The sequence below is a fragment of the Coturnix japonica genome, chromosome 26, assembly GCF_054131305.1.
Source record: "Coturnix japonica strain WE chromosome 26, WE-NBRP24, whole genome shotgun sequence".
Classification (NCBI taxonomy): Eukaryota; Metazoa; Chordata; class Aves; order Galliformes; family Phasianidae; genus Coturnix; species Coturnix japonica.
The window spans coordinates 3893156-4174165 of NC_140688.1; the positions used below are offsets into that span (position 1 = coordinate 3893156).

At 48.9% G+C, this 281010-nt stretch overlaps 13 protein-coding genes, 5 long non-coding RNA genes and 1 pseudogene across 35 annotated transcripts in view; 7 read left to right on the forward strand and 12 right to left on the reverse strand.

The window, feature by feature from the left end:
• The window catches only part of LOC146756677 (uncharacterized), a 7983-nt gene extending 6699 nt beyond the window's left edge, over window positions 1-1284 (forward strand). The window contains exons 7-8 of the mRNA XM_085524086.1: window positions 223-364; window positions 550-1284. Coding sequence (XP_085380212.1) covers window positions 223-364; window positions 550-646 — 239 coding nt within the window. The 3' untranslated portion in view covers window positions 647-1284. The remainder of the gene's footprint in view (window positions 1-222; window positions 365-549) is intronic.
• A 29401-nt stretch (window positions 1285-30685) lies between these two features.
• LOC146756678 (zinc finger CCCH domain-containing protein 11A-like) lies at window positions 30686-31848 on the forward strand. Its single transcript, XM_085524104.1, has 2 exons — window positions 30686-30831; window positions 31352-31848. The coding sequence occupies exons 1-2, from the start codon at window positions 30810-30812 to the stop codon at window positions 31846-31848; spliced, it is 519 nt and encodes a 172-aa protein (XP_085380230.1). The 5' UTR covers window positions 30686-30809.
• Window positions 31849-34850: 3002 nt separating this feature from the next.
• Window positions 34851-38329, reverse strand: LOC146756679 (uncharacterized). Its single transcript, XR_014937308.1, has 3 exons — window positions 35303-38329; window positions 35164-35228; window positions 34851-34945 (listed from the first exon to the last, which is right to left on the reverse strand). It is a non-coding gene; the product is annotated as an uncharacterized LOC146756679 (long non-coding RNA).
• A 621-nt stretch (window positions 38330-38950) lies between these two features.
• On the forward strand, window positions 38951-44292 carry LOC146756680 (uncharacterized). Its single transcript, XM_085524083.1, has 4 exons — window positions 38951-39190; window positions 41354-41438; window positions 42379-42585; window positions 43547-44292. The coding sequence occupies exons 2-4, from the start codon at window positions 41361-41363 to the stop codon at window positions 43901-43903; spliced, it is 642 nt and encodes a 213-aa protein (XP_085380209.1). The 5' UTR covers window positions 38951-39190; window positions 41354-41360; the 3' UTR covers window positions 43904-44292.
• Window positions 44293-50969: 6677 nt separating this feature from the next.
• Window positions 50970-52845, forward strand: LOC146756681 (methyl-CpG-binding domain protein 2-like). Of its 3 annotated transcripts, none has more exons than XM_085524134.1 (2): window positions 50970-51290; window positions 52433-52845. In XM_085524134.1, the coding sequence occupies exons 1-2, from the start codon at window positions 51178-51180 to the stop codon at window positions 52689-52691; spliced, it is 372 nt and encodes a 123-aa protein (XP_085380260.1). In that variant the 5' UTR covers window positions 50970-51177; the 3' UTR covers window positions 52692-52845. The 3 variants fall into 3 exon arrangements, with proteins under 3 accessions (XP_085380260.1, XP_085380261.1, XP_085380262.1); XM_085524135.1 differs by having other exon boundaries at window positions 52491-52845; XM_085524136.1 differs by having other exon boundaries at window positions 52556-52845.
• Window positions 52846-53322: 477 nt separating this feature from the next.
• Window positions 53323-54758, reverse strand: LOC146756682 (uncharacterized). Its single transcript, XM_085524246.1, has 3 exons — window positions 54604-54758; window positions 53985-54069; window positions 53323-53444 (listed from the first exon to the last, which is right to left on the reverse strand). The coding sequence occupies exons 1-3, from the start codon at window positions 54718-54720 to the stop codon at window positions 53323-53325; spliced, it is 324 nt and encodes a 107-aa protein (XP_085380372.1). The 5' UTR covers window positions 54721-54758.
• An 8239-nt stretch (window positions 54759-62997) lies between these two features.
• Window positions 62998-69309, reverse strand: LOC146756683 (SUN domain-containing protein 3-like). Of its 8 annotated transcripts, none has more exons than XM_085524062.1 (8): window positions 68943-69233; window positions 68047-68154; window positions 66066-66150; window positions 65425-65525; window positions 64594-64761; window positions 63776-63862; window positions 63300-63373; window positions 62998-63204 (listed from the first exon to the last, which is right to left on the reverse strand). In XM_085524062.1, the coding sequence occupies exons 1-6, from the start codon at window positions 69231-69233 to the stop codon at window positions 63860-63862; spliced, it is 756 nt and encodes a 251-aa protein (XP_085380188.1). In that variant the 3' UTR covers window positions 62998-63204; window positions 63300-63373; window positions 63776-63859. The 8 variants fall into 8 exon arrangements, with proteins under 8 accessions (XP_085380188.1, XP_085380187.1, XP_085380191.1 ...); XM_085524061.1 differs by having other exon boundaries at window positions 63300-63462; XM_085524065.1 differs by having other exon boundaries at window positions 63300-63462; window positions 68047-68188; window positions 68943-69082.
• A 4-nt stretch (window positions 69310-69313) lies between these two features.
• On the reverse strand, window positions 69314-74896 carry LOC146756684 (uncharacterized). Its single transcript, XM_085524053.1, has 5 exons — window positions 74586-74896; window positions 69980-71173; window positions 69809-69865; window positions 69586-69642; window positions 69314-69448 (listed from the first exon to the last, which is right to left on the reverse strand). The coding sequence occupies exons 2-5, from the start codon at window positions 70601-70603 to the stop codon at window positions 69314-69316; spliced, it is 873 nt and encodes a 290-aa protein (XP_085380179.1). The 5' UTR covers window positions 70604-71173; window positions 74586-74896.
• Window positions 74897-82037: 7141 nt separating this feature from the next.
• Window positions 82038-89554, forward strand: LOC146756685 (uncharacterized). The gene is made up of 4 exons (XR_014937284.1): window positions 82038-85193; window positions 85412-85487; window positions 85669-86824; window positions 89315-89554. It is a non-coding gene; the product is annotated as an uncharacterized LOC146756685 (long non-coding RNA).
• Window positions 89555-98445: 8891 nt separating this feature from the next.
• On the reverse strand, window positions 98446-140199 carry LOC146756686 (uncharacterized). Its single transcript, XM_085524247.1, has 33 exons — window positions 139587-140199; window positions 138524-138638; window positions 138092-138265; window positions 137874-137980; window positions 137358-137495; window positions 136465-136613; window positions 133606-133656; window positions 131205-131238; window positions 131055-131124; window positions 129958-130018; window positions 129408-129592; window positions 128482-128629; window positions 127536-127597; window positions 126698-126796; window positions 119771-119774; window positions 119014-119099; window positions 118655-118730; window positions 116764-117643; window positions 116348-116351; window positions 115784-116001; window positions 114016-114199; window positions 112288-112434; window positions 110747-111703; window positions 110355-110507; window positions 108910-109085; window positions 108648-108714; window positions 106068-106180; window positions 105519-105660; window positions 104472-104765; window positions 103552-103784; window positions 102918-103164; window positions 100951-100996; window positions 98446-99437 (listed from the first exon to the last, which is right to left on the reverse strand). Exons 1-33 carry the CDS (start codon window positions 139787-139789, stop codon window positions 99295-99297), a joined length of 5766 nt encoding a protein of 1921 aa, XP_085380373.1. The 5' UTR covers window positions 139790-140199; the 3' UTR covers window positions 98446-99294.
• Window positions 140200-141458: 1259 nt separating this feature from the next.
• Window positions 141459-235129, reverse strand: LOC146756687 (methyl-CpG-binding domain protein 2-like). 5 transcript variants are annotated; one of them, XR_014937255.1, is made up of 4 exons: window positions 234813-235129; window positions 144976-145168; window positions 143616-144593; window positions 141459-142558 (listed from the first exon to the last, which is right to left on the reverse strand). XR_014937255.1 is itself a non-coding variant. In XM_085524130.1 (4 exons), exons 1-4 carry the CDS (start codon window positions 234923-234925, stop codon window positions 142541-142543), a joined length of 384 nt encoding a protein of 127 aa, XP_085380256.1. In that variant the 5' UTR covers window positions 234926-235129; the 3' UTR covers window positions 141459-142540. The 5 variants fall into 5 exon arrangements, 3 of the variants coding, with proteins under 3 accessions (XP_085380256.1, XP_085380258.1, XP_085380257.1); XM_085524130.1 differs by having other exon boundaries at window positions 143616-143675; XR_014937256.1 differs by lacking the exons at window positions 143616-144593; window positions 144976-145168; window positions 234813-235129 and adding an exon at window positions 143447-143608.
• On the reverse strand, window positions 149999-153247 carry LOC146756688 (uncharacterized). Its single transcript, XR_014937317.1, has 2 exons — window positions 152994-153247; window positions 149999-150085 (listed from the first exon to the last, which is right to left on the reverse strand). It is a non-coding gene; the product is annotated as an uncharacterized LOC146756688 (long non-coding RNA).
• On the forward strand, window positions 162996-165646 carry LOC146756689 (uncharacterized). The gene is made up of 3 exons (XM_085524216.1): window positions 162996-163061; window positions 163118-163258; window positions 164067-165646. Exons 1-3 carry the CDS (start codon window positions 162996-162998, stop codon window positions 165324-165326), a joined length of 1467 nt encoding a protein of 488 aa, XP_085380342.1. The 3' UTR covers window positions 165327-165646.
• Window positions 179004-185091, reverse strand: LOC146756690 (uncharacterized). Of its 4 annotated transcripts, XM_085524102.1 has the most exons (8): window positions 184962-185091; window positions 184122-184795; window positions 182666-182707; window positions 181444-181611; window positions 180637-180723; window positions 180444-180548; window positions 180029-180070; window positions 179004-179208 (listed from the first exon to the last, which is right to left on the reverse strand). In XM_085524102.1, the coding sequence occupies exons 4-8, from the start codon at window positions 181506-181508 to the stop codon at window positions 179157-179159; spliced, it is 351 nt and encodes a 116-aa protein (XP_085380228.1). In that variant the 5' UTR covers window positions 181509-181611; window positions 182666-182707; window positions 184122-184795; window positions 184962-185091; the 3' UTR covers window positions 179004-179156. The 4 variants fall into 4 exon arrangements, with proteins under 4 accessions (XP_085380228.1, XP_085380225.1, XP_085380229.1 ...); XM_085524099.1 differs by lacking the exons at window positions 184122-184795; window positions 184962-185091 and adding an exon at window positions 183083-183181; XM_085524103.1 differs by lacking the exons at window positions 184122-184795; window positions 184962-185091 and adding an exon at window positions 183046-183165.
• On the forward strand, window positions 186848-189194 carry LOC146756691 (uncharacterized). Its single transcript, XR_014937319.1, has 2 exons — window positions 186848-188794; window positions 188948-189194. It is a non-coding gene; the product is annotated as an uncharacterized LOC146756691 (long non-coding RNA).
• Window positions 202440-219009, reverse strand: LOC146756692 (uncharacterized). Its single transcript, XM_085524217.1, has 15 exons — window positions 218386-219009; window positions 218215-218271; window positions 217992-218048; window positions 217795-217854; window positions 217648-217712; window positions 217341-217416; window positions 217094-217140; window positions 216826-216940; window positions 215824-216505; window positions 214358-214399; window positions 213137-213304; window positions 212330-212416; window positions 212138-212242; window positions 211725-211766; window positions 202440-202644 (listed from the first exon to the last, which is right to left on the reverse strand). Exons 1-11 carry the CDS (start codon window positions 219007-219009, stop codon window positions 213300-213302), a joined length of 1830 nt encoding a protein of 609 aa, XP_085380343.1. The 3' UTR covers window positions 202440-202644; window positions 211725-211766; window positions 212138-212242; window positions 212330-212416; window positions 213137-213299.
• A 1904-nt stretch (window positions 235130-237033) lies between the features above and the next one.
• On the reverse strand, window positions 237034-238389 carry LOC146756693 (uncharacterized). Its single transcript, XR_014937293.1, has 3 exons — window positions 238286-238389; window positions 237265-237378; window positions 237034-237181 (listed from the first exon to the last, which is right to left on the reverse strand). It is a non-coding gene; the product is annotated as an uncharacterized LOC146756693 (long non-coding RNA).
• A 10171-nt stretch (window positions 238390-248560) lies between these two features.
• Window positions 248561-258281, reverse strand: LOC146756694 (uncharacterized). Its single transcript, XM_085524248.1, has 5 exons — window positions 258248-258281; window positions 255921-255994; window positions 255741-255875; window positions 250649-250868; window positions 248561-250543 (listed from the first exon to the last, which is right to left on the reverse strand). The coding sequence occupies exons 1-5, from the start codon at window positions 258279-258281 to the stop codon at window positions 248859-248861; spliced, it is 2148 nt and encodes a 715-aa protein (XP_085380374.1). The 3' UTR covers window positions 248561-248858.
• Window positions 258282-263963: 5682 nt separating this feature from the next.
• LOC146756695 (uncharacterized) lies at window positions 263964-269441 on the reverse strand (annotated as a pseudogene). Its single transcript, XR_014937236.1, has 4 exons — window positions 267150-269441; window positions 266834-266960; window positions 266126-266236; window positions 263964-266020 (listed from the first exon to the last, which is right to left on the reverse strand). The product of XR_014937236.1 is annotated as an uncharacterized LOC146756695 (transcript).
• Between the last annotated feature and the right edge of the window lie 11569 nt (window positions 269442-281010).

A 281010-nucleotide genomic window follows, 5' to 3' on the forward strand; every position in this document is an offset into this window, starting at 1 on the left:
GTACAGCCCCAGCTCTCGGCCCAGAGGAGGACACGGGTAGTGCCTGTGCAGCCTCTTCGTACCCAACGAGAGGTGGAAGCAATCCTTCTTGTCCTCCGGTGCTTCGGCACCAGAGACGGAGGCACCCACTGACAAAATGACCTCTTGGGTCCATGAAGCACACTGAGAGATTATCTGTAGCGCAGCTGAAGGTAACGTGGGACATTGTCTCATTTCTTCCAGGGATGAACACAGGCAAAAGCACAGAGGCTGCTGCTCACACATCTGTGCGGAAGCGCCGCATTCCGGTGACGGTCTCAGCGATGCTGCTGCCTGCGCTGGTGCTGGCCGTTGGTACTGTGATATGGGTGCTCAAAAACTACCTGTGAGTTGGCCTTTCCCCAGAACACCTTATTGCTGCATTTGGCAATGAAGCATTTGTGGTGCCAGGATCCTGGACGGCCAAATCAGCCGCTGGCAGTACACTGCCAGGACTCAGGTTGCAAAGTCTTTCAAGTTTCCCCTTATTTCCTGTCAGTGAGTAGTGCTTTCTGAAACTCATTCTCACAGAGCGCGCAAGAGGGAAAAGAGAGCAGCAGAAGCAGCAGATGGAGCTGGGGAAGGCAACGAGACAGACTCTGACCCAGTCAAACAAGAGTCTCCGTAATAGCTCCAGTCCGTTCCATTCTGCCATTGAAGAGGCCAGAAGTCTTCAAGGTCATCTGGAAGACCTGGAGCTTGAACTCAAAGCCATGAAAGAGATCCTTGGGAACAGTCCTGAGTGCTGCCTTCTGTCAGAGGATGGCCCTGAATGTGAGAGCAGAGCTTTTGTCCTTCATCCTGCATTCTCCAGGACAGGTATCACCAGCAGTTTGAAGATTCTTAGCTCGACACAGCTACATTCCTGTTGAGGGTCCTAATGAGGACCCAGAAAACGAGCTTCCTCTGACTGCCGGACAAAACGTAATGTCTTTGGAGATGTGGGTGAGAATGGCTGGTTTCAGGGAGAGCTGACAGATGGCACAAGAGGACTGGTCCCTTCCAATTTGGTTGCGGAGCTTTCAGATGATGAACTGGATACACCTGGAGATCCTGTCAGAATTCCTGCACTGCTCCATCTGCAAGACTACCATTGTTCCACTCAATGGAACAACTCGATGTTGAGCAGAATGTGGTTGAGCTCCTTCGGGAACTCTCTGAGGCGACTGACAGCGGAACTGCATAGCTTTATTGTATATGAAAAACAACCAAACAACTGTCCCCTCCCTCTCCCTTCCCCTCAATAAAACAAAAAACCAAAACCAATTAAAATCTCAACGCTGTTCTTTTTCTGGGATACACTGAGGTGACGCTTCTTCTAGCTTAGACTTTGCAATGAGTTTGTGTCACGGAGTTCTCTCTAGAGCTCACTCGGTGACAGCGGGAACAAACCCAGGGAGAGAAGGAACAAAGAACCTCCCCTCTCTAACAGCGCGGTGCGGGGGCAATAAAGAACTGGGGGGGGGGTTGGCACTCACCTCTCATCGGGGTACCATCCCGTTCTCTGCAAGCCACGATGTTGTGGGAAGCTGTGGAGGAACTGCTCAAATGTATTCTCTCTAAGAGAGGGGAGCAGGTATCTCCTAAATGCATATCCGAGCTGGTAAAATGGGCTCATATGAATGGACACCTTCAGGAGGTGGCACTGATGTTCACTGTAGCCGAATGGCGAGAAATAGTCGACCATATGTGGGACTTTGTTATCTCCAAAAATAAGGAATACAAAATAAATACATTGAAGAATATGCAAGCCGAGTGGGAGATTGCTGCTGCTGTGGTACAAGCTCTATCCGGACCTAGTGCTCAGTCAAGGTCAGAGCTTGACTCCCTGTTACCAGGAGGTTCGTACTCCGTTTGCTCATCAGCCTCACAAGTCAGGGCTGCCGCAGAAGCCCCGAATAATCCCCCGTCCTCGACCTCTTCAACGTCTCTGGCAGATCCGGTTTTGGCTGGTGAGGAAGGTGCGGTGGGGGGGGGCTGAGGGGTGTGCAGAGCAGCAAGAAGCTCCTGAGAGTGAAAGCGACTCGGATAATGGTGGGAATGAGAAAGCGTTGGAGGAACATAATAAAACATTAACTGAGGAGCTGCAGGACTTAGAACTGCGTACGAAGGAGGCATCAGTCTCTTTGAGCGTTTCACCGATGTCTTTACAGCCCCTGTCTATGCGATTCCCCCCCACATGTAGCGATCCTCCACCTTTGTGTTGGTCTGGAGTCATTAGAGACATGATATTGGAGGGACCGTGTCAAGCTGTGTTTCAGCTCGCTTGCCCGCTGATAGACGATCAGTAGGGAGCTGCTCGGTGGGAAGTGCATCATTGGAAATTGTTACAGCAGGCTGGTAAGACTGTGACTGACTATGGGAAACGATCTGAAGCTTCTAAGCAAATCATTCAATGGATTTTCACTGAGGATACTCATATGACCCTAGACACTTCTAATCTTGTGCGGTTGTTACTAACACCACCAGAATACGTTGTTGGTCTCATCTCAAGGCAGAAAATAGCATCCAGCCTTTATAGTAACTGTGTTTGTGTGTTTCTTTCCTAGTGGAATTGCTTTGTAACTTGCGGTGTTATAAATAATATTAGTAATGGTTTGACATAGTGTGTGATTTTCAGTGTTACCAATGCAGTCTCAAGAATTAGAATTTTAGGCATTATCCATAGATCAAATGTGTGTTAAAGAAAGGATTTGATGTAATCAGTGCTGTAATCTATGGGAATAGCTCTTTTAGTATGTTAGTACTGCTCACTCATGATGTTATTAGCCTATTAATTAGCTTTTCTTAATTTGCAAAGACAAAACCTGGAAAGGAATCCCAGGCAAAGGGATGACCCTGTATTGTAGAATGGATACGTCTCTTACACCCAACTAATTGGGATTTTAAAAATATGACCATGCATCACTTGAGACAAAAGTGCATACTAATAGAACTAAATTTGATAGTTTATTCTGTTTTCCAGGCAGCTGTTCCACTTGGGCTCTGTATCACGCACTGGCCATGCAGATATGGTGTACAACTGGAAGAAATCCTTCAGACCCTGAATGCAGGAGAGAATCTGTGATGGGTGAGAGAGGAAAGGTGCACTTTGAAGCAGGGAAGGCCCTGCTGGCACAGCCTGTCGCAACCACCACCAACACGGTTTGCTGTTTCTCAAGGGTCAATAAGTAATAATGCCCCTAGTGATACTCCAGCACATTTGTCCTCTAAAACTGGTTCTATCTGACATGCAACTTCATAAAGTTCAATTATCAATTATTAGCTCAAAGGCATGGTTATGAGCATCCTAAAAGCATTTGTTGCACAATAGTTAGTGGCCATTAAAAATCAATATATCAGAGTATATGAAAGTTGAAGACTTTTCCTAACTAGTGACATGTGAACACAATTGGACCCTCATGGATTTATTTCCAGGTTGCAGAAACTTAGGTTGCAGAGCAAACGAGTTTGTTCTTTTTAGTAGGTTTAACAGTAATGTTGTTATGCTGTGTTTGACTTGTCTCTTTTTTCACTTCTAGAGGATTGTCAATCGAGGTCTTGATTGAGTTATAATGGTTATGTTATTAATATAAGTAGTGTTGTTATTCTATAGGCAGTAGCTTGCTAATTAATAAAAAAGGGGGGGTCGCCGCGCTCCGACCCCGCAGAGCTCCACTCCATGCGGTACTTTGAAATAGGGATGACGGAATCCGGCCCCGAGCAGCCCTGGTTCTTTGAAGTGGGGTACGTGGATGGCGAAATCTTCGTGCACTACAACAGCTCCGGTCGGAGGTACGTGCCCCGCACGGGGACAAGTACCAGTGCTGCGTGGAGCACGCCAGCCTGCCCCAGCCCAGCCTCTACTCATGAGGTGAGTGAGGGGATGTGGGGCTGGGGGGCTCTGGGCTGCCCCTTCCCCTGCTGACAGCCCTGCCTTCCCCCAGAGCAGTCACAGTCCAGCCTGGTGCCCAACGTGGTGGGGGTGGTTGTCGCCGTTGTGGCCATTGCCATCATGGCTAGCGTTGGATTCATCATCTACAGACGCCATGCAGGTAAAAGTGGAGGGGTGTAGGAGGACAGTGGGGGCTGTGGGGGGATTTGAGGCTCCCTCAGGAGCCCTCAGCCTGGCTGTGATGTGAACCTGTGCTGATGCATCTCTCTGTCTGCAGGGAAGAAGGAGAAAGGCTACAACACGGCGCCCAGTGAGTGATGAGGGCAGCGCTGTCCCCCACCTCTGCCCAGTGCCAGGGCAGCATTGAGGTCCCCGATTTCTCCCAGGGTTCCCCTTCCTGGTGCTCAAAGCTGCTCCATGCCCCACAGCAAGAACAGGGCTGGGGGTCATGGCTGTGAGAGTCCTTCCTTGTTTTCTGGCTCCAAGCTTGCTTCCTGAGGTGTTTCTTGTGAGAAGACTCTCAATGATTTATTGAAGTGGCAAGTAATGGGTGCTACCGTGTGACAATCAATATCACTTTTTGGGTATTTGAATATTTGAAAGCACCTTCCTTCAGAGCTGTTTGCCTCCAGAAGAGTGCTCAGGACTGTTTATGAGCGGAAGATCTGGCCCGGGACTAAATAGCTCCAGCTTGGTGTGGGAAATCTGGGTAATGAAGCCATCGTGCCCTGTGAAAAACAGGATGCGGATGGGTATCCCTGCTCCCTCTTATCTGCTGGCAAGGCTCAGAAGATGGGAACAAAGGAATTTCTGCTAAGATCCCAGAGCCAGAAGCTTCCATTCCAAGGAGTGCTGACTCAACTACTTTGGATTTGAGCTGTCACTCCAAAGAGAGCTGACTTGACCACTTTGGACATATAAATAAGTTGGTGCTACCATTGGAAATTGTCATCGTGGTCACCATTAACAGAACAACGCCTGACGACCCACCACGACTGAAGACCAATGACTGAACTACAAACCTCGATGGATCCATGGTGGTGAATATCTCCCTCTTGCTTCCTACAGAGACTCCTTGCTTCTATTTCATATTTTTACTGCATTCCCTTTCCCATCACCCTACACCATAATAGCGTCCGTCCTCCCCTTCCCCATCTCCCTGATAAAGTCTTGTAATAAACTGGTCGGACCAATGTTTGAACCGTTGTTTCTTACTCCCGCACCAGGTATATGTATATCAAAGAACCTTGCCTCCCTCCTACAAACTGGGCTGAGACAATGGCTCTTCTTACCTTACAGGCCAGGAAGGTGGAACCAGCAACTCGAGCACAGCTGTGGTGTGGGGCTGGGGGTTGGAAGGGGTCCCTGTGCTCCTTGTGCTCCTTGTGGTGCTGCACCAGGGCTGGGCTGGGACTCTGCAGGGAGCTGAGGGTTGGGATGTGAACGTGGCCCTATGGGACACCATCTCTTCTTCTTCACACAGGAAGTAACCAAACCGTCTGAGTGCTGTGCTTCAGCCTGCAAGGGGCCAACTGGCCACACGAGCATTTGGGGTCGGTGATGAACACAGCCCCATCCCCTCTACCTCTCACATCTCCCTCTGCTTCCTATGCTGTTATGCTTTTCCTGTGCTGCTTCTTGTGAAATAAAGTGTTGGGCTGTTCTGTGCTCAGCCTGCCTGCATTCTGCTCTGTGCCGTGCTCAGGGTTGGGGTGGATGAGGGGACCTCTCCTCATCCCTCCTCCCCCCACCCCAAACTCTTTGCCCATTGCTCCATTTCACACTGCTGCTCTCCTCCTCCCCTTTGCACTCCCTGTGCTATCTGCAACACTTTGGCATGAAGACGTGACTGGAAAGTTCATCCAGTATTGGGCTGAGCTGTGCTTCCCCCCCATAACCCACAGTGCTGCCACAGCCACATTCTGAGGGCAGACACCCAGCTTCCATAACCAACCATGCACTGAGGCTGAGCTGCCCACACCCCACATCCCAACCTGCTCCTCTACAAAACATCTCCGCTTTATTCCATACAAATCCCGGAGCATCACACTCTCCCCATCCTGCAGCGGGGAGCGGAGACAGCCACAGCTCCCCATGTCCCATCGCATCCCACTCCAGCTGCACTGTGGTCCTCAGTGCTGCAGCAGCCGGCTGTAGGATCCACAGCGGGTCCTCAGTTCGGTGGGTGTCCCCATCTCAGCCATGGTGTAATGCTCTGGCACCACAACATGGTCTGCCTTCTCCAGCATCCGGGGTTGATGGCTGATGAGCAGCATTGACTGGTCCCCCCTGTTGGGCATTGGGTAGGTTTGTGGCGTGGCATTAAGCTGGTACATTCGGTGTTACACGCTGTGTGTGAGTCCCGTCTGTTCCCATGTGCGGAGGCACGGTACTTTCACACAGCAGCCTTGATTTGTCGCCGGATCGGGAGGCGACAGCCTTCATGTCAGAAATGTGGACAAATGCTTCTGTTGTCTGAACCGTCTCTTGGCCCTCAGCACAATGATGCGCTGCCTTTCCAACCCTTCACAGCACTGCTAGGTGCCAAGTGCTGTGCTTTAAGTCTGTTGTACGATGAGTGGCAGCAGAGACTTTCCAAGTGAAATGCTTCATGCTGTAGATAAACAACAACAACAAATACAGCTGGGTTAATGTGGTCGTCTTCCTGTGGCATATTAGTTGAACCAAAAAAGAAAATCCCCATCCCTTCTTGCTGGTGCTCTTGGCCACCCCCAGGAAGGGCTGAAAACCACTTCCAGGTCCTTTCCTTAGAGCCTTTGCTGCAGAGGGTCCCCACAGATTCCATTCCAAGATCTCCCTAAGCCTCCCTGTTTCCTACAGCTGTAGGCACTGATCCTAAAACAGCTGGGCTCTGTTTCCAGCCTGTGGGACTCCAGGAGTTCCTCACACCATCTTCTGCAAAGCCAGAGCTGCCCACAGTCCCCCACAGCCACTCTTCCCACTACATACATCAGGGTGCGGATGCAGCGCGCTGAGTCCCGGATGTCCCACACTTTGATGTACGATGTGGACACGGTGAACACCAACCCCGTGTGGCTGCAGTACTTGATGGAAATGACATTATTTGGGTGACCCTTGAGGGAAAGGCAAAGCACTGTAAGGTCCTACAGGCATGGGAAAGCACGAGCTGCCTCACCCCCAAGCATCTTCCACTTCCTGGTAGGGCAATGGGCCCCTCCATCTGAACTCAGGCATATCTGAGCAATCATCTTCATGGAAAACCTTGGCATCTCCCCACTAGCAGCCCCTGCCTAACGGCTCTGCCCAGGTGACACAGACTGTGAGACGTGATGCTCACGGCCTCTGCTCTGAGCCAGGAAACTCAGCTCATTGGACCTCAGCTCAGTTGAGGACAAACTGCACTTTCTCCATTCTGAAGCTCTGCCAGGAACGCTTCATTAGACCAATTTCATGGCAGTTCCTTCAAGCTGCCAGCCAGCCCGTGGTTGGCAAAGTTTGGAAACGGAGCTGTACTCCTTTTAAAACCAAAAGGATGACAGGGGGCAGCACTGGCATTTGCACCCAGCACCCTGTCCCCGATGCTGGCTCAGAGGATCCATCCTCACCAAACCTTCTTCCAAGGGACGCCCTGCAGGCACCTCATCCCTCCGGCCACAGCATCTGCCAATCACTTCCACATCAGAGTGTTCAGAACACTGAGGTCCAGCAGCCCCACTGCTGCAGTCCTGAGCTATGTGGACACCAGCAGCTCTTTCCTGCTGGCATTCCAAGCGCTGCCTGGGGCTCTGAGCTGTGCTAAATCTTTTCCTATGAGTAGGCAAAACAAGGCAGGAGGCTGGAGAAGGGCAGGCCCAGGGCTGCATGAGGTCTGCATTAGTCAGGAGGGTGAAGGTAAGCTCATTAATTCGGGTTTCGAAGTCACACGCGTGCGATCTCCTTCTCAATTAGCAGCTTTGCTCACACATTCAGCAGCTCTCCTCTGACCCCTAGTGTTGCTACTGGTCTCGAAGTGACACCGAGACCAAAGGGAAATCCCGGCTCCCCAGGGTGAGATGCGATCAGAGCAAACAGCTCAAGGCGACAAAGCACACACGCGCCTGGAGCCGTGTATCCAGTGGTTGCTGAGAGCAGAGCACCCATCAGCACCAGAGGTGCTCCTAAAGGGCAATGAGAAGGTTGTCCTTGCACTGGGACAAACTCAGGAGCACATTCACCCCGAGGCTGAGCTCTGCACAGCAGTGACTTGGCTTCTGGGGCAGAGAGCTCTGCTCACACAGGACCCAGCACTGCAGAGATACAGCCAAGAGTGGGGAACGCCTGCACGTATTTCCCTGGAAGATGCTTGCAAGAAAAACACACTGACAGTGCCCAGTGTTGCTCACCCCAGCATTACAGTCCTGCTGGAGAGCCAGGGATGGGACAGGACATGCTGACAAGAAATGACACAGAGTGTGTGATGAGGACCTCAATCTGCTTATTATGTGGATAATGCGGAGAGGTCTGGCTGACAGAGCTTCTCACTGTGTGAGTCGGTCAGCATTAGAGAAAGCCAGCATGGAGTTCTGTGAGCTTTTGCAGGGGACGAAGAGGCGCAGAAGCTGCTACCCACCCTTGGTGCTCTTAGAAAGTTAACTGAATCGGCCAAGGAGGAGCGGGAGTTATGGCTAACCTGTTTCCTGCAGGGGTGAACCCCAGAGGTTTGAGACCAAATGAGGTTTGGCAGATGAATGTCACAGACTTCCCAGAGTTTGGGTGTTTCCGTCACTTGCATGTCACAACTGACACATGCAGTGGTTTTCTCTGGGCTGTGGCACAATCTGGACAGACCGCCATGCATTACATAAAAGCGTTGTGCATGGCCAACGCTGTCATGGGTGCACCTCATGAGTTAAAGACTGACAATGACCCAGCATATAGAAATGCATGTTTTGGACGCTGGTGCACAGCTTGGGGCATTAAGCATATCTTCAGCATTCCCGGCAGCAGCACCTGCCAGGCTATTATGGAGTGTGCACATCAGACCTTGAAGGGGCGTCTTTGTGCGCTTAAAGAGGGGCGAGGGCTGGAGGGGCCTGAGCTGTGCCCACACGCTCTCCTCCTGCGTAAGAGAATCGGATGGGAGACCATCAGCTGACCGAATGGACACCAATAGGTCAGGTCCTGATCAGACCCGACGGAGGGCCATGGCTCCCAGACCCTATGCCACTCCTTGTCATGGGCAGGAAACACGTCTGTGTCGGGACCCCAAGTGGGCCCTACTGGCTGCCGGCACGTTGGGTTAAGCCGGCACCAAATGACGAGCCATCCTGTGCACCGTGAGGATCTGAACATCTCAGCACCGGTTTTCGTCAACGTCTCCTTGGTTAATGTCTCCAGTGCAGCCAGTGATTTGACGTCAGCACTGGGCAGCGGCTGCTGGTAACGGCACATGAGACAGCGTTGCTCCCAATGTGCCTGAAGGTCCGAACTGGGAATCCAGCCTTCATGCCGGACTGATAGTTCGTGAGCGGGGGAGACCTTGTTCCTGGATAGTCCCCCAGTGGTGGACATTCAGAACGATTCTGCACAGCCAATATGTTTTTGTCTTCTTATTTGGTTATGGAGTGTGACATTATAATGCACACTGGACAGAACTGGATTGCCATGAAGATTCTGTACAATAGTGTTACATTGAACTTGGAGAAGTTGTAACTCCATTGTGTACTGTGCTGTTATCTTGAACTTGAATGCACCGTTCTCTACAAGTTGACTAAGTGTTGCCATACAGCATTTCACAATTTTTAGGCAGATTGCTGTTGTGTGCTTTCAGGTTTGTAGTCACTGCAGCTGCATCTCTTTGGTATGTTATTATGACAGTTTCATTGTTTTTCGCATATGTTTAATGATTGATTCATTTGCGGAATAGCCTTAAATGTGCAAATCACCTTTGGGGTAACAGGGAGTGTGCAGGGGAACCTTTACAGGGGCTGGAGATGATAAAGAGGGGGGAGATGTTGGGTATTGGGCAGGTGGTGCCTGCGTGCACCAGGGCTGGAGTCATGGAGGTCACGGGTATCTGATAGGGGCGGTCACCTGCACCATTAAATAGGGTTTGTGGCGCGGCATTAAACTGGTACTTTCGGCGTTACACACTGTGTGTTCTGGTTAGCATTTGGGCTGCTGTGCTAACAGATGTGTCTGGGGTTATCTTGTTTTAAAATGGATGGGCTCGTAAGGAGCAGAGGGATGTGAGGTATTTCTAGTCCGCTTCATGCTCCCAATTCCAGAACCCTTCCAATTGTGAGGAAACAGAAGTGCTGAGCTGTGTGCGTGTTCCACGGTGCAGAGTCCAGTGACAGTTGGTGCCCGGCGTCTGTGCAGGGCAGCACCGAGGTTGTTAGAAGCATAGGAATCTGCCAGAGAGGAATCTGATGTGAAGGTACTAAAGGTAAAAGGCAGCATTTCTATCAGTACTGGAGGAGGGAAGGGAACTTTGTCCTTAAGTGCTGTTTTTGTTCCCTTTGTCATGCAGTCAATCCAGCAACTAACTTGAGAACCCGACTTCTCCTCTCTTTAGTTTAGATTTGGGGAAATTCCCTGGGAAAAAAAAAATAAAAAATAAAAAATAAAAAAAAAATTCCTCGAAAATTCACTAGTGTCTGTGTGAGTAAAAGGTTCCAACCTTTATTGACTATCGGAAATGCTTAGCTCAGAAATGTGCAGCACTTTAATGAAAGAGTTCTGAATCACTTGGATTTGATCTTCTGTCTGGCCTGGTTGCAGGTTTTACTGCATTTGGTACCTTAAAAAATACAACAACAAAACAAATCTAAAATATCAAAATATTTGATTTTTACATCAGAAAAGAAAAAAAAAAATGAACCAACCCAAACCCTTGTTGTGGCTGAGCAGATCGTGCTGCAGCTCCATGCAGTGCTGAGTTACAGTATACAGGCACATGTGTGTGGATTTGTGTATTGATACGCACTGTCATGCTTTTGCTGTACAGGTAATAAAGACGGAGGATGGTTTTTGTGGATTCTTCAAAGGTGAAAAATCCTTGAAGACCAGAAATTCCAACTTACAGAATTTGACATAGGCAAAGTGAGGAGGAAAATTCTTCCTAACCTGTTATAATTAATTAATTCACGGATTCAGTGTTGGTTCGGCCTACAGGAGAAGTGAACTGCAAAGCTTTGAAGATCACTGTATTTGCTGAGGTTGTCCAGGTGGTTGAGCTTGAAGACCTGCAGCGGTCAGACAAATGTGTTGGGGTTACTCACTGCTGTCACTCGTGGTGTTGAAGGAGGGGCTCCATTGGAGGGCTTGCAGCCGTGCAGCCCAGGGACTCCGCGCTGAGTCAGGGTGATGTTACTAGAGTTTGACCAGTGTTGAGGAGGGCAATGTTTTGAAACAACTGCTCCTGAGAGACTGATTGAATGAAGAGAACAAAGCTGGGAAGACGGGTGGGCATTCCTCATTCTTTTCTGCTTTTTGGTGTTTTGCTTAGGGTTCCTTTTCAAAAGAAGATTTCACTGATCAAGACTGTAGAAGACTTTCAGTCCAAGGAAGCACGAGCCAGCTCTTTGAGAAGCACAGGAAGAGCTGCACAGAGATCCCCGAGACCAGAACTGCTTCTGTGCGCTCGTCCAGCATGTCGATTAAAGGAAATGATTGCTATTTCTACTTCTATTCCACTTGTAAAAAGGTCTGCTTGGGTTTTTTCCTTCATTTTTTCTTTCTTTCAGTTCTGAAGTTAAGAGGAATGGGTAGAATAAGTAGAAGTATTACTGGTCTTCAGCAAACTTCATAACTAATTGCATTGTACAATAGAGCAACTCGCTAAAAATGAGCTCAAAGCATGGCCAGTTCTCAGGCTGTACTATTTCATTTTCCTCTCTTGGTTTCCATTGGGTTACAGGGAGACAACTGTCCCTTCAGGCACTGTGAAGCCGCTTTGGGCAATGAAACCATCTGCACGCTGTGGAAGGAGGGCCGCTGCTTCAGGAATGTCTGCAGGTTCAGGCACATGGAGATCAGTGTGAGTGTTGGCTCCTCAGAGTTTATCACCAAACCCACTTCTCATTTCTTTAGGTGGGCTGAATGTGCTTTTGCAGATTAGGTTCATTTGCTTTGAAATGATGATGGTTCCTACGGTTAAGAATAGGGGAGGAAGCAGAGGGAAGAGAGCTCAATGGCATTGGTATATCATAGCAGAATATTCTTGTAGTTGATACCAACAGTGTTCTATCAACAGATGCTAAAGAACCACATCAATCAGACAAGCATTCTGCAAGGTGTGTTAGTTTAACCCCTTCTAAACTGGTGTCCTCACCCACAGAATGCTAGGAAAGCTCAGTGAGCCTGGTGCTCCCAGCCTGCGCACGCTTCAGAGTGGTGTTTGAGTGCTGCTTTGTGGCAGTCTGCTCTTTGTGGCACCATCTGGAGCTCAGTCTCCCTTTGCAGATCTTAGGTCCACGTTATCATCAGCTCTTCTTCCTTTCTGTCTTCAGAAAAAACGCAGCATGATTTCCTGCTACTGGGAGAACCAGCCAGGAGGCTGCCAGAAATCCAACTGTGCCTTCCATCACACCAAGGGACGTTACCTCAATGGGGTTTTCTTTCCACCAAGCCAAAGTGAGTTTGTCTTTTTTAGGTACGAAAGATTAACTCTATTACTCACAGGTGGGTATAGTGTCATAAAGAATGCCAGGTAACGTTCACTTGTGAGCTGATAGATAGGTTCAGAGCTGAACTTTGTGCGCTTCTGATACCTCAGTTTATCTTGCATGCTCAGCTTCTCTCTGCTCCTGTGGCCTTTGCCTTGCAGGTTGTTCTCCTGCATTTAAGCTTTTTCTGGGTGTCAGGGAGATGAATGTTGTGTAGGGGGGGATTTCTTTGTTCACAGAGAAGCCATTTGGATGGGCAAGTGGAGACTCAGCATTTATCTGTGTGGGTTTTCAGCCTTGCCTGCCATCTTTGTGCAGTGGATAATCTGATTGAATTCCTACCGCATAACTGAAGAGACTGATTTTTTCTTTGCTTGTACAGACCAGCTTTCTAAGGAGGGAGAAGAAACAAAAACACCTGTCCAGCAACCAGCTGAAGAAAACCATCATGGATTGCAGATAATTTCCACTACAAAATCTGATGCTGATACAAAACAAGGTATTCCAGGATTAATCAGAAGCACTTGCCAATTAACTCCAAAGCAATTCATTGTACAAACACAACAGAACATAGGGTTGCTGAATGGAATCAGCTATTTCCATGATCTTGTTCCTACCTTGTAACTTCATGTGCCTTTCAGATTAGGAAGGTAAACTCCTTTGTTTACATCATTAGAGCAAGACGAGGCCACAGCATGGAGTTTAAGTGCCTGTATGTGCATCTTTTCAACCAGTGGTGAAAGCCACATTTGCTGATAGAGGAATCTAATGTCATATGGATGGGATAAAGTAAGGGATAAAGCCTACTTTTAATATCCAGAAGGATGAAAGGAGGGCAGCAGACAGACATCAGGTCCATGGTGCTCTTAGCTGTGGGGAGAGCTGACAGGGTTTGTTCTGCATGCTTCTGAGCAGGAGGCAGTTTGCAGAGCTGTGGTCCTCAGCGTGTGCCTCTGTCCCTCGGTGTCATTTACTGCTCTGTGTTCCCAGATGACAGTTTGAATGCTGGAATAAAAACACTTGGATCAGAAGGACCTTCAGGAGCTCCTGCTCATCGGCTCAAATCTCAGATTGTTCGTGTGCCTAAGAAGGAGAATGTGCGGACACTGGTCAGCACTGTGATGCTGCCTGCAAAGCAGGGTAATGATGAGTACCTTTGCTTCCATTTGGTGGCTCCTAAATGGAATGGATAAATTACAATTGGGACTTACCCTGAGTGCATTACAGTTGCAATATTATTTTCTGTCAGGGCTGTCAAAGTGGTGTCTTTTGGTTGTATTTGTTTTGGGTGGGAAATGGGCTCACAAGACAGTAATTCTGTTGGTTTCTGTCAAATAAGCACTTTGTTTTTCTTTGTTTTAGGGGAGGTGCCTGTGATTCAACCGAATACTGCTGATAAACCTGGAAAACAGAAATCCTCTGTAGGTAAGGGCTGCTTGTGAGCTGCTGTTTGGCTGCCTCCACGTAAATGGGAGGGCACTGCTGAAGCAGGAGGGAGGAAAGTGTGTCGTGGGTCTGTGATGACTCCAAGTGGCACACAAGTGTAGCAGCTGAAAGGTGAATTTGAGAACATACACTTGGAGAAACCAAAGTTTGTGGTTGACTTGTAAAAATCTTTCTCCAAAGGAATTATCTTAGGAATGTTGTTGTTTTCTCTCTGTAGCTGATGTCAGTGGCCTTCCGCTGAAGCGCAGCCTCGTAGAAAGGCTGGGGAAGAAGATCGAGGTTGACAGAGCACCAAGGAGAGGTAAATGGTCATCGGTGTTTGCTGCACAGATTCTCTAGGCTTTCTGCTTATTCTTTCTCAGGAGCGTTGTTGTTGGGAACACGTATATTCTGTAATATTATGACAAATCTGGAAACTTGAGCTCTCGTTGTAATTTCTTGTAATCCTTATGCTTCTCCTTTCTTGATGATGACAGAGAAGGGTGCCAAGCCAGCAGGGGAGATCTGGAAGAAGAGACGACTGGAAGAAGAGAAGCAAAAAGTAGAAGAGGTTCTTACTGAGAAGAGATCTAAGGATAAGCGCAAGAAGAAGAGAATTTTCCCTCCACCTGAGCCTGGTAACGTGAAACTGGAAGAGCCACCGCGTAAAATCAAGCGATTGGAAGAAATGCATATTAAAAGCTTAGAAGAAATCAAGCAGGAGAAAGCCCTGCGGATGCAGCAGATCGCAAAGCCAGCAGGTAACGAGGTGTTTCACTGTCTGCTCTGCTGAAGTGCTTCCCCTGTCAAGCAAATGGAGTTTGCTTAGAATTGCCTGGGCTGTTTCTTACAACATGCAAAGGCAGGAAGTGCCAGGATGTCCATCCATGTGTTTTTCCATTGAATCCGTGGTGTCTGCCTGCTTCATTCTGGAGAATTCATTCGCTGTGAGGTTTTGTAATTCAGTTTCTCCTGTACTTTCTTTCTGCCATGTTTTTGGTGTGGCATGTTCTGTGTGTTGACGCCAAGGTTATCTTCATCTTTGGCGTGTTGCTTGTTTTAATATGTAAATGTGTTTGTAAAGCATGGATTGAGTTTTTAACATGGGGGCCAACCTCTGTCAGAAAGGTCAGGGGGGTGAGTTATTCATTGGGGAGGTGAGAGAGGCTTTGTGATGAGACAGCATGTGAAGGAGGGAAGAGCTTGGATACTGTATGGACTGCGTGATGTCGCCTGTCTGTGCTTTGTTATTGAATGTGAGGAAATAAGCACATGGAGGAAACGCTGGCACTCAGGTTTCTTTCTATGCTTGCTGTTGACCAAGTGATTTTCTTTTTCCTTGTTTTAAAGCACCTGGAAGAGAAGAGGAAAAGACTGTGGAATGGAGCAGGGCTGCTCCCAAAGCTGTCTCTGCACCCGCAGAGGTGAGTCCCTTCTGTAGATGGACACAGTGACACAATTTCTTCACATGTTCTTGTGTCTCACTGCTCACCATGTGCCACCATCATGAGTGCATTCCTACCTTCCTGCCTTTGGTGAAGAGCTGCAGCCATGTTTCACAATCCTGATACTTTCAATGGCTTTCCCAGACAGCTTTGCACTCCTCAAACTCAGAATTGATCTGATTGTATCTGGCAGTGAGGCAGTAACCCTGCTGGCACCAGGTACAACTTGTGAGGTTAACGTGGGAGCACTGGATACAAAAAGGTCACGATGGCTTCGTGTTCAATGAAATCAGACTGTGGGTGGATGTTGTGTAGGGGAACAGGAATGACTTTCTGTTGCTCAAATAGAATGTGGTGTGTAACAGCTCTAGCACTGTACTGATTTAAACGAGCACTGAAGAAGAGGAGCCTCCAGCTAAAAAAGCAGCTTTGGTAAGGAGGGGAAGAAGTGTCAGTGCTGTCCTGGTCAGGCTGATACTGAGATACAACTCCTGTAGAAAGTGTGGAGAACTGAAATGTTCTGCAGGTTTCCTTTCAAAGCAGTCGCTTTGTGCAGGATGCTGGATGAATGGCAGTGTGCGCACAATGCTCTGCAGCCCTGTGATTCCTTTGAGGTGTGAAGGAATTTGTCCATTAATGCTGCATTGTTAAAAAGACCTGAGGTGCTCTGCAGCCTTCCCGTGGTTGTTAACATCCTTCAGGAGCCCCTTAGCCCCCGTGTTGGGTTCAGGATCAGCAGTGCTGAAGGAGAAGCACTGCAGAGGAAGGATCTCCTGAGCAATCATTGACTTTGTCTTCCTTCTTCCCAGACTGCTGCTCCAGCCCTGCCGGAGGTCAGCCTGCTCACCAAGGCTGTAGAAGATGACACTGAAAAGTTCATCTCGGAAATCTCAGGAGGGGAAATGGAAGCAGAAATTGACTTGGACCTGGAGAAGGATGATGAGGATGATCTCCTTCGTGAACTTTCTGAGATGACTGACTGTTGAACTGCGTAGTAGTTATTATAGTATGTTAAAGAAAAGAAAAAAAAAAAAAAACACAAACAAACAAAAAACCAAAAAAACCCAACAAAACAACAACAACAAAAAAAAACCTTTAATTTAATAAAAACCTTTTCTTTTTGGTTGGATACCCCAGGGTGATACTTTACTAAAGGAGGCTTCACAATAATGAGTCTTAAAGCACAGCTGAACTGGTAAAAGATTGGCAGACTGCATTCCATTGTCCTGAGTTTTCCTGCTGGTCAGAGTTGAGGCCCTGTGCATCCATTCCCTGATCTAGGTTGGCTCCTTTCAGCAGCAAGAGGACAAAGCAGTTCTGTGACAGCCCAGAAGGACGTCCATCTGTGTGCTGCAGTGCCTGGCAATTGATCTTCTGATTCAGTGACGCTTTGAAGGCTTCAATCTCAAGCTCCTTCCTTCCCCCTCCCTTGGCCATGCTCAGCGTTGGGTGCAGCTGGAAGCTTCTTCGGTGCTCCCATTTCTCGGGCAGTCCCCATGTCTAGCCTGGAGTTCTGCCAGCTCTTGAGTTTTTTTGGTGTATGCCTTTGTTTATGACTCGAATCCTTTAAGGCAACTTAATGACAGTGTGGGGGTGGGAGGGAGCAGAATTATTCTGGTGTTTTGGACCAAATGTGCCACCAAGGCGGGGGGTGCTCCCTGCCTTCCAGTTATCAGCAGTGATGCAGCAGCAGTGTGAGAAGCGGGAGCTGCACGCCACTGCTGCGTTATTCCCTCCTTTCCCTTTTTCTGGATTTCCAGTGCTGTTTGCTGGCAGAGCGCGATGCTGTGCTGATGATTTCTGGAAGCCAACACGTGTGCGCTTCGCTTGTCTCAGTTCAGAGTGCAGCCATCCCAGCCCTGCTGTGGGCACAGTGCAGCCCTGGCCCTGCTGGAGGACGCCGTGGTGACTCTGTGCTTCAGCAGGGTATTGAGTGGTTTTCTGCTGACTCTGGGTGGGACTGTGCCCATGTCGTGTCTGCCATTGTTACTGTAAATATTTTATCCTTTCCTTTTGTATTTGCCTTCTATTTAAGATATTGTATGAATGCAGACAGGCTCCTCTGTTTGTGCCAGCGGCTCTCAGCTGTGTTTTTAAATAAACCTTGCACAGGACAGCAGTGCTGTACGTCTGCCTGCAGCTCTTGGAGGGAGCAGGAGGGGAGCCAGGAGTGCTGCTCCAGCAACATCCTGGTGCTGCTGCCACCAGGGTTACTGCTGTGCTGCTGTTATGAGCTCCATGGAAGAGATGAGCTCCAGCACGGCCTCCTCACACTTATTTGGCTCTGAAGCCTTCAGTTGCTATTGGCCGTGGCACATTCCATGCAGTGTGAATCTCTCTAACAGACATAACTGTATCAGTGGAATTGTGGGGGCTGGGAGGGAGGACACAGTGCTGCTGAGAGCAGGGCCAGGCAGCCCAGCATGCTCAGCACCACAGCCAGGTGAGGCTGGCAGTTCAGTTACAGGTGTGTGTGCAGCTGGTCACCACTCAGCCTCCCCCATTGCAGCTCCCCGTGTCCCACAGTTCCCCCATCCCCGTTCTCCCGCTGTCCCATTGTCACCCTGCCACACCACTGCTGTGTGCACTAAACCTTTATTGCCCCCCGAAGAGGTCCTCATTGTACACCACCTGCGCCCGCTTGTCGCGGTGTGAGCCCTTGGCACTGTTCTTTACGGCTGTTGGGGCACAGGATGGGGGCAGGGACTCAGCACTGCTGGCACCCCCACACCGTCCCTGTGCCCCCCCAGTGCCCCCCAGCTCACCCAGGGATCCCCAGAGCCTGGTCAGCTGATTCCATCTTCTTGTAGGTGACAAAGGCACAGCTGTGGGGGGGGTGAGGTCAGCACAGCTTCCACAGCATTCAGCACCACCCCACAACAGATGCACCCATACATCACTGACTCACCCACAGCTTTGCCCACGCCCCCTGCCCCTCTGCCCATCCTGCTCTCGCCTCCCCCGCTCCTCAGGCTCCGGCTCCTGCTCCCAGTCCAAGCGGCTGTCGCGCTCTCCCCTCTCAGGGGGGTCCCCACGTCCCCCACCAGCTTCAGGGTCCCGCAGGTGCTTGCTGGTGCAGACGAAGCTGGTTTGAAAAAATGCGGGGGCGGAGGGGGGGTGAGCAAAATAAACACAGAGTGAGGGCACAAATATGGGGGAGAGAACAAAATAAAGGGATATAATCACAAATAATGAGGTGGGGGCAATAAAGAACTGGGGGTTGGGGGTGATGGCACTCACTTCTCATCGGGGTACCATCCCGTTCTCTGCCATCCACGATGTTGTGGGAAGCTGTGGAGGAAATGTATTCTCTCTAAGAGAGGGGAGCAGGTATCTCCTAAATGCATATCCGAGCTGGTAAAATGGGCTCATATGAATGGACATTTTCAGGAGGTGGCACTGATGTTCACTGTAGCCGAATGGCGAGAAATAGTCGACCATCTGTGGGAATTTGTTATCTCCAAAAATAAGGAATACAAAATAAATACATTGAAGAATATGCAAGCCGAGCGGCAGTTCGCTGCTGCTGTGGTACAAGCTCTATCCGGACCTAGTGCTCAGTCAAGGTCAGAACTTGACTCCCTGTTACCAGGAGTTTCGTACTCCGTTTGCTCAACAGCCTCACAAGTCAGGGCTGCCGCAGAAGCCCCGAATAATCCCCCATCCTCGACCTCTTCAATGTCTCTGGCAGATCCGGTTTTGGCTGGTGAGGAAGGTGCGGTGGGGGGGGGGCTGAGGGGTGTGCAGAGCAGCAAGAAGCTCCTGAGAGTGAAAGCGACTCGGATAATGGTGGGAATGAGAAAGCGTTGGAGGAACATAATAAAACATTAACTGAGGAGCTGCAGGACTTAGAACTGTGTAAGAAGGAGGCATCAGTCTCTTCGAGCGTTTCACCGATGTCTTTACAGCCCCTGTCTATGCGATTCCCCCCCACATGTAGCGATCCTCCACCTTTGCGTTGGTCTGGAGTCATTAGAGACATGATATTGGAGGGACCGTGTCAAGCTGTGTTTCAGCTCGCTTGCCCGCTGATAGACGATCAGTAGGGAGCTGCTCGGTGGGAAGTGCATCATTGGAAATTGTTACAGCAGGCTGGTAAGACTGTGTCTGACTATGGGATACGATCTGAAGCTTCTAAGCAAATCATTCAATGGATTTTCACTGAGGATACTCATATGACACTAGACACTTCTAATCTTGTGCGGTTGTTACTAACACCACCAGAATACGTTGTTGGTCTCATCTCAAGGCAGAAAATAGCATCCAGCCTTTATAATAACTGTGTTTGTGTGTTTCTTTCCTAGTGGAATTGCTTTGTAACTTGCGGTGTTATAAATAATATTAGTAATGGTTTGACATAGTGTGTGATTTTCTGTTACCAATGCAGTCTCAAGAATTAGAATTTTAGGCATAATCCATAGATCAAATGTGTGTTAAAGAAAGGATTTGATGTAATCAGTGCTGTAATCTATGGGAATAGCTCTTTTAGTATGTTAGTACTGCTCACTCATGATGTTATTAGCCTATTAATTAGCTTTTCTTAATTTGCAAAGACAAAACCTGGAAAGGAATCCCAGGCAAAGGGATGACCCTGTATTGTAGAATGGATACGTCTCTTACACCCAACTAATTGGGATTTTAAAAATATGACCATGCATCACTTGAGACAAAAGTGCATACTAATAGAACTAAATTTGATAGTTTATTCTGTTTTCCAGGCAGCTGTTCCACTTGGGCTCTGTATCACGCACTGGCCATGCGGATATGGTGTACAACTGGAAGAAATCCTTCAGACCCTGAATGCAGGAGAGAATCTGTGATGGGTGAGAGAGGAAAGGTGCACTTTGAAGCAGGGAAGGCCCTGCTGGCACCGCCTGTCGCAGCCACCACCAACACGGTTTGCTGTTTCTCAAGGGTCAATAAGTAATAATGCCCCTAGTGATACTCCAGCACATTTGTCCTCTAAAACTGGTTCTATCTGACATGCAACTTCATAAAGTTCAATTATCAATTATTAGCTCAAAGGCATGGTTATGAGCATCCTAAAAGCATTTGTTGCACAATAGTTAGTGGCCATTAAAAATCAATATATCAGAGTATATGAAAGTTGAAGACTTTTCCTAACTAGTGACATGTGAACACAATGGGACCCTCATGGATTTATTTCCAGGTTGCAGAAACTTAGGTTGCAGAGCAAACGAGTTTGTTCTTTTTAGTAGGTTTAACAGTAATGTTGTTATGCTGTGTTTGACTTGTCTCTTTTTTCACTTCTAGAGGATTGTCAATCGAGGTCTTGATTGAGTTATAATGGTTATGTTATTAATATAAGTAGTGTTGTTATTCTATAGGCAGTAGCTTGCTAATTAATAAAAAAGGGGGGGTCGCCGCGCTCCGACCCCACAGAGCTCCACTCCATGCGGTACTTTGAAATAGGGATGACGGATTCCGGCCCCGAGCAGCTCTGGTTCTTTGAAGTGGGGTACGTGGATGGCGAAATCTTCGTGCACTACAACAGCTCCGGTCGGAGGTACGTGCCCCGCACGGGGACAAGTACCAGTGCTGCGTGGAGCACGCCAGCCTGCCCCAGCCCAGCCTCTACTCATGAGGTGAGTGAGGGGATGTGGGGCTGGGGGGCTCTGGGCTGCCCCTTCCCCTTCTGACAGCCCTGCCTTCCCCCAGTGCAGTCACAGTCCAGCCTGGTGCCCAACGTGGTGGGGGTGGTTGTCGCCGTTGTGGCCATTGCCATCATGGCTGGCGTTGGATTCATCATCTACAGACGCCATGCAGGTAAAGGTGGAGGGGTGTAGGAGGACAGTGGGGGCTGTGGGGGGATTTGAGGCTCCCTCAGGAGCCCTCAGCCTGGCTGTGATGTGAACCTGTGCTGATGCATCTCTCTGTCTGCAGGGAAGAAGGAGAAAGGCTACAACACGGCGCCCAGTGAGTGATGAGGGCAGCGCTGTCCCCCACCTCTGCCCAGTGCCAGGGCAGCATTGGGGTCCCCGCTTTCTCCCAGGGTTCCCCTTCCTGGTGCTCAAAGCTGCTCCATGCCCCACAGCAAGAACAGGGCTGGGGGTCATGGCTGTGAGAGTCCTTCCTTGTTTTCTGGCTCCAAGCTTGCTTCCTGAGGTGTTTCTTGTGAGAAGACTCTCAATGATTTATTGAAGTGGCAAGTAATGGGTGCTACCGTGTGACAATCAATATCACTTTTTGGGTATTTGAATATTTGAAAGCACCTTCCTTCAGAGCTGTTTGCCTCCAGAAGAGTGCTCAGGACTGTTTATGAGCGGAAGATCTGGCCCGGGACTAAATAGCTCCAGCTTGGTGTGGGAAATCTGGGTAATGAAGCCATCGTGCCCTGTGAAAAACAGGATGCGGATGGGTATCCCTGCTCCCTCTTATCTGCTGGCAAGGCTCAGAAGATGGGAACAAAGGAATTTCTGCTAAGATCCCAGAGCCAGAAGCTTCCATTCCAAGGAGTGCTGACTCAACTACTTTGGATTCGAGCTGTCACTCCAAAGAGAGCTGACTTGACCACTTTGGACATATAAATAAGTTGGTGCTACCATTGGAAATTGTCATCGTGGTCACCATTAACAGAACAACGCCTGACGACCCACCACGACTGAAGACCAATGACTGAACTACAAACCTCGATGGATCCATGGTGGTGAATATCTCCCTCTTGCTTCCTACAGAGACTCCTTGCTTCTATTTCATATTTTTACTGCATTCCCTTCCCCATCACCCTACACCATAATAGCGTCCGTCCTCCCCTTCCCCATCTCCCTGATAAAGTCTTGTAATAAACTGGTCGGACCAATGTTTGAACCGTTGTTTCTTAATCCCACACCAGGTATACGTATATCAAAGAACCTTGCCTCCCTCCTACAAACTGGGCTGAGACAATGGCTCTTCTTACCTTACAGGCCAGGAAGGTGGAACCAGCAACTCGAGCACAGCTGCGGTGTGGGGCTGGGGGTTGGAAGGGGTCCCTGTGCTCCTTGTGCTCCTTGTGGTGCTGCACCAGGGCTGGGCTGGGACTCTGCAGGGAGCTGAGGGTTGGGATGTGAACGTGGCCCTATGGGACACCATCTCTTCTTCTTCACACAGGAAGTAACCAAACCGTCTGAGTGCTGTGCTTCAGCCTGCAAGGGGCCAACTGGCCACACGAGCATTTGGGGTCGGTGATGAACACAGCCCCATCCCCTCTACCTCTCACATCTCCCTCTGCTTCCTATGCTGTTATGCTTTTCCTGTGCTGCTTCTTGTGAAATAAAGTGTTGGGCTGTTCTGTGCTCAGCCTGCCTGCATTCTGCTCTGTGCCGTGCTCAGGGTTGGGGTGTATGAGGGGACCTCTCCTCATCCCTCCTCCCCCCACCCCACACTCTTTGCCCATTGCTCCATTTCACACTGCTGCTCTCCTCCTCCCCTTTGCACTCCCTGTGCCATCTGCAACGCTTTGGCATGAAGACGTGACTGGTAAGTTCATCCAGTATTGGGCTGAGCTGTGCTTCCCCCCCATAACCCACAGTGCTGCCACAGCCACATTCTGAGGGCAGACACCCAGCTTCCATAACCAACCATGCACTGAGGCTGAGCTGCCCACAGCCCACATCCCAACCTGCTCCTCTACAAAACATCTCCGCTTTATTCCATACAAATCCCAGAGCATCCCACTCTTCCCATCCTGCAGCGGGGAGCGGAGACAGCCACAGCTCCCCATGTCCCATCGCATCCCACTCCAGCTGCCCTGTGGTCCTCAGTGCTGCAGCAGCCGGCTGTAGGATCCACTGCGGGTCCTCAGTTCGGTGGGTGCCCCCATCTCAGCCATGGTGTAATGCTCCGGCACCACAACATGGTCTGCCTTCTCCAGCATCTGGGGTTGATGGCTGATGAGCAGCATTGACTGGTCCCCCCTGTTGGGCATTGGGTAGGTTTGTGGCGTGGCATTAAACTGGTACATTCGGTGTTACACACTGTGTGTGAGTCCCGTCTGATCCCATGTGCGGAGGCACGGTACTTTCACACAGCAGCCTTGATTTGTCGCCAGATCGGGAGGCGACAGCCTTCATGTCAGAAATGTGGACAAATGCTTCTGTTGTCTGAACCGTCTCTTGGCCCTCAGCACAATGATGCGCTGCCTTTCCAACCCTTCACAGCACTGCTAGGTACCAAGTGTTGTGCTTTAAGTCTGTTGTACGATGAGTGGCAGCAGAGACTTTCCAAGTGAAATGCTTCATGCTGTAGATAAACAACAACAACAAATACAGCTGGGTTAATGTGGTCGTCTTCCTCTGGCATATTAGTTGAACCAAAAAAGAAAATCCCCATCCCTTCTTGCTGGTGCTCTTGGCCACCCCCAGGAAGGGCTAAAAATTTATTCCAGGTCCTTTCCCTTGAGCCTTTGCTGCAGAGGGTCCCCACAGATTCCATTCCAAGATCTCCCTAAGCCTCCCTGTTTCCTACAGCTGTAGGCACTGATCCTAAAACAGCTGGGCTCTGTTTCCAGCCTGTGGGACCCCAGGAGTTCCTCACACCATCTTCTGCAAAGCCAGAGCTGCCCACAGTCCCCCACAGCCACTCTTCCCACTACATACGTCAGGGTGCGGATGCAGCGCGCTGGGTCCCAGATGTTTCACACTTTGATGTACGACGTGGACACGGTGAACACCAACCCCGTGTGGCTGCAGTACTTGATGGAAACAACATTATTTGGGTGACCCTTGAGGGAAGCAATTTCCTGACCCGTCACCAAGTTCCACATCTTACAGCTCCGGTCTGTAGGAAGAAGAACGTGACTGAGAGAGTTGGGCTGGGGAGTTCCTCCGTGGCGTGGAGGCACCGACTCCTTCCCAAGCGCTGCCTCCCACCAATCACAGCTCCTTTCCAGGGCAATGGAGCCAGCCTGCTCCAGCACCTGGACATCAAAACGCAGGGACAGGGGAGCAGCCCAGAAGGAGCCATCCCTGCCATGCACCCCAATTCCCCACACCAGCCTGGGGAGATCTATGAGAATAGCACATAAAAAGCCAACAGCCCCCACACCTGTTCTGTCCAACATATACCTTTTTAGGCAGTGAAAAGCAGTTCATCAGTGGCATCCAGGCAGAGCACAGGCTTGGTGTGTCCTTCTGCCACAGAGACACAATGCAGTGGGGCTGTCCGGGCATTCTTGGTACCACCCACTGGATTAATGATGACCCCTGCATGGGAAAGAAAGAAGGTGGGGTAGGTATGTGGAAAGGCACAGCACTGTAAGGTCCTACAGGAATGGGAAAGCACGAGCTGCCTCTCCCCCAAGCATCTTCCACTTCCTGGTAGGGCAATGGGCCCCTCCATCTGAACTCAGGCATATCTGAGCAATCATCTTCATGGAAAACCTTGGCATCTCCCCACTAGCAGCCCCTGCCTAACGGCTCTGCCCAGGTGACACAGACTGTGAGACGTGATGCTCACGGCCTCTGCTCTGAGCCAGGAAACTCAGCTCATTGGACCTCAGCTCAGTTGAGGACAAACTGCACTTTCTCCATCCTGAAGCTCTGCCATGAATGCTTCATTAGACCAATTTCATGGCAGTTCCTTCAAGCTGCCAGCCAGCCCGTGGTTGGCAAAGTTTGGAAACGGAGCTGTACTCCTTTTAAAACCAAAAGGATGACAGGGGGCAGCACTGGCATTTGCACCCAGCACCCTGTCCCCGATGCTGGCTCAGAGGATCCATCCTCACCAAACCTTCTTCCAAGGGACGCCCTGCAGGCACCTCATCCCTCCGGCCACAGCATCTGCCAATCACTTCCACATCAGAGTGTTCAGAACACTGAGGTCCAGCAGCCCCACTGCTGCAGTCCTGAGCTATGTGGACACCAGCAGCTCTTTCCTGCTGGCATTCCAAGCGCCGCCTGGGGCTCTGAGCTATGCTAAATCTTTTCCTATGAGTAGGCAAAACAAGGCAGGAGGCTGGAGAAGGGCAGGCCCAGGGCTGCATGAGGTCTGCATTAGTCAGGAGGGTGATGGTAAGCTCATTAATTCGGGTTTCCAAGTCACACGCGTGCGATCTCCTTCTCAATTAGCAGCTTTGCTCACACATTCAGCAGCTCTCCTCTGACCCCTAGTGTTGCTACTGGTCTCGAAGTGACACCGAGACCAAAGGGAAATCCCGGTTCCCCAGGGTGAGATGCGATCAGAGCAAACAGCTCAAGGCGACAAAGCACACACGCGCCTGGAGCCGTGTATCCAGTGGTTGCTGAGAGCAGAGCACCCATCAGCACCAGAGGTGCTCCTAAAGGGCAATGAGAAGGTTGTCCTTGCACTGGGACAAACTCAGGAGCACATTCAGCCCGAGGCTGAGCTCTGCACAGCAGTGACTTGGCTTCTGGGGCAGAGAACTCTGCTCACACAGGACCCAGCACTGCAGAGATATAGCCAAGAGTGGGGAACGCCTGCACGTATTTCCCTGGAAGATGCTTGCAAGAAAAACACACTGACAGTGCCCAGTGTTGCTCACCCCAGCATTACAGTCCTGCTGGAGAGCCAGGGATGGGACAGGACATGCTGACAAGAAATGACACAGAGTGTGTGATGAGGACCTCAATCTGCTTATTATGTGGATAATGCAGAGAGGTCTGGCTGACGGAGCTTCTCACTGTGTGAGTCAGTCAGCATTAGAGAAAGCCAGCATGGAGTTCTGTGAGCTTTTGCAGGGGACGAAGAGGCGCAGAAGCTGCTACCCACCCTTGGTGCTCTTAGAAAGTTAACTGAGAGAATTGGAAGGGAGACCATCAGCTGACCAAATGGACACCAATAGGTCAGGTCCTGATCAGACCCGACGGAGGGCCATGGCTCCCAGACCCTATGCCACTCCTTGTCAAGGGCAGGAAACACGTCTGTGTCAGGACCCCAAGTGGGCCCTGCTGGCTGCCAGCACGTTGGGTTAAGCCGGCACCAAACGACGAGCCATCCTGTGCACCGTGAGGATCTGAACATCTCAGCACCAGTTTTGGTCAACAACTCCTTGGTTAATGTCTCCAGTGCAGCCAGTGATTTGATGTCAGCACTGGGCAGCGGCTGCTGGTAACGGCACATGAGACTGCGTTGCTCCCAATGTGCCTGAAGGTCCGAACTGGGAATCCAGCCTTCATGCCGGACTGATAGTTCGTGAGCGGGGGAGACCTTGTTCCTGGATAGTCCCCCAGTGGTGGACATTCAGAACGATTCTGCACAGCCAATATGTTTTTGTCTTCTTATTTGGTTATGGAGTGTGACATTATAATGCACACTGGACAGAACTGGATTGCCATGAAGATTCTGTACAATAGTGTTACATTGAACTTGGAGAAGTTGTAACTCCATTGTGTACTGTGCTGTTATCTTGAACTTGAATGCACCGTTCTCTACAAGTTGACTAAGTGTTGCCATACAGCATTTCACAATTTTTAGGCAGATTGCTGTTGTGTGCTTTCAGGTTTGTAGTCACTGCAGCTGCATCTCTTTGGTATGTTATTATGACAGTTTCATTGTTTTTTGCATATGTTTAATGATTGATTCATTTGCGGAATAGCCTTAAATGTGCAAATCACCTTTGGGGTAACGGGGAGTATGCAGGGGAACCTTTACAGGGGCTGCAGATAATAAAGAGGGGGGAGATGTTGGGTATTGGGCAGGTGGTGCCTGCATGCACCAGCAGTGGAGTCATGGAGGTCATGGGTATCTGATAGGGGCGGTCACCTGTACCACTATATAGGGTTTGTGGCGCGGCATTAAACTGGTACTTTCAGCGTTACACACTGTGTGTTCTGGTTAGCATTTGGGCTGCTGTGCTAACAGATGTGTCTGGGCTTATCTTGTTTTAAAATGGATGGGCTCGTAAGGAGCAGAGGGATGTGAGGTATTTCTAGTCCGCTTCATGCTCCCAATTCCAGAACCCTTCCAATTGTGAGGAAACAGAAGTGCTGAGCTGTGTGCGTGTTCCACGGTGCAGAGTCCAGTGACAGTTGGTGCCCGGCGTCTGTGCAGGGCAGCACCGAGGTTGTTAGAAGCATAGGAATCTGCCAGAGAGGAATCTGATGTGAAGGTACTAAAGGTAAAAGGCAGCATTTCTATCAGTACTGGAGGAGGGTAGGAAACTTTGTCCTTAAGTGCTGTTTTTGTTCCCTTTGTCATGCAGTCAATCCAGCAACTAACTTGAGAACTCGACTTCTCCTCTCTTTAGTTTAGATTTGGGGAAATTCCCTGGGAAAAAAAAAATAAAAAATTCCTCGAAAATTCACTAGTGTCTGTGTGAGTAAAAGGTTCCAACTTTTATTGACTATCGGAAATGCTTAGCACAGAAAAGTGCAGCACTTTAATGAAAGAGTTCCGAATCACTTGAATTTGATCTTCTGTCTGTCCTGGTTGTAGGTTTTACTGCATTTGATACCTTAAAAAAAAAAACAAAACAACAACAAAACAAACCTAAAATACCAAAATATTTGATTTTTACATCAGAAAAGAAAAAAAAACAACAACCCAAGCCCTTGTTGTGGCTGAGCAGAACGTGCTGCAGCTCCATGCAGTGCTGAGTTACCGTATTCAGGCACATGTGTGTGGATTTGAGTATTGATACGCACTGGCATGCTTTTGCTGTACAGGTAACAATGACAGGGGAAGGTTTTAGTGTTTTCTTCATAGGTGAAGAAACCTTGAAGACCAGAAATTCCAACTTACAGAATTTGACATTGGCAAAGTGAGGAGGAAAATTCTTCCTAACCTGTTATAATTAATTAATTCACGGATTCAGTGTTGGTTCGGCCTACAGGAGAAGTGAACTGCAAGGCTTGGAAGATCGCTGTCTTTGCTGAGGTTGTCCAGGTGGGTGAGCTTGAAGACCTGCAGCGGTCAGACAAATGTGTTGGGGTTACTCACTGCTGTAACTCGTGGTGTTGAAGGAGGGGCTCCATTGGAGGGCTTGCAGCCGTGCAGCCCAGGGACTCCGTGCTGAGTCAGGGTGATGTTACTAGAGTTTGACCAGTGTTGAGGAGGGCAATGTTTTGAAACAACTGCTCCTGAGAGACTGATTGAATGAAGAGAAGAAAGCTGGGAAGATGATAGATAGGAGCACAGCTTAACTTTGTGTGCTTCTGATATTTCAGTTTTTTCTTGCATGCTCAGCTTCTTTTTGCTCCTGTGGCCTTTGCCTTGCAGGTTGTTTTCCTGAATTTAAGCTTTTACTGGGTGAATGTTGTGTAGGGGGGGATTTCCTTGTTCACCCAGTAGCCAGTTGGATGGGCAACTGGTGACTCAACATTTATCTGTGTGGGTTTTCAGCCTTGCCTGCCATCTTTGTGCAGTGGTTGTAAGGTTAGGATCAAAGTTTTAAATTGATCCTTTTCTTCCTGTAGCTACGCTGCCAAGTCCACCAGAGTCTGCAGGTGACGATCTGAGGGCAGCTCAGATAACAGTGCAGCAGAGCAAGCTTTCCGTGCAGTCCGATCCCTCTCCACAGTCGATGGAAGTGATGGAAGTGGAAAACTCAGAGAATGTCCCAAGCCCGACACATCCTCCCGTTGTCATCAATTCTGCAGATGATGACAAAGGTGATGGTGAGTGTGGTTGATTTACCGGTTCTCTAGTACTCTATTCACTTAGGCTGCTTCTATGGGTTTACCAGGTAAGTGTAGCTGTTTAAATAAAGAACCCATCTGTAGTCACTTACATTTGTACTTAAGAATATTAACTGTGGGCTGAAGTGTCATTGTATGAGCTACATAAATGTGGGAAATCTGATTGAATTCCTACCGCGTAACTGAAGAGGCTGATTTTTTCTTTCCTTGTACAGACCAGCTTTCTAAGGAGGGAGAAGAAATAAAAACACCTGTCCAGCAACCAGCTGAAGAAAACCATCATGGATTGCAGATAATTTCCACTACAAAATCTGATGCTGATACAAAACAAGGTATTCCAGGATTAATCAGAAGCACTTGCCAATTAACTCCAAAGCAATTCATTGTACAAACACAACAGAACATAGGGTTGCTGAATGGAATCAGCTATTTCCATGATCTTGTTCCTACCTTGTAACTTCATGTGCCTTTCAGATTAGGAAGGTAAACTCCTTTGTTTACATCATTAGAGCAAGACGAGGCCACAGCATGGAGTTTAAGTGCCTGTATGTGCATCTTTTCAACCAGTGGTGAAAGCCACATTTGCTGAGAGAGGAATCTAATGTCATGTGGATGGGATAAAGTAAGGGATAAAGCCTACTTTTAATATCCAGAAGGATGAAAGGAGGGCAGCAGACAGACATCAGGTCCATGGTGCTCTTAGCTATGGGGAGAGCTGACAGGGTTTGTTCTGCATGCTTCTGAGCAGGAGGCAGTTTGCAGAGCTGTGGTCCTCAGCGTGTGCCTCTGTCCTTCAGTCTCATTCACTGCTCTGTGTTCCCAGATGACAGTCTGAATTTTGGAATAAAAACACTTGAAGAAATTAAACTGAAGAAACAAAAGGATAAAACCAAACAACAAAGTGGTGAGTTCATATGCCCTACTTTGTTATCCTTCTGATAATACTCAGATAGCTGGCACTGTGTTGGGGAATAGAGCTGTGCAGTGGTTGTTGCACATTGGACAGTAGTGAGTAAGAAATGCGCTTTGGTCTTTGTGACGGTTCTGTCAGGTTTGCTTTTGTTGTTGGCAGTGGCTTTTCTTTTTCTTGTTGTAAACACTGTCTGTTTGTTCACTTGGATCAGAAGGGCCTTCAGGAGCTCCTGCTCATCAGCTCCAATCTCAAACTGTTCCTGTGCCGAAGAAGGAGAATGTGCGGACACTGGTCAGCACTGTGACGCTGCCTGCAAAGCAGGGTAATGATGAGTACCTTTGCTTCCATTTGGTGGCTCCTAAGTGGAATGGATAAATTATAATTGGGACTTACCCTGAGTGCATTACAGTTGCAATATTATTTTCTGTCAGGGCTGTCAAAGTGGTGTCTTTTGGGTGTATTTGTTTTGGGTGGGAAATGGGCTCACAAGACAGCAATTCTTTTGGTTTCTGACAAATAAGCACTTTGTTTTTCTTTGTTTTAGGGGAGAAGCCCGTGATTTGACTGAATATTGCTGATGAACCTGGAAAACAGGAATCCTCTGTAGGTAAGGGCTGCTTGTGAGCTGCTGTTTGGCTGCCTCCACGCAAATGGGAGGGCACTGCTGAAGCAGGAGGGAGGAAAGTGTGTCGTGGGTCTGTGATGACTCCATGTGGCACACAAGTGTAGCAGCTGAAAGGTGAATTTGAGAACATACACTTGGAGAAACCAAAGTTTGTGGTTGACTGTTGTAAAAATCTTTCTCCAAAGGAATTATCTTAGGAATGTTGTTGTTTTCTCTCTGTAGCTGATGTCAGTGGCCTTCCGCTGAAACGCAGCCTTGCAGAAAGGCTGGGGAAGAAGATCAAGATGGACAGAGCACCAAGGAGAGGTAAATGGTCATTGGTGTTTGCTGCACAGATTCTCTAGGCTTTCTGCTTGTTCTTTCCTGGGAGCGTTCTCTTTGTGTGCTTGCTGAAGTCTTCATCACTGGGATTTGAAGTTCCTTTCCCTGCCCCGTTTTGAAACGTGAGCACAGAGCTGGCATTTATGCAGCATCCCTGGTTTGTTCCGTTCTGTAGTTCAAGGCATGAAGTCTCTGAAGGAGAGACAGGGATATACTTGTGCTCAGATAGATAATAACTAGGTATTACACCTGCTTTCCCCTTTTTCCTTCTCATGAATTTAGACCACTTCCACAGAGCCCTAAATGTTAATTTGAAAGTGAAAAATCGGACTGGTTTTTAAAATATAGGACAGGTGGCTTTGGAGAGAAAACTGCAGAGTGAAGCTGTCCTGTGATGCGCTGCTGGGAACACTCATATTCTGTAATATTATGACAAATCTGCAAACTTAAGCTCTCCTTGGACTCTCATTTAATCATTATGCTTCTCCTTTCTTGATGATGGCAGAGAAGGGTGCCAAGCCAGCAGGGGAGATCCATGTCAAAACTCTGGAAGACATCCGTCTTGAGAGAGCGAATCAGCGAGGAGAAACCCCAGCTGCCCCCCAGGCAGAAGGGTGCTGTAAGGTGGAGGATCCCAGCTCCAGGGTGAGGCCTTCCCCTGCAGTTCACATCAAAACCTACTCGGAAGCCCTGGCTGAAAGGAAACACAAAGGACTGGAGGAAGAGAAGCAAAAAGTAGAAGAGCTTCTTACTGACAAGAGAGCTGAGGGTAAATGCAAGAACAAGAGAATTTTCCCTCCACCTGGGCCGGGTAAAGTGAAACTAGAAGAGCCACGGCGTAAAATCAAGCGATTGGAAGAAGTTCATATTAAAACCTTGGAAGAAATCAAGCAGGAGAAAGCCCTGCGGATGCAGCAGATCGCAAAGCCAGCAGGTAAGGAGGTGCTTCACTGTCTGCTCTGCCAAAGTGCTTCCCCTGTCAAGCAAATGGAGTTTGCTTAGAATTGCCTGGGCTGTTTCTTACAACATGCAAAGGCAGGAAGTGCCAGGATGTCCATCCATGTGTTTTTCCATTGAATCCGTGGTGTCTGCCTGCTTCATTCTGGAGAATTCATTCGCTGTGAGGTTTTGTAATTCAGTTTCTCCTGTATTTCCTTTCTGCCATGTTTTTGGTGTGGCATGTTCTGTGTGTTGATGCCAAGGTTGCCTTCATCTTTGGCGTGTGTTGCTTAGTTCGATATGTAAATGTGTTTGTAAAGCAAGGATTGACTCCTCAACATGGGGGCCAACCTCTGTAAAAAAGGTCAGGGGGGGTGAGTTATTCATTGGGGAGGTGAAAGGCTTTGTGATGAGACAGCATGTGAAGGAGGGAAGAGCTTGGATACTGTATGGACTGCGTGATGTCGCCTGTCTGTGCTTTGTTATTGAATGTGAGGAAATAAGCACATGGAGGAAACACTGGCACTCAGGTTTCTTTCTATGCTTGCTGTTGACCAAATGATTTTCATTTTCCTTGTTTTAAAGCACCTGGAAGAGAAGAGGAAAAGACTGCAGAATGGAGCAGGGCTGCTCCCAAAGCTGTCTCTGCACCTGCAGAGGTGAGTCCCTTCTGTAGATGGACACAGTGACACAATTTCTTCACATGTTCTCATGTCTCACTGCTCACCATGTGCCACCATCATGAGTGCATTCCTACCTTCCTGCCTTTGGTGAAGAGCTGCAGCCATGTTTCACAATCCTGATACTTTCAATGGCTTTCCCAGACAGCTTTGCACTCCTCAAACTCAGAATTGATCTGATTGTATCTGGCAGTGAGGCAGTAACCCTGCTGGCACCAGGTACAACTTGTGAGGTTAACGTGGGGGGCACTGGATACAAAAAGGCCACGACGGCTTCGTGTTCAGGGAAATCAGACTGTGGGTGGATGTTGTGTAGGGGAACAGGAATGACTTTCTGTTGCTCAAATAGAATGTGGTAGGTAACAACTCCAGTACTGCGCTGATTTAAACGAGCTTGCTTTGTTAATTGCACACGTTTGAAACAGTGTTTTCACAGCAAAGCATGGATCTTGTTATATGCAGGCATTTATGAAAGGGTCAGTGACCCAAGTGACAGGAATGTACTGTTCCAGGTGCAGCCGTTTTTGCAATATCTCCAATCTGATTTCCTTCATACACTCCCCCTGGTGTTTGTTCTGATTTTGCACTTACTTTATTTCTTTTTAGCCCTGGGATCAGAGTACACCAAATTCTAGAGCTCAAGCAAAGAGCCTTGAGGGGACAATAAAGGAGAAGCTGCAGCTGAGACAACCAGAGAAGCTGAAGAAGGAAGTGGCTGCTGTGCCGGCTGCAGCTAAAGAAACAGTCAAAGGTAAAAGTGCAGAGCTTAGCAGTCCTGAATCCACCCTTCATGTTCAGCTTATCAGCTTGCAAAGGCCTAAGTGAAATCTCAGTACGGTGGGCACCAGCATTGCCAGGGAAACCATCAGCCCAACCTCAGGAGCAGAGAACTATGAATGAGTGTTGAGTGTGAGGTGGTCCTCGGAAGTAAAGGGACCTGAGTGCTCATGGTGGGTGCGTGCCTTTGCTTAGTGCTAGAAAAGGAAATGCTTATTTTCTTAGTTCACTTGTGTTCCTTCCAGCCAGACTTCAGCTTGAGAACAAGGGACAGACAGTGGCGCTGAGCTGCAGACTTACCTGTGTGATAAACCCCTGGATGTATTTTGTGGGTCTGTTGTGGCTTGCACAGAGTCTGGTTGCACACTCTTGTCTGTAGCTCCTGCTTTTTCCTTTCTCTAGAGGGACCATGTATTGCTTTCTCCTGCTGTATGGCTGTTTCCCTTGTCTGGGTTATAATATGGTGTAGCTGTGCAGTTTCTTTGTTCCTTTAGTTGGACTGTTGGTATGAAGCACTTACTGTGGAAGATATTGCTGAGATTTGCTGGCCGGATGTATTTAACTGTGGAGAAGAGCTGTGGGAATGACAGGACAACCTGGACTCATCTCAAGGCACAATTGTACCAGCTCTCTCTTCTTCCTGTAGCCAAGGCCAATGTGTGTGAGAAGCCTTGGGATGGCAAAGCCAGCAGCCCCACGAAGCGAGCAAGGAAGCGGAAGGCTGCTGAGATCTCTCCCTCTGCTGTGGCAGCTGTGAATCCTCGGAGAAGCACTGAAGAAGAGGAGCCTCCAGCTAAAAAAGCTAAAATAGCAGCTTTGGTAAGGAGGGGAGGAAGTGTCAGTGCTGTCCTGGTCAGGCTTACTGTTAACGTCCTTCAGGAGCCCCTTGGCCCCCATGTTGGGTTAAGGCTCAGCAGTGCTGAAGGAGAAGTGCTGCAGAGGAAGGATCTCCTGAGCAGTCATTGACTTTTTCTTCCTTCTTTCCAGACTGCTGCTCCAGCCCTGCCGGAGGTCAGCCTGCTCACCAAGGCTGTAGAAGTTGACCTTGAAAAGTTCATCTCGGAATTCTTAGAGGAAATGGAAGGACAATATGACTTGGAGCTGGAGAAGGATGTGGATGAACTCCATCTTGAACTTTCCGAGATGATTGACAGTATAACTGAGTAGTCTTATAGTGTATATATATATATATATATACATATATATATAAATATTTTAAAAGGCTTCACAATGAGTCTTAAAGCACAGCTGAACTGGTAAAAGATTGGCAGACTACATTCCATTGTCCTGAGTTTTCCTGCGGGTCAGAGTTGAGGTCCTGTGCATCCATTCCCTGCTCCTGGTTGGCTCCTTTCAGCAGCAAGAGGACAAAGCAGTTCTGTGACAGCCCAGAAGGACGTCCATCCAGAAGGAGAACCCACGTCTCCTCGCCCGCTCCTTCTTCTCCTGTAGGTGAAGATGGGGCAGAGATGGAGGTCAGGGTCTGCTGCATAGCAGGGGGATCATGCAGGACTCGGGAGCCCAGCAGCACAACAGTGCTGGAAGGAGCCCTGTCCTCAAGGAGACCCCATTGCATGGGGAGACCACTGTTGGATGGGGTGAGGGTGCTGTGTGTTCTGCCCCTTACCAGCTGTGCCTCCACCAGCTCCGGCAGCACAGCCCCAGGCTCACACTCCACCTCCAGCTCCATCTGATGCTGTTGCCTGTGTTGAACAAGGCTTGGTTGGAGTCTATCACCACGGGGGGCTCCCCAGCACTGTGTGCCCACCCCCCAGGGCTGGGATGGGGCTGCTCTGTCACACCGTGCAGTAAACAGAGCCCCATCTCCAGCAGCACTGCAGTCCCATTGCTGCCCCAGGTGTGTCAGAGACCCCCGTGTGCAGGCGTGGGGTGCAGGGTCCCATGGGTGGGTCCCACTCACCAGGCACCCTCCAGCTCCAGCTCCTCCCGCTCCTCTCACAGGCGCTGTTTCTCCCTGCGCAGCACCTGGAAGACAAAAACATGAGCTCCAGGTCCACAACATGGGGGTGGGCAGCCCCCCACCCCTTCCCTCAACCCACCACACACACTATCTCCATTTCCTCTGTCTCAGCCTTCAGCTGCTCTTCCAGCTGGGCAATGAGCTGCTTCTCCTGCAAGACAAAGCGTGTACCACCAGGGGTGGCTGCGTTGGGTCCCATTCGGCCATGGGGGACGGGGGGGCTCATCTGGGGCAGATGTGACCTCCCCCCTTAATATGGGGGCTTGGGGGGTGGTTAAAGGTGAGTTAATGGGGTTTAATGGGGTTTACTAGGGATTAATAGGGATTTATTAGGGATCAATAGCAGTTAATAGGGATTAAAAGGGATTAATAGGGGTTAATAGGGGTTTAATAGGGATTATTAGGGGTGTAATGGGGATTTATTAGAGATTAATAGGGATTAATAGGGGTTTAATAGTAATTTATTAGGAATTAATGGGGGTTTAATGGGGTTTAATGGAGGTTAATGGGGGTTTAATGGGAATTAATAGGGGTTATTAGGGGTTATTAGTGGGTTAATAGGGGATTAATGGGCTTAATAGGGGTTTAATAGGGATTTATTAGGGATTAATAGGGATTAATAGGCGTCAATAGGGGTTATAAGTGAGTTAACATGGGATTAATAGGGGTTAATGGGGGTTTAATGGAGATTAATAAGGATTTATTAGAGATTAATAGGGATTAATAGGGGTTTAATGGGGATTAATAGAAAATTAATGGGGAATAATAGGGATTAATAGGGAATTAATAGAGGTTAATGGGGATTAATAGAGATTTATTAGGGATTAATAGGGATTAATAGGGGATTAATAGGTTGTAATGGGGATTAATAGGGATTTATTTGGGATTAATAGGGGATTTATTAGAGATTAATGGGGTTTAATGCGAGTATAAGGGGGTTTATTAGGGATTTAATAGGAATTAAAAGGGATTAATAGGGGTGTAATGTGGATTAATAGGGATTTATTAGTAATTTAATATATGGATTAATATGGATTAATAGAATTAATAAGGATTAATAGGGATTATTAGGGCTAATAATTATTAGGGCTATTAATTATTAGGGCTATTAATGCCATTACTAGGGCTATTAATTATTCAGTCTATTAATTAATTATTCCGGCTATTGATTAGGATTATTAATTAATTATTTATTGATTATTAATTATTAGGCTAATTAACTGCATCTTTTCTCTTTCCAGGTCCATATCGACGACGGAGCGACTTCCGCCCCCCATTAATTAGTTAATTAATGATTAATTAATTAATGACCTGCCATTATATAATTAATCCATTAATCGAGGCCTCATTAGCACTTAATAACAGGGACCGGGAAAGGGGGCGGGGCTATGTAAATCAGGCCAATGGCTCATGAATATATAATCATATGCTAATGAGGTCTCACTGTTAGCTGATTTGGCGTGGTGGGGTTTGACAAAGCCACGCCCCCTTCATTTGCATAATTAATGCGCACGCGTTAACAAAGCTGGTGCCCGATTGGTCGGCGTCTTGTTCTTCCTTCGTTCCGATGGGGTTAATATTTGGGGGGGGGGGGGGGTGTTTAATTAAGGCATTAATTAAGAGGTTAATTAAGGGGTTAATTATGGGGTTAACGAGGGTCGATGTGTGGCCGGAGGTGGGGGGGAGGGGGAGATGATGGATGCTGTTGGATGAGAATAAAGATGGCGGAAGAGCGACAGGGTCTGGTGTTATTGGGGGGGGTATGGGGTATATGGGGGGGATGGAGCCTATAAGACCCTATAGACCCCATAGGACCCCATAAAAATCAATAGGACCCCATAAGAATCCCATAGGACTCCATAGGACCCATAAGTCCCTATAAGACCCCATAGGACCCCATAGACTCCATAGGACCCCACAGACCCCATAAGACCCTATAAGACCCCATAGGAACCCATAGGACCCTATAAGACCCCATAGAACCCCATAGGAACCAATACGACCCCATAGAATCCCATAGGAACCAATAGGACCCTATAAGACCCCATGATACCCCATAGAACCCATAAGTCCCTATAAGACCCCATAAGACACCATAGAACCCCATAGAGACCCCATAGGACCCCATAGAACCTCATAAGTCCCCATAGAACCCCATAGGACCCCAAAAGACCCCATAGGAATGAATAGGACCCCATAAACCCCATAGAAACCATAAGTCCCTACAAGACCCCATAGGACCCCATAGGAAACAATAGGACCCCATAAGACTCCATAGGAATCAATAGGACCCCATAAGACCCCATAGGAATCAATAGGACCCCATAGAACCCAATAAGATCCCGTAGAACCCCATAAGACCCCATAAGTCCCTATAATACCCCATAGGACCCCATAGGATCCATAGGAACCCACAGACCCCATAAGACCCTATAAGACCCCATAGGAACAAATAGGACCCCATAAGACCCCATAGGAATCAATAGGACCCCATTAGAAGCCATAAGACCCCATAAGAACCAGTAAGACCTCATAAGACCCCATAGAAACCAATAGGACTCCATAGGAATCAAAAAGACCCTATAAGACTCCATTGACCCCATAAGACCCCATAAGATCCCATAGGACCCCAAAGGAATCAATAGGACCCCATAAGACACCAGAGACCCCATAGGAACCAATAGGACCCCATAGAACCCAATAGAACTCCATAAGACCCCATAGGACTCCATAAACCCCATAGAAATCAATAGGATCATTAGAAACCATAAGACCCCATAAGAACCAATAGGACCTCATAAGACCCCATAAGACCCCATAGGAACCCATAGGATCCCATAAGACCCCATAGGAATCAATAGGACCCCATAGAACCCCATAAGACTCCATAGGAACCAATAGGACCCCATAGAACCCCATAAGAGACCCCATAAGACCCCATAGAACCCCATAAGAGACCCCATAAGACCCCATAGAACCCATAGGAATCCGTAGAACCCCATAGAACACTATAAGACCCAATAGGAACCAATAAGACCCCATAAGACCCCATAGGACCCCATAGGATTCAAGAGGACCCCATAGGACCCCATAGAACCCCATAGGAATCAATAGGACCCCATAAGACCCCATAGGAACCAATAGGATTCCATAAGACCCCAACAGAACCCTATGGGATCCCATTAAACCCAATAGGATGCCATAAGACCCCATAGGACTCCATAGACCCCATAGGACCCCATAGGAATCAATAGGACCCCAAAAGACCCCATAAACCCCATAGGACCCCATAGAACCCATAAGTCCCTATAAGACCCCATAGGACCCCATAAGATCCCATAGGACCCCATAAGACACCATAGAACCCCATAGAACCCCATAAGACCCCATAGGAATCAATAGAACCCTATTAGACACCATAAGACCCCATAGAACCCCATAAGATCCCATAGAACCTCATAAGTCCCCATACAACCCCATAGGACCCTATAAGACCCCATAGGAATGAATAGGACCCTATAAGACCCCATAGAACCCCATAGGACCCCATAGAACCCCATAGGACCCCATAATACCCCATAGGACCCCATATAAACCCCATAGGACCCCATAGGACCCCATAAGACCCCATAGGGCCCCATTAGACCCCATAAACCCCATATGACCCCATAGGACCCTATAAGACCCCATAGGACCCCATAAGATCCCATAGGACCCCATAAGACCCCATAGGAACCAATAGGATCCTATAAGACCCCATAAGACCCCATAGACCCCATAAACCCCATAAGACCCCATAGAACCCCATAAGGGGAAGGAAGGAGCCCCAAATTCCCCTTATTAACCAATCAAACGAAGCTTTTCCTGGTCTTTCAACCAATCAGAGCTCTCCTCCAGCCCTCATTTGCATACGGCTGAGGCAATAGTTACACAGCACTAACGGCTTCATCCTATAGGAGGATATAGGGTGAGACTATGGGGTCTATGGGGTCTTATAGGGTTTTATGGGGTGTATGGGGTCTTATGGGGTCCTATGGGGTCTTATGGGGTCTCTATGGTGTCTCTATGGGGTCTTATGGGTTCATATGGGGTCCTATAGGGTCTTATGGGGTTCTATGGGGTCTTATTAATTCCTATGGGGTCCTACGTGGTCTTATGGTTCCTATGGGGTCCTATGGGGTCTTATAGGGTCCTATGGGGTCCTATGGGGTCCTATGGGGTCTTATGGGGTCTATGGGGTCTCTATGGGGTCTATGGGGTCTTATGGGGTCTCTATGGGGTCTTATGGGGTTTAATGGTGTCCTATGGGGTCCTATGGAGTCTTATGGTGTCTATGGGGTCTCATTGGTTCCTATGAGATCCTATAGATTCCTATTGGTTCCTATGTGGTCTTATGGGGTCTTATGGTGTCCTATGGGGTCTTATGGGGTCTCTATGGGGACTTATGGGGTTCTATGGGGTCTTATGGGGTCCTAGGGGATCCTATGGTGTTTCATGGGGTCTATGGGGTCTTATGGGGTCCTATGGGGTCTCTATGAAGTCCTATGGGGTCTTATGGGGTCTCTATGGGGTCCTATGGGGTCTCTATGGGTTCTTATGGGGTCTATGGGGTTCTATGGGGTCTCATTGGTTCCTATGAGATCCTATAGATTCCAATTGGTTCCTATGGGGTCTTATAGGGTCTCTATGGGGTCCTATGGGGTCTTATGGGGTCTCTATGGGGTCCTATGGGGTCTCTATGGGGTCTTATGGGGTCTTATGGGGTCCTATGGGTTCCTATGGGGTTTTATGGGGTCTATGGGGTCTATGGAGTCTATGGGGTCTGTGGGGTCTTATGGGGTCCTACGGGGTCTATGGGGTGTTATGGGGTCTTATGGGGTCTTATGGGGTTTTATGGGGTCTATGGGGTCTTATGGGGTCCTATGGGGTCTTATGGGGTCTCTTTGGGGTCTTATGGGGTCCTATGGGGTCCTATAGCGTCTTATGGGGTCCGAATGGTTCCTATTGATTTCTATGGGGTCCTATTGATTCCTATGTGGTCTCTATGGGGTCTTATGGGGTCTATAGGGTCTTATGGGGTCTTATGAGGTTCTATAGAATCTATGGGGTCTTATGGAGTCCTATTGATTCCTATGGGGTCTTATACGATCCTATGGGGTCCTATGGGGTCTTATGGGGTCTGTATGGGGTCTTATGGGGTCAATGGGGTCTTATGGGGTCCTATGGGTTCTATGGGGTCATATGGGGTTCTATGGGGTGCTATGGGGTCTTATGGGGTCCTATGGGGTCCTATGGGGTCTATGGGGTTTATGGGGTCTCTATGGGGACTTATGGGGTCCTATGAGGTTCTATGGGGTCTATGGGGTCTTATGGGGTCTAATGGGGTCCTATGGGGTCTTATGGGGTCTTACAGGGTCTTATAGGGTCTATGGGGTCTTATGGGGTCCTATTGCTTCCTATTGATTCCTATGGGGTCATATTGCTTCCTATGGGGTCTTATGGGGTCTTATGGGGTCTTATGGGGTCCTATGGGGTCTTATGGGGTCTTATGGGGTCTATGGGTCTTATGGGGCCTTATGGGGTCTTATGGGGTCCTATGGGGTCGTATTGGTTCCTATGGGGTCCTATGGGGTCTTATGGGGTTTATGGGGTCTTATGGGGTCCTATGGGGTCCCATGGGGTCTTAAGGGGTCTTATTGCTTCCTATAGGGTCTAATGGGGTCCTATGGGGTCTTATGGGCTCTCAATGGGGTCTTATGGAGTCGTATTGGTTCCTATGGGGTCCTATGTGGTCTCTATGGGGTCTTATGGGGTCTTATGGTGTCCTATAGGGTTCTATGGGGTCCTATTAATTCCTATGGGGTCCTATTTTTTCCTATGGGGTCTTACGTGGTCCTCCAAGGCCATAGAGTTGGAGGGCCGGGGGGGATAGGAGGCTCCTCCAGGATCATAGAGTTGTAGGCTGAGGGGATATTAAGTCCTCCAAGGCCATAGAGTTGAATGGGAAGGGGGGATAGGAGCCTCCTCCGAGCCCCGTAGCTTAACTAGGCCTCTAACACCCCCATTCAGCCCTTAATTAACCCAATTAAACCCTTAATTAACCCAATTAAGCTTTAATTAACCTCATTAGAGCTAAGATGGACAATGAGGCCTTCGAGATGGGACCCGAGGAACCCGTCGGGTCCCGGAAGGGAAAAGATGGACACCATAAAGAGGTAAGGATTGGGGTGAGGCCTAGTGAGGCCTAGCGAGGCCTAGTGACAACTCTATAGAGTTCCTATGGGGTCTTATGGGGTCTCTATGGGGACTTATGGGGTCCTATGGGGTCTATGGGGTCTCTATGGGGTCTTATGGTCTCTATGGGATCCTATGGGGTCTTATGGGGTCCTATGGGGTCTTATAGGGACTTATGGGTTGTATGAGGTCATATGGGTTTCTATGGGGTCTTACTAGTGAGACCTAGTAAGGCCTAGTGAGTCCTAGCGAGGCCTACCTAGGCCTACCTAGGCCTATCATGGCCAACCTTGGCTTGGATTGGATTGGATTGGATTGGATTGGATTGGATTGGATTGGCCTAGCACGGCCATCTTGGGCCTAACTTGGCCTACCTTGGCCTGAATTGGATTGGATTGGATTGGCCTAGCACGGCCATCTTGGGCCTACCTTGGCCTACCTAGGCCTGAATTGGATTGGATTGGATTGGCACGGCCATCTTGGGCCTAACTTGGCCTACCTTGGCCTGGATTGGATTGGATTGGCCTAGCACGGCCATCTTGGGCCTACCTTGGCCTACCTAGGCCTGGATTGGATTGGATTGGATTGGCCTAGCACGGCCATCTTGGGCCTATCATGGCCTACCTAGGCCTGGATTGGATTGGATTGGCCTAGCATGACCATCTTGGGCCTAGCATGGCCTACCTTGGCCTAGCTTGGCCTAACTAGGCCTAACTGGGCCTAGCATGGCCTACCTTGGCCTACCTTGGCCTAACTAGGCCTAACTAGGCCTAGCATGGCCTATCTTGGCCTACCTTGGCCTAGCAGGGCCTAACTAGGCCTAACTAGGTCCAATTAGGCCTAACTAGGCCTAACTTGGCCCACTTCGGCCCGGTTCGGCCTATGTAACCCCCCCTTTCTCCCCTCCCCCCCATATCCAAGATGGCGCCCGAGTGGGGCAGGAGATCCCTATGGAAGCTGTTCGGCCTCTGCCTGTTGGCCAGCTCCATTATGACCGCCGTGGGGCTGGGAAGCTTGAGCGTCATCAATAGGAAGGCGATTAACGAGTTGCGTGTTAACAAGGTGGTTAATGAGGTGGAGGGGGACAAAGGACGGCTCCGGTTCGTGTATAGGATGGGGATGTCGGAGGTAAGTGGATGGGGGGGATATGGGGTGGGGGGAGGAAGTGGGGGGGGAAAAAGTAGGGGAGAGGAAATAGGGGGGGATATAGGGGGGAAATAAGGGGGGAAGAGGAAGTATGGGGGATATAGGGGGGAAATAAGGGGGGAAGAGGAAGTAGGGGGGGATATAGGGGGGAAATAAGGGGGGAAGAGGAAGTAGAGGGGGATATAGGGGGGAAATAAGGGGGGAAGAGGAAGTGGGGGGATATAGGGGGAGAAGAAGTGGGGGAGGAAGTGAGGAGGAAGTGGAAGTGGGGAGGAGGAAGAGGAAGGGAGGGAGGAAGAGGAAGTGGGAGGGGAAGGGGAAGAGGAAGTGGGGAGGAAGAGGAAGGGAATGGGAAAAGGGAGGGGAATAAGAGGGGGAAGGGAAGAAGGAAGAGGAAGAGGAAGAGGAAGAGGAAGAGGAAGAGGAAGAGGAAGAGGAAGAGGAAGAGGAAGAGGAAGAGGAAGAGGAAGGAAAAGACAAAGTGGGAGGGAACAGGATGTGTGGGGGGGAAGTGGGGAGGAAGTGGGGAGGAAGTGGGAGGGGAGAGGAGAGGAGAGGAAGTAAGAGGGGAAAGGAGGAAGGGGAGGGGAAGAGGAAGTGGGGGGGGGTATAGAGGGGAGAGGAAATGGAAGGGGAAAAGAAAGCGGGAGGGGAGAGGAAATGGACTTATGGGCTTATGGGGTCCTATAGGGCCCTATGGGGTCTTATGGGGTCCTATTGCTTCCTATTGATTCCTATGGGGTTTATGGGGTCTTATGAGGTCCTATGGGGTCTGATGGGGTCCTATTGATTCCTATGGGGTTTATGGGGTCCTATGGGGTCTTATGGGGTCCTATGGGGCTTATGGGGTCCTATAGGGTCCTATGGGGTATCTTCTTCCTTTCCTATGGGAAGGGGAAGGGGAGGGGGAAGAGGAAAGGGAATAAGCCCATTTCCTTTCCAGCCACAACGCTACCCCGGAGGTGAAATCCAATGGGCGACGTACCGGCTGGATCCCAAGTGTTATCCGGATCGAGAAGCTCGCATCTTCGCTCAAAGCCTCCATGAGCATCAAGCCAAAATGAGCCTGGCTTTAATCAGGATCAAACCTGGAGCACTTCGGGTCCCCCACTGGCATTTTAATGCCAACGTCCATGGCTACGTGGTGCAGGTAGGCCGCAGCCTTTGGTTTAGCTTCCACATCCTCTTTCTCTCTTCCACCTTTAAGAATATACTTCCTTTTCCTCTATGGCTTCATTTAACCCTTATTCCCCTACCTTGTAATCCATTTACCTCGTGGGTCTACCCTAAAACCCTATAGGATTTGGCCATATTATATAGGGGTGGCCCATGTTAATTGGGGGTGGCCTTTGGTTTTACTTCCACTTCCTCTTTCTCTCTTCCACCTTTAATCCTATACTTCCTCTTCCTCCGTGGCTTCATCTAGCCCTTCCTCCCCCACCTTATAACCCTTTACCTCGTGGGTCAACCCTAAAACCCTATAGGATTTACCCTATATTCTATAGGGCACAACATGGATCTCGCTTTTCCTCCCACTTCCTCTTTCTCTCTTCCGCTTTTGACCCTACACTTTCGATTCCTCTCTCGCCTTATCCATCCCTTCTTTCCCCACCTTATAACCCCTTTACCTCGCGGGTCTACTCTAAATCTAATAGGATTTCCTCTATAATCTATAGGGCACGGCCTGGATTGGCATCGTCACCCCAACCAACGTCACTACCTACCGAGCCGAAGTCGGCCAGGTCCTTTTCTTCCCCCGGAACGTTCTTCATTGGATCCAAAACACGGAGAACGGGGGGGAAGGAAATAAAAGCCGGACCCCAAAAGAACTCGTCCTCGTTCTCTTTTATGGGACCCACGAGGAGCTGAAGACATTGGAGGTGGATGAGGCCGTTAATGGGACCCCAAATGAGGTCTTAATTGAGGCTTTACAGGTATGGGGGGGGGGGGGGAAAATGGGGGGTTTGGGGTTTTTTTGGAAGGTCCTAGAAGGGATTGAAGGGATTGAGGTGAAAGAGGGGACCCGGCCGGTTAAAATGGTGGTAGTTGTGTCTGTCACGTTCCGTTGAGGAGATATAGGGTTTTATATGGGATGGTTGGGTGTTTCTATGAGGTTCCCTTGAGGAGATATAGGGTTTTATATGGGATTTGGGTCCTGGAAGGTTAATAATGGGGATTGGGGTCATCTCATTGGGTTCTATGGGGGATTTGGGTCCTGGAAGGGGGATAAGAAGGAACTTGGGTCCTGGAAGGTTAAAATGGAGGCGGTTGGGTGTTTCTATGGGGTTCCGTTGAGGAGATATAGGGTTTTATATGGGATTTGGGTCCTGGAAGGGGAAAAGGGAGGTAATAGGGTCTTCCCATTGGGTTCTATGGGGATTTGGGTCCTGGCAGGGTAAAAGGGAGGTAATAGGGTCTTCCCATTGGGTTCTATGGGGTTTTGGGTCCTGGAAGGGTAAAAGTTGGTAATAGGGTCTTCCCATTGGGTTCTATGGGGTTTTGGGTCCTGGAAGGGTAAAAGTTGGTAATAGGGTCTTCCCATTGGGTTCTATGGGGCATTTGGGTCCTGGAAGGGTAAAAGGGAAGTAATAGGGTCATCCCATTGGGTTCTATGTGGGATTTGGGTCCTGGAAGGGTAAAAGGGAAGTAATAGGGTCTTCCCATTGGGTTCAATGGGGTTTTGGGTCCTGGAAGGGGAAAAGGGAGGAAATAGGGTCGTCCCATTGGGTTCTATGGGGGATTTGGGTCCTGGCAGGTTAATAACGGGGTTCTTTTGGGTCCTGGCAGCTTCGTAGTGTTCGGGATTGGATTGGAAGCTTCCAGAAGGTCCCGATCCTACAAAGCTTGAACCACCCCATTAATTTAAGTCAATTAGTGCGGGATGTTAATTACACCCAGGCGGATAACGAGCAAGTATGGTGGTATTTATATGACCTTAAAGGTAAGGACCCTATAAGACCCCATAGACCCCATATAACCCCATAAGACCCCATAAGACTCCATAGACCCCATTATACCCCATAAGACCCCATAAGACCCAATAGACCCCATAAGACCCCATAAGACCCCATAGACCCCATAAGACCCCATAAGAACCCATAGAACCCATTAGACCCCATAAGACCCCATAGACCCCATAAGACCCCATAGAACCCATTAGACCCCATAAGACCCCATAGAACCCATTAGACCCCATAAGACCCCATAGACCCCATAAGATCCCATAAGACCCCATAGACCCCATTAGACCCCATAAGACACCATAGACCCCATTAGACCCCATAAGACACCATAAGACCCTATAGACCCCATAAGATCCCATAAGACCCCATAGACCCCATTAGACCCCATAAGACACCATAGACACCAAAAGACCCCATAAGACCCCATAAGACCCATAAGACCCCATAAGACCCCATAGAACCCATTAGACCCCATAAGACTCCATAGACCCCATTATACCCCATAAGACCCCATAAGACCCCATAAGACCCAATAGACCCCATAAGACCCCATAAGACCCCATAGACCCCATAAGACCCCATAAGAACCCATAGAACCCATTAGACCCCATAGACCCCATAAGACCCCATAGAACCCATTAGACCCCATAAGACCCCATAGACCCCATTAGACCCCATAGACCCCATAAGACCCCATAAGACCCCATAGACCCCATTAGACCCCATAAGACACCATAGACACCAAAAGACCCCATAAGACCCTATAAGACCCCATAAGACCCCATAGACCCCATTAGACCCCATAGACCCCATAAGACCCCATAGAACCCATTAGACCCCATAAGACCCATAGACCTCATAAGACCCCATAAGACCCAATAGACCCCATAAGACCCCATAAGACCCCATAGACCCCATAGACCCCATAAGACCCCATAGAACCCATTAGACCCCATAAGACCCCATAAGACCCCATTATTACCCTTCTAGGACCTTAAAGACCCCATAAGACCCCATTATTCCCCTTAGAGGACCTTAATAGACCCCATAAGACCCCATAGACCCCATTAGACCCCATTATTCCCCTTCCAGGACCTTATAGACCCCATAAGACCCCATAGACCCCATTAGACCCCATTATTACCCTTCCAGGACCTTATAGACCCCATAAGACCCCATAGACTCCATAAGACCCCATTGACCCCCATTATTCCCCTTCTAGGACCTTATAGACCCCATAAGACCCATAGACCCATAGACCCCATTATTCCCCTTCCAGGACCTTAATAGACCCCATAAGACCCCATAGACCCCATTAGATCCCATTAGACCCCATTATTCCCCTTCCAGGACCTTCTCAACCCCATAAGACCCCATAGACCCCATAAGACTCCATTATTCCCCTTCCAGGACCTTAATAACCCCCATTAACCCCCATTTTACCCTTCCAGGACCTTAATAGACCCAATAAGACCCCATTGACCCCATTATTACCCTTCCAGGACCTTAATAGACCCCATAAGACTCCATAAGACCCCATAGGACCCCATTATTACCCTTCCAGGACCTTAAAGACCCCATAAGACCCCATAGACCCCATAAGACCCCATTAAACCCCATTGACCCCCTTTATCTCCCTTCCAGGACCTTCTCAACACCATAAGACCTCATAGACCCCATTATTCCCCTTCCAAGACCTTAATAACCCCATAAGACCTCATAGACACCATGACCCCATTAAACCCCACTATTACCCTTCCAGGACCTTAAAGACCACATAGACCCCCATTATTACCCTTCCAGGACCTTAATAGACCCCATAAGACCCCATAGACCACATAAGACCCCATAAGACCCCATTAGACCCCATTCTTCCCCTTCCAGGACCTTAATACCCCCATATAATCCCATATTCCCCTTCCAGGACCCTTCCTTTAACCTTCCAGGACCTTTCTATCCCCCTTAGGTTCCCCTCCGGCACCATTTAATGGTGGAGTTTTCCATTGGGCTCCGTATCGACCTGCCAGGACCTGGATGGAACCAATGAATCTCATTTACATCCAGTCGCTCCTTCAGGTAACGCCTTTAAGCTGCCAGGACCTTGGAGGGGTCGGTTGCCAAATAGTGAGCTATTGGATTACATAGGAAACCGGTGTTGCCAAATAGTGATCCATTGGAATGCATAGGTGCTAAATAAGGAGCTATTGGAATACATAGGGGCCCATCGTTGCCAAATAGTGAGCCATTAAAAGACATAGGAAACCATACTTGCCAAATAGTGATCCATTCGATTACATAGGAAACCAGAGTTGCCAAATAGTGAGCCGTTAAGTTACATTGGAAACCGTAGTTGCCAAATAGTGATCCCTTGGATTACATAGAGTCCCATAGCTGCCAAATAGTAATCCATGGACCCCCATAGAACCCCATAGAGCCCCATAACCCCCCATAGGACCCCATAGAGTCCCATAGCCACCGCATAGGACCCTATAGACCCCCATAGAGCCCCATAGGGATCCATTAGACCCCATAGACCCCCCATAGGACCCCCATAGAGCCCCATAGCTGCCAAATAGTGACCCATAGAGCCCCATAGGACCCCACAGACCCCCATAGCCACCCCATAGGACCCTATAGAGCCCCATAAGACCCCATAACCCTCCACTGGACCCCATAGAGCCCCATAGCTGCCAAATACAGACCCATTAGACCCCATAGAGTCCCATAGCACGCCATAACCCCCCATAGAACCCCATAGACCCCCATAGAACCGCCATAGGACCCCATAGGGCCCCATAGCTGCCAAATACAAACCCATTAGACCCCATAGAGCCCCATAGGACCCCATAGAGCCCCATAGACCCCATAACCCCCCATAGAACCCCATAGAGCCCCATAGCTGTCAAATAGTGATCCATTAGCCCCCATAGCTGCCAAATAGTGATCCATTGGACCCCATAGGACCCCTACGACCCCCATAGACCCCCCATAGGACCCCCATAGAGCCCCATAGAGCCCCATAGAACCCCATAGAACCCCATAGAGCTCCATAGCTGCCAAATAGTGATCCATTGACTCCCATAGAGCCCCATAGGACCCCATAGCCACCCCATAGATTCCCATAGAGCCCCATAGACCCCCATAGGACCCCATAGACTCCCATATAAACCTATATAACCCTATATGATCCTATATATAACCCATTGCAGCACCCCGATCCTCTCACCATAGCCACCCTAAGGATCTTCCCTAATGAACTTGGCCAACCCCATTATCATCTTAACGCTAACGAGCTGGCTTACATCCTCCAAGGCTGTGGCAAGGTAAGGCCCTATATTGTATATAGGGGATATAGGGGGGTGGGATGCAAATGAGGCTTAATGAGCTCATGAATATGCAAATGCAGGCCGGCCTGGTGTTGGAGAATGGGGAGAGCCTGAGCTTCGAGGTGGAAGTGGGGGACGTCCTATTCTTCCCTATGGGGAGCCAGCATTACTTGAAGAGCGGGTGCCCTGACGGGATCCTATTGGTGCTGGGTTATAGCACCGGGAATATGGTGGGTCTATGGGGTCTATATGGGGTTCTGTGGGGGTCTATGGGGTCTATAGGGGTCTATGGGGCTCTATGGGTGGCTATGGGGTCTATATGGGGTCCTATTGGATCCAGTTGGGTCCTATGGGGTTCTGTGGGGTCCTATTGGGTTCTATGGGGCTCTATGGAGCCTTATGGGGTCTATAGGGGTCTATGGGGGTCTATGGGGCTCTATGGGATCCTATGGGGGTCTATGGGGCTCTATGGGGGGTCTATAGGGTCACTATTTGGCAGCTATGGGGTCTATGGGGGTATATGGGGGTCTATGGGGCTCTATGGGTCTCTATGGGGCTCTATGGGGTCTATATGAGGCTCTATGGGGCTCTATGGGGTCCTATGGGGGTCTGTGGGGGTTTATGGGGTGTCTATGGGGCTCTATGGCGTTCTATGGGGGTCTGTGGGGCTCTATGGGGTTCTATGGGGTTCTATGGAGCTCTATGGGGGTCTGTTGGGATCTGTGGGGCTCTATGGGGGGTCTATAGGGGTCTATGGGTCTCTATGGGGGTCTATGGGGGGCTATAGGGCTCTATGGGGTGCTATGGGGTCTCTATGGGGTTTATGGGGTCTCTATGGGGCTATATGGGGTAACTATTTGGCATCCCTGGCCCTCCATTCATTCGAATGGATCCCTATTTGGCACCTATGGGCCTCCATTCATTCCTATGGGGCTCCATTCATTCCTAAAGAACACTATTTGGCAGCTCAGAGCCTCCATTCATTTTAATGGCTCACTATTTGGCACCTATAGGAACTCCAAACCCAGCGCCTCAATCGCTACTTCCGGTCTCTCCCGGCCGCCATCTTGGCTCGCCTCTTCAGTACGGATCTAGAAAAGACCCGGATGTTGCTCCGGGATCAATTAAAGCTCATTAATTAACGCTTGTAACTCATTAAACAGATGGCAACGCATTGATTGTATTGAGACGGTCCTCCAGGGCCATAGAGTTGGACGGGCTAGAAGAGACTTCCGGGTTTAGAGAGGCATAAAGGGACTTCCGGGTTCCGAACGCTTCCGAACGCATCCGAAGGTTTCCGAAGCCCGAAGAAACCCGGAAGTCGAGCGGAGCGGCTCCGAACTTGACCCGAGCGGCTCCGAGCGCTTCCGAGTGCACCCGAGTGGTTCTGAAGTCGATCCGAGCGCTTCCGAAAGGTTCCGAACGGTTCCGAAGCGTGAAGGAACAAGGAAGTCGCTCGTAGCGATCCCGAATGGCTCCGAACTGGACCCGAGTGTTTCCGAGCGTCTCCAAAGTCGACCGGAGCGCTTCCGAACGGTTCCGAATGGTTCCGAAAGGGTCCGAAGCCCGAAGAGACACGGAAATTGCTCGTAGCGATCCCGAATAGCTCCGAAGTGGACCCGAAGGGCTCCGAGCGTTTCCGAGCTCCTCCGAAGTGAACCCGAGAGCTTCCGAAAGGATCCGAATGGTTCCAAAGCTTGAAGAAACCCAGAAGTCGCTCGTAGCGAACCCGAACGGCTTCGAACGGCTCCGAACTGGACCCGAAAGTTTCTGAATGTTTCCGAAGTTGACCCGAGCGCTTCCGAACGGAACCGAAGCCCGAAAAACCCGGAAATCGCTCGTAGCGATCCCGAAATAGACCCGAGCGTTTCCGAAAGGTTCCGAACAGCTCCGAACCCGACCGGAAGCCGCCTGTAGAAACCCGGAAGTCAACCGGAAGTCGCTGGGAGCGGTTCCAAACCCGACCCCAGCGGTTCCGAAGAATTCCGAAGGTGAAATCGAAGGAACCCGAAAGTAAACCGGAACTCGCTCCGAAAAGACCCGAGCGCTTCCGAACGGAGACGAAGTGGATCTCGGAGCAACCCGGAAGTTAACCGGAAGTCGCTTCAGAACGACCCGAGCGCTTCCGAATACTTCCGAAGAGAGCCGAACCGGAACGGAAGTGGCCAGACCAACCCGGAAATAAACCGGAAGGCCCTTCAGAAGGCTCCTCCGGCAGCCGAACCGGCTCCGAACACCGGACGAACTTCGTCTTTTTTCGGCTGTTTTCGGTTCCGGTACCGGGGATGGAGAAACAAGGGCGGGTGGATTGTCCGGCGTTACCGCCCGGGTGGAAGAAGGAAGAAGTGATACGGAAATCGGGGCTGAGCGCCGGGAAAAGCGACGTCTATTACTTCAGGTAACGGGGACCGGCCCACCGTTCCCTGGTAGCAAAGTCTCATCTTTTGTTGGCTCTGTGCTCCTCCCCTGGCTTTCTGCAAGGCTGCCATTTGCTGGAAGGCTGCTTCCATCAGCTTCTGACAGAAAGGAGACAAGAAATGCATGAAGAGCATCTCTTTGGAGGAGGATCTGAGCACAGCCAACCACAAGCTTCTGGTCAAGAGCAGTTTCTTCAGTTTACCGTTCCACTGCTACAGTGTTGTGCCACTTCTGCAGTGTCCTTTCCTCTCTCCTGCATCACACACCCTGCCCTTCCCTTCACGCGGCCCTATTTAGAGGCAGGTACCCACACCACAGCTCACAAGAGCTTCCTACCCACAGAGGCTTTCTCTTGCTTGGCCTCCACGCCTCACCTTGGCCTCAAGACTACTAAGTTGCAAGGCCTCTTGGCCAGGCTCTGGGCCTCCCTCCAGGCTGTTTTACCTTAAGGCCTCTAAGCCTCCTGGGCAACCTCTAAGCCTTTAGGCCTCCCCCTATGCCTCTAGGACAGCTTATTTCAAAGACAAGAGATGATGGCGGTCACACTTAGGCAGGCCGTGCCATAAAGAACACACTGAGGCCAAAGGTGGGAGCCCTTCCAACCCTCCCTGTGCTCTGGTAGGATTGGAGCACAACGGAGGGCGAACCTGAGTCAGGGCACGTGGAGCAATTGCTCCCAGCTGCTCAGCCACAAAGAGCAGCAGAGGCCTTTGGAGACATGGAACCAGCCGAGGGATTCGGTGCCCTCAGGCAGGATGCCGTGCTCTGCAGCAGCCCACCACTGAAATTTGGGAGCTCCCAACTGTATGGGGTCGTATGGGGCTCTGTTGGGTGTCTACCGTGTGGCTCTATGGTGCTCTATGAGCTCTTGTGTGGCTCTATGGGGTCTTACAGGGCTCTATGTGGCAGTTATGGGGCTCTGTTGGGTGTCTGTAGGGCCCTTATGGGGCCCTGTTGGGTGTCTGTGGGGCACCATGAGGCTCTTTGGTTCTCTATGAGCTTCTTGTGCAGCTCTATGGGGTCTTATGGAGCATTATGGGGCTCTATGGGGTGTCTGTGGGGGTCTATGGGGTCTTATGTTGCGGTTATTGTGTTCTGTTGGTTATCTCTGGGGCTCTATAGGATTTCAATGGGCTCTTATGGGGCTCTATGGCAAAGCTTTTTCCTCGGGGGCCTCCAGAAGCAGCAGCTGGCGGAGACTTACCAAGATGGCAAAGTCTCTGGGGGCACTGTTGACATCCCCAGAGGGAGACACCGCCTTGGAGACATGCCAGACAGTGAAAGCCGTGGGCCAGATGTTCTCCGGCAGCTGGATGACGGCGTGGCCCTGCGAACCTTGGAAAGCCCAGCAGTTTCCAACAGACATATCAGGCTGAAATGAGAGAGATGCGTCCATCAGCGGTGAGGCAAAGAGTCGCCAGAGCTGGATGCTGGGCAAGGAGCACAGAATTTGTTTTCTGTGTGGGCTGCCGTGCTCCCCGTAATGGAACGCTACTCAAGGGACAGGAGGGGAATATGCAAAGGTTTGGACAACAGCTCTGGAGTCAACCGCCTTTCTCTGCTTGCCCAGAGCCGGCGGGGCAGCCCTCCCCAGCATCTGTCAGCCCAGCACCCTCCCAACGCTGGTGTCAGTGATGTGGGGAAGAGTGTGGGCTGAGCAGAGCAGCTGGGCCAAAGGAAATGGATGTGCAGCCAGAATGGGGTGAGGATGGGGGGAGGGAGAATGGGGGGAAGGGTTGGGGGTAGGAAAGACTGGGAGAAGGATGGGGGATAGGATGGAGGGAGGAAATGGGAGGATGGGGGGGAAGGATGGTGGAAGAAAGGGAGGGGAAGGATGGGGGGGAGAAGGATGGAAGGAAGGTTGAGGAGGGGGAAAGGATGGGGAGGGGGAAAGGATGTAGGGGGACGGATCCTGGGAAGGAATGGCTGGGGGATGGAGGGGGAGCCCTTATGGGGCTCTGTGGGGTGTCTGCAGGGGGAGGGGGGCGAAAGCAAGGGGGGGAAGCCCACAGTCAGCACTTCTCCTGCCATACCTGCAAGAGGGTCTCAGGGGACTTTGCGGAGGAAAAGAGGGGAGAAAGCCGGCCTTTCCCACCGTAACTCTTGGTTGTCCTCTCCGCATCAACAGTGGCACCTGAAATAAAGATGGACAGACGTGCACTGGGACAGCCCAGAGACAAGCTGAAGGAGTGAATGCTCATTCCCCAAAGCTCTTGGCGGGGCTCTGGGGTGCAGAATCCCTCCTGCTGTGTATGGGAACTGCTGAGTCCCGGCATGATGCGCTGATTGAGCACCTGGGGAAATGAGCCGGTCAGCCCTGGGAGCAGAGTTGAAGGGTTTTTAAATTCTCAGAGATGGGGGCTTTAGACGGGATGTGAGGAGGAAATTCTTGACCCCCAGTGGGCGGTGAGGCCCTGCAATGTGCTGCCCAGAGGAGCCATGGATGCCCCATTCCCGGAGGCGTTGGAGACCAGGTTGGATGGGGCCCTGAGCGCCTTGATGCAAAGGGTGGCAGTCCTGTCAGTGGCAGGGAGTTGGACTGGGATGGTCTTAAGGTCCCTTCAGACCTCAGCCATCCTAAAGCTCTATGAGATAAGTGTGACAGGTAGCAGAGCTGGGCAGGTTTTGGGGAGTGCCAGGCGCAAAGCTGAGGGTAGTGAAGCTGTCTACATACCCAGGGATTTCAGAGCCCAGTTGGGCATCAAGTAGCTGTTTTCCACGATGCTGTCAATTTCAATCCGTGTCAACAGAAAAATTTCCTGGCAACAAACAGGGAATGGAGAGACAGCAGTGAGCACAAAGACAGGAGATGGGTGTGAGCAGGGAGTCCTACCCAAGAACTGCACTCCAGAGACACAGCAAAGATGGACTTTGGGCTCTGCCTGATCCCAGTGTTGCCAGCCCCGTGTCTGCTGTAGAACAGCCTGGACAGGCAGTCAGATCGTGCCCTGAGCCAGCCAGGCTCTGCAGAGCTCCAGTTGCAGCTGGCCTGGAGAATGGCCCTTCCAGCTAAGAAGTCTGAAGCACAAGTCTCTTGGCAGGGGCCTCATCCAGCCTCCAAGCCAAGCCCAGCAGGCCTCTGGCTGGGGCCCAGCCAGGGGGAACTCATGGCTCTGCACAGAGCACCCTGATCCCAGGTTTACCGTGCAGCCAGCACCAGCAGCAGCTCTCAGTGTGGGGAGCAAAGTAGCTCCAAGACACAGGGGAGGCTGAGCCTGAGAGCCAGGTGTGGGGCAGGCGGCCAGAGCACAGAGCTGTCCCTGTAAAGGGCTGGAAGGGAGCAGTACCATTACCTGTCTCGTCAGTTCGTCGATCCCATTCTCCTCCAGGACATCATACACTGATTGTGCAATGAGATGCTTCCTGATTGACAGCTCATAACTTATCAGGTGTAATTCTGGCCCAACCATTGAGTTCCTGAAGGCAAAGCAAAGCAAGTCTTGTTCAGCAACGCAGGTCAGAGTTTCAGTGCCACAAGGTGAATGATTCCGGGGGGTTGTGCCCTTCCTTATCCCCCAGCCCCTTTGGTTCCTTTGCTTTGCCAAGGGCTGCCTTCACCATATAGATGGGAAAGGCTGGAGCCCTGGGCACAAAGTGAAGGCGTGCATGGAGCACACAGCCAGCCGAGGCCAAGCTACAGAGCCAGGTGCATGGCAAGGAAGTGTTCTTACCACTGAGACGGGAGCTCATGCACAGGTCCTGCTGACACCACCTGGAAGAGAAAAGCATTTGATGGGAGGAAGCACCAGGAGCACGGCCAGAGCTTCCAAAGGAGCTTCCCAGGGAGCCGCTGGCAGAATTTCCTGCTACTTCCCAGCACTTTGCAGAGGACCGCTGCCCAAAGTTGGGCCTTCAGCCCTCCACGTGCTGCAGAGCATCTGCTGCTTCTCCGTTTGCTCTCCCATCCCCTCCAGACTCCACAGTGTCACGGACAGGCCAAAGGCCCCTTCTTCCCATGTGCTGTTGCCTTCAGCCTGAGCTCCGTGCTGGGCACTGGGAAGATGCTGCCACACCAAAGCCCGTCCTGCTGCCAAGGCAGCCCCCAGCCTGGCTCAAGGGTCCACAGAGTCTCAGCAGCGATGGGCCCGTGGCCAAACTCCCCCTGTCCCCACGGAGGCTGAAGGGCAGAGCTTTGTCTTCTGCCGCACGCTGTGGCACTGACCTGCAGGACATTTCCCCAGGCTCCCAATATCCAGAGGAAGGCTCCAGCTGTGGGAGACATCAGTCAGGAGAGACCATTAGTTTGCCAGAGTGCTCGGAGCCCTGCAGCCCATTTCCCTCCTCCCAACCCAGCCGTGTGGGACAGTCCCGCTCCTTGGCTCCCGTGGGTTTGCCTCCAGCCCAAGGCTGGAATTCCCAGAAGCAGCTCCGAGCTCCTTTGGATGCCCTGGTAAAGATGGCTGTGCCATTGCACAACTGCTCCCGTCCTGGGCACGGACAGGCCGTGTGCTGCTGGCAGGGGCTGTGAAAGTCACAGACTCATAGAATGGCCTGGGTTGAAAAGGAACGTAATGCTCATCCACTTCCAACCCCCTGCTATGTGCAGAGTCGCCAACCAGCAGCCCAGGCTGCCCAGAGCCACGTCCAGCCTGGCCTTGAATGCCTGCAGGGATGGGGCATCCACAGCCTCCTTGGGCAACCTGTTCCAGTGCGTCACCACCTTCAGAGTGAAAGACTTCCTCCTAGTATTTAATTTAAGCCTTCCCATCTCAGTTTAAAACCATTCCCTCTTGTTCTAACACTAGATCTAGATCAATCCATGTCTGTGACAGGGGTGCCGTAGGCCTGTGCCCCCCATGGTCTCCAAAATGTGGGAAGGGAAAAAGGAAAATGGTAGGTGGATGGGAGCTGGGCTCAAGGAAACAAACAGAGCAGCAGCAGCAACGATCTAAGGAGGAAGACTTACTTTACTAACTACAATGTTGGAATGCAAGATAACACAATATAATACAATGTAATTGAAATTGAGGTCCTCTGGGCTGTGTAGTTCTTCTCTGCGCTCCACAGGATGTCGTGAGGTGGGAAACCAATAGCAAACATTACACAACCATGACAGTTATGCAGCTGCAGACATCTGGCCAGAAGGTGTGGTACAGGCGGCCGGGTCATGCCCCAGTACAAGCTGAAGCGTTGACCCAGGATAGAAATACGACCTGTATCTTGCCCTGGAGGGCAGACAGTCCCCTCCTGCTACCCCTGAAACATCCGTATTACTCCCGGTGAGTCTTTGGGCCTCTAGGATCAGCGGAAGGAATGAAATGCCATCAAAGCATTCCAGTGCTGCTGTCAGATCATGTGCAGCATCTGGTGATGGTCTGCATGGGACTGATGGAGCGTAGGATGGACCTGCACCTCACAACCACATGCCTCCAGTAGCACCATCTGGCACTGGCCCATAAAAGAACATGAACTTTAATTGAGCATCACTCATTTTAAATTGTGTCAGCATGTATTGTGACAGGAAATTATACAAGCATTGCGAGAGGATTTGGCAGAGGATTTGGTGTGTTCTGTGCTGAGCCTGAACACTGCCAAACAGGCTTCTCCTCAGCCGTGGCATCCTGTTCCCTTGTGCCTATTAGCACAGGCCACCAGCAGTTGTCCTGAGTATGGAACACTGCCATGAGCAGCCAGCAGCCCTGCTGTATGCCTGGAGGGCACTGGTTGTGTTCCCCCAACCCCCCCCAGGCCCCATGCTAAAGTTGTGTCTGTTTAAGTCCACTGGTTATAGTATACAGAGCTGCGGAGCACGTTGGAATGGCTCCTCTGGGATCAGGTGGCCTTCTGCAGAAGCATCTCCAGCTCCCATCCTCGGGTCCATCTATGCTGACATGCTGGATGTAGGGATGTTCCCAGTGGCTGGCTTTGGTCACAGTGGGCGCTTCCTGACGGTGACCCCTCAGATCCAGGGGTAGATCACACAGCAGAGCTTAGCTGGGTCCTGCTGGCTGTTCAGATTGCTTGTTTTTCACTTGTTTTGTTTTCAATTGACGGAGTAGCTGGTGTGAATGGGGAGTGCTGCGCAGTCAGGACCAGTCGGTTATGGAAATGACACATGCCCAGAAATGTTATGAAAACAATTGTCCAGGCAGTGAGAGGTTCTGGTGGGACAGAAGGTGAAGCAGAGATGAGAATTTCATTTAACAAGGAAAGGAGGAAAAGACAGAAGAATACAGCAAGAATGGGGGATAGATTTACCTCCTAGAAAATTCAGTAATCTGTGCATAACCTGACATGTGTGATGTCTGCATATTCCCCTAGAACGTGCAACACTTTGTTTCTTCATGTTATTTGAAGCTCTGCTGTGGTTTGATCAAGTTGCTCCTGATGCCAGCCACGGGTGCAACTTAAAACATTCTCAGCAGAACGGTAATAGAGGTTGCTCAAAAGGAACTAAAGGAATTAAAGAGTTAAACTGAAGCCAGCACTTAGCGTCCTCTCACCAGCCATCACCTCTGGTCAGCCATCAAAAAGGAGTGTACCATCAGTGGCCTTGAGGCCTAATTCCTACTGGCCTGTGTGGTGGCCCTGAGGGCCTACACCTAGTAACCAAGGGGTTAATGGAGACCTATGGAACAAGAAGCTTTTCAAGAGGCTGAGAGACCACGGATGCCAATGAGAGAGAGCACTAGACCTGGCCTGCAGGCCAGGAGAGAGGCCTCTAGTCCTCTAGCCATCTCAGCCTTCCTCTGGACCTCCATGTCTCTAAGCCCTCCCGTAGGTGTCTAAGTCTGTACACCTCTGCACCTTCTTTGGTGCCTGAGTGCCCCTGGGCCACCCTGTGGCTCTCTTGGCCTCTCTGTCTCAAGACCTCTAGTCCAGCTTCAAGGCCTTCAGACTTCTTGGGCTGTGGGTGTCCAGACCTCAAGGTACAAGTACAACCCCCAGCTCCTCTTGGCCTTTGCTCTTCTAGGCTTTCTCTTGCTTGGCCTCCATGCCTCCCTTTGGCCTCAAGACTACTAAGCTGCAAGGCCTCTTGGCCAGGCTCTCGGCCTCCCTCCAGGCTGTTTTACCTTAAAACCTCTAATCCTCCTGGGCAACCTCTAAGCCTTTAGGCCTCCCCCTATGCCTCTAGGACAGCTTGCAGGCATCTGTGCCTCCAGGTGTGTTCTCCATTACAGCTCTAAACCTTCCTTTGTGCCATAAATGCTCATGGACTCGTGGTCTCTTTTTTGGCATCCCTCTGTGCATCAGGCCCTCAAAACCTCAGTGCTTCCAGTCCAGCCCTTTAGTACCTCGGCTCCAGGCCTACCCTGAAGCTTCAAGGACTTTAGGCTCTACAGGGCTGTTAAGGCCTCTAAGCCCCCTTTTTTTGGCTGTGTCCGATAGAACCACCACTGCCCTTGATGCTCTGTCCCATAACCCCCACAGCTTAGCCCCGTAAGCTATGCACCATAAGCTTCTGTTTGCCTACAAGCTATGGCCTCTAAGGTTCCCCATGGGGCTCTACGCAACACGGCCAGGGACAGAAATGGGGCTGTTTCTGCCCTTCTTGTCACCCGGCCCCTCCCACCGTCTGTCAGGGGCAGGAACCCACAGGACCCATAGAGAACCAAAAGAACATCATAGAGAGTCATAGAGCCACATAAGAACGACAGGGAGCAATAAAGACCCACGGGGAGCCAAGGGGAACAAATACAGACCCATATGGGAGCTATACTAACACACTCACACATGTACCTGCAGGGACCCATAGAAGTGCATAGGGGAACATACTGCCCTGTAGCAACCAACTGTGCCCCACAGCCAGTTACGATGATGTTCAGTCACCATGGATCAAGGTTCACGGCACTGTGGGATGGCCTGAGTGGCCAACTCACACTCTTGGCCACCCTCCATCTCCCGTGGCTCCCACACCAACCCCACAGCACCACCCACACTAAGCCCTGTCCCACAAATGCAGCTGCTGCCGCTCAACAATTCTTATTGGCTGAAAGCAGGAGAGTTGAGAGATCCAAAGGGGTTGTGAGATCAGAGGTTGGGGCTGGAAGGCAGAGCATCTGCAGCTTTCGTTCCTCACTGAGTCCTTTCTATTGGGAAAGGAGATGGAGGGAGGTGAGAAGATGGAGGGCAGGGATGTGGGGTAGGAACCCACCTTGATGCTGATGTCACGGCTCCGTGCCTGCAGCTTGTTACCTGGGACTCAGCCGTGTCAGCACGTTCCTCTGCCTCATCCAGCATGTGCTGTGCCCTGGGGAACTAGGCCAAGTTGGCCTGCTTGTCCTGTGGCTTAGCCCCGGTCCCCACCCCAGTCCCCCCCCCAAACACCCACCCAACTCATCCCCGCAGCTCCTCCCTCCCCCCAACCAGCCTCGAGTCGGGCAGAAAGTTATCGACATCTCTTCATTGAATGATCAATCCCTAAATAAAACCCTCTGGTAGACATCAGAGTTTAGGGGTTTTTAGGGTTTATTAGGGTTTTTTTATGGTTTTTAGATTTTTTAGGGATTTTTAGGGGTTTTTAGGTGTTTTTAGAGGTTTTTAGGGGTTGCCGTGGATTTCCACTCGGTACACGCAGGTGTATTCCGCGTACCCCCAGTTGCTCCACACATCCAGTTTGATCCTTTGGTAGGATTGAAGGGGCTTCTCCTGCCAATGCAAAGAGGAGAGGCTTTGTTATGGGCTCCGTTATGGGCCGGAGGGCTTATTAAGGGTTCATCAGGAGATGGATCCACCTCCATGGTCTCATCAGGGGTTGGATCCACCTCCATGGGCTCCACGGAGGGGCTCACACGTCTGGTCCAGCCGTGACGGGAACGGGCTCTCTTGCCTGTCTGCCGCCTGATGGTCATGGCGGGCCCCCTCCTCCTCCTCTTCGACCCTGCGGTCCCCAGCTACATCTTCCCACCTAAATCCTGGGAATCCTCCAGCCTCGCTCTCTTAGCTCCCCACATGGCTGTTAATGGCCAGAGCTCTCAGAGGTGAGTGCGTTGCGTGGGGCAGCGGTGACCAAGGTGACTGCTGTGACATGGCCAGGGTTCTAACATGGCGACCGCACTGCTGGCACTGGCGTTCCACATGGCATGAGGAGGGGGCTGTAGGACAGGGCACGGCACGGGAGCCAGAAGGCACTGGTCCTTGGGTTAAAAGGGGAGGGGGACTGCGCACATTCCCTTTGTGTCCGCCCCCCCTCCCCACCGACTCCATCCCATAACCCGTGTAAACCACCCCAACACCATCCCATAACCCATCCCAACCCCAAACTCATCCCATAACCTCTAGAACCCCTGCCGGCACATGGGGTCCCATCCAGGCCAAAAGCCAGCTGGCAAGGAGGGCCCGAAGGAGAAAGCCGTCTCGTTGGATGGTTGCGGGGCGCCTGCCAGGCCAAAGGCCGGCTTGGGGATCCCTGCCAGGCCAGAAGCCTGCAGGCCTGGGAAGCCCTGCCAGGCCAAGAGCCTGCCGCCGGCCAGCAAACACTGGAAGGCCAAAAGCTGACTGGCCAGCCTGGGGAGTCCTACCAGGCCAACATCCAGCCTGCCCGGGGCTCACTGCCAGGCAACAAAATGGCTGACTGACCTGCTGGGCCTGTGAGGCCAAAAGCCGGCCACGTAGTCCGGGGGGGACCTTGCCAGGCCTGAAGTTGGTAATGCGGTTAGATGGGCACTGCCAGGCTAAAAGCCAGCTGTCTGCTCTGGGGGGCACTGCCAGCTCAAATGCCTGCAGGCCAGGGAAGCCCTTCCAGGACAAAAGCCTGCAGACTGGGGTCCCTGCCAGGCTAGAAGCCGGCTGTCCGGCCTGTGGGGCCTGGCTTACCTTGCATTCCCTTGTCATAGTGAGTGAAATAAGTTTGCCTCCTTAGATGGTTGCTGCTGCTCTCTTGGTTTCCTTGTGCCCAGCTCCCATCTCCCTGCCCCTTTCCCTTTTCCCTGGTGGCAAATTCTCATCTTTTGTTGGCTCTGTGCTCCTCCCCTGGCTTTCTGCAAGGCTGCCATTTGCTGGAAGGCTGCTTCCATCAGCTTCTGACAGAAAGGAGACAAGAAATGCATGAAGAGCATCTCTTTGGAGGAGGATCTGAGCACAGCAAACCACAAGCTTCTGGTCAAGAGCAGTTTCTTCAGTTTACCGTTCCACTGCTACAGTGTTGTGCCACTTCTGCAGTGTCCTTTCCTCTCTCCTGCATCACACACCCTGCCCTTCCCTTCACGCGGCCCTATTTAGAGGCAGGTACCCACACCACAGCTCACAAGAGCTTCCTACCCACAGAGGCTTTCTCTTGCTTGGCCTCCACGCCTCACCTTGGCCTCAAGACTACTAAGCTGCAAGGCCTCTTAGCCAGGCTCTCGGCCTCCCTCCAGGCTGTTTTACCTTAAGGCCTCTAAGCCTCCTGGGCAACCTCTAAGCCTTTAGGCCTCCCCCTATGCCTCTAGGACAGCTTGCAGGCATCTGTGCCTCCAGGTGTGTTCTCCATTACAGCTCTAAACCTTCCTTTGTGCCATGAATGCTCATGGACTCGTGGTCTCTTTTTTGGCGTCCCTCTGTGCATCAGGCCCTCAAAACCTCAGTGCTTCCAGTCCAGCCCTTTAGTACCTCGGCTCCAGGCCTACCCTGAAGCTTCAAGGACTTTAGGCTCTACAGGGCTGTTAAGGCCTCTAAGCCCCCTTTTTTTGGCTGTGTCCGATAGAACCACCACTGCCCTTGATGCTCTGTCCCATAACCCCCACAGCTTAGCCCCGTAAGCTATGCACCATAAGCTTCTGTTTGCCTACAAGCTATGGCCTCTAAGGTTCCCCATGGGGCTCTACGCAACACGGCCAGGGACAGAAATGGGGCTGTTTCTGCCCTTCTTGTCACCCGGCCCCTCCCACCGTCTGTCAGGGACAGGAACCCACAGGACCCATAGAGAACCAAAAGAACATCATAGAGAGTCATAGAGCCACATAAGAACAACAGGGAGCAATATAGACCCACGGGGAGCCAAAGGGAACAAATACAGACTCATATGGGAGCTATACTGACACACTCACACATGTACCTGCAGGGACCCAGAGAAGTGCATAGGGGAACATACTGTCCTGTAGCAACCAACTGTGCCCCACAGCCAGTTACGATGATGTTCAGTCACCATGGATCAAGGTTCACGGCACTGTGGGATGGCCTGAGTGGCCAACTCACACTCTTGGCCACCCTCCATCTCCCGTGGCTCCCACACCAACCCCACAGCACCACCCACACTAAGCCCTGTCCCACAAATGCAGCTGCTGCCGCTCAACAATTCTTATTGGCTGAAAGCAGGAGAGTTGAGAGATCCAAAGGGGTTGTGAGATCAGAGGTTGGGGCTGGAAGGCAGAGCATCTGCAGCTTTCGTTCCTCACTGAGTCCTTTCTATTGGGAAAGGAGATGGAGGGAGGTGAGAAGATGGAGGGCAGGGATGTGGGGTAGGAACCCACCTTGATGCTGATGTCACGGCTCCGTGCCTGCAGCTTGTCACCCTGGGACTCAGCCATGTCAGCACGTTCCTCTGCCTCATCCAGCATGTGCTGTGCCCTGGGGAACTAGGCCAAGTTGGCCTGCTTGTCCTGTGGCTTAGCCCCGGTCCCCACCCCAGTCTCCCCCCCAAACACCCACCCAACTCATCCCCGCAGCTCCTCCCTCCCCCCAACCAGCCTCGAGTCGGGCAGAAAGTTATCGACATCTCTTCATTGAATGATCAATCCCTAAATAAAACCCTCTGGTAGACATCAGAGTTTAGGGGTTTATAGGGTTTATTAGGGTTTTTAATGGTTTTTAGGTTTTTTAGGGGGTTTTAGGGTTTATTAGGGTTTTTTAGGGGTTTTTAGGTGTTTTTAGGGGTTGCTGTGGATTTCCAATTGGTATACGCAGGTGTATTCCGCGTTCCCCCAGTTGCTGCGTACATCCATTTTAATCCTTTTGTAGGACTGAAGGGGCTTCTCCTGCCAATGCAAAGAGGAAAGGCTTCGTTATGGGCCGGAGGGGGACCAGTGCCCCATAGTGCCCCATAGTTCCCACTGTTCTCCCCCATACATACCAAAGCATCCCATAGATCTCATAGTGCCCCTCAGCTCCCACTGTTCGCCCCACAGTCAATGATTTCCTGGAATTCTGATCCATATTCAATAGTTGTTTAGCATGCAGACCCCTCTCTTGTTATCACCCATCTTATCAGTGTGGGAATCAAATGTTGTTTGTGCCTTTAGAACAAGAGAAGAATCTTTTCTTTCAAGGTTTCAGTATATAAGTGAAGTAGTTTTTTGTTATTTCAAGGTCTCAGTATACAAGTGAAGCAGTTTGTAGTTATTTCAAGGCCTTAGTATACAAGTGAAGCAGTAGCAGAGGAGAGGCTTTGTTATAGGCATGGGAAGCGCCATGGCACAAGTGCTTCCAAAGGCTTGCAAAAGGGACCCCACGGGAGTCGGCCATGTTGGAGAGCAGAGGGTGGGCAGGAAAGCTCTTTCTTCCCATGCCGTGCAGGCAGCCCAGCCTCCCCCCTTGCACTTGCCATACCTGAACATGGAAGGCCTGGGCGATCTCTCCGTCCACATCGTAAACAAATGATCCCAGGAGAGTTTCCATTTCGTCCTCATCCACTCACTCAAAGACAAGAGATGATGGCGGTCACACTTAGGCAGGCCGTGCCATAAAGAACACACTGAGGCCAAAGGTGGGAGCCCTTCCAACCCTCCCTGTGCTCTGGTAGGATTGGAGCACAACGGAGGGCGAACCTGAGTCAGGGCACGTGGAGCAATTGCTCCCAGCTGCTCGGCCACAAAGAGCAGCAGAGGCCTTTGGAGACATGGAACCAGCCGAGGGATTCGGTGCCCTCAGGCAGGATGCCGTGCTCTGCAGCAGCCCACCACTGAAATTTGGGAGCTCCCAACTGTATGGGGTCGTATGGGGCTCTGTTGGGTGTCTACCGTGTGGCTCTATGGTGCTCTATGAGCTCTTGTGTGGCTCTATGGGGTCTTACAGGGCTCTATGTGGCAGTTATGGGGCTCTGTTGGGTGTCTGTAGGGCCCTTATGGGGCCCTGTTGGGTGTCTGTCGGGCACCATGAGGCTCTTTGGTTCTCTATGAGCTTCTTGTGCAGCTCTATGGGGTTTTACGGAGCATTATGGGGCTCTATGGGGTGTCTGTGGGGCTCTATAGGGCTCTTCGGGGTGTCTGTGGGGGTGTGTGTGGGGGTCTATGGGGTCTTATGTTGCGGTTATTGTGTTCTGTTGGTTATCTCTGGGGCTCTATAGGGGTTCAATGGGCTCTTATGGGGCTCTATGGCAAAGCTTTTTCCTCGGGAGCCTCCAGAAGCAGCAGCAGGCAGAGACTTACCAAGATGGCAAAGTCTCTGGGGGCACTGCTGACATCCCCAGAGGGAGACACCACCTTGGAGACATGCCACATGGTGAAAGCCGTGGGCCAGATGTTCTCCGGCAGCTGGATGACGGCGTGGCCCTGCGAACCTTGGAAAGCCCAGCAGTTGCCAACAGACATATCAGGCTGAAATGAGAGAGATGCATCCATCAGCGGTGAGGCAAAGAGTCGCCAGAACTGGATGCTGGGCAAGGAGCACAGAATTTGTCTTCTGTGTGGGCTGCCGTGCTCCCCGTAATGGAACGCTACTCAAGGGACAGGAGGGGAATATGCAAAGGTTTGGACAACAGCTCTGGAGTCAACCGCCTTTCTCTGCTTGCCCAGAGCCGGCGGGGCAGCCCTCCCCAGCATCTGTCAGCCCAGCACCCTCCCAACGCTGGTGTCAGTGATGTGGGGAAGAGTGTGGGCTGAGCAGAGCAGCTGGGCCAAAGGAAATGGATGTGCAGCCAGAATGGGGTGAGGATGTGGGGGAGGGAGAATGGGAGGGAAGGGTTGGGGGTAGGAAAGACTGGGAGAAGGATGGGGGGTAGGATGGAGGGAGGAATGGGGAGGATGGGGGGGAAGGATGGTGGAAGAAAGGGGGGAGTAGGATGGGGGGGAGAAGGATGGAAGGAAGGTTGGGGAGGGGGAAAGGATGGGGAGGAGGAAAGGATGGAGGGGGACAGATCGGGGGAAGGAAGGGCTGCGGGATGGAGGGGGAGCCCTTATGGGGCCCTGTGGGGTGTCTGCGGGGGGAGGGGGGCGAAAGCAAGGGGGGAAAGCCCACAGTCAGCACTTCTCCTGCCATACCTGCAAGAGGGTCTCAGGGGACTTTGCGGAGGAAAAGAGGGGAGAAAGCCGGCCTTTCCCACCGTAACTCTTGGTTGTCCTCTCCGCATCAACAGTGGCACCTGAAATAAAGATGGACAGACGTGCACTGGGACAGCCCAGAGACAAGCTGAAGGAGTGAATGCTCATTCCCCAAAGCTCTTGGCGGGGCTCTGGGGTGCAGAATCCCTCCTGCTGTGTATGGGAACCGCTGAGTCCCGGCCTGATGCGCTGATTGAGCACCTGGGGAAATGAGCCGGTCAGCCCTGGGAGCAGAGTTGAAGGGTTTTTAAATTCTCAGAGATGGGGGCTTTAGACGGGATGTGAGGAGGAAATTCTTGACCCCCAGTGGGCGGTGAGGCCCTGCAATGTGCTGCCCAGAGGAGCCATGGATGCCCCATTCCCGGAGGTGTTGGAGACCAGGTTGGATGGGGCCCTGAGCGCCTTGATGCAAAGGGTGGCAGTCCTGTCAGTGGCAGGGAGTTGGACTGGGATGGTCTTAAGGTCCCTTCAGACCTCAGCCATCCTAAAGCTCTATGAGATAAGTGTGACAGGAAGCAGAGCTGGGCAGGTTTTGGGGAGTGCCAGGCGCAAAGCTGATGGTAGTGAAGCTGTCTACATACCCAGGGATTTCAGAGCCCAGTTGGGCATCCAGTAGCTGTTTTCCACGACTCTCTCAATTGCATGCAGTGTCAGCTGCAGAATTTCCTGGCAACAAACAGGGAATGGAGAGACAGCAGTGAGCACAAAGACAGGAGATGGGTGTGGCCCAGCCAGGGCTGGGTAGACGGGGGGAGAGCGGTAGATGTAGTCTACCTTGATTTCGCCCCATCAGGTCCCATGGATTTATGGAGGGCTGGTGGGTGGGGTGTGGGAAATCCAGGGGATCTTTGTATGGATGGAGGATCTCACCCCCATCTCTTTTCTTTCTCATCAGATCCTGTTGAATCCTGCCGTGCTGCTGACCAGATCCTGGTGCATCTCCTATGTCTGCAGGTGGCTCCTTCCACAACCTGCTGCCAGATCCCGGCCCAGCCTCACACTATGACCCACTGGGTCCCAACAGCCTTGGGCAGCCTCGTGTCACCGTGGGGCTGAGCTCCTCTGGATCCCAGTGCACCCCTTCCCCTTCTAATGCACCTCCCTTCCATGCAGCCCTTAGAGACCCCGGGGGTCCCAGTGTTGTCGCATCACTGGATGCTGGGGATCCGCTCCACATCGCACTGCTGGATCCCAAGGGTCCCCCTGGCAAAACACTGTGGGATCCAGATCACAAGGATCCCCCCCATGGCACCACCTCCAGGGCTCCCAATGATGGAGCACCTCAGGATCCCAGGGGGGACCCCCATAGCAGCCCCTCGCTGGATCCCATCCCTCCCCTTCCACACCACCTCCTTGCCCACTCCTTCCTCCTGACCCCTGCAGCCCAGGCCCAGCTGCTGTGGGTGCTAGGGGGCTCTGAGAAGCCCAACTGCTGTCCACTGCCCAGTCGGTGTTGCTCCACGCCGCCCTCTGGGGGTCCCAGGGGGGTCTTTGTCCCATCCCTGCCTCCTTCTGACACTGCTTGGCTTCCTTAGCCCAGCACCCAGCTCTGACCCCTCCCTGCGCCTCTTCTTCCTCCTCTGCCTCGGGACTCCCCCCATCGCCCCACTTAACCCCCCATTTGGCCGCCAGCCTCTTCCCCACGTTCTCCAACCCCCCCAAGCTTCTCCTGCCCCACTTAGAGCTGGTGGCCGGGGGAGGGGATGAAGGGCAGCGGGGCAGCTGTTGGCTCCGGGCTTTTGTGGTGGGGTTGGCAGCTTGGGGGGGTCCTCCCGGTGTTTTCTGCCGGGCTCTGGTGGCCTTATATAAACACTTGGGGGGCAGCGGGACCACCCCTGTCGAGTTGGTCGCAGCTGCCACCTCTTTGCTGCTGCGCTGCCCCCATTTCGTCCCCCAGATCTTAGAGGCCACAGGGGGGGCAGGGGGCTATGGGCGCCTCTTTGAGGCAGGGGATGCTGGGGGCGCCCCCCCCCCCCCCCGAAACGAGGCTGCCAGATGAGTCACTTGACCCCTCTCCATGGGTTCATGGAGTATGGGTCCCTTGACCACACTCCGTATCCACCCTCCAACCCTTTGTCCCCCCATCCCCAAACCCCCAACCCATTGCCCCCCCCACCCCCAACCCCCCATCCCACTCCCAACCCCCCACCACCTGACCCCCAATTCCCCCCTCCAAATCACCCCTTTCCAGAGATGCTGCTAATAGTCCTGTAGGAAAATTGTCTGGGGGGTGGGGGAGGGGTGGGTACAGTTTAGAGGTGGGGGAGTCACAGAGAGCCCCCCACAGCGCCATGGCCCACTCCCACCCCCACCTCCCCACCATGAACCCAACCCCCCACCTCAGACCCCACAACATTTCTCCATCCCCAACAGTAATACCCCCCCATAGCAATCACCCACCCCATAACCCCCCCACCTGGCAATGGGGGCAGTAGCTCCCCTGCTTACAACACCCCACTATCCCCTCCAGACCCCCCCTCAGCCCCCCCATCTCTACCACAACCCCCACAATGCCCCCCCCCCCCGGGCCCCTTCCCGACCCACCATGTCCCCCCCCCTCACCTGGCACTGGAGGCAGCATTTCCCCAACATCCGGTACCTCCCCAGCAGGTATTGCCCCATGGCCAGGCTGATCCGTTCCTGCCGTTCCCTTCTCTCTTCCAATTCTGACTGAAATTTCAGGACTAGCGTTTCACCCACTCTGCTATGGAAGGGGAAAAGGGAGGGGGAAATGAAAGGGGAAGCGAGGGAGAGCCTTCTAGCCCCACGTGCCCCTATAACCCCTGGAGCCCCCCACAGCCCAGCATCAGCCCTCTAGCCCCTCCACAGTCATCTATATTCTCCCCACAGCCCCCGCTGTCCCATATAGCCCTAGACCACATCAAAAGTCCCAGACAACTCTCTAGAACCCCATACCCCTCCTATGGCCACTAGGAAGCTCCCCATAGCCCCACATACACCTACATCTACCCCTGCACTCCCCCTAGCACCTTACAGCCCCATATCCTCCTACAAACCCCGCACAGCCCTATAGCCCTCTACAGCCCAAACAGTGCTCCCTAGAGACCCACAGCTCTCCCGATAAGCCCCTCACACCTTTCTACATTCCCACTTCACCTACCTACATCCCCATATCCCCCTACAGCCACCGGCAGACCCCACATTCCCCTCACAGCCACCCATTTCCTCCTATCCCTCGGGATCCCCACACAGCCCACTACAACCCCATCTCCCCCACTGTTCACCCCTACATCCATCCCACTGCCCCCCACAGCCCCACATTACCCTAGGCCCTCCCTACAGCCCCATAGGACCTACAGCCCCCCCACGGCCACACATTACCCCACAGCCCCCTCAACTCTCCCATCCCCCCCACTCCTCCCCCACTGCCCCCTACACCCACAGCCCACCTCAGCTTCCTCTCCCCAGCCCCGGCCCGGCCCCGTTCTCCCGCACACCTCCGGCGCCGCCGTCCTCAGCACCGCTCCCGTCGTGCCGCGGTTCCGTCTCGGTGCTGCCCGGACAGCTCCGGCACTCAGCGGCTGCAGCGGCGCTGCCGTGCAGGGCGGCCCGGGCTGCGGCAGCGGCTTCAGCCGAACGAAGGGAGAGCCGGGAGGCACCAAGACACAAGATGGCGGCCGCTCCCGCGAGCGGAGCCTCAGCCAATCGGAGCCGGCGGCGCTGCCGCTGGCCAATGAGACGGCGACACGCGTCGGCGGCGCACCCGCTGACCAATGACAGGCCGGCATGGGCGGGCCGGAGCTGCCGCTGGCCAATGAGTGGCCGGCCCGGCCGGGATGATTCGTTAGCCCCTGCTGCTGCCATCTCCTCAGTGGGAGACCCCGTTCCTTCGTTGCTGGGTGGCAGCGATGTGGATGTGAGGACAGGCGGCTCCTCGGGCAGGCTCGAACTCCTCTGTCTCAGCCTTCAGCTGCTCTTCCAGCTGGGCAATGAGCTGCTTCTCCTGCAAGACAAAGCGTGTACCACCAGGGGTGGCTGCGTTGGGTCCCATGGACCCGAGGGATTGGGACCGAGGTCCTCCTGCACAGCCAGAGGCGTGAGGATGCCGAGCTGTGAGGACTAGCCCTCACTGCCCCCTACCTGCTCCAGCTCCTCTTTACGGGCAGCCATTCTTTCAGCCCGTATTTGCTGGGCATTCTGTGGGAAAGGAGAAGAGCATCAACCGTCAGGGCACCGGTGCTCCCATGGGGCTCAGTCCCCTCCTGCCTCCTCCATCGGGGCAAGCAGGGCCTGCAGGGCTGGAGCTGCAGACCCACACGAGGGCACTTCTCCCACCCCACACCACACAGCAGCATCTCCTCACCTTCAACAAAGACTCCCTGGCCGTGGCCGTGCGGTTCTCCATGAGCTGCTCATGAGCCTGTAGGAGGGGAAAGGAGCAGCGTTGTCCCCCGGCCCTCTGCTGCCATGCCATGGGCAGGGTGCCCTTCAGCCGGCAGCTCGGCCCTTGTGTGCCCGTCCATTAGGTGCTCACCTGCTCCAGCTCCTGCAGCAGCTCCACTTGCTGCATGCTGTTAATGTTCCGCTGGCAAACTGGGCCCGCATTGCTGTACCACTCACACAGCTGCTTGCAGGACCCGCACCGCTTGCGGAATGGGGCCGGCTGGTGCCCATTGGCAACGGTGCCGTGTGCTGGCTGTGGATCCCCACACCTTTGCTGGTGCCATCTGGACTCCTGGGAGCCACAGCCTGTTGCGGGGCCGTCCTCCCACCAGCTCATCTTGGTGCGCATCACACACGCGGGTTGCTCCTTGTTGGCAACAGCCACGTGGGAACTCATCCCTTCCAAATGCTTCCAGTCGTTCGCCAGAAGCTCCTCCAGGATGTGGCACCCACCGCCCTGCAGCCGCTCTGATGCGGCTCCTGGGTTCCATGTCACACAGCAGCCTATTCGACGCAATGGAATGCAGGCGGTGATGGCTGCTGCCCATTCTGAGCCCGCCTGCTGCCTGCCCTGCCTGCAGGAGCCCAGCTCTGCTCTTTTCAGGCTGATGCTCACCCCTTGTGTGCCATGGCCCCCACCAGTGGGGATGGAGGTGGCCTCCTCAGGCAGGCTGGCCTCAGGATGAGATGCTGAGCCCGCTGCCCTTCTCAGCATCTTCCTGCATGGGCCTGAACCTCTTGACCGCTGCCATCTCTAATGATGAGCATCTCGATTGCTACAGCTCTCACTGGTGCTCATTGGGCACCCAGGGCAGGTCGGCCTCAGAGCTCAATGAGGATCAAGGGGCAGGCTTGGCTTTCTTTGACACGGGACTTGTTTTCAGCCAAAATAAGCTTAGAAAACTGCAGGCTCCCACCCCTGAGACCCCACAGTGCAGAGGAGAAACAACCCGCAGTGCTCTGGGCAAGTGCTGTGAGCTGTCAAAGCTCTTTAGTGGGGGCATAGGGCCCATTGGAACCAACCCATTCGTTGTGAGCATTGAACACATTGCGTATTGAAGTTCAGCTTGGATGTGCTCAGGCTCCCATTCCTGTCCTTCCAGTGAAGTGAAACCCTCCAGGCAGCATCTGGTTGGTCCATCCAGTGGCAGAGAGAAAATCCTCCTGTGGCACCTGTTAGGAACTGTTTGTGCTTTGAGTTTTCCTTTCTAGGTGAGGCCGGACACGTCGAACCACCAGGAGAAGCCACGAAGGGTCATAAACAGCACAGCTGGTTATTGGGATCCTGGAAAGAAAGAATGCACCTCTCTGCATTCTGGGATAAATAGTGATATTCGGGTGAAAACTGTCTAAATCTTGACATAAATAGATATTGAATGCTGAAATCATTGCATTTTTTGAGACAAAAATCTTATACTGGGGAGAAAGAATCATATTGTGCTAAGAAGAGTGATTTTTTGTAGAAAATTTCTTCTTTTGGAGATGAAAAGCAGTGTTTTTGGAAGAAAATGTCTTTTTGTTGGGATCAAGTATGACACTATAGTGAGATCATCGGCCTTTGTCCTGGAAGGGCTTCCCTGGCCTGCAGGCATTTGAGCTGGCAGTGCCCCCCAGAGCAGACAGCTGGCTTTTAGCCTGGCAGTGCCCATCTAACCGCATTACCAGCTTCAGGCCTGCAAGGTCCCCCCGGACTACGTGGCTGGCTTTTGGCCTCACAGGCCCAGCAGGTCAGTCAGCCATTTTGTTGCCTGGCAGTGAGCCCCGGGCAGGCTGGATGTTGGCCTGGTAGGACTCCCCAGGCTGGCCAGCCAGGTTTTGGCCTTGCAGTGTTTGCCGGCCGGCGGCAGGCTCTTGGCCTGGCAGGGCTTCCCAGGCCTGCAGGCTTCTGGCCTGGCAGGGATCCCCAAGCCGGCCTTTGGCCTGGCAGGCGCCCCGCAACCATCCAACGAGACGGCTTTCTCCTTCGGGCCCTCCTTGCCAGCTGGCTTTTGGCCTGGATGGGACCCCATGTGCCGGCAGGGGTTCTAGAGGTTATGGGATGAGTTTGGGGTTGGGATGGGTTATGGGATGGTGTTGGGGTGGTTTACACGGGTTATGGGATGGAGTCGGTGGGGAGGGGGGGCGGACACAAAGGGAATGTGCGCAGTCCCCCTCCCCTTTTAACCCAAGGACCATTGTCTTCTGGCTCCCGTGCCGTGCCCTGTCCTACAGCCCCCTCCTCATGCCATGTGGAACGCCAGTGCCAGCAGTGCGGTCGCCATGTTAGAACCCTGGCCATGTCACAGCAGTCACCTTGGTCACCGCTGCCCCACGCAACGCACTCACCTCTGAGAGCTCTGGCCATTAACAGCCATGTGGGGAGCTAAGAGAGCGAGGCTGGAGGATTCCCAGGATTTAGGTGGGAAGATGTAGCTGGGGACCGCAGGGTCGAAGAGGAGGAGGAGGGGGCCCGCCATGACCATCAGGCGGCAGACAGGCAAGAGAGCCCGTTCCCGTCACGGCTGGACCAGACGTGTGAGCCCCTCCGTGGAGCCCATGGAGGTGGATCCAACCCCTGATGAGACCATGGAGGTGGATCCACCTCCTGATGAACCCTTAATAAGCCCTCCGGCCCATAACGGAGCCCATAACAAAGCCTCTCCTCTTTGCATTGGCAGGAGAAGCCCCTTCAATCCTACCAAAGGATCAAACTGGATGTGTGGAGCAACTGGGGGTACGCGGAATACACCTGCGTGTACCGAGTGGAAATCCACGGCAACCCCTAAAAACCTCTAAAAACACCTAAAAACCCCTAAAAATCCCTAAAAAATCTAAAAACCATAAAAAACCCTAATAAACCCTAAAAACCCCTAAACTCTGATGTCTACCAGAGGGTTTTATTTAGGGATTGATCATTCAATGAAGAGATGTCGATAACTTTCTGCCCGACTCGAGGCTGGTTGGGGGGAGGGAGGAGCTGCGGGGATGAGTTGGGTGGGTGTTTGGGGGGGGGACTGGGGTGGGGACCGGGGCTAAGCCACAGGACAAGCAGGCCAACTTGGCCTAGTTCCCCAGGGCACAGCACATGCTGGATGAGGCAGAGGAACGTGCTGACACGGCTGAGTCCCAGGGTGACAAGCTGCAGGCACGGAGCCGTGACATCAGCATCAAGGTGGGTTCCTACCCCACATCCCTGCCCTCCATCTTCTCACCTCCCTCCATCTCCTTTCCCAATAGAAAGGACTCAGTGAGGAACGAAAGCTGCAGATGCTCTGCCTTCCAGCCCCAACCTCTGATCTCACAACCCCTTTGGATCTCTCAACTCTCCTGCTTTCAGCCAATAAGAATTGTTGAGCGGCAGCAGCTGCATTTGTGGGACAGGGCTTAGTGTGGGTGGTGCTGTGGGTTTGGTGTGGGAGCCACGGGAGATGGAGGGTGGCCAAGAGTGTGAGTTGGCCACTCAGGCCATCCCACAGTGCCGTGAACCTTGATCCATGGTGACTGAACATCATCGTAACTGGCTGTGGGGCACAGTTGGTTGCTACAGGGCAGTATGTTCCCCTATGCACTAATATGGGTCCCTGCAGGTACATGTGTGAGTGTGTTAGTATAGCTCCCATATGGGTCTGTATTTGTTCCCTTTGGCTCCCCATGGGTCTCTATTGCTCCCTGTCGTTCTTATGTGGCTCTATGACTCTCTATGATGTTCTTTTGGTTCTCTATGGGTCCTGTGGGTTCCTGCCCCTGACAGACGGTGGGAGGGGCCGGGTGACAAGAAGGGCAGAAACAGCCCCATTTCTGTCCCTGGCCATGTTGCGTAGAGCCCCATGGGGAACCTTAGAGGCCATAGCTTGTAGGCAAACAGAAGCTTATGGTGCATAGCTTACGGGGCTAAGCTGTGGGGGTTATGGGACAGAGCATCAAGGGCAGTGGTGGTTCTATTGGACACAGCCAAAAAAAGGAGGCTGAGAGGCCTTAACAGCCCTGTAGAGCCTAAAGTCCTTGAAGCTTCAGGGTAGGCCTGGAGCCGAGGTACTAAAGGGCTGGACTGGAAGCACTGAGGTTTTGAGGGCCTGATGCACAGAGGGACGCCAAAAAAGAGGCCACGTGTCCATGAGCATTTATGGCACAAAGGAAGGCTTAGAGCTGTAATGGAGAACACACCTGGAGGCACAGATGCCTGCAAGCTGTCCTAGAGGCATAGGGGGAGGCCTAAAGGCTTAGAGGTTGCCCAGGAGGCTTAGAGGCCTTAAGGTAAAACAGCCTGGAGGGAGGCCCAGAGCCTGGCCAAGAGGCCTTGCAGCTTAGTAGTCTTGAGGCCAAGGTGAGGCGTGGAGGCCAAGCAAGAGAAAGCCTCTGTGGGTAGGAAGCTCTTGTGAGCTGTGGTGTGGGTACCTGCCTCTAAATAGGGCCGCGTGAAGGGAAGTGCAGGGTGTGTGATGCAGGAGAGAGGAAAGGACACTGCAGAAGTGGCACAACACTGTAGCAGTGGAACGGTAAACTGAAGAAACTGCTCTTGACCAGAAGCTTGTGGTTGGCTGTGCTCAGATCCTCCTCCAAAGAGATGCTCTTCATGCATTTCTTGTCTCCTTTCTGTCAGAAGCTGATGGAAGCAGCCTTCCAGCAAATGGCAGCCTTGCAGAAAGCCAGGGGAGGAGCACAGAGCCAACAAAAGATGAGAATTTGCCACCAGGGAACGGTGGGCCGGTCCCCGTTACCTGAAGTAATAGACGTCGCTTTTCCCGGCGCTCAGCCCCGATTTCCGTATCACTTCTTCCTTCTTCCACCCGGGCGGTAACGCCGGACAATCCACCCGCCCTTGTTTCTCCATCCCCGGTACCGGAACCGAAAAGAGCCGAAAAAAGACGAAGTTCGTCCGGTGTTCGGAGCCGGTTCGGCTGCCGGAGGAGCCTGCTGAAGGGCCTTCCGGTTTACTTCCGGGTTGGTCTGGCCACTTCCGTTCCGGTTCGGCTCTCTTCGGAAGTATTCGGAAGCGCTCGGGTCGTTCTGAAGCGACTTCCGGTTAACTTCCGGGTTGCTCCGAGATCCACTTCGTCTCCATTCGGAAGCGCTCGGGTCTTTTCGGAGCGAGTTCCGGTTTACTTTCGGGTTCCTTCGATTTCGCCTTCGGAATTCTTCGGAACCGCTCGGGTCGGGTTTGGAACCGCTCCCAGCGACTTCTGGTTGACTTCCGGGTTTCTACAGGCGGCTTCCGGTCGGGTTCGGAGCTGTTCGGAACCTTTCGGAAACGCTCGGGTCCATTTCGGGATCGCTACGAGCGATTTCCGGGTTTTTCGGGCTTCGGTTCCGTTCGGAAGCGCTCGGGTCAACTTCGGAAACATTCAGAAACTTTCGGGTCCAGTTCGGAGCCGTTCGAAGCCGTTCGGGTTCGCTACGAGCGACTTCTGGGTTTCTTCAGGCTTTGGAACCATTCGGATCCTTTCGGAAGCTCTCGGGTTCACTTCGGAGGAGCTTGGAAACGCTCGGAGCCCTTCGGGTCCACTTCGGAGCTATTCGGGATCGCTACGAGCAATTTCCGTGTCTCTTCGGGCTTCGGACCCTTTCGGAACCATTCGGAACCGTTCGGAAGCGCTCCGGTCGACTTTGGAGATGCTCGGAAACACTCGGGTCCAGTTCGGAGCCATTCGGGATCGCTACGAGCGACTTCCTTGTTCCTTCACGCTTCGGAACCGTTCGGAACCTTTCGGAAGCGCTCGGATCGACTTCAGAACCACTCGGGTGCACTCGGAAGCGCTCGGAGCCGCTCGGGTCAAGTTCGGAGCCGCTCCGCTCGACTTCCGGGTTTCTTCGGGCTTCGGAATCCTTCGGATGCGTTCGGAAGCGTTCGGAACCCGGAAGTCCCTTTATGCCTCTCTAAACCCGGAAGTCTCTTCTAGCCCGTCCAACTCTATGGCCCTGGAGGACCGTCTCAATACAATGAATGCGTTGCCATCTGTTTAATGAGTTACAAGCGTTAATTAATGAGCTTTAATTGATCTCGGAGCAACATCCGGGTCTTTTCTAGATCCGTACTGAAGAGGCGAGCCAAGATGGCGGCCGGGAGAGACCGGAAGTAGCGATTGAGGCGCTGGGTTTGGAGTTCCTATAGGTGCCAAATAGTGATTCATTAAAATGAATGGAGGCTCTGAGCTGCCAAATAGTGTTCTGTAGGAATGAATGGAGCCCCATAGGAATGAATGGAGGCCCATAGGTGCCAAATAGGGATCCATTCGAATGAATGGAGGGCCAGGGATGCCAAATAGTTACCCCATATAGCCCCATAGAGACCCCATAAACCCCATAGAGACCCCATAGCACCCCATAGAGCACTATAGCCCCCCATAGACCCCCATAGAGACCCATAGACCCCTATAGACCCCCCATAGAGCCCCACAGATCCCAACAGACCCCCATAGAGCTCCATAGAACCCCATAGAGCCCCACAGACCCCCATAGAACGCCATAGAGCCCCATAGACACCCCATAAACCCCCACAGACCCCCATAGGACCCCATAGAGCCCCATAGAGCCTCATATAGACCCCATAGAGCCCCATAGAGACCCATAGAGCCCCATAGACCCCCATATACCCCCATAGACCCCATAGCTGCCAAATAGTGACCCTATAGACCCCCCATAGAGCCCCATAGACCCCCATAGGATCCCATAGAGCCCCATAGACCCCCATAGACCCCTATAGATCCCATAAGGCTCCATAGAGCCCCATAGAACCCAATAGGACCCCACAGAACCCCATAGGACCCAACTGGATCCAATAGGACCCCATATAGACCCCATAGCCACCCATAGAGCCCCATAGAGCCCCATAGACCCCTATAGACCCCATAGACCCCCATAGAACCCCATATAGACCCCATAGACCCACCATATTCCCGGTGCTATAACCCAGCACCAATAGGATCCCGTCAGGGCACCCGCTCTTCAAGTAATGCTGGCTCCCCATAGGGAAGAATAGGACGTCCCCCACTTCCACCTCGAAGCTCAGGCTCTCCCCATTCTCCAACACCAGGCCAGCCTGCATTTGCATATTCATGAGCTCATTAAGCCTCATTTGCATCCCACCCCCCTATATCCCCTATATACAATATAGGGCCTTACCTTGCCACAGCCTTGGAGGATGTAAGCCAGCTCGTTAGCGTTAAGATGATAATAAATCTTCCCATAAACCCCATAGGAATCAATAGGAAGCAATAGGACCCCATAAGACCCCATAGGGCCCTATAGGACCCCATAAGCCCATAAGTCCATTTCCTCTCCCCTCCCGCTTTCTTTTCCCCTTCCATTTCCTCTCCCCTCTATACCCCCCCCACTTCCTCTTCCCCTCCCCTTCCTCCCTTCCCCTCTTACTTCCTCTCCTCTCCTCTCCCCTCCCACTTCCTCCCCACTTCCTCCCCACTTCCCCCCCACACATCCTCTTCCCTCCCACTTTGTCTTTTCCTTCCTCTTCCTCTTCCTCTTCCTTCTTCCCTTCCCCCTCTTATTCCCCTCCCTTTTCCCATTCCCTTCCTCTTCTTCCCCACTTCCTCTTCCCCTTCCCCTCCCACTTCCTCTTCCTCCCTCCCTTCTTCTTCCTCCTCCCCACTTCCACTTCCTCCTCACTTCCTCCCCCACTTCTTCTCCCCCTATATCCCCCCACTTCCTTTTCCCCCCTTATTTCCCCCCTATATCCCCCCCTACTTCCTCTTCCCCCCTTATTTCCCCCCTATATCCCCCCTACTTCCTCTTCCCCCCTTATTTCCCCCCTATATCCCCCCCTATTTCCTCTCCCCTACTTTTTTCCCCCCCACTTCCTCCCCCCACCCCATATCCCCCCCATCCACTTACCTCCGACATCCCCATCCTATACACGAACCGGAGCCGTCCTTTGTCCCCCTCCACCTCATTAACCACCTTGTTAACACGCAACTCGTTAATCGCCTTCCTATTGATGACGCTCAAGCTTCCCAGCCCCACGGCGGTCATAATGGAGCTGGCCAACAGGCAGAGGCCGAACAGCTTCCATAGGGATCTCCTGCCCCACTCGGGCGCCATCTTGGATATGGGGGGGAGGGGAGAAAGGGGGGGTTACATAGGCCGAACCGGGCCGAAGTGGGCCAAGTTAGGCCTAGTTAGGCCTAATTGGGCCTAGTTAGGCCTAGTTAGGCCCTGCTAGGCCAAGGTAGGCCATGCTAGGCCTAGTTAGGCCTAGTTAGGCCAAGCTAGGCCAAGGTAGGCCATGCTAGGCCCAAGATGGCCATGCTAGGCCAATCCAATCCAATCCAGGCCTAGGTAGGCCATGATAGGCCCAAGATGGCCATGCTAGGCCAATCCAATCCAATCCAATCCAGGCCTAGGTAGGCCAAGGTAGGCCCAAGATGGCCGTGCTAGGCCAATCCAATCCAATCCAGGCCAAGGTAGGCCAAGTTAGGCCCAAGATGGCCGTGCCAATCCAATCCAATCCAATCCAATCCAATCCAATCCAATCCAATCCAATTCAGGCCAAGGTAGGCCAAGTTAGGCCCAAGATGGCCGTGCTAGGCCAATCCAATCCAATCCAATTCAGGCCAAGGTAGGCCAAGTTAGGCCCAAGATGGCTGTGCTAGGCCAATCCAATCCAATCCAATCCAATCCAATCCAATCCAATCCAGGCCTAGGTAGGCCAAGGTAGGCCCAAGATGGCCGTGCTAGGCCAATCCAATCCAATCCAAGCCAAGGTTGGCCATGATAGGCCTAGGTAGGCCTAGGTAGGCCTCGCTAGGACTCACTAGGCCTTACTAGGTCTCACTAGTAAGACCCCATAGAAACCCATATGACCTCATACAACCCATAAGTCCCTATAAGACCCCATAGGACCCCATAAGACCCCATAGGATCCCATAGGACCCCATAAGACCCCATAGAGACCCCATAGACCCCATAGGACCCCATAAGTCCCCATAGAGACCCCATAAGACCCCATAGGAACTCTATAGAGTTGTCACTAGGCCTCGCTAGGCCTCACTAGGCCTCACCCCAATCCTTACCTCTTTATGGTGTCCATCTTTTCCCTTCCGGGACCCGATGGGTTCCTCGGGTCCCATCTCGAAGGCCTCATTGTCCATCTTAGCTCTAATGAGGTTAATTAAAGCTTAATTGGGTTAATTAAGGGTTTAATTGGGTTAATTAAGGGCTGAATGGGGGTGTTAGAGGCCTAGTTAAGCTACGGGGCTCGGAGGAGGCTCCTATCCCCCCTTCCCATTCAACTCTATGGCCTTGGAGGACTTAATATCCCCTCAGCCTACAACTCTATGATCCTGGAGGAGCCTCCTATCCCCCCCGGCCCTCCAACTCTATGGCCTTGGAGGACCACGTAAGACCCCAATGGAAAAAATAGGACCCCATAGGAATTAATAGGACCCCATAGGACCCTATAGGACACCATAAGACCCCATAAGACCCCATAGAGACCACATAGGACCCCATAGGAACCAATACGACTCCATAAGACCCCATTGAGAGCCCATAAGACCCCATAGGACCCCATTAGACCCTATAGGAAGCAATAAGACCCCTTAAGACCCCATGGGACCCCATAGGACCTCATAAGACCCCATAAACCCCATAAGACCCCATAGGACCCCATAGGAACCAATACGACCCCATAGGACCCCATAAGACCCCATAAGGCCCCATAAGACCCATAGACCCCATAAGACCCCATAAGACACCATAGGACCCCATAAGACCCCATAAGACCCCATAGGAAGCAATATGACCCCATAGGAATCAATAGGAAGCAATAGGACCCCATAAGACCCCATAGACCCTATAAGACCCTGTAAGACCCCATAAGACCCCATAGGACCCCATTAGACCCCATAAGACCCCATAGACCCCATAGAACCTCATAGGACCCCATAAGTCCCCATAGAGACCCCATAAACCCCATAGACCCCATAGGACCCCATAGGACCCCATAAGACCCCATAGCACCCCATAGAACCCCATATGACCCCATAGAACCCATAGGACCCCATAAGACCCCATTGACCCCATAAGACCCCATACAGACCCCATAAGACCCCATAGGACCCCATAGGATCGTATAAGACCCCATAGGAATCAATAGGACTCCATAAGACCCCATAGATTCTATAGAACCTCATAAGACTTCATAAGACCCTATAGACCCCATAAGACCCCATAGGATCGTATAAGACCCCATAGGAATCAATAGGACTCCATAAGACCCCATAGATTCTATAGAACCTCATAAGACTTCATAAGACCCTATAGACCCCATAAGACCCCATAGAGACCACATAGGAATCAATAGGACCCCATAGAAATCAATAGGAACCATTCGGACCCCATAAGACGCTATAGGACCCCATAGGACCCCATAAGACCCCATAGAGACCCCATAAGACCCCATAGGACCCCATAAGACCCCACAGACCCCATAGACTCCATAGACCCCATAGACCCCATAAAACCCCATAGGAACCCATAGGACCCCATAAGACCCCATAAGACCCCATAGAGACCCCATAAACCCCATAGACCCCATAGGACCCCATAAGACCCCATAGAGACCCCATAGGACCCCATAGGAACCAATTGGAATCTATAGGATCTCATAGGAACCAATGAGACCCCATAGACCCCATAAGAACCCATAGAGACCCCATAGGACCCCATAGAGACCCCATAAGACCCCATAGGACTTCATAGAGACCCCATAGGACCCCATAAGACCCCATAGACCCCATGAAACACCATAGGATCCCCTAGGACCCCATAAGACCCCATAAGACCCCATAGAACCCCATAAGTCCCCATAGAGACCCCATAAGACCCCATAGGACACCATAAGACCCCATAAGACCCCATAGGACCCCATAGAGACCCCATAAGACCACATAGGAACCAATAGGAATCTATAGGATCTCATAGGAACCAATGAGACCCCATAGACACCATAAGACTCCATAGGACCCCATAGGACACCATAAAACCCCATAAGACCCCATAGAGACCCCATAAGACCCCATAGACCCCATAGAGACCCCATAGACCCCATAAGACCCCATAGGACCCCATAGGACCCTATAAGACCCCATAGGACCCCATAGGAACCATAAGACCACGTAGGACCCCATAGGAATTAATAAGACCCCATAGAACCCCATAAGACCCTATAGGACCCCATATGAACCCATAAGACCCCATAGAGACACCATAGAGACCCCATAAGACCCCATAGGACCCCATAAGACCCCATACACCCCATAAAACCCTATAAGACCCCATAGACCCCATAGTCTCACCCTATATCCTCCTATAGGATGAAGCCGTTAGTGCTGTGTAACTATTGCCTCAGCCGTATGCAAATGAGGGCTGGAGGAGAGCTCTGATTGGTTGAAAGACCAGGAAAAGCTTCGTTTGATTGGTTAATAAGGGGAATTTGGGGCTCCTTCCTTCCCCTTATGGGGTTCTATGGGGTCTTATGGGGTTTATGGGGTCTATGGGGTCTTATGGGGTCTTATAGGATCCTATTGGTTCCTATGGGGTCTTATGGGGTCCTATGGGATCTTATGGGGTCCTATGGGGTCTTATAGGGTCCTATGGGGTCATATGGGGTTTATGGGGTCTAATGGGGCCCTATGGGGTCTTATGGGGTCCTATGGGGTCCTATGGGGTTTATATGGGGTCCTATGGGGTATTATGGGGTCCTATGGGGTTCTATGGGGTCCTATGGGGTTCTATGGGGTCTTATAGGGTCCTATTCATTCCTATGGGGTCTTATAGGGTCCTATGGGGTTGTATGGGGACTTATGAGGTTCTATGGGATCTTATGGGGTTCTATGGGGTCTTATGGTGTCTAATAGGGTTCTATTGATTCCTATGGGGTCTTATGGGGTTCTATGGGGTTCTATGGTGTCTTATGGGGTCCTATGGGATCTTATGGGGTCCTATGGGGTCTTATAGGGACTTATGGGTTCTATGGGGTCCTATGGGGTTTATGGGGTCTTTTGGGGTCCTATTGATTCCTATGGGGTCCTATGGGGTCTATGGAGTCCTATGGGGTCTTATGGCATCCTATTGGGTTTAATGGGATCCCATAGGGTTCTGTTGGGGTCTTATGGAATCCTATTGGTTCCTATGGGGTCTTATGGGGTCCTATTGATTCCTATGGGGTTCTATGGGGTCCTATGGGGTCCTCTTGAATCCTATGGGGTCCTATGGGGTCTTATGGGGTCTTATTGGTTCCTATTGGGTCTTATAGTGTTCTATGGGGTTCTACGGATTCCTATGGGTTCTATGGGGTCTTATGGGGTCTCTTATGGGGTTCTATGGGGTCTTATGGGGTCTCTTATGGGGTTCTATGGGGTCCTATTGGTTCCTATGGAGTCTTATGGGGTTCTATGGGGTCCTATTGATTCCTATGGGGTCTTATGGGATCCTATGGGTTCCTATGGGGTCTTATGGGGTCTTATGAGGTCCTATTGGTTCTTATGGGGTCTTATGGTTTCTAATGATCCTATTGATTTCTATGGGGTTTATGGAGTCCTATGGGGTCTTATGGAGTTCTATTGGGTTCTATGGGGTCCTATTGGTTCCTATGGGGTCTCTGGTGTCTTATGGGGTCCTATTGATTCCTTTGGGGTCCTATGGGATCTTATGGGGTCTTATGGGGTCAATGGAGTCTTATAGGGTCTTTTTGATTCCTATGGAGTCCTATTGGTTTCTATGGGGTCTTATGAGGTCTTACTGGTTCTTATGGGGTCTTATGGCTTCTAATGGGGTCCTATTGATTCCTATGGGGTCTTATGGGGTCCTATTTGTTCCTATGGGGTCTTATAGGGTCTTATGGGGTCTGTGGGTTCCTATGGATCCTATGGGGTCCTATGGGGTATTATAGGGACTTATGGGGTCTTATGGGGTTCTACGGGATCTTATTGGGTTCTATGGGGTCCTATTGATTCCTATGGGGTCTTATGGGGTCCTATTGATTCCTATGGAGTCTTATGGGGTCCTATTGTTTCCTATGGGGTCCTATGGGGTCTTGTAGGGACTTATGGTTTCTATGGGGTTTATGGGGTCCTATTCATTCCTATGGGGTCTTTTGGGGTCCTATGGGGTTCTATGGGGACTTATGAGGTTCTATGGGGTCCTATGGGGTCTCTATGGGGTTCTATGGTGTCTTATGGGGTCTTATAGGGACTTATGGGTTCTATGGGGTATCATGGGGTCTTATAGGGTCCTATTGGTTCCTATGGGATTCTATGGGGTCGTATTGGTTCCTATGGGGTTCTATGGGGTCTTATAGGGTCCTATGGGTTCCTATGGGGTCTTATAGGGTCTTATGGGGTCTGTGGGGTCCTATGGAGTCTATGGGGTCCTATGGGGTCTTATAGGGACTTATGGGTCCTATGGAGTCCTATGGGATTCTTATGGGGTCCTATTGATTTTTATGGGGTCCTATGGGGTCTATAGGGTCTTATAGGCTCCATCCCCCCCATATACCCCATACCCCCCCCAATAACACCAGACCCTGTCGCTCTTCCGCCATCTTTATTCTCATCCAACAGCATCCATCATCTCCCCCTCCCCCCCACCTCCGGCCACACATCGACCCTCGTTAACCCCATAATTAACCCCTTAATTAACCTCTTAATTAATGCCTTAATTAAACACCCCCCCCCCCCCCCAAATATTAACCCCATCGGAACGAAGGAAGAACAAGACGCCGACCAATCGGGCACCAGCTTTGTTAACGCGTGCGCATTAATTATGCAAATGAAGGGGGCGTGGCTTTGTCAAACCCCACCACGCCAAATCAGCTAACAGTGAGACCTCATTAGCATATGATTATATATTCATGAGCCATTGGCCTGATTTACATAGCCCCGCCCCCTTTCCCGGTCCCTGTTATTAAGTGCTAATGAGGCCTCGATTAATGGATTAATTATATAATGGCAGGTCATTAATTAATTAATCATTAATTAACTAATTAATGGGGGGCGGAAGTCGCTCCGTCGTCGATATGGACCTGGAAAGAGAAAAGATGCAGTTAATTAGCCTAATAATTAATAATCAATAAATAATTAATTAATAATCCTAATCAATAGCCGGAATAATTAATTAATAGACTGAATAATTAATAGCCCTAGTAATGGCATTAATAGCCCTAATAATTAATAGCCCTAATAATTATTAGCCCTAATAATCCCTATTAATCCTTATTAATTCTATTAATCCATATTAATCCATATATTAAATTACTAATAAATCCCTATTAATCCACATTACACCCCTATTAATCCCTTTTAATTCCTATTAAATCCCTAATAAACCCCCTTATACCCGCATTAAACCCCATTAATCTCTAATAAATCCCCTATTAATCCCAAATAAATCCCTATTAATCCCCATTACAACCTATTAATCCCCTATTAATCCCTAATAAATCTCTATTAATCCCCATTAACCTCTATTAATTCCCTATTAATCCCTATTATTCCCTATTAATTTTCTATTAATCCCCATTAAACCCCTATTAATCCCTATTAATCTCTAATAAATCCTTATTAATCTCCATTAAACCCCCATTAACCCCTATTAATCCCATGTTAACTCACTTATAACCCCTATTGACGCCTATTAATCCCTATTAATCCCTAATAAATCCCTATTAAACCCCTATTAAGCCCATTAATCCCCTATTAACCCACTAATAACCCCTAATAACCCCTATTAATTCCCATTAAACCCCCATTAACCTCCATTAAACCCCATTAAACCCCCATTAATTCCTAATAAATTACTATTAAACCCCTATTAATCCCTATTAATCTCTAATAAATCCCCATTACACCCCTAATAATCCCTATTAAACCCCTATTAACCCCTATTAATCCCTATTAATCCCTATTAACTGCTATTGATCCCTAATAAATCCCTATTAATCCCTAGTAAACCCCATTAAACCCCATTAACTCACCTTTAACCACCCCCCAAGCCCCCATATTAAGGGGGGAGGTCACATCTGCCCCAGATGAGCCCCCCCGTCCCCCATGGCCGAATGGGACCCAACGCAGCCACCCCTGGTGGTACACGCTTTGTCTTGCAGGAGAAGCAGCTCATTGCCCAGCTGGAAGAGCAGCTGAAGGCTGAGACAGAGGAAATGGAGATAGTGTGTGTGGTGGGTTGAGGGAAGGGGTGGGGGGCTGCCCACCCCCATGTTGTGGACCTGGAGCTCATGTTTTTGTCTTCCAGGTGCTGCACAGGGAGAAACAGCGCCTGCGAGAGGAGCGGGAGGAGCTGGAGCTGGAGGGTGCCTGGTGAGTGGGACCCACCCATGGGACCCTGCACCCCACGCCTGCACACGGGGGTCTCTGACACACCTGGGGCAGCAATGGGACTGCAGTGCTGCTGGAGATGGGGCTCTGTTTACTGCACGGTGTGACAGAGCAGCCCCATCCCAGCCCTGGGGGGTGGGCACACAGTGCTGGGGAGCCCCCCGTGGTGATAGACTCCAACCAAGCCTTGTTCAACACAGGCAACAGCATCAGATGGAGCTGGAGGTGGAGTGTGAGCCTGGGGCTGTGCTGCCGGAGCTGGTGGAGGCACAGCTGGTAAGGGGCAGAACACACAGCACCCTCACCCCATCCAACAGTGGTCTCCCCATGCAATGGGGTCTCCTTGAGGACAGGGCTCCTTCCAGCACTGTTGTGCTGCTGGGCTCCCGAGTCCTGCATGATCCCCCTGCTATGCAGCAGACCCTGACCTCCATCTCTGCCCCATCTTCACCTACAGGAGAAGAAGGAGCGGGCGAGGAGACGTGGGTTCTCCTTCTGGATGGACGTCCTTCTGGGCTGTCACAGAACTGCTTTGTCCTCTTGCTGCTGAAAGGAGCCAACCAGGAGCAGGGAATGGATGCACAGGACCTCAACTCTGACCCGCAGGAAAACTCAGGACAATGGAATGTAGTCTGCCAATCTTTTACCAGTTCAGCTGTGCTTTAAGACTCATTGTGAAGCCTTTTAAAATATTTATATATATATATATATATATACTATAAGACTACTCAGTTATACTGTCAATCATCTCGGAAAGTTCAAGATGGAGTTCATCCACATCCTTCTCCAGCTCCAAGTCATATTGTCCTTCCATTTCCTCTAAGAATTCCGAGATGAACTTTTCAGTGTCATCTTCTACAGCCTTGGTGAGCAGGCTGACCTCCGGCAGGGCTGGAGCAGCAGTCTGGAAAGAAGGAAGACAAAGTCAATGATTGCTCAGGAGATCCTTCCTCTGCAGCACTTCTCCTTCAGCACTGCTGAGCCTTAACCCAACATGGAGGCCAAGGGGCTCCTGAAGGATGTTAACAGTAAGCCTGACCAGGACAGCACTGACACTTCCTCCCCTCCTTACCAAAGCTGCTATTTTAGCTTTTTTAGCTGGAGGCTCCTCTTCTTCAGTGCTTCTCCGAGGATTCACAGCTGCCACAGCAGAAGGAGAGATCTCAGCAGCCTTCTGCTTCCTTGCTCGCTTCGTGGGGCTGCTGGCTTTGCCATCCCAAGGCTTCTCACACACATTGGCCTTGGCTACAGGAAGAAGAGAGAGCTGGTACAATTGTGCCTTGAGAGGAGTCCAGATTGTCCTGTCATTCCCACAGCTCTTCTCCACAGTTAAATACATCCAGCCAGCAAAATTACATTGCTCTTTCCACAAATCTCAGCAATATCTTCCACAGTAAGTGCTGCATACCAACAGTCCGACCAAAGGAACAAAGAAACTGCACAGCTACACCATATTATAACCCAGACAAGGGAAACAGCCATACAGCAGGAGAAAGCAATACATGGTCCCTCTAGAGAAAGGAAAAAGCAGGAGCTACAGACAAGAGTGTGCAACCAGACGCTGTGCAAGCCACAACAGACCCACAAAATACATCCAGGGGTTTATCACACAGGTAAGTCTGCAGCTCAGCGCCACTGTCTGTCCCTTGTTCTCAAGCTGAAGTCTGGCTGGAAGGAACACAAGTGAACTAAGAAAATAAGCATTTCCCTAGGCACGCACCCACCATGAGCACTCAGGTCCCTTTACTTCCGAGGACCACCTCACACTCAACACTCATTCATAGTTCTCTGCTCCTGAGGTTGGGCTGATGGTTTCCCTGGCAATGCTGGTGCCCACCGTGCTGAGATTTCACTTAGGCCTTTGCAAGCTGATAAGCTGACCATGAAGGGTGGATTCAGGACTGCTAAGCTCTGCACTTTTACCTTTGACTGTTTCTTCAGCAGCAGCCGGCACAGCAGCCACTTCCTTCTTCAGCTTCTCCGGTTGTCTCAGCTGCAGCTTCTCCTTTATTGTCCCCTCAAGGCTCTTTGCTTGAGCTCTAGAATTTGGTGTACTCTGATCCGAGGGCTAAAAAGAAATAAAGTAAGTGCAAAATCAGAACAAACACCAGGGGGAGTGTATGAAGGAAATCAGATTGGAGATATTGCAAAAACGGCTGCACCTGGAACAGTACATTCCTGTCACTTGGGTCACTGACCCTTTCATAAATGCCTGCATATAACAAGATCCATGCTTTGCTGTGAAAACACTGTTTCAAACGTGTGCAATTAACAAAGCAAGCTCGTTTAAATCAGCGCAGTACTGGAGTTGTTACCTACCACATTCTATCTGAGCAACAGAAAGTCATTCCTGTTCCCCTACACAACATCCACCCACAGTCTGATTTCCCTGAACACGAAGCCGTCGTGGCCTTTTTGTATCCAGCGCTCCCACGTTAACCTCACAAGTTGTACCTGGTGCCAGCAGGGTTACTGCCTCACTGCCAGATGCAATCAGATCAATTCTGAGTTTGAGGAGTGCAAAGCTGTCTGGGAAAGCCATTGAAAGTATCAGGATTGTGAAACATGGCTGCAGCTCTTCACCAAAGGCAGGAAGGTAGGAATGCACTCATGATGGTGGCACATGGTGAGCAGTGAGACATGAGAACATGTGAAGAAATTGTGTCAATGTGTCCATCTTCAGAAGGGACTCACCTCTGCGGGTGCAGAGACAGCTTTGGGAGCAGCCCTGCTCCATTCTGCAGTCTTTTCCTCTTCTCTTCCAGGTGCTTTAAAACAAGGAAAATGAAAATCATTTGGTCAACAGCAAGCATAGAAAGAAACCTGAGTGCCAGTGTTTCCTCCATGTGCTTATTTCCTCACATTCAATAACAAAGAACACGAGAGAGGCGACATCTCGCAGTCCATACAGTATCCAAGCTCTTCCCTCCTTCACATGTTGTCTCATCACAAAGCCTTTCACCTCCCCAATGAATAACTCACCCCCCCTGACCTTTTTTACAGAGGTTGGCCCCCATGTTGAGGAGTCAATCCTTGCTTTACAAACACATTTACATATCGAACTAAGCAACACACGCCAAAGATGAAGGCAACCTTGGCATCAACACACAGAACATGCCACACCAAAAACATGGCAGAAAGAAAATACAGGAGAAACTGAATTACAAAACCTCACAGCGAATGAATTTTCCAGAATGAAGCAGGCAGACACCACGGATTCAATGGAAAAACACATGGATGGACATCCTGGCACTTCCTTCCTTTGCATTTGGTAAGAAACAGCCCAGGCAATTCTAAGCAAACTCCATTTGCTTGACAGAGGAAGCACTTCGGCAGAGCAGACAGTGAAGCACCTCCTTACCTGCTGGCTTTGCGATCTGCTGCATCCGCAGGGCTTTCTCCTGCTTGATTTCTTCCAAGGTTTTAATATGAACTTCTTCCAATCGCTTGATTTTACGCCGTGGCTCTTCCAGTTTCACTTTACCCGGCGCAGGTGGAGGGAAAATTCTCTTGTTCTTGCATTTACCCTCAGCTCTCTTGTCAGTAAGAAGCTCTTCTACTTTTTGCTTCTCTTCCTCCAGTCCTTTGTGTTTCCTTTCAGCCAGGGCTTCCGAGTAGCTTTTGATATGAACTGCAGGGGAAGGCCTCACCCCGGAGCTGGGATCCTCCACCTTACAGCACCCTTCTGCCTGGGGGGCAGCTGGGGTTTCTCCTCGCTGATTCGCTCTCTCAAGACAGATCTCTTCCAGAGTTTTGACATGGATCTCCCCTGCTGGCTTGGCACCCTTCTCTGCCATCATCAAGAAAGGAGAAGCATAATGATTAAATGAGAGTCCAACGAGAGCTTAAGTTTGCAGATTTGTCATAATATTACAGAATATGAGTGTTCCCAGCAGCGCATCACAGGACAGCTTCACTCTGCAGTTTTCTCTCCAAAGCCACCTGTCCTATATTTTAAAAACCAGTCCGATTTTTCCCTTTCAAATTAACATTTAGGGCTCTGTGGAAGTGGTCTAAATTCATGAGAAGGAAAAAGGGGAAAGCAGGTGTAATACCTAGTTATTATCTATCTGAGCACAAGTATGTCCCTGTCTCTCCTTCAGAGACTTCATGCCTTGAACTACAGAACGGAACAAACCAGGGATGCTGCATAAATGCCAGCTCTGTGCTCACGTTTCAAAACGGGGCAGGGAAAGGAACTTCAAATCCCAGTGATGAAGACTTCAGCAAGCACGCAAAGAGAACGCTCCCAGGAAAGAACAAGCAGAAAGCCTAGAGAATCTGTGCAGCAAACACCAATGACCATTTACCTCTCCTTGGTGCTCTGTCAATCTTGATCTTCTTCCCCAGCCTTTCTGCAAGGCTGCGTTTCAGCGGAAGGCCACTGACATCAGCTACAGAGAGAAAACAACAACATTCCTAAGATAATTCCTTTGGAGAAAGATTTTTACAACAGTCAACCACAAACTTTGGTTTCTCCAAGTGTATGTTCTCAAATTCACCTTTCAGCTGCTACACTTGTGTGCCACTTGGAGTCATCACAGACCCACGACACACTTTCCTCCCTCCTGCTTCAGCAGTGCCCTCCCATTTACGTGGAGGCAGCCAAACAGCAGCTCACAAGCAGCCCTTACCTACAGAGGATTCCTGTTTTCCAGGTTCATCAGCAATATTCAGTCGAATCACGGGCTTCTCCCCTAAAACAAAGAAAAACAAAGTGCTTATTTGTCAGAAACCAAAAGAATTGCTGTCTTGTGAGCCCATTTCCCACCCAAAACAAATACACCCAAAAGACACCACTTTGACAGCCCTGACAGAAAATAATATTGCAACTGTAATGCACTCAGGGTAAGTCCCAATTGTAATTTATCCATTCCACTTAGGAGCCACCAAATGGAAACAAAGGTACTCATCATTACCCTGCTTTGCAGACAGCGTCACATTTCTGACCAGTGTCCGCACATTCTCCTTCTTAGGCACAGGAACAGTCTGAGATTGGAGCAGATGAGCAGGAGCTCCTGAAGGCCCTTCTGATCCAAGTGAACAAACAGACAGTGTTTACAACAAGAAAAAGAAAAGCCACTGCCAACAACAAAAGCAAACCTGACAGAACCGTCACAAAGACCAAAGCGCATTTCTTACTCACTACTGTCCAATGTGCAACAACCACTGCACAGCTCTATTCCCCAACACAGTGCCAGCTATCTGAGTATTATCAGAAGGATAACAAAGTAGGGCATATGAACTCACCACTTTGTTGTTTGGTTTTATCCTTTTGTTTCTTCAGTCTGATTTCTTCAAGTGTTTTTATTCCAAAATTCAGACTGTCATCTGGGAACACAGAGCAGTGAATGAGACTGAAGGACAGAGGCACACGCTGAGGACCACAGCTCTGCAAACTGCCTCCTGCTCAGAAGCATGCAGAACAAACCCTGTCAGCTCTCCCCACAGCTAAGAGCACCATGGACCTGATGTCTGTCTGCTGCCCTCCTTTCATCCTTCTGGATATTAAAAGTAGGCTTTATCCCTTACTTTATCCCATCCACATGACATTAGATTCCTCTATCAGCAAATGTGGCTTTCACCACTGGTTGGAAAGATGCACATACAGGCACTTAAACTCCATGCTGTGGCCTCGTCGTGCTCTAATGCTCTAAACAAAGGAGTTTACCTTCCTAATCTGAAAGGCACATGAAGTTACGAGGTAGGAACAAGATCATGGAAATAGCCGAGTCCATTCAGCAACCCTATGTTCTGTTGTGTTTGTACAATACATTGCTTTGGAGTTAATTGGCAAGTGCTTCTGATTAATCCTGGAATACCTTGTTTTGTATCAGCATTAGATTTCCTAATGGAAATGATCCGCAATCCATGATGGTTTTCTTTAGCTGGTTGCTGGACAGGTGTTTTTATTTCTTCTCCTTCCTTAGAAAGCTGGTCTGTACAAGGAAAGAAAAAATCAGCCTCTTCAGTTACGCAGTAGGAATTCAATCAGATTTCCCACATTTATGTAGCTCATACACTTCAGCCCACAGTTAATATTCTTAAGTACAAATGTAAGTGACTACAGATGGGTTCTTTATTTAAACTGCTACACTTACCTGGTAAACACATAGAAGCAGCCTAAGTGAATAGAGTAACTACTAGAGAACCGGGAAATCAACCACACTCACCATCACCTTTGTCATCATCTGCAGAATTGATGACAATGGGAGGATGTGTCGGGCTTGGGACATTCTCTGAGTTTTCCACTTCCATCACTTCCATCGACTGTGGAGAGGGATCGGACTGCACGGAAAGCTTGCTCTGCTGCACTGTTATCTGAGCTGCCCTCAGATCGTCACCTGCAGACTCTGGTGGACTTGGCAGCGTAGCTACAGGAAGAAAAGGATCAATTTAAAACTTTGATCCTAACCTTACAACCACTGCACAAAGATGGCAGGCAAGGCTGAAAACCCACACAGATAAATGTTGAGTCACCAGTTGCCCATCCAACTGGCTACTGAGTGAACAAGGAAATCCCCCCCTACACAACATTCACCCAGTAAAAGCTTAAATTCAGGAAAACAACCTGCAAGGCAAAGGCCACAGGAGCAAAAAGAAGCTGAGCATGCAAGAAAAAACTGAAATATCAGAAGCACACAAAGTTAAGCTGTGCTCCTATCTATCATCTTCCCAGCTTTCTTCTCTTCATTCAATCAGTCTCTCAGGAGCAGTTGTTTCAAAACATTGCCCTCCTCAACACTGGTCAAACTCTAGTAACATCACCCTGACTCAGCACGGAGCCCCTGGGCTGCACGGCTGCAAGCCCTCCAATGGAGCCCCTCCTTCAACACCACGAGTGACAGCAGTGAGTAACCCCAACACATTTGTCTGACCACTGCAGGTCTTCAAGCTCACCCACCTGGACAACCTCAGCAAAGACAGCGATCTTCCAAGCCTTGCAGTTCACTTCTCCTGTAGGCCGAACCAACACTGAATCCGTGAATTAATTAATTATAACAGGTTAGGAAGAATTTTCCTCCTCACTTTGCCAATGTCAAATTCTGTAAGTTGGAATTTCTGGTCTTCAAGGTTTCTTCACCTATGAAGAAAACACTAAAACCTTCCCCTGTCTTTGTTACCTGTACAGCAAAAGCATGCCAGTGCGTATCAATACACAAATCCACACACATGTGCCTGAATACGGTAACTCAGCACTGCATGGAGCTGCAGCACGTTCTGCTCAGCCACAACAAGGGCTTGGGTTGTTGTTTTTTTTTCTTTTCTGATGTAAAAATCAAATATTTTGGTATTTTAGGTTTGTTTTGTTGTTGTTTTGTTTTTTTTTTTAAGGTATCAAATGCAGTAAAACCTACAACCAGGCCAGACAGAAGATCAAATTCAAGTGATTCGGAACTCTTTCATTAAAGTGCTGCACTTTTCTGTGCTAAGCATTTCCGACAGTCAATAAAGGTTGGAACCTTTTACTCACACAGACACTAGTGAATTTTCGAGGAATTTTTTTTTTTTTTTTTTTTTTTTTTTTTCCCAGGGAATTTCCCCAAATCTAAACTAAAGAGAGGAGAAGTCGAGTTCTCAAGTTAGTTGCTGGATTGACTGCATGACAAAGGGAACAAAAACAGCACTTAAGGACAAAGTTTCCTACCCTCCTCCAGTACTGATAGAAATGCTGCCTTTTACCTTTAGTACCTTCACATCAGATTCCTCTCTGGCAGATTCCTATGCTTCTAACAACCTCGGTGCTGCCCTGCACAGACGCCGGGCACCAACTGTCACTGGACTCTGCACCGTGGAACACGCACACAGCTCAGCACTTCTGTTTCCTCACAATTGGAAGGGTTCTGGAATCGGGAGCATGAAGCGGACTAGAAATACCTCACATCCCTCTGCTCCTTACGAGCCCTTCCATTTTAAAACAAGATAACCCCAGACACATCTGTTAGCACAGCAGCCCAAATGCTAACCAGAACACACAGTGTGTAACGCTGAAAGTACCAGTTTAATGCCGCGCCACAAACCCTATATAGTGGTACAGGTGACCACCCCTATCAGATACCCATGACCTCCATGACTCCACTGCTGGTGCATGCAGGCACCACCTGCCCAATACCCAACATCTCCCCCCTCTTTATTATCTGCAGCCCCTGTAAAGGTTCCCCTGCATACTCCCTGTTACCCCAAAGGTGATTTGCACATTTAAGGCTATTCCGCAAATGAATCAATCATTAAACATATGCGAAAAACAATGAAACTGTCATAGTAACATACCAAAGAGATGCAGCTGCAGTGACTACAAACCTGAAAGCACACAACAGCAATCTGCCTAAAAATTGTGAAATGCTGTATGGCAACACTTAGTCAACTTGTAGAGAACGGTGCATTCAAGTTCAAGATAACAGCACAGTACACAATGGAGTTACAACTTCTCCAAGTTCAATGTAACACTATTGTACAGAATCTTCATGACAATCCAGTTCTGTCCAGTGTGCATTATAATGTCACACTCCATAACCAAATAAGAAGACAAAAACATATTGGCTGTGCAGAATCGTTCTGAATGTCCACCACTGGGGGACTATCCAGGAACAAGGTCTCCCCTGCTCATGAACTATCAGTCCGGCATGAAGGCTGGATTCCCAGTTCGGACCTTCAGGCACATTGGGAGCAACGCTGTCTCATGTGCCGTTACCAGCAGCCGCTGCCCAGTGCTGACGTCGAATCACTGGCTGCACTGGAGACAATAACCAAGGAGTTGTTGACCAAAACCGGTGCTGAGATGTTCAGATCCTCACGGTGCACAGGATGGCTCGTCATTTGGTGCCGGCTTAACCCAACGTGCCGGCAGCCAGCAGGGCCCACTTGGGGTCCTGACACAGACGTGTTTCCTGCCCTTGACAAGGAGTGGCATAGGGTCTGGGAGCCATGGCCCTCCGTCGGGTCTGATCAGGACCTGACCTATTGGTGTCCATTTGGTCAGCTGATGGTCTCCCTTCCAATTCTCTCAGTTAACTTTCTAAGAGCACCAAAGGTGGGTAGCAGCTTCTGCGCCTCTTCGTCCCCTGCAAAAGCTCACAGAACTCCATGCTGGCTTTCTCTAATGCTGACCGACTCACACAGTGAGAAGCTCCGTCAGCCAGACCTCTCCGCATTATCCACATAATAAGCAGATTGAGGTCCTCATCACACACTCTGTGTCATTTCTTGTCAGCATGTCCTGTCCCATCCCTGGCTCTCCAGCAGGACTGTTATGCTGGGGTGAGCAACACTGGGCACTGTCAGTGTGTTTTTCTTGCAAGCATCTTCCAGGGAAATACGTGCAGGCGTTCCCCACTCTTGGCCGTATCTCTGCAGTGCTGGGTCCTGTGTGAGCAGAGTTCTCTGCCCCAGAAGCCAAGTCACTGCTGTGCAGAGCTCAGCCTCGGGGTGAATGTGCTCCTGAGTTTGTCCCAGTGCAAGGACAACCTTCTCATTGCCCTTTAGGAGCACCTCTGGTGCTGATGGGTGCTCTGCTCTCAGCAACCACTGGATACACGGCTCCAGGCGCGTGTGTGCTTTGTCGCCTTGAGCTGTTTGCTCTGATCGCATCTCACCCTGGGGAGCCGGGATTTCCCTTTGGTCTCGGTGTCACTTCGAGACCAGTAGCAACACTAGGGGTCAGAGGAGAGATGCTGAATGTGTGAGCAAAGCTGCTAATTGAGAAGGAGATCGCACGCGTGTGACTTGGAAACCCGAATTAATGAGCTTACCTTCACCCTCCTGACTAATGCAGACCTCATGCAGCCCTGGGCCTGCCCTTCTCCAGCCTCCTGCCTTGTTTTGCCTACTCATAGGAAAAGATTTAGCATAGCTCAGAGCCCCAGGCGGCGCTTGGAATGCCAGCAGGAAAGAGCTGCTGGTGTCCACATAGCTCAGGACTGCAGCAGTGGGGCTGCTGGACCTCAGTGTTCTGAACACTCTGATGTGGAAGTGATTGGCAGATGCTGTGGCCGGAGGGATGAGGTGCCTGCAGGGCGTCCTTTGGAAGAAGGTTTGGTGAGGATGGATCCTCTGAGCCAGCATCGGGGACAGGGTGCTGGGTGCAAATGCCAGTGCTGCCCCCTGTCATCCTTTTGGTTTTAAAAGGAGTACAGCTCCGTTTCCAAACTTTGCCAACCACGGGCTGGCTGGCAGCTTGAAGGAACTGCCATGAAATTGGTCTAATGAAGCATTCCTGGCAGAGCTTCAGGATGGAGAAAGTGCAGTTTGTCCTCAACTGAGCTGAGGTCCAATGAGCTGAGTTTCGTGGCTCAGAGCAGAGGCCGTGAGCATCACGTCTCAGTCTGTGTCACCTGGGCAGAGCCGTTAGGCAGGGGCTGCTAGTGGGGAGATGCCAAGGTTTTCCATGAAGATGATTGCTCAGATATGCCTGTGTTCAGATGGAGGGGCCCATTGCCCTACCAGGAAGTGGAAGATGCTTGGGGGAGAGGCAGCTCGTGCTTTCCCATGCCTGTAGGACCTTACAGTGCTGTGCCTTTCCACATACCTACCCCACCTTCTTTCTTTCGCATGCAGGGGGCATCATTAATCCAGTGGGTGGCACCAAGAATGCCCGGACAGCCCCACTGCAGTGCGTCTCTGTGGCAGAAGGACACACCAAGCCTGTGCTCTGCCTGGATGCCACTGATGAACTGCTTTTCACTGCCTAAAAAGGTATATGTTGGACAGAACAGGTGTGGGGGCTGCTGGCTTTTTATGCGCTATTCTCATAGATCTCCCCAGGCTGGTGTGGGGAATTGGGGTGCATGGCAGGGATGGCTCCTTCTGGGCTGCTCCCCTGTCCCTGCCTTCTGATGTCCAGGTGCTGGAGCAGGCTGGCTCCATTGCCCTGGAGAGGAGCTGTGGGTGGTGGGAGGCAGCGCTTGGGAAGGAGTCGGTGCCTCCACGCCACGGATGAACTCCTTAGCCCAACTCTCTCAGGCACGTTCTTCTTCCTACAGACCGGAGCTGTAAGATGTGGAACTTGGTGACGGGTCAGGAAACTGCTTCCCTCAAGGGTCACCCAAATAATGTCGTTTCCATCAAGTACTGCAGCCACACGGGGTTGGTGTTCACCGTGTGTCATGGTTTTGTAATTTTGTAATTTTGCTATCAGTATTCCACATCATAACATCATGTAAAGTATGGATACTTCTATTGAATGTGCAGTCCACAGAAGAAGACTACGTTACCCCTGTTGTTCTCTGGGATATGATAAGTCACGGGACCAGGACGCTGTATAATCTCGTTCCCAGGCTGGAGTGCCCTCCTCCTTCTCTCGGACTTCTCGGAGAGTGGGAAGCGTTCCAGCCGTGTCGCATAGAGTTCACAGTAGGCCTCTCTGTTTTCAGGGACTCTCTCTCTCTCTGTTTGTTCGATTTGTTAGCCTCAATTATATTATATTGTGTTATCTTGTATTTCGATATCATATCCGCAGGCACCAAACCCCAAGGGGCCACACACGCTCCGCCTCACTGCTCCGGCAGCCCAACTCTAACTCGGTCCGGTCCCGGGCTCGGCGCAGCTGCTAGTCCGATGGCAATGGAAATTATAATAATTGATCACAGACCGTTACAGATTTCTTTGTTCTTTCTCCACACCCACTGCTGCATTTGACTAGTCTTTAAAAAATCTGTCATGGGTTACTTAGATTTACCTATGCCCGTGACAGGGGAAGCCACCCCGTGGGCCCCCCCAGGGGCCCAGAAAGGAGGGGGAAAAAGGGGAATGGGATAAAAACAGCAGCAATCTAAGGAGGAAAAACTTATTTTACTAAATATGATATCGAAATACAAGACTCCTCACAAACTGAGGATTTCCCCTGCAGTTTCCTTAAATGACAGCATTCCCTGTCCCTTCTCTATCACAAGGAACTATCCACTCCCTGCACTGAATCTAGTTTAAAGTGCTGGTAATCAATCCAACCAGCTTGCTCCCCAGCATGCTTTTGCCCCACCTGCTCTGTCACATTCTGTCTGATGTCCACATACCTGGTCTCTCAAAGGCCTGCCCAAGATCACAGTAACCAAAACCTTGATCTGACACCATTACCTGAGCCAGTAATTTACCTGGCCCATTCTCCCTCTTCATTTCTCAGCCCCCAGTCAGCAGTACAGAGAAGACTACTTGTGTTCCTGCTCCCTTTAACATCTTCCCAAGGGATTCAAAGTCCCTTTTAATGTTCTGTAATTTCCTTTTTTGCAGCCTCCTGGGACCCTACTTGAATGAGACCTTGAGTGGGTAGTAGCCTTCTATTTTATCAGAGGCAGTAGAGTCTTCTTAACATCTGTGACATGTGCCCCCAGATAACAGCAAACTGCTCTGGAGAGGTTATTTTTGGTGGCAAATTCGGGGCCTCAGTGCCTCCCAGCAAGGAGTCCCAATTACCAAGGCTCGTCAGCTGTTTTTGGTGGCACTAGTTTTAATAGGACTCCTTGGTTGGCCCTGCCCCGCATGCTTGTTGTATGCAGTGGAAGCAGGGACAGGTAGCTGGGAAGGGGCCAGGTATGCTGTCTGGACATGCATGGGATCAGGAAGGCTGAGGCACAGATGGAACTGAACTTGGCGAGGGATGTAAAAATAACCAGAAGGGAGCCTACAGGTGCACTGGGCAGAAGTGACAGACCTGGGAGAGTGCACTCCCTCTGATAAATGAGGAGGGAGAACTGGCTTTAACCAACATGGAGAAGCGCAAGGTACTCTATGAGTGCTTTGCTGTCTGGATTCTGCTGGAGATATTCTTCCACCTGGCTCCTGGCTTGTACCAGCTGGAGAGAGCACAAAGGGCCACCAGAAGTTATCTCATAAAGGAATGGCCAACCTGCAGAAAAGGCTCCAAAGATCCCCCTCCCAAGCACGGCCAGGTTTACAACAGAGACTTTACCCTCGGCTTCCTGTTAATGAATCACCACCGAAGACCTGAAAGTGGTTCAGCACACCCATTAAAATCACAACCCTCCACACTTGTTTCAAGCATATACCCCTTAATTTCTATGATGACAAACCTTATGACATATAGTAGCTGTTTGCCCCACTGCTTCAAGTACCCAGGAGGAAAAGAACACAAATGCATGCTGGCCACTTGTCTGATCTCAGGGCAGACTGAAGGCACCAGAAGGAGAGATGGAAGTGAGCAGAGGAGGACTGTAGCAAGTCATAGAGGCAAGGAATGAGGTGGAAAGCAAGTCAAGAAGGCCAACAGAATAAAACAAAGATGTACCAGATATGAAAGTTTATTAAATACCAAGTTGGAACATAAATATCTGGAATTAAATATAGCATATTAGTGTCATAAAATACATTCATATAAAAAGGTGCAGTACCAATTAGACAGAAGGTTGAAACATTAATTTTCCTTCTTCCCACTATGAACCGCTTCAGGTTCATCATGTGTTCATCTACCAACTGTGAATGTCTTAAGATGGGTCAAATTCTAATGCAAAATCCAACAAGGATATCAAGTCAGAAATATCAAAAAGGTCACATTAAAGCTTTCTTGGCACTGCTACACACGCACAGTATTTTTAAACCCTAGGTGCGTGAAAGTGACAGCAATGTAAAGTGCATTCTTCTCCAGCTTAATCACTGCTAAAACTTCCACTTAACCAGCAGAAATATTCACAGCATCAGGACGGAAACAGCTGGCAGGAATCCAATCAAAATCTCCTATGCGTTAAAATAACACTGGAGACTCTACCACAAACAGTGGAAGGGTTAAATAGAACCAAAGGAATGCTTCTGGTAAAACCTTTAACAAAAAACATGGAGCAAAATAATGTGTCAAAAACATTTTGACAGTTCCGTCAAGTTCAAGAGCCAACCTTACTCAGTCTGACAGTAATTAAAAATAGATATGGTTCTTATCCTGAGTGCAAAATAAACTGACTACCCCTCGGTGACCAACAGGTAAGTGCAGAGTGTCAACCTATTTAATATATTTAAAATTTATATTCAAACCGCAGTAAAGATGTTTCCACACTAAGCTGCAGGATGGGAAGTCACAGACCTCCTATGTAAACAAATGATCTCCAGTACTTTTCCCTTTACATTTTAAATAAAAATATATTTAGATCAGGTAATTTTGGTTTAAAACATCCCGGTACTCCTGTACCGCTCTGCAAAGGGGATCCTGGTCAACATTGAGATTTTTTGAAGATCCATAAGTAGATTTCATTAGAGAAGCTCTAGCAGTTTCAAGCTCAGCGGTGGCTGGAAAGAAAAGAAACAAGATTGACGATGTTACTTTTACAGTAGATTGAGTCAAATCAGTCACTGTAAAAACATTACTGATAACTGATCAGGCTATGCTCTAGAGGGATATTTAAAAACTTCCAAGGAAAACACAAATCAAAAAGGAAGGCATAAAGGAAGAAACATTTTTTCACATTCAATGATCAGCCAATACAATTTTTAAAGCTAGTTAAAGAAATTCCAGGTTTTAGAAACACAGAATGGTTTGGGCTGGAAGGGACCTTTTAAGATCACCCAGTTCCAATCTCCCTTCTATAGGCAGGGACAGCTCCCTCTAGACCAGGTTCCTCAGAGCCCCATCCGGACTGGCTCTGAATGCCTGCAAGATGGGGGCTATGCACAACATCTCTAAGCAACCTGTTCCAGAGTCTCACCACCCTTACATTAGGAAGTAAAGAGTTTCTTCCTAATATCTAGTCTAAATCTACCTACTTTCAAGTTTACAGCCATTTCTCCGCATCCTGTTATTACATGCCCATATATATATATGAAAGTTTTAGCCTTAACTTTAACTGCCAGGGATGTCTTAACTTTCCCTGGCTCAACCCTCTTTCGTTCATGGAAACACATCTTCGATGGAAGCAGAAAAGGATTTTCAGTACTTCCATCCATCAGCCTTTTCCAGACAAGATCCCCAGACCAAGCAAATACTACGGCTCCTACTACACATGTAATTATGTTTGAATATGCAAATGAGCACATGGCAATGGGTTTCTGTCTATTCAGGGAAATTGGAAGAGCTGTGAAGCAACAGCTGGATTCTCAAGGGCTCCCTGCTTCAAAATAACTCTAGGAACAGCAGCAGTGACTCTGGCAGAATGCTAATTGTGAAACAGTATGAATTCTTCTCTGAAGACCTGGCCTTTTATTATAGAACAGGCTTTACACTGCATATTAAAAGCAATCAGTTCATGCTGTGTTTGCCTATATATTGCTGAATGATTTTTACCTAAAGAAAGGCTATCTTTTCCACTGATTCTTCTTTATCCAAAGACAAGTATGACAACATGTCAGGTACAAAAAAAAGCAATGAAAAAGAGCGAGCAAAAATTAAGAACACCAGAAAATGTATATGGTATATTTGAAGTGCTGAATGCAATGAATGTATGCAGAAAGCGAAGTAGTGACAGAAGTCCATAAAAATCTTATTTCTGGGCTTTTTTTTTTTTTTTTTTTACATTTGATGTTTGTGCCTGAGGATGAAAGGTGACTTGAACTTAAGCCAAGTGTATCTGTGCGGGGGAGATGGTTTGCTCTCCATGCTTCTTCTCAAAAGTAGCTGCAGAACATTCTGAAGAGTATATTGGTTAGCAGGAAGTTTTCCATTAAAACTCTCTAAGTTAGAGTTAAAAACAGCCCCACACTGTGCTTCAAACAGCACAAATCTTGACAACTTTTGAAAATAATTACATAGAAGTTACGAACAGTCATCACCTTCCTTAAAAACACTGATATCAGAGTAGCATATTACCTTGCTGAAGTTCCTTATTGATTTCTTCCTCCAATTCCTTCTGTACCTAGAATTATAAATAACACATGCATTATAAATAACACTGCACATTTTATTAAGTAACAGAAACCAGCTTGGATCGCTAGAAAGGAGCATTTGCCCCTCGCTCTCCCAGGAGATGTTTATTTACTGTCATTTATTCTGAATGCAAAGTTTTCATAAGGAGAAATTAGACCTTTTAAAGGGCCACAGTCCAAACACCGTATGCGATCATTTACATTTGAAGATATTTGCGACTCCTGTGTTATTTTCCATCAGGTCTTTAACGCATAGAAGTAATTGTCAAAACAGACAGCATATAGCTTCCAGACTCATGTCATTAGCAAATACAGTTAAGTGCTTGGAGCATGTGGCTTACGTGGAGAGGCTGAGAGCATCAGGACTGTTAAGCCTGGAGAACAGAAGGCTTGTGGTCTCACCTACAGGTGTAATTATCTGACTGTGGGATGCAGCATAAAGAAGACAGAGCAAGAAATTTCTCGGTGGTGCCAAGTAAAAGAACAAGAGGAACAGGCAGAAGTCAAAAGAGTGGAAATTTATAAGACTGCTAAAAATCAGGAGTGCAGACAGGAAATAAAATCAGAAAGGAAACAGAAACTGAGAGACGGAATGGGAAGTAGGTGTTCCCTTTCTTATGCTACCAGTAGGAAAACTGGTTTCATGAATCCATGCACTCACGCTGGTTGCAGCTAGCAGAAGTCACTATTATTTCCTGCACCCACTTTTCAGAGCTGCATTTCTTTCTCTTGTTTGTAATCAGTGCAATTTGTTTTTTCAAACAGTTGCATGGACAAAGTAATTGATACCAGCATTTTGAATAACAGCGGCGTAAAGTATTTTCAGCTTCTTATCCTTGAAGCTTTATCAAAGCTTTTGCAAAATCAAAGCCAAAATCTACACGAGCTTCCTCATCCCAGGAGATGCTCACACTCTACTTCAGATAACCTCCCTTACTTTGAAAAACACCAAATGTGCACTGAGAGCTTTACATAAAAACAAAAGTGCAAGATGACTACACGAGGCAAACTCCAATTTAAGTTCCTTAGTTTCCAGTTATTATGAACTTTACTGTCAGGAGAACTTGTAATCTCCTCCATCCAAGAAGGCAGCACTTAGTTTGAATTTAATGGCAATACAGAGGTGGGTTTTTTTGTTGTTTTTTTTTTTCCCAATAGAAGGAAACAGATTACTGGAAAAATCTGAGGTATAACTGCAGCAAAGACAAGGCTCAGAGTCAGGTAAACTCTTGTCTTTTTAAGTAGCCTGGTGAACAGGCCAAGTACTAAGCAGCACAACTGGCAAAGTACTTCAAAGCTATTGCAGAAGTTGCAATCATGTATAAATTGCTGCAAAATATTATAAAGCTGTGAAGACTTGAAGAGTAGGTTGTTGTTTTCTCAGGTAATAATACATAGCAGGAAGCACAAAAAGAAATGTTTACTAGGCACAGCATGCATCCCACAGCAGACTGTATAGGAAGAAGCAAAGCAATCATACTCACATCATCCTAGTTTTAAAGGATGTCTTTGTTAGTATTAATGTACTAAAAGAAACTAAAAATGAAGATCAGTAAGGAAAAAAACAACGTGGCTTGACCAGAGATGTCTGATGAGCTGAGCAAAGATGTCAAAGTTATCCATTTCAAGTATGTCATACACTTATGCACATTCTATACAGTAAAGTTTAATAAATAGCTTAGCTGGGAACTTCCAATGCCACAGCAGCTGCTTATTAAATTTTCTCTAGTTGAAAAAAAAGAAAAAAAAAACAATACAAAAACCTTACATAAGTACATAGTTATGTGTATATACAGTTAGATAGTTCATCATTTAGATGTCAGTATTTTTGCTGTCTGAGCACTCTAGGAATTCTGTACAATCTTAATGACCTAAAGTCTTCATCACTGAAGAGTATTTCACAATGCTTACCTTATCCATGTACACTTCAACTTTTTTTCTTGCCAATAATGCAGTCCCAGCAGCATCTAGGAAGCATTCCCCTTGGCTGGAGCTTCTGTTTAGTGTGGAATTGTTTCTGAGATTTCCCAGTTCAGCTGAATATTTTCCTGGACTTGCAGTAGGACCTCCACTGACAGTGCTGCTCGCAATTAAAGATTTGTTTCTTTGGCGTTCCTCAAAGAGCTTACAATTGGCTTCTGCAAGTCTCTTGGTTGTTCTGAAATATTTAAAAACACACAAAGAATTATCTTTGATAATATTTTTGCAGAGTCACTTCTTCCAGGTCTTTGACTACTATTCAGCTTTTGAAAAGAGAAGGCATTAGAAGTCCAAAATGAGAGGGGCCCAAAGGCCATGTGTTAAAATGCTATCAACTTCAAACATGGGCCAGTGATGCCATAACTAGTGGTGTGACTGCTAGAACACTGAAGTGAAATGATGGTGGTTCCAAAAATAAAGGGGAAAGGTTTTAGAGGGTTACGCTTACATCCATAGTGCTGACAAGACACAGAAAAAGGATTTTAGGAGGAAACAGTACAAGGTTTTTCATGCAAGCTACTGCTACTTCACGTCTTGTTACCACTCCAAAAAAGCACGCACTTACCTTTCCAGCTTATTTGCTAGCCTTATTCTCATTTTCATTTCTTCACGATGCAGCTCTTTGTATTTTTCCACTTCCGCAAGCATAGATTCGTTTTGAAAAATACTGTCTTTGGTATTTTTTATTTTGTCCAACTCACATTCAACCTCTTTTATTCTGCACTTCAGCTGGTCTCTCAGCGAGGCATGATGATTTTCTCTGATTTGTTCTATCTTGTCTTGTGAGGCTGCCTGGACCTGAAGCAGATAATACAATTTCAACCATTGCAAAGAAAAAGTGAACTGCATCTCCCTATACGGTTGCCCATAACCAATTTAAAGGGCCCAGTTTTACTCAACTGAGTCAACTGGACCTTTTCACTACTATCAGCAATCAAGGCAAAACCCTGGAACCAACACGTTAAATAACTGTTTTCATCCAGACAGATCTGCTCTTAGCAATATTACTTATGGGAGCAGCTACTAAAAGAATGCTATGGCTGAAGGACAGGGCACACAAAAAGGATTCTACAAAGAAATTATGAGAATCCCATCCCCACTCTTTCTGCCCCACGGTAACTTCAGTGACTTCTTCCCTGAGCATTTTATCCTGTACAATGATAAAACATAACCTGTACGTATGGCCAAGCCATCTCTAAGTTATAGCATTCATGTGATGAACAGCAATAACAAGATGACCAGATGGCCATAGCTTCTTCTAAGAACTGCAAAACAGAAGTCTGTCAAGGGACGGCTATTAGCTTGGGGACCTGCAGGCAAATTACACACACAAAAGCACTTTCGCCAAACAATTTTCCATTCTTCCACTTCCCTTCAGGAAATATAGAAGTATGGCACTAACACAAAAAACCAAAGTACGAACAAGAAATGGCAAAAAGAAGTTACATAATAAAAACTACAGACATACACAACAAATTCACTTACCTGCAAAAACAAATTGACTTCTTGAAGTTTTTGATTTATTTCTTGTGCAGCTCGCTCTTCCACTTCTTTCTTGTATCGTTCGATTTGGTTGTAAGTCATCATGTGCACATTGTGGACAGCCTCCAGATGTTGTCTCAGGTTTGCCACCTCTTCTTTCAGCTGGCATCTGGTCTTCTCTAGTTTTTCATGTTTTTTCATGTTTAGAGCCAGCAGTTCTTGCAAATAATGGTTTTGTCCTTGTAGTTGGACGCATTTTTTACACTCTAAATCCAGCTGATGAGAAAGTTCAGTAACCTACAGACAGTAATAAAATGAACTTAGAGGGGTGTAAAATTATTCTCTGAAAATTTATGAAGGGGAAGACCATCAAGTCTGTAACTGTCATCTGCTGACTCAGTACCCGAGTCAAAGGAAAGACAAGATCATCTTTTAAGGGAAGAACAACTTTTAAGTTCTTGCCAATAGGGTTCCTTGACTTACAACCTTCCTCAGTTCTGCAGCAAGTAAAAGATCAACAAGTAGCAAACTAGCAGAATTTCACTTACGGGAGTGTGCTGAAAGGCACTAGGGCCATTCTTTTGTGCACTGCTCTACTGCTCGATGGAAATCAAACCACTCTACCCAGACAGCAGAAAGAATGCCTATCATGCTTCAGGGGGAATGTTCCAGTACAGTTAACTGGGCACAGGAAACAAGTACTCCTCCTGCCATTGCTCTTGAAAGCTTTGTAAACAGTGCTTCAAAAAGCAGCTTCCACAGCAGTGGTAAAGGAAGGTATTTTCTCTCTAGGTCAAATCCAGTGTCTGGTTGCAAGAATATGTACAAAATATGAGATGTTTCAGTAGTTTCCAAGGTCAACTGTGAAGCCAATTTTCTCTCCCAGAAATATAACTTTTCCATACCTACTGAAAAGAATATTACAAGTCTCTAGAAATTAACATGACCCAAACAAAACAACAACAACAACAAACAAACAAACAAACAACAACAAAAACAACAACAACAAAAAAACACCAAAAAAACCAAAAAGAAACAACAAGAACTTGCCTTTGTTCTTGATTTTTCAACTTCATTCACCATTTCAGAATACCTGTTCTTCATTTCTCCCTGGAAATTGAACTGCGAGTCTCTTTCTTTGGCTTCATGCATCTTTAGTTTTTTCACAGCTTTCTTCAAAAGGCTCTTGAACCTGCACAACAAATCAGTCAAGAAAATAAGCAAAGGAACTAGGTATCTATTTGTCACGCTTGTACAAGAAAAGCATAGCTATGGCTTGCTTCATTTTTAACATGCTCAACAGGCCAAAAGTTAATAAGAAAAACCAGCATTTCAATGCAATAGATCACCTGGAGGGTCCAAATTTCACCTCAACAGAGGAAAAAAAGACTTCCCTCCCAGAAGTGCAAGGCAGCCTACATTTGCTCTTCTTATGGCAGCTACAGAAAATCATAGGCTCATGTACCAGAACTGTCTTGCAAGAACTGATGTGAGATCTGAATTTGCTCAGAGTTAAACACACCTGCTTTTACATGCAAGTTCCTTAAAGCCTGACTTCTAACCTACATGAGCTCTCTTTCAAGTACTAGTGAACCATACCTGTCACATTCCTTCTGCAGTTCAGTATTTCTTTCCCTTTCCTGGTCAAGACATGCTTCAAGTGGTCGTTTCAATTCTATCGGCTTCTTCACATTCTTTCTTTCATTCTCACACTTTCAAAAAACAAACAAACAAAAATACATGATACACTCAGCACAGGACAGTACACATAGCAACTGCAGATAGCACATATCCATCCTTTTGCCACATTCAGCAGAACACTGAGGCACAGGATTCTTGTAAACATTTAAATCACTTCAGGCTTCACACAAGCGGGCCAAGACCTAGGGATACCAATTAACGCCCCTGCTGAAGCAAATGCTCCTCTGCCCCCTTATTGGGCTTCGTCCCAAAAAGCTGGAAAAAAGATGCTAGAGAACAGCTTCCGCAGTTCCTCTGCTAATAGGTCAGCTTGCACAGGTAGCCACAGCCCTGGAGAACACTGCACACTCTACAGCATTCATTCCAATGACCAGCAGGCTCTTGTGGAAGAGTCTGCTTTTCTGGAATTCACCAGTGTCTTCTCAGTCATTACTTCCATATCTTATTTGTGGGTGTTTACTAATTTAGTTGCTGTTCCTCATGGTGTTTTTTCAGACAAACTACAGGAGAACTGGCAACTAGTTCTGTAGTTTGCATTTGCACCTTATTTATTCTGCAAGGGTTTTAAGCTCCTGTTATTCTGAAAACATGCAGCAGTTCCTCCGTACACTGCACTGAAAATAAGGGGTGTTTTAATCCTGCTTGGAAATCAAGGGGTCAGACAATAACCAGACGGAAATCAAATAAAGAACACAGGAACTGCTGCCTTGCTCCATGTGCTCAACTGGTATCAAACCACACCGTCTTTCTGACAGCACAACTCCGAGATATTCTCTTGGCTTTTATTCAATTCCTTCATGACACCCAAATCACAATAGTACTCAGGGCCTGAGTAGCAGGGATATAAAATCAGAGTATGTAAGAACTCAAGAAAATGTCAGCATTGCTCTGGGTATTGGCTAGGTGTTAGGGACTGTTTTCTGGGCTCACTTCTTCTAAAAGCTCAGCATTTTCCCTACTCAGTTTAGCAATATGGTCTTCAAGGTGGGCTCTCGACTTTCGATCTTCCTCGCACATCATGCATGAGCCTCTGGATGTCATAGCCAACATATTCTGATTTTGTATCTATGGAAACAACAATGACAAAGGGAATGCCAAGATAACCAGAGAGACAACACTGCACATAAACTGCATTATAAACTATTAACTCAAATGGAGGCAGGGCTAAGCTCTCACAACTAAGGATCTATAGTGAATGTTACACTGAGTTTATAAAAGATGGCTTGAGAAGCACCATCAAGAATAGCACTTAATGCTAGTGGAAAAAGTGAATGCTCTCTATACGATAAAATGAGGTTACATCATTTGGAGATAAGAAGACACACATACAACATTAACTCACAGTTTTCTTAAAATTCCCTACACTTACTGACTGTGAAATAACTGCAGATCTCCTCAGAGCAAGAAAATGTTTTCAGAACAGCAATGTTACTTATCCTTTTACACAAAGGAGCAAAGATTTGCATCACAGATGCATTTGTGTGTAAACAAGTTTGCTTATTCAGTTCCCTTTGTAAAGAATGAAAGTTGTCTACATGCTTTGAATAGCACATTTTAAGAAAAAGAGAGACATCCCTGACGTACAGAAGGACATAAAAACCTGAGCTTAAAGGCTTATATGACAAACTCATAAAACTTCCTCATGTGTCTTTACAGGATATGTTAAATGTCGGTTCTCCCTATGTGACAATGTATGGGTAAAATACAGAAGTGTTAAAAATGCTAAAAACCTTCTAATTGGTATATCACCAAAAGAAGATGACAGGAAAGGAACCTGGAAAAGAACTCAGACTTTTCTGGTGCAGATAATCAACAGCTTTTCCCTTCCACTAGATCCTTCTTATTCTCCCTATAGCAGCTTAATTTTCCAACAGCAAACTAATTAAAGAATATTCCAAGGTTACACAAGATGCTAAGCCATGCATGCGCACCAGCTACTTCCCAGCTGCCTGCCACTGACTGCACAGCATTACTTCACCTAGTTGTTCTTTCCTTACCTCAGCCCCCTGCGGGGCAGTAAAGTACCAACACATATTCACAAATGGAAAAAGAACCTAATGAGCTCAGGTGGAAACTATGACAAAGCTCTGAAGATAAAATAGATTTCTCACATCCAGGTTTCCCCTCCCAGATCTCAACCACACATCTCCCTCCTGCTGACACTGTCCGTCCTATCCATCAAAAGAATCATGCTGATTAACACAAACATTTTCATACTACTGCAAAGACAGAAATGGCAGCAGTGAAAGGTGGAGATTTACAACCTTTACCTTATGGGAAAACTCTCAAAACTGGAGAATAGACCATCAGGATTTTCAGAGTACCCTACAGTCACACCACAGCTCAGATGACTCAGCTCCCCTATGATCCCCAGGAAAACCCCATAACTTCCCCACGAAAAATATCTAAATAGGCTCAGAAGCTCACATAAAAAAATAAAAAATAAATAAATAAAAGGGAAGTTTATGACTGGCTTACTGAGGCTTCAGTTCTCTTGTCCTGGTGTTGCGCAGCAGCTTCCACCCTGGCATTTTCCATTTCAAGCCTTAAAGAGAAGCACAGATCTTATTAGACAAATCCATAATAGCGCACACTGCAAAAGAATGGTGTGAAAGAATGCTATTTAAAGCAAGAGCTTCTTTTAAAATCATGTTTTACCCTGATGATGCAACAAGGCAATTCTGACGTTTTCAGAGAATCCCAGAAAGCAAAACCTTGCTTCACTCTGTTATTTTCTTACCGTTGGACATGTTCTTCCAGCTGCTTTATTGTAGAACTGCTTCTGGAAGCTGCTAACAGAAGGTCTTTCATTTTTTGGTTAGAAGCTGATATTTGTCTTTCCTTATTATCTAGGTCAGTCTTCAAATCTTGAATGCAACGCTCATATTGAATACGCTGTTGTTCAGAGTCATGTAACTGTAAAGTAGCAATGAGAATCCTCAGCAGCCCGGTTAGGTTCAGTATAGAGAGCTCAGTGAGCACTGAAGAATTTGGATATTGCATGTATCTACATACACCCCCTACCCAAAGTACTGGAATCGTTTCCAATTCATTCAAGCCTTCATTTCTCTTAGCAAATGAACAATAACAGATGATATTTCATCATCTGTGACACTGGCCTCTCCCATCTGCACAAAGGATTTTCTATAACACCATTATGAGCATTGACACTGCCAATCCTACCTTCTCAGTGGCTTGTGACATCCTGAAATTACTTGTTTGCTATTCTATCGAAAATATTAACCAAAAAAACCTCATCCTTTTCCTAAAGTGATTTCACAGCTCATTAGTATGTTATTATGGTAGATGTTTCAGAAAAAACCCACAACTCTCACAGAGAGCAAAAAAGAAAAACTCAAATTCAGCTGTCCAGTATTTCTACTTTTTCTCAGAAATCAGACACCAAACTTGGCCAAACCAAAAGCGATAACCTGCTGAGACACCAGGTCATTTTGCAAAGCAGCTTATCAAATACAGATCTTCTCCAGTTAAAGACATAATGACTTTGTGTCGAAGACCACCCAGTCATGGACACCAAGTGCACAGAACAATGCAGTTCATATACTTGTCTTTAAATCTATACCCCTGAATTTATTTCTAGGATAGGAGGACATTTGCTTATACTTTGAACTCTCTGCTCTGATTTGGCACAGGCATGACTGTGATCACAGATGACAAGGGGCAAGTTGAGAAGACTAAGGGGATAAAGACCACCTTATAGTGTTTACAACCAACCTTATAAGACACAGAAAAACAATTTGTAAATTCAGAGCACCTGTGTAATGTTGCTTCAGATAGTTGGTAGTTTGTACACATCCCATCCACAAATAAATTCTTAATTGTGTTTGACACCAGGAGAGGGAAGTAAGTTGGGAAAAGAAAGAACACTGCTACAACACCCTGGAGCCACAAGAAGAACTTTAGCTGTGGGGCTGAAGAACGGCTCCTACTTGCAAAAGAAACTAGTTGGCTTTTTGATGATTCTAGTAACACTTATCTTTCACTACAGAGGAGGAGGCCAGCTGGCAAAGATTTCACCAGCTTCATGAATTATGACAGGGTATCACTGCTAACCTCCTTAGCTCTCTCTGGTACTTGCTCTCAGAACATTATTTTTCTCTTCTTCACCAGAAACAGGGAAAAATCACCCTCAGATTTTATGTGTAAGTTACAGCCTCTCTGTACCTTAGCTTTAATCCTGTCCAGTTCCTTCTGCAAGTGCAATTTGTCTTCCTCAAGGTCACTGCGGTAGCATGTAGTAACTACAAGGGAAGCTTCTGACACAGACTGCTTTTTAAGAGCATCAGCAAGCTCCTGCTGCAGCTGTCTGACCAAACCCTAAGGAAACAGATAAACATGAGGAAAAACATGAAACTTGACTTTACTCCTTTAAACTGACTATATTATACAGTTCAGTCATTTACCGGTCCTCCTTAATTCTAAGAGAAAAAACAATGAACCACAACAAAACAACACAATTTGGTCCTATGTGTAAAACTTACACCTGATGCATTTTAGAAATACAAAATCATTTTATGAATTGAAACATTTTAATTTATTCTAATTGTATAGCTTACCTCTCTTTCTACTTTGTCAGTCTCATATTTAAAGACTTGTTCCTTTAAATCAGTACACTTGGTATTTAATTCCTTGTTTCTCTCTTCCATGAGGTAAACCTGCTTTTCACTGTCAGCTCTGAGTTTGTTGAACATATCATGAAATCTGTCCTGGACATCATTCACAACCTTTTCTTTGATGATCTCCTTGTTCCGCAAATCTTCCAGCTGCTGACGGAGTAAAAGGTTTTCACTTTGGAGCTGGGCCAATTGTTCCTGCATAGATTCATGCTTTATCATAAATTTACTGACTTGATCTTTCTCAAGTTGCCACGCATGCTCATTTTCTTTTGCTTGACACTGGGCTTGATTTAAGTCTTTTTGTGTCATTTCTAAAAGCAGTGTTTTTTCTCGAAGTGTTTGTTCCAACTGGTGAAGCTCGTTTTCTAGACTATTAACTTTGCTTTCCGTTTTACTCAGCTGCTGAGACAAGCTCTTGTTGCTCTCTCGCACCTCAGAGAGCTCACGATGGAGCTTGTCTTGTAAACGAAGCCATTCATCACGTTCTCTCTGAAATGTTCGTTCGGCATCACTTTTCAATGACTGATGACGTTCGAGATCTTGAACCACTGCATTCAAGCGGGAACAGAATGATTCAATCTCTGTTTCCAGTCTGTCTTTGCTTTCTTTTTTCTGTTCAAGCTTGGAAGTTAGCATTGCAGATTCCGTCTTGAGTAAATTCAGCTGTCCATTGTACTGAAATACTGTCTGTGTTAAGGTTTCCTCACTCAGTTTAAGTTCCTTCTGATGAGAATCATTCTTTTCTTTCAAAGACTCATTTTCCTCTAAGTATTTTCCTTCATCCTCCTGGTGCTTAAGTTTTACTTGATCGAGTTCTAGTCTTAGCATAGCAATCTCTTCTTGCAGTAACTGATTTCTGTGTAGCAGATCCTTTTCTCTATCATTAGTGTCAGATTTCTGTGTGATAAAGGACAATAATGAATAGTTAGTTGGGAAATAAATTCAGGTTTAACCCATCAGGCAGCTAGGCACCACACTCTCATCACTAAGTGGGATGAGGGAGAGAACAGGAAACAAAACAGAACTCATGGGCTGTGATAAAAATAATTTATTAAGCAAAAAGATGAAGGACATGGAAACAAGAAAGTGATGACAGTATAATAACGAATTCAAAAGCCAAGTAATAGGATCACAAACAGCCTCAGCCAGCTTCTTTCCTAGTGAATCTCCAGATATCTGGACATTTCACGGGTAGAAACCTTAGAAATGATTGTAACAACTATACAGTGAAGAACAGCAGGCAGTTTAAGAGACTGGGAACACAATGTCTTATTTTCCAGTGGCTTCCTACTTCCACATGCAATTCAGGTCTATGTGGGATTGATGATGCTATTCAGAGTTTTTAGACAACAGTAACAAAATTTGGTTATATTGATAAACTGTAGATAATCCACGAAAAGGCACAAAAGGTTATTTTTCTTAAGGTTTTAGAATGAGCACAGTGAAGTATAACCAAATTAATTAGGAATGGAACTGCTTACCTCTGAATTTTTCCTAATAGTTTTTCTTGTCTCTTCTTCCAGCTCCTTCTGTCTCCACAGGTGGTTGCTCAAAATTCCTTCTTGCAGAGCTCTAGCACTCCTTTCATTAGAGAGCTGTCTCTGTGTTTCATCACGCTCTTCTTCAACCTACAGTAATATAGTTGAACTTGTGAATCTTGAACAAAATCAGAATTAGCAATACCTTCCTATTTCATTCTTTTTATTCTTACATTCTATTAATTCTATTAAGAGTCATTTATCATAAAATCATAGAATGACCTGCATATCAATTTTCCATGTTTGCAAACAAACATCTTTAGATTTATCTGAATTGAAAGTTATAAGGATAGTGTGAGTCCTTTGCACAAATCAGCATCATAGAAGTTTTATACTTAATGAATCTCCCTCTATAACACAAGAAAAAAACAAACAAACTAGAACTACTATTCTTGGAAACATACAGAGTTTAAGTAGAAACCCAAGTTATCTTTCTAACAAACTATATATACATACTAAAACCAGAGATGGACACTCATATGCTTACAGTCAAAGATTTAAAAACATCTATTCATCAATATGAGCACTAACACTAAGAACTGCACAAAACAAATGACTAAGATTTCCAAAAGCACAATAACTACACTTACTTTACCCCACTGCAAGGTCTTAAGTCTACATCTCTTCTACTAATATTTAGAAATGCTTCAGAAAATGTGCCAATCCATTTTCAGTTTACCAAAATCTAGCAATACTGCTGGATAAATTGAGTTGTATGAGATTTCCAAAGGCTATTAATGAAGTGAGACACAGAAGAGGACTGACCAGCTGAACAGCAGACCAGGAGGTGAACTAATGCCAATGATGTCCCTGTTAAATCCAGGCAGACTGAAAGAGGTGATGCTAACTACTTACTGCTTCTGCCAGAGCAACGTGGCCACTGAGGATCCTTAATGACCACTTTCACATGTTCTTAATATGTTTGCAAATACAAGTTCTGAAAATTTGAGGCTTACTATTTATGGGGAAAAATACAACACAACAGACCGAATTTCCGAGGTATATTTCAAACTGCGTAGAACCATGACAGGAATGCTGAAAAGTAGGTAAAGGCCAGTGAAAAGACCCTCAAAACTGTATGTAAGAACTGAAGAATTCATGCAGGTTGTGTACAGTGAGAACATCATCATCTCAATTGCATTAAATAAGCCACTAAACTTGTAATAAAAATAAAGGTGAGAGTTTTTCTGGATTCAGTCTTGATTGTAAGCAACTGAGGCAATTTACAGATTATCAGGTAAACAGTAACATTTAGGCCTAAATTTAAATTCATGTAAGTATACTTGAAAGAATACTACAAACAGTAACTGTAATTTCCTTCTGAAGAAAAAAAACAATAATAATAAAAACATTATATATATATATACACATATAATATATATATAGATATATAGATATAGACATACATATACACACACGCGCACAGAGTTCTGTAGTAATTAGGAAAAATAACTCAAAGAGAAGCTTTGCCTGAAGCACAAACCAAACTATAATTCTGAAAAATGTGAAAAGGTATCATGAACTTGTTTGTTCACGCTGGTTTCATGACAATGGTCCTCAAAATGCACCAAGATAATTGCCTAATGTCTCTTTCACCAACAAGCTGAACATACTAGCATAAAATATCAGTTTGAAAGAAACAGAAAAACAGAAGATATATATTTAATATACCTGTTTCTTGAGCTGTTTCAGCGTTATTAACTCTGTTTCTAAATTCCTTACACGAAACTCAAGTTGTTGTTTTTCCTCTGTCTCTCTAGAATATTGATCCTTTTCCCTCTTTAGTTGCTTTCTTGTTTTTTCATATCGCATTTCAGCTCTATGTCTCTTTTCCTCTTCTTGTTTCACAAAAAATCTGGGATTTAAAAGAGAGTATTTGAGGAATTAAAGCACTGACAAAAAAGTAAATATGCCACATCATGAACCAGGAGAAACAACTTAAAACTGTAGAAATGTCACACCTTTTCAAATATAGAAGTTTTTCTGCAATTTTAAACTTTTAACATCACTCTAATTTCATTCCATTAGTGGTGGAAGACACGTTATACATGAGCTGCACAAGACTGACAAATAAGCCCTTAAGTGATGTACAAAATTCATCATGTATTTCCATGTCGACATAGGTAAACATGAACAGTAAACCACGAACTTTTACTAACAAAAATACACTGTTTTTAATAAGTTGATCATCACCTATATAGTACAGATTCATAATGACTGCAAGTAATACCGATAAAACATCACATCACTTATCTAAGACAAATCAAAAACTTTTAAGAAGCCTTCCCTAAGACTATAACAACTGCTTACCATGTGCGGATGAACCTTTTCATTTCTTTTAATAAATTAAAGGATAAGGATAGTGTTCAAAAAAAGATTTGAATATCAGCAACCACTAACAAGTAGTTCAAAACATTGGCTGTAACATCAGTATTGAAGCAGCTTATTCTAAAGGAGAAAGATTTACATGTAGTCTTTAGCTTCCCAAAAAGTACAGCTTTTATCATGTATAGCTAATACTGTTTTGAGATTTTACATAGAAGAAAAAATTAATTCCTTCTATTTACAGATGTTTGGGAATTCTGAAAAATGTTTAGAATCAAATCCAGGACAAATCAGGAACGGCTTTGTCTTACTTACAATCCCCTTCCACGTACTGGGAGACTGCAGGCACATCCTGAAGTTTATTTCCCTCAGCTTATTCTCACAGAGTTTCATGCTCTGTGATCAGCCTGGAAAGCCTCTACTGAACTCACACATGTTGACTACGATCTCTTGAAGGCCATAAAAAGAAATGCACACAAGTACTTGGAGGCCAAAAGTTGGACCCAGTGCTCCAGACACAGACCAACTAGATGCTAAGTAGGGATGGACTCCTCCCTTCAGCTTCTTGACTCTGCAACCCAGGATGCTGCTGGCCTTCTCAGCTGCAAGATCATTCTGACTCATGTTGCACTTAATCTCTGCCAAAGCCCCCAGAGGCTTCTCAGCGAATCAGCTCACCAGCCAGAGCATTTCACTGTGTACACAAGGGGTTCCTCCATCCCACGTGCAAGGGCTTTGAATTCGTTCTTGATTAATTTATTAGGCATAGGAGGTAAGATTCTAAAGACACGATTAGAGTCAGTGTTAAGGAAGAAATTCTCTGGGAAGCCTGGTCTGGTGGTTGGTGACCCTGCACATAGCAGGGGGGTTGAAACTAGATGATCATTGTGGTCCTTTTGAACCTGGGCCATTCTATGATTCTGTGATTAAGACCTCTATCACCTCCAGCAAAATTAATCTGAACCTCCACTGTGCATTTAGTTCTTTGAAAAATATACTTTTAAAACAGTTTGGGGAGCAGGGGACTACTCAGCATAGCTTTCAATACCGAGGAAAGTGCTTCAATTACAAGATTTAAAACAATCTAATTCTACGGATTATTTTATTAGCTTACCCTTTTACTGGCATTTCAAGTAATTTTGGTCTCTCCTCAGATGAAGAATTCTTTGTGTGTTTTTCTTCTATCATTTTTTCATTCTTCCTTAGAGCAAGCTTTTCTTTTACTGGTTGATGGGTAATATTGCCCACTGGTGTATTTGATTTATCAAGACTTTCCTGTTTCTCCACTGCTTGCATTTTGAAATGTTTCTGCTTCCTTTTTTCCTTCTCAACCTATGAAGAGAAAATTAAGCTTCATATATTTTTCTGATTCTAAAGGAGATCCAAGACCAAATAATCTAAGCTTGACTTTTAAAATAATGTAAAATAAAAAAGATTTTCCCCCAAAATTACTCTACAAAATGTACCAAGTCTACAAATATACTCTGAATTCACTCTTGATTTGAAGTATAACAATCAAACAAAAACAAAAAAGCAAAGCAGCCCTAAGGAAACAAACAATAGAAGCATTACTGATGGATAAGAAATCAGATGGACTACACAACAGTAGTTGTAGAAACACAAAGTATGAGTGGATGTATGATGTCATACTTCCTTAATGATGAGGAAAAAAGCAAACTGAACTCAAAAGCAGAAACAGCTTCACAGCAATCAGGAATTTTAGTGAGAGGCAATGAAGGCACACCATGCACAAACCACAGCAAATGAAGAGATAAATCAAGACCCTGTTCAGAAGCTATTTTCATTCCTTGATCGACAATCAAAACTGGTGTACTTGTATGAATTTCTTTTTATGGTAATGAGGTGATAACTACTTACACTGGAAATGACTGCCACCTATTGTCAAACTGAAACAATACACTTTGCTTTCTCAAAACCTTCTGATTACATTATGGGGAAAAGCACAGTTCTCCACTGCTTTCCTTATTTATGAGTAACGTTCTTCTCTTAAGACAAAAAAACCAATTTGCACAAAGCACCTTCTTTTAATGATCAATAGCTAACATGAACAGGACCACCGATACTGAGAAAGACTAAAGAATAAGGAAAAGCAGGTGAACTTCTACCTCTTTTTGTAGCTCTACCTTCTCTTTTTCCAAAGCCAGGAATACCATTTGCAGCATTCCTACCTTACTCTTAAATCTTTCCACATCTTGTTTTAGTTCTTCATCCAGATTCCTTTTCAGCATGCCACAAGGTTGCTGAGCATGCGGGAAAAGATTTTCGATTTCTGTTTCTCCTATTTCCTTGTTTTTGATAAGGCAGTCTCTGGGAACACTGTCACTAAGACAGATGTCCTTGCCAATTTTCTTCTCACTTATAAAGCCAAGTGTACTTTCACCATTTGTGGAAACAGGTCTTATATTAGGAAGATTATTAGAAATGTCATCCCAAATATTTGTTTTTAAACAATGTCTCAGGGAATACTCAGGACTTCCCTCTACATCTCTACTAATCCCATTCTCATTCTCTTCCATTTCCTCTGCTTTTGATAGATGTACTTTTGTATTATCTGTGTAATTAGTGCAGCCTTCTTCATCTGGTATTCTCCAGGTATTTTCCATGCTCGCATTTAAGTTATTGTGATCAGGAAGGACACAGAGACTCAGAATAACTATTTCAGGTTTGGGTTCTTTTAGGTCTACATTAAGTTTCACATCTCCAAATTCACCTTTACTTTCTAACTTATCACTTGATTCTGTCACACAAGACGAAACACAAAGACTCTTCAATTCTTCAATGAGGTCATCTTCTGACACTTCTGCCACAAGGGATGGAGCTTTCTCAGATTCATTAATTTCACCAAACAGCTGCTTCAGCTCTGCTGTAATGTTTGTAAAATTTCTTTTCAACTCCCTTTTCTCTTTTTCAATCCACATTTTTTGTATCTTTCTTCCCACGGCTTTAGACTTAACTGCTTGTCAGAACTGTGGGATTCCTCATTTTCTGCCAGGGCTTCCTGATGAGAAATTTCTGCTTTGTCAGTCTGCTTTTCATGTGCTGTATTTTCTATCAAGTTTCTAAAACATATTTATCCTTAAGTAAGCAGGTAAAGACAGAAAAATTACCAAGAAAAATGAAATTACCGTTAAGCCATATAATTTACATTGCAAACTCATCCCATCATACAACAACAACAAAACAAAGATACCTTATTTATTTTTTCCTCAAAACAGAAGGATCTAGTTTAGAAACATAAACCAATCAAACAGATCAAAACCAATCAGTAACAACAGAAAACACAACTGCCCAAATTTTCCCATACTCAACTTTCTACTGACTGTCCCTTTAAACCCCCTGCTGGTTAGCGTTCATAACAAGCGTGAGTGATCATAACAAGCTTTTTTACTAACCACAACAAGGGACTGGCTACATTACAATCACTTATGCTCCTCAGAGTCAGAATTATTAAATTCTATTCCAAGCTCCCAAGACAAATATTTACAAGGAATACCTGTTCATTCCTGCCCTCAGCCCAAAATCAAGAACTGAGACATCTATCCAAACGGTACCATGCCTCAAGCTCACTGACCAGCTCCTCTCTCCAGCCTTCTCACTATCTCTGACTTCACAGTCCCTGCAAAGTTGCCCTTGGTTTGTGTTCCCTTCTGAACAAGGTCTGCAGCCTTGGCATCCCAAGGAACCACAACTATTGTCCTTCTTACTCTGGTTATAGAGGCCCTTTTCTCCTTCCACATCGTAACTCCACAAAAATCTTTCACAATGGAGAGCATCTCAGTCACCACCTGCCTCAGCCACTTCATTTCCAAGCTCCATTCACTTTGCACATCTGCTACCACCTTCCAATACTTAAGTTCCGCTCTCTACCTGCTGAAATGAATCACATCCCTCTTCCACAGTGCCTTGGATGTATGATGATATTACTTCCTCCACTTCCCTTGAGGTATTACAGAAGACTCCAGACACTCAATGAAGATCCCTACCCAGTCCTGTATGCTCAATACAAACAGGACGCCTAGCCTATATTCCTCCATAATGACCTTCAAAAAATATTTTCGAACACTTACTAACTTGATCAGATAAGGAGATATTTTGCAGAGGCAGAGAAAGCACTGACAGATCATATTTCAGGTTTTTACTTAATCTTTCTAATACACAGAGGAAAATCTGGCGTGTTTTGTCAAAGAAATAATCACATGATATAAAATTTTGCTCCCAAATGAGTATGTATTTTGCATAGGAAAAAACAAAAAACCCACCACATGACTGCACTGTTTCTCAGAATTGCACGCAAGGAAAAACACAATATTTGGTTTCACATACCTGCCTCCCAAAGTTTTCAGTGGCATCCTTGACCATCTCTTTTTTAGCTGATGACGACACATGAACGGTAGATTCTGAGCGCTCACCTACAGTGAAAAAATTACACCTTTATAACGAACATGACTTATTACAAATTAATTATACCTAGAGTACATCCTGAATCATTGCATTTGTGAGAAAATAGCACAAACTAACACAGCCTCTCAAGCGTATGATTATTTACGATTTGAACATAATATTACAAAACAGTTTGAAGATGCCTCTGTGCAAACTAATCCCTCTCAGGGCATTTTCCCTTTCATTCCTAAGGGAAATTTGATGAAAATCAGTCAGAAATACACCTTTAAGAATCTCAAATGGTTTACATGTAGAACTATATTTATACATACATGACACACTGTATGCTAGACAGCAATCGGCTAGATTCCTCTAGCTACTTTCATTTCTCCTTGTTTTGTGCCACAAAGGGTCTCGTTTAACCCTTTTAGAGTTAGAAATACTTGTACCATAGGAATTATAACACTCTGCAGAAGAAATACAGCTTGCTGAAACCCAAACATAGGAGTTTGAGACAAACTTTCACATATATTTCTTAATACCTGATCTTTGAGCAAATACATGGATTATAGAAAAAAAACAGACACGAGGAAGGATGAACAGAAAATACATGAAATGATGACATAAAATGAGCTATGAAAAGACTGTTTTTCCTATCTAACTTTGCCACGTCCCACACCATCACTGCACTACATTTCACATGACTACATAAAACAGACAAAACAAGAACTCACAGAATCACAGAAACACAAAGGATGGAAAAGACCTCCAAGATCATGGGTAAATTAGGTTGCTAAGTCACTATCCACCATATTTAAAGAGTTGTGGCAGTCAGGTAAAACCCTTAGTGACAGGAGAAAGGGAAACATCACACTTGTTTTTAAAGAGTTTAAGAAAGGAGGTACTTTCCAAGGCCCAGACAACCTTCTATTATGGAGTGACTAGAGTGGAGGATAAAGAAATAGCAACTGATGTTAGCTACCTAGAGAGCTCATCTCTCTAAATTGGAGAAATATCATGGATGGATTCTTTAGTAGACAGGGAAGTGCTGCCAACTGGTGTATCTGATATGTTAGTGAAAAGAGATCGCATTCAGACAGATAATAAATCTAAATAAATACTAAAAACAAATCATCAAGACTTGATTTTCGAACACTAGGTGGTCAAGTAACATGGAAATACATTAGAAAGACTACCACAGTCACCTCTTCACCCCTCCCACACTGATTTCAAGCTTAGCAGAATCATATGAAGCAGACATTAAAGACAATTGGTAAGTTGATTTATGGATTCCAGAAGCTTTTAGGCTATGTCATTGAATCCATATTATAAGCCACATTGCCAAAGCACTCTCAAAAAGATAAAAGCTTTATTCCAATAGCAAAACTTTCCAGCACACTTATGATCAATCAGGATGGTCATAAAGCAAATGCCATGAGCTGCAGGTGGAAACCCGCAGAAACATAACAAGAATTTGCCCACATATTTTAGTTTTTAAAGAAAAACAGGAAACTAAAAAAAATTAAATAAACAAACAAAAAGATCAACCAAATGATATTTTTCTTCTGCTGATTATCCAGAAATATCCAAATCCTCAGACAGATAAATCTTAAACCAGATACCACTCTCACCACTTTAAGCAACCACTTAAAGCAAAGAAAAACACCCGAACAAATACATATCCAAAAAGTATACATAATGAACGCAAGAACCGCCTGGACTAATCAAGCAGGCCAGCAAGTTCAGTGTTCACTGCTGTTAATTAACATCAGCCAAGCACTTCATTGCTACAGCACATACTCACTGAACAACAGGACTAACAAGGAAAACAAAAGAAAAAGTTCACTTGTCTATAAACACAGACAAATCCAATCTATCAGATAGTTACCCTTGTTGTGCTCCCCTGAAACACTCTGCAAGCGTACTCCATGTTCAACTGCAGGTGGGAGAAACACAGGAGGAGATGCTTTCCTCGGACCTTCAGAACACGGCTGTACAATACAGTACATACGCGTAAGAATTTGTACAAAACAATTTTTTTAAAATAAAATCTAAGAAAGGCTTTTGCATTTTAAATAAAAGGGCAAAAAAATCCTCACAATTCATCTAAACTATTCCATAATGTTGATTAAGGCTGGCAAATCACAGAGCCACACAAGAAATTAACACAGGAAATACCAAGATGTTGATTGTGAACAAGAAGCTGCAGCTCTGTGTTGATTGAACATTGGCATCAAATTTGCACCTGGCATTCAAATATCAGCCTACATTGCTGGGGCACATGTCCCACAATGTTGAGTGAGTGCATCACTACGTTGCAAAAGCAAGATTTGATTTGCTTAAAGGCCAAAAAGGCAAAGCTGATAGCGATTAAGCTATCTAGAAAGTCTTGTATTTTTAAGAAAGGAGTGGGGAATTAGTTTTTTTCCCAACAACAAAGGCTAGAGGGGAAGTAGCTACAGACCCTGCTCACTCTCATCTTGAGAATTATCAGACAGAAAGGATAAACAAAGCCAGCACACTTGGTGTCTGCTGAACATGATTTTCAAAATCGGATTAAGTCTATCTAGAGAAGACAGAGGTTCTATACAGAAAAATCTAAATGTCTGGGTTGCTCAGTGTATTGGCATCCATTAAACTCTGACTGGATCAGCAGAATAGATCTGAATAGTAGGAAAAAAAAAATCCTCACAAAAATATGCCTGAGAAGTTCATAAGTTTAAAAGCAGCAATAAACTGCTGTATTAAAACTGTGCTAGAAAATCAACTCCAAAGCCTGCAGCCAGGAGGCCAACGTAAGTAGTCTGACATAACTTTGTCCCAGTACTATCTCAACAGAGAACCTACGCTACAGGTAGGTACGCTACAATGACCCTCAGATACAGGACATCGAGCAGCAGCAACATGGGGTAAATAAGCCTCACCAGGGGCGGGGCTCAACTCAAAGGCAAGCTCTCATGTAGTTCTCATCTGGCTCTCCCACAGACCGGGGAGATGCACATATCACAGAAAGTACCTCAGAATCCCAGGGAGAATCAGACTCTTCCTTTTTCTCTGTTCCTACTGCTGGCAGAGCACCTACAAAAAAATGGACAAAGAGAGACACTGAGAATTTACTGCACTCCACTTTTATACCCCATCAGTCAAACAAAGGATCTGAAAGATGAGTAACAGTACTACAGCAAAGGACAAACCAAGAAATGAGTTACACTCAACGGTAGCTTTACACCCAGTCACATCACAGTATTCTGTTTTCTCCTCTTCATTTCTTTTCCAGCAAAAGATGCATAAGAATGGTGGCTGACATGACAATGTCCCTCGTGTTGGGACAACGTTAAGGAAGAAACTCCAGCATGCTTCAGTCTCAGCATATGGACACCCTGAGTCATCTTCCCTCTTGCCTACACCTCCATCATCTGGCACTTACTATCACATTCCACTCTACAGGACATATCACAAAAGCACGATACAAAACAACCTCACACTAAGAGGAAGCTGCCAACACACACGGCTCCTTGCTTAGTGCTATCAAGGGATACCTCACCTGACCATGATTCGTAATCCTGCAACTTCTGACCAGGTACATACATAAGGACTGACATTTAGGAATGAAACAGAAGCTCACAGCTCCAATACAGTCCAGAACACTGCAAGCATTTTAAATCTTATCACTTCAAAGTCTAGTATCTTCTGACCACCAAACTCCCATCTAGAGCAGACCACAGTCAGTTCTCTCTTCTAAGCTACTCCATTATGTAAAACAAACTCAGCATTGACTCACACAGAAACGCAAGGAAAATTTACAGGAATGAGCCAGACAGGAGCAATGGCGTCCACTCTGGAAAACCGTAACTGCTGATTACAGCCTGAGTGCTGACTATTCATGCTTTTCCAAAATAAACTCTTTGCACATAAAATGCACTAAGAGAAAAGTGAATGCACCGTGAGTGCTGCTTCCACACCTTCTGAGCAGCAACTGACCAATAGCTACACGAGCTCTGAAAACATCTACAGCAACAAGATATCCTCTGGAGACGGACATACTATCTTCTGCTCTGAGACCCTGGGGTGAGTACCTAAGCACCCACCTCTCTCTGAGGTCATGCTCTCAAGCATACAAACGAGTAGCACAGGAGAGATCTCCTACATTTTACAACTGAACAAGGTGAGGCACTGGAAGAGTCTTCTCTGACTTTGAATCAGGTCAGCTCTTGGCTGAAGCCCTGAAAAACCACAGCTTTTCAATCTGATAGTACCCATTAGAAAGGGAATCAATAGTGTCACACACAAGGCACACTAGACTACCTACTTGTTTTGTGCAGATCAAGGAGAACACAGCAACAAAATTAATAAAGAAACTTGCATCATACATAATCATTAGGAACCCAGCACCACCATTTGTGACCTTTAGGAAAGAACGAAAAGCAACAAAAGCTGCAGACCTTCTCTACCACAGCAGGCTAGGGTTCACAGCTAAATCTTAAACCAGATACCACTCCCACCACTTTAAGCAACCACTTAAAGCAAAGAAAAACACCCAAACAAACACATATCCAAAAAGTATACATAATGAACGCAAGAACCGCCTGGACTAATCAAGCAGGCCAGCAAGTTCAGTGTTCACTGCTGTTAATTAACATCAGCCAAGCACTTCATTGCTACAGCACATACTCACTGAACAACAGGACTAACAAGGAAAACAAAAGAAAAAGTTCACTTGTCTATAAACACAGACAAATCCAATCTATCAGATAGTTACCCTTGTTGTGCTCCCCTGAAACACTCTGCAAGCGTACTCCATGTTCAACTGCAGGTGGGAGAAACACAGGAGGAGATGCTTTCCTTGAACCTTCAGAACACGGCTGTACAATACAGTACATACGCGTAAGAATTTGTACAAAACAATTTTTTTTAAATAAAATCTAAGAAAGGCTTTTGCATTTTAAATAAAAGGGCAAAAAAATCCTCACAATTCATCTAAACTATTCCATAATGTTGATTAAGGCTGGCAAATCACAGAGCCACACAAGAAATTAACACAGGAAATCAAGATGTTGATTGTGAACAAGAAGCTGCAGCTCTGTGTTGATTGAACACTGGCATCAAATTTGCACCTGGCATTCAAATATCAGCCTACATTGCTGGGGCACATGTCCCACAATGTTGAGTGAGTGCATCACTACGTTGCAAAAGCAAGATTTGATTTGCTTAAAGGCCAAAAAGGCAAAGCTGATAGCGATTAAGCTATCTAGAAAGTCTTGTATTTTTAAGAAAGGAGTGGGGAATTAGTTTTTTTCCCAACAACAAAGGCTAGAGGGGAAGTAGCTACAGACCCTGCTCACTCTCATCTTGAGAATTATCAGACAGAAAGGATAAACACAGCCAGCACACTTGGTGTCTGCTGAACATGATTTTCAAAATCGGATTAAGTCTATCTAGAGAAGACAGAGGTTCTATACAGAAAAATCTAAATGTCTGGGTTGCTCAGTGTATTGGCATCCGTTAAACTCTGACTGGATCAGCAGAATAGATCTGAATAGTAGGAAAAAAAAAAATCCTCACAAAAATATGCCTGAGAAGTTCATAAGTTTAAAAGCAGCAATAAACTGCTGTATTAAAACTGTGCTAGAAAATCAACTCCAAAGCCTGCAGCCAGGAGGCCAACGTAAGTAGTCTGACATAACTTTGTCCCAGTACTATCTCAACAGAGAACCTACGCTACAGGTATTTCAATGACCCTCAGATACAGGACATCGAGCAGCAGCAACATGGGGTAAATAAGCCTCACCAGGGGCGGGGCTCAACGCAAAGGCAAGCTCTCACGTAGTTCTCATCTGGCTCTCCCACAGACCGGGGAGATGCACATATCACAGAAAGTACCTCAGAATCCCAGGGAGAATCAGACTCTTCCTTTTTCTCTGTTCCTACTGCTGGCAGAGCACCTACAAAAAAATGGACAAAGAGAGACACTGAGAATTTACTGCACTCCACTTTTATACCCCATCAGTCAAACAAAGGATCTGAAAGATGAGTAACAGTACTACAGCAAAGGACAAACCAAGAAATGAGTTACACTCAACGGTAGCTTTACACCCAGTCACATCACAGTATTCTGTTTTCTCCTCTTCATTTCTTTTCCAGCAAAAGATGCATAAGAATGGTGGCTGACATGACAATGTCCCTCGTGTTGGGACAACGTTAAGGAAGAAACTCCAGCATGCTTCAGTCTCAGCATATGGACACCCTGAGTCATCTTCCCTCTTGCCTACACCTCCATCATCTGGCACTTACTATCACATTCCACTCTACAGGACATACCACAAAAGCACGATACAAAACAACCTCACACTAAGAGGAAGCTGCCAACACACACGGCTCCTTGCTTAGTGCTATCAAGGGATACCTCACCTGACCATGATTCATAATCCTGCAACTTCTGACCAGGTACATACATAAGGACTGACATTTAGGAATGAAACAGAAGCTCACAGCTCCAATACAGTCCAGAACACTGCAAGCATTTTAAATCTTATCACTTCAAAGTCTAGTATCTTCTGACCACCAAACTCCCATCTAGAGCAGACCACAGTCAGTTCTCTCTTCTAAGCTACTCCATTATGTAAAACAAACTCAGCATTGACTCACACAGAAACGCAAGGAAAATTTACAGGAATGAGCCAGACAGGAGCAATGGCGTCCACTCTGGAAAACCGTAACTGCTGATTCCAGCCTGAGTGCTGACTATTCACGCTTTTCCAAAATAAACTCTTTGCACATAAAATGCACTAAGAGAAAAGTGAATGCACCGTGAGTGCTGCTTCCACACCTTCTGAGCAGCAACTGACCAATAGCTACACGAGCTCTGAAAACATCTACAGCAACAAGATATCCTCTGGAGACGGACATACTATCTTCTGCTCTGAGACCCTGGGGTGAGTACCTAAGCACCCACCTCTCTCTGAGGTCATGCTCTCAAGCATACAAACGAGTAGCACAGGAGAGATCTCCTACATTTTACAACTGAACAAGGTGAGGCACTGGAAGAGTCTTCTCTGACTTTGAATCAGGTCAGCTCTTGGCTGAAGCCCTGAAAAACCACAGCTTTTCAATCTGATAGTACCCATTAGAAAGGGAATCAATAGTGTCACACACAAGGCACACTAGACTACCTACTTGTTTTGTGCAGATCAAGGAGAACACAGCAACAAAATTAATAAAGAAACTTGCATCATACATAATCATTAGGAACCCAGCACCACCATTTGTGACCTTTAGGAAAGAACGAAAAGCAACAAAAGCTGCAGACCTTCTCCACCACAGCAGGCTAGGGTTAACAGCTAAATCTTAAACCAGATACACCTCCCACCACTTTAAGCAACCACCTAAAGCAAAGAAAAACACCCGAACAAACACATATCCAAAAAGTATACATAATGAACGCAAGAACCGCCTGGACTAATCAAGCAGGCCAGCAAGTTCAGTGTTCACTGCTGTTAATTAACTTCAGCCAAGCACTTCATTGCTACAGCACATACTCACTGAACAACAGGACTAACAAGGAAAACAAAAGAAAAAGTTCACTTGTCTATAAACACAGACAAATCCAATCTATGAGATAGTTACCCTTGTTGTGCTCCCCTGAAACACTCTGCAAGCGTACTCCATGTTCAACTGCAGGTGGGAGAAACACAGGAGGAGATGCTTTCCTCAAACCTTCAGAACACGGCTGTATAATACAGTACATACGCGTAAGAATTTGTACAAAACAATTTTTTTAAAATAAAATCTAAGAAAGGCTTTTGCATTTTAAATAAAAGGGCAAAAAAATCCTCACAATTCATCTAAACTATTCCATAATGTTGATTAAGGCTGGCAAATCACAGAGCCACACAAGAAATTAACACAGGAAATCAAGATGTTGATTGTGAACAAGAAGCTGCAGCTCTGTGTTGATTGAACATTGGCATCAAATTTGCACCTGGCATTCAAATATCAGCCTACATTGCTGGGGCACATGTCCCACAATGTTGAGTGAGTGCATCACTACGTTGCAAAAGCAAGATTTGATTTGCTTAAAGGCCAAAAAGGCAAAGCTGATAGCGATTAAGCTATCTAGAAAGTCTTGTATTTTTAAGAAAGGAGTGGGGAATTAGTTTTTTTCCCAACAACAAAGGCTAGAGGGGAAGTAGTTATTCTGTTTCACTACTGTGCTAGAGAATCAACTCAAAAGCCTGCAACCAAAGGGCCGATACAAGAAGCTTAACCTAACTTTGTCCCAGTAGTATCTCCACACAGAACCTACACTACAAGTATTTCGTTGACCCTCAGATACAGGACATAGAGCAGCAGCAATATGGGGTAAATAAGCCTCACCAGGGGCAGGGCTCAACTCAAAGGCAAGCTCTCACGTAGTTCTCATCTGGCTCTCCCACAGACTGGGGAGATGCACATTTCACATAAAGTACCTCAGAATCCCAGGGAGAATCAGACTCTTCCTTTTTCTCTGCTCCTACTGTGGGTTGGGCTTCTACAAAAAAAAAGGAGAAATATAGACACTGAGAAATATACTGCACTACACTTTTATACCCCATCAGTCAAATAAAGGATCTGAAAGACGAGCAGTAATTCTACAGCAAAGAACAAACCAAACAGTGAGTCCCACTCAAGGGTAACTTTACATCCAGTCACATCACAGTATTTTCTTCACTCCTCTTCATCTGTTTTCCAGCAGAAGATGCCCAAGCAGGACAGCTGACATGGCTACGTTCACCATGTTTGGACAATGTTCTGTGCAGCATCTGACCAATAGCTACACATGCTCCGAAGAAGTCTACTGCAACAAGCAGTGCTCTGGAGTCAGACAATGGAAATAGTATCTTCTGCTTTCACACCCTGGGGTCTATGCCAAATTACCCAACTCTCTCTGAGCTGGTCATGCTCTCAAGCCCACAAAGGTTTAGCAAAGGAGAGATCTCCTACATTCTACAACTGAACAAGTCGAGGTACTGGAAGAGTCTTCTCTGAGTTTGACTCAGGTCTGCTTTTGGCTGAAGCCGTGAAAAACCACAGCTTTTCAATCTGACAGTACCCATTCGAAAGGGAATCAATCAGCAGTGCCACACACAACACACACTAGACTACCTACTTGTTTTGTTCAGATATAGGAGAATACAGCAACAAAATTAATAAAGAAACTTGCATCATACGTAATCATTAGGAATCCAGCACCACCATTTGTGACCGTTAGGTAAGAACGAAAAAAAACAAAAGCTGCAGACCTTCTCTACCACAGCAGGCTAGGGTTCACAGGTAACAGGAAAGTTTATCATCTTTGAGGATAATCATCATTTTACTTTATTTACTGAACATTAATACTTATAGAGGAGCAATCAGGATCATATTTAAACTCACTTCTCGCATAAGCTGTGTCTTCTGAAACTTTACGGACTTGATGTTTATTACTAGAAACAGAATGTTTCACATCCCCCAAAACTGTCGTTTGCAGCTTCCTTCTAGTATCTTCCTTCTCCTGTTCTTCTTTCCATTTAGGTGACTCCTTCTAAAACAGATTGACCAAAACAGCTGAAAAGCACAGAAATCAATATCTACTTCACCACCCATTAACAACTTGGAAAACGGTTTTCTTGGGTAAGACTTAAATGAAGCAAAGTGCAACATGGTTTCTAAAGGCCTACAATTTTTAGTGGGAATCTGCACAATTAAACTGCAGTGCCTCATGTTGTAAACCTCATCTCTGGCTATGCAAAACCTCTGAGAAGCACTTCCTTGTGTCAATCTAAATGCAGTTTCATTGATATTATTCAGAAAGTCTTCTTTCTGCCTACATATCTCACAATTTCACTAGTTTCCTGCCCTCAATTTCATTCAAAACTTCCTTTTGTTTCTTCATTTCCAGTCATTACCTCATGAATTCTACTAAATGGCTACAACTTCTAATGGATATTATCCATTCCCTCAGTTTTACATAACAGAAAGTGCACAGATTCCAGAAAGAATGAAGTTTCCTGTCTTTCTCCTTCCAAAACTCTCCAATCTCATAATAAAAATATTGAAAATAATGTCTGACTTTGGCTATGAACAAGATGTTTTCAGTATCAAAATACAATGATTGAATACAGATACGTGATTGAGTATTAACAGGAAAATAGTTTACTGTCGCTTACCTGTATTACCCTTAACAAACTCTTCCAATTGAATCATCCCTGTACACTTACTTTTGTGCTTGAGGGAAATGCTGCCCATAGATTTTCCTCATATCTATTTAGGCCCAGGTTTTCACTTTCTTGTTTTAGTGTTTCATGGAATTTATTATGTACCTCTTTGCACTGCCCTTCTTCCTCTTCCACCAATTCATCTTCCTCAAGGTTGCCTGAATCTGAGACATCTTGTTTCAACAACTCTCCACATTCTCCTCTGCTCAGATTTGCACCTGTTGGTTTTTTTTGTTTGAGGCTTTTCTTCTGTGACTTAGGAATTTCAATTCTAGAACTATCACCACCACCTTAAAGCATGAGAAAGGGAAAGAGGAATATGAATCAAATGGGTTATATAAATAGCAGCAGGCATTTTACCCCTTAAAAACACAGGAAAGTAGTCATCTGGGACTGTATGGAAAAGAAGCCAGGTAAGGGCAGGATGGGAGAAGGACACATCAGACACAAAGGCTTAGGAGGGGACTCAGTATGGTCATTTCCATTATCTTACTTATTTTATTCTGACATGACCATCTGTTCTGTTCTTATAACACTACTTTCCTCAATTACTACAGCCAAGTGAAAACAACAACAACAAAAACCGAAATGAAATTACTTAGTAAGTTTACTTTTGTATGTCATTGTATTATGAAGTACTTTCCAAATAACTTACCAGTATTTCTGAACTTTTGGGGAACATTCACTAACGATGTCAAGTTTGGCTTCCGTGGCTTCTGCAAATAAAAACACATTTTAAAAGAATTATTTGATCTGTTTTTGTTTGCTTTTTTGTTTTAAAGCAAATCCTTTACTTACATCAAATCTTGAACAGTAAATACAACCAGGCTGTCCCCTTTTGAAAGGACTCAGATACTTGCTAGATCCTTCAACTTTAATTACACAAACATTCCTCTCCTCTTGTGTACAAGTCAGTGACTATTCAAAACTATCTGTAAATGCGTAACAATTCTAAAAAGGTATTTTAATCCATTGGTAAAATACAACTACACTCGCGATTACTTACTTGTAAGTATGCACAACTCAAGTATCAATTAAAGTTCCTGAAGCTTGAAGAATAAATTAGTTAATATAACTCCACTTAGTGAAATATCTGTAAATTTCAAAATAATGCTAGAAATTTGAATCACTTCCCCTAAAATCAATGTAAGAAAATAGAAAAAATTTTAAAGTACACATGCTTACATCTCCAGCATTACAGAGTGTGCTGAACTAACAAACTAAAGTTCCTAATCACTGCAGAATCCCAGTGCAACAGACTAAATACTCCAGACGCCATTGAAAAAACTGGTAATCATACCAGGTGATGAACAATTTCACTAGATTTTGATAAATAAATGTTCTTTTTCATTATCGTGTTCTTTTTCATTAATCATCCTATCATGTAAATTAGGGGAAACAATTGTGAAGTTTGAAAGAGAACAGAACAGGTTATTTATTAACTTATCAATTCCTAGGGTTGGCAAATCTCACTCAATGAACAACTAATACAATGTGGTAGTTTATCTTAATATCTACTCTTTTGCCTCAAACCACAAATCTACTGCATGTTCTGCCAAAGCAACAATTTTTAGGAAAAACTTACAGCAGAAGAAAGGTTGGCAGATGAGAGACTCTTCTTAAGGAGGAAAAAAAAAAAAAACAAAAAAAAAAAAAAAGAATTGGCTGGAAAAAGAGTTTCCTTCTATCTCATAGGAAATTGCCTTCAAATCACTTATTTTACACAACTATTTTCCCATAAAGGCACCATACCTTGGCTGTAAAATCCAGTTCTTCTTCCTCAGAATTATTCCAGGTGCCATTACTGCCCTCTTTTTCAGAACTTCAAAAACAACGAAAAGTAAGTACTGGTCCTCTCAAATAATTCCTCAAATAAGCATTTGGTATTTTTATAAGACTCACCTTGTTGAGTATCCTTCGAAAAAGTCATCCATTGCTGTTCAAATATAAATCGACATGTTGAGATTAGATTTTGCATACTAAAAATTAACCAATACAGACATTTAACATGAAAACAGCTCATAAGAGTACAGAAGCTGAAGTGGCCAATTCAATAAGAACAGCATGAAGGAAAGTATTTACAAAACAAATGCTTTTTCAAATTATACTGAAAAACAAATCAGACATATCTACAATATCTACCATTTTTTGCTGCCGTACCTTGCTATGGATTATAAATAAAGTATATTTATAAATACAAAGAAAATCAAAAAGCATACTCAGGAGCTATAGGTTATCCCTAGCTAGAAGAATCACCAGCATTTCTCTACAGTGAATCAAAAAATTATATACTTGAGACAAAAGGAGCATTAGCAGGGCATGCTATACTACACCCCCAAGTTTTTATCAGTTCAGTGAAGGTAGTAACTCACACCTAAGACTATAGGATAGGTCAGGTCAAAAGGGATCTCTGGAAGTCTCTCAACCAACTACTTAAAGCCAGCTCAGCTTTGAGGTCAGGAAAAGTTGGTCAGGGTTTTATTCAGTCTAGTCTTGAACACCTCCAAGAGAAGGTTCACAACTTCTCTATTTTGCCATCCTTATCATGGCAACACTTTTCATCTCCAGCTAGAAACCATCTTGCTTCCATTTATACCTCTTGCCATCTTCGCTTCCTGTCAAGTATCACAGGGAAGCATCTGGCTTTGTCTTCTCATCTGCATTGGACGCTGCAGTTAGGGCCCTTCAAAGCTGCCTCTTCTTCAGGCTGAGTAAGTCCACTTTCTCAGCCCTCTCTCACAGGGCAAATACTCCTTCACAAATATGATGGCTCCCTAGAGAATTAGCTTGCTATTGATCCATCGACCTCTCACGTAGAAGGAACTCAAAATTACAGCCAAGGCACAGTCAAGTGAGTGCTAAACAGGGGCTGACAATCGCTTCTCTCAGTCTCCTGGCTTTGCTACTCTTAGCACAGTGCAAGCTGCAGCCCTTAGCTGCCAGAGCACCCTGCTGCCTCATGCTCAGCTTGCCTTCTGACAGGTCTGTGTCCTTTCTCAGCAGAGCTGCTCCCCTGCCGTGCAGTCCCATCGTGTTTTGTAGGAAGGGGCTTTTTCACCCCAAATGGGTCTTGGTATTTGCCCCCGATGGATTTCTTAAGATGCCTGCCAGTCTATTGCCCTGGCTCATTGAAGTCCCTCTGAATGCCAGCTCTGTGCTGAAGCATATCCAACAATCGCTCTTACTTCAGATCATTAGCAACCCTGATGAGAGCGCCCTGCAGTAAATCCTTCAGGTCACCGTTCTAATGAAAACTGCAGTCTAGGAACACAATTTTTGAAGCGCTAACACCTCTTAACAACTAAAACATAATAGAAGGACTTTCTGATTCCCAGCACAGAAGGGAAAACAGACATATCTGATCTCCACATAGAAATCATAATTCCTGAAGTTTCTGAACTGTTAAATATTATAACAAAAAGAAGGGTTACTACTAACAACCTACAAATGAGTGTACAAATTTTGCCTTTCCTAAACACAGTATGCGAGAATATTCCCTGATCTGAACACAGCTTTCTGAGATGCAGTACAGTATAAATGTTCAAAGAAATCTCATGGAGAAAAAAGCTAGAGGCTGAAACTTCCCATCTGAGGGCATCTTAAATGGTTCAAATGCTAACAATCTGATTTTTGATGTTTTCCACTACAGAAAACACAGAATATTCTTAAATGCTAATGGAATCCTGCTGTATGTAAAGCTAAATAACTAACTCAGTACTATGACTCTATCTGCTAACTTTCCACGCAGAACAGAAAATTGCTGCTGTGTGGAACAGTTAAACTCTGGACGAACGACTTCAGTTACATCTTCAATGAGTACCACTAGAAGTAAGGAAAACAGCTCATTAAATTACCTACACTTTTGCTTTCAACATATAAATACTGCCAATGATCCTGCTATCCTTTAGAAGGCGAGACAGGAATTTGATGAGATAGCTTTCAGCTAGACCAAAACCACAGCCATGATGCACTGACACAGAAATGAGATCTAGTCTCCAGGGACCCGTTTCCACTTTAACTGAAGCCTATATCACCATTTCTGAGCAAGAGGAGAACAGATTACAAAACAAACAACCCCAAAACCAACACTATCACAAGTGATAAAAGCAAATGCTGAATTCAGTAATAAGGGACTCATGCAAAACATGCAAAGAAACAAAAGCTGCCCCAAATCCACTCTAACTCATAGATCTTAAATCATCAAGATACAGATCTGCAAGATAATAAGCACCTATGATGAATAAGTATTTGTGTATCACAAGACATGCGTGGTATTTAAAATACTGCTGTGCAGAATGAATACCTTCACTCGATTCTCCTGTTCTCAGAGTCTGCTCAGGGGACCGTTGCATTTCTATATCCATTAAGGGAAAGGCATGGAAAGGACAGACAACAATGACATCAGAATAAATGCGGAATCTCACAAGTTTGGAAAATACAAAAAGCACACACACAAAGCTACAGCACTGGGAGAATGCGCTGTGACTATGACATGCATTTGTGTGCATGTGTACATCTGTGTGTCAAAAGAGAAACTGTGGAACACTACCTTGACATCAAATTCTTTCACAATAAATCTGTTACTTTTCTCTGGAGCAGAAGATTGTCCTACTTACATGGATTTTATCACATACACATGCAGTGCTGCGGAAAAACAGCTACTATCAGAAACATACACTTAAGAGAAAGTTTAAAAGAATCATAGGATGGCTTGGGTTGAAAAGAACCTCAAGATGATTTCTCATCCCTTCTGGCTTTTCTCTGTTTCCTTAAGAGGGAATACAGGAAAAGTTTTATCTGACCTCAGGAGATAAAAATCACACAGAAGTGATAATTTACTTTTGTAAAGAGTTTTACAATGCTGAGACAATTCCTCTAATCATAGAAACACTAAGGTTGGAAAAGATTATCAAGTCCAATTGCAAATGACTCAGGGAAACGCTGAACAATACACTAGTATGTGCTGCAGTGGCCAAACATACTGTCACTGCAAACATACTAGAAACAGAAATAGCACAACTACTGTTTTCCTCAAAAATAAATTGTTACTTAAAATCTAAGAGATCGGTCATTCAATATGTTCTGGAAGCCAATCTGTACGTGATTAATAAAAGGGTTCATGTTCTGACATCCAAATAATCATGAGCAAACTTGTTGAAAAATGCTGACCTGTTCAACATTCTTCAGAATCTCCTCTTCTAATTAGAAAGTACAAAAGTAGCAGAAAGGATAAGGTCAAAATTTTAGATAGCAGAAAAATAAAACAGAAGAGCAAAAGACAATAAAAGAATTCCAAAGTGGGTATTTCTCTGGTCTCTCTCTCAACATCCCGGCTTCTCTAAAGGACACTTTTAAGACTGTTACTGTGGCATATTAAAAGGACTCTCATGATTCAGGGTGTGGATGCAATCAGAGACTGCAGAATTAATTCCAATATTGTTTCTACTACGCTACTGAACTTTCTCTCTGCTCCCTCCTACTCCTCATGCTGGTGTCATCTTTAAGAGACTGAGCACAGGGAGAATCACAGAATGGTTTGAGTTGGAACAGACCTTTAATATCATCTAAATCCAACTCCCTGCTATAGGCAGGGACACCTCCCTCTAGACCAGGTTGCTCAAAGCCCCATGCACCTTTGGCTTTGAATGCTTGCAGGGAGGGAGCATTTACAACCTCTCTGGGCAACCTGTTCCAGTGTCTCATCCCCCTCACAGTAAAGAATTTCTTCCTGATATCTAGTCTAAATGTACCCTCTACTTGGAAGAAGAAACCCTCAAATCACATATTTTAAATTAACCCAGGCCTGTTAGTCCTTACAATGGGGTACCAGAGCAACTATCTATGTGCATGGAAGGTAGCAACTGAGTGGATTTGGATAAAAAAAAGTATTTCAATGATTAAACCAACTGTATCGAGCCCCACTGAAAAACAAGCAAACAAAACTTCAAAACCAAGCTACGAAGAAACTTTTTCAACCACTCTCTAGTTCAAAGTAACTGCTCCTAAGTCAAAGGCAACATCACTTGGGTCTAAAATCTATACTTCCATCTGGGATAAGTCCAGGAAGAAAAAATATGCCATGTATTCTTTGATCATATTTCTCAGTCTTTATAATAAAAAAGTAATGACTTGTGTTTGAACAGTCTGCTGCCCATCTGACACATGATTCTCACAAAACCCTTAAAAATAAGGAACAAATAAAACCTCGTACGTTGGGGCTTGAAACGTAAACTGCAAGGCAATCTCATTCATACTAAAATAGCAACTTTCTAAGATTCATTTAGGGCAATTTGAGCTTATAAACGCTGCCTGGATTTTACAAATTCATTGAAGGAATGTATTTCTTTTATTTACAAGGCAATGAGAAAATGTAACAGTTTTTCTGGATCACAAAGTCTTTCTCAGTTGTGTTTTTTTTTTCTTTTTTAAATAAAAGTAATTGAAAAAAACATTATTTGATTATAAATCAAACCATGTCCAAAAAGATACGGTATATACAAACAATGTACTGTTGTTGCTTATGAAGTTATTTTTCCAAGACAATTTTTGTTACGTCTCCACAACACAAACAAAAGCAATTGTAATTGAAGGTGAGAAATTATGTCTCCCAAAAAAGGAGCTTTATGCAGGTGAAACTATTAAAATTAAAACAAAGTGACAGAAATCCAGTGGTAATCAACAAAAGATGCATCTTCTTGCAATTCATCTGCTGCTTCGCTGCTACAGAAGATAAAACTACTATTTGGGATGAAACTACAGCTTTTGCAATTGGATTTTCTGAACAACAATCTAAATGAGCATCTCTAAGAAAAATTGCACACCCATAAAACAAGGCTACTTTAACCTATTTTGTTTCTTCTCTTCCCTCCTCCCCCTTGCTAAAGGGACAATTTAAATAAATGGGCAACTTGATGTGCTGAAAGTGACAACTGTATGAGCAGATGGATGTAGTGCACACAAATCACAACTGTCCCCACAGCCTGTGGAGATGCAGTGTAAACTAGCAGCAAGCAAACACATTCATAACACTTCTTATTACAGTCCACCTGATGCTTCCACTGAAGTCCACACTGAGCACGGTGAATTTAAAAGATGCAAACCAACCTAAGGAAGGGGCCACCACGATTCTGCCCATTAGCTCTACCACAGTTAAGTATCCTACCTCCTCTGCTCGAAGCAGCTGCACCCAACGTAAAGCCAGCAGCTCTTGCCTGGTGAGGAGTCACTGGCACAGGGATGCCTCCTTTAGCACCTGCAGAAGCTTCCCCTGCGTTCTCATGGTCTGCATATTCTGCCAGTGTTTTACTAAGACTATGGAGAGCAAAAAAGGAAATGCATTTGGGAAAAATAATCCCATAGCTACATAAACACTTAATGGGATAATAAGAGCCTTATACTATCCATCCTAAACATAACCATAGCCAAAACAATTTTCATATTCAGTAAGTGTAACATACTCTACTTTTTGCAAACCGTAACATACTCAAATATAATGGACACATCTATTTTATAGATGCACATCCAGATCTATGAAGTTATTTACTTCTGCTCGGTACCCTTTGCAGTCCAGTTTTTACAAATACAACCACTCTTATGAATGAACACCCATGGGTAAAATACTTATGTGTAGGAGGAGTTAAACTGCTTAGTAATTTAACAAAAGAAATAACAGCTAGATCTCCTCTGAAACAAAACAGGTGGTTCCTGGTCAGTGGAACTGAAGACAGTAATAACAAGGGTTCTGTTTTGAGAAGAATTTACAAACATTTCAGTTTTTCAAGTTGAACTTCTGCGTCTGTGGGCTACAGACACATTTTAATAGTGTATAGCAGGCAGACATCAGCTTAGAAACAAACACTTGAAATCTTACAGAGAATTTTGAGCAGAAGCCCTTTTCTCAACTTTCAAATTAACACCAGACACATGAACAGTATATGTGAGAAGATGTCAATGAACACATCTTCAAAATAGCACCGTTAAACTTGGTGCTGTTACCAAAAAGGTTCAAACTCAACACTGATAACTAAAAACCTAGCAATAAATTTAAAAGTTTACCTAGCATTTCCATGAAGAATAGCATAGTCCTCAGCTGTCCATCCATTAACGTCTTTATGGAAAATTTCAGCACCATAGCGAAGAAGTATTTCTACCAACTTAAGCTCCCCACCGGCTGCTGCAGTCATAAGTGGGGTTCTACAGCATCCAAAATACAAGACAAACCATACAATTTAGTCAGACATTGTAATTATTTTAATTCCCATTTGCTCAATCTCAAAGAAAATCACTTTATGAACAGAAAAAAAAGCTTCCATATTAACAACACTTGCATACAAACTTGGCATCAATTTGAAAAACTCTCTCTGGCATAACAGCAATGTTGCTGGCACAATAGCAATTTTCCAGAAAACATGCAATAATGCATGCCACCTGCCAAGCTGAGACCTGCTTTCGCCAGTCACTCAACGAGCTCTTTCTCTGTGTCTTTCTACTTCAATGCTCATTCCCATCCCTCCCATCAGTCCAGCCTGAAGACAACTAAGGTGACCTGCAGAGTTTAGACCATCTCCTCACCTTTCACACGGATCTCGAGTGTGAACATCAGCTCCTTTTTTAAGAAGGAGCTCTACCATTTCTTTGTGATTTTCAGAGATAGCAAGAGTAAGAGGAGTACATCCGTCCTGAAAGAACAGAAATAATTCAAGTTAAAAATCAAAAGAAACAAACAAAAAATCTACAATAAAAATATCAATGCAACTTTTTGAACTTCTCTATTGAATCTCGAAATGTACCTTATTCTGAGCATTGATACGGGCACTGTGCTCAATTAACATCCCTGCTAGAAATGTGTTAGGAGTTACAGCAGCCAAGTGAAGGGCAGTGTTGCCACCAGCATCTGCCAGGTTCGGATCAGCACCATGCTCTAGCAGGATCACTGCACATCTTTCTTTCTGGCATTGTACTGCCTGGAAACAACACACACACACACACACAAAAAAAAAAAGGTAAAATTTCCAGCAGTCATATTTCACTGTGTCACTACTACTACAACTTCCCATTCCTGGAATATAAAAGCATCTGCCAAGATTAGCTAGCACATGCCAAAGCCACACTGATTACAGCATGCATGCTTCTACACAGACTTACTTAAAGAATCTGGAAAGACATCATTTAATACATAATCAATAATTCCTACTTGCAGCAACATAGTATGTTCTACTTACCTTCATCAGTGGAGATCTGTTATCACTGTCAAAAAGATTTAGCTTACACTTGTTTTCTACTAGAAACGTAACGACATCCTCACGTCCATTTGCACAAGCAAGATGCAGTGGTGTCCTAAAAGTGAAACGTGTAAATTGAAACAGACAGCTAAATAAATATTTTCACTCTGTGGTACATGAACAGGGCAAATTGCATTTCTTTATCCCAATTACCTCCCAAAATAAACAAAATCAAATAAAAACAAGCTTATTCCATTACCAGCGTGCACCAAACCATGTCCCTTAGTACAACATCTACATGTTTCTTGAACACCTCCAGGGACGGTGACTTTACCACCAACCTGGGCAGCCCATTCCAGTGCACAACCACTCTCTGGAGAGGCTTATCCTAGCATCCAACGTGAACCTCCCCTGGTGCAAGCTGAGGCTGTTCCCTCTTGTCCTAACAGCTCCCATCACAGGCAGGCTGATGAGTACCCTCCATAAGACCAGCTTCCTCCAAGGCAGAGAAGATGAGGACGAAATAACAGGCAGAACGTCAAATAACTCATCATGCCTTGTCACAGACATGGAACAACTCGAGGGTGACTGTCCCCACTGAGAAATTCCCAAATAAGTATACAAGATCCTTCACCTCCGAATAGAAGCCTGACAATATTGATCTGAGCACTGTATTTATTATTTATTTAGCACAGTGTACCGCAAAGAGCTCGAATGAGTAATTTAACTGTAACAAACACAACTTTGTGCAGGAGCCCCTCCTCACCCAAAAGCAGCCGTTACCAAGCACTGGGGAATATGACAACCTAAAGGAACCACCATCAGCTTCGCAAGCAAGAAAGCCTTCATGAAGCCAGCAGCCTTATCGCTGCCCTTTCTCACCAGCCCCCAACAGAGCTCTCAGCTCGGAGGAATGCCGAGCAGCCCTACGAGGGATCCAGGCCGGGAGGGCACATCGGAGCGGCCTCTACCGGCCGTCCCAGCCACGCGCGGCCCCCGTTAACAGCAGCCCTCTGTGCCCAGGTCATGCAGCGGGGATCCCGGCCCGGCCCGCCGCCCTTACCGCTGCGCCTTGTCGCGCTCGTCGATGTCGTGCTTCTTCAGTCCTTGCTGCACCAGGGCCAGGTCTCCGGCGGCGGCCCCCCGGTGCAGCTTGGTCAGCTCCTTCCGGCGGATCTCGTACGCACCGGCGGAGCACGCCGAGGCGGCGCTGCCGGGCGGCGGATCCCGTTTTTTCTTCTTTACGAAGCTGAGTATCTTCTTCATGTCGTCTTAAAACTCTGCCGGGCCGAGCCCCGAGCAGGACGCGGAAACACGGCGCACGCTCAGGGAAGCCGCGGCCCAACCCACAGGCTGCAGGGCAGCCTCAGGCTCCCAGCCGGAGCCGGGAGCCCCACGTATGCGTTATACGTGCGATATTAAGCGATACTAAGCGATATGAAGCGATAGTAAGCGATATCAAGAGGATACACACCCGCGGAGAGCAGGAGTGTGCGCGTCTGTAGGCTCGGCTGCCTCAGAAAGCGGTTGGCAACGGTGTGTCCTGGGGCCGTTGCCTTTGGAATAGTCACGGGGATAACCGTCTGCAGGGTTATTTCTTGCCCTACTTGTGGGTATTATTTAATAGGGATCTCAAAGCACGCGTTTTTAACCTGTTACTAAACCAGTTGTCAGCTTTCTGTCTTCAGTTTTCCCATCTTCCCCTCCCCCCCTCCACCTTTGTTCATACTGTTTATTAAATCTTTAATATGGGTGATTTTGAATAATATTTTTAATTCATTCCTGTTAAAAACAAATAGTTCCATTTAATTTTTATTTTTCTTCAGAAATTGGTATTTCCTGTCACGGTTCCTCATATTCTCAGTGTGTTCTCTTTGATAATCTGGAGCTTTCTCTAAGAACCATTGAGCAATTGCTATTCCTATTGCTGTCTGCATGAGGTGATTCCTCTTCTCTTACCCAGTACTAGATCCACGTAGCACAGTAAGATTTTCAAGTAAAGGCTTAAGTGTGGCTTAAGTGTTGCGTAAGCATTGGCATTTGGGTTAGTCTGCTAAAGACTCACCTTTCCTTTGACATAACAATACGGCTGGATAATTTAGCTCACAATCCTTGCAGCTCTGAGGTACAAAATGGCAGTCTGAAGCTCTCTTTTTGCAGTCTTTATTTTTCCCCTATTAAATCACTGTGTGTATTTTGCTTATTGAAGAGTAACAATGGCAGTAAAGGCTTGTGTGCTGCGTGTTGTCTGGTCATAGAATCTTTTAATCATAGAATGGAATAGCCTGGATTGAAAAGGCCCACAATGACCATCTAGTTTCAACCCCCCTGGATATAGCCACATCCAGCCTGGCCTTGAATGTCTCCAGGGATGGGGCATCCTCAACCCCCTTGGGCAACCTGTTTCAGTGAGTTACCACCCTCTGTGTGAAAAACTTCCTCCTAATATCTAACCTAAACCTCCCCTGCCTTAGTTTCAAACCATTCCCCTTGTCCTATCAGTATCCACAGGTGATTTACTACGCCTGATTTGCAGCTGATGTGTTTACAAGCTGGGAAATCTGGCTGGGCAGATAGCATGTTTCTGCATTGCTTGCTCCAGGGCTTTGAAGAGAACTGGGCAGTTGCAGGTAGAGACTATAGCAGCTCCAGCTCTGTCTAGGTTGGAGAGCTGGAGCTGAGGTGGTGCTTTTGATGTTACACTCTTGCTTCCCTATGCAGCCAATGTGTATGCTTAAATACAGTTTTGCTTGTTCCTGGTCCAGTCTGAAGCTCTCACACTGTATCTCATGCACATGGTCTGTTAATCCTCAGCTGGATTAACAGCTAGTTTCTATTGATAATGCTGAAAGAATTCCTTTTGGCTTACTCTAAATGAAAAAGATGCAGCTATGCTTCCCATTTTAACAATGAAAATTAAGAATAGGTTTCAAGATTGAAAAAAAAAATATATCATTTATTTGCTTTCTTTATGACTCCATTTTCAGTTGACATAAATACATGACTTGCAGATTTTCAAATGGAATATATGGAGTTGCAACTAAAAGTTTGATCATGTCTCTCTACCAGACCTCTACAAGTCTCATTTTACCAGAGAGAAATATCCTCCTTCTTACTTGTGTCACCGCTTCTGGCAGTAAATACATTTGTGAGTGACTGTTTTTCAAGGCTGAAGCACAGGAAGAGTAAAATTTCATCAAAACTGTGATCAAAACCTGGAGTTCTCACTGAGAATGGCAATCACTGCCATTAAAGCAACCTCATGTGGTTGTTTCACAGAAACAAGATCACATATCCCACTAGTTTTGTGGGTTTTTTGGTCTCTTTTTTACATGCTTTAATAATAAAGACTAAAAATTAAGTTTTGTTATTTTGTATATGCAGTGTTTCTTCCTGAAGTTCACACCTTATTGCCACTCTTGCCAGTATCAGTACAGCACAGGGCCTGCAGTCACCTCCCTACCTCCCCAGACCAAATCCATGAATCATTTGCTTCTCATAGGCCTCAGATGAAAATACTATTTTATAACAACTCTAACCACGTTAAGGACAGTGAGACACTTTAATGCAGTGCTGTGCAGCTCTACAAACTTGGCAAATACCTCTAATGCAGGAGGAATGTCTAACGTGCAGCCTGAGGTCTTCGATACCACAACTAAAGCAGATCTAAACCTGAAAATACTTACACCAGCATGTTAGTGTAAACCCTTACCTTCTCTAGTGTTAACTACGGCTTGCCATAGCATCGTGGCAAGTCTCAAAACCACAAACGTGGGGAAATAACGAATGGCAGGATTTTCAGAGTAGCCTATGGTCAGCACAGCTTGGGAATTCAGCTCTCCTAGGCCCTCCAGGAAAATGTCATCATGCATTTTCCTCACAGAATTACTTAACTAGTCTCAGGAGCTTGCAAAACCCACAGAGGTTTTTAACTAGCTTACTGAAGCAAAGGCTTGAAGGTTGTCCTGAGGGGCTTCATTCATTTTGCTTTGTTGCTGAGCTGTGGTTTCCAGTCTGTCACTTCCAGCCTTGAGCCTGAAAGAGAGACAGGCCTTGCTGTGGACATTCACAAGAGCACAACTTCTGAAAGAGCAGTCTTTATGGAGGGAAACTGACAACTTCTACTTTCAAAAACTCACGTTACTTCATTGCATTCCCTTCTATTAGAATTCAAAAAATAGCTTTTTGAAAGGAACATGCACACAATTCTCCCAGCATGGAAAAAGCAACTTCTTGATTGGCAGCCCTCCTAATTACAGGTTAGTAAAACAAGGCAACCAACTTTCATATCACTGAATCTACCCTGCTGAAACGATGCTCAGTGTGCTACAGCAACCTGAGCTCATGCCCCCACTGTAACCTTAAGCTGCTCATAGGAGCAGACACGGAATGCAGCAGCCCCATTCCTTCCCAGTCACTGTCATAGCTGAGTGCACGCTGAAGCATCCTGAGCTACAGAAATGTCCCAGAGAAGGAATCAGCTCTCCACTCTGGGTTGTTACAGCAAAGACCTGAGCACCACTCTCTGGGAACTACGTGGAAACTTAGGACGGACATGGAGAAACCTCAGAGTCCAGAGCTTTGATGTGAGTATATGGCTTGTGTTGTCGTGTAATTTGGTGCCTGTTTACATTAAACATCCCCAATATGGCTGCAGTCTTTCATGTGGCACAAGCTTAGCAAAAGGGCCAATTCACAGTTGGGCATTGAAGGCAGGAGCTTGGGCTCCTCCTAGAATCAGGGATGGGGAGAATTCAGAAATACCCATTGCTCATCCACTGTTAGGTTCATGTCAGCTTCAGTGCAGAAACCTGCAGGGGGAGCAAAGTGTTTCTGTGTATCCACTAGAAGGCTGTTTCTAACACAGTGCTTTGCCTCTCCAGCTTGTGAAAAGCACCCAGGCCTGCTAGCAGCATTATGTACCTTGAACAGCTGGCCTAGAGCTTAAGTATTTCAAGGTCTCATTGTTCAGAAGCATAAGGCAGAGGCAGCAGCAGAGGGAGGTGGGTCCAGAGGTGACAAGCCTAGAAGTAAGCAAGCCAAGAAGTAAGCAAGCCAACAGGGGTCCCTGCACATCCTTCAGAGAAAGTACCTCAGAGTACTGGGGAGATTCAGTCTTCCTCTTGCTCTGCTCCTGCTGCGGGCAGGGCACCTATGAAGAATGGACAAAGTGAGACACATTCAGTCTCTTGCAGTGAGTTTTCCTAAGTCTGTTAAGCCCTGTCATCAAAGCTTTGCCATGCTCTCTGTGGGGAAGTGCAGCTGCAAGCTTTGTTAAAAATTGGTGTTATCTAGCTTTACAACGTGAGTTTTCCAGTTATCATGTTCTGTGTTTTTTTTCAAGATTGTAATAGGGCCCTCTGTCAAAAGAAGCCCAACTCTATGCAGAGAGATGTGCATAATCAGGCAGAGCTTTCTAAAGAACAGCACCTGTTGCAGAACGGCGGGAGAAAAGCAAACGATCACACCTGTCATTGACATATGATCAGCTAATCTCGTTTATTCCTTGGCTGCGTGTACATTTATAATACGGATAATTAGCTCATACATATTGCAAAAGTGGAGCTCATCATTGGTTCCCAATTACATACCATCCCCAAGTATCTTTGCAGCTTCTTGTTATCATCCTGAAAGCTACTCCCTTGCTGAGTTCCCAGAACCATGGCTAGTTTCTCACCATCCCAGGGCATCCTGTTGTTCTCACTGTCCTTGCAGGTGTTGTGGCTGCTTGATTAACTGCACCGTGTTTACGACCCTTCTCAGCTAACTAGCTGTAAAAAACACTCTCTACATTTCCCCCGTTTTCTTTTAGGCTGGAAAGGCTCAGTTTACCGACCGACTAACCATATTTAACAAGCAATTCAGTTCATTTGTTCAATTAGTTCTCATGTAGTTTTATCCTGCTCCGTAGCTGCTGCTCTGTGAACTCCTTATCTTGATCCATGGCTGCTGCTCCATAAAATTCTTCTTGTATTACAACAATTTCAAGATACTGCCTATAGAATAACAACACTACTTATATTAATAACATAACTATGATAACTCAATCAAGGCCTTGATTGACAATACTCTAAAAGTGAAAAAAGAGACAAGTCAAATACAACATAACAACATTACTGTTAAACCCACTAAAAAGAACAAATATGTTTGTACTGCAACCTAAGTTTCTGCAACCTGAAAATAAATCTGTGAGGGTCCCATTGTGTTAATCTGTAACTGATTTGGAAAAGTCTTCAATTTTCATATACTCTGATACATTGATTTTTTAATGACCACTAAAATTTGTGCAATAAATGCTTTTAAGATGCTCATAACCATGCTCTACTGACTGAGTTATCTGGGCTAATAATTGATTAATGATCACGCAATTTAATGGAATAGCATGTCAAACAGAACCAATTTTAGAGGAAAAATGTACTAGAGTATCACTAGGGGCATTATTACTTACTGACCCTTGAGAAACAGCAAGCCATGTTGGTGTTGGATGTAACAGGTAGTGCCAGCAGGGCGTCCCCTGCTTCAAGGTGCACATTTCCTCTCTCACCCATCACAGATTCTCTCCTGCATTCAGGGTCTGAAGGATTTCTTCCAGTTGTACACCACATCCGCATGGCCAGTGCATGATATAGAGCCCAAGTGGAACACCTGCTTGGAAAACAGAATAAACTATCAAATTTAGTTCTATTAGCGTGCACTTTCCTCTAAAATGATGCATGGTTATATTTTCAGATCCCAATTAGTTGGATGTAAGAGAGGTATCTATTCTATGATACAGGGTCATCTCTTTGTCTGGGATTCCTTTCCAGGTTTTGTCTTTGCAAATTAAGAAAAGTTAATTAATAGGCTAATAACATCATAACCAAACAGTACTAAAACACTGAAAGAGCTGTTCCTGTACATTCTAGCATGGATTACATCAAATCCCGTTTAATACACATCTGATCTATTACTAAAATAGAAGAAGCACACAACATCCTAGCTAACGCCTTAAACTCTAAATCTTGAGACTGCATTGGTAAAACAGAAAATCACACACCATGTCAAACTATTACTAATATTATCTATAACACAGCAAGTTACAAAGCAATACCACTAAGTAAGAAACACACAATTACAATTACTATAAAGGCTGGATGCTATTTTCTGCCTTCAGATGAGACCGAAGATATCATGCTGGAACCCACATAGGGCCAGTCCCTGTGGAAATATAAGCATATTCACGACCCCAAGTTGTCAGTGGTAGGGGACAGTCCCAAAGTCCTGTGGCCATATTCCAAACATTAACCATAGGCTGTTCCTTTAGCACTGGGGAAGCCACAAAATGACGATCCACATAAGCTGTATCTCTATGATCACAATTCAAAAACTTCAGCACAAACAAAACAAGCAAAACCTTGCATAGTGTTTCATGTAGTGTGTCTCCCATATTCCCCCTTTTTTGTTTAATAATAAGAATGGATTTCAATGTTTGATAAATGTGATCAGTAATAGCTTGTTCAGTGGGAGAATGAGCAATGGCTGTAGTATGTTTAACACACCCTTCTTGGAGGAAAGTTTGAGTGGCCTTAGAGGTATACGCAGGCCCATTATCTGTTTTTGTAGTATGTGGGATTCCCATAGCAGCATAAGCAGATAACCAGTGTTTACGGGTGTCATGACTGTGTTCACCTGTATGTGCTGTGGCAAATACGTAAGAAGAATGAGTATCTATTGTTATATGTGCATATTTTAGACAGCCAAATTCAGGAACGTGAGTGACATTTGTCTGACACAGTTGAAGAGGTGCTGTGCCACATGGATTTGTCCGAGTCTGAGGCAAAGAGGTATCAGTCAAATTATGTAGCTGATATTCAGTCATAAACACGGTGTATTGCATAGCAGAGAGGATCATTCTTAACACAGTTTTCCAATCGTGAGGGGTCATAGCGTAACTGTCACTGTTTGCAACCAAAAGATTGTATGTCAAGGCTGACTGAACTCCGAATGTTCTCACTGACTCCCTTAGCTCCTTCGCTGCCTCATAAGGCAGGGATTCCAAATGGGGGACCTGATTAGGAAAGGTCTGCAACGTGTCAGCATCACCCCTTAATATTGTTTCTTTTCTGCATTGCTCTAAGACATCACAGTACGCTGTAGGGAAATTTGTCATTCCTGCTTCCTTCAAAGTATCATCAGGAGGAAATGCGTCCGATTCTCTTTCTGGATCTTCTGGACCGGGGTCACAACGATCCCCTGCTTTCGATCCGTCCGTGTCTTCAACCACGTTACACGCCGGCTGCACAGACGCAGCAGCGCACGACGGGGGGGGGAGGAGGGCAGAAGCGGCGCGACGAGCGTCGTAGGCGGAGCGAAGGGCGAGGGCGCCGTAGAGGGCGGCAACGCGGCGAACGTCGGGGGAGGAGCGAACGGCGGGAGCGCGAGGGGGGGCGGTTGCGGCTTTTCGTCTCCCCGAATCAGGGGGTCGGAGCCGCCGGTCGGATCCGGGCACGGGCCGCTTCCCGCAGCGAGAGGCAGCGGCGGGGTTGGGACGGAGGGCGGCAGGGAATGGTCGGAATAAATTCTTTCCCGTCGTGATTGCTTAATCCCTTCCATTATCCGGCTCCAAACGGGCAACAGCTTAGCAGCCGTTCTGTCTTTAGCGAGAGAAGCCTCGTAGAGTTTTGAGCCGATTTTGTCCCAAAGTTCTCCATCGAGAGAGAACTCAGTTTTTGGAAATTCAGGGACGTTTTTGCTTAGCTAATGCTGAAGTAGACACAGTCTCATCCTGATACAGTAACACTGAACGCAATACTTCGAGATGTACTCGTTGCTCCCTCGTTAGTGAGCTCCCCATAGTTCCCGACTGCTCACCTTCTGTCCTGCAGAACGGTGCGGGTGCGCGCGAAACAGTCTCTCCGAAGTTCAGTCGGGCGACGCTGCCGGACCGGGCTCGCTCAGCCGCGGGTTGATTTGCTCCACGTTGTGGGCGCCATTTGCAGCGACTCGGCACGGACTCAGATGTGAACGATCCAAATCGTTTATTACAAGTTCTCACATCCCTTATAGACCTTCACAAGTTGTTATTTTCTAACTTTCCCATCCGCCCTTACAACTTTCCCAAACATCTTACATGTCAACAAAGCATTCTACAAAACACTTTTCAACTGTCCATGCAGGCACATAACCAATCAGAGCTGTGAGACTCTTCTTCTCTTTGCAGAGGTGTCCTTGGTTCCCATGCTGTTTATCTTGCTCCACAGCTGCTGCTCTGAACAGCTTTTCTTGTATTCCCACAGACAACAGCTCTGTATTCCTCCCAGGCTATCCAACACTGCTTCCACTTTCTGAACATTTCCCTCTTTTCCCTCAAGTTTAAGCTGCAGGTCCTTGCACATCCATGATAGCTGCCTGCCTTCCCTGCTTGACTTCTTCTGCAGGGGGATGGAGAGCCACTGTGCTTTCAGAAGGGTGTCCTTAAAGAGCTGCCAGCTCTGTTCTATACCCCTGCCCTTAAAGTCGGTTTCCCAGGGGAAGCTGCTAAGAGATGTTTAACTTGGATTCATCAGGTAAAAAGCAGGTGATTGACAGGACACAAAATCCTGAAGACAGTGAAAGTGCCAAATAGTATTTTTCATTACACAAAAAGGCATATAGATGCAGCAAAGCCATCAAACATTAAGACACCAGCTCTATCTCTGAAATTCCCTCAGTCAGGCATCACTACAGTGACGGCAGTACCAGTGTGCTGGGTCAGTGTATGCGTATCTGCTGCTTGTACATGTTTCTTGGACCTCCAACTCTGCAGCCACTTAACACTACCTTAGTAAAATTAGATCTCAGAGTAATAGAATGCCCTAAGTTGTAATGATATGATTGACAACTTGAAGTTAAAAACCATCTTGATCTCAATAATCAGTCTATATATGAACATATATATATTTATGTATCACATTTTGCACAGTAAAAATGGTAATTAACTAAGTAAGGTATGCACAGATGGAATTTGTTCCAATCAGTCTACAACTTAAGAGCTGTCGAAGACTAAGCAGAAGGCACACCAGCTCGTGCTTAAGAACACCGCAGCTCAAAGAGCGTGCTCTGTGCAAGCAGTTACATTTGTGGATTTTCAGATTTATTTTTTTTTAAATTGTTAAACCATATATGAAATATCACTAACAATTTCATTTCACCTAGATAATGTCAGAGTGTCTCATCAGAAAAACACACAAAGGTCTTTTTAGTCATGAATACCTGAAATAGGAAAGTTTGGTTTGCAAAAACTGCAGCCCTATCCCTCCTGGTATTTCACTGCCATCTAATGGCAGAACATCAGTTCCAAAAGAGAAATCAGCCCGTGAACACAATGTAGCTTCTTTTGTACGCTGCTGTTGTCATATTTGTGTAAGATTCCCGCACACGTTTGTGCGGAACTTCCTATGCTCACAGGAACCTGTAGTCATTTGCTTGATGCATTAGAATATTTTCCCAGTTGAATTCAATGGTACAGATAAAAAATAGGAAATATTATCTGCTGAAGTGAAACTGCAGCTGATGCTGCACCCCACTGAAATGTGCTCCTTTGTTGATGCAGACTTCTATGAATTCACCCCCCTTCAATGCACTCCACGCCCAATAAACTCACTTCCACACTTCACTAGAATGATTTGTTACTGCTGGTTTTTCTAGAAGTATATTCCAAGAGTCTTGGTGTTCAAGCTGATTGCAAAGGTGTAGAATTTGATTTACAGAGTACGTCTTAGAACTTGCCTGACAATCCTGAAATTCTGAGCAGAAACAGACAGATGTAGCTTTTACAGAATGAAGTTTTGGGTTGAATATTTAAATTATATATATCAGTATATTACATATACTACTAAGTTGATAAAAGTTAACCAGCTCATGCACCACTTCCTCATGTTTCCATAAAAGGCCTAGAAAAACAATGTGGATACTCTGTCTCTTTAGGTGAGATTATGCAGCAGTTTCTTTACTTCAAACAAAATTATTGGAGAGCATCCATGTTTACAATGGGCTGAAAAGCACATGCAGTTGCTGAAAGCTCTCTATAATTGTGGCAGTCACCTAATACTGTGTGACAGGAACACACAAGATAACACTTTGCTAACCTTCAAAGTAAAAGTAAGGCCTAAATGAAGTGCTTCTAAAACTCACTAGCAGTAATGATTTTATTATCATTGATTAGCACTTCTTGGCTGAAGAGGAAATCTCCAGTTCCAATGTACATTAAAAATAAAGAGGTAATAGAGCATTACCTTAACACAGTGTTTCATCAAGTGAGTTGACACTATCTGCAAGTAGTGCAATTCTCAGCAATAAGCCAGATTCAATAGTCCAAAAATTAAATGTACAATTAAACTGTACGCTGAGTTACACTGCATTTCTTGCTATTACTGTCTTGAAAAAATAGTGATCTACCTGTTTTTTCCAACTTTTCTCAAGGCAATGAAGACAACATAACTAAAATGGATACACCACCTCAGACGCCTTCCGTTTCATTTCCTTGCATAACACATCACACTCCAGTGAAACTTGGCCTTCTTGTATCTTGCTGCACTGTACTTCCTGTTAAGCATAAATTGAATTGTTTGTAATTCATTTCCCTATATAAAAATTTAATTATAACGTTCATTTTGTTGGGAAAATTGTAAAACAATTTTATTCGGTATATTTACAGAATGAAGCTAATAAATAAATATTATTTGAAACTGTAACTGTATTCAAGCATCCTTTTCTATTTTCCTTCTTTCTGATAAGCTAAACTGAATCAAGAATAAATCAAGTGGTTCAGTTTAATTTTTCATGTCTTTTTTTTCACTTATTTATTTAAGACAAAGCAATATAACCTTGTGAACTGTTACAAAAGATACCATGCAAAGTAACTAATAAGTAACTCTTCTGAAACTTCGTATCAATTCTCTAAACTGGCTGAAACTACAGGGCAAGGTCTGGTCATGGGAAGATCTCCCCTACTTCCTTCTCCTTCCTCCCTCTTACATTGAAGGCCAAAACAAACAAACAAACAAACAACAACAGAAAAAAAAACCAAAAAAAAACACCAACAAAACCAAAACAGAATACCAGCACAGAGAGAAAGTTATAATCTATACTACTAGCCTATGAAGAATTTTGTCAGGAAAGCACAGTAACATAGCCAGAAGCTATTCTGGTTTTCATGCTTTCTGACAATATGCAGAACAATTTTCATAGCATACAGCAAAATCCAAAAACTAACTTCTTCAGAGCAATTCCAGCAGGCTAAGATAAACCACCTGCCTAGATGGTTAAGAATATGGTCCACTACAAGTTGTGGGTTACAAATTCAAGTGGTTTATACGACCTTGCATGTTTACATGCATAGCCTCATGATGCAACAGTTAACTTCAACACCAGAAAAGGAAGAAAAAATCCTCCTGTTTTGCACTCAAATTATGAGCTCCTACATTTGATATTAATTGTGATGGTTCAGATGAGGCATATTTACAGAGCAGCTTGGAATACGTGTCCTGTCAACTCCCAACTTCACCAGTAGTATACACAGACAGAAGACTGGTAGAGGAGAATTCAACTGCAAATATTAGGTACTCAATTCTGTTTCTCCTTATCTTCAAGATCGCAGGCTGCAGGCACAAAAGACTAAATATACAGGTACACTATCCTATCCAAGCTAAGAAAGAAGTACACTATCTGCTGTAAGTGTGCAGCTCCAAGCAAATATGCATAAGGACCTTCTGGAATCAAAGATACCCTAATTACAGTCTCAGGCAAGGGCAGATGCATAAAGCAAACGTTAAAAGACATCATCTTTCACACTACAGAAACGAGTCATATTTCTGCAGTCAGATTAGCTGCAACTAATACACAGTCCAATTATCAGTGGCTTATTGGTTCTACCATCATTTACCCTCTACACTGTAGCTCTCTGTACAAAAGAGAGCATGGATTGGGGGCTTGACCTGGAAACAGTGAGATGATATTTAAGGTGGGGATAGTGTTTTCTTCTCTTTCTGAAGGGAAACACCATTTCACTAGGAATCAGAAGTATCACTTCGTGGCTATTTAAATAAGTGGGCTGTCATCATATAAGAATTAATTTTTATTAATTATATAATTAACTCATAACAACCTTTCCACCTTATTAAAATCAAATTTACAAGATTGAGGGGGGGAAAAAAAGTAACCGTCATCATATTTAAGGACCATAAAACTTTCAGAATAGCAGATCTGGAATGTTCCATTTCAGGCCACTGTAAAAGTGAAAAGTGAGCATCCTAAACATTAATTTCATTGCTTCTTGCTACCACATTTCAGTTGGACATCCACATAATCACTGAAGACATCCCGGCACTCTGGGACAATAAAATCTGAACTGGTCTGAAATAGCTATACAGCGTCAGAATTCAGCAGAAGATGATGACACATTTCAGTTTTCCAAAAACAGTACGAAAATTAGGGACAGCAACAACTAGATGTAACAGAGCTATCATGGAAATACCCATCTTCCTTATTCAATTAAGTCTGGCATAATAAACAAGACCTCAAAGATCATCAAGTCCAACTGTAAACCTATATCTTAAGGAACAAGAAGCAGAAGTATACACGCAACCAATGATATTATTGATTTTACTGAACACAGTAGAGTAAGAAAAACTGAAATTAGTAAGAGCACTTAGTCACAACAAAATAATTTATCCTCAGCAGAAGTCAACATTTCAACTTACAAATAAACAAAGTAGTTATTTATAAGCAGAGACTGCTCAATTTGAAGCACGTACTCTGGGCATTACCATCCTTTCTCTTGAACGTGCGCCCTGCAAGATCTGAGATTTCTGAAGACATTTCTTGGAGAAGCTAAGAACTCTGGGGAAACTGCATCTGTGTGGAAAGCTCCGAAGTTAACCGGGTCTTGAAAATAATTTAAGCATGCTTTGTTCAAGCCAGATAGTGAATTTTTCATTAAGTTAACACTTGTCAAGAGGTCACAGCAGCCTCTGGTTTTCCCCTCATCATACTTGATAGCTATAAGCTTTGTCCTTTATCTCTGCTGAAAGCTAAGGATGCTGATGCCTCTGTTTGCTTTAAGGGCCTCAGACAACCATCAATTAGGAATTCAAAACATCTGTGACTGTTCCAATCTATGTAATCATAAACTTCTCGGTTCCTAATGAGGAAAATGTGCTTTGACTTCTTAAATCACTCCAGATCATCTGATTATTTTCCTAATGGAACTACAAAAATTGAAGTGTGCTTGAAGATAAAGGTATTGCAAATCTGGGAGCTAACATTTTCTACAATGAATTTTATGTTCCTTAGTGAATATTTTGATTGTTCCACCCAGACTTTCAGCTGCTGTTGCTGCTCTGCTCAAGTAACTGATTCTATTCCAGTCTTGACCAGAGACAATCCATGTACACAAGCCTAGGAACATACAAAGAAAATGTGTCACTCTCAGAACTGCAACTCCAAAACTTACCTTTTTCAGTCGCTTACAAGGACACTTGAGTTTAACCTTCTGGCTGCAGTTCAGAGGACAATCACCTGAATGGCAAATCTCTTCACACCGGTGACCACAAGGCAACTACAAGCAAAACAAGAAATACCCCACCAATGAATAACTGAAATTGCATGCAGTCTATGAACTAGTTTTATTTCAGACACAGCAGCTAAACAGAAAACTCATTCAGCTCATCAGGTTTGTCTTCCTACCTGCAAAACTGCAAAGAAAAAGGTCAACTTATTTCACTAGTTACTGAGTTTTTTGGTTCACATAGAATTATTTATCTTTTACTGGGAACGCTTGATCAAAAAACAATTTTTTCTTTCAAATGTTACAGGAACAGTCATCTCCACAATGATTCATATATCGACTGCCCTAACTACCTGTATGATGGAGGAATAAAAGTAGATGAAGTAAGAAGAAACTGAAAACTGAAATGAAGTGTGATGTGACCCAGCCTGACCCACAAATTGCTAACAAGAGGGTAGAATTAGAAGCAAAAATACCACAAAACTAGGTTTTATGTGCAAGAACCTTGCAAACTATGCAGGAGTCAAATACAGGCCACCAATATTCTTACACCTGAATTAATTTCACTAAATCCTAAATTTCTGCATTTGGTAAATTATCCTGTTTTTGACATCTGACAAATAGCATTTCCTTTTTTTAAACTATCAGTGAAAATTTTAACACTTATAATGAAACTATTATTATTCCTTACTGTATATTATTATTCATTACTGGGATAATTTAAATATGCTGCTGCCTTTTAGGGATGTAACAGTGTTCCCAGAACGACATTAGAGATTAAAAAAATAATTCACAAGAATAAAAACAAGTTTTCTTCCACAGCGTGTTGGGAGCTCAACTGACCTTGCTCAGGTCCCAAACAAAATCTTCATAACGATGATTTTTCATTTCCAATTACATAAATCAATACTGTCCAATACTGTTTATAAACAAAGGCAATAACTCATGTAAGATACCCAACTGATTCATTTATAAAGGTAGGTTTAAACAATATCACTCCCTGTACAGAAAGAGTTGGGGAAAAACACACTGGACAAATGACCACAGAGTCTCTTCCAGGATCCCACCTTAAGAGGCAAGAGCTTTTCCATTCATTTACATTTATTTTATCCAGCCATTAGATCTTACCCACAGACTGAAAAATTTCTCTACTGTCCTTTCATAACAGGCTCTTTATTCCCATAATATTCCCTTCATTGAATTCCAAGCAGCTTCAATCAATGTTTCTTGAATATAGTAGCCAGAACTGCAAGTAATATTCCAGCTGGAAGAACATTGTACAATGCCTTTATTGCAGCTTATTCTCCACAGAATATCTTTCCCTATACATCTTCCACTCTCATGTTCACTTCTCTCCAGTTATTCATGCTGCAACAGTAAGGATTTCTACTGTCTCCCAGGAGGGTTGTTATTGGCCTTGACATGCCCAGTCTCACTGGTTTTTCTGTATCTGTACCATGTCCCAAACGCATGTGTTCTGCTGCACATGCGTTTCCTCAGTTGTCACCTACTGACAACACACCACAAATTCTCATAAGAAAATCCCAACGAGTTTTTGGTGCCAAGGTCATTACTGCAAACAGTGCAAGACTAGCCCTCAATTTGAGCCCTTGGAAAATCCCCTTATTGCCAACATTTCTCGTTCCAATCACTCCTGCAGGAATTTTTGTTGTTGCTTATGGCTTTTGAGGTGGTTGCCCTAAATAAAAAAAAGAACCACAAGCAGTTGTTTCCTTCAGCAAACACCAACTCTCGCAATGATCATCTCTTTTACATGAATTAGCTGTTTACTGTCTGGCACAGCCTCAAGAGCACAAGTGAAGTATGACATATGGGACTACATCTCTTCTCTTTGTCTGGAGGAAAAAAGGAATTGGTCGTTCTATCAAAGAAGGAATTCAGTTTTGTCTTGCACAACTGATCACCTGCAAATCTACTTGAACTCTGCCTCATTGTTAAAAGATGGGTTAGATGCTCATGATTAAGCCTTGCACATGCTGAAGTCAGGCATGCTTCCATTAATAATGTCAAAGCCTGAACAGTTACATACCACCAGAGCACAGCACAGGAATATACTTAATGCAATACCAAAAATCGTATTTGCTTATTGAGTTCATACACAGCTCACATTCAGTGGGATGCAGGACAAGAATGAAGCTGACAGTTTCAGCTGCTACTCAACCCCTCCAGTGTAAACACAACATAAACTCATGGGAAGCAGTTCTATGAGTGGCAAAACAACAGCCCCAAGAGCTAAGAGAACAGAAGCAATCCAACCAGTTCTGCCAGATAAGTGCTGTAGTGGGAAGGGAGGTGGTTTTGTCCATTTATTTTTTGCAAATGTTGAGGTGCTAAAATATAATGTGTTTATCCCCTTAGATCTTTTTCACTGTAAATATTCTGTTGTTAATAGCTAGTAAACTAAAGGCTGAAAAGAACAGGCTTTATATTTGTCATTGCAAGCCCATTAAAAGAAAGCAGTATAACCCACAACTCTGAAAACAATCAAACAGAAATCTTCATGAGCATTTTCCAGAAACACAGGAAGGGAAGAGAATGTGTTTTTATGTAACTGATTACACTACAAAGTTTTGCATGTAGATGAAACAAGATAAATCCATATCTACAGGAATGAGAAGAGTTAACCAAAAGCCTTATCCAACTAAAACAGACCCTGCTGTCCTGAGTCTTCTGTTCACATCCCACTGAATTCAATTCTAAAAAGGCCCTGCTCTACAAACGATGCAATTCTGAATTGCAGACTTGAATTCAGTAGTACTACTGGATGGATTTTAAACCTCAGACTGAGTCTTGGGAATACATCCAGAAAAATCTCAACAGTTAACATTAATCAAAATCAAAGAAGAGATATGGAAAAAATCTTTGAAGGGAACCTGAAGTACAGGAACACACAGTTCATGTTAAGAGATTAGAAGTACTCCTGAAAATAAAGAGGAGGAAGCGTTGCAGCAAATAAAACCAAAGGAACAGAGAAGGAAATGGAAGGACAAAAGTTAAGAGGTAAACAGTGAAATAAATCCCCTGCCGGGAAGAGAACTTTCAGACATCCAGGTGAGAAGATTGTGACAGATGGATTCATTTACTCAAGTAAGACAAATAAAGAGGATGTGCAAAACGAAGACATCACAAAGACAAGGGCAGAAAGCAGAAGATGCAAGTAGACACACAGCAAAGAGTCCAGAATTTCTATTGGGGTTTCATGGATTTGTTAACATAACCTTGTCTGAAAAACAGAGACTCTTGGGAAGCAGGCAGGAATACTCTCAAGTTTTGCAAGTTACTCAAAACCAGGAAAGTCTATCTAGTAAAAGACTGGACACTTCTGAAACCAGAAAATAATGCAACACAGGTTTTGAATCTATGTCTATTCAGTTGAGGCAGAATTCAGGCAAGGTGAGACAACAGATCTCAGACTAGAGGACTCCACAGGCAAAGCAGCACAACGGAACAGAAAGCAAACAGTGCAGAAGGACAAGCTGAATCAAATTACTTCTGAGTGCCAACTACATACTACTGGAGACAAAGTACAAGGCCAAAACAGAGTAAAAAACCAATAAACAATTTCAGGATTAAGTATTCTCAACCCTTTGAAATTATGCACAAGCCTTTTCTTTACAGCTGGGATGCAGAATTTCTGAGAAATTCTGAAGTGTTTAACAGTGGAAACACTTTCCAAAATATTCCTGACTATTCACGTTTTTCCTCTTTGTAAATTTCCTAATTCTACAGTAGGGAAACAGAGTGAAGAAAGGGCTGTCACCCTTGCCACAACTAATGACAACTAAAGAACAAAGGCACAATAGTAAGTAATACATAGATTTCTGAAAACACACAAGCAGCACAGAATAACAGCACCGGGAGGGACTAGGAACAAGTCATTTTGCCCGTCCCTCATGTCTTACAGAAATAAAATCCATAACTAGACTAACCCCAATATATGTCTAAGCTGTAACTGATGAAAATTCTGTAGCTTTTCCAACCTATTCTTCCCAAGCTCTGCAAGCTTTACTACTCAAAGGCAGTAACTAACACGAATCTTCCTAACTGATACAACCACTAGTTCATAGCCTGTTTGCCATATAACAAGTTTACTATTCTTCTTTACAGCAACCCTTCATATAGTCACATACAACAAAGCAATTAACTCCTTTGTCTTAAGCTTCAAGCTACTCAATATGTTTCACTAGCACAGTCAGTCATTAAGAATTCATTTTACTTAGGTCCCGTGCAGTTGGTTTTTTTTTTCTCTTTTCTTGTTTCCTAAAACTGTTGTGCAGACAGTGATCACTGACCCTGTGCAAGAAAAATCACAAATACACTCCTCTGTATTTGTCCCAGCCAAAGAGTATCCTGTTGAGAAAGTCTGTTCAAGATCAGTTTTCAACCACATCAAAGGACATACTCTTCCTCATTCAACCTCAGCAGCTTCAAGCTTCAGCTTTCAAGCCATGAATGAAGTATTCACTGATACTGTCCTGGAGTCCTTAACCCTCATAGAATAAAAAAATCATTACGGTTGGAAATACCTCTAAGAACAAGTCCAACCATCAACCTATCAGCACCACATTTGCAGCGTTTGAGGCACGGACTCAGATGTGAACGATCCAAATCATTTATTACAAGTTCTCACATCCCTTATAGACCTTCACAAGTTGTTATTTTCTAACTTTCCCGTCCGCCCTTACAACTTTCCCAACCACCTTTACATGTCAACAGAGCATTCTACAGAACCCTTTTCAACTGTCCATGCAGGCACGTATCCAATCAGAGCTCTGAGACCCTTCTTCTCCTTGCAGAGGTGTCCTTGGTTCTCATGCTGTTTATCTTGCTCCACAGCTGCTGCTCTGAACAGCTTTTCTTGTATTCCCACAAGTACCAGTGCAGCCACCGCCCTCAGGCACCCTGGCCATCCCTTACTCACTTCCTTGGCAATTTGCAGCTCAGGGGTTTGGCAGATGACTTTTTTCCTGGCAGTCCTTAAGGTTCAAAGTCCAGCTGTAATCTCATTTCCCAAATATGTCACTTCCTGTTGAGTTATTTGTGCTTTCTGTAAACCAAGAAACTCAGCAAACTCTCAGTCTATTGTACACAGTCCTTTTGTTGCTGTGGCAGCCACGTGCTGCAGTAAAGTTCCACCCTAGAATGGAGGATCCCAGATCTCAGGCTCATGAGTTGACCATCATTCAGCTGTTCTCACAACCCTGGGTAACACTGTCCAGGTTAACTGAGACTCTTCTCCCCATATCAGGGCTTTCCTATTCAAAGGCAAATAACCTTGGGCTTCCTTTGGCCAAACCAGGCAGAAGAGACATCCCTCAAATCCAGAAGGTAAACTCCATCTTTTCGTTCCTTAACTTGGTTAATAAAGTGCACGGATTTGCCACCACTGAGTGTATCCATTCAACTATTCTAGTACTTGCCCTCAAGTCTTGTACCAAACTACAGCACTTGCTATCAAAATTGGAATCCAAACTCCAAAAAGTTACCTATTATTTCTTTTATCCTCCTACAGTCCCATACCCTCAAAGGGCACCGCTTTAACCTGACTAGGCAAGCTCTTGCTTTTAACTTCTATTTAGGGCTTCATTTTTGGCCCTGATGCCCACACCACTAAGTGTATCATATTTGAGATTGCTGTAACTCCTGGGGGTACAACATTGTTTTGCCCAGTTTGTGTTAAAGCCAGAGTTACAGTTTTTAATCAGTCAATATTGTTGCACTCTTAGCTCCAGTTTTATTCAATTTCTTGCCAGAGTAACCTGGCAGGTACAAGAATTTCTGTATTCCTGCTTGTTTTCTTAGCTTATGTTTAATTAATCCAAAAAAGGAAACCTTTTCCCGTTGGGCAGTAGCATCTACACTGTTACAAAACCATCTATGGGTAGTAAGAAGCACCCATATCCACCAGAAAACGAACCTCAATATCCTGCTTTCCTAGATGCAATTTCCCACTGCAGTTTGCACACTGCTTTTCTTCCAGTGAGTTCACTCCCAAGTACACTGCCCGGTGCAACTCAAGGGTAGGTATGACCAGCCATACGGACCACAAACCCACACAGAACCGCAAGGTATCGCTGCACAGAAGACTTATTAGGACCCTTAGACAAGGATCTGGGGAAAGTCGTATTCTTACAGCAGCTTCTGGGTAAAGCTCCTAGCCACAGCTCGGTTCCATTGCAAGAGTTCTGTTCAACACACAATGTCCTCTGGTGCTGTACCGGAGATTGCCTCTTGCTGGGACATACTCGTGGGGGAGAGGAGTGAAAGGAACGCCAGGACAGCAAGGGAGGGATGCCTGATGACAAGGGTGTGCGAATGTCCCCACCGAAGGAAGCAAAGAGAGCCGGCAGAAAGCGATGCTTCATTAGCGTAACAAAACACAGCCCCCATTCCTCCCTCCCTCCTCCCCCGCACCCCTTCCCATCGCCATCCCCCGGGGGCAGATGTGCCATGAAAACGAGCTCTGGGCGTGATCGTTGTGGGAATTCCTGCCTTCCTGAGCCTGTGCGGAAGAGGCGAGAGCCTGGCTGGAAGCCATCCGGGCAGCACCGCGGTGGCAGGAGGTGCACCAAGGCCGTCCTGCGGCCAGCTCCGGGCTGAGGGCACTCGGCGTCCTCTGCTCTACGCGACTCCGAGGAGCCCGGCTACCTGCACCAGAGCTGGGAGCAGCCTGCTCCGCACCCAAGGTAGGTGCCCTTCGTGGCTCGTGCAGAGGAGCGCACGCTTCCTGCCCCCTGCCAGCAGCACCGGGAGAGGAGCGGGGAGCGGCCCCGGACGGGGCGGAACCCGCACTGCCGTACCCCAGGCGGGACCCTGGTCCCGGCTCCAGCTCCCGCTCAGCGCAGCAGGTTTGCTGGCCCAGACGGGCTGCAACCAGGGCGGCAGTTCATGCAGCCCGGGCTGGGCTCCGAGGGGCACGGGAACGGGCTGGGAGCTGGGACAGTGAGGAAGGGAGCAGAGGAGGTCAGCGTGCTCTGCTGCCCAGTTGGATCTCTGTAACACAGCGCAGCTGGGGCTGCAGTTCTTCCTCTGGGCCACGGGAGACACGAGACGGCCTCGCTCTGCAGCTGTGCACGCGTGGATTGATGGAAGCTTTAAACCCCCCGATGCCTCCTTTGGAGTGTCTTAATGTGAAGCCTCCAAGTGGAAATTTGCACTCGCCCTGCTCCTCCTCCCCGGCAGCCCCCAGCTTCTCTTTGGGGACCCTGCGGGCAACACGTGCCTCTGGCGACCCTTGAAATGGCGTTACCTTTTGTTTGCTGAGCGCTTGCCTGATGGCTCAGCTGGGGTTGTGCAAACCCCTGGCATGGCTTTTGTTCAGGCTGTCCCGGCAGCTGCAGATGCCTTGAGCGCACAGCTGCGGGCCCTGAGCACGTTCAGCATCTGCAGCAGCTCCGGCACTGGGCTCTGGAACAGACGATGAGAAGCTGGCAGCCTGTGGGCTGACTGGAGCACGCGTTGAGAACACGGCCGAGCAGCAGCAGGTCAGTAAAGCACAGCCCAGGTGCCTTCTGCAAAGGGCACGCGGTGCTGAGAGCGTCCCCTGGCAGTGAGCGCAGTCTGCGTGCTCGGCTGAAGAGGGAGGGAGGAATGAATTTATTGATATCATGCAGGTGTCCTGGAGTGCTCTAACAACTGCTTAACAAGGCTGTTGTAACCACGTGGTTGTTTATTGCCTTAATTGTTCTGTTTAGCACTGCTGCTATTCGATAAGATGCCTTCACGGTTCAGTTAAAATTCCCAGCACAGCATCGGCTGGTGGTGGCTGTGACCGTCACAGGCTGGTTTGGCTGCAGTGCTGTCAGATACTCTCTCTTCTCAGGAGATGGAAAAATAATCTCCATGTGGTTGGATGTTTTGTTGATTTATTGTTGTGTTTAAGTAAGCCATCCTATTTATTTGAGAAGTGTGAACCATCCAGTTGACTTCTCGCCGTTTTGCACTTCCTTACCCGAGGAGTGTGAGCCATCACCACTTTTAGGTAACATCAGCAGTAGGTGGTTTTGAGAACTACATCAGTCACCTTTACAGAGTACTTTTCCCAACCCTTTTCTGAGGGCTTGCTTGATTTCAGCAAGTCCAGGGCTACTTCCACTCCTGAGAGGATGTACGGACATCTGCCAGAGGATTTAATCCATTTGCCACCAGGTGTTCCCTCACGGATCTGTGGAGGTGGTGCTCCAGCAGGCTTGCTGTGTTTGAGTGTTGGGGGCTGCATTCACGGTGTTCTTCCATGAACCAGGTGCTTTTCTGCACCTCCTGCTGGATGGTTGGATGGCCATACCATTTTCTAACAGTATTTCTGCATCTCTTTCCTGGGTAGCCGTCCCCTTTAGGCGTGCTTGCAGTCAATCAAAAGATCCCCCAGTTGGCACAGGCTGTCCTTGTTGTATGTCCTCAACTTCCTTCACCACTCAGGCCTCCAATAGAACTCCCCTTTCCCATTCCTCGTGTATCACTCTTCAGTTTCCTTAACTGCAGCTAGGGCAGGCAATAAGCCGTCATTCTGCTGCCTCTGTTTGCCTTAACTGTGTAGAGGCAGTGCCTTTAATTAGTGCTATGGGTGCAGTTTTGCATCTGTTTGGAGCCAAACCCTACAGGTGGAGGATGTGTGGCCTATGGATTGTAGGCGACTCGGGGAGGTCTTCGTTTATTGTGTGAATAAGCATTACCTGCACAACTTGCACCACGTAGTGCAGCAGAAATATTGTGGAATATCAGTCGCTTTTGATTCTGGGAGGACTGGTGCAGTTCTCCTTTGCTTCATATGTCACTTCCAAACCCGACACGATGCTGATAACACCTTTCCCATTTTGCATCCTATTACTGCCCCCAGTGACCTCTGCTTTCCGCTCAACTACAGCAGTCGCCACAAGAACATTCACAGAGGAATTTGGGACGCGCTTCATGTCTCTTGTCATCGGTTTGTTTCCCTTCTTGCCATCCTGCAGACTTTGCCCATTGGTCACAAGTGGATCCAAACACAGCATACACTCCTAAGGGAGAAGCAGGACTATATTTGTTGATATAATAGGGATATGCTGTAGTGATTTAACAGTGACACAACAGGATCGGAGGTGGCTGGATACACTTGGTTATTTACTGCATGGAGGGTAGGGTTACGCACACACCTACAGGAGGCCCTCCCATTGAGTCACGAGGCTCAGAGTAGTTCCCCTTTTTTTCTCATGTCTTCAGACCACAGAGGTAAGGAGCTAGGATGTGGCTGGATCCTCTCCTAGTCCCAAGCTTGGTCAAGGCTTTGTGTGGAAGGAATCATACGTGCACAGTCCCTCTAAGACAGAACCTTAGAGAGTACATGAAAGCTCCAAAGTAACCACGGGTGTCTTACAGAAGATCTGTATTGAGAAGGAGTCTTGATGTCAAGCTGCAAGGGATCTCTGTGCAGGTGTGAGCTGCAGAAACAGCCCTGCTCGAGGGCAGGTCCTGTGGTGCAGCCCGCTGCTGTGCAGCAGAGCTGGAGGGGCACTTGGGCTGCTCCCTCTTTTGGGGTAAGATGACTGCCTCCTTGCCGTGCTTTGTCTTAAGTCCCCTCTCAGTCTCAGCTGTTGAACTAAGTGTCAGCTACCAGTTGTTTCAGCCTCCCAGTCTGAGACAGCTTTGTGATGGTTCATCTCTTTGAGCCAGACTGTTTCCTGTGCTGCAGCTCATTGTCTTCCTCTGCAAGGCTGGGCAGTGCCCTGCAGAAGGGCTGAGCTGGGACTGGGACTGCTGCATTCTCTCACAGCTCCCCTGCCATTTCTCTTCTCTCTGCAGGCTCCAGTTCAACTTCTGCCTTCCAGCCGTGATCATCCCAGCCTGCAGGAGAGCAGCAAATGGCCGCAGCACATCCAGTTGAGGTAGGGGTTGGGGAAGCAGGCAGGAGAGGCCAAGGGGCCGGGGATGTGAATGCAGGGGAAGAGGGAGATGCCCTCACGCAGCATGTGTGTGCTGGGGACAGAGAAGCGGCTGGGATGGGAGGTTCTGTCCTGTGTGAGCTGTTTGCCTGGGCCTTGGCTGTTCCCAGCCAGGATCCTGTTTGCTTGCAGGAGCCCGTGAGCTTTGAGGAGGTGGCCGTGTATTTCAGCAGGGAGGAGTGGGCGCTGCTGGACCCTGTGCAACGAGAGCTCTACCAGGATGTGATGTTGGAGACATACCAGTGTGTGGCCTCGCTGGGTGAGAGCTTGTCTGCCTTTCCTCCTCGTTAGGGCACCTTTGGCTGTGCAGAATGAGCCTCTGCAAGCCGGGCCTTGAATAAACACCATGCAGCTACATATTGACTCACACCACAGTGCCAGCAAGAAAGGAGATACTGAAAAGCATGAGTTTCAGAAGGGATTAGTATGCACGGCACTCTGATCAAAGCCACAGATTCAGTGCTGGCAAGCAGGCATCAGCCAGGAGGGAGAAAACCAGCCCTTGTGTTGTGCGTTGCTTGGTGCCACCAGCTCCAACTCACAGATGAATCCCTGGTTACTGCTATGGAATTGAGGATTTTCCATGCAATTGCCATCAACATTTTGATGCCTTGACCACTGGTAGACTGTAAGAAAACAAATAAGCTGTTGTAAAGTTAATTTGAAAGAAAAAATATCCCTTCACAATGTTCAGAGATGTCAAAACATTCTTTGCTCCAAGGGAAGCTGTAGGCACAGTGTCATTTAGACCTAAATGGTGGTTTCTCCTTGGGGAGGGGCACAGAGTGGAACTGTTGAACAGGCACTGTGCCAGCATGAGGGAAATGCTCTCTTGTTCCCTGTTTCTCTCCCTGAAGCTCCACTTCCAGCCCCCAAGCCCATGGTGATCTCCCTGCTTGAACGAGGGGAAGACCCCTGGATCGCAGATGTGCGTAGCCCTGAGGCCATGCCAGGAGACCTCAGCCCAGGTGAGGTGGTGGAGGGAAGGGGAATGTTGGGGCTGTAAGAGCCTTCTCTGCCTGTGTTTTATTTTGGGCACCGTGTGCTATTGCTGCATTTCCTCTGTCATCCAGCAGCTGATGGGATCAAAAATACAAAGGAGGTTCCACAGAGAAATTGTGTAGCGGAAATGCAGCAGAATCACATCTCTGTGGAAGAAATCAGAAGGGATGTCCAGGAAGTCCTGCAGCAAGGTCAGGGTGAGCACATCAAGAAGCCCCTGGGAAAGCGTCTGGGAATGACACTGAGGAACCCAGTGGACTCCAACATAGGTCCAAAGCAGCCTGAGGAAACCAGGAGCAAGGATGTGTGCCAGATGAAAAAGCAGAATCCATGCACTGAGTGTGAGAAAAGCTTTAAACTGGATTCCAGCATCACTAGCCACCAGTGCACGCACTCAGCAAAGAGGCATTATGAGATCTGTGATTCTGCAGAGAGCATGGAATGGAGACTCCACCCCACTGGCCAGCAGTGCATGTACACAGGAGAGAGAGCCTCTGAGTGCTCTGACTGTGGAAAGACTTTTACGGACAGTGGGAGCCTCACTTCCCACCAGTGTATCCACAGAAGAGAGAGACTGTACAAGTGCCTTGAGTGTGGGAAGAGCTTGAAAGGTAGTTCTAAACTCAAAATACACCAACGTGTCCACACAGGAGAGCGACCTTTTAAGTGCCTTGAGTGTGGGAAGAGCTTTAAGGATAGTTCTAAACTCAAAATACACCAACGTGTCCACACAGGAGAGAGACCCTGCAAGTGCTCTGAGTGTGGGAAGAACTTCAAAAACAGCTCTGAACTGAAGGTGCACCAGCGTGTCCACACAGGAGAGAGACCATATAAGTGCTCTGAGTGTGAGAAGAGCTTCATAAGCAGTTCTAATTTGAAGCTCCACCAGCGCATCCATACAGGAGAGAGACCCTATAAGTGCTCTGAGTGTGGGAAGAGCTTCATAAGCAGTTCTAATTTGAAGCGTCACCAGAGCATCCACACAGGAGAGAGACCCTGCAAGTGCTCTGATTGTGGGAAGAGCTTCATAAGCAGTTCTGATTTGAAGCTCCACCAGCGCATCCATACAGGAGAGAAACCCTTTCAGTGTCCTGAGTGTGGGAAGAGCTTCAAAAGCATCTCTGAACTGAAGGTGCACCAGCGTGTCCACACAGGAGAGAGACCATATAAGTGCTCTGATTGTGGGAAGTGCTTCATAAGCAGTTCTGATTTGAAGCACCACCAGCGCATCCATACAGGAGAGAGACCCTATAAGTGTCCTGAGTGTGGGATGAGCTTTAAAAGGTGTTCTGAGCTGACACTGCATCAGAGCATCCATCAGGAAAAAGAGACCCTGTGAGTGTCCTGAGTGTGGTAAGAGCTTCAAAGGGAGTTCTGAATTGAAGCTGCACCAGCATATGCACACAGGAGAGAGACCATAGCTTCTGTCGGACATTTTAGAACATTTTGGCCAGGCCTGCATGCAGGGAGATGCCTGGGAACTTGTCTTTTCTCTCCCTCAGAGAATCCCATCTGCTGTGTTACCAGAAAGTCTGCACCAGTGAGCTGAAATGGCAGGAAGCCTTGAGTGTGAGAAGGGCTTTGTGCTGAGCAGAGAGCTCCTCACACTCCCAGAAGAACTTCATGCAAAGCTCAGTCCTCATTAAACATTGCAGTCCACAGGACAGGTAGCTACTGGGACTGCATCTCCTGCAGGAAGAGTTTCTCTCAGGGCTGGTGCCTCATTTCTCATGGGAAAACCCCCAGCAGGAGAGACCCTCAAAATGCTGGAGAGCCCAGGGATGAGGGAGACCAATGCTTCTCTCCATGCAGGAAGAGTTTGCAAAGGAGACGGCATCACCGACACCCTCTGCAGAAGGGACTTAACCCAGGAGCTTCAGATGGCCTTTCCTTGCTGCCCAAAGCACTTCTCTCACCATGCCCGCTTTCCACTTCTACTCTTCCCACCAGCTGCTTTTTGATGCTGTTTCCTAGTGGAGAAGTGGTTGTGTAGGGATCTGCTGTGTGTCTGTGTGCATGTGTTGCTCTCAGTCATTTCTGAGCGCACTGATGCATCCCAGAGAAGGGTCAGCAGAGCAGTAACGTGGCTCTTGGAGGTTTTCTGAGAATCTTCTGTAGTGGAAAGAGAAGGGGGTGAATAAAGTAGCTGAGTTGTTCTGGAGCTTTCTTCACTGTAGTCTTGTTTTTGCTCTTAAAATAAATGTCAGCATGTGGAATGAGGAGAGGGAAAGGTGCAAGCAGGGTTTGGTTTTGGTGCCCTCTCCAGCCCACTGCTTGCTTCTGGACAAGGCATTTCCTTTCTTAATAGGGGAGATGCTCCAGGCCCTTCACCATCTTCGTGGCCCTCCGCTGGACTCTCTCCAAGAGATCCCTGTCTTTTTTGTACTGGGGAGCCCAGAACTGGACACAATATTCCAGATGAGGCATTAATAGGGCAGAGTAGAGGGGGAGGATCACCTCCTTCGACCTGCTGGACACGCTCTTTTTAATGCACCCCAGGATGTCATTGGCCTTCTTGGCTACAAGGGCACACTGCTGGCTCATGGCCAATCTGTTGTCCACCAGGACGCCCAGGTCCCTCTCAGCAGAGCTCCTCTCCAGCAGGTCTTCCACCAGCCTGTACCGGTGCATGTAATTATTCCTCCCTAGGTGCAAGACTCTACACTTGCTTTTGCTAAACCTCATCCGGTTTCTTACTGCCCAGCTCTCCAGCCTGTCCAGGTCTCGCTGAATGGCAGCACAGCCTTCAGGCATGTCAGCCAATCCTCCCAACTTCGTGTCATCAGCAGACTTGCTGAGGGTGGTCACTATCCCCTCATCAAGGTTGCTGATGATGTTTCACAGAATCACAGAATCACAGAATTACCCGGGTTGGAAGGGACCTCAAGGATCATGTAGTTCCAACCCCCCTGCCTAGCAGGGCCACCAAACATACACCTTTACTAGATCAGGTTGCCCAGGGCCCCGTCCAACCTGGCCTTGAACACCTCCAAGGACGGGGCATCCACAACCTCACTGGGCAGCCTGTTCCAGGACCTAACCACTCTTCTAGTAAAGAACTTTCCCCTAACATCCAACCTAAATCTTCCCTCCTTCAACTTAAAACCATTTCCCCGTGTCCTGCTATTATCAGCCCTTTCGAAGAGTTTACTCCCTTCCTGGGAGTAAGTTCCCTTCAGGTAATGAAAGGCTGCAATGAGGTCACCCCGCAACCTTCTCTTCTCCAGGCTGAACAAACCCAACTCCCTCAGCCTGTCCTCATAGGGGAGGTGCTCCAGCCCTCTGATCATCTTTGTGGCCCTCCTCTGGACCCTTTCCAAAATCTCCATATCTTTTTTGTACTGAGGGCTCCACACCTGGACACAGTACTCCAGATGGGGCCTCACAAGAGCAGAGTAGAGAGGGACGATCACCTCCCTATCCCTGCTGACCACCCCTCTCCTGATGGAGCCCAGGATCCCATTTGCTTTCCGGGCTGCCAGAGCGCACTGCTGGCTCATGTTAAGTTTCTCATCTATCAGGACCCCTAGGTCTTTTTCTGCCGAGCTGCTCTCAAGGACAACTCCTCCCAGCCTGTACAGGTGCCTGGGGTTCTTCCGGCCCAAGTGCAAAACCTTGCACTTTGCCGTGTTGAACCTCATTAGGTTCACCCGAGCCCAGCTTTCCAGCCTGTCAAGGTCCCTCTGAATGGCATCCGTTCCCTCCACCGTATTGACTGCACCACTCAGCTTGGTGTCATCAGCAAACTTGCTGAGGGTGCACTCCATTCCCTCATCGATGTCATTAATAAAGATGTTAAAGAGCACCGGTCCCAAGACAGACCCTTGAGGGACACCGCTTGTTACCAGCCTCCACCTGGACATAGAGCCATTGACCACCACCCTCTGTCTGCGGCCTTTCAACCAATTGCTTATCCATCTAGTTGTCCACCCATCAAATCCACCTCCCTCCAGTTTGGAGATGAGGATGTGATGGGGGACCATGTCAAAGGCCTTGCTCAGGTCCAGGTAAATGACATCGGTCGCCTTCCCTTCATCCACCAACGCCGTCACTCCATCATAGAAGGCCACAAGATTAGTTAAGCATGACCTTCCCCTGGTGAAGCCATGCTGGCTGTCTCGGATCACATGCTCGTTCTTTATGTGATCAAGCATGTTGTCCAGGAGGATCTGTTCCATAATCTTCCCAGGCACAGAGGTGAGACTCACTGGCCTGTAGTTCCCCGGGTCCTCCCTGCTCCCCTTCTTGTAAATGGGAGTGACGTGACCCTTCCTCCAATCATCCGGGACCTCACCTGACAGCCATGACTTCTCAAATATGATGGAGAGCGGCTCAGCAACCACCTCAGCCAGCTCCTTCAGGACCCTGGGATGCACGCCATCTGGCCCCATAGACTTATACTCATTCAGTCTAAGGAGGCACTCTCGGACTTGCTCTACCCTTACAGTGGGGAGGGATTTACCTCCTTGGTCCCCACATAGAGGTATGGGGGTGCAAGACTTAGGGACGTGAAAAAGACTAGAATCCTGGCCACCAGCGAAGACCGAGGTGAAGAACTCATTCAGCACCTCAGCTTTCTCTTCATCTGTTGAAGCCATTTCTCCTTTTAAATTTACCAGAGTAGGTACGCCCATTTTGGTCTGTCTCTTCTGGCCAATGTACCTGTAGAAGGTTTTCTTATTGTTTTTCACGTCCCTCGCCAAGTTCAGTTCTGCCTGCGCCTTGGCTTTCCTGATCCCACGTCTGCAAGTTCGGACGGCATCCCTGTATTCTTCCCGGGTGACACAGCCTTGTTTCCAGAGCTTGTACACCCCTTTCTTCACCCTCAGTTCTCTTAGCAGGTCCTTGCTGAGCCATGCCGGTTTTCTACCTCTCCTGCCCACTTTCTTAATCAGGGGAATGGAGACCTCTTGTGCTGCCAGGAGGGCATCCTTGAAGAGTAGCCAGCTCTCCTCAACATCCTTGTCTTTGAGGGCAGCGCGCCAGGGGATCTTGGCCAGCATTCCATTGAGAAGCTTGAAGTCTGCTCTTCTAAAGTTCAGCATCCTGGTCCTGCTCTTTGCCAGGCCCACATCGCTTGAGATCACAAACTCAACCAGGGCATGATCGCTGGAGCCCAGGCAGCCTCCAACCTTGACGCCTTTGATGATCTCCTCAGCGTTGGTGAGCAGCAGGTCCAGCAATGCTTGACCTCTGGTCGGTCTGTCCAATACCTGAACCAGAAAGCTATCATCAATGGATTCCAAGAGCCTTCTGGAGCTCTTGCAGCTCGCCGTGTGGTTTTCCCAACAGATGTCCGGATGGTTGAAGTCCCCCACCAGGACAAGAGCCTGTGAGCTAGATGCCTCACACATCTGAAGCAAGAAAGTCTCAGAAGGGGACAAAACAGACCGAAGGGAATGGATGCAATGGGGCTCTTGCTAAGACACCCATTGACCCAGAAGAGCTTGCACTTACTCAACACCTATGAAGCTCCTATAAAAGCATCACACACAAATAAGGAAGGGAAGAAAAACCCAGGACGCTGTGGAGGGGTCCTGCCTCTGAGCAGGTGATGCCTGTTCTATGTACAGAGGATGGACATAAATTGTACCTCATCTATTCTCTCCCCCGCTTCGTACAGGCACTTAAAGACATTATGGATGGCAAAGTAAGGCTCATGGAGAAGACTGGGTATACACAAGATCTTTAATTCATAGGTGGTAGAGAACTGCTGGCCTGTACTTGTCCAGATCATGGATATTTTCCAACAAGCACCATCCAGGCATGGCAACTCACAGCTGAAATGTCATTGCCCCTGCCAAGTAACTTGCCTGCCTAGAGACGTCTCATTAGAGACTGGCAAACAAGAGCAGAACCCATTTATTCCTATTTCACAGGTTGGCTTCTCTTCACTACACATCACATGCACAAGAACAGATTGCTCTTGCAAGGAAGCACGTTCCTACACACCACAGCATCCTGCTGAGCAAGGGCATCATCCACATACATTCCCTCATCTCTGTTACCCTGCAGAGGTTCAAGGACAGAAGACACAGCTCAGCACAGAATCTACTGGAAGCAACCCTTGAGAATTCCCCACTCAGAAACAGCTGCTGGAGATGGCTATTGGAGTCCTTCAAAGGGAATACTAGCTCACAAACACAGTGACACATCTCAAATGTGCTTTGGGCTTCCTTCTGAAACGAGCAGCAACCCACTTTACTGGGACATTGAGAAAAGAGCCCATGGCATTCATGCACACCCAGAGTCAGAATCCCCTCCCTGCAGAAGATGGGTTTGAGGAGCAGGCCATGAGACACATCCGGTGAGAAAAAGCCAGCCTGGAGCTCCTCACCGCAGAGCACAGAGCTGCACCCACAAGAAGATTTAACCCCTTCTCCCCTCGGCTTGGCTCACTTGGCCAGAACTTCAGCAATACAAAAGAAAGATTTGCAAACCTTCACAGCCCTCCTCACTTTGTGCACATCAGACATGGCGGTGGGAGTCATCATCCCCACCATCACCCTATCAAAATTCCCACTCAGCAACATCAAGTCACCAATCAAATCCTAGAAAGCCAAGAGAGGAGGAAGGAGGTGGCTGAAGGTGCAGCCTTCCAGGACAGACAGAACTGAGCTGTTCACCACTTCTCTTTAGGCTCTAACTCTCCTTGCATCAACAACTGCTCTGAACTGAACAAGAACAAAACAACCTTGGTCAAGGAAATTCTCCGCTGACTTTTCTCTTACGGAGATTGGGTCCTTTTTCACTTTTCACCCAAGTGACACAACCACTTTCACACATCTCTGTAGACCTTTTAGGTGATTGGAACTTGCTGACGTTGGGAAACATTTAGTTTGGTCAAGATGTCAATGATGATATTTTCATCCGTGCCTGCAAGAAACAAATGGAAGCCAGATTCTTGCACAAAAATCAGAAGTGCCCTCTGGTCTTGTGCCGCCTCCAGGCCCCTGCACAGCCAGTTCTCAACAGCCCCAGGACTACATCCATGCACACAAAGCTGCCAGGACACACTCCACCAGAGGAGCTGTATTTCAGGACATATGAAAGGCAGTTGTCTTTCCACTTCCCAACTATTTTTAGGGCAGCTGTGCAGCAGAGCAATGCAAGCGGCTGCGCTTCCCTAGAACGAACCACCAGAGCAGCCATTCCCAGTGCTGGGGAAAAAAACAAGAAATAAAGTTGACCTGTGGAGGGAGATCAACTTACCAGAGCCCTTCATGGCCTTCCTGAGTGCTGTGCTTCTTGCTGAGCACTGAAGCTCGAGATCCCCTTGATTGTTGCCTAAGGCCACAAGAAAAGGATTTTGCAAAGGCAGACTTGCGCCCATACACACAGAGAGTTGAATTTAAACAAAACAAAGCACATAATAGACGTGAACACAGAGATAGTAAAACTCCACCCACACAAGTGATGTTGTATCAGACTTCTGGCTCAGGCAGCAGTCTATTCTAAGGGGACTTCCCGGGCACATCAGAAGGAAGCCACAGGGGCACAACTATATCGAGTACATAACTCCATGCAGCTGCCAGTCTGCAGTGAAACAAAAGCTGGACCACCTTGCATCCGTGTTCAGTCCCACCAGGCCTTCTTTCTAGCAGATCTCCGTGTCAGTCATAAAGCAGTGTGCTGCCATCACAGCCCTAGCTACTTCTCTTGTAGCGGATAAGGACCATTACTCAGCACCATTCCTTTTGCTCTACCAGGCACTGGTGAGGCTGTATGTGGAGAACAGTGTCCGTGTCTGGGCTCCCAGTACAAGAGACAGCTGGACACGCTAAAAAGAGTCCAATGGAGGGCTACCAAGATCACAGAATCACAGAATTGTAGGGGTTGGAAGGGACCTCTAGAGATCATTGAGTCTAACCCCCCTGCCAAAGCAGGCTCCCTACATCACATCGCACAGGTAGGCGTCCAGGCGGGTCTTGAATATCTCCAGAGAAGGAGACTCCACCACCTCCCTGGGCAGTCTGTTCCAGTGCTCCGTCACCCTCACCGTAAAGAAGTTCTTGCACACATTCCTGCGGAACTTCCTATGCTAATGTTTCATCCCATTACCCCTAGTCCTATCCCCACACACTACTGAAAAGAGACCAGCCTCGCCACTATGGTCCTCACACCTCAGGTATTTATAAACCTGGATTAGTTCCCCTCTCAGCCTTCTTTTCTCAAGGCTAAACAGACCCAGTTCTTTTAGTCTCTCCTCACAGGGGAGATGCTCCAGGCCCTTCACCATCTTAGTGGCCCTCCACTGGACTCTTTCCAAGAGATCCCTGTCTTTTTTGTACTGGGGAGCCCAGAACGAGACACAATATTCCGGATGAGGCCTCACCAGGGCAGAGTAGAGGGAGAGGATCACCTCCCTCGACCTGCTGGACACGCTCTTTTTAATACACCCCAGGATGCCATTGGCCTTTTTGGCTACAAGGGCACACTGCTGGCTCATGGTCAATCTGTTGTCCACCAGGACGCCCATGTCCTTCTATGCACAGCTCCTCTCCAGCAGCTCTTCCCCCACCCTGTACTGGTGCATGCAATTATTTCTACCCAGGTGCAAGACTCTACACTTGCTTTTGTTAAACCTCATCCAGTTTCTTACTGCCCAGCTCTCCAGCCTGTCCAGGTCTCGCTGAATGGCAGCACAGCCTTCAGGCATGTCAGCCAATCCTCCCAACTTCGTGTCATCACAAACTTGCTGAGGGTGGTCACTATCCCCTCATCAAGGTCATTGATGAAGATGTTGAACAGGACCGGACCCAGCACAGACCCCTGGGGGACGCCGCTAGTTACAGGCCTCCAGCCAGACACCGCACCGCCAACGACAACCCTCTGCACTCTGCCAGTCAGCCAATTCTCGACTCACTTCACCGTCCACTCATCTATCCCATACCTCCTCAGCTTTGTTATAAGGATGTCATGGAGGACAGTATCCAAAGCCTTACTGAAATCAATCTACCGCTCTCCCCCCGTCCACCCAGCTAGTGACATCTTCATAAAAGGCCACCAGGTTGGTCGAGCACGACCTCCCCTTGGTGAACCCATGCTGAGGACTCCTGATAACCTCCTTATCTCCCAGTTGTCTGGAGATGGCATCCAGCACAAGCTGTTCCATCACCTTCCCTGGGACAGAGGTGAGGCTGACTGGCCTATAATTACCCGGGTCTTCCTTCTTGCCCTTCTTGAAGACCGGACTGACACTGGCCGTCCTCCAGTCTTCAGGCACCTCCCCAGTTCTCCAACACCTCTGATAGATTACAGAGTGCAGCTCAGCAACGACCTCCGCCAGCTCTCTCAGCACCCGCGGATGCACCCCATCAGGTCCCATGGATTGATGGACCTTAATGTTTCCTAGGCACTCACAGACCACCTCTTCCCTGACTAAAGGGAAATCTCCCATTCCCCAGACTCTCTCATTAACCTCCAGTGACTTGCAGAATCAAACTCTATAATCCAGAGATGGGTTATAAAGCAGGTATGTTTATTCCAGCGTTGTGCAGCGCCGGGTGCAAGGGGGATAGCTCCACCAAACTTGCACACCGACTTGTAAAATTATGACACAGATATAGGTACATTTAATACATAGTCAATGATTTATTGGAATTCTGATACCTAGGCAATAGTTCTCGGAATTCTGATACATATTCAGTAGTTCTTTAGCATGCAGACCCCCTCTTGTTCTTATCAGGGGGATGCAACTCCCTTCCCCCCATTATCCCCAATGGGTCCGTGCCATAACCCGCTCCCCCGGAGGGAACGCGTGCTCTGCGGAAATGGGTCCCCCTTGGAAACGATCTGCTTCACTGGTGTTCCGCCCTCGCTGTGGTTCCTACGGCCCTACGGTGGGGGGGGGTGTCCTCAGAGGGGTGGGGACGTGTCAGCTGTGTCTCCACGGAGGGCTGTGTGTCCCCCCCGCAACACCCTTTCCCCCCCCTACAGGTGGAGCTGCTGCTGCTCCTGCTCGAGTACCCCCGTGAAGCATGCGAGGTCCCGGGGGGGTCCCGGCGGTATACGAGGCTCTACTGGAGCTGCTGACTCTGCCCCACAACCCTCCGGGTCACCCCCGGGCTCTGCTCCTTCTGGCCACCGTCACCGTCCTATTGGCCACCGGCACGGGGGGGTCCGTGGGTGTCGTTGCCCCCTTTGTGACCCTCCTGCTGCAGGAAGCCGAGGGGGTGAAGCGGGGGGGGGCCCGGCGGCAGCAGCTGAGTGTCTGCGGGAGCTGCTGAGGGGCCGGGGGACCCCCCCAGGATGTTGCCTTCAGCCCCTGGTGCTGCTGCTGGTGGAAGGTGAGAAGCTTTGGGGGGGATGAATCTTATGGGGGGGGGGGGGGGGGCTCTGCATTGGTAATGGGGAGGGTCTGGGGGCTGAGTTTGGGGTGATGGGATCCCAGGGATCATCACCTTGGTACTGGAAAGGATCAAGGGATCCATTGGAATCCCAATATGGGGCTGGGAGGGGGGGGGGAATCCAGGGGATCTTTGTATGGATGGAGGATCTCACCCCCATCTCTTTTCTTTCTCATCAGATCCTGTTGAATCCTGCCGTGCTGCTGACCAGATCCTGGAGCATCTCCTATGTCTGCAGGTGGCTCCTTCCACAACCTGCTGCCAGATCCCGGCCCAGCCTCACACTATGACCCACTGGGTCCCAACAGCCTTGGGCAGCCTCGTGTCACCGTGGGGCTGAGCTCCTCTGGATCCCAGTGCACCCCTTCCCCTTCTAATGCACCTCCCTTCCATGCAGCCCTTAGAGACCCCGGGGATCCCAGTGTTGTCTCATCACTGGATGCTGGGGATCCGCTCCACATCGCACTGCTGGATCCCAAGGGTCCCCTTGGCACAGCACTGTGGGATCCAGATCACAAGGATCCCCCCCATGGCACCACCTCCAGGGCTCCCAATGATGGAGCACCTCAGGATCCCAGGGGGGACCCCCATAGCAGCCCCTCGCTGGATCCCATCCCTCCCCTTCCACACCACCTCCTTGCCCACTCCTTCCTCCTGACCCCTGCAGCCCAGGCCCAGCTGCTGTGGGTGCTGAGGGGCTCTGAGAAGCCCAACTGCTGTCCACTGCGGAGTCGGCGTTGCTCCACGCCGCCCTCTGGGGGTCCCGGGGGGGTCTTTGTCCCATCCCTGCCTCCTTCCGACACTGCTTGGCTTCCTTAGCCCAGCACCCAGCTCTGACCCCTCCCTGCGCCTCTTCTTCCTCCTCTGCCTCGGGACCCCCCCCTCGCCCCACTTAACCCCCCATTTGGCCGCCAGCCTCTTCCCCACGTTCTCCGACCCCCCCGAGCTTCTCCTGCCCCACTTAGAGCTGGCGGCCGGGGGAGGGGATGAAGGGCAGCGGGGCAGCTGTTGGCTCCGAGCTTTTGTGGTGGGGTTGGCAGCTCGGGGGGGTCCTCCCGGTGTTTTCTGCCGGGCTCTGGTGGCCTTATCTAAACACTTGGGGGGCAGCGGGACACCCCCGTCGAGTTGGTCGCAGCCGCCACCTCTTTGCTGCTGCGCTGCCCCCATTTCGCCCCCCAGATCTTAGAGGCCGCGGGGGGGGCGGGGGGTTGGGGGGGGGCTCTGGGAGCCTCTTTGAGGCAGGGGGTGCTGGGGGCGCCCCCCCCCGAAACGAGGGGGGGATGCGGGGGTACCTGAGAGTATTGGCTCGGGCGCCTGGTCCCCCCGGCCCAAAGCGTGCAGCCGCTACCTGCGGCGTTTGGCCGCCCGGAGCCGGGGGGGGGGACGGAGACTGGAGGGGGGGGGCAGGGGGTGCTGAGCGCTGCCGCCCCCCTGCTGCCCCACAGAGCTCCTCCGTTAAGCCCACACAGCGTCGGGGGGGGGGGGGACATCGACGTCGGCGACCGGGCTGCGCTTCAGGCCGCTTTAACGACCGCTTTGGGTCCCCCCAAGTTGGGCACCGTCTTGGCCGCCCCCCCGCTCCGCCTTCCCCCCCATCGGATAACCACGGAGGGGGGGGGGTCGGCTCTCAGCCTCCGCTCTGTCCCCCCCTCCTTTCCGCCTCCATCGCCTCCCTGACAACCCCCCACCGCTCCCCCCGCCTTTCGGTGCCCCCCGGGATCCCCCTGGTTACAGGAGGGCTTTGGCACGATGGGGAGCCCCGGGGGGGGGTTACGGCTTTGCCTCCGTTTGGAGCCCGAAGACGCGACCCCCCCTCATCGCCTCCACGTGCAGGTGGGGGGGGGGGCTCAGGGCCGCTCGGTGCGGTTGGGGTCGGGGGGAGCAGAATTAAGGCCCACCCTGCGCCCCTACCGTTGGCCGTCCCCCCCCTTGGGACGCCTCCAGGCGACGCCGCATGTTCGACGCCATGTGGGAAACGCTGGGGGGGGGGGACCCGAAAGCCGGTTGGTGTGGGAAGGGGTTCGACCCCCCGCCGCCATCACCCCCTTCGTGTTGGATGAAGGGGACGGAGATGGGGGGTGGGTGGCGGCCGCCTCGTTGCCCCCCCCGCGGTCTGGCCCTAATTTGGGGGAGGGAGGGGAGAGTGGACGTGCGGTGTCAGCGCTGGGGGGCTCTGGTGCCTTTGGGTCGCCTATTGAGGGGAGAGGCTTGAGGGCAGCACACGGGTGGTTCGGGAAGGTATCTATGGGTCTGGGTCGGTTCTGGGGGGTGGGGAAAGGAGGGGTGTTTCTCATGAGGTTTTCTCTGTAAATGGGAACGATGCAGATTGGAGTGTTGAGTTTTGTGTTCCGTAAGGATTCGGATGCGCGGTTCCGGTCCGGTTCTGCTGACCCGACTTCGTTTCGTTGTCGTCAAGAGAGCGGAGAGCTCTCTGCTGCCACCGCGTGGCCAAAGAGCGGAACTGCACCCCGGTGTCCCCCCAAACTGACCCCCCATCGCCACCCCAGCAATGTCGCCCCCTAAGGGATACCCCAACATAACTCCAACATGACCCCCCAGCGTCGGCCCCCAGCAACAAAAGCGTCCCTCCCTCCCTGATAGCAACCCCAGTGATACCCCAACATCGCTCCTAACATCGCTCCCCAACATTACTCCAACGTTATCCCAACAGCATCACACCATTGTCACCCCAATGTCACCTGTCTGATGGTTTTGTAATTTTGTAATTTTGCTATCAGTATTCCACATCATAACATCATGTAAAGTATGGATACTTGTATTGAATGTGCAGTCCACAGAAGAAGACTACATATCCCAGAGAACAACAGGGTTAATGATAAGTCACAGGACCAGGACGCTGTATAATCTCGTTCCCAGGCTGGAGTGCCCTCCTTCTTCTCTCGAACTTCTCGGAGAGTGGGAAGCGTTCCAGCCGTGTCGCATAGAGTTCACAGTAGGCCTCTCGGTTTCCGGGGACTCTCTCTCTCTGTTTCGTTCGATTTATTAGCCTCAATTATATTATATTGTGTTATCCTTTATTTCGATGTCATATTTAGTAAAATAAGTTTTTCCTCCTTAGATTGCCGCTGTTTTTATCCCCTTTTATTCCCCTTTTCCCCCTCCTTTCCGGGCCCCAGAGGGGGCCCACAGGGTGGCTCCCCTGTCACGGGCATAGGTAAATCTAAGTAACCCGTGACACAGCCTCAAATAAAAATAATAAATAAATAAATAAAAAGAGATCCATTTGCATCTTGCACATGGCCTGATGCCCCTTTGACCTTCACAATTCTTACCAGACCTTCCATGCCGGAGAGTATGAGATCCCGCAGAGCACCTCTCCACTTTGGTTCCTCCATGGCTTGGTCAAGAAGCTGCCATCTGTGCTCTCCATGGATCTGCTGGATGCCACATGCCCTGCTGTGCTGTCCCTGCAGCACATACTGGAGTGCAAAAGGCCACCAAAGGGGACAAGAGCCTGACAACATCAGGCTCCCATCTGTCTGCAGAGGGCACCTTCCACTTGCTCTCCCTGATCAGGAAGCTGAGAACAGTCACTGTTGGTCTCCTCTGTTGGCCATTTCCATTAGCTCTGACATGGCTGCTCTTCCATCCCCAGGCAGAGCTCAGTGCACTCTCACAGAGGGCAGCCGCCCTTCCTTGTCTCCTCGCCCATCCATCCTAAAGACTCTGTATCCTCCTTGTGCTACAGTGCAGTTGTGGAAGCCATTAAACTGTGTGCCCATGGTCCAAACAGGAGCTCAGGCCTGCAGCTCTACCAAGATTTCGAGCTTCTTGTGTGTTGCTGTTTGCATTAGTGCAAAACCACACGTGTCAACATCCTCATTGGAAAGCATCCCTGGACACAGCTGGACTGGAGAGCTCATCTATGGTATCAGTGTGCAGAAGGTGGCACACAGGCATCAGAGCCATCGTGGGTCTTGGAGCTGACGTAGCAGCACGGACACACCATGGGCATGGCTTTCCTGAAGGCCCTGTGCCGCACTTGCAGCTGCATGTGAATTCACCAGACAGCCGGTGCTATCCCCTCTCTGGCCCTCAGCTGATGCCCAGGAAGAAGGTGTCTGTCAAAGGGACTTCCCACACGGTTTACAAGCACTGGCACACATCAGGAGCAGCCCAGGCACCTTGGGCATCACCCAGTGTCTGTGTGTGAGCAGCTGCCTCCCTGCTGAAGGACCGAGGACTCAGAGCAGGAGCTCACATGCAGGCAACCCCTTGTGCACATCAGAACCCTGTTACTCCACGCTCATCTCTATCTCCCCCGGTTCCTCATGGGCCGAATACTTCAGGCTCACAATCTTTCCCACGCTCCACTAAACACACTGGGTCCCCTTCTCTTCCCTTCCCTTCTTTTCCCTTCCCTTCTTTTCCCTTCCCTTCCCTTCAATTCCCTTTTCCACAGCACATTGCAAAGGAAGCCCTCCAAGGCCAAAATCGAGCCGGCCAGGTGCCCTGCCAGGCCAAAAGGCAGTGGGCCAGTCCAGGGCCTTAGAAAGGCAGAACAAGGGAGAGGTTAGGGTTAGTGTAGGGTTAGTGCAGGGTTAGGGTTAGGGGGGATGTTCAATGTGTACCGCAAAGGAATCTGATGCTAGGGCAGTGCAGTCGGTAACTCTGTGTATATATGTGTATGCAGACCCATGCGCATATTATGTTTTGATTATAGTTTATTTCTATGTAGATGTTTATATTAAGTATAACGTCGTGATGTAGAAGAGCAAGAGCAAATGTTAAATATTAAAAGGTTCATACTGCAGAAAAACAGATATCCCTGGTGGCCTAGTGCTTAGGATTCTCAGCTCTCACTGCCGCAGCAGTTGATGTTGCTGCAGCCCCTTCGCTGTGACTGCGGCGCTGTGAGGAAAAGGGGGGGATGGGAGTTAAAGGGGGAGGGGGACTGCTCACATTCCCTGTGAGCTCCCCCCCAACCCCATCCCATAACCCCTGTAAACCACCCCAACGCCATCCCATAACCCATCCCAACCCCAAACCCATCCCAACACCTCTATAACCCCCCCATCCCATCCCATCCCATCCCACCCCACCCCATCCCATTCCCTGTGACCCCCCCACTCCATCCCGTAACCCAGCCCAACTGCCATCCCATTCCCTTTGTAACTCCCCATAACCCCATCCCACAGCCCCCAACCCCCCCACCTCGATCACATCCCATATCGCCCCCATCCCCAGGTCCCCCCTCACCCCATCCCATACATCCCCCCCATAACCACTGCCCCCACCCTCCCATCCAGATCCCCATCTAGACCCACAACCCCAACCTAATCCCCACCCCCTGGACCCCTCCCCACTCCATCCCTCACCGCCCCCCCCCAAAAATCCCTATTCCATGGCCCTGCAACCCCTCCTCATATCTTCACCCCCCCGTCCCATGACCCCATTCCCCTTTCCCCCGCCATGACCCTATCCCATATCACCCCCACCCCCACCCCTTGACCCCCAAAGACCCCATTCCAACCCCCACATGCCCAACCCCTGAGCACCCCACAGCCCCATTCCTCACCCCCCATCCCTACCCCTTTACCCCGTCCCAGCCCCACATACCCCCTCCCTTGACCCCACTCCGTATCCGCCCTCCAAGCCTTTGCTCCCCCCCATCCCACTCACAACCCCCCCCCATCCCCCACCTGACCTCCAATTCCCCCCTCCAACTCACCCTGTTCCAGAGATGCTGCTAATAGTCCTGTAGGAGAATGATCTGGAGGGAGGGTAGGTGGGAAAAGTTTAGAGGTGGGGGAGTCACAGGGACCCCCCCACAGCGCCATGGCCCACTCCCACCCCCGCCTCCCCCCATGAATCCAACCCTCCACACCAGACCCCACAACATTTCTCCATCCTCAACAGTAATACCCCCCCATAGCAATCCCCCACCCCATAACCCCCCAACCTGGCAATGGGGGCAGCAGCTCCCCTGCTTACAACACCCCACTATCCCCTCCAGACCCCCCCTTAGCCCCCCCATCTCTACCACAACCCCCACACTGCTCCCCCCCCTCCAGGCCCCTTCCCGACCCACCATGTCCCCCCCCCTCTCCTGGCACTGGAGGCAGCATTTCCCCAACATCCGGTACCTCCCAAGCAGATATTGCCCCATGGCCCGGCTGATCCGTTCCTGCCGTTCCCTTCTCTCTTCCAATTCTGACTGAAATTTCAGGACTACCGTTTCACCCACTCTGCTATGGAAGGGGAAAAGGAAAAAAAAAAAAAGCTCTTTCTTCCCATGACTTGCAGGCAGCCCAGCCTCCCCCCTTGCACTTGCCATACCTGAACATGGAAGGTCTGCTCGATCTCTCCGTCCACGTCATAGATAAACGATCGCAGGAGAGTTTCCACTTCATCCTCATCCACTCCCTCAAAGACAAGAGATGATGGCGGTCACACTTAGGCAGGCCGTGCCATAAAGAACACACTGAGGCCAAAGGTGGGAGCCCTTCCAACCCTCCCTGTGCTCTGGTAGGATTGGAGCACAGCGGAGGGTGAACCTGAGTCAGGGCACGTGGAGCAATTGCTCCCAGCTGCTCGGCCACAAAGAGCAGCAGAGGCCTTTGGAGACATGGAACCAGCCGAGGGATTCGGTGCCCTCAGGCAGGATGCCGTGCTCTGCAGCAGCCCACCACTGAAATTTGGGAGCTCCCAACTGTATGGGGTCGTATGGGGCTCTGTTGGGTGTCTACCGTGTGGCTCTATGGTGCTCTATGAGCTCTTGTGTGGCTCTATGGGGTCTTACAGGGCTCTATGTGGCAGTTATGGGGCTCTGTTGGGTGTCTGTAGGGCCCTTATGGGGCCCTGTTGGGTGTCTGTGGGGCACCGTGAGGCTCTTTGGTTCTCTATGAGCTTCTTGTGCAGCTCTATGGGGTTTTACGGAGCATTATGAGGCTCTCTGGGGTGTCTGTGGGGGCTCTATAGGGCTCTTCAGGGTGTCTGTGGGGGTCTATAGGGTCTTATGTTGTGGTTATGGTGTTCTGTTGCTTGTCTCTGGGGCTCTATAGGGGTTCAATGGGCTCTTATGGGGCTCTATGGCAAAGCTTTTTCCTCGGGGGCCTCCAGAAGCAGCAGCAGGCAGAGACTTACCAAGATGGCAAAGTCTCTGGGGGCACTGCTGACATCCCCAGAGGGAGACACCGCCTTGGAGACATGCCACATGGTGAAAGCCGTGGGCCAGATGTTCTCCGGCAGCTGGATGACGGCGTGGCCCTGCGAACCTTGGAAAGCCCAGCAGTTGCCAACAGAAATATCAGGCTGAAATGAGAGAGATGCGTCCATCAGCGGTGAGGCAAAGGGTCCCAGTGTTGTCACATCACTGGATGCTGGGGATCCGCTCCACATCGCACTGCTGGATCCCAAGGGTCCCCTTGGCACAGCACTGTGGGATCCAGATCACAAGGATCCCCCCCATGGCACCACCTCCAGGGCTCCCAATGATGGAGCACCTCAGGATCCCAGGGGGGACCCCCATAGCAGCCCCTCGCTGGATCCCATCCCTCCCCTTCCACACCACCTCCTTGTCCACTCCTTCCCCCTAACCCCTGCAGCCCAGGCCCAGCTGCTGTGGGGTCTGGGGTCTCCGAGAAGCCCAACTGCTGTCCACTGCGGAGCCGGCGTTGCTCCACGCTGCCCTCTGGGGGTCCCAGGGGGGTCTTTGTCCCATCCCTGCCTCCTTCCGACACTGCTTGGCTTCCTTAGCCCAGCACCCAGCTCTGCCCCTTCCCTGCGCCTCTTCTTCCTCCTCTGCCTCAGGACCCCCCCCTCGCCCCACTTAACCCCCCATTTGGCCACCAGCCTCTTCCCCACGTTCTCCGACCCCCCCGAGCTTCTCCTGCCCCACTTAGAGCTGGCGGCTGGGGGAGGGGATGAAGGGCAGCGGGGCAGCTGTTGGCTCCGGGCTTTTGTGGTGGGGTTGGCAGCTCGGGGGGGTCCTCCCGGTGTTTTCTGCCGGGCTCTGGTGGCCTTATCTAAACACCTGGGGGGCAGCAGGACCCCCCCCCGTCGAGTTGGTCGCAGCCGCCACATCTTTGCTGCTGCGCTGCCCCCATTTCGCCCCCCAGATCTTAGAGGCCACAGGGGGGGCAGGGGGCTCTGGGCGCCTCTTTGAGGCAGGGGGTGCTCGGGGCACCGCCCCCCCCAAAACGAGGCTGCCAGATGAGTCCCTTGACCCCACTCCATGGGTTCATGGAGTATGGATCCCTTTACCCCACTCCGTATCCACCCTCCAACCCTTTGCCCCCCATCTACAACCCCCCATCCCACTCCCATCCCCCCACCACCTGACCCCCAATTCCCCCCTCCAACTCACCCCTTTCCAGAGATGCTGCTAATAGTCCTGTAGGAAAATCGTCTGGGGGGTGGGGAGGGGTGGGTACAGTTTAGAGGTGGGGGAGTCACAGGGAGCCCCCCACAGTGCCATGGCCCACTCCCACCCCCGCCTCCCCACCATGAACCCAACCCCCCACTTAAGACCCCACAACATTTCTCCATCCCCAACAGTAATACCCCCCCATAGCAATCCCCCACCCCATAACCCCCCCACCTGGCAATGGGGGCAGCAGCTCCCCTGCTTACAACACCCCACTATCCCCTCCAGACCCCCCCTCAGCCCCCCCATCTCTACCACAACCCCCACACTGCCCCCCCCCCCCCCGGGCCCCTTCCCGACCCACCATGTCCCCCCCCCACCTGGCACTGGGGGCAGCATTTCCCCAACATCTGGTACCTCCCCAGCAGGTATTGCCCCATGGCCCGGCTGATCCGTTCCTGCCGTTCCCTTCTCTCTTCCAATTCTGACTGAAATTTCAGGACTAGTGTTTCACCCACTCTGCTATGGAAGGGGAAAGGGGAGGGGGAAATGAAACGGGAAGCGAGGGAGAGCCTTCTAGCCCCACATGCCCCTATAACCCACTCTATAGCCCCATACATCCCCTATAACACTGTATCCCACTAGAATCCTCCTACTGCCCACCCACAGTCCCTTAGAGACACATATCCTCCTATAATCCACCCAGAGCACCCTACACCCCCCCCTTTAGAACCTTACAACTCCCCCACAGCCCTACAGAGCACCCCAGCCCCCTAGAGCTCCATGATCCCCTGGAGCCCCCCACAGCCCAGCATCAGCCCTCTAGCCCCTCCACAGTCATCTATATTCTCCCCACAGCCCCCGCTGTCCCATATAGCCCTAGACCACATCAAAAGTCCCAGACAACTCTCTAGAACCCCATACCCCCTCCTATGGCCACTAGGAAGCTCCCCATAGCCCCACATACACCTACATCTACCCCTGCACTCCCCCTAGCACCTTACAGCCCCATATCCTCCTACAAACCCCGCACAGCCCTATAGCCCTCTACAGCCCAAACAGTGCTCCCTAGAGCCCCACAGCTCTCCCGATAACCCCCTCACACCTTTCTACACTCCCACTTCACCTACCTACATCCCCATATCCCCCTACAGCCACCGGCAGACCCCACATTCCCCTCACAGCCACCCATTTCCTCCTATCCCTCGGGATCCCCACATAGCCCACTACAACCCCATCTCCCCCACTGTTCACCCCTACATCCATCCCACTGCCCCCCACAGCCCCACATTACCCTAGGCCCTCCCTACAGCCCCATAGGACCTACAGCCCCCCCACGGCCACACATTACCCCACAGCCCCCTCAACTCCCCCATCCCCCCCACTCCTCCCTACACCCACAGCCCACCTCAGCTTCCTCTCCCCAGCCCCGGCCCGGCCCCGTTCTCCCGCACACCTCCGGCGCCGCCGTCCTCAGCACCGCTCCCGTCGTGCCGCGGTTCCGTCTCGGTGCTGCCCGGACAGCTCCGGCACTCAGCAGCTGCACCGGCGCTGCCGTGCGGGGTGGCCCGGGCTGCGGCAGCGGCTTCAGCCGAACGAAGGGAGAGCCGGGAGGCACCGAGACACAAGATGGCGGCCGCTCCCGCGCGCGGAGCCTCAGCCAATCGGAGCTGGCGGCGCTGCCGCTGACCAATGAGACGGCGACACGCGTCGGCGGGGCACCCGCTGACCAATGAGAGGCCGGCACGGGCGGGATGAGCAGCTGACCAACGATCCGTTAGCCCCTGCTGCTGCCATCTCCTCAGTGGGAGACCCCGTTCCTTCGTTGCTGGGTGGCAGCGATGTGGATGTGAGGACAGACGGCTCCTCGGGCAGGCTCGATCTCCTCTGTCTCAGCCTTCAGCTGCTCTTCCAGCTGGGCAATGAGCTGCTTCTCCTGCAAGACAAAGCGTGTACCACCAGGGGTGGCTGCGTTGGGTCCCATGGACCCGAGGGATTGGGACCGAGGTCCTCCTGCACAGCCAGAGGCGTGAGGATGCCGAGCTGTGAGGACGAGCCCTCACTGCCCCCTACCTGCTCCAGCTCCTCTTTACGGGCAGCCATTCTTTCAGCCCGTATTTGCTGGGCATTCTGTGGGAAAGCAGAAGAGCATCGACCGTCAGGGCACCGGTGCTCCCATGGGGCTCCGTCCCTTCCTGCCTCCTCCATCGGGGCAAGCAGGGCCTGCAGGGCTGGAGCTGCAGACCCACACGAGGGCACTTCTCCCACCCCACACCACACAGCAGCATCTCCTCACCTTCAACAAAGACTCCCTGGCCGTGGCCGTGCGGTTCTCCATGAGCTGCTCATGAGCCTGTGGGAGGGGAAGGGAGCAGCGTTGTCCCCCGGCCCTCTGCTGCCATGCCATGGGCAGGGTGCCCTTCAGCCGGCAGCTCGGCCCTTGTGTGCCCGTCCATTAGGTGCTCACCTGCTCCAGATCCTGCAGCAGCTCCACTTGCTGCATGCTGTTAATGTAATAAAGGATCAAACTGGATGTGTGGAGCAACTGGGGGTACGCGGAATACACCTGCGTGTACCGAGTGGAAATCCATGGCAACCCCTAAAAACCTCTAAAAACACCTAAAAACCCCTAAAAATCCCTAAAAAAATCTAAAAACCATAAAAAACCCTAATAAACCCTAAAAACCCCTAAACTCTGATGTCTACCAGAGGGTTTTAATTAGGGATTGATCATTCAATGAAGAGATGTCGATAACTTTCTGCCCGCCTTGAGGCTGGTTGGGGGGAGGGAGGAGCTGCGGGGATGAGTTGGGTGGGTGTTTGGGGGGGGGACTGGGGTGGGGACCGGGGCTAAGCCACAGGACAAGCAGGCCAACTTGGCCAAGTTCCCCAGGGCACAGCACATGCTGGATGAGGCAGAGGAACGTGCTGACATGGCTGAGTCCCAGGGTGACAAGCTGCAGGCACGGAGCCGTGACATCAGCATCAAGGTGGGTTCCTACCCCACATCCCTGCCCTCCATCTTCTCACCTCCCTCCATCTCCTTTCCCAATAGAAAGGACTCAGTGAGGAACGAAAGCTGCAGATGCTCTGCCTTCCAGCCCCAACCTCTGATCTCACAACCCCTTTGGATCTCTCAACTCTCCTGCTTTCAGCCAATAAGAATTGTTGAGCGGCAGCAGCTGCATTTGTGGGACAGGGCTTAGTGTGGGTGGTGCTGTGGGGTTGGTGTGGGAGCCACGGGAGATGGAGGGTGGCCAAGAGTGTGAGTTGGCCACTCAGGCCATCCCACAGTGCCGTGAACCTTGATCCATGGTGACTGAACATCATCGTAACTGGCTGTGGGGCACAGTTGGTTGCTACAGGGCAGTATGTTCCCCTATGCACTTCTATGGGTCCCTGCAGGTACATGTGTGAGTGTGTCAGTATAGCTCCCATATGAGTCTGTATTTGTTCCCTTTGGCTCCCCGTGGGTCTCTATTGCTCCCTGTTGTTCTTATGTGGCTCTATGACTCTCTATGATGTTCTTTTGGTTCTCTATGGTTCCTGTGGGTTACTGCACCTGACAGACGGTGAGAGGGGCCAGGTGATAAGAAGGGCAGAAACAGCCCCATTTCTGTCCCTGGCCGTGTTGTGTAAAGCCCCATGGGGAACCTTAGAGACCATAGCTTGTAGGCAAAACAGAAGTTTATGGTGCATAGCTTACGGGGCTAAGCTGTGGGGGTTATGGGACAGAGCATCAAGGGCAGTGGTGGTTCTATTGGACACAGCCAAAAAAGGAGGCTGAGAGGCTTTAAGGTAAAACAGCCTGGAGGGAGGCCCAGAGCCTGGCCAAGTGGCCTTGCAGCTTAGTAGTCTTGAGGCCAAAGGGAGGCATGGGGGCCAAACAAGAGAAAGCCTAGAAGAGCAGAGGCCAAGAGGAGCTGGGGATTGTACTTGTACTTCGAGGTCTGGACACCTACAGCTCAAGAAGCCTGAAGACCTTGAAGCTGGACTAGAGGTCTTGAGACAGAGAGGCCAAGAGAGCCACAGGGTGGCCCAGGGGCACTCAGGCACCAAAGAAGGTGCAGAGGTGTACAGACTTAGACACCTATGGGAGGGCTTAGAGACATGGAGGTCCAGAGGAAGGCTGAGATGGCTAGAGGACTAGAGGCCTCTCTCCTGGCCTGCAGGCCAGGTCTAGTGCTCTCTCTCATTGGCATCCGTGGTCTCTCATCCTCTTGAAAAGCTTCTTGTTCCATAGGTCTCCTTTAACCCCTTGGTTACTAGGTGTAGGCCCTCAGGGCCACCACACAGGTCTTTAGGAATTAGGCCTCAAGGCCGCTAATGATACACTCCTCTTTGATGGCTGACCAGAGGTGATGGCTGGTGAGAGGACGCTAAGTGCTGGCTTCAGTTTAACTCTTTAATTCCTTTAGTTCCTTTTGAGCAACCTCTATTACCGTTCTGCTGAGAATGGTTTAAGTTGCACCTGTGGCTGGCATCAGGAGCAACTTAATTAAACCACTGCAGAGCTTCAAATAACATAAAGAAACAAACTGTTGTATGTTCTAGGGGAATATGCAGACATCACACAAGACAGATTATGCACAGATCACTGATTTTTCTAGAAGATCAATCTATCCCCTGTTCTTGCTGTATTCTTTCCTCTTTTCCTCCTTTCCAATCTCATTTAAAGGAAATTCTCATCTCTGCTTCATCTTCTGTCCCAACAGAACCTCTCACAGCCTGGACAAACGTTTTCTGGGCATGTGATACTTTCAGAACTGACTGGTCCTGACTGCACAGCACTTCCCATTCACACCAGCTACTCCATCAATTACAAAAAAAACAAGAGAAAAACAACCAATCTGAACAACCAGCAGGACCTCGCTGTTGCTGCCTCTGCCAGGAGCCCAGATGGGAATTCCTGCAGTTCAACAGTGCTGCCGGCACCAGGAGGCTGTGAGCAGGAGAAACTGCTACTGGCCCTTCCTGCTCAGGAACTCCCGTCAGTAACTGCTCTGCTCTTGCCTTTAGTTTTGGAGGCACATGCCTACCAGCATGGACGGAGCCTGGGTGGGGACCTGGAGACCCCATCGCCCACGTGGCCTCATCTCGGCCCAGTTCCCCAGCCCCGGGCCCAAATACTCCATCCCGGGGACAACAGGTACAGCGACCATCCCCAGGGCGTGGAGCACATTGGGGACATAGTGTGTTGGAAGGGTCCTGGAAGGTCATGGGATCGTAGGATGGTGTGGGTTGGGGTGTTGCTTAATGATGACAGAAGTATAGAAGGGTTTGTGGGGGAGGATCCTTGACGATCTCAGCACTGCAAGGAAGGTTTGTGTTGGAAGAGTCCGTGGAGATCTGAAGAAGTACAGAACGGGTTGGTTTGGAAGGGTCCTGGAGGATCAAAGAAGCATGGACATCATGGGGCAGAGCAGCTCCCCAGCCTTGTTCTGTCAGATCCTCCTGGCTCTTTGGCCTGGCCGAGGAAGGTCAATGCTGCCGACGCTGCTCCTTGTGACCCAAGGACAAAGGGGCCCGCTTCTGGTCTGGGTTCAAAGGAGCCTGAGCATCCTCCAGGGACGGGCTGCTGCTCAGAGGGGCAACATGTCCCTCCTGTTCCCACCAGCGGGCTGTGCAGGCTGCCCCTCGCTGCTGCCTCCATCTCCTCCATCCCCTCACGCACACACTCTCTGCTGCTCCTCCTGCAGGTCCTAGCACTTACACACTGCCCAGGCTGATGGGGCCCAACACAGCCTACACATCGGCCAGCTCCTGCTACTCCATGAGGGGAAGGAGCCAGCGCGGTCGCTTTGACGAGGACCTTGCCAAGGTGAGCTCTGCTGCTCCTCTCTTCCATGTTAGCATCCAAAACCAGGCTCCTCTCCCTGTGCCACAGGGGCTTCCAACCCTGCTGCAGCTTTGCTTAATGCAGCCTTCCAGGGAAAGAGAGAGCCTTGAATGTGACCCCAGCCCTGTGTGGCCCTGACTCTCTTGCACACTCCAGGTCCTGCGGCGCTCCCCAAAGTGGTCATGGATGTGTACAAGACCAGGGTGCCCGCATACACCATGGCAGCCCGACCAAAACATGGAGAGGGCAAAGCAGTGAAGCCCGGGCCAGCAGACTACAGCGTAGGCTGGGTAAGGCAGCTGCTCAGCTCTTCCCCCCTGCTTCACAAGCACAGCCTTCACGCCTCTCCCCCTCCACTGAGGCTTCCCCACATCTCCCTTGCAGGGAGCAAGGGCAGCAAAGAAGGGCCCTTGCTGATCTGCGTTTCCTTTCTGCCCTTCCAGGTGATGCTGATCAAGCCCCAGGCGCCTGCCTCCACTTTTGGGATCTGGCATTCCCTCTACACAACCCCCTTCATTGTGGAATAGGACAGCACAGTCTGGAAGGCCGTGGGGAGGGAGAAGAGAGAGTAGCCAACATCTGGTTTCCTTCTGATTCCATTTCCCTGCATCCAGTTGGGCTTTTGCCCGTTATACTGTTAGATGTTAGTGTTAGGAGTAAGTCATTAATAAATTAATTTAATACCTTTAAGTATACCTTCTTGTTACTCCTTTTTCCACACCGCTACACACAGGAATGTGCCACCGCTCCCTGAAGACTTTCTAAGATCAGCACATTGGAAAACACTGATGCATTATCAGTCATTTGCATTACTGAGGTCTGCCACGTGCTGAAGTAAGGAATAAAGGGAGCAAATAGCAAAGGGAGGTGGCCGTGGGCAGTGCAGCCCTTCCAGCGCCATCAGGTCAGTGAGTTGCCTGGGGCTGAGCAACTTAAGACCTGCTGCTGATCATCTGCCAGCTTACAGGATGGCCGGCAGCATTTCCTGTACCTGTGACAACACCTGGCTTGGCCATAAAGACATTCCTAGAACAAAGGTTGAAATGAAAATAATGAAACACGGAGGCAAAAAGAGAAGAAAAAGCAACGGATGGCAACAAAGACAGAGAAAGCAATGTTTGGGTTGGAAGAGATCTGGAAGATCACACAGTTCCAACCCCCCTGCAGTAGACAGGGACACCTCCCTGTACACCAGGGTGTTCCAAGTCCCACCCAGCCCAGCTTTGTGCACATCAAGACAAACCATGTCTGCCCCCTGAAACCTGTAACAGCCACTCAAGGGGACACACAGCACCTCTCATCATTTCATTACTCTGCAGACAAGGTTGAAAAGCAGAGTGCTCACCCACAACCAGCAAAGCATCTTCCAGGTCTCCTAACCTCCCAGATTTAATGCTGACTGTTATGTCCTTGATAGAAATGCTTCTGAACACATCAAAAACTAAGAGTCCATGGTAGAGAGTCAGAGAGATCCAAAGGGTCATTTGGCAAGAACAAGCTCCTCACATGCTGCAAGAACATTCTATCATTCCTGCAGCACTGCCAGATATATCAGGACCGTCCCACTAAAATAATTCATTTCCATTGCTAACAGTCCTGCTAATTGGCCTACCACAGCTGTTACCATTTTCAAGACCTTCTACTTCATGCTGGCAGATGAATTTCTCAGCTCCTCTCCCCCCTGCCCCAATGGTGGTCACACTCCATGATCTCTGCTTTCCACGCTAGAGCAGCAGCAAACTGTACTTAGGTTTCTGAAGTACCTTCCAGTCTCACAGAATCACACAGAATTACCCGGGTTGGAAGGGACCTCAAGGATCATGTAGTTCCAACCCCCCTGCCTAGCAGGGCCACCAAACATACACCTTTACTAGATCAGGTTGCCCAGGGCCCCGTCCAACCTGGCCTTGAACACCTCCAAGGACGGGGCATCCACAACCTCACTGGGCAGCCTGTTCCAGGACCTAACCACTCTTGAAGTAAAGAACTTTCCCCTAACATCCAACCTAAATCTTCCCTCCTTCAACTTAAAACCATTACCCCTAGTCCTGCTATTATCAGCCCTTTCGAAGAGTTTACTCCCCTCCTGGCAGTAAGTTCCCTTCAGGTACTGAAAGGCTGCAATGAGGTCACCCCGCAACCTTCTCTTCTCTAGGCTGAACAAACCCAACTCCCTCAGCCTGTCCTCATAGGGGAGGTGCTCCAGCCCCCTGATCATCTTCGTGGCCCTCCTCTGGACCCTTTCCAAAATCTCCATATCTTTTTTGTACTGAGGGCTCCACACCTGGACACAGTACTCCAGATGGGCCTCACAAGAGCAGAGTAGAGAGGGACAATCACCTCCCTATCCCTGCTGACCACCCCTCTCCTGATGGAGCCCAGGATCCCATTTGCTTTCCGGGCTGCCAGAGCGCACTGCTGGCTCATGTTAAGTTTCTCATCTATCAGGACCCCTAGGTCTTTTTCTGCCGAGCTGCTCTCAAGGACAACTCCTCCCAGCCTGTACAGGTGCCTGGGGTTCTTCCGGCCCAAGTGCAAAACCTTGCACTTTGCCGTGTTGAACCTCATTAGGTTCACCCGAGCCCAGCTTTCCAGCCTGTCAAGGTCCCTCTGAATGGCATCTGTTCCCTCCACCGTATCGACTGCACCACTCAGCTTGGTGTCATCAGCAAACTTGCTGAGGGTGCACTCCATTCCCTCATCGATGTCATTAATAAAGATGTTAAAGAGCACCGGTCCCAAGACAGACCCTTGAGGGACGCCGCTCGTTACCGGCCTCCACCTGGACATAGAGCCATTGACCACCACCCTCTGTCTGCGGCCTTTCAACCAATTGCTTATCCATCTAGTTGTCCACCCATCAAATCCACCTCCCTCCAATTTGGAGATGAGGATGTGATGGGGGACCATGTCAAAGGCCTTGCTCAGGTCCAGGTAAATGACATCGGTCGCCTTCCCTTCATCCACCAACGCCGTCACTCCATCATAGAAGGCCACAAGATTAGTTAAGCATGACCTTCCCCTGGTGAAGCCGTGCTGGCTGTCTCGGATCACATGCTCGTTCTTTATGTGATCAAGCATGTTGTCCAGGAGGATCTGTTCCATAATCTTCCCAGGTACAGAGGTGAGACTCACCGGCCTGTAGTTCCCCGGGTCCTCCCTGCTCCCCTTCTTGTAAATGGGAGTGACGTGACCCTTCCTCCAATCATCCGGGACCTCACCTGACAGCCACGACTTCTCAAATATGATGGAGAGCGGCTCAGCAACCACCTCAGCCAGCTCCTTCAGGACCCTGGGATGCACGCCATCTGGCCCCATAGACTTATACTCATTCAGTCTAAGGAGGCACTCTCGGACTTGCTCTACCCTTACAGTGGGGAGGGATTTACCTCCTTGGTCCCCACATAGAGGTATGGGGGTGCAAGACTTAGGGACGTGAAAAAGACTAGAATCCTGGCCACCAGTGAAGACCAAGGTGAAGAACTCATTCAGCACCTCAGCTTTCTCTTCATCTGTTGAAGCCAGTTCTCCTTTTAAATTTACCAGAGTAGGTACGCCCATTTTGGTCTGTCTCTTCTGGCCAATGTACCTGTAGAAGGTTTTCTTATTGTTTTTCACGTCCCTCGCCAAGTTCAGTTCTGCCTGCGCCTTGGCTTTCCTGATCCCACGTCTGCAAGTTCGGACGGCATCCCTGTATTCTTCCCGGGTGACACAGCCTTGTTTCCAGAGCTTGTACACCCCTTTCTTCACCCTCAGTTCTCTTAGCAGGTCCTTGCTGAGCCATGCCGGTTTTCTACCTCTCCTGCCCACTTTCTTAATCAGGGGAATGGAGACCTCTTGTGCTGCCAGGAGGGCATCCTTGAAGAGTAGCCAGCTCTCCTCAACATCCTTGTCTTTGAGGGCAGCGCGCCAGGGGATCTTGGCCAGCATTCCATTGAGAAGCTTGAAGTCTGCTCTTCTAAAGTTCAGCATCCTGGTCCTGCTCTTTGCCAGGCCCACATCGCTTGAGATCACAAACTCAACCAGGGCATGATCGCTGGAGCCCAGGCAGCCTCCAACCTTGACGCCTTTGATGATCTCCTCAGCGTTGGTGAGCAGCAGGTCCAGCAACGCTTGACCTCTGGTCGGTCTGTCCAATACCTGAACCAGAAAGCTATCATCAATGGATTCCAAGAGCCTTCTGGAGCTCTTGCAGCTCGCCGTGTGGTTTTCCCAACAGATGTCCGGATGGTTGAAGTCCCCCACCAGGACAAGAGCCTGTGAGCTAGATGCCTCACGCATCTGAAGCAAGAAAGTCTCAGAAGGGAACAAAACAGACCGAAGGGAATGGATGCAATGGGGCTCTCGCTAAGACACCCATTGACCCAGAAGAGCTTGCACTTACTCAACACCTATGAAGCTCCTATAAAAGCATCACACACAAATAAGGAAGGGAAGAAAAACCCAGGACGCTGTGGAGGGGTCCTGCCTCTGAGCAGGTGATGCCTGTTCCATGTACAGAGGATGGACATAAATTGTACCTCATCTATTCTCTCCCCCTCTTCGTACAGGCACTTAAAGACATTATGGATGGCAAAGTAAGGCTCATGGAGAAGACTGGGTATACACAAGATCTTTAATTCATAGGTGGTAGAGAACTGCTGGCCTGTACTTGTCCAGATCATGGATATTTTCCAACAAGCACCATCCAGGCATGGCAACTCACAGCTGAAATGTCATTGCCCCTGCCAAGTAACTTGCCTGCCTAGAGATGTCTCATTAGAGACTGGCAAACAAGAGCAGAACCCATTTATTCCTATTTCACAGGTTGGCTTCTCTTCACTACACATCACATGCACAAGAACAGATTGCTCTTGCAAGGAAGCACGTTCCTACACACCACAGCATCCTGCTGAGCAAGGGCATCATCCACATACATTCCCTCATCTCTGTTACCCTGCAGAGGTTCAAGGACAGAAGACACAGCTCAGCACAGAATCTACTGGAAGCAACCCTTGAGAATTCCCCACTCAGAAACAGCTGCTGGAGATGGCTATTGGAGTCCTTCAAAGGGAATACTAGCTCACAAACACAGTGACACATCTCAAATGTGCTTTGGGCTTCCTTCTGAAACGAGCAGCAACCCACTTTACTGGGACATTGAGAAAAGAGCCCATGGCATTCATGCACACCCAGAGTCAGAATCCCCTCCCTGCAGAAGATGGGTTTGAGGAGCAGGCCATGAGACACATCGGGTGAGAAAAAGCCAGCCTGGAGCTCCTCACCGCAGAGCACAGAGCTGCACCCACAAGAAGATTTAACCCCTTCTCCCCTCGGCTTGGCTCACTTGGCCAGAACTTCAGCAATACAAAAGAAAGATTTGCAAACCTTCACAGCCCTCCTCACTTTGTGCACATCAGACATGGCGGTGGGAGTCATCATCCCCACCATCACCCTCTCAAAATTCCCACTCAGCAACATCAAGTCACCAATCAAATCCTAGAAAGCCAAGAGAGGAAGAAGGAGGTGGCTGAAGGTGCAGCCTTCCAGGACAGACAGAACTGAGCTGTTCACCACTTCTCTTTAGGCTCTAACTCTCCTTGCATCAACAACTGCTCTGAACTGAACAAGAACAAAACAACCTTGGTCAAGGAAATTCTCCGCTGACTTTTCTCTTACGGAGATTGGGTCCTTTTTCACTTTTCACCCAAGTGACACAACCACCTTCACACATCTCTGTAGACCTTTTAGGTGATTGGAACTTGCTGACGTTGGGAAACATTTAGTTTGGTCAAGATGTCAATGATGATATTTTCATCCGTGCCTGCAAGAAACAAATGGAAGCCAGATTCTTGCACAAAAATCAGAAGTGCCCTCTGGTCTTGTGCCGCCTCCAGGCCCCTGCACAGCCAGTTCTCAACAGCCCCAGGACTACATCCATGCACACAAAGCTGCCAGGACACACTCCACCAGAGGAGCTGTATTTCAGGACATATGAAAGGCAGTTGTCTTTCCACTTCCCAACTATTTTTAGGGCAGCTGTGCAGCAGAGCAATGCAAGCGGCTGCGCTTCCCTAGAACGAACCACCAGAGCAGCCATTCCCAGTGCTGGGGAAAAAAACAAGAAATAAAGTTGACCTGTGGAGGGAGATCAACTTACCAGAGCCCTTCATGGCCTTCCTGAGTGCTGTGCTTCTTGCTGAGCACTGAAGCTCGAGATCCCCTTGATTGTTGCCTAAGGCCACAAGAAAAGGATTTTGCAAAGGCAGACTTGCGCCCATACACACAGAGAGTTGAATTTAAACAAAACAAAGCACATAATAGACGTGAACACAGAGATAGTAAAACTCCACCCACACAAGTGATGTTGTATCAGACTTCTGGCTCAGGCAGCAGTCTATTCTAAGGGGACTTCCCGGGCACATCAGAAGGAAGCCACAGGGGCACAACTATATCGAGTACATAACTCCATGCAGCTGCCAGTCTGCAGTGAAACAAAAGCTGGACCACCTTGCATCCGTGTTCAGTCCCACCAGGCCTTCTTTCTAGCAGATCTCCGTGTCAGTCATAAAGCAGTGTGCTGCCATCACAGCCCTAGCTACTTCTCTTGTAGCGGGTAAGGACCATTACTCAGCACCATTCCTTTTGCTCTACCAGGCACTGGTGAGGCTGTATGTGGAGAACAGTGTCCGTGTCTGGGCTCCCAGTACAAGAGACAGCTGGACACGCTAAAAAGAGTCCAATGGAGGGCTACCAAGATCACAGAATCACAGAATTGTAGGGGTTGGAAGGGACCTCTAGAGATCATTGAGTCTAACCCCCCTGCCAAAGCAGGCTCCCTACATCACATCGCACAGGTAGGCGTCCAGGCGGGTCTTGAATATCTCCAGAGAAGGAGACTCCACCACCTCCCTGGGCAGTCTGTTCCAGTGCTCCGTCACCCTCACCGTAAAGAAGTTCTTGCACACATTCCTGCGGAACTTCCTATGCTAATGTTTCATCCCATTACCCCTAGTCCTATCCCCACACACTACTGAAAAGAGACCAGCCTCGCCACTATGGTCCTCACACCTCAGGTATTTATAAACCTGGATTAGTTCCCCTCTCAGCCTTCTTTTCTCAAGGCTAAACAGACCCAGTTCTTTTAGTCTCTCCTCACAGGGGAGATGCTCCAGGCCCTTCACCATCTTAGTGGCCCTCCACTGGACTCTTTCCAAGAGATCCCTGTCTTTTTTGTACTGGGGAGCCCAGAACGAGACACAATATTCCGGATGAGGCCTCACCAGGGCAGAGTAGAGGGGGAGGATCACCTCCCTCGACCTGCTGGACACGCTCTTTTTAATACACCCCAGGATGCCATTGGCCTTTTTGGCTACAAGGGCACACTGCTGGCTCATGGTCAATCTGTTGTCCACCAGGACGCCCATGTCCTTCTATGCACAGCTCCTCTCCAGCAGCTCTTCCCCCACCCTGTACTGGTGCATGCAATTATTTCTACCCAGGTGCAAGACTCTACACTTGCTTTTGTTAAACCTCATCCAGTTTCTTACTGCCCAGCTCTCCAGCCTGTCCAGTTCTTGCTGAATGGCAGCACAGCCTTCAGGCATGTCAGCCAATCCTCCCAACTTCGTGTCATCACAAACTTGCTGAGGGTGGTCACTATCCCCTCATCAAGGTCATTGATGAAGATCTTGAACAGGACCAGACCCAGCACAGACCCCTGGGGGACGCCGCTAGTTACAGGCCTCCAGCCAGACACCGCACCGCCAACGACAACCCTCTGCACTCTGCCAGTCAGCCAATTCTCGACTCACTTCACCGTCCACTCATCTATCCCATACCTCCTCAGCTTTGTTATAAGGATGTCATGGAGGACAGTATCCAAAGCCTTACTGAAATCAATCTACCGCTCTCCCCCCGTCCACCAGCTAGTGACATCTTCATAAAAGGCCACAAGGTTGGTCGAGCATGACCTCCCCTTGGTGAACCCATGCTGAGGACTCCTGATAACCTCCTTATCTCCCAGTTGTCTGGAGATGGCATCCAGCACAAGCTGTTCCATCACCTTCCCTGGGACAGAGGTGAGGCTGACTGGCCTATAATTACCCGGGTCTTCCTTCTTGCCCTTCTTGAAGACCGGACTGACACTGGCCGTCCTCCAGTCTTCAGGCACCTCCCCAGTTCTCCAACACCTCTGATAGATTACAGAGTGCGGCTCAGCAACGACCTCCGCCAGCTCTCTCAGCACCCGCGAATGCACCCCATCAGGTCCCATGGATTGTTGGACCTTAATGTTTCCTAGGCACTCACAGACCACCTCTTCCCTGACTAAAGGGAAATCTCCCATTCCCCAGACTCTCTCATTAACCTCCAGTGACTTGCAGAATCAAACTCTATAATCCAGAGATGGGTTATAAAGCAGGTATGTTTATTCCAGCGTTGTGCAGCGCCGGGTGCAAGGGGGATAGCTCCACCAAACTTGCACAGCGACTTGTAAAATCATGACACAGATATAGGTACATTTAATACATAGTCAATGATTTATTGGAATTCTGATACCTAGGCAATAGTTCTCGGAATTCTGATACATATTCAGTAGTTCTTTAGCATGCAGACCCCCTCTTGTTCTTATCAGGGGGATGCAACTCCCTTCCCCCCATTATCCCCAATGGGTCCGTGCCATAACCCGCTCCCCCGGAGGGAACGCGTGCTCTGCGGAAATGGGTCCCCCTTGGAAACGATCTGCTTCACTGGTGTTCCGCCCTCGCTGTGGTTCCTACGGCCCTACGGTGGGGGGGGGTGTCCTCAGAGGGGTGGGGACGTGTCAGCTGTGTCTCCACGGAGAGCTGTGTGTCCCCCCCGCAACACCCTTTCCCCCCCCTACAGGTGGAGCTGCTGCTGCTCCTGCTCGAGTACCCCCGTGAAGCATGCGAGGTCCCGGGGGGGTCCCGGCGGTATACGAGGCTCTACTGGAGCTGCTGACTCTGCCCCACAACCCTCCGGGTCACCCCCGGGCTCTGCTCCTTCTGGCCACCGTCACCGTCCTATTGGCCACCGGCACGGGGGGGTCCGTGGGTGTCGTTGCCCCCTTTGTGACCCTCCTGCTGCAGGAAGCCGAGGGGGTGAAGCGGGGGGGGGCCCGGCGGCAGCAGCTGAGTGTCTGCGGGAGCTGCTGAGGGGCCGGGGGACCCCCCCAGGATGTTGCCTTCAGCCCCTGGTGCTGCTGCTGGTGGAAGGTGAGAAGCTTTGGGGGGGATGAATCTTATGGGGGGGGGGGGGGGGGGGGGGGGGGCTCTGCATTGGTAATGGGGAGGGTCTGGGGGCTGAGTTTGGGGTGATGGGATCCCAGGGATCATCACCTTGGTACTGGAAAGGATCAAGGGATCCATTGGAATCCCAATATGGGGCTGGGAGGGGGGGGGGAATCCAGGGGATCTTTGTATGGATGGAGGATCTCACCCCCATCTCTTTTCTTTCTCATCAGATCCTGTTGAATCCTGCCGTGCTGCTGACCAGATCCTGGAGCATCTCCTATGTCTGCAGGTGGCTCCTTCCACAACCTGCTGCCAGATCCCGGCCCAGCCTCACACTATGACCCACTGGGTCCCAACAGCCTTGGGCAGCCTCGTGTCACCGTGGGGCTGAGCTCCTCTGGATCCCAGTGCACCCCTTCCCCTTCTAATGCACCTCCCTTCCATGCAGCCCTTAGAGACCCCGGGGATCCCAGTGTTGTCTCATCACTGGATGCTGGGGATCCGCTCCACATCGCACTGCTGGATCCCAAGGGTCCCCTTGGCACAGCACTGTGGGATCCAGATCACAAGGATCCCCCCCATGGCACCACCTCCAGGGCTCCCAATGATGGAGCACCTCAGGATCCCGGGGGGACCCCCATAGCAGCCCCTCGCTGGATCCCATCCCTCCCCTTCCACACCACCTCCTTGCCCACTCCTTCCTCCTGACCCCTGCAGCCCAGGCCCAGCTGCTGTGGGTGCTGGGGGGCTCTGAGAAGCCCAACTGCTGTCCACTGCGGAGCTGGCGTTGCTCCACGCCGCCCTCTGGGGGTCCCGGGGGGGTCTTTGTCCCATCCCTGCCTCCTTCCGACACTGCTTGGCTTCCTTAGCCCAGCACCCAGCTCTGACCCCTCCCTGCGCCTCTTCTTCCTCCTCTGCCTCGGGACCCCCCCCTCGCCCCACTTAACCCCCCATTTGGCCACCAGCCTCTTCCCCACGTTCTCCGACCCCCCCGAGCTTCTCCTGCCCCACTTAGAGCTGGCGGCTGGGGGAGGGGATGAAGGGCAGCGGGGCAGCTGTTGGCTCCGGGCTTTTGTGGTGGGGTTGGCAGCTCGGGGGGGTCCTCCCGGTGTTTTCTGCCGGGCTCTGGTGGCCTTATCTAAACACTTGGGGGGCAGCGGGACACCCCCGTCGAGTTGGTCGCAGCCGCCACCTCTTTGCTGCTGCGCTGCCCCCATTTCGCCCCCCAGATCTTAGAGGCCGCGGGGGGGGCGGGGGGTTGGGGGGGGGCTCTGGGAGCCTCTTTGAGGCAGGGGGTGCTGGGGGCGCCCCCCCCCGAAACGAGGGGGGGATGCGGGGGTACCTGAGAGTATTGGCTCGGGCGCCTGGTCCCCCCGGCCCAAAGCGTGCAGCCGCTACCTGCGGCGTTTGGCCGCCCGGAGCCGGGGGGGGGGACGGAGACTGGAGGGGGGGGGCAGGGGGTGCTGAGCGCTGCCTCCCCCCTGCTGCCCCACAGAGCTCCTCCGTTAAGCCCACACAGCGTCGGGGGGGGGGGGGGACATCGACGTCGGCGACCGGGCTGCGCTTCAGGCCGCTTTAACGACCGCTTTGGGTCCCCCCAAGTTGGGCACCGTCTTGGCCGCCCCCCCGCTCCGCCTTCCCCCCCATCGGATAACCACGGAGGGGGGGGGGTCGGCTCTCAGCCTCCGCTCTGTCCCCCCCTCCTTTCCGCCTCCATCGCCTCCCTGACAACCCCCCACCGCTCCCCCCGCCTTTCGGTGCCCCCCGGGATCCCCCTGGTTACAGGAGGGCTTTGGCACGATGGGGAGCCCCGGGGGGGGGTTACGGCTTTGCCTCCGTTTGGAGCCCGAAGACGCGACCCCCCCTCATCGCCTCCACGTGCAGGTGGGGGGGGGGCTCAGGGCCGCTCGGTGCGGTTGGGGTCGGGGGGAGCAGAATTAAGGCCCACCCTGCGCCCCTACCATTGGCCGTCCCCCCCCTTGGGACGCCTCCAGGCGACGCCGCATGTTCGACGCCATGTGGGAAACGCTGGGGGTGTGGGAAGGGGTTCGACCCCCCGCCGTCATCACCCCCTTCGTGTTGGATGAAGGGGACGGAGATGGGGGGTGGGTGGCGGCCGCCTCGTTGCCCCCCGCGGTCTGGCCCTAATTTGGGGGAGGGAGGGGAGAGTGGACGTGCGGTGTCAGCGCTGGGGGGCTCTGGTGCCTTTGGGTCGCCTATTGAGGGGGGAGGCTTGAGGGCAGTACACGGGTGGTTCCAGAAGGTATCTATGGGTCTGGGTCGGTTCTGAGGATGGGAAAGGAGGGGTGTTTCTCATGAGGTTTGCTCTGTAAATGGGAACGATGCAGATTGGAGTGTTGAGTTTTGTGTTCCGTGAGGATTCGGATGCGCGGTTCCGGTCCGGTTCTGCTGACCCGACTTCGTTTCGTTGTCGTCAAGAGAGCGGAGAGCTCTCTGCTGCCACCGCGTGGCCAAAGAGCGGAACTGCACCCCGGTGTCACCCCAAACTGATCCCCTATCGCCACCCCAGCGATGTCGCCCCCTAAGGGATACCCCAACATAACCCCAACATAACCCCAACATGACCCCCCAGCGTCGGCCCCCAGCAACAAAAGCGTCCCTCCCTCCCTGATAGCAACCCCAGTGATACCCCAACGTCACTCCTAAAATCGCTCCCCAACATTACTCCAACGTTATCCCAACAGCATCACACCATTGTCACCCCAATGTCACCTGTCTGATGGTTTTGTAATTTTGTAATTTTGCTCTCAGTATTCCACATCATAACATCATGTAAAGTATGGATACTTGTATTGAATGTGCAGTCCACAGAAGAAGACTACATATCCCAGAGAACAACACGGTCAGTGATAAGTCACAGGACCAGGACTCTATATAATCTCGTTCCCAGGCTGGAGTGCCCTCCTTCTTCTCTCGAACTTCTCGGAGAGTGGGAAGCGTTCCAGCCGTGTCGCATAGAGTTCACAGTCGGCCTCTCGGTTTTCGGGGACTCTCTCTCTCTGTTTCGTTCGATTTATTAGCCTCAATTATATTATATTGTGTTATCCTTTATTTCGATGTCATATTTAGTAAAATAAGTTTTTCCTCCTTAGATTGCCGCTGTTTTTATCCCCTTTTATTCCCCTTTTCCCCCTCCTTTCCGGGCCCCAGAGGGGGCCCACAGGGTGGCTCCCCTGTCACGGGCATAGGTAAATCTAAGTAACCCGTGACACAGCCTCAAATAAAAATAATAAATAAATAAATAAAAAGAGATCCATTTGCATCTTGCACATGGCCTGATGCCCCTTTGACCTTCACAATTCTTACCAGACCTTCCATGCCGGAGAGTATGAGATCCCGCAGAGCACCTCTCCTCTTTGGTTCCTCCATGGCTTTGGTCAAGAAGCTGCCATCTGTGCTCTCCAGGGATCTGCTGGATGCCACATGCCCTGCTGTGCTGTCCCTGCAGCACATACTGGAGTGCAAAAGGCCGCCAAAGGGGACAAGAGCCTGACAACATCAGGCTCCCATCTGTCTGCAGAGGGCACCTTCCACTTGCTCTCCCTGATCAGGAAGCTGAGAACAGTCACTGTTGGTCTCCTCTGTTGGCCATTTCCATTAGCTCTGACATGGCTGCTCTTCCATCCCCCGGCAGAGCTCAGTGCACTCTCACAGAGGGCAGCCGCCCTTCCTTGTCTCCTCGCCCATCCATCCTAAAGACTCGGTATCCCCCTTGTGCTACAGTGCAGTTGTGGAAGCCATTCAGCTGTGCCCCTGTGGTCCAAACAGGAGCTCAGGCCTGCAGCTCTACCAAGATTTTGAGCTTCTTGTGTGTTGCTGTTTGCATTAGTGCAAAACCACACGTGTCAACATCCTCATTGGAAAGCATCCCTGGACACAGCTGGACTGGAGAGCTCATCTATGGTATCAGTGTGCAGAAGGTGGCACACAGGCATCAGAGCCATCGTGGGTCTTGGAGCTGACGTAGCAGCACGGACACACCATGGGCATGGCTTTCCTGAAGGCCCTGTGCCGCACTTGCAGCTGCATGTGAATTCACCAGACAGCCGGTGCTATCCCCTCTCTGGCCCTCAGCTGATGCCCAGGAAGGAGCTGTCTGTCAAAGGGACTTCCCACACGGTTTACAAGCACTGGCACACATCAGGAGCAGCCCAGACACCTTGGGCATCACACAGTGTCTGTGTGTGAGCAACCGCCTCCCTGCTGAAGGACCGAGGACTCAGAGCAGGAGCTCACATGCAGGCAACCCCTTGTGCACATCAGAACCCTGTTACTCCACGCTCATCTCTATCTCCCCCGGTTCCTCATGGGCCGAATACTTCAGGCTCACAATCTTTCCCACGCTCCACTAAACACACTGGGTCCCCTTCTCTTCCCTTCCCTTCTTTTCCCTTCCCTTCTTTTCCCTTCCCTTCCCTTCAATTCCCTTTTCCACAGCACATTGCAAAGGAAGCCCTCCAAGGCCAAAATCGAGCCGGCCAGGTGCCCTGCCAGGCCAAAAGGCAGTGGGCCAGTCCAGGGCCTTAGAAAGGCAGAACAAGGGAGAGGTTAGGGTTAGTGTAGGGTTAGTGCAGGGTTAGGGTTAGGGGGGATGTTCAATGTGTACCGCAAAGGAATCTGATGCTAGGGCAGTGCAGTCGGTAACTCTGTGTATATATGTGTATGCAGACCCATGCGCATATTATGTTTTGATTATAGTTTATTTCTATGTAGATGTTTATATTAAGTATAACGTCGTGATGTAGAAGAGCAAGAGCAAATATTAAATATTAAAAGGTTCATACTGCAGAAAAACAGATATCCCTGGTGGCCTAGTGCTTAGGATTCTCAGCTCTCACTGCCGCAGCAGTTGATGTTGCTGCAGCCCCTTCGCTGTGACTGCGGCGCTGTGAGGAAAAGGGGGGGATGGGAGTTAAAGGGGGAGGGGGACTGCTCACATTCCCTGTGAGCTCCCCCCCAACCCCATCCCATAACCCCTGTAAACCACCCCAACGCCATCCCATAACCCATCCCAACCCCAAACCCATCCCAACACCTCTATAACCTCCCCATCCCATCCCATCCCATCCCACCCCACCCCATCCCATTCCCTGTGACCCCCCCACTCCATCCCGTAACCCAGCCCAACTGCCATCCCATTCCCTTTGTAACTCCCCATAACCCCATCCCACAGCCCCCAACCCCCCCACCTCGATCACATCCCATATCGCCCCCATCCCCAGGTCCCCCCTCACCCCATCCCATACATCCCCCCCATAACCACTGCCCCCACCCTCCCATCCAGATCCCCATCTAGACCCACAACCCTGTCATGGTTTAATAATTTTATAATTTTTGCTATCAGTATTCCACATCATAACATCATATAAAGCATGAATAATTTTACTGAATCTGCAACTTATCAGAAGAAGACTACATCTCCCAGGGAACAACACGATAGGTCACGGGACCTGGACTCTATATTAACTCTGTCGCAGAACAGACTGACGTCTTTCGAGTTCTGGCGTTCAGGGGAGTGTGTGGGAGCCTTCAGCCGTTCGCCTAGATTTACAGTAGGCCTCTCGGTTACGGGACTCATTCTCTCTCCTATTTTGCTTGATTCGTTAGCTCAATTTCAATTATATTGTATTATATTGTGTTATCCTGAATTTCGATATAGTATTTAGTAAATAAGTGTGCCTCCTTAGATCGTTGCCGCTGTTTTCTTTTCCTAATTAACTTTTTCCTTTCGGCCTAGGGCCCCTCCGGGGCCTACGGCCCCCTGTCACGGACGCAGGTGGATTTTTAGTTCAAACCGTGACAGATTTTGGTGGAGAATGCGGGCAAATTGAGTTGCTGTTTTTCTGTGTTTTCTTCTGTTGCTCTTTTAGCTTTTAACAGAGCTACGAGTTTTTTTTTTCCCTGTTAAGGAGCTATCTCGTGTTTGCGATTCTGCACCTGCGAGCTTGACCTTGAAAGTCCAGGCGGACTGCCAATACTCCGGTATATTTTATAAACACTGCTGAGCTTTGTTTTCTTTTACTTTTTCTCTCTATTGGAGGAAAAAAGATGTTTTCTCTACTAAATTTGTTTTACCAGGGACTGTGTGCCATTGGTTCCTTTTTTGAGACGCTCCGAACATATTGGGCCATGTTTAAGCTAGCCACTTTTTCTTATGGAGCTATACAATTGTATAATGAATTGAAAGCATGGTTAGCAATGCTCACTTCGTATCTGTATACAGCTCCAGAGGGAGCAACTAATGCAACTAATTATACAGAAATGGTGATTTTTAAGCGTGCTCCTCTTTCTTTCTATGAATCCTTTATGCAGTTTTTGAATGATCAGTGGGTCACACTCTTAATCTCCCTGATCTTACTGTTGATTATTGTAATAATCTCACTCAGTATCTGGATTTATAACATCCGGAGGAAGTCTTCCCTAGAACCAGAGAATACTGAGTGGCAGGGAGTGTGGAGAGGTTTTGAAGAGATTCTCAAAGGACAGACATCTTCAGTGTTATGGAGCTTCACTCCTGAACACTTGAAGAATCCTGAGAGTTTGATTGCATATTTGAGGCAGGAATGTTGTGGCTCAGGCAGATCTCAGGAGGCACAAATGATTTTGGGCCTAGCTAATGCTTATCGGGCCTTAGTCAATACCATTCCTGAGAGGGAAGTTTTAGAAGCTGAGAGAGAGAGTCTCAGGGCCGAGAAGGAGAGTCTTAGAGCTGAGGCAGAAAAACTTTGGACTGAGAAGGTAGAGAGAGAAAAAGCTTTTGAAGCTGAGAGAAAAGATCTCCTGTACCAACGAGACTCAATCTGGTACGAGAGAGAGTGTCTTAGAGCTGACGCAGCAAAACTTTGGGATGAGAAGGTAGAGAGAGAAAAAGTTTTTGAAGCTGAGAGAAAAGATCTCCTGTACCAACGAGACTCAATCTGGTACGAGAAAGAGAGTCTTAGAGCTGACGCAGAAAAACTTTGGGATGAGAAAAGCTCCCTGCAATCCCAACTCAACACTCTCCAGTCCGAGTACAGCGCCCTCCGGTCCGAGCACGACGCTCTCCAGTCCGAGCACGGCGCCCTCCGGTCCGAGCACGACGCTCTCCAGTCCGAGCACGGCGCCCTCCGGTCCGAGCATGACACTCTCCAGACTGAGCGCGATGCCCTCCGGTCCGAGCATGACACTCTCCAGACTGAGCATGATGCCTTCCAATCCAACTGCGACACCCTCCAGTCCGAGCACAACACTCTTCAGTCTGTGCATAATGCCCTCCAGTCCGAGCATAACGCTCTTCAGACTGAGCACAATGCCCTCCAGACCGAGCACAACACTCTTCAGTCCGAGCATAATGCCCTCCGGTCCGAGCATAACGCTCTTCAGACTGAGCACAATGCCCTTCGGACCGAGCACAACACTCTTCAGTCCGAGCATAACACTCTTCAGACCGAGCACAATGCCCTCCAGACCAAGCTCAACACTCTCCAGACTGAGCGCGATGCCCTCCGGTCCGAGCATGACACTCTCCAGACTGAGCGCGATGCCCTCCGGTCCGAGCACGACACTCTCCAGTCCGAGCACAGCGCCCTCCTGTGTAAGTGCGTCGATCTCCAGGTCAAACATGACTCTATTGACTCGTTGTACACTGACCTCAAGGCCGACTACAACGCCCTCAAAGCCAGTCGCAGCACCCTCCGGTCTGTGTACGACGAGCTCCTGTCTGACTACGACGCTCTCCAGTCTGAGCACGACGCCCTCCAGTCTAGTTATAACGTCCTCCGGGCAGAATGCGACACCCTCAAGTCTGAACCGTATGTACTCCAACTTAACCAACCACCGGGGGCACCAGATACAATGCTGGTTGCCCCTGTAAGAGGGCGAAAAACAAAACGAGTTTCAACTCAGATAGAGAAAATGCAGAAGGAGTTAGAAGAGCGGAGGGAGTTAGGAGAGCAGGACTCAGGAGAGCAGGGGGACTCAGGAGAGCAGGGGGACTCAGGAGGTCAGGGGGACTCAGGAGAGCAGGAGGAGTCAGAAGACCAGAGGAAGTCGGCGGAGCAGAGGTTGTTAGAGCAGTATAAGAAGATGTTAGAGGAGGAGAAGAAGTCAGAGGAGCAGAGAAAGTTAGGAGAGAGAAAGTTAGGAGAGAGGAAGAAGGAGGAAGGTCGCCTGGAGGAAATAACACAAGCGTCAGAGTCAGGGTCAGAGTCAGACGAGGAGCCAAAAGCTAAATTTTCTTTACGAGAATTTCTCGAGTCCAAACTTATAGATGGGGCAGCCTCATCAACACAGCTGCCAACATTAACACCTGGGACTCCTGATAGAGCAAAAGGTGAGCAAAGTATTACGACCATTATTGATCGATCTTTTAAACTGAGTGAAATTCGAGATCTGAGAAAGGATTTCACACGTCAGCCAAAAGAAAATATGGTCACTTGGTTACTTCGCTGCTGGGACAATGGTGCCAACAGTGCGTGGCTCGATGGCAGTGAAGCTCGCCAACTGGGTAGCATTTCCAGGGACTCACGTGTGGACAGAGGTATAGGCACATGCCAAAATCAGTCCTACACCCTCTGGAAGCGGATGTTGATAGCGGTAAGAGATAGATTCCCCTTTAAACGGGACTTGGAGCCTGAGAATAAGAAATGGACTGATATGGAGAAAGGTATCCAATTTTTGAGAGAAAGGGCTCTGGTGGAAATGCTCTACAGCCCCCAGTTCAATCGTAACAATCCAAACCAATTACATGATCCTGAAGCAGTCCACGTTCCACGACAAATGTGGCGTGACTTTACAAAGGCAGCTCCAGAAAAGCATGCCAGTGCACTTGCATTGGTATATGGCAAAGGGGAAAGAAAGCCCCTTGTAAATGAGCTAATTAGCAGACTTCAGGAGCTTGAATTATTTATAAGCGCTACAGAAGTTAAGCTTTATACTTCAGCCATTGTCCAAATGGGAAAAAAAATAGTGGAAAGGTTAGACAAAGTGGAGGAAACACAAAGTGATATTATTGACAAATTGGCTAATGTGCCTGATGTAGATGAATCCACGGTGGTACCAGATGATGGAAACCAGGATTTCCACGATCACCTATTGAGAGAGCTAAACAATATGAGTTCCTCTCGACCTGTATCATCGAAAATCTCAACCATAAAAAAGAGACGTCCTCGTATTCAAGCAAACGACAATGATAAGACCATACGTTTTGCTTTGTTGTATTTCTTGAGTAATCATGGGGAGGATATAAAGAAGTGGTATAACTCATCCACTTCTGCACTTCAGGCACGAGTGAAAGAATTACAATCCAAAACAACCACCAAGGTGAACTCTTCCAAACGGGGGAGAGTTCCAGTTGCTGCAAGTCAACGAGGTAAACAATAGAGGGGCCCTGCCCCCAGCCAGGGGGGGGAAAGGGACAACAGAGTATACTGGACTGTGTGGATTAAGTGGCCTGGCACATCTCAACCACAGAAATATAAAGCCTTGGTGGACACTGGTGCACAATGCACCCTAATGCCCTCAAGTCACCAAGGGACACAACCAATTTATATCCATGGAGTGACTGGGGGTTCCCAAGAATTGACTATGTTGGAGGCCGAAATAAGCCTCACTGGTAAAAACTGGCGAATGCACCCTATTGTGACTGGTCCAGAGGCTCCATGTATACTGGGAATCGATTACCTTAGGATGGGATATTTCAAGGATCCCAAGGGGTATCGATGGGCCTTTGGGATAGCTGCTGTAAACACAAATGGTGTTAAGCAGCTGTCAACTTTACCTGGTCTGTCAGATGATCCTTCTGCTGTGGGGTTGCTCCAGGTAAAAGACCAAGAGGTACCAATTGCCACCAAAGTGGTTCACAGACGGCAGTACCGCACCAATAGGGACTCATTGCTCCCCATTCAAAAGCTAATTCGCCAATTAGAAAATCAGGGAGTGATTAGCAAAACGCACTCGCCTTTTAACAGCCCCATATGGCCAGTGCGTAAAACCAGTGGGGAATGGAGGCTGACGGTAGATTACCGTGGCCTGAATGAAGTCACACCTCCATTAAGTGCTGCTGTACCAGACATGCTAGAACTCCAGTATGAACTGGAGTCAAAAGAAGCTAGGTGGTATGCCACCATTGATATTGCTAATGCCTTCTTTTCCATCCCATTGGCTGCAAAATGTAGGCCACAGTTTGCTTTTACCTGGAGAGGTATTCAGTATACCTGGAACCGTTTACCCCAGGGGTGGAAGCACAGCCCAACAATTTGCCATGGATTGATCCAAGCTGTTTTGGAACAGGGTAATGCTCCTGAGCACTTGCAGTATATTGATGACATTGTGGTGTGGGGCCATACAGCAGCAGAGGTTTCCAAGAAAGGGAAACAGATAATCCAAATTCTTTTGCAAGCTGGTTTTGCCATTAAGCGCAGCAAGGTGAAGGGGCCTGCCCAGGAAATCCAGTTCTTAGGTATAAAATGGCAAGATGGACGTCGTCACATCCCAGCAGATGTGATTGACAAAATCACTGCTATGTCTCCGCCCACAAATAAAACAGAGACCCAATCTTTTCTGGGAGTAGTGGGCTTTTGGAGAATGCATGTCCCAAACTACAGCCACATAGTGAGCCCTCTCTATCAAGTAACACGGAAGAAGAATAATTTCTCATGGGGTCCTGAGCAGCAGCAGGCTTTTGAGCAGATAAAACAAGAAATAGCCCGTGCCGTGGCCTTGGGGCCAGTACGGACGGGACAGGATGTGAAGAACATCCTCTACACTGCTGCTGGAGAGAAAGGTCCCACCTGGAGTTTGTGGCAAAGAGCCTCAGGAGAGACCCGAGGCCGACCCCTAGGATTTTGGAGTCGAGCATATAAAGGGTCTGAGGAGCGCTACACTCCAACTGAGAAGGAGATCTTAGCCGTGTATGAGGGGGTTCGGGCTGCTTCTGAAGTAGTTGGGACAGAGGTTCAGCTTCTTCTAGCACCTCGCTTGCCAGTAATAAACTGGATGTTTAAAGGACAGGTTCCCTCCACCCATCATGCTACTGATGCCACTTGGAGTAAGTGGATTTCATTAATTACTCAACGAGCTCGAATGGGAAAACTCAGCCGTCCTGGAATTCTAGAAGTGATCATGGACTGGCCTGAGAGTAAAAAAAATTGAAAAACCACCTACAGAAGAGGTATCACGTGCTAAAGAGGCACCACCATACAATGAGCTACCAGAAAACGAAAAGAAATTTGCCCTATTCACAGATGGATCATGTCGTATTGTAGGGAAGCATCGCAGATGGAAAGCTGCTGTATGGAGCCCCACACGACAAGTTGCAGAGGCCACTGAAGGTAAAGGAGAATCAAGTCAATTTGCAGAGGTAAAGGCTGTTCAGCTGGCTTTAGATGTGGCTGAACGGGAGAGGTGGCCAATGCTTCATCTTTATACTGATTCATGGATGGTGGCAAATGCCTTATGGGGGTGGTTGCAACAGTGGGAAGATGATAATTGGCAACGAAAGGGTAAACCTGTTTGGGCTGCTGAACTGTGGAAAGACATTGCTGCCCGAATAAGGAACATTGTTGTAAAGGTGCGCCATGTAGATGCTCATGTGCCTAAAAGTAAGGCTACTGAAGAACATAAAAATAACCATCAGGTTGATCGAGCTGCCAAAATTGAGGTGGCTCAAATAGACTTGGACTGGCAGAACAAGGGTGAATTATTCCTAGCTCGGTGGGCCCATGAGACTTCAGGTCATCAAGGAAGGGATGCAACATATAAGTGGGCCAGAGACCGAGGGGTGGACTTAACTATGGACGCTATTGCTCAAGTTATTCATGATTGTGAAACATGCGCCATAATTAAACAAGCCAAGAGGATGAAACCTATTTGGGGGGAAGGGCGATGGCAAAAGTATAAATATGGAGAGGCATGGCAGGTTGATTATATCACCTTGCCACGATCTCGCAATGGTAAGCGTTATGTACTCACCATGGTGGAGGCAACCACTGGGTGGCTCGAAACATACGCAGTACCCCATGCTACCGCCCGAAACACCATATTAGGGTTGGAAAAGCAAATCCTGTGGCGGCATGGCACTCCAGAAAGAATTGAATCAGATAATGGGACCCATTTTAAAAATTCCCTTGTAACCACTTGGGCCAAAAATCATGGCATCGAGTGGATTTACCATATTCCCTATCATGCACCAGCTTCTGGTAAGATTGAACGATTCAATGGGTTGTTGAAAACTATGTTGAAAGCAATGGGTGGCGGAACGTATAAAAATTGGGAGAACCATTTAGCAGAAGCCACCTGGTTGGTCAACACTCGAGGATCTAGTAATCGCAATGGTCCTAACCAATCCAGCTCCCTACGTACCGTGGAGGGAGATAAGGTTCCTGTAGTACACATAAAGAGCGTGTTGGGAAAGACGGTTTGGGTCCTTCCAGCGTCTGGAAAGGGCAAACCTCTCCGGGGTACTGTCTTTGCCCAGGGACCTGGGTGCACATGGTGGGTGATGGACAAAAATGGGAATGTTCAATGTGTACCACAAGGGAATTTGATGTTGGGGGAGTGCAGCCAATGATTTTCCTGTAGATATATAGGTAGAGTCTCAGAAAATATTTCAATTAGGTACAGAATAGTTCAATTAGGTATAGGACTTAAGATAGAGTGGATTAATGTTAAGGAAACACTTTTTCTCTATATACCTTAATTAGGCATTCTGTAAGCAAGTTTTCCATCTGGACTCTATATCCTGCACTGGCCATGCATGTGTAGAGCACACATGGAAAGAAGTATAAGTCAAAAGGAAATCTGCTGTGGTGGCTGGGAAAGGATGAGTGCACCTTGATGTGGGGGACGCCCTACTAGCGCTGCCTTTCCCCTCTACCGCTGACATGTTTTCCTTTTTCTGGCAGTTTTGCCATTTTCTCAAAATTAATAAATAGTAAATTAGGTTATAGAGTTTTGTTCTCAACTTAGGGATTTGTATGGAATAAATATAGATTGTTGAGAAAAAATAAGGTTGCTGATTATTCACAATTATACATATGAGTGTGTATGTATGTATAAATATAATGTAATGATGTAGAATAAGGGGTGGAATGTCATGGTTTAATAATTTTGTAATTTTTGCTATCAGTATTCCACATCATAACATCATATAAAGCATGAATAATTTTACTGAATCTGCAACTTATCAGAAGAAGACTACATCTCCCAGGGAACAACACGATAGGTCACGGGACCTGGACTCTATATTAACTCTGTCGCAGAACAGACTGACGTCTTTCGAGTTCTGGCGTTCAGGGGAGTGTGTGGGAGCCTTCAGCCGTTCGCCTAGATTTACAGTAGGCCTCTCGGTTACGGGACTCATTCTCTCTCCTATTTTGCTTGATTCGTTAGCTCAATTTCAATTATATTGTATTATATTGTGTTATCCTGAATTTCGATATAGTATTTAGTAAATAAGTGTGCCTCCTTAGATCGTTGCCGCTGTTTTCTTTTCCTAATTAACTTTTTCCTTTCGGCCTAGGGCCCCTCCGGGGCCTACGGCCCCCTGTCACGGACGCAGGTGGATTTTTAGTTCAAACCGTGACAAACCCCAACCTAATCCCCACCCCCTGGACCCCTCCCCACTCCATCCCTCACCGCCCCCCCCAAAAATCCCTATTCCATGGCCCTGCAACCCCTCCTCATATCTTCACCCCCCCGTCCCATGACCCCATTCCCCTTTCCCCCGCCATGACCCTATCCCATATCACCCCCACCCCCACCCCTTGACCCCCAAAGACCCCATTCCAACCCCCACATGCCCAACCCCTGAGCACCCCACAGCCCCATTCCTCACCCCCCATCCCTACCCCTTTACCCCGTCCCAGCCCCACATACCCCCTCCCTTGACCCCACTCCGTATCCGCCCTCCAAGCCTTTGCTCCCCCCCATCCCACTCACAACCCCCCCCCATCCCCCACCTGACCTCCAATTCCCCCCTCCAACTCACCCTGTTCCAGAGATGCTGCTAATAGTCCTGTAGGAGAATGATCTGGAGGGAGGGTAGGTGGGAAAAGTTTAGAGGTGGGGGAGTCACAGGGACCCCCCCACAGCGCCATGGCCCACTCCCACCCCCGCCTCCCCCCATGAATCCAACCCTCCACACCAGACCCCACAACATTTCTCCATCCTCAACAGTAATACCCCCCCATAGCAATCCCCCACCCCATAACCCCCCCACCTGGCAATGGGGGCAGCAGCTCCCCTGCTTACAACACCCCACTATCCCCTCCAGACCCCCCCTCAGCCCCCCCATCTCTACCACAACCCCCACACTGCTCCCCCCCCTCCAAGCCCCTTCCCGACCCCCCATGGCCCCCCCCCACCTGACACTGGGGGCAGCATTTCCCCAACATCCGGTACCTCCCCAGCAGGTATTGCCCCATGGCCCGGCTGATCCGTTCCTGCCGTTCCCGTCTCTCTTCCAATTCTGACGGAAATTTCAGGACTACCGTTTAACCCACTCTGCTATGGAAGGGGAAAAGGAAAAAAAAAAAAGCTCTTTCTTCCCATGCCGTGCAGGCAGCCCAGCCTCCCCCCTTGCACTTGCCATACCTGAACATGGAAGGCCTGGGCGATCTCTCCGTCCACATCGTAAACAAACGATCCCAGGAGAGTTTCCATTTCATCCTCATCCACTCCCTCAAAGACAAGAGATGATGGCGGTCACACTTAGGCAGGCCGTGCCATAAAGAACACACTGAGGCCAAAGGTGGGAGCCCTTCCAACCCTCCCTGTGCTCTGGTAGGATTGGAGCACAGCGGAGGGTGAACCTGAGTCAGGGCACGTGGAGCAATTGCTCCCAGCTGCTCGGCCACAAAGAGCAGCAGAGGCCTTTGGAGACATGGAACCAGCCGAGGGATTTGGTGCCCTCAGGCAGGATGCCGTGCTCTGCAGCAGCCCACCACTGAAATTTGGGAGCTCCCAACTGTATGGGGTCGTATGGGGCTATGTTGGGTGTCTACCGTGTGGCTCTATGGTGCTCTATGAGCTCTTGTGTGGCTCTATGGGGTCTTACAGGGCTCTATGTGGCAGTTATGGGGCTCTGTTGGGTGTCTGTAGGGCCCTTATGGGGCCCTGTTGGGTGTCTGTGAAGCACCATGAGGCTCTTTGGTTCTCTATGAGCTTCTTGTGCAGCTCTATGGGGTTTTACGGAGCATTATGGGGCTCTCTGGGGTGTCTGTGGGGGCTCTATAGGGCTCTTCAGGGTGTCTGTGGGGGTCTATAGGGTCTTATGTTGTGGTTATGGTGTTCTGTTGCTTGTCTCTGGGGCTCTATAGGGGTTCAATGGGCTCTTATGGGGCTCTATGGCAAAGCTTTTTCCTTGGGGGCCTCCAGAAGCAGCAGCAGGCAGAGACTTACCAAGATGGCAAAGTCTCTGGGGGCACTGCTGACATCCCCAGAGGGAGACACCGCCTTGGAGACATGCCACATGGTGAAAGCTGTGGGCCAGATGTTCTCCGGCAGCTGGATGACGGCGTGGCCCTGCGAACCTTGGAAAGCCCAGCAGTTGCCAACAGAAATATCAGGCTGAAATGAGAGAGATGCGTCCATCAGCGGTGAGGCAAAGGGTCCCAGTGTTGTCACATCACTGGATGCTGGGGATCCGCTCCACATCGCACTGCTGGATCCCAAGGGTCCCCTTGGCACATCACTGTGGGATCCAGATCACAAGGATCCCCCCCATGGCACCACCTCCAGGGCTCCCAATGATGGAGTACCTCAGGATCCCAGGGGGGACCTCCATAGCAGCCCCTCGCTGGATCCCATCCCTCCCCTTCCACACCACCTCCTTGTCCACTCCTTCCTCCTAACCCATGCAGCCCAGGCCCAGCTGCTGTGGGGTCTGGGGTCTCCGAGAAGCCCAACTGCTGTCCACTGCAGAGCCGGCGTTGCTCCACGCCGCCCTCTGGGGGTCCCAGTGGGGTCTTTGTCCCATCCCTGCCTCCTTCCGACACTGCTTGGCTTCCTTAGCCCAGCACCCAGCTCTGCCCCTTCCTGCGCCTCTTCTTCCTCCTCTGCCTCAGGACCCCCCCCTCGCCCCACTTAACCCCCCATTTGGCCACCAGCCTCTTCCCCACATTCTCCGACCCCCCCGAGCTTCTCCTGCCCCACTTAGAGCTGGCGGCTGGGGGAGGGGATGAAGGGCAGCGGGGCAGCTGTTGGCTCCGGGCTTTTGTGGTGGGGTTGGCAGCTCGGGGGGGTCCTCCCGGTGTTTTCTGCCGGGCTCTGGTGGCCTTATCTAAACACCTGGGGTGCAGCAGGACCCACCCCTGTCGTGTTGGTCGCAGCCGCCACATCTTTGCTGCTGCGCTGCCCCCATTTCGCCCCCCAGATCTTAGAGGCCACAGGGGGGGCAGGGGGCTCTGGGCGCCTCTTTGAGGCAGGGGGTGCTCGGGGCACCGCCCCCCCCGAAACGAGGCTGCCAGATGAGTCCCTTGACCCCACTCCATGGGTTCATGGAGTATGGGTCCCTTTACCCCACTCCGTATCCACCCTCCAACCCTTTGCCCCCCATCTACAACCCCCCATCCCACTCCCATCCCCCCACCACCTGACCCCCAATTCCCCCCTCCAACTCACCCCTTTCCAGAGATGCTGCTAATAGTCCTGTAGGAAAATCGTCTGGGGGGTGGGGAGGGGTGGGTACAGTTTAGAGGTGGGGGAGTCACAGGGAGCCCCCCACAGTGCCATGGCCCACTCCCACCCCCGCCTCCCCACCATGAACCCAACCCCCCACTTAAGACCCCACAACATTTCTCCATCCCCAACAGTAATACCCCCCCATAGCAATCCCCCACCCCATAACCCCCCCACCTGGCAATGGGGGCAGCAGCTCCCCTGCTTACAACACCCCACTATCCCCTCCAGACCCCCCCTCAGCCCCCCCATCTCTACCACAACCCCCACACTGCCCCCCCCCCCCCGGGCCCCTTCCCGACCCACCATGTCCCCCCCCCACCTGGCACTGGGGGCAGCATTTCCCCAACATCCGGTACCTCCCCAGCAGGTATTGCCCCATGGCCCGGCTGATCCGTTCCTGCCGTTCCCTTCTCTCTTCCAATTCTGACTGAAATTTCAGGACTACCGTTTCACCCACTCTGCTATGGAAGGGGAAAAGGGAGGGGGAAATGAAAGGGGAAGCGAGGGAGAGCCTTCTAGCCCCACGTGCCCCTATAACCCACTCTATAGCCCCATACATCCCCTATAACACTGTATCCCACTAGAATCCTCCTACTGCCCACCCACAGTCCCTTAGAGACACATATCCTCCTATAATCCACCCAGAGCACCCTACACCCCCCCCTTTAGAACCTTACAACTCCCCCACAGCCCTACAGAGCACCCCAGCCCCCTAGAGCTCCATGATCCCCTGGAGCCCCCCACAGCCCAGCATCAGCCCTCTAGCCCCTCCACAGTCATCTATATTCTCCCCACAGCCCCCGCTGTCCCATATAGCCCTAGACCACATCAAAAGTCCCAGACAACTCTCTAGAACCCCATACCCCCTCCTATGGCCACTAGGAAGCTCCCCATAGCCCCACATACACCTACATCTACCCCTACACTCCCCCTAGCACCTTACAGCCCCATATCCTCCTACAAACCCCGCACAGCCCTATAGCCCTCTACAGCCCAAACAGTGCTCCCTAGAGCCCCACAGCTCTCCCGATAAGCCCCTCACACCTTTCTACATTCCCACTTCACCTACCTACATCCCCATATCCCCCTACAGCCACCGGCAGACCCCACATTCCCCTCACAGCCACCCATTTCCTCCTATCCCTCGGGATCCCCACACAGCCCACTACAACCCCATCTCCCCCACTGTTCACCCCTACATCCATCCCACTGCCCCCCACAGCCCCACATTACCCTAGGCCCTCCCTACAGCCCCATAGGACCTACAGCCCCCCCACGGCCACACATTACCCCACAGCCCCCTCAACTCCCCCATCCCCCCCACTCCTCCCCCACTGCCCCCTACACCCACAGCCCACCTCAGCTTCCTCTCCCCGGCCCCGGCCCGGCCCCGTTCTCCCGCACACCTCCGGCGCCGCCGTCCTCAGCACCGCTCCCGTCGTGCCGCGGTTCCGTCTCGGTGCTGCCCGGACAGCTCCGGCGCGCAGCGGCTGCAGCGGCGCTGCCGTGCGGGGCGGCCCGGGCTGCGGCAGCGGCTTCAGCCGAACGAAGGGAGAGCCGGGAGGCCCCGAGACACAAGATGGCGGCCGCTCCCGCGCGCGGAGCTTCAGCCAATCGGAGCCGGCGGCGCTGCCGCTGGCCAATGAGACGGCGACACGCGTCGGCGGCGCACCCGCTGACCAATGACAGGCCGGCATGGGCGGGCCGGAGCTGCCGCTGGCCAATGAGTGGCCGGCCCGGCCGGGATGAGCAGCTGACCAACGATCCGTTAGCCCCTGCTGCTGCCGTCTCCTCAGTGGGAGACCCCGTTCCTTCGTTGCTGGGTGGCAGCGATGTGGATGTGAGGACAGGCGGCTCCTCGGGCACGCTGGGCTCCACACGAGATGCTGCTGCCGCCATCTTGTCAGTGGGAGACCCCGCTTTTTCCCTTCTGGGTGGCAGCGATCCAGATGTGTTGTGGGAGGACTCCTCGGAAAGGCTGCTCTCGCCATGAGATGTTTCTGCTGCCATTTCCTTGGCTTGCTTCCCGCGCTCTCCCTGCTGCGGTAGTTGATGTTGCTGCAGCCCCTTCGCTGTGTCTGCTGCGCTCTGTGAGGAAAAGTTGGGGATGGGAGTTATAAGGGGAGGGGCACTGCTCACATTCCCTGTGAGCGCCCCCTCCCCCGACTCCATCCCATAACCCGTGTAAACCACCCCAAATGGCGGCCCCACTGCTGTGCCTGGGGGCAGGAGCACAGGAGAGGCCCCTTCCGTGGGGACAGAGCCCTGTCCCCTATCCCAGCACGCAGCCCCGAGCTGGGAGGGGTTACTGAGCTGGGTGGTCAGATGGGCAGCAGCCCATTACAGACCACACGCAGGGTCCTGCTTGCAAAGTACGCCACGGAACTGTACATTGGCTGGGGCAGCACCTGCAGCAGGAGCCGATAGAGCAGCTCCTGGTCATAGTGCTGGGCGTAAAATAGGGCAGAGCCCAGCACAGCAATGAGCAGCAGCTGGAGGCAGACGAAGATGAGGCAGATGGTCCTGTGGGGTGAAAGAGGGTTGGGAATGAGGCGTCCCTGCCCCATGGCAGCACAGCCCCATATGGTGCCAAAGGGGCTGCAGAGGGGTCCAGGCCATCAGCACATTGATGGGAACCCGGCTGCTGTTGGCAAAGAGCAATGAGGGGATACTCACTGCATCCAGAAGGAGAACCCACGTCTCCTCGCCCGCTCCTTCTTCTCCTGTAGGTGAAGATGGGGCAGAGATGGAGGTCAGGGTCTGCTGCACAGCAGGGGGATCATGCAGGACTCGGGAGCCCAGCAGCACAACAGTGCTGGAAGGAGCCCTGTCCTCAAGGAGACCCCATTGCATGGGGAGACCACTGTTGGATGGGGAGACCCCTGTTGGATGGGGTGAGGGTGCTGTGTGTTCTGCCCCTTACCAGCTGTGCCTCCACTAGCTCCGGCAGCACAGCCCCAGGCTCACACTCCACCTCCAGCTCCATCTGATGCTGTTGCCTGTGTTGAACAAGGCTTGGTTGGAGTCTATCACCACGGGGGGCTCCCCAGCACTGTGTGCCCACCCCCCAGGGCTGGGATGGGGCTGCTCTGCCACACCGTGCAGTAACCAGAGCCCTATCTCCAGCAGCACTGCAGTCCCATTGCTTCCCCAGGTGTGTCAGAGACCCCCGTGTGCAGGCGTGGGGTGCAGGGTCCCATGGGTGGGTCCCACTCACCACACCCATTCACCAGGCACCCTCCAGCTCCAGCTCCTCCCGCTCCTCTCGCAGGCGCTGTTTCTCCCTGTGCAGCACCTGGAAGACAAAAACATGAGCTCCAGGTCCACAACATGGGGGTGAGCAGCCCCCCACCCCTTCCCTCAACCCACCACACTACCTCGATCTCCTCTGTCTCAGCCTTCAGCTGCTCTTCCAGCTGGGCAATGAGCTGCTTCTCCTGCAAGACAAAGCGTGTACCACCAGGGGTGGCTGCGTTGGGTCCCATGGACCCGAGGGATTGGGACCGAGGTCCTCCTGCACAGCCAGAGGCGTGAGGATGCCGAGCTGTGAGGACAAGCCTTCAATGCCCCCTACCTGCTCCAGCTCCTCTTTACGGGCAGCCATTCTTTCAGCCCGTATTTGCTGGGCATTCTGTGGGAAAGCAGAAGAGCATCGACCGTCAGGGCACCGGTGCTCCCATGGGGCTCCGTCCCTTCCTGCCTCCTCCATCGGGGCAAGCAGGGCCTGCAGGGCTGGAGCTGCAGACCCACACGAGGGCACTTCTCCCACCCCACACCACACAGCAGCATCTCCTCACCTTCAACAAAGACTCCCTGGCCGTGGCCGTGCGGTTCTCCATGAGCTGCTCATGAGCCTGTGGGAGGGGAAGGGAGCAGCGTTGTCCCCCGGCCCTCTGCTGCCATGCCATGGGCAGGGTGCCCTTCAGCCGGCAGCTCGGCCCTTGTGTGCCCGTCCATTAGGTGTTCACCTGCTCCAGCTCCTGCAGCAGCTCCACTTGCTGCATGCTGTTAATGTTCCGCTGGCAAACTGGGCCCGCATTGCTGTACCACTCACACAGCTGCTTGCAGGACCCGCACCGCTTGCGGAATGGGGCCGGCTGGTGCCCATTGGCAACGGTGCCGTGTGCTGGCTGTGGATCCCCACACCTTTGCTGGTGCCATCTGGACTCCTGGGAGCCACAGCCTGTTGTGGAGCCGTCCTCCCACCAGCTCATCTTGGTGCGCATCACACACGCAGGTTGCTCCTTGTTGGCAACAGCCACATGGGAACTCATCCCTTCCAAATGCTTCCAGTCGTTCGCCAGAAGCTCCTCCTGGATGTGGCACCCACCGCCCTGCAGCCGCTCTGATGCGGCTCCTGGGTTCCATGTCACACAGCAGCCTATTCGACGCAATGGAATGCAGGTGGTGATGGCTGCTGCCCATTCTGAGCCCGCCTGCTGCCTGCCCTGCCTGCAGGAGCCCAGCTCTGCTCTTTTCAGGCTGATGCTCACCCCTTGTGTGCCATGGCCCCCACCAGTGGGGATGGAGGTGGCCTCCTCAGGCAGGCTGGCCTCAGGATGAGATGCTGAGCCCGCTGCCCTTCTCAGCATCTTCCTGCATGGGCCTGAACCTCTTGACCGCTGCCATCTCTAATGATGAGCATCTCAATTGCTGCAGCTCTCACTGGTGCTCATTGGGCACCCAGGGCAGGTCGGCCTCAGAGCTCAATGAGGATCAAGGGGCAGGCTTGGCTTTCTTTGACACGGGACTTGTTTTCAGCCAAAATAAGCTTAGAAAACTGCAGGCTCCCACCCCTGAGACCCCACAGTGCAGAGGAGAAACAACCTGCAGTGCCCTGGGCAAGTGCTGTGAGCTGTCAAAGCTCTTTAGTGGGGGCATAGGGCCCATTGGAACCAACCCATTCGTTGTGAGCATTGAACACATTGAGTATTGAAGTTCAGCTTGGATCTGCTCAGGCTCCCATTCCTGTCCTTCCAGTGAAGTGAAACCCTCCAGGCAGCATCTGGTTGGTCCATCCAGTGGCAGAGAGAAAATCCTCCTGTGGCACCTGTTAGGAACTGTTTGTGCTTTGAGTTTTCCTTTCTAGGTGAGGCCGGACACGTCGAACCACCAGGAGAAGCCATGAAGCGTCATAAACAGCACAGCTGGTTATTGGGATCCTGGAAAGAAAGAATGCACCTCTCTGCATTCTGGGATAAATAGTGATATTCGGGTGAAAACTGTCTAAATCTTGACATAAATAGATATTGAATGCTGAAATCATTGCATTTTTGAGACAAAAATCTTATACTGGGGAGAAAGAATCATATTGTGCTAAGAAGAGTGATTTTTTGTAGAAAATTTCTTCTTTTGGGGATGAAAAGCAGTGTTTTTGGAAGAAAATGTCTTTTTGTTGGGATCAAGTATGACACTATAGTGAGATCATCGGCCTTTGTCCTGGAAGGGCTTCCCTGGCCTGCAGGCATTTGAGCTGGCAGTGCCCCCCAGAGCAGACAGCTGGCTTTTAGCCTGGCAGTGCCCATCTAACCGCATTACCAGCTTCAGGCCTGGCAAGGTCCCCCCGGACTACGTGGCCGGCTTTTGGCCTCACAGGCCCAGTAGGTCAGTCAGCCATTTTGTTGCCTGGCAGTGAGCCCCAGGCAGGCTGGATGTTGGCCTGGTAGGACTCCCCAGGCTGGCCAGCCAGCTTTTGGCCTTCCAGTGTTTGCCGGCCGGCGGCAGGCTCTTGGCCTGGCAGGGCTTCCCAGGCCTGCAGGCTTCTGGCCTGGCAGGGATCCCCAAGCCGGCCTTTGGCCTGGCAGGCGCCCCGCAACCATCCGACCAGACGGCTTTCTCCTTCGGGCCTTCCTTGCCATCTGGCTTTTGGCCTGGCCTGGACCCCATGTGCCGGCAGGGGTTCTAGAGGTTATGGGATGGGTTTGGGGTTGGGATGGGTTATGGGATGGTGTTGGGGTGGTTTACACGGGTTATGGGATGGAGTCGGGGGGGGGGACGGGACACAAAGGGAATGTGCGCAGTCCCCCTCCCCTTTTAACCCAAGGACCAGTGCCTTCTGGCTCCCGTGCCGTGCCCTGTCCTACAGCCCCCTCCTCATGCCATGTGGAACGCCAGTGCCAGCAGTGCCAGCAGTGCGGCCACCATGTTAGAACCCTGGCCATGTCACAGCAGTCACCTTGGTCACTACTGCCCCACGCAACGCACTCACCTCTGAGAGCTCTGGCCATTAACAGCCATGTGGGGAGCTAAGAGAGCGAGGCTGGAGGATTCCCAGGATTTAGGTGGGAAGATGTAGCTGGGGACCGCAGGGTCGAAGAGGAGGAGGAGGGGGCCCGCCAGGACCATCAGGCGGCAGACAGGCAAGAGAGCCCGTTCCCGTCATGCCTGCACCAGCCGTGTGAGCCCCTCCGTGGAGCCCATGGAGGTGGATCCACCCCCTGATGAGACCATGGAGGTGGATCCACCTCCTGATGAACCCTTAATAAGCCCTCCGGCCCATAACGGAGCCCATAACAAAGCCTCTCCTCTTTGCATTGGCAGGAGAAGCCCCTTCAATCCTACCAAAGGATCAAACTGGATGTGTGGAGCAACTGGGGATACGCGGAGTACACCTCGTGTACCGAGTGGAAATCCACGGCAACCCCTAAAAACCTCTAAAAACACCTAAAAACCCCTAAAAAGCCCTAATAAACCCTAAAAACCCCTAAAAAAATCTAAAAACCATTAAAAACCCTAATAAGCCCTAAAAACCCCTAAACTCTGATGTCTATTAGAGGGTTTTAATTAGGGATTGATCATTCAATGAAGAGATGTCGATAACTTTCTGCCCGCCTCGAGGCTGGTTGGGGGGAGGGAGGAGCTGCGGGGATGAGTTGGGTGGGTGTTTGGGGGGAGACCGGGGTGGGAGCCGGGGCTAAGCCACAGGACAAGCAGGCCAACTTGGCCTAGTTCCCCAGGGCACAGCACATGCTGGATGAGGCAGAGGAACGTGCTGACACGGCTGAGTCCCAGGTTAACAAGCTGCAGGCACAGAGCCGTGACATCAGCATCAAGGTGGTTTCCTACTCCGCATCCCTGCCCTCCATCTTCTCACCTCCCTCCATCTCCTTTCCCAATAGAAAGGACTCAGTGAGGAACGAAAGCTGCAGATGCTCTGCCTTCCAGCCCCAACCTCTGATCTCACAACCCCTTTGGATCTCTCAACTCTCCTGCTTTCAGCCAATAAGAGTTGTTGAGCGGCAGCAGCTGCATTTGTGGGACAGGGCTTAGTGTGGGTAGTGCTGTGGGTTTGGTGTGGGAGCCACGGGAGATGGAGGGTGGCCAAGAGTGTGAGTTGGCCACTCAGGCCATCCCACAGTGCCGTGAACTGTGGTACTAAAGGGCTGGACTGGAAGCACTGAGGTTTTGAGGGCCTGATGCACAGAGGGAGGCCAAAAAAGAGACCACGAGTCCATGAACATTTATGGCACAAAGGAAGGCTTAGAGCTGTAATGGAGAACACACCTGGAGGCACAGATGCCTGTAAGCTGTCCTAGAGGCATAGGGGGAGGCCTAAAGGCTTAGAGGTTGCCCAGGAGGCTTAGATGCCTTAAGGTAAAACAGCCTGGAGGGAGGCCCAGAGCCTGGCCAAGAGGCCTTGCAGCTTAGTAGTCTTGAGGCCAAGGTGAGGCGTGGAGACCAAGCAAGAGAAAGCCTCTGTGGGTAGGAAGCTCTTGTGAGCTGTGGTGTGGGTACCTGCCTCTAAATAGGGCCGCGTGAAGGGAAGGGCAGGGTGTGTGATGCAGGAGAGAGGAAAGGACACTGCAGAAGTGGCACGACACTGTAGCAGTGGAACGGTAAACTGAAGAAACTGCTCTTGACCAGAAGCTTGTGGTTGGCTGTGCTCAGATCCTCCTCCAAAGAGATGCTCTTCATGCATTTCTTGTCTCCTTTCTGTCAGAAGCTGATGGAAGCAGCCTTCCAGCAAATGGCAGCCTTGCAGAAAGCCAGGGGAGGAGCACAGAGCCAAGAAAAGATGAGAATGTGCCACCAGGGAAAAGGGAAAGGGGCAGGGAGATGGGAGCTGGGCACAAGGAAACCAAGAGAGCAGCAGCAACCATCTAAGGAGGCAAACTTATTTCACTCACTATGACAAGGGAATGCAAGGTAAGCCAGGCCCCACAGGCCGGACAGCCGGCTTCTAGCCTGGCAGGGACCCCAGTATGCAGGCTTTTGTCCTGGAAGGGCTTCCCTGGCCTGCAGGCATTTGAGCTGGCAGTGCCCCCCAGAGCAGACAGCTGGCTTTTAGCCTGGCAGTGCCCATCTAACCGCATTACCAACTTCAGGCCTGGCAAGGTCCCCCCTGGACTACGTGGCCGGCTTTTGGCCTCACAGGCCCAGCAGGTCAGTCAGCCATTTTGTTGCCTGGCAGTGAGCCCCAGGCAGGCTGGATGTTGGCCTGGTAGGACTCCCCAGGCTGGCCAGCCAGCTTTTGGCCTTCCAGTGTTTGCCGGCCGGCGGCAGGCTCTTGGCCTGGCAGGGCTTCCCAGGCCTGCAGGCTTCTGGCCTGGCAGGGATCCCCAAGCCGGCCTTTGGCCTGGCAGGCGCCCCGCAACCATCCGACCAGACGGCTTTCTCCTTCGGGCCCTCCTTGCCATCTGGCTTTTGGCCTGGCCTGGACCCCATGTGCCGGCAGGGGTTCTAGAGGTTATGGGATGAGTTTGGGGTTGGGATGGGTTATGGGATGGTGTTGGGGTGGTTTACAGGGGTTATGGGATGGAGTCGGTCGGGAGGGGGGGCGGACACAAAGGGAATGTGCGCAGTCCCCCTCCCCTTTTAACCCAAGGACCAGTGCCTTCTGGCTCCCGTGCCGTGCCCTGTCCTACAGCCCCCTCCTCATGCCATGTGGAACGCCAGTGCCAGCAGTGCGGTCGCCATGTTAGAACCCTGGCCATGTCACAGCAGTCACCTTGGTCACCGCTGCCCCACGCAACGCACTCACCTATGAGAGCTCTGGCCATTAACAGCCATGTGGGGAGCTAAGAGAGCGAGGCTGGAGGATTCCCAGGATTTAGGTGGGAAGATGTAGCTGGGGACCGCAGGGTCGAAGAGGAGGAGGAGGGGGCCCGCCATGACCATCAGGCGGCAGACAGGCAAGAGAGCCCGTTCCCGTCACGGCTGGACCAGACGTGTGACCCCCTCCATGGAGCCCATGGAGGTGGATCCAACCCCTGATGAGACCATGGAGGTGGATCCATCTCCTGATGAACCCTTAATAAGCCCTCCGGCCCATAACGGAGCCCATAACAAAGCCTCTCCTCTTTGCATTGGCAGGAGAAGCCCCTTCAATCCTACCAAAGGATCAAACTGGATGTGTGGAGCAACTGGGGGTACGCGGAATACACCTGCGTGTACCGAGTGGAAATCCACGGCAACCCCTAAAAACCTCTAAAAACACCTAAAAACCCCTAAAAATCCCTAAAAAATCTAAAAACCATAAAAAACCCTAATAAACCCTAAAAACCCCTAAACTCTGATGTCTACCAGAGGGTTTTATTTAGGGATTGATCATTCAATGAAGAGATGTCGATAACTTTCTGCCCGACTCGAGGCTGGTTGGGGGGAGGGAGGAGCTGCGGGGATGAGTTGGGTGGGTGTTTGGGGGGGGGACTGGGGTGGGGACCGGGGCTAAGCCACAGGACAAGCAGGCCAACTTGGCCAAGTTCCCCAGGGCACAGCACATGCTGGATGAGGCAGAGGAACGTGCTGACACGGCTGAGTCCCAGGGTGACAAGCTGCAGGCACGGAGCCGTGACATCAGCATCAAGGTGGGTTCCTACCCCACATCCCTGCCCTCCATCTTCTCACCTCCCTCCATCTCCTTTCCCAATAGAAAGGACTCAGTGAGGAACGAAAGCTGCAGATGCTCTGCCTTCCAGCCCCAACCTCTGATCTCACAACCCCTTTGGATCTCTCAACTCTCCTGCTTTCAGCCAATAAGAATTGTTGAGCGGCAGCAGCTGCATTTGTGGGACAGGGCTTAGTGTGGGTGGTGCTGTGGGGTTGGTGTGGGAGCCACGGGAGATGGGGGGTGGCCAAGAGTGTGAGTTGGCCACTCAGGCCATCCCACAGTGCCGTGAACCTTGATCCATGGTGACTGAACATCATCGTAACTGGCTGTGGGGCACAGTTGGTTGCTACAGGGCAGTATGTTCCCCTATGCACTTCTATGGGTCCCTGCAGGTACATGTGTGAGTGTGTTAGTATAGCTCCCATATGGGTCTGTATTTGTTCCCCTTGGCTCCCCGTGGGTCTTTATTGCTCCCTGTCATTCTTATGTGGCTCTATGACTCTCTATGATGTTCTTTTGGTTCTCTATGGGTCCTGTGGGTTCCTGCCCCTGACAGACGGTGGGAGGGGCCGGGTGACAAGAAGGGCAGAAACAGCCCCATTTCTGTCCCTGGCCGTGTTGCGTAGAGCTCCATGGGGAACCTTAGAGGCCATAGCTTGTAGGCAAACAGAAGCTTATGGTGCATAGCTTACGGGGCTAAGCTGTGGGGGTTATGGGACAGAGCATCAAGGGCAGTGGTGGTTCTATCGGACACAGCCAAAAAAAGGGGGCTTAGAGGCCATAACAGCCCTGTAGAGCCTAAAGTCCTTGAAGCTTAAGGGTAGGCCTGGAGCCGAGGTACTAAAGGGCTGGACTGGAAGCACTGAGGTTTTGAGGGCCTGATGCACAGAGGGACGCCAAAAAAGAGACCACGAGTCCATGAGCATTTATGGCACAAAGGAAGGTTTAGAGCTGTAATGGAGAACACACCTGGAGGCACAGATGCCTGCAAGCTGTCCTAGAGGCATAGGGGGAGGCCTAAAGGCTTAGAGGTTGCCCAGGAGGATTAGAGGCCTTAAGGTAAAACAGCCTGGAGGGAGGCCGAGAGCCTGGCCAAGAGGCCTTGCAGCTTAGTAGTCTTGAGGCCAAAGGGAGGCATGGGGGCCAAGCAAGAGAAAGCCTAGAAGAGCAAAGGCCAAGAGGAGCTGGGGGTTGTACTTGTACCTTGAGGTCTGGACACCCACAGCCCAAGAAGTCTGAAGGCCTTGAAGCTGGACTAGAGGTCTTGAGACAGAGAGGCCAAGAGAGCCACAGGGTGGCCCAGGGGCACTCAGGCACCAAAGAAGGTGCAGAGGTGTACAGACTTAGACACCTACGGGAGGGCTTAGAGACATGGAGGTCCAGAGGAAGGCTGAGATGGCTAGAGGACTAGAGGCCTCTCTCCTGGCCTGCAGGCCAGGTCTAGTGCTCTCTCTCATTGGCATCCGTGGTCTCTCATCCTCTTGAAAAGCTTCTTGTTCCATAGGTCTCCATTAACCCCTTGGTTACTAGGTGTAGGCCCTCAGGGCCACCACACAGGCCAGTAGGAATTAGGCCTCAAGGCCACTGATGGTACACTCCTTTTTGATGGCTGACCAGAGGTGATGGCTGGTGAGAGGACGCTAAGTGCTGGCTTCAGTTTAACTCTTTAATTCCTTTAGTTCCTTTTGAGCAACCTCTATTACCGTTCTGCTGAGAATGTTTTAAGTTGCACCCGTGGCTGGCATCAGGAGCATCTTGATCAAACCACAGCAGAGCTTCAAATAACATGAAGAAACAAAGTGTTGCACGTTCTAGGGGAATATGCAGACATCACACATGTCAGGTTATGCACAGATTACTGAATTTTCTAGGAGGTAAATCTATCCCCCATTCTTGCTGTATTCTTCTGTCTTTTCCTCCTTTCCTTGTTAAATGAAATTCTCATCTCTGCTTCACCTTCTGTCCCACCAGAACCTCTCACTGCCTGGACAATTGTTTTCATAACATTTCTGGGCATGTGTCATTTCCATAACCGACTGGTCCTGACTGCGCAGCACTCCCCATTCACACCAGCTACTCCGTCAATTGAAAACAAAACAAGTGAAAAACAAGCAATCTGAACAGCCAGCAGGACCCAGCTAAGCTCTGCTGTGTGATCTACCCCTGGATCTGAGGGGTCACCGTCAGGAAGCGCCCACTGTGACCAAAGCCAGCCACTGGGAACATCCCTACATCCAGCATGTCAGCATAGATGGACCCGAGGATGGGAGCTGGAGATGCTTCTGCAGAAGGCCACCTGATCCCAGAGGAGCCATTCCAACGTGCTCCGCAGCTCTGTATACTATAACCAGTGGACTTAAACAGACACAACTTTAGCATGGGGCCTGGGGGGGGTTGGGGGAACACAACCAGTGCCCTCCAGGCATACAGCAGGGCTCCTGGCTGCTCATGGCAGTGTTCCATACTCAGGACAACTGCTGGTGGCCTGTGCTAATAGGCACAAGGGAACAGGATGCCACGGCTGAGGAGAAGCCTGTTTGGCAGTGTTCAGGCTCAGCACAGAACACACCAAATCCTCTGCCAAATCCTCTCGCAATGCTTGTATAATTTCCTGTCACAATACATGCTGACACAATTTAAAATGAGTGATGCTCAATTAAAGTTCATGTTCTTTTATGGGCCAGTGCCAGATGGTGCTACTGGAGGCATGTGGTTGTGAGGTGCAGGTCCATCCTACGCTCCATCAGTCCCATGCAGACCATCACCAGATGCTGCACATGATCTGACAGCAGCACTGGAATGCTTTGATGGCATTTCATTCCTTCCGCTGATCCTAGAGGCCCAAAGACTCACCGGGAGTAATACGGATGTTTCAGGGGTAGCAGGAGGGGAGTGTCTGCCCTCCAGGGCAAGATACAGGTCGTATTTCTATCCTGGGTCAACGCTTCAGCTTGTACTGGGGCATGACCCGGCCGCCTGTACCACACCTTCTGGCCAGATGTCTGCAGCTGCATAACTGTCATGGTTGTGTAATGTTTGCTATTGGTTTCCCACCTCACGACATCCTGTGGAGCGCAGAGAAGAACTACACAGCCCAGAGGACCTCAATTTCAATTACATTGTATTATATTGTGTTATCTTGCATTCCAACATTGTAGTTAGTAAAGTAAGTCTTCCTCCTTAGATCGTTGCTGCTGCTGCTCTGTTTGTTTCCTTGAGCCCAGCTCCCATCCACCTACCATTTTCCTTTTTCCCTTCCCACATTTTGGAGACCATGGGGGGCACAGGCCTACGGCACCCCTGTCACAGACATGGATTGATCTAGATCTAGTGTTAGAACAAGAGGGAATGGTTTTAAACTGAGATGGGAAGGCTTAAATTAAATACTAGGAGGAAGTCTTTCACTCTGAAGGTGGTGACGCACTGGAACAGGTTGCCCAAGGAGGCTGTGGATGCCCCATCCCTGCAGGCATTCAAGGCCAGGCTGGACGTGGCTCTGGGCAGCCTGGGCTGCTGGTTGGCGACTCTGCACATAGCAGGGGGTTGGAAGTGGATGAGCATTACGTTCCTTTTCAACCCAGGCCATTCTATGAGTCTGTGACTTTCACAGCCCCTGCCAGCAGCACACGGCCTGTCCATGCCCAGGACGGGAGCAGTTGTGCAATGGCACAGCCATCTTTACCAGGGCATCCAAAGGAGCTCGGAGCTGCTTCTGGGAATTCCAGCCTTGGGCTGGAGGCAAACCCACGGGAGCCAAGGAGCGGGACTGTCCCACACGGCTGGGTTGGGAGGAGGGAAATGGGCTGCAGGGCTCCGAGCACTCTGGCAAACTAATGGTCTCTCCTGACTGATGTCTCCCACAGCTGGAGCCTTCCTCTGGATATTGGGAGCCTGGGGAAATGTCCTGCAGGTCAGTGCCACAGCGTGCGGCAGAAGACAAAGCTCTGCCCTTCAGCCTCCGTGGGGACAGGGGGAGTTTGGCCACGGGCCCATCGCTGCTGAGACTCTGTGGGCTCCTGAGCCAGGCTGGGGGCTGCCTTGGCAGCAGGACGGGCTTTGGTGTGGCAGCATCTTCCCAGTGCCCAGCACGGAGCTCAGGCTGAAGGCAACAGCACATGGGAAGAAGGGGCCTTTGGCCTGTCCGTGACACTGTGGAGTCTGGAGGGGATGGGAGAGCAAACGGAGAAGCAGCAGATGCTCTGCAGCACGTGGAGGGCTGAAGGCCCAACTTTGGGCAGCGGTCCTCTGCAAAGTGCTGGGAAGTAGCAGGAAATTCTGCCAGCGGCTCCCTGGGAAGCTCCTTTGGAAGCTCTGGCCGTGCTCCTGGTGCTTCCTCCCATCAAATGCTTTTCTCTTCCAGGTGGTGTCAGCAGGACCTGTGCATGAGCTCCCGTCTCAGGGGTAAGAACACTTCCTTGCTATGCACCTGGCTCTGTAGCTTGGCCTCGGCTGGCTGTGTGCTCCATGCACGCCTTCACTTTGTGCCCAGGGCTCCAGCCTTTCCCATCTATATGGTGAAGGCAGCCCTTGGCAAAGCAAAGGAACCAAAGGGGCTGGGGGATAAGGAAGGGCACAACCCCCCGGAATCATTCACCTCGTGGCACTGAAACTCTGACCTGTGTTGCTGAACAAGACTTGCTTTGCTTTGCCTTCAGGAACTCAATGGTTGGGCCAGAATTACACCTGATAAGTTATGAGCTGTCAATCAGGAAGCATCTCATTGCACAATCAGTGTATGATGTCCTGGAGGAGAATGGGATCGACGAACTGACGAGACAGGTAATGGTACTGCTCCCTTCCAGCCCTTTACAGGGACAGCTCTGTGCTCTGGCCGCCTGCCCCACACCTGGCTCTCAGGCTCAGCCTCCCCTGTGTCTTGGAGCTACTTTGCTCCCCACACTGAGAGCTGCTGCTGGTGCTGTCTGCATGGTAAAGCTGGGATCAGGGTGCTCTGTGCAGAGCCATGAGTTCCCCCTGGCTGGGCCCCAGCCAGAGGCCTGCTGGGCTTGGCTTGGAGGCTGGATGCGGCCCCTGCCAAGAGACATGTGCTTCAGACTTCTTAGCTGGAAGGGCCATTCTCCAGGCCAGCTGCAACTGGAGCTCTGCAGAGCCTGGCTGGCTCAGGGCACGATCTGACTGCCTGTCCAGGCTGTTCTACAGCAGACACGGGGCTGGCAACACTGGGATCAGGCAGAGCCCAAAGTCCATCTTTGCTGTGTCTCTGGAGTGCAGTTCTTGGGTAGGACTCCCTGCTCACACCCATCTCCTGTCTTTGTGCTCACTGCTGTCTCTCCATTCCCTGTTTGTTGCCAGGAAATTTTTCTGTTGACACGGATTGAAATTGACAGCATCGTGGAAAACAGCTACTTGATGCCCAACTGGGCTCTGAAATCCCTGGGTATGTAGACAGCTTCACTACCCTCAGCTTTGCGCCTGGCACTCCCCAAAACCTGCCCAGCTCTGCTTCCTGTCACACTTATCTCATAGAGCTTTAGGATGGCTGAGGTCTGAAGGGACCTTAAGACCATCCCAGTCCAACTCCCTGCCACTGACAGGACTGCCACCCTTTGCATCAAGGCGCTCAGGGCCCCATCCAACCTGGTCTCCAACGCCTCCGGGAATGGGGCATCCATGGCTCCTCTGGGCAGCACATTGCAGGGCCTCACCGCCCACTGGGGGTCAAGAATTTCCTCCTCACATCCCGTCTAAAGCCCCCATCTCTGAGAATTTAAAAACCCTTCAACTCTGCTCCCAGGGCTGACCGGCTCATTTCCCCAGGTGCTCAATCAGCGCATCATGCCAGGACTCAGCAGTTCCCATACACAGCAGGAGGGATTCTGCACCCCAGAGCCCCGCCAAGAGCTTTGGGGAATGAGCATTCACTCCTTCAGCTTGTCTCTGGGCTGTCCCAGTGCACGTCTGTCCATCTTTATTTCAGGTGCCACTGTTGATGCGGAGAGGACAACCAAGAGTTACTGTGGGAAAGGCCGGCTTTCTCCCCTCTTTTCCTCCGCAAAGTCCCCTGAGACCCTCTTGCAGGTATGGCAGGAGAAGTGCTGACAGTGGGCTTCCCCCCCTTGCTTTCGCACCCCTCCCCCTGCAGACACCCCACAGAGCCCCATAAGGGCTCCCCCTCCATCCCCCAGCCCTTCCTTCCCAGGATCCGTCCCCCTACATCCTTTCCCCCTCCCCATCCTTTCCCCCTCCTCAACCTTCCTTCCATCCTTCTCCCCCCCATCCTTCCCCTCCCTTTCTTCCACCATCCTTCCCCCCCATCCTCCCATTTCCTCCCTCCATCCTACCCCCTATCCTTCTCCCAGTCTTTCCTACCCCCAACCCTTCCCCCCATCCTCACCCCATTCTGGCTGCACATCCATTTCCTTTGGCCCAGCTGCTCTGCTCAGCCCACACTCTTCCCCACATCACTGACACCAGCGTTGGGAGGGTGCTGGGCTGACAGATGCTGGGGAGGGCTGCCCCGCCGGCTCTGGGCAAGCAGAGAAAGGCGGTTGACTCCAGAGCTGTTGTCCAAACCTTTGCATATTCCCCTCCTGTCCCTTGAGTAGCGTTCCATTACGGGGAGCACGGCAGCCCACACAGAAAACAAATTCTGTGCTCCTTGCCCAGCATCCAGCTCTGGCGACTCTTTGCCTCACCGCTGATGGACGCATCTCTCTCATTTCAGCCTGATATGTCTGTTGGAAACTGCTGGGCTTTCCAAGGTTCGCAGGGCCACGCCGTCATCCAGCTGCCGGAGAACATCTGGCCCACGGCTTTCACTGTCTGGCATGTCTCCAAGGCGGTGTCTCCCTCTGGGGATGTCAACAGTGCCCCCAGAGACTTTGCCATCTTGGTAAGTCTCTGCCTGCTGCTGCTTCTGGAGGCCCCCGAGGAAAAAGCTTTGCCATAGAGCCCCATAAGAGCCCATTGAAATCCTATAGAGCCCCAGAGACAAGCAACAGAACACAATAACCGCAACATAAGACCCCATAGACCCCCACAGACACCCCATAGAGCCCCATAATGCTCCATAAGACCCCATAGAGCTGCACCAGAAGCTCATAGAGAACCAAAGAGCCTCATGGTGCCCCACAGACACCCAACAGGGCCCCATAAGGGCCCTACAGACACCCAACAGAGCCCCATAACTGCCACATAGAGCCCTGTAAGACCCCATAGAGCCACACAAGAGCTCATAGAGCACCATAGAGCCACACGGTAGACACCCAACATAGCCCCATACGACCCCATACAGTTGGGAGCTCCCAAATTTCAGTGGTGGGCTGCTGCAGAGCACGGCATCCTGCCTGAGGGCACCGAATCCCTCGGGTGGTTCCATGTCTCCAAAGGCCTCTGCTGCTCTTTGTGGCCGAGCAGCTGGGAGCAATTGCTCCACGTGCCCTGACTCAGGTTCGCCCTTCGTTGTGCTCCAATCCTACCAGAGCACAGGGAGGGTTGGAAGGGCTCCCACCTTTGGCCTCAGTGTGTTCTTTATGGCACGGCCTGCCTAAGTGTGACCGCCATCATCTCTTGTCTTTGAGGGAGTGGATGAGGACGAAAGGGAAACTCTCCTGGGACTGTATGTTTATGACGTGGGTGGAGATATTGCGCAGACCTTCCACGTTCAGGTATGGCAAGTGCAAGGGGGGAGGCTGGGCTGCCTGCAAGTCATGGGAAGAAAGAGCTTTCCTGCCCACCCTCTGCTCTCCAACATGGCCGACTCCCGTGGGGTCCCTTTTGCAAGCCTTTGGAAGCACTTGTTTTGCTGGGGCTCTTCCCATGCCCATAACAAAGCCTCTCCTCTGCTACTGCTTCACTTGTATACTGAGACCTTGAAATAACTAGAAACTGCTTCACTTGTATACTGAGACCTTGAAATAACTACAAACTGCTTCACTTGTATACTGAGATCTTGAAATAACAACAAACTACTTCACTTCTATACTGAGACCTTGAAATAACTACAAACTACTTCACTTATATACTGAGACCTTGAAATAACTACAAACTACTTCACTTATATACTGAGACCTGGAAAGAAAAGATTCTTCTCTTGTTCTAAAGGCACAAACAATATTTTATTCCCACACTGATATGATGGGTGATAACAAGAGAGGGGTCTGCATGCTAAACAACTATTGAATATGGATCCGAATTCCAGGAAATCATTGACTGTGTATTAGGTTTACCCATATCTATGGGGCGAACAGTGGGAGCTATGGGGCACTATGGGGCACTGGTCCCCCTCCGGCCCATAACGAAGCCTTTCCTCTTTGCATTGGCAGGAGAAGCCCCTTCAGTCTGACACGTGCTGACACGGCTGAGTCCCAGGTAACAAGCTGTTACCTGTTAAGCTGGGACCCGTCACGGCTGGACCAGACGTGTGACCCCCTCCGTGGAGCCCATGGAGGTGGATCCAACCCCTGATGAGACCATGGAGGTGGATCCATCTCCTGATGAACCCTTAATAAGCCCTCCGGCCCATAACGGAGCCCATAACAAAGCCTCTCCTCTTTGCATTGGCAGGAGAAGCCCCTTCAATCCTACCAAAGGATCAAACTGGATGTGTGGAGCAACTGGGGGTACGCGGAATACACCTGCGTGTACCGAGTGGAAATCCACGGCAACCCCTAAAAACCTCTAAAAACACCTAAAAACCCCTAAAAATCCCTAAAAAATCTAAAAACCATAAAAAACCCTAATAAACCCTAAAAACCCCTAAACTCTGATGTCTACCAGAGGGTTTTATTTAGGGATTGATCATTCAATGAAGAGATGTCGATAACTTTCTGCCCGACTCGAGGCTGGTTGGGGGGAGGGAGGAGCTGCGGGGATGAGTTGGGTGGGTGTTTGGGGGGGGGACTGGGGTGGGGACCGGGGCTAAGCCACAGGACAAGCAGGCCAACTTGGCCAAGTTCCCCAGGGCACAGCACATGCTGGATGAGGCAGAGGAACGTGCTGACACGGCTGAGTCCCAGGGTGACAAGCTGCAGGCACGGAGCCGTGACATCAGCATCAAGGTGGGTTCCTACCCCACATCCCTGCCCTCCATCTTCTCACCTCCCTCCATCTCCTTTCCCAATAGAAAGGACTCAGTGAGGAACGAAAGCTGCAGATGCTCTGCCTTCCAGCCCCAACCTCTGATCTCACAACCCCTTTGGATCTCTCAACTCTCCTGCTTTCAGCCAATAAGAATTGTTGAGCGGCAGCAGCTGCATTTGTGGGACAGGGCTTAGTGTGGGTGGTGCTGTGGGGTTGGTGTGGGAGCCACGGGAGATGGAGGGTGGCCAAGAGTGTGAGTTGGCCACTCAGGCCATCCCACAGTGCCGTGAACCTTGATCCATGGTGACTGAACATCATCATAACTGGCTGTGGGGCACAGTTGGTTGCTACAGGGCAGTATGTTCCCCTATGCACTAATATGGGTCCCTGCAGGTACATGTGTGAGTGTGTTAGTATAGCTCCCATATGGGTCTGTATTTGTTCCCCTTGGCTCCCCGTGGGTCTTTATTGCTCCCTGTCGTTCTTATGTGGCTCTATGACTCTCTATGATGTTCTTTTGGTTCTCTATGGGTCCTGTGGGTTCCTGCCCCTGACAGACGGTGGGAGGGGCTGGGTGACAAGAAGGGCAGAAACAGCCCCATTTCTGTCCCTGGCCATGTTGCGTAGAGCCCCATGGGGAAACTTAGAGGCCATAGCTTGTAGGCAAACAGAAGCTTATGGTGCATAGCTTACGGGGCTAAGCTGTGGGGGTTATGGGACAGAGCATCAAGGGCAGTGGTGGTTCTATCGGACACAGCCAAAAAAAGGGGGCTTAGAGGCCTTAACAGCCCTGTAGAGCCTAAAGTCCTTGAAGCTTCAGGGTAGGCCTGGAGCCGAGGTACTAAAGGGCTGGACTGGAAGCACTGAGGTTTTGAGGGCCTGATGCACAGAGGGAGGCCAAAAAAGAGGCCACGTGTCCATGAGCATTTATGGCACAAAGGAAGGCTTAGAGCTGTAATGGAGAACACACCTGGAGGCACAGATGCCTGTAAGCTGTCCTAGAGGCATAGGGGGAGGCCTAAAGGCTTAGAGGTTGCCCAGGAGGCTTAGAGGCCTTAAGGTAAAACAGCCTGGAGGGAGGCCCAGAGCCTGGCCAAGAGGCCTTGCAACTTAGTAGTCTTGAGGCCAAAGTGAGGCGTGGAGGCCAAGCAAGAGAAAGCCTCTGTGGGTAGGAAGCTCTTGTGAGCTGTGGTGTGGGTACCTGCCTCTAAATAGGGCCGCGTGAAGGGAAGGGCAGGGTGTGTGATGCAGGAGAGAGGAAAGGACACTGCAGAAGTGGCACAACACTGTAGCAGTGGAACGGTAAACTGAAGAAACTGCTCTTGACCAGAAGGTTGTGGTTGGCTGTGCTCAGATCCTCCTCCAAAGAGATGCTCTTCATGCATTTCTTGTCTCCTTTCTGTCAGAAGCTGATGGAAGCAGCCTTCCAGCAAATGGCAGCCTTGCAGAAAGCCAGGGGAGGAGCACAGAGCCAACAAAAGATGAGACTTTGCCACCAGGGAACGGTGGGCCGGTCCCCGTTACCTGAAGTAATAGACGTCGCTTTTCCCGGTGCTCAGCCCCGATTTCCGTATCACTTCTTCCTTCTTCCACCCGGGCGGTAACGCCGGACAATCCACCCGCCCTTGTTTCTCCATCCCCGGTACCGGAACCGAAAACAGCCGAAAAAAGACGAAGTTCGGCTGGTGTTCGGAGCCGGTTCGGCTGCCGGAGGAGCCTTCTGAAGGGCCTTCCGGTTTATTTCCGGGTAGGTCTGGCCACTTCCGTTCCGTTTCGGCTCTCTTCGGAAGTATTCGGAAGCGCTCGGGTCGTTCTGAAGCGACTTCCGGTTAACTTCCGGGTTGCTCCGAGATCCACTTCGTCTCCGTTCGGAAGCGCTCGGGTCTTTTCGGAGCGAGTTCCGGTTTACTTTCGGGTTCCTTCGATTTCACCTTCGGAATTCTTCGGAACCGCTGGGGTCGGGTTCGGAACCGCTCCCAGCGACTTCCGGTTGACTTCCGGGTTGCTACAGGTGGCTTCCGGTCGGGTTCGGAGCTGTTCGGAACCTTTCGGAAACGCTCGGGTCTATTTCGGGATCGCTACGAGCGATTTCTGGGTTTTTCGCGCTTCGGTTCCGTTCGGAAGCGCTCGGGTCAACTTCGGAAACATTCAGAAACTTTCGGGTCCAGTTCGGAGCCGTTCGAAGCCGTTCGGGTTCGCTACGAGCGACTTCTGGGTTTCTTCAGGCTTTGGAACCATTCGGATCCTTTCGGAAGCTCTCGGGTTCACTTCGGAGGAGCTTGGAAACGCTCGGTGCCCTTCGGGTCCACTTCGGAGCTATTCGGGATCGCTACGAGCAATTTCCGTGTCTCTTCGGGCTTCGGACCCTTTCGGAACCATTCGGAACCATTCGGAAGCGCTCCGGTCGACTTTGGAGACGCTCGGAAACACTCGGGTCCAGTTCGGAGACATTCGGGATCGCTACGAGCGACTTCCTTGTTCCTTCACGCTTCGGAACCGTTCGGAACCTTTCGGAAGCGCTCGGATCGACTTCAGAACCACTCGGGTGCACTCGGAAGCGCTCGGAGCCGCTCGGGTCAAGTTCGGAGCCGCTCCGCTCGACTTCCGGGTTTCTTCGGGCTTCGGAAACCTTCGGATGCGTTCGGAAGCGTTCGGAACCCGGAAGTCCCTTTATGCCTCTCTAAACCCGGAAGTCTCTTCTAGCCCGTCCAACTCTATGGCCCTGGAGGACCGTCTCAATACAATCAATGCGTTGCCATCTGTTTAATGAGTTACAAGCGTTAATTAATGAGCTTTAATTAATCCCGGAGCAACATCCGGGTCTTTTCTAGATCCGTACTGAAGAGGCGAGCCAAGATGGCGGCCGGGAGAGACCGGAAGTAGCGATTGAGGCGCTGGGTTTGGAGTTCCTATAGGTGCCAAATAGTGAGCCATTAAAATGAATGGAGGCTCTGAGCTGCCAAACAGGGAGCCATGGGAATGAATGGAGGCCCATAGGTGCCAAATAGGGAGCTATTAAGGTGAATGGTGGGCCAGATAGCTGCCAAATAGTGAGCCATATGAATGAATGGAGCCCCATAGGAATGAACGGAGGCCCATAGTTGCCAAATAGGGATCCATTCGAATGAATGGAGGGCCAGGGATGCCAAATTGTTAACCCATAGAGCCCCATAGAGACCCCATAAACCCCATAGAAACCCCATAGCACCCCATAGAGCCCTATAGCCCCCCATAGACCCCCATAGGACCCCATAGAGCCCCATAGACCCCATAAGGCTCCATAGAGCTCCATAGAACCCCATAGAGCCCCACAGACCACCATAGAACGCCATAGAGCCCCATAGACACCCCATAAACCCCCACAGACCCCCATAGGACCCCATAGAGCCCCATATAGACCCCATAGAGCCCCATAGAGACCCATAGAGCCCCATAGACCCCCATATACCCCCATAGACCCCCATAGACCCCATAGCTGCCAAATAGTGACCCATAGACCCTTATAGACCCCCCATAGAGCCCCATAGACCCCCATAGGACCCCATAGAGCCCCATAGACCCCCATAGACCCCATAAGGCTCCATAGAGCCCCATAGAACCCAATAGGACCCCATAGAACCCCATAGGACCCAATTGGATCCAATAGGACCCCATATAGACCCCATAGCCACCCATAGAGCCCCATAGACCCCTATAGACCCCATAGACCCCCATAGAACCCCATATATACCCCATAGACCCACCATATTCCCAGTGCTATAACCCAGCACCAATAGGATCCCGTCGGGGCACCCGCTCTTCAAGTAATGCTGGCTCCCCATAGGGAAGAATAGGACGTCCCCCACTTCCACCTCGAAGCTCAGGCTCTCCCCATTCTCCAACACCAGGCCGGCCTGCATTCGCATATTCATGAGCTCATTAAGCCTCATTTGCATCCCACCCCCCTATATCCCCTATATATAATATAGGGCCTTACCTTGCCACAGCCTTGGAGGATGTAAGCCAGCTCGTTAGCGTTAAGATGATAATGGGGTTGGCCAAGTTCATTAGGGAAGATCCTTAGGGTGGCTATGGTGAGAGGATCGGGGTGCTGCAATGAGTTATATATAGGATCATATAGGGTTATATAGGTTTATATGGGGGTCTATGGGGTCCTATGGGGGTCTATGGGGCTCTATGGGGCTCTATGGGGGTCCTATGGGGGGTCTATGAGGGTCGTAGGGGTTCTATGGGGTCCAATGGATCACTATTTGGCAGCTATGGGGGCTAATGGATCGCTATTTGACAGCTATGGGGCTCTATGGGGTTCTATGGGGGGTTATGGGGTCTATGGGGCTCTATGGGGCCCATTGGCCTCTATGGGGTCTAATGGGTCTGTATTTGGCAGCTATGGGGCTCTATGGGGTCCAGTGGAGGGTTATGGGGTCCTATGGGGCTCTATAGGGTCCTATGGGGTGGCTATGGGAGCCTATGGGGTCCTATGGGGCTCTATGGGTCACTATTTGTCAGCTATGGGGCTCTATGGGGGTCCTATGGGGGGGCTATGGGGTCTAATGGATCCCTATGGGGCTCTATGGGGCTCTATGGGGGTCTATAGGGTCCTATGCGGTGGCTATGGGACTCTATGGGGTCCTATGGGGGGTTATGGGGCTCTATGGGGTTCTATGGGGCTCTATGGGGTTCTATGGGGCTCTACGGGGGAATATGGATGACTATTTGGCAGCTATGGGGTCCTATGGGACTCGATGGATCACTATTTGGCAGCTATGGGGCTCTATGTAATCCAACGGATCACTATTTGGCAACTACGCTTTCCAGTGTAACCTAATGGATCACTATTTGGCAACGCTGGTTTCCTATGTCTTTTATTGGCTCACTATTTGGCAACAATGGGCCCCTATGAAAACCAATGACTCCTTATTTGGCACCTATGCATTCCATTGGCTCACTATTTGGCAACCGACCCCTCCAAGGTCCTGGCAGCTTAAAGGCGTTACCTGAAGGAGCGACTGGATGTAAATGAGATTCATTGGTTCCATCCAGGTCCTGGCAGGTCGATACGGAGCCCAGTGGAAAACTCCGCCATTAAATGGTGCCGGAGGGGAACCTAAGGGGGATAGAAAGGTCCTGGAAGGTTAAAGGAAGGGTCCTGGAAGGGGAATATGGGATTATATGGGGGTATTAAGGTCCTGGAAGGGGAAGAATGGGGTCTAATGGGGTCTTATGGGGTCTATGGGGTCTTATGGGGTCTATTAAGGTCCTGGAAGGGTAATGCCATGGAAGGTCCATGCCATGCCCTATAGAATATAGGGGAAATCCTATAGGGTTTTAGGGTAAACCCGCGAGGTAAATGGATTACAAGGTAGGGGAATAAGGGTTAAATGAAGCCATAGAGGAAAAGGAAGGATATTCTTAAAGGTGGAAGAGAGAAAGAGGAAGTGGAAGCAAAACCAAAGGCTGCGGCCTACCTGCACCACGTAGCCATGGACGTTGGCATTAAAATGCCAGTGGGGAACCCGGAGCGCTCCGGGTTTGATCCTGATTAAAGCCAGGCTCATTATGGCTTGATGCTCGTGGAGGCTTTGAGCGAAGATGCGAGCTTCTCGATCCGGATAACGCTTGGGATCCAGCCAGTACATCGCCCATTGGATTTCACCTCCAGGGTAGCGTTGTGGCTGGAAAGGAAATGGGCTTATTCCTTTTCCTCTTCCCCCTCCCCTTCCCCTTCCCATAGGAAAGGAAGAAGATACCCCATAGGACCCTATAGGACCCCATAAGCCCCATAGGACCCCATAAGACCCCATAGGACCCCATAAACCCCATAGGAATCAATAGGAAGCAATAGGACCCCATAGAACTCCATAAGACCCCATAAGACCCCATAGACCCCATAGGACCCCATAGGACCCTATAAGACCCCATAGGACCCCATAAGACCCCATAGGACCCCATAGGACCCCATAAGACCCAATAAGACCCCATAGACCCCATAGAGACCCCATAGAGACCCCATAAGACCCCATAAGACCCCATACACCCCATAAAACCCTATAAGACCCCATAGACCCCATAGTCTCACCCTATATCCTCCTATAGGATGAAGCCGTTAGTGCTGTGTAACTATTGCCTCAGCCGTATGCAAATGAGGGCTGGAGGAGAGCTCTGATTGGTTGAAAGACCAGGAAAAGCTTCGTTTGATTGGTTAATAGGGGGAATTTGGGGCTCCTTCCTTCCCCTTATGGGGTTCTATGGGGTCTTATGGGGTTTATGGGGTCTATGGGGTCTTATGGGGTCTTATAGGATCCTATTGGTTCCTATGGGGTCTTATGGGGTCCTATGGGGTCTCTATGGGGTCTATGGGGTCCTATGGGGTCATATGGGGCTTATGGGGTCTAATGGGGTCCTATGGGGTCTTATGGGGTCCTATGGGGTCCTATGGGGTTTATATGGGGTCCTATGGGGTCTAATAGGGTTCTATGGGGTCTTATAGGGTCCTATTCATTCCTATGGGGTCTTATTGGGTCCTATGGGGTTGTATGGGGACTTATGAGGTTCTATGGGATCTTATGGGGTTCTATGGGGTCTTATAGGGACTTATGGGTTCTATGGGGTCCTATGGGGTTTATGGGGTCTTTTGGGGTCCTATTGATTCCTATGGGGTCCTATGGGGTCTATGGAGTCCTATGGGGTCTTATGGCATCCTATTGGGTTTAATGGGATCCCATAGGGTTCTGTTGGGGTCTTATGGGGTCCTATTGGTTCCTATGGGGTTCTATGGGGTCCTATGGGGTCCTCTTGAATCCTATGGGGTCCTATGGGGTCTTATGGGGTCTTATTGGTTCCTATTGGGTCTTATAGGGTTCTATGGGGTTCTACGGATTCCTATTGGTTCCTATGGGGTCTTATGGGGTCCTATGGGGTCTCTTATGGGGTCTCTTATGGGGTTCTATGGGGTCCTATTGATTCCTATGGGGTCTTATGGGATCCTATGGGTTTCTATGGGGTCTTATGGGGTCTTATGAGGTCCTATTGGTTCTTATGGGGTCTTATGGTTTCTAATTATCCTATTGATTTCTATGGGGTTTATGGAGTCCTATGGGGTCTTATGGAGTTCTATTGGGTTCTATGGGGTCCTATTGGTTCCTATGGGGTCTCTGGTGTCTTATGGGGTCCTATTGATTCCTTTGGGGTCCTATGGGATCTTATGGGGTCTTATGGGGTCAATGGAGTCTTATAGGGTCTTTTTGATTCCTATGGAGTCCTATTGGTTTCTATGGGGTCTTATGAGGTCTTACTGGTTCTTATGGGGTCTTATGGCTTCTAATGGGGTCCTATTGATTCCTATGGGGTCTTATGGGGTCCTATTTGTTCCTATGGGGTCTTATAGGGTCTTATGGGGTCTGTGGGGTCCTATGGATCCTATGGGGTCCTTTGGGTATTATAGGGACTTATGGGGTCTTATGGGGTTCTACGGGATCTTATTGGGTTCTATGGGGTCCTATTGATTCCTATGGGGTCTTATGGGGTCCTATTGTTTCCTATGGGGTCCTATGGGGTCTTGTAGGGACTTATGGTTTCTATGGGGTTTATGGGATCCTATTCATTCCTATGGGGTCTTTTAGGGTCCTATGGGGTTCTATGGGGACTTATGAGGTTCTATGGGGTCCTATGGGGTCTCTGTGGGGTTCTATGGGGTCTTATGAGGTCTTATAGGGACTTATGGGTTCTATGGGGTATCATGGGGTCTTATAGGGTCTTATTGGTTCCTATGGGATTCTATGGGGTCGTATTGGTTCCTATGGGGTTCTATGGGGTCTTATGGGGTCCTATTGGTTTCTATGGGGTTTTATGGGGTCCTATTGATTCCTATGGGGTCTTGTGGGGTCCTATTGGTTCCTATGGGGTCTTATAGGGTCTTATGGGGTCTGTGGGGTCCTATGGAGTCTATGGGGTCCTATGGGGTCTTATAGGGACTTATGAGTTCTGTGGAGTCCTATGTGATTCTTATGGGGTCCTATTGATTTTTATGGGGTCCTATGGGGTCTATAGGGTCTTATAGGCTCCATCCCCCCCATATACCCCATATCCCCCGCAATAACACCAGACCCTGTCGCTCTTCCGCCATCTTTATTCTCATCCAACCGCATCCATCATCTCCCCCCTCCCCCCCACCCCCGGCAACACATCGACCCTCGTTAACCCCATAATTAACCCCTTAATTAACCTCTTAATTAATGCCTTAATTAACCCCCCCCCCCCCCATATTAACCCCATCGGAATGAAGGAAGAACAAGACGCCGACCAATCGGGCACCAGCTTTGTTAACGTGTGCGCATTAATTAATTATGCAAGTGAAGGGGGCGTGGCTTTGTCAAACCCCACCACGCCCAACCAACTAACATTGAGACCTCATTAGCATGTGATTATATATTCATGAGCCACTGGTCTGATTTGCATAGCCCCGCCCCATTTCCCGGTCCCTGTTATTAAGTGCTAATGAGGCCTCGATTAATGGATTAATTAATTAATGGCAGCTCATTAATTAATTAATCATTAATTAACTAATTAGGGGGGGACGGAAGTCGCTCCGTCGTCGATATGGACCTGGAAAGAGAAAAGATAGAGCTAATTAGGGTTAATTAGCCTAATAATTAATAATCAATTAATAATTAATTAATCATCTGTCATGGTTTTGTAATTTTGTAATTTTGCTATCAGTATTCCACATCATAACATCATGTCAAGTAGAATACTAACAGAAGATACTTCTGTTGAATGTGCAGTCCACAGAAGAAGACTACGTATCCCAGAGAACAACAGGGGTAACAATAAGTCACGGGACCAGGACTCTATATAATCTCGTTCCCAGGCTGGAGTGCCCTCCTTCTTCTCTCGAACTTCTCAGAGAGTGGGAAGCGTTCCAGCCGTGTCGCCTAGAGTTCACAGTAGGCCTCTCGGTTTTCGGGGACTCTCTCTCTTTGTTTCGTTCGATTTGTTAGCCTCAATTATATTATATTGTGTTATCTTGTATTTCGGTATCATATTTAGTAAAATAAGTTTTTCCTCCTTAGATTATCGCTGTTTTATCCCACTCCCTTTTTTCCCCCTCCTTTCCGGGCCCCGGGGGGGGGGCCCACGGGGTGGCTTCCCCTGTCACGAGCATAGGTAAATCTAAGTAACCCGTGACAGATTTTTTGGTGGAGAATGCGGGCATAGAGCTTTTTAGCTTTTAGAACGACTCTCTCTTTACTCTTAAAGAGCTTCGTTAGGGGAGTGTTATCTTTTCATAGCTGCTCACGGAGAACATGACCTTGAAATACCAGACAAATTGTCAACATTAAGGGCTGCTGTACATTCTCAGCATTGCTATCTAACTTTTGTGTAGAAAACAAAGGGATTTCTTTCTCCCTTAGAGCAAAGCTAGCTAGCTCTGACTTTTACAGAGCCTGCCAGCTATGAATCCACTCTTCATCCCAGTTGCTCTGTTTAAGGGATTGAAAGCAATTATGATCTTCTTAAAGTATTGGTCAACTATTAACACCATAATTTGGTGTTGTGGAATTGTGCAGGTATATAGCCTAATAAGGTGGATACTGATGGAGACACCTGCCTGGTACTTTTACGAGATGTGGTATGGTCAGAATTTTGGCACCTACACCCCAGATGGAATTGTGAATCTTACAAACACTTGCATCCCAGATGGAACAGGCAATTTTACAAATACTTGCATCCCAGATGGAACAGGCAATTTTACAAACACCACCATGTTTAATTCATTGTACAGGCTAAAAAAACCCTTTTTATTTAGGTTGTACTCTCAGATTTCCACACGCTTCTCAATAACTGAGATAGGGTTCATACTTGCATTCATGTTATCACTATCAATGCATGCATATATGTTCCTATGCATTCGTTCTATGCGGAAGTCTCCTCCAGAGCCAGAGAATGATGACTGGCAGGGAATATGGAAAGGTTTAGGAAAAGTCTTAGAAGCATGGGGACCCGCAGTGTCATGGGATTTCACTCTTGAACACCTAAGTGACCCTAAGAAATTAAGTGAGTATTTGGGTCAGAGATCTAAGGAGGTAAACCTTATGTGGGGTTTGGCTTATGCATACCGTGCTTTGTATCATACTATTCTGGAGAAAGAGAGTTTCCGATCTGAGATTCAAGCCCAAGTTAATTCTGATCAGTCACAGGAGGCATCAGTAGCAATATCAGTTGCCCCTGTGGAAGGCAAGAAATGGAAACGGGTGTCCATGCGTCTAGAACGAAAAGAAGAAGCACAGGGGGGGGCAGCAGAAGACCCAGGTGCCGGGCATGGAGCAGTACCGAAAAAAGCAAAGGCAAAAACCAAGAGGCATGAAGAAGAGACTGATGATGAGGAGGAAATCACCTATTGTCGACCTCTGAAGCTGACTGAAATCCAAGGCTCAAGAAAGGAGTTCACACGGCGTCAAGATGAAGGTATCCTTGCTTGGTTGCTTCGCTGCTGGGACAACGGGGCCAACAGCTTGTCTCTAGATGGTAATGAAGCTCGCCAACTAGGAAGCATTGCCTAAGATGCAGGTATCGACAGAGGGATTAGCAGATGTTCGGATGGAGCTGCCACTCTCTGGTTGCGGCTGTTAGAAGCCGTGAGAGAAAGGTACCCCTATAAGGATGCTTTGAAGCCTAAATTTGATAGTTGGAATACCGTCCAAAAAGGTATTCAGCGCCTGAGGGAATTGGCCATGGCGAAAATGTTGTACAGCCCTGATCCAAGCAAACTTGACCCTGAGAGAGTGAGGGCCAATCCTGACATGTGGCAGAAAATCACAAGTACAGCACCAGAGAGAATTGCACAGTCATTGGTATCAGGATCTAAAGGATTCGTGGACAGATGGCCCCGAGTTGTTGAGCTGATTATAATGCTTCAAACCACCGATCAGCAGCTCCCCCAACTGCATGCCGCAGTTTCTGCCATCTCACGGCTAGAAAACCGAGTAGATGAAATGTGCAAGAAATTGTTTCCATCAACTAATTGTAATGATCCCGTAATAGTATCAGAAACAACTGATGAAGGTCAATCCTCGTACGGGCCACCAGGTCTAATGAAGGATCTGATCAAACTAGTCCAGTCCTACTCCCCACCTGCATCATCAAAAGTCTCAGCTGTTAAACGCACACGCTTCCCAGCTCGAGCAAAGAACAACAGTACGATTGCACCGCGTGTTTCCATGTGGCGCTACCTACGTGACCGTGGAGAAGACATGAAGAAGTGGCATGATCAGCCTACTTCTGCACTACGAGCACGGGTGAAAGAACTACTAGACATACCAACCACCAGTGGAGTTGCTCCAGTCATCACAGGTAACCAATAGAGGGGCCCTGCCCTCAGTCAGGGGAGGGAAAGGGAGTTTATTGGACTGTGTGGATTCGATGGCCTGGCACATCAGAACCACAGGAATATAAGGCGCTGGTGGATACCGGTGCACAGTGCACCCTAATGCCCTCCAGTCATGAAGGGACAGAATCAATCCATATTTCTGGAGTGACTGGGGGCTCTCAAGAATTGACTGTGCTGGAGGCTGAAATAAGCCTCACTGGCAAAGACTGGCAAAAACATCCTATTGTGACTGACCCAGGGACTCCATGTATACTGGGTATTGATTACCTCAGAAGGGGGCATTTCAAGGATCCTAAGGGGTATCGATGGGCCTTTGGGATAGCTGCTGTAGACATGGACAACATTAAGCAGCTGTCTGTTTTGCCTGGCCTGTCAGAGGACCCGTCTGTTGTGGGGCTGCTACGAGTAAAAGAGCAGCAGGTACCAATTGCTACGAAGACAGTGCACAGACGGCAGTATCGCACCAACAGGGATTCCTTGATCCCCATTCATGATTTGATTCGCCAGCTGGAGAATCAGGGAGTGATCAGTAAAACTCACTCACCTTTTAACAGTCCCATATGGCCAGTGCGTAAAGCCAGTGGAGAATGGAGGCTGACAGTAGACTACCGTGGCCTGAATGAGGTCACACCCCCATTGAGCGCTGCTGTGCCGGACATGTTGGAACTCCAGTACGAGCTGGAGTCAAAAGCAGCCAAATGGTATGCCACCATTGACATTGCCAATGCCTTCTTCTCTATTCCTTTGGCCGCAGAATGCAAGCCACAGTTTGCCTTCACCTGGAGGGGCATTCAGTATACTTGGAACCGTTTGCCCCAGGGGTGGAAACACAGCCCAACCATTTGCCATGGGTTGGTCCAAACTGTACTGGAACAGGGTGGTGCTCCTGAACACCTGCAGTACATTGGTGACATTGTTGTGTGGGGTGATACAGCAGAAGAAGTTTTCACAAAAGGAGAGCAGATAATCCGGATTCTTCTACAAGCTGGCTTTGCTATTAAGCGAAGCAAAGTAAAAGGACCTGCCCAGGAAATTCAGTTCTTAGGTATAAAGTGGCAGGATGGACGTCGTCACATCCCAGCAGATGTGATCGACAAAATCACTGCCATGTCTCCACCAACTAGCAAGAAAGAGACACAATCTTTCCTGGGTGCAGTGGGCTTTTGGAGGATGCACATTCCAAACTACAGCCTCATTGTAAGCCCCCTTTATCAGGTGACGCGGAAGAAGAATGATTTTGCATGGGGCCCAGAGCAGCAGCAGGCTTTTGAACAGATTAAACAAGAGATAGCCCGTGCTGTAGCCCTGGGGCCAGTACGGACTGGACAGGATGTAAAGAACATCCTCTACACTGCTGCTGGAGAGAAAGGCCCCACTTGGAGTTTGTGGCAAAGAGCCTCAGGAGAGACCCGAGGCCGACCCCTGGGATTCTGGAGTCGATCATATAAGGGGTCTGAAGAGTGCTACACTCCAACTGAGAAGGAGATCTTAGCCGCGTATGAGGGGGTTCGGGCTGCTTCCGAAGTAGTTGGGACTGAAACACAGCTCCTTTTGGCACCTCGACTGCCAGTGTTGAACTGGATGTTCAAAGGACAGGTTCCCTCCACCCATCATGCTACCGATGTCACCTGGAGCAAGTGGATTACGCTGATTACACAGCGAGCGCGAATGCGAAACCTCAATCGTCCAGGAATCCTAGAGGTAATCATGGACTGGCCTGAAGATAAAAAGTTTGGAACATCACCAGCAGAAGAGGTATCACGTGCTAAAGAGGCCCCACCATACAACGAATTACCAGAAAATGAAAAGAAATATGCCCTATTCACTGACGGATCATGTCGCATTGTAGGGAAGCATCGCAAATGGAAAGCTGCTGTGTGGAGCCCCACACGACAGGTTGCAGAGGCCACTGAAGGTAAGGGAGAATCAAGTCAGTTTGCAGAGGTAAAAGCTGTCCAGCTGGCCTTAGATGTTGCTGAACGGGAGAGGTGGCCAATGCTGTATCTTTATGCTGACTCATGGATGGTGGCAAATGCCTTATGGGGGTGGTTACAGCAGTGGGAACAAAATAACTGGCAACGGAGGGGAAAATCTGTTTGGGCCGCTGAACTATGGAAGGACATTGCTTCCCGAACAAAGAATATGGTTGTAAAGGTGCGTCATGTGGATGCACATGTGCCCAAAAGTCGGGCTACTGAAGAACAACAAAACAACCATCAGGTAGATAAAGCTGCTAGAATTGAGGTGGCTCAAATCGACTTGGATTGGCAGAATAAGGGCGAATTATTTCTAGCTCGATGGGCTCATGAGACCTCAGGCCATCAAGGAAGAGACGCAACATATAAGTGGGCCAGAGACCGAGGGGTGGACTTAACCATGGACACTATTGCGCAGATTATTCATGATTGTGAAACATGTGCCATAATTAAACAAGCCAGAAGGATGAAACCTCTCTGGGAGGAAGGGCGATGGCAAAAGTATAAATATGGGGAGGCGTGGCAGGTTGATTATATCACCTTGCCACGATCTCGCAGTGGTAAGTGTTATGTACTCACTATGGTAGAGGCAACCACTGGGTGGCTTGAAACATACGCAGTACCCCATGCAACTGCTCGAAACACCATATTAGGTCTTGAGAAACAAGTCCTGTGGCGACATGGCACCCCTGAAAGAATTGAATCTGATAATGGGACACATTTCAAAAATTCTCTTATAAATACTTGGGCCAAAGATCATGGCATTGAGTGGATTTATCATATTCCCTACCATGCACCAGCTTCTGGTAAAACTGAACGATATAATGGGTTGTTGAAAACTATGTTGAAAGCAATGGGTGGCGGAACATTTAAGCACTGGGAGAAGAATCTGGCAGAAGCCACTTGGTTGGTCAATACTAGAGGATCTGTCAATCGTGATGGTCCTAGTCAATCTAGCCCCCTACACACTGTAGAAGGAGATAAGGTCCCTGTTATACATGTAAAGAACATGTTGGGAAAAGCTGTTTGGGTCCTTCCAGCTTCTGGAAAGGGCAAACCTATCCGTGGAACTGTCTTTGCCCAGGGACCTGGGTGCACTTGGTGGGTAATGCAGAAGGATGGGGATGTTCAATGTGTGCCACAAGGGAATTTGATGCTGGGGGAGTGCAGTCAATAATTTTATGTATCTATATATATATGTTTGCATGTGTAGTGTATTTTAGTTATTATAGTTGTACATTTAGTTATGTTACATGCAATTCTACTATTTAGCTATCATAATTTTACATACGTGTATATATATGTATATATATGTATATATTAACCATGATGTAATAATGTAGAATAAGGGGTGGAATGTCATGGTTTTGTAATTTTGTAATTTTGCTATCAGTATTCCACATCATAACATCATGTCAAGTATGGATACTTCTGTTGAATGTGCAGTCCACAGAAGAAGACTACATATCCCAGAGAACAACAGGAGTAACAATAAGTCACGGGACCAGGACTCTATATAATCTCGTTCCCAGGCTGGAGTGCCCTCCTTCTTCTCTCGAACTTCTCGGAGAGTGGGAAGCGTTCCAGCCGTGTCGCATAGAGTTCACAGTAGGCCTCTCGGTTTTCGGGGACTCTCTCTCTTTGTTTCGTTCGATTTTGTTAGCCTTAATTATATTATATTGTGTTATCTTGTATTTCGATATCATATTTAGTAAAATAAGTTTTTCCTCCTTAGATTGTCGCTGTTTTATCCCACTCCCCTTTTCCCCCTCCTTTCCGGGCCCCGGGGGGGGGTGTGGGGTGGCTTCCCCTGTCACGGGCATAGGTAAATCTAAGTAACACGTGACAGTATTCCACATCAGAACATCATGTGGAGCACAGAGAAGAACTACACATCCCAGAGGACCTCAGTTTCAATAAGACTGTATTATATTGTGTAATCTTACATCCCAACATCATAGTTAGTAAGGTAAGTCTCCACCTTAGATTGTTGCTGCTGCTCTGTTTGTTTCCCTGAGCCCAGCTCCCGTCTCCCTACCCCTTTTTCCTTCCCATTAATGGGGGGCGGGGAGCCCATAGGCCTGCTAACCCCAGTCATGGACATAGATTGATCTAGATAACATAATGACACACTCCTGTGTGGATGCTCTGATGCAGCATCAGTTCAGAACTCCCTTTGAAGCTCTTACCACACTCAGGACACTTTCAGGGTATTTCTTTTGTGTGGATGTGCTGGTGGCGCTTCAAATCAGAACTCCTTTTGAAGCTATTCCCACACTCAGTACATTTAAATGGTCTCTCTCCCATGTGGATAAACTGATGGGAAGAGAAGCTGGAACTCCATTTGAAGCTTTTCCCACACTCAATACATTTAAAGGGTTTGTCTCCCGAGTGGACATTCTGGTGCAGTTTCAATTTAGAACTGCTTATGAAGGCCTTCCCACACTCAGTGCACTGAAAGGGTTTTACTCCTGTATGGATGCGCTGGTGGCACTTCAGTTCAGAATTGCTTTTGAAGCTCTTCCCACACTCAGGGCACGTATAGGGTTTCTCTCCCGTATGGATGCGCTGGTGGCACTTCAAAAAAGAACTGCTGGCGAAGCTCTTCCCACACTCAGTGCACTTAGACAGTTTCACTCCTGTGTGGATGCGCTGGTGGCGCTTCAAATCATAACTCCCTTTGAAACTCTTCCCACACTTAGGACATATAAAGGGTCTCTCTCCCATGTGGACGCGCTGATGGGAAGAGAAGCTGGAACTCCATTTGAAGCCTTTCCCACACTCAGGGCACTTAAATGGTTTGTCTCCTGAGTGGACATTCTGGTGCAATTTCAATACAGAACTGCTTTTGAAGCTCTTCCTACACTCAGGACACTGAAAGGGTTTCAGTCCTGTGTGGATGCGTTGATGGCACTTCAAAACAGAACTGATTTTGAAGCTCTTCCCACACTCAAAGCACTTATATAGTCTCACTCCTGTGTGGGTGCGCAGGTGGAGCGTCAATTCAGAGCTGCTCCTGAAGCTGTTACCACACTCAGTGCACTTAAATGGTCTCTCTCCTGTGTGGATGCGATGGTGTTGGGAGAACTTGGAACTGCTTTTGAAGCTCTTCCCGCACATAGAACACTTATATGGTTTCTCTCCTGTGTGGATGCGCAGGTGCATCTTCAATTCATAGCTGCTTCTAAAGCTCTTCCCACACTCAGTACACTTAAATGGTCTCTCTCCTGTGTGGACGCGATAGTGGTAGATGAGGCTGGAACTGTTTTTGAAGCTCTTCCCACACTCAAGGCATTTATATGGTCGCTCTCCTGTGTGGACACGTTGGTGTCTTTTGAGTTTAGAACTACATTTAAAGCTCTTCCCACACTCAGGGCACTTGTACATTCTCTCTCTTCTGTGGATACACTGGTGGGAAGTGAGGCTCCCACTGTCCGTGAAATTCTTTCCACAATCAGAGCACTCGGAGGCTCTCTCTCCTGTGTACATGCACTGCTGGCCAGTGGGGTGGACTCTCCTTTTCATGCTCTCTGCAGAATCACAGAACTCGTAATGCCTCTTTGCTGAGTGCATGCACTGGTGGTTAGTGATGCTGGAATCTGTTTTAAAGCTTTTCTCACACTCAGTGCACGGATTCTGCTTTTTCATCTGGCACGCATCCTTGCTCCTGGTTTCCTCAGGCTGCTTTGGACCTATGGTGAAGTCCACTGGGTTCCTCAATGTCATTCCCAGACGCTTTCCCAGGGGCTTCTTGATGTGCTCACCCGGCCCATGCTGCAGGCCTTCATGGGCATCCCTTCTGATTTCTTCCATAGAGATGTGACCCCACTGTCTATCTGCTACACAACTTCTCTGCAGAACCTCCTTTGCATTTTTGATCCCATCAGCTGCTGGATGACAGACAAAATGCAGCAATAGCACACGGTGCCCAACATAAAACACAGGCAGAGAAGGCTCTTACAGCCCCAACATTCCCCTTCCCTCCACCATCTCACCTGGGATGAGGTCTCCTGGCATGGCCTCAGGGCTACGCACATCTGGGATCCAGGGGTCTTCCCCACTTTCAAGCAGGGAGATCACCACGGGCTTGGGGCCTGGAAATGGAGCTTCAGGGAGAGAAACGGGGAACAAGAGAGCATTTCCATCATGCTGGCACACTGCCTGTTCAACAGCTCCACTCTGTCTCCCTCCGCATGGACAAACCACCCCTTGGGCCTGAATGTTGGAGCAAAGAATGATTTGACATCTGAACATTATGAAGGGATATTTTTCTTATATGTTCAACAGGTCATCAGCACCACTGTGTCCCTCCCCAAGGAGAAACCACCATTTGGGCCTGAATGACACCACGCCTACAGCTTCCCTTGGAGCAAAGAATGCTTTGACATCTCTGAACATTGTGAAGGGATATTTTTTCTTTCAAATTAACTTTAAAACAGATTATTTTCTTACAATCTACCAGTGGTCAAGGCATCAAAATGTTGATGGCAATTGCATGTAAAATCCTCAATTCCATAGCAGTAACCAGGGATTCATCTGTGAGCTGGAGCTGGTGGCACCAAGCAACACTCAACACAAGGGCTGGTTTTCTACCTCCTGGCTGATGCCTCCTTGCCAGCACTGACTCTGCAGCTTTGATCACAGTGCCGTGCATACTAATCCCTTCTGAAACTCATGCTTCTCAGTATCTCCTTTCTTGCTGGCACTGTGGTGTTAGTCAATATGTAGCTGCATGACAATTATTCAAGGCCCAGCTTGCAGAGGCTCATTCTGCACAGTTAAAGGTGCCCTAACAAGGAGGAAAGGCAGACAAGCTCTCACCCAGCGAGGCCACGCACTGGTACGTCTCCAGCATCACATCCCGGTAGAGCGCTCGCTGCGCAGGGTCCAGCAGCGCCCACTCCTCCCTGCTGAAATACACGGCCACCTCCTCAAAGCTCACGGGCTCCTGCAAGCAAAGAGGCTCCCTGCTGGGAACAGCCAAGGCCCAGGCAAACCGCTCGCACAGGACAGAACCTCCCATCCCAGCCGCTTCTCTGTCCCCAGCACACACACGCTGGCTGAGAGCACCTCCCTCTTCCCCTGCATTCACATCCCTGGCCCTTTGGCCTCTCCTGCCTGCTTCCCCAGCCCCTACCTCAGCTAGATGTGTTGCAGACATTTGCTGCTCTCCTGCAGGCTGGGATGATCACGGCTGGAAGGCAGAAGTTGAACTGGAGCCTGCAGGGAGAAGAGAAATGGCAGGGGAGCTGTGAGGGAATGCAGCAGTCCCAGTCCCAGCTCAGCCCTTCTGCAGGGCGCTGCCTGGGCTTACAGAGGAAGACAATGAGCTGCAGTACAGGAAACAGCCTAGCTCAAAGAGATAAACTGCCACAAAGCTGTTTCATACTGGGAGGCTGATGCAACTGGTAGCAGACACTTAGTTCAACAGCTGAGACTGAGCTGGGGACTTAACGATAAAAGCAAGGCAAGGAGGCAGCCATCTTATCCCAAAACAGGGAGCAGCACAAGTGCCCCTCCAGCTCTGCTGCACAGCAGCAGGCTGCACCACAGGACCTGCCTTCAAACAGGGCTCTCTGCAGCTCACACCTGCACAGAGATCCCTTGCAGCTTGACGTCAAGACTCCTCCTCAGTACAGATCTTCTCTAAGGCACCTGTGGTTACTTTGGAGCTTTAATGTGCTCTATAAGGCTCTGCCTTAGTGGGACCGTTTGATTCCTTCCACACAAAGCCTTGAGCAAGTTTGGGACTAGGAGAGGATCCAGCCACATCCTAGCTCCTTACCTCTGTGGTCTGAAGACATGAGAAAGAAAGGGGAAGTACTCTGAGCCTCGTGACTCAATGGGATGGCCTCCTGTAGCTGTGCGTGTAACCCTACCCTCTATGCAGTAAATAACCAAGTGTATCCAGTCACTTCAGAAGGGGAGTTTTATTGGAGGTCTGAGTGGAGAAGAAAGTTGAGGACATACAACAAGGACAGGCTGTGCTGACTGGGGGATCTTTTGACTGACTGCAAGCACGTCTAAATGGGACGGCTACCCAGGAAAGAGCTGCAAAAATACTGTTAGAAAATGGTATGGCCATCCAACCATCCAGCAGGAGGTGCAGAAAAGCACCTGGTTCATGGAAGAACACTGTGAATGCAGCCCCCAACACACAAACACAGCAAGCCTCAGCGCAGATGGCAGCTGCCAGCAGAGCAGCCTGCTAGAGCACAGCCTCTACAGATCTGTGAGAGGAACACCTGGTGGCAAATGGATTAAATCCTCTGGCAGATGTCTGTACATCCTCTCAGGAGTGGAAGTAGCCTTGGGCTTGCTGAAATCAACCAAGCCCTCATAAAAGGGTTGGGAAAAGTACTTTGTGAAGGAAAATGATGTAGTTCTCAAAACCACCTGCTGCTGATGTTACCTAAAAGTGATGAGGGCTCACATTCCTTGTGTAAGGAAGTGCAAAATGGCGAGGAGTCAACTGGATTTTACACACTTCTCAAATAAACGGGATGGCTTACTTAAACACAGAAACAAATCAATAAAACATCCAAAAAACTCCTGAAAAGAGAGAGTATCTGACAGCACTGCAGCCAAACCAGCCTGTGACGGTCACTACCACAACCAGACAATGCTGTGCTGGGAATTTTAACCGAACCAGGAAGGCAACTGACCAAATAGTAGCAGTGCTAAACAGAATAATTATGGCATCGTGGACTTATTCCTCTTTGTGATGCCAAAGACAATGCACAACACACCAGGAAACACTCCAGCAATAACAGATGAAAGGCCATAAAACTGCAGTACATCGACTGCGCTCATTAGCAGGGAACGCTCTCAGCAGCGCGTGCCCTTTGCAGAAGGCACCTGGGCTGTGCTTTACTGACCTGCTGCTGCTCGGCCATGTTCTCAACGCGTGCTCCAGTCAGCCCACAGGCTGCCAGCTTCTCATCGTCTGTTCCAGAGCCCAGTGCCGGAGCTGCTGCAGATGCTGAACGTGCTCAGGGCCCGCAGCTGTGTGCTCAAGGCATCTGCAGCTGCCGGGACAGCCTGAACAAAAGCCTTGCCAGGGCTTTGCACAACCCCAGCTGAGCCATCAGGCAAGCGCTCAGCAAACAAAAGGTAACGCCATTTCAAGGGTCGCCAGAGGCACGTGTTGCCCGCAGGGTCCCCGAAGGGAAGCTGGGAACTGCCGGGGAGGAGGAGCAGGGGGAGTGCAAATTTCCACTTGGAGGCTTCACATTAAGGCACTCCAAAGGAGGCATCGGGGGGTTTAAAGCTTCCATCAATCCACTCGTGCACAGCTGCAGAGCGAGGCCGTCTCGTGTCTCCCGTGGCCCAGAGGAAGAACTGCAGTCCCAGCTGCGCTGTGTTACAGAGATCCAACCGGGCAGCAGAGCACGCTGACCTCCTCTGCTCCCTTCCTCACTGTCCCAGCTCCCAGCCCGTTCCCGTGCCCCTCGGAGCCCAGCCCGGGCTGCATGAACTGCCGCCCTGGTTGCAGCCCGTCTGGGCCAGCAAACCTGCTGCGCTGAGCGGGAGCTGGAGCCGGGACCAGGGTCCCGCCTGGGGTACGGCAGTGCGGGTTCCGCCCTGTCCGGGGCCGCTCCCCGCTCCTCTCCCGGTGCTGCTGGCAGGGGGCAGGAAGCGTGCGCTCCTCTGCACGAGCCACGAAGGGCACCTACCTTGGGTGCGGAGCAGGCTGCTCCCAGCTCTGGTGCAGGTAGCCGGGCTCCTCGGAGTCGCGTAGAGCAGAGGATGCCCTCAGCCCGGAGCTGGCCGCAGGACGGCCTTGGTGCACCTCCTGCCACCGCGGTGCTGCCCGGATGGCTTCCAGACAGGCTCTCGCCTCTTCCGCACAGGCTCAGGAAGGCAGGAATTCCCACAACGAGCACGCCCCGAGCCGGCTGCCAGGCGCTCGGCAGTTACAGAGCTCGTTCTGCATCCGGGGGAGGGGTGTAGGGGAGGACGGTGAGAGGAAGGGAGGAATGGGGGCTGTGTTTTGTTACGCTAATGAAGCATCGCTTTCTGCCGGCTCTCTTTGCTTCCTTCGGTGGGGACATTCGCACACCCTTGTGGTCAGGCATCCCTCCCTTGCTGTCCTGGCGTTCCTGTTACTCCTAACCCCCACGAGTATGTCCCAGCAAGATGTAATCTCAGGTACAGCACCAGAGGACATTGTATGTTGAACACAACTCTTGCAATGGAACCGAGCTGTGGGTTGCAGCTTTACCCAAAAGCTGCGGTAAGAATACGACTATCCCCAGATCCTTTTCTAAGGGTCCTAATAAGTCTTCTGTGAAGCAATACTATGGAGTTCTGTGTGGGTTTTTGGTCTGTATGGTTGTCTGTTATAGATTCCCGTGTCAAAACCGTGTCAAAACCATCAAATCTTGTGATTTAAATAAAGGGATAGCTTTATTCAATTAAGGAAGGTGGTAAAGTGAGCAAAACAGAGCTGGGTGCTGAGGGGAGTCTGTACTCCGCCAGGGTGGCAATTTGAACAAAGGTTCTGCATTTGTACAGTTGTTATCTCTTTTATATATTCCAGTCATTCTTGTGGCTGTGCAGGTTATTGCTGCGGTCGTAGAGTGTTGTGGGGGTGAAAGTCAGCAGTCTTTTCCGTTATTCTTTGGTTATTTTCTAGCAGCTTATGTGCCCTGGCAATATGTAGTTTGCAGTGCTTGCTGCTTCTTAGTTTCCCTGCTTTACAACACGATTTACATTTTACAACACTGTTTACATTCCAGGACTCCTGAGAAAGCACCACTGAGTTTCATTTGACTAACAAACTTAACCCTTACCTATCACAATCTCCCTTTTTCTATTTAATCCTGATTTTGTTCATTAAATCGTTTTACTGCTTCTTTAGCCCTTTGGAGGGTAGATTCATCCTCTTCCTTGCTACTGATACGTTCATATTCTTTTCTTACTAACATTAAATAGGCTGTTTCTAACCGACCCTTAACAATAGCAATAAGTGTATTGAACAGAAATGGTCCAAGAGTTAGTCTCAGGATTAATAAAATAAGAGGTCCCGCTAAAGTGGACAGCAAGGTAGTCAGCCAGGGAGAACAGTCAAACATTGATTCATACCAGCTTTGTTGCATCTCTCTCCTTTCTCCATTTTTCTAGTCCCTCTCGTAGTTTGGTCACTGTTTCTCTTACAACCCAAGTTTGGCAGCTTATACACAGCACTCCTCTCAAAGTGCGGTACACATCCCCCTCCCGCTGTAAAAAGATAAAGTCTAATGTATTGGGGTTGACCCTACGTACCCAGTGCAATACATTCCAAATTGCCACAGATACCAACTGACTGCCATACATTTTGTGGGAATCAAGTGTTGTTTCTGCATTTAGAACAAGATACGAGTATTTCGTTTAAAGCTCTCAGCATCTAAGTGAAGCAATTTGTAGTTATTAAAAATTAGATTAAAGTCATACATACAAAGACTGCAGCTCATTTCTGTCCAGCCATCTGAAATAGAACTACTGATTTTCGGTGCTGGACAAACAAGACCTGAGTAATAAAGGATCCAAAGAGGAGAAGTTAAAATAATTAACTGTATAACTGTATAAACTAACACAATGTATATATATATATATATATAAGTCGTGATATACCTATACAAAAGTATAATTGAGGGTATGTGGAATTGTAACTGAGGGTACAAATAGTGGAATAGTGTTCAAAGGAAAATGGGTTAAGGAGAAAGTGAGTTTATCTGCGCTGGTATGAGAGATTCTGTAGATATTCAAGACCCATCTGGGCGCCTACCTGTGCAACATGGTATAGGGAACTTGCTTTGACAGGGGGTTTGGACTCGATGATCTCTAGAGGTCCCTTCCAACACCTACAATTCTGTGATTCTGTGAGAGTAATCCCCCTTCATTGTTCCCTCCCCCAGCAGGAACTTTTAAAGTGTGAGAGAGCCAGGGAAAGAGACTGCTGCTGTAAACAGGGAAGGGGGAGGTGGAGAGGACGGGGCAATGGAAGTGAGAATAGCCATCATGTGCAGAGATCTAGGAAACCTGAAATCCCAGTGTTAGCACTGGACACCTCTGGAGAGAAGGAGGCGAAAGTGAAATAGGATGTTAGTAGCTTATGTAATGATGAGAGTTTGGAAAATAAGAAAGTTTGGGACAGACACAGGCAGAAGAAAGAAGGACTGGCAAGGTATAAAAGGAATGTCAGGACGGAAGAGTGGTGAATGATATGAAAACTAACCAAAACAAAACTGATTGACGTACATATAGAAAAGGAACTGGGAATAAGAACAGCTCTTACTGTTGTGGTGTTAGAATAAGGCAGTAGGACCCAGACATCCCCTCATGGAGAGGCGAGGGGGGATGGGGTCTTGAACAGCCCAGGGTGGGCTCCTCCCCACTGGAAGGAAAGCAGTGTGCAAACTGCAATGGGAAATTGCATCGAGGAAAGCAGGATAAAGAGGTTCATTTTCTGGTGGATATTGATGCTTCTCAGAAGTTATTGCCCAACAAGAAAAGGTTTCCTTTTTTGGACTAATTAAATATAAGCTAAGAAAACAAGTAGGAATACAGAAATTCTTGTACCTGCCAGGTTACTCTGGCAAGAAATTGAATAAAACTGGAGCTAAGAGTGCGACGATATTGACTGATTAAAAACTGTAACTCTGGCTTTAACACAAAGTGGGCAAAACATTGTGTCATGGTTTTGTAATGTTGCTGTCAATATTCCACATCATAACATTATGTGCAGTGTGGATCATTAGAAGCTTCATACTCCTGTTTTGTGGAATAACAACGTTCCGAATACTCATCTCTCAGAAGAAAACTACATATCCCAGAGGACTTCATGGCCAGAGATAAGTCACACGCAGAGGACATATTTATAATCTTGCTCCCAGGCTGGAGCTCTCTTTTTTGGGCTGGGGGCCCTACGGGGCAGCAGCCCTCTGTCATTCCCAAAGGTAAATCTAGGTAACCTGTGACAGATTTTGGTGGAGATGGCGGGCATAAGCTGCTGCTGTTTAGCTTTTAGAACAAATCTCTCTTTGCTCTCAGAGAGCTTTGTTAGGGGAGTGATATCTTTTCATAGCTGCTCACTGAGAGTGTGACCTTGAAAGTCCAGGCAAACTGTCAACATTCAGGAGTAGCTGTAAACTCTGAGCATTGCTGTCTTGCTTTTGTAAAGAAAACAAAGGGATTTCTTTCTCTCCCAGAGCACAGCTAGCTAGCTCTGACTTTTACAGCACCTGCCAGCTACTGCCAGCTATGAGTCTGCTCTTTATTTTAGGAGCACTGCATAGGGGATTCAAAGCCATCATGTTCTTTGGAACTTATTGGCCCCTTCTTAATTTTTGGATTTCTTGTTATAGAATATATGCATTATACAACCAAGTAAGGGCATTGATGGAGACACCTGCCTGCTACTTCTATGCAATGTGGTATGATGTGAATTTTGACACTTGCATCCCAGATGAAATAGTTAATTTTACAATGACTAATTTCACAATTGCTAATTTCACAGCAGCTAATTTTACAAACACCACGATGTTCAATCCGGTTTAGGCTGCCTTATCAGATTGCCGCACAGTTTTTGAAAACCGAGTTAGTGTTCATACTCGTGTTCATACTCATGTTCACGTCATGCGTCATGTTCACGTTCTATGCGGAAGTCCCCTCCAAAACCAGAAAATGCTGACTGGCAAGGAATATGGAAAGGTTTAGGAAAAATCTTAGAAGCGTGGGGACCGGCAATGTCATGGGATTTCACTCTTGAACACCTGAGGGACCCTGAGAAATTGAGTATTTGAGTCAGAGATCTAAGGAGGTAAACCATACTTGGGGTTTGGTTTATGCTTACTGTACTCTGTATAATACTACCCAAGAGAGAGAGTGTTTCCTATCTGAGGTTCAAGCCTCAAAAAAAAAATAAACCCCAAGTCAACTCTGATCAGTCACAGAAGGCACCAGTAACAATATCAGTTGCCCCTGTGGAAGGAAGAAATGGAAACAGGTGTCCTTGTGTCTAGGATGAGAAGAAGGAGAAGCAGAGGAGGAGGCAGCAGAAGATCCAGGTAGGGGGTCTGGATTGGCACTGAGAAATGCAAAAAAACAAAACAAAACAAAACAAAAAAAAACTAAGAGGCACGAAGAAGAGAGTGATGAGGAGGAAATCTCTATTACCATTCATCAACCTCTGAAGATGGATGAATTCCAAGGCTCAAGAAAGGAGTTTACATGGCATCAAAATGAAGGTCTCTTGCCTTATCGATTCGCTGCTGGGACAACGGGGCCAACAGCCTGTCTCTAGCTGGTAATGAATCTCACCAACTAGGAAGCATTGCCAGAGACCCAGCTATTGACAGAGAGATTAGCAGATGTTTGGATGGAGCTGGCACCCTCTGGACTGTTAACAGCCGTGAGGGAAATGTAACCCTTCAAGGATGCTTTGAAGCCTCAGACTATTAAGTGGGATACCATCGAAAAAGGTATCCAGTACCTGAGGGAAATGACCGTGGTGGAAATGTTGTATGACCCTGATCCACAAGACCGTGATCCTGAGAGAGTGAGGACCAAGCCTAGCATGTGGCAGAAACTCACAAGTACAGCACCAGAAAGATATGCACACACACTGGCAACGACATTTGGAAGATCTGAGGAACAAGAGAGAAGACCCCGAGTTTTTGAACTGATTATGACACTTCAAAACTATGAAGAGCAGCTCCCCCCAGTACGCACCACAGTTTCTGCCATCTCACGAGTAGAAGACTGATAGATGAAATGCACAAGAAACTGTTTCCATCGACTAATTGTGTTGGTCGAGTAGTAGTATCAGAAACGACTGATGAAGGTCAGTCTCCATACGGGTCACCAGGTCTAGTGAAGGACCTGATCAAAATATTCCAATCCTACTCCTCACCTGTATCATCAAAAGTTTCAGCTATTAGACGCGTGTGCTTTCCAGCTCGAGCAAGGAACAACAGTAAGATTGCACAGCGTGTTTCCATGTGGTGCTACCTACGGGACCACAGAGAAGACACGAGGAAGTGGCACGACCAACCTACTCCTGTACTACGAGCACGGGTGAGAGAACTACAAAACAGACCAACCACCAGTGGAGTTGCTCCATTCATCACAGGTAACCAATAGAAGAGCCCTGCCCTCAGTCTTGGCGGGGAGAGGGATAATAAGAGTTTATTGGACTGTGTGGATTAAATGGTCTGGCACATCAGAACCACAGAAATATAAGGCACTGGTGGATACTGGTGCACAGTGCACTCCAATGCCCTCGAGTCATGAAGGGACAGAATCAATCCATATTTCTGGAGTGATTGGGGGCTCTCAAGAACTGACTGTGTTGGAGGCCGAAATAAGCCTCACTGGAAATGACTGGCAAAAGCATCCTATTGTGACTGGCCCGGGGACTCCATGTATACTTGGTATTGATTACCTCAGAAGGGGGCATATAAGGTTCCGAAGGGGTATTGATGGGCCTTTGGAATAGCTGCTGTAGATATGGACATTAAGCAGCTGTCTGTTTTGCCTGACCTGTCAGAGGACCCATCTGTTGTGGGGCTGCTACAAGTAAAAGAGCAGCAGGTACCAATTGCTACAAAGACAGTGCACAGACAGCAGTACCACACTAACAGAGATTCCTTGCTCCCCATTCATGATTTGACTCGCCAGCTGGAGAATCAGGGAGTGATCAGCAAAACTCACTCACCATTGCCACCATTGACATTGCTAATGCCTTCTTCTCCATTCCTTTGGCTGCAGAATGTCGTCTGTTGGGGAACTAAGCTGTCTTTGCAAGGATTTATGAGTGCATACAGTAGTTCTGAGTAGATGGAGTGTTCTAGAATAGCTGAGTAAGGCCTGCAGATTAAGAGTTAGTGGGTGGGGGGTTTAGTTAGGTGTGTGTAGAGGCTCTCTCGCGTGCATCGGGCTTTGTGTAGAGGGTGTACGTGTCTGCACAGGATTTAGGATGGTATATAAGGAGTGTGACGCAGCAAAAAAATGAGAGAAGACATCATGGCATCCATGTTTGTGTCTCTCCCCCGGAAAGTCAAGGTCCTGGGATAAGTCAGGTTAATTTGCAGATACGTCAGTAGGCCACAGTTTGCCTTCACCTGGAGGGGCATTCAGTATACTTGGAACCGTTTGCCCCAGGGGTGCATACACAGCCCAACCATTTGCCATAGGTTGGTCCAAACTGTACTGGAACAGGGTGGTGCTCCTGAACACCTGAAGTACATTAATGACATTGTTGTGAGGGGCGATACAGCTGATGACGTTTTCACAAAAGGAGAGCAAATAATCCAAATTCTTTTACAAGCTATTAAGCAAAGCAAAAGGCCTGCCCAGGAAATTCAGTTCCTAGGTATAAAGTAGCACGATGGACATAGTCACATCCCAACTGATGTGATCGAAAAACTCACTGCCATGTCTACATCAACTAGCAAGAATGAGACACAGTCTTTCCTGGGTGTAGTAGGCTTTTGGAGGATGCACCTTCCAAACTACAGCCCTACACCTTTATCAGGTAACACAGAAGAAGATTAGTTTTGGATAGGGCCCTGAACAGCAGAAGGCTTTTGAGCAGATTAAACAAGAGGTACCCTGTGCCGTGGCCGTGGGGCCAGTACGGATGGGACAGGATGTAAAGAACATCCTCTACACTGCTGCTGGAGAGAAAGGTCCCACTCGAAGTTTGTGGCAAAGAGCCTCAGGAGAGACCTGAGGCTGACCCCTGGGATTTTGGAGTTGAGCATACAAGGAGTCCGAAGAGTGCTACACTCCAACTGAGAAGGAGATCTTAGCTGTGTATGAGGGGATTCAGGCTGCTTCCGAAGTAGTTGGTACTGAAACACAGCTCCTTCTGGCACCTCGACTGTCAGTGCTGAACTGGATGTACAAAGGAGAGGTTCCCTCCACCCATCGTGCTACTGATGCCACCTGGAGCAAGTGGATTGTGCTGATTACACAACGAGCTCAGATGGCGAACCTCAGCCTTCCAGGGATCCTAGAGGTGATCATGGACTGGCCTGAAGGTAAAAAGTTTGGAACATCAGCAGCAGAAGAGGTGTCATAGTATCATAGTATCATAGTCTCGTGCGGGTTGGAAGGGACCTTAGAGATCATCGAGTCCAACCCCCCAGGATTCGAGCCTCCTGTGTAGCAGAGCGGCACTTCTACCACTTGCGCCACAGGGGGGATTCACGTGCTAAAGAGGCCCCACCATACAACGAGCTTCCAGAAAATGAAAAGAAATATGCCCTGTTCTCTGATGGATCATGTCACATTGTAGGGAAGCATCGCAAATGGAGCCCCACACAACAGGTTGCAGAGGCTACTGAAGGTAAAGGAGAATCAAGTCAGTTTGCAGAGGTAAAGGCTGTCCAGCTGGCCTTAGATGTTGCTGAATGGGAGAGGTGGCCAATGCTTTATCTTTATACTGACTCATGGATGGTGGCAAATGCCTTATGGGGGTGCTTACAGCAGTGGGAAAAAAGTAACTGGCAACGGAGGGGTAAACCTATCTGGGCTGCTGGACTGTGGAAAGACATTGAAACCCGAAGGTACGGTTGTAAAGGTGCGTCATGTGGATGCACACGTGCCCAAGAGTCGGGCTACGGAAGGACAACAGAACAACCATCAGGCAGATTGAGCTGCCAGAATTGAGGTTTGTCAAATTGACTTGGACTGGCAGAATAAGGGTGAGTTATTTCTAGCTCGATGGGCTCATGAGACCTCGGGCCATCAGGGAAGAGATGTGACATATAAGTGGGCCGGAGACCGAGGGGTGGACTTAACTATGGACACTATTGCGCAGGTTACTCATGACTGTGAAACACGTGCCGTAATTAAACAAGCCAAGAGGTGAAACTTCTCTGTGGGCAAGGAAAATGGCAGAAGGTTAAATACAGGGAGGAGTGGCAGGTTGATTATATCACCTTGCCACCATCTCACAATTGAATAGTGAAAAAAGACCGCATAGTAGATGAAAAGGGAACACTTTGCTACAGAAAGGGAAAGGGGGACTCACTAAGGCAAAGGGTAGTTACAGATAGATAGTTTATGTTACGGGGGGGCAGAGAGGGGGAATTGCAGACACTAATTTTGAGAAAACAAGGAGATGAAGGCCATGAAGAGGAGGGTGGAAGAGCCCCAGAACAGTGTGGTGATTAGATGTCCACAGAGCAAGCTGGAATGAGTTTGGGGGGTGCCCCTCCCGCAGGGTCGAAAGTTTACAGCGAGGAAGATGATGAGCCTTCATCCCACAACCACCCCCACAACTCAGTACACATACGCAAGGGGGGAGGGACTGCATGCTAATGGGGTCTCATGAATATAATTAATATGTATCCAAATTCCTGCAAACTATTGATTATGTATTAGTTCAGCCTATATCTGTTGCACATTTTGTCCTAACGGTGTGCAAGTAAGGTGAAGCTATCCCCCATGCACCAGGGTGTATGCGCATCACTCATTAAACATACCTGCTTTATAACTGCTTCGTGGTTATGGAGTTGGATTACGCAAGTCACAATGGCAAGTATTATGTGCTTACCATGGTGAAAGCGAACACTGGGTGGCTTGACACATACACAGTACCCATACTACCACCTGAAACACCGCACTGAATCTTGAGAAGCAAGTCCTATGGTGACATGGCACCCAAGAAAGATATGAATCTGAAAATGAGACACAATTCAAACATTTCCTTATAAAAACTGTGGGTTTATCATATCCCCTACAGTGACCAGCTTCTGGTAAAATTGAACAATGGGTTGTTGAAAGCTATGTTGAAAGCAATAGATGGTGGAACACTGAAGCACTGGGAGAAGCATTGGGCAGAAGCCACTTGGTTGGTCAGTATGAGAAGATCTGTCAATCATGAGGGTCCTAGCCAATCCAGCCCCCTGCACAATGTAGAGAGAGATAAGATCCCTGTAGTACATGTAAAGAACATGTTGGGAAAAGCTGTTTGGGTCCTTCCAGCCTCTGGAAAGGGCAAACCACTTGGTGAAATATTTTTTGCCCAGGGACCTGGGAGCACTTGGTGGGTGATGCAGAAAGATGGGCATGTTCAATATGTACCACAAAGGAATTTGATGTTTGGGCAGTGCAGTCAGTAATTCTATGTATATATATGTAAATAGACCTGTGTGTGTCATACATTTTAATTTTTGTTTATTTATATGTATTTTAAGCATATTATAGCAATGTAGAATAAGAGATGGAATGGCATGGTTTGGTAATATTTTTTCTATTGGTATTTCTCATCATATCATCATGTGGAGCACAGAGAAGAACTACACATCCCAGAGGACCTCAGTTTCAATTAGACTGTATTATATTGTGTAATCTTGCATCCCAACATCATAGTTAGTAAGGTAAGTCTTCCTCCTTAGATTGTTGCTGCTGCTCTGTTTGTTTCCCTGAGCCCAGCTCCCATCTCCCTACCCCCTTTCCCTTCCCATTTTTGGGGGGCAGGGAGCCCAAAAGACTGCTAACCGCCTGTCACGGACATAGTTTGATCTAGATAACACTGTGACACTCTCCTGTATGGATGCTTCAATTCAGAACTCCCTTCGAAGCTCTTCCCACACTCAGGACACTTTCAGGGTCTCTCTTTCGTGTGGATGCACTGATGGCACTTCAAAGCACGCCTCGTGGCAAAGGTCTTCCCACACTCAGAGCACTTATATGGTCTCACTCCTGTGTGGATGCGCTGGTGCACCTTCAATTCAGAGCTCCTTTTGAAGCTCTTCCCACACACAGGACACGTATAGGGTTTCTCTCCTGTATGGATGCGCTGGTGGAGCTTCAAATCATAGCTGCTTTTGAAGCCCTTCCCACACTCAGTGCACTTAAATGGCCTTTCTCCTGTGTGAATGCACTGGTGGTAAATCAAAACAGAACTGCTTTTGAAGCTCATCCCATACTCAGAGCATTTATATGGTCTCTCTCCTGTGTGGATGTGCTGGTGCCATTTCAATTCATAGCTGCTTTTGAAGCTCTTCCATATTCAGTGCACTTAAATGGTCTCTCTCCTGTGTGGATGCGACGGTGGCGAGTGAGTTTGGAACTCCTTTTGAAGCTCTTCCCACACTCAGTGCACTTAAATGGTCTCTCTCCTGTGTGGACATGATGGTGGTTGGTGAGGTCGGAACTCCTTTTGAAGCTCTTCCCACATTCAGTGCACTTAAATGGTCTCTCTCCTGTGTGGATGCGCTGGTGCGATTTCAATTCATAGCTGCTTTTGAAGCTCTTCCCACATTCAGTGCACTTATATGGTCTCTCTCCTGTGTGGATGCGATGGTGGTCGGTAAGGTAGGAACTCCTTTTGAAGCTCTTCCCACACTCAGTGCACTTAAATGGTCTCTCTCCTGTGTGGACGCGATGGTGGTCGGTGAGGTCGGAACTCCTTTTGAAGCTCTTCCCACATTCAGTGCACTTAAATGGTCTCTCTCCTGTGTGGATGCGCTGGTGTGATTTCAATTCATAGCTGCTTTTGAAGCTCTTCCCACATTCAGTGCACTTAAATGGTCTCTCTTCTGTGTGGATGCGCTGGTGTGATTTCAATTCATAGCTGCTTTTGAAGCTCTTCCCACATTCAGTGCACTTAAATGGTTTCTCTCCTCTGTGGATGCGATGGTGGTAGGCGAGTTGGGAATTATATTTGAAGCACTTCCCACACTCAGTGCACTTATATGGTCGTTCTCCTGTGTGGACACTTTGGTGCCTTTTGAGTTTATAACTATCTTTGAAGTTCTTCCCACACTCAGTGCACTTATATGGTCGCTCTTCTATGTGGACAAGTTGGTGCCTTTTGAGTTTATAACTATCTTTGAAGTTCTTCCCACACTCAGCACACTTGTACATTCTCTCTCTTCTGTGGATACACTGGTGGGAAGTGAGGTTCCCAGTGTCCGTGAAATTCTTTCCACAATCAGAGCACTCGGAGGCTCTCTCTCCTGTGTACATGTACTGCTGGCCAGTGGGTTGGACTCTCCATTTCATGCTCTCTGCAGAATCACACAACTCGTAATGCCTCTTTGCTGAGTCCATGCACTGGCGGTTAGTGATGCTGGAATCTGTTTTAAAGCTTTTCTCACACTCAGTGCACGGATTCTGCTTTTTCATCCGGCACGCATCCTTGCTCCTGGTTTCCTCAGGCTGCTTTGGACCTATGGTGAAGTCCACTGGCTTCCTCAATGTCATTCCCAGATGCGTTCCCAGGGGCTTCTTGATGTGCTCACCCTGACCTTGCTGCAGGCCTTCATGGGCATCCCTTCTGATTTCTTCCACAGAGATGTGACCCCACTGTCTATCTGCTACACAACTTCTCTGCAGAACCTCCTTTGCATTTTTGATCCCACCAGCTGCTGGATGACAGAGAAAATGCAGCAATAGCACACGGTGCCCAAAATAAAACAAAGGCAGAGAAGGCTCTTACAGCCCCATCATTCCCCTTCCCTCCACCATCTCACCTGGAATGAGGTCTCCTGGCATGGCCTCAGGGCTACGCACATCTGGGATCCAGGGGTCTTCCCCACTTTCAAGCAGGGAGATCACCACGGGCTTGGGGCCTGGAAATGGAGCTTCAGGGAGAGAAACAGGGAACAAGAGAGCATTTCCCTCATTCTGGCACAGTGCCTGTTCAACAGTTCACTCTGTCTCCCTCCCCAAGGAGAAACCACCATTTGGGCCTGAATGACACCACGCCTACAGCTTCCCTTGGAGCAAAGAATGCTTTGACGTCTCTGAACATCATGAAGGGATATTTTTTCATTCAAATTAACTTTACAACAGCTTATTTATTTTCTTACAATCTACCAGAGGTCAAGGCATCAAAATGTTGACGGCAATTGCATGGAAAATCATAAATTCCAAAGCCGTAACCAGGGAGTCATCTGTGAGTTGAAGCTGGTGGCACCATGCAACACACAACACAAGGGCTGGTTTTCTCCCTCCTGGCTGATGCCTGCTTGCCAGCACTGACTCTGCAGCTTTGATCACAGTGCCATGCATACTAATCCCTTCTGAAACTCATGCTTCTCAGTATCTCCTTTCTTGCTGGCACTGCTGTGTTAGTCAATATGTAGCTGCATGGCCATTATCCAAGGCCCGGCTTGCAGAGGCTCATTCTGCACAGTCAAAGGTGCCCTAACGAGGAGGAAAGGCAGACAAGCTCTCACCCAGCGAGGCCACACACTGGTATGTCTCCAGCATCACATCCCGGTAGAGCTCTCGTTGCACAGGGTCCAGCAGCGCCCACTCCTCCCTGCTGAAATACACGGCCACCTCCTCAAAGCTCACGGGCTCCTGCAAGCAAAGAAGCACCTTGCTGGGAACAACCAAGGCCCAGACAAACAGCTCACACAGGACAGAACCTCCCATCCCAGCCGCTTCTCTGTCCCCAGCACACACATGCTGCGTGAGGGCATCTCCCTCTTCCCCTGCATTCACATCCCTGGCCATTTGGCCTCTCCTGCCTGCTTCCCCAACCCCTACCTCAGCTAGATTTGTTGCAGCCATTTGCTGCTCTCCTGCAGGCTGGGATGATCACGGCTGGAAGGCAGAAGTTGAACTGGAGCCTGCAGGGAGAAGAGAAATGGCAGGGGAGCTGTGAGGGAATGCAGCAGTCCCAGTTCCAGCTCAGCCCTTCTGCAGGGCACTGCCTGGCCTTGCAGAGGAAGACAATGAGCTGCAGCACAGGAAACAGTCTGGCTCAAAGAGATGAACCGTCACAAAGCTGTCTCAGACTGGGAGGCTGAAACAACTGGTAGCTGACACTTAGTTCAACAGCCGAGACTGAGCTGGGGACTAAAGAGAAAGCAAGGCAAGGAGGCAGCCATCTTACCCCAAATCAGGGAGCAGCCCAAGTGCCCCTCCAGCTCTGCTGCACAGCAGCAGGCTACACTGCAGGACCGCCCTCAAGCAGGGCTGTCTCTGCAGCTCACACCTGCACAGAGATACCTTGCAGCTTGACGTCAAGACTCCTTCTCAAAACAGACTTTCTGTAAGACACCTGTGGTTACTTTGGAGCTTTCTTGTGTTCTCTAAGGTTCAGCCTTAGAGGGACTGTGCAGTTATGATTCCTTCCACACAAACCCTTGAGCACGCTTGGGACTAGGAGAGGATCCAGCCACATCCTAGTGAACAGCGATGCAAGAAACAGAGGCTCTGGTGGAATTTAGAACAAAGGGGGGGCTAGAGGGAGATAGTTATATGTAGTTTGTAGGTGGGAAAAGGAATGATCTAGTTAGAATAACAAGAAATGGAGACAATGGCTCTGGGAGAGCAGGAAGGATGCAGATAAGAAGTGAGATCTCCCTGAGACACCTGGGGAGGAGAGGATTAGAAGTTTAAATATCAGAAGAGGAGTTGCATCTCCCTGATAAGATGGGCGATAACAAGAGGGGGGTCTGCATGCTAAAGAACTATTGAATATGTATCAGAATTTCGAGAACTCATTGACTATGTATTAGATGTACCTATATCTATGTCACGATTTTACAAATCGGTGTGCAAGTTTGGTTGGAGCTATCCCCCTTGCACCCGGCACTGCACAACACTGGAATAAACATACCTGCTTTATAACCCATCTCTGGATTATAGAGTTTGATTCCGCAATCACTAGCACCTTACCTCTGTGGGCTAAAGACACGAGAAAGAAATGGGAACTACTCTGAGCCTCGTGACTCGATGGGAGTGCCACCTGTAGGTGTGTGTGTATCCCTACCCTCTATGCAGTAAATAACCAAGTGTATCCAGCCACCTCCGATCCTGTTTGTCACTACTAAATCACTACAGCATATCCCTATTATATCAACAAATATAAGCCTGTTTCTCCCTTAGGAGTGTATACTGTGTTTCGATCCACCTGTGACCAATGGGGAAAGTCTGTAGGATGGCAAGAAGGGAAACAAACTGACAACAAGAGACATTAAGTGCATCCCAAACTCTTCTGTGAATGACTGCTTATTGTCTACCTTTGCTGCGGGAATGGGAAAAGGGAGTTTTATTGGAGGTCTGAGTGGTGAAGAAAGTTGAGAATATACAACAAGGACAGTCTGTGCCAACTGGGGATCTTTAGACTGACAGCAAGCACGCCTAAAGGGGATGGCTACCCAGGAAAGAGCTGCAGAAATACTGTTAGAATATGGTATGGCCATCCAACCATCCAGCAGGAGGTGCAGAAAAGCACCTGGTTCATGGAAGAACACTGAATGCAGCCCCCAACACACAAACACAGCAAGCCTCAGCGCAGATGGCAGCTGCCAGCAGAGGAGCCTGCTAGAGCACTGCCTCTACAGATCCGTGAGAGGAACACCTGGTGGCAAATGGATTAAATCCTCTGGCAGATGTCTGTACATCCTCTCAGGAGTGGAAGTAGCCTTGGGCTTGCTGAAATCAACCAAGCCCTCATAAAAGGGTTGGGAAAAGTACTTTGTGAAGGAAAATGATGTAGTTCTCAAAACCACCTGCTGCTGATGTTACCTAAAAGTGATGAGGGCTCACATTCCTTGTGTAAGGAAGTGCAAAATGGCGAGGAGTCAACTGGATTTTACACACTTCTCAAATAAACAGGATGGCTTACTTAAACACAGAAACAAATCAATAAAACATCCAAAAAACTCCTGAAAAGAGAGAGTATCTGACAGCACTGCAGCCAAACCAGCCTGTGACGGTCACTACCACAACCAGACAATGCTGTGCTGGGAATTTTAACCGAACCAGGAAGGCAACTGACCAAATAGTAGCAGTGCTAAACAGAATAATTATGGCATCGTGGACTTATCCCTCTTTGTGATGCCAAAGACAATGCACAACACACCAGGAAACACTCCAGCAATAACAGATGAATGGCCATAAAACTGCAGTACACAGACTGCGCTCATTAGCAGGGAACGCTCTCAGCAGCGCCTGCCCTTTGCAGAAGGCACCTGGGCTGTGCTTTACTGACCTGCTGCTGCTCGGCCGTGTTCTCAGCGCGTGCTCCAGTCAGCCCACAGGCTGCCAGCTTCTCATCGTCTGTTCCAGAGCCCAGTGCCGGAGCTGCTGCAGATGCTGAACGTGCTCAGGGCCCGCAGCTGTGCGCTCAAGGCATCTGCAGCTGCCGGGACAGCCTGAACAAAAGCCTTGCCAGGGCTTTGCACAACCCCAGCTGAGCCATCAGGCAAGCGCTCAGCAAACAAAAGGTAACGCCATTTCAAGGGTCGCCAGAGGCACGTGTTGCCCGCAGGGTCCCCGAAGAGAAGCTGGGGGCTGCCGGGGAGGAGGAGCAGGGCGAGTGCAAATTTCCACTTGGAGGCTTCACATTAAGACACTCCAAAGGAGGCATCGGGGGGTTTAAAGCTTCCGTCAATCCACGCGTGCACAGCTGCAGAGCGAGGCCGTCTCGTGTCTCCCGTGGCCCAGAGGAAGAACTGCAGCCCCAGCTGCGCTGTGTTACAGAGATCCAACCGGGCAGCAGAGCACGCTGACCTCCTCTGCTCCCTTCCTCACTGTCCCAGCTCCCAGCCCGTTCCCGTGCCCCTCGGAGCCCAGCCCGGGCTGCATGAACTGCCGCCCTGGTTGCAGCCCGTCTGGGCCAGCAAACCTGCTGCGCTGAGCGGGAGCTGGAGCCGGGACCAGGGTCCCGCCTGGGGTACGGCAGTGCGGGTTCCGCCCCGTCCGGGGCCGCTCCCCGCTCCTCTCCTGGTGCTGCTGGCAGGGGGCAGGAAGCGTGCGCTCCTCTGCACGAGCCACGAAGGGCACCTACCTTGGGTGCGGAGCAGGCTGCTCCCAGCTCTGGTGCAGGTAGCCGGGCTCCTCGGAGTCGCGTAGAGCAGAGGACGCCGAGTGCCCTCAGCCCGGAGCTGGCCGCAGGACGGCCTTGGTGCACCTCCTGCCACCGCGGTGCTGCCCGGATGGCTTCCAGACAGGCTCTCGCCTCTTCCGCACAGGCTCAGGAAGGCAGGAATTCCCACAGCGAGCACGCCCAGAGCTCGTTTTCATGGCACATCTGCCCCCGGGGGATGGCGATGGGAAGGGGTGCGGGGGAGGAGGGTGGGAGGAATGGGGGCTGTGTTTTGTTACGCTAATGAAGCATCGCTTTCTGCCGGCTCTCTTTGCTTCCTTCGGTGGGGACATTCGCACACCCTTGTCATCAGGCATCCCTCCCTTGCTGTCCTGGCGTTCCTTTCATTCCTCTCCCCCACGAGTATGTCCCAGCAAGAGGCAATCTCCGGTACAGCACCAGAGGACATTGTATGTTGAACAGAACTCTTGCAATGGAACCGAGCTGTGGCTAGGAGCTTTACCCAGAAGCTGCTGTAAGAATACGACTTTCCCCAGATCCTTGTCTAAGGGTCCTAATAAGTCTTCTGTGCAGCGATACCTTGCGGTTCTGTGTGGGTTTGTGGTCCGTATGGCTGGCCATACCTACCCTTGAGTTGCACCGGGCAGTGTACTTGGGAGTGACCTCACTGGAAGAAAAGCAGTGTGCAAACTGCAGTGGGAAATTGCATTTAGGAAAGCAGGATATTGAGGTTCGTTTTCTGGTGGATATGGGTGCTTCTTACTACCCATAGATGGTTTTGTAACAGTGTAGATGCTACTGCCCAACAGGAAAAGGTTTCCTTTTTTGGATTAATTAAACGTAAGCTAAGAAAACAAGCAGGAATACAGAAATTCTTGTACCTGCCAGGTTACTCTGGCAAGAAATTGAATAAAACTGGAGCTAAGAGTGCGACGATATTGACTGATTAAAAACTGTAACTCTGGCTTTAACACAAACTGGGCAAAACAATGTTGTACCCCCAGGAGTTACAGCAATCTCAAATATGATACACTTAGTGGTGTGGGCATCAGGGCCAAAAATGAAGCCCTAAATAGAAGTTAAAAGCAAGAGCTTGCCTAGTCAGGGTAAAGCGGTGCCCTTTGAGGCTATGGGACTGTAGAAGGATAAAAGAAATAATAGGTAACTTTTTGGAGTTTGGATTCCAATTTTGATAGCAAGTGCTGTAGTTTGGTACAAGACTTGAGGGCAAGTACTAGAATAGTTGAATGGATACACTCAGTGGTGGCAAATCCGTGCACTTTATTAACCAAGTTAAGGAACGAAAAGATGGAGTTTACCTTCTGGATTTGAGGGATGTCTCTTCTGCCTGGTTTGGCCAAAGGAAGCCCAAGGTTATTTGCCTTTGAATAGGAAAGCCCTGATATGGGGAGAAGAGTCTCAGTTAACCTGGACAGTGTTACCCAGGGTTGTGAGAACAGCTGAATGATGGTCAACTCATGAGCCTGAGATCTGGGATCCTCCATCCTAGGGTGGAACTTTACTGCAGCACGTGGCTGCCACAGCAACAAAAGGACTGTGTACAATAGACTGAGAGTTTGCTGAGTTTCTTGGTTTACAGAAAGCACAAATAACTCAACAGGAAGTGACATATTTGGGATATGAGATTACAGCTGGACTTTGAACCTTAAGGACTGCCAGGAAAAAAGTCATCTGCCAAACCCCTGAGCTGCAAATTGCCAAGGAAGTGAGTAAGGGATGGCCAGGGTGCCTGAGGGCGGTGGCTGCACTGGTACTTGTGGGAATACAAGAAAAGCTGTTCAGAGCAGCAGCTGTGGAGCAAGATAAACAGCATGAGAACCAAGGACACCTCTGCAAGGAGAAGAAGGGTCTCACAGCTCTCATTGGATACGTGCCTGCATGGACAGTTGAAAAGGGTTCTGTAGAATGCTTTGTTGACATGTAAGGTGTTTGGGAAAGTTGTAAGGGCGGATGGGAAAGTTAGAAAATAACAACTTGTGAAGGTCTATAAGGGATGTGAGAACTTGTAATAAACGATTTGGATCGTTCACATCTGAGTCCGTGCCTCAAACGCTGCAAACGTGGTGGTGATAGGTTGATGGTTGGACTTGGTCTTAGAGGTATTTCCAACCGTAATGATTTTTTTATTCTATGAGGGTTAAGGACTCCAGGACAGTATCAGTGAATACTTCATTCATGGCTTGAAAGCTGAAGCTTGAAGCTGCTGAGGTTGAATGAGGAAGAGTATGTCCTTTGATGTGGTTGAAAACTGATCTTGAACAGACTTTCTCAACAGGATACTCTTTGGTTGGGACAAATACAGAGGAGTGTATTTGTGATTTTTCTTGCACAGGGTCAGTGATCAGTGTCTGCACAACAGTTTTAGGAAACAAGAAAAGAGAAACAAAAAAAACTGCACAGGGCCTAAGTAAAATGAATTCTTAATGACTGACTGTGCTAGTGAAACATATTGAGTAGCTTGAAGCTTAAGACAAAGGAGTTAATTGCTTTGTTGTATGTGACTATATGAAGGGTTGCTGTAAAGAAGAATAGTAAACTTGTTATATGGTAAACAGGCTATGAACTAGTGGTTGTATCAGTTAGGAAGATTCGTGTTAGTTACTGCCTTTGAGTAGTAAAGCTTGTAGAGCTTGGGAAGAATAGGTAGGAAAAGCTACAGAATTTTCATCAGTAACAGCTTAGACATATATTGGGGTTAGTCTAGTTATGGATTTTTTTGCTGTAAGACATGAGGGACGGGCAAAATGACTTGTTCCTAGTCCCTCCCAGTGCTGTTATTCTGTGCTGCTTGTGTGTTTTCAGAAATCTATGTATTACTTACTATTGTGCCTTTGTTCTTTAGTTGTCATTAGTTGTGGCAAGGGTGACAGCCCTTTCTTCACTCTGTTTTCCTACTGTAGAATTAGGAAATTTACAAAGAGGAAAAACGTGAATAGTCAGGAATATTTTGGAAAGTGTTTCCACTTCAGAATTTCTCAGAAATTCTGCTTCCCAGCTGTAAAGAAAAGGCTTGTACATAATTTCAAAGGGTTGAGAATACTTAATCCTGAAATTGTTTATTGGTTTTTTACTCTGTTTTGGCCTTGTACTTTGTCTCCAGTAGTATGTAGTTGGCACTCAGAAGTAATTTGATTCAGCTTGTCCTTCTGCACTGTTTGCTTTCTGTTCCGTTGTGCTGCTTTGCCTGTGGAGTCCTCTAGTCTGAGATCTGTTGTCTCACCTTGCCTGAATTCTGCCTCAACTGAATAGACATAGATTCAAAACCTGTGTTGCATTATTTTCTGGTTTCAGAAGTGTCCAGTCTTTTACTAGATAGACTTTCCTGGTTTTGAGTAACTTGCAAAACTGATAGTATTCCTGCCTGCCTCCCAAGAGTCTCTGTTTTTCAGACAAGGTTATGTTAACAAATCCATGAAACCCCAATAGAAATTCTGGACTCTTTGCTGTGTGTCTACTTGCATCTTCTGCTTTCTGCCCTTGTCTTTGTGATGTCTTCGTTTTGCACATCCTCTTTATTTGTCTTACTTGAGTAAATGAATCCATCTGTCACAATCTTCTCACCTGGATGTCTGAAAGTTCTCTTCCCGGCAGGGGATTTATTTCACTGTTTACCTCTTAACTTTTGTCCTTCCATTTCCTTCTCTGTTACCTTGGTTTTATTTGCTGCAACGCTTCCTCCTCTTTATTTTCAGGAGTACTTCTAATCTCTTAACATGAACTGTGTGTTCCTGTACTTCAGGTTCTCTTCAAAGATTTTTTCCATATCTCTTCTTTGATTTTGATTAACGTTAACTGTTGAGATTTTTCTGGATGTATTCCCAAGACTCAGTCTGAGGTTTAAAATCCATCCAGTAGTACTACTGAATTCAAGTCTGCAATTCAGAATTGCATCGTTTGTAGAGCAGGGCCTTTTTAGAATTGAATTCAGTGGGATGTGAACAGAAGACTCAGGACAGCAGGGTCTGTTTTAGTTGGATAAGGCTTTTGGTTAACTCTTCTCATTCCTGTAGATATGGATTTATCTTGTTTCATCTACATGCAAAACTTTGTAGTGTAATCAGTTACATAAAAATACATTCTCTTCTCTTCCTGTGTTTCTAGTTCTGTCTTAGTAATTTTCTTGAAATGTGTTAGCACAGTCCTGCTTCATGTAGTTCCTGTCCTTGTTTTTCTGTTCCTCCTGCTTTCCTTAGTCCTGTTCTGATAACCTCAGAAGTACTCTCTGTTCTTCTTAATTTCTTCATGCCTAAATAGAATTGTCTCCTCAACACCAAATCTGAAATGTTTTTGTGTTATCTTAGCAGCCCAAAAGTAAATACCAGGTTAGTTTTTATGAGAATTTCCTTCTGAGCTTGGTTTACCAGAAGAGCTCAGGAAAACTAATGTTTATTAAAAATCAGTGTATTCTGTAACTCCACCACGTTCGGCATAGTGCAGTTTAGGTTCAATGGAATACAGTATTCTCCTGAAGCTTTGAGATGTTTGTCTTTTTGATTAATGGAAATGGTGGAAAGCATTGTACTTGAATTGCAGGTGTTGTGCTTCTTCCAGTGATTATGAAAATCAGCTGTATTGTCTGGTGCCTTGGGAAAAATACAGCAGGAATTGAAAAGTCCTGCCAGGTTTCATGCTTTTGTTTTGCATGTGGTAGTATTGAGCTATTAAGAAAGACTTCAAATGTTGTGCGGTACAGCTCGTATTTCCTATCTGCTTAAAGGGAGAAGCAAAGTCTTTGATACTGCTACAGCTGTTGGATGTGAAGCTTTAATTAAAAAGTTCTTTGCTTTGTTTGGTAGCAATAGCTAAATATCCTGTTGAAGGAAATGTAACTTTTTTTAATCAGGGGTGATTAAATTCTTATGATCACGTTAGCAGATGTTTTGGGACAGATCTTAAACGAAAGTTTTAACAGTCATATCTGTTTCCATTGCTTACATGTCCATTACCAGTAGTTGTGGGTCTGTTTAACATGTTTTTCTTTGCTCCGTGTAATTATTATTTTTTCAACAAAATAACAGTACTTTGTGCTTTTACTGTGCATTCTGCTATTATCTTATTGTAAAACATGGGACCCCATTGTGATGCATCTATGAGGGCTGCTCTGAAAGTAATGCCTCCTATTTTATTATGTCAGCCCATGACATCAGAGGCAGATGTTAGTGAGATGGCAGTAGAGGTTGAACCTCCCCGCCAGTATTCCATTACATTTTATTACTGTGCAATGAAAGCTTTGCTTCTATCATAAGCATGTATCCTTCTCAGTGTCTAGCTTCAGCAGTAGAGGTTTTCACAGAGTTCTGAGAGCAGAGCTACACTTTAAAACTGGTGAGTCTGCCCCATGGGTTGGAAGTGATAAGCTTGGCTTTTGTTTGTAACTTTGAGACAGCTGCTCAAGAGTGGGGTTATTCTCATGTGTGCATTAACAGATAGCTTATTACCTGCTGGTGAAGATTAGTTAAGCATCCATAAATGTTGACGGTTTTTGTCATCACCAGGCATAATGTTAGGATTTAAATGCATTCCCAAAGTGGAAAATGCTCATGAAGATTTCTGTTTGATTGTTTTCAGAGTTGTGGGTTATACTGCTTTCTTTTAATGGGCTTGCTATGACAAATATAAAGCCTGTTCTTTTCAGCCTTTAGTTTACTAGCTATTAACAACAGAATATTTACAGTGAAAAAGATCTAAGGGGATAAACACATTATATTTTAGCACCTCAACATTTGCAAAAAATAAATGGACAAAACCACCTCCCTTCCCACTACAGCACTTATCTGGCAGAACTGGTTGGATTGCTTCTGTTCTCTTAGCTCTTGGGGCTGTTGTTTTGCCACTCATAGAACTGCTTCCCATGAGTTTATGTTGTGTTTGCACTGGAGGGGTTGAGAAGCAGCTGAAACTGTCAGCTTCATTCTTGTCCTGCATCCCACTGAATGTGAGCTGTGTATGAACTCAATAAGCAAATACGATTTTTGGTATTGCATTAAGTATATTCCTGTGCTGTGCTCTGGTGGTATGTAACTGTTCAGGCTTTGACATTATTAATGGAAGCATGCCTGACTTCAGCATGTGCAAGGCTTAATCATGAGCATCTAACCCATCTTTTAACAATGAGGCAGAGTTCAAGTAGATTTGCAGGTGATCAGTTGTGCAAGACAAAACTGAATTCCTTCTTTGATAGAACAACCAATTCCTTTTTTCCTCCAGACAAAGAGAAGAGATGTAGTCCCATATGTCATACTTCACTTGTGCTCTTGAGGCTGTGCCAGACAGTAAACAGCTAATTCATGTAAAAGAGATGATCGCTGCGAGAGTTGGTGTTTGCTGAAGGAAACAACTGCTTGTGGTTCTTTTTTTTATTTAGGGCAACCACCTCAAAAGCCATAAGCAACAACAAAAATTCCTGCAGGAGTGATTGGAACGAGAAATGTTGGCAATAAGGGGATTTTCCAAGGGCTCAAATTGAGGGCTAGTCTTGCACTGTTTGCAGTAATGACCTTGGCACCAAAAACTCGTTGGGATTTTCTTATGAGAATTTGTGGTGTGTTGTCAGTAGGTGACAACTGAGGAAACGCATGTGCAGCAGAACACATGCGTTTGGGACATGGTACAGATACAGAAAAAACAGTGAGACTGGGCATGTCAAGGCCAATAACAACCCTCCTGGGAGACAGTAGAAATCCTTACTGTTGCAGCATGAATAACTGGAGAGAAGTGAACATGAGAGTGGAAGATGTATAGGGAAAGATATTCTGTGGAGAATAAGCTGCAATTAAGGCATTGTACAGTGTTCTTCCAGCTGGAATATTACTTGCAGTTCTGGCTACTATATTCAAGAAACATTGATTGAAGCTGCTCGGAATTCAATGAAGGGAATATTATGGGAATAAAGAGCCTGTTATGAAAGGACAGTAGAGAAATTTTTCAGTCTGTGGATAAGAACTAATGGCTGGATAAAATAAATGTAAATTAATTGAAAAGCTCTTGCCTCTTAAGGTGGGATCCTGGAAGAGATTCTGTGGTCATTTGTCCAGTGTGTTTTCCCCCAACTCTTTCTGTACAGGGAGTGATATTGTTTAAACCTACCTTTATAAATGAATCAGTTGGGTATCTTACATGAGTTATTGCCTTTGTTTATAAACAGTATTGGACAGTATTGATTTATGTAATTGGAAATGAAAAATCATCGTTATGAAGATTTTGTTTGGGACCTGAGCAAGGTCAGTTGAGCTCCCAACACGCTGTGGAAGAAAACTTGTTTTTATTCTTGTGAATTATTTTTTTAATCTCTAATGTCATTCTGGGAACACTGTTACATCCCTAAAAGGCAGCAGCATATTTAAATTATCCCAGTAATGAATAATAATATACAGTAAGGAATAATAATAGTTTCATTATAAGTGTTAAAATTTTCACTGATACTTTAAAAAAAGGAAATGCTATTTGTCAGATGTCAAAAACAGGATAATTTACCAAATGCAGAAATTTAGGATTTAGTGAAATTAATTCAGGTGTAAGAATATTGGTGGCCTGTATTTGACTCCTGCATAGTTTGCAAGGTTCTTGCACATAAAACCTAGTTTTGTGGTATTTTTGCTTCTAATTCTACCCTCTTGTTAGCAATTTGTGGGTCAGGCTGGGTCACATCACACTTCATTTCAGTTTTCAGTTTCTTCTTACTTCATCTACTTTTATTCCTCCATCATACATGTAGTTAGGGCAGTCGATATATGAATCATTGTGGAGATGACTGTTCCTGTAACATTTGAAAGAAAAAATTGTTTTTTGATCAAGCGTTCCCAGTAAAAGATAAATAATTCTATGTGAACCAAAAAACTCTGAGTAACTAGTGAAATAAGTTGACCTTTTTCTTTCCAGTTTTGCAGGTAGGAAGACAAACCTGATGAGCTGAATGAGTTTTCTGTTTAGCTGCTGTGTCTGAAATAAAACTAGTTCATAGACTGCATGCAATTTCAGTTATTCATTGGTGGGGTATTTCTTGTTTTGCTTGTAGTTGCCTTGTGGTCACCGGTGTGAAGAGATTTGCCATTCAGGTGATTGTCCTCTGAACTGCAGCCAGAAGGTTAAACTCAAGTGTCCTTGTAAGCGACTGAAAAAGGTAAGTTTTGGAGTTGCAGTTCTGAGAGTGACACATTTTCTTTGTATGTTCCTAGGCTTGTGTACATGGATTGTCTCTGGTCAAGACTGGAATAGAATCAGTTACTTGAGCAGAGCAGCAACAGCAGCTGAAAGTCTGGGTGGAACAATCAAAATATTCACTAAGGAACATAAAATTCATTGTAGAAAATGTTAGCTCCCAGATTTGCAATACCTTTATCTTCAAGCACACTTCAATTTTTGTAGTTCCATTAGGAAAATAATCAGATGATCTGGAGTGATTTAAGAAGTCAAAGCACATTTTCCTCATTAGGAACTGAGAAGTTTATGATTACATAGATTGGAACAGTCACAGATGTTTTGAATTCCTAATTGATGGTTGTCTGAGGCCCTTAAAGCAAACAGAGGCATCAGCATCCTTAGCTTTCAGCAGAGATAAAGGACAAAGCTTATAGCTATCAAGTATGATGAGGGGAAAACCAGAGGCTGCTGTGACCTCTTGACAAGTGTTAACTTAATGAAAAATTCACTATCTGGCTTGAACAAAGCATGCTTAAATTATTTTCAAGACCCGGTTAACTTCTGAGCTTTCCACACAGATGCAGTTTCCCCAGAGTTCTTAGCTTCTCCAAGAAATGTCTTCAGAAATCTCAGATCTTGCAGGGCGCATGAAAGGATGGTAATGCCCAGAGTACGTGCTTCAAATTGAGCAGTCTCTGCTTATAAATAACTACTTTGTTTATTTGTAAGTTGAAATGTTGACTTCTGCTGAGGATAAATTATTTTGTTGTGACTAAGTGCTCTTACTAATTTCAGTTTTTCTTACTCTACTGTGTTCAGTAAAATCAATAATATCATTGGTTGCGTGTATACTTCTGCTTCTTGTTCCTTAAGATATAGGTTTACAGTTGGACTTGATGATCTTTGAGGTCTTGTTTCTTATGCCAGACTTAATTGAATAAGGAAGATGGGTATTTCCATGATAGCTCTGTTACATCTAGTTGTTGCTGTCCCTAATTTTCATACTGTTTTTGGAATACTGAAATGTGTCATCATCTTCTGCTGAGTTCTGACGCTGTATAGCTATTTCAGACCAGTTCAGATTTTATTGTCCCAGATTTCCGGGATGTCTTCAGTGATTATGTGGATGTCCAACTGAAATGTGGTAGCAAGAAGCAATGAAATTAATGTTTAGGATGCTCACTTTTCACTTTTACAGTGGCCTGAAATGGAACATTCCAGATCTGCTATTCTGAAAGTTTTATGGTCCTTAAATATGATGACGGTTACTTTTTTTCCCCCCTCAATCTTGTAAATTTGATTTTAATAAGGTGGAAAGGTTGTTTGTAATTCATTTCCCTATATTCCCACTTATTCCCTATTCCCACCTTAAATATCATCTCACTGTTTCCAGGTCAAGCCCCCAATCCATGCTCTCTTTTGTACAGAGAGCTACAGTGTAGAGGGTAAATGATGGTAGAACCAATAAGCCACTGATAATTGGACTGTGTATTAGTTGCAGCTAATCTGACTGCAGAAATATGACTCGTTTCTGTAGTGTGAAAGATGATGTCTTTTAACGTTTGCTTTATGCATCTGCCCTTGCCTGAGACCGTAATTAGGGTATCTTTGATTCCAGAAGGTCCTTATGCATATTTGCTTGGAGCTGCATACTTACAGCAGATAGTGTACTTCTTTCTTAGCTTGGATAGGATAGTGTACCTGTATATTTAGTCTTTTGTGCCTGCAGCCTGCGATCTTGAAGATAAGGAGAAACAGAATTGAGTACCTAATATTTGCAGTTGAATTCTCCTCTACCAGTCTTCTGTCTGTGTATACTACTGGTGAAGCTGGGAGTTGACAGGACACGTATTCCAAGCTGCTCTGTAAATATGCCTCATCTGAACCATCACAATTAATATCAAATGTAGGAGCTCATAATTTGAGTGCAAAACAGGAGGATTTTTTCTTCCTTTTCTGGTGTTGAAGTTAACTGTTGCATCATGAGGCTATGCATGTAAACATGCAAGGTCGTATAAACCACTTGAATTTGTAACCCACAACTTGTAGTGGACCATATTCTTAACCATCTAGGCAGGTGGTTTATCTTAGCGTGCTGGAATTGCTCTGAAGAAGTTAGTTTTTGGATTTTGCTGTATGCTATGAAAATTGTTCTGCATATTGTCAGAAAGCATGAAAACCAGAATAGCTTCTGGCTATGTTACTGTGCTTTCCTGACAAAATTCTTCATAGGCTAGTAGTATAGATTATAAGATTATAACTTTCTCTCTGTGCTGGTATTCTGTTTCGGTTTTGTTGGTGGTTTTTTTTGTTTTTTTTTCTGTTGTTGTTGTTGTTTGTTTGTTTGTTTGTTTGTTTTGGCCTTCAATGTAAGGGGGAGGAAGGAGAAGGAAGTAGGGGAGATCTTCC

Excerpts from the sequence above, each read along its gene's own strand:
- LOC146756681 (XM_085524134.1), top strand. The coding sequence starts at position 51,178 with ATGGAGAAACAAGGGCGGGTGGATTGTCCGGCGTTACCGCCCGGGTGG. Across the intron at positions 51,291-52,432 it reads AGCGACGTCTATTACTTCAG|GATTTCAATGGGCTCTTATG; the intron begins GTAACGGGGACC and ends GGGGCTCTATAG.
- LOC146756689 (XM_085524216.1), top strand. The coding sequence starts at position 162,996 with ATGCCCTCACGCAGCATGTGTGTGCTGGGGACAGAGAAGCGGCTGGGA. Across the intron at positions 163,062-163,117 it reads GATGGGAGGTTCTGTCCTGT|GAGCCCGTGAGCTTTGAGGA; the intron begins GTGAGCTGTTTG and ends GTTTGCTTGCAG. Across the intron at positions 163,259-164,066 it reads CGCTGGGTGAGAGCTTGTCT|GGGATCAAAAATACAAAGGA; the intron begins GCCTTTCCTCCT and ends CCAGCAGCTGAT.
- LOC146756686 (XM_085524247.1), bottom strand. The coding sequence starts at position 139,789 with ATGAAGAAGATACTCAGCTTCGTAAAGAAGAAAAAACGGGATCCGCCG. Across the intron at positions 118,731-119,013 it reads CTGAAAACTTTGGGAGGCAG|GTCATTATGGAGGAATATAG; the intron begins GTATGTGAAACC and ends TATTTTTTGAAG. Across the intron at positions 104,766-105,518 it reads TTGAAAAATCAAGAACAAAG|GTTACTGAACTTTCTCATCA; the intron begins GCAAGTTCTTGT and ends TACTGTCTGTAG.
- LOC146756692 (XM_085524217.1), bottom strand. The coding sequence starts at position 219,009 with ATGCTGAGAAGGGCAGCGGGCTCAGCATCTCATCCTGAGGCCAGCCTG. Across the intron at positions 217,713-217,794 it reads CTGAGACAGAGGAGATCGAG|GTGCTGCACAGGGAGAAACA; the intron begins GTAGTGTGGTGG and ends TTTGTCTTCCAG. Across the intron at positions 216,506-216,825 it reads TCTATCGGCTCCTGCTGCAG|AGCGCAGCAGACACAGCGAA; the intron begins GTGCTGCCCCAG and ends TTTTCCTCACAG.
- LOC146756680 (XM_085524083.1), top strand. The coding sequence starts at position 41,361 with ATGGACAATGAGGCCTTCGAGATGGGACCCGAGGAACCCGTCGGGTCC. Across the intron at positions 41,439-42,378 it reads AAGATGGACACCATAAAGAG|ATGGCGCCCGAGTGGGGCAG; the intron begins GTAAGGATTGGG and ends CCCATATCCAAG. Across the intron at positions 42,586-43,546 it reads ATAGGATGGGGATGTCGGAG|CCACAACGCTACCCCGGAGG; the intron begins GTAAGTGGATGG and ends TTTCCTTTCCAG.
- LOC146756690 (XM_085524099.1), bottom strand. The coding sequence starts at position 183,105 with ATGGGGCAATACCTGCTGGGGAG. Across the intron at positions 180,549-180,636 it reads AGCAGACCTTCCATGTTCAG|CAGAGTGGGTGAAACGGTAG; the intron begins GTATGGCAAGTG and ends CCCCTTCCATAG. Across the intron at positions 179,209-180,028 it reads AGCAGCATCTCTGGAACAGG|CGCCGCAGTCACAGCGAAGG; the intron begins GTGAGTTGGAGG and ends TTTTCCTCACAG.
- LOC146756682 (XM_085524246.1), bottom strand. The coding sequence starts at position 54,720 with ATGGTTGGGCCAGAATTACACCTGATAAGTTATGAGCTGTCAATCAGG. Across the intron at positions 54,070-54,603 it reads TCGACGAACTGACGAGACAG|GAAATTTTTCTGTTGACACG; the intron begins GTAATGGTACTG and ends GTTTGTTGCCAG. Across the intron at positions 53,445-53,984 it reads CTGGGCTCTGAAATCCCTGG|GTGCCACTGTTGATGCGGAG; the intron begins GTATGTAGACAG and ends TCTTTATTTCAG.
- LOC146756683 (XM_085524063.1), bottom strand. The coding sequence starts at position 69,233 with ATGCCGGCCTGTCATTGGTCAGCGGGTGCGCCGCCGACGCGTGTCGCC. Across the intron at positions 68,155-68,942 it reads TGAGGACGGCGGCGCCGGAG|TCAGAATTGGAAGAGAGAAG; the intron begins GTGTGCGGGAGA and ends CTGAAATTTCAG. Across the intron at positions 64,762-65,424 it reads CCCCTGAGACCCTCTTGCAG|CCTGATATGTCTGTTGGCAA; the intron begins GTATGGCAGGAG and ends CTCTCATTTCAG.
- LOC146756694 (XM_085524248.1), bottom strand. The coding sequence starts at position 258,281 with ATGACGCATGACGTGAACATGAGTATGAACACGA. Across the intron at positions 250,869-255,740 it reads AGAGAGATGCAACAAAGCTG|GCCCAAGGGGTGGTTTGTCC; the intron begins GTATGAATCAAT and ends TCCAACATTCAG. Across the intron at positions 250,544-250,648 it reads GCCAGGAGACCTCATCCCAG|CAGCTGATGGGATCAAAAAT; the intron begins GTGAGATGGTGG and ends TCTGTCATCCAG.
- LOC146756678 (XM_085524104.1), top strand. The coding sequence starts at position 30,810 with ATGGACAGAGCACCAAGGAGAG. Across the intron at positions 30,832-31,351 it reads GGACAGAGCACCAAGGAGAG|AGAAGGGTGCCAAGCCAGCA; the intron begins GTAAATGGTCAT and ends TGATGATGGCAG.
- LOC146756687 (XM_085524130.1), bottom strand. The coding sequence starts at position 234,925 with ATGGAGAAACAAGGGCGGGTGGATTGTCCGGCGTTACCGCCCGGGTGG. Across the intron at positions 145,169-234,812 it reads AGCGACGTCTATTACTTCAG|GTGTTCCACTTGGGCTCTAT; the intron begins GTAACGGGGACC and ends TTTTCCAAGCAG. Across the intron at positions 143,676-144,975 it reads TGGCTTGCTGTTTCTCAAGG|GTGCCCTGCCCGCAGCAGGA; the intron begins GTCAGTAAGTAA and ends CATTCTTCATAG.
- LOC146756684 (XM_085524053.1), bottom strand. The coding sequence starts at position 70,603 with ATGCTGAGAAGGGCAGCGGGCTCAGCATCTCATCCTGAGGCCAGCCTG. Across the intron at positions 69,866-69,979 it reads TGCTGCAGGAGCTGGAGCAG|GCTCATGAGCAGCTCATGGA; the intron begins GTGAGCACCTAA and ends CCCCTCCTACAG. Across the intron at positions 69,449-69,585 it reads GTAAAGAGGAGCTGGAGCAG|GAGAAGCAGCTCATTGCCCA; the intron begins GTAGGGGGCAGT and ends TTTGTCTTGCAG.